Source organism: Ochlerotatus camptorhynchus, unplaced genomic scaffold, assembly GCF_037179485.1.
Source record: "Ochlerotatus camptorhynchus isolate MF236.1 unplaced genomic scaffold, CSIRO-AGI_Acam_v1.1 ptg000491l, whole genome shotgun sequence".
NCBI lineage: Eukaryota > Metazoa > Arthropoda > Insecta > Diptera > Culicidae > Ochlerotatus > Ochlerotatus camptorhynchus.
In genome coordinates, this window is record NW_027040976.1 from 1,370,887 (window position 1) to 1,659,244 (window position 288,358).

Below are 288,358 nucleotides of genomic sequence, written 5' to 3' on the forward strand. Positions count from 1 at the left end.
AAATATGATTATACCCAACGTTGGGTTCCCACACTTTACTACCCCTGTTGGGTGGTTTTGCTCCTTCTTTTTTGACAACATTAGAAGGTGAAAATGAGACAAACTAGTCAAAAGTAGGTAAAAGTGAACTGGCCGTTGGGTACTTTTTTCTTACCGTGTGAGTTTTAAGTCTCTGCCAACAGCTGTTTCTTGTAAAAAGATAAACATTGCAATGAAATACGAACACCACTAAACATTTGCACATTTCACTAACACCAATAAGCCTGTTGGCTTGGACCTTATATAAATGATATTGGCGCTTACTGGAGTAAGAAGCAACAATATTTTTGACGTTTAATCGTCTTTCTCTATCTAACACACATAGATGATCCCTCTTGCTCGCACTCGTTGGATTTAAACGGCGCCGATTAAACGTCAAAAAGCTCTACACGCTAAGATGCACATACTTCAAAGTCGGTAAAGAATACCTACACTCAAAAAATAAATCACATTTCCGATGGAAAATATCCATTAGAATTTCACATACACAGCAAAAAAAAATGTAATATCGATCAACGTAATTCAAGCTGATGTATGAAATAATGATGTAATAGCAAATAGCAGATACAATATTACATCAATGGATGTAATTTTGTTCGCAAAATCGATGTACATCGTACAATGTGATATTACACAACCGATGGATTGACCTGGTTGCAGCAGTTTCGATGTAATATTCAACAACTTTTTTTGCTGTGTAGCTTTCATGTGATCTCATAATTGGGAATCACACTACAAAATCCCATGAACCTTATGTGTGCAATGAAATTTATGTGATTTATCACATAGAATTCATGTGATCATATGAATGTTATGTGAATTTCAGATAAAAATCATTAGTTTTGTTATTGGAAAAATATCATGTGCGTTCCCAATGGTAACTATATGAAAACTTTTTTCGGTGTAGATATCAGTAAAAATGACCAATAATCGAAGAAAGTAAACATATCTAAAATATTGGTAATCATAGATTACCAATAATTAACGTAAAAATTGCCTAATCTCTAGTAAAAAATAGCCCATTATAAAAAGGCATTTTTTTGCTAGAAATTAAGCAATTTTTAACGTTAATTACTATAAGTAAAAATTAACGATTTTTATCGGTAAACCGATAGTTTTAGGTATTCGTAGCTTACACGGAGATGAAAAACTACCCAAAATTAAGTACTTTTCCATCAATTTCAGGGTTCAGCCCAATAACCCAAATTTGAGTAAATCGCGTATAGTTTCCATTTAACATCAGCAAAAAAAAATACCTACTCTTAAGTATATTCTATCCAAAATTAAGTTTAATTCACGTAAATTTGAGAATTTGCAATTTACTCAAAAGTAACTTATTGGGCTGAACTATACCGTTGGTTCGAATCTCTCGTTCCTTTTTTGAAAACAATAAGGAGTGCAAGTGAGAGGCTAAACTCAATATTAAGTAAAAAGAATTCAAATTTTGGGCACTATTATTTTTCCGTGAGAGTGTATGATTGACATCGAACGAAACCCGCACTCACACCCACACTTCTTCTCAACCGTCAGTCAATTTGGTTTTGCCATGTGTGTGTTGTGTGTACAGTATAAAGTATACTTTCGATCAGATGGGTATGTGTGCTAAGACATTTTATTGGGGTATATAGTGTTAGTAGAAAAGCTGCTTGCTGCAAGTGAGTGCGAGTGAGCTAGCTAGCAATATAAAGCAGTCAGCCGATTTCTTGAAAGGCAAATCGATGCCATGTCAAATAGAGGAGGTTTGGCAGTGTGGCTGTAGGACAGCTCTCTCTCTAATGACTACCAAGCAACGTACATTACTACCAAACATTGGTGAGAAAGAGACATTCGTCCAATAGCCATCCATTGGTCATCGAGTACTTATGAAGTCAAACTAGCTGTTTCTTATATAAAGTAAACGAATAAAAGAGAGATGACTAATTTTGCATTGCCAGGCCTTTTCATATTGATACGGGAATCAACGCAATCAGCCACCAATCGGGCAATCAGGTTGCCAAAACTACAGATTTATCAGAGTCTTGAAACCCAAGAATATTTTATGAAACTATTAGAGTCGGTGTATAATGAGTCACGCCAAGAGTGAAGCCAAGTCTACCTATTGAACTGTCAAACCGGCTACCTATCGTGTAAAGTAAATAAACATTACGATGCTATGAAAGGTCCACGAAAGGTATTGAAATAAAATATAATCAAAGAAATGAGCATAAACACGCAGTGAGCGTTAAATTGTCATGGGATACGCTCGGTATTGATTAGTAATGTGAATTTCTACAATTTTTTGTTAAGATAATTTGACAAAATCACTGATATAATGATTTACTACAGCCGCAATATTTTTTCTCTCGCTAGAAGTCATTTGAAGTTGTTGTAGAAGTCCTCTGTTGCCAAGTGAAAAGAATGAGAATCTTTCGAAAACCGTGATGCGAGTTCAACTGTTTTTCTCTTGGCGTGACTCATTATACACCGACTCTAGAAACTATGAGATTGTACCAATAATACTTTTTTTATGACAAAATGCAAGAAGAGGAGGTAAATTTCATAAAACCTGTCAATTTCGCTTCCAGAGTGTCACAATTAGCGATTAGCTATAACGAATAGTACTCACTCATCGTGATTGCTCATTACAGCTATAATACACTAGTGGAAATTAATATAAGGACACTTTAAAAACCATGGCTCCTCCAAAATCTAAGAATCAGACGAATTCTACATCATGTGTTTTTGGAAGCCACATTACCATGCTACAATATGAGCCTAAGAAAGCACCTATTGCATCATGTACGTAGGAGTAATAAATGGAAATGTGATTTTCTCCTCCGGAAATAAATACATGTAAGGACGCCATACAAAAATGTATGGGAGATTGGTCATTTTTGAAACATTATTTAGCATGTTATTAATTATTGTGGCACCAACATAATCAAAGAGTTAGTTCAAATAATCATTTGACTTCATTTCTGAAAAGTTTTAACCAAAGCTGATTTTTCTCGAACAAATTTGATCTCATCACATTAATTTTCATTGTTTTTTTTGCTAAAAATGGAAATTTATTTTTCTCCCGTACAACAATTTAACAATAAATTAATGTGAATAAATCAATGTTCTCGAAATTCAACAGTGAAAATCAATGTTAGTTCATTGTTTTATTATAATTATTTTTTTCGCACAGAAAAAATAAGATAGAAAGATTTTGTACATTAAAAAACACAAATTTCAATTTGGCAACCCTCACCCACCATCAGCCATCAGCCAGAAAAGAAGCCAGTGAAGAAGTAGGTGCAGAGCGAACCTGTAGGCAGTGGAAAACGGAGCAAAATTATTGTTGGGCTAATGTTGAATGGTGATGGTGTCGGAGTGAAGAAGTGGATTTTTCCAAACGTAGAAAAGTGCTGGTGAAAGTGGAAATCTATGACCAAAAGTGGTGAAAAACGATGCGCACCCGCTGGGGACGTATTTTGTGCTAGTTAGTGACTGGAAGGCAACGATTTGTGGTGGAAAATTGTGATAGGAAAAAGTGAGATTTTTTTTTTGCTCTACGTCTACAGTCTCGGAGAAGCTTGGCTGCTTCGGGGCTCGGCTCAATCGCAGCAGCAGCAACAACAACAACAACAGTAGGAACAGCGAAAATTTAATGGCAGCTTCGTTGGTGGTGCAGTGTTGCCAAGATAAGGTGTATCAGAAGATTCAAACTGATGTTTTAAATTTTATTTGTTATTTGGTAAAACGCAAAGTTTTAATTGCTGATCATTGAAGGGCAAGGAATGAATAAGGCTTGATAACAACCGGTGAGATTGAAAGAAAGCAATGCAAAGCTAGAACATCGAGGAAAATTTGTATAACATATTTTTACTATCGTTGACTTAATAAATTGCAATTAATATTCGTGACCATTACGGTAGTTGCTACACCTCTTAATTGTAATATTACCTAAGTACAAAATGTTGAATAAGCTTCGCATAAACATAAGCTTGTTGATGTTTTCAAACCATTCTTAGTCACTTTTTAATTGTAGTATTTTAATACATTATCTTATTTGTTTCGCATGTGTCATGAGTACGTGATTTTTAAGATAATATTATCATTTGTATTGATACAACTCGGGATCATATTTTAAAAACCGAGAAAGAAAATCGCATTACAAATGAATTCTGCGAACCTAAAATGTCGCCATTCAAATCCATTTGAAACAACTAAAACAATTATAATTTTGCATAGGATTTTACTCTGTAATTTGTGTAGTTTGATATCCAAAGTAATTTTTTTGATTTTGATTGGTTTGTAAGTTTATTAATCTAACACAAGAATACCGACACATTTGATCCTGGTATTCTTCGACTTTTTTCATGAAAAATAATAATTAACATCATCTCGTTCGGTACCAAATGGATTGAGGATAAAATGTTAAACATTTAAAGACTAAGATAGTTCTTTTTACTTTATTAAAGTTATTTTTGCCGATGGCTATGGTCTATAGTTCATCACATAAGCATCTCAGTTAAATCAATTAGTTGCTTCGCACTGCTTCTGACTAGAGAGGGCCTACCCTAATAAAAAATAACCATAAACGAACGATAACCCAAATCATTGAACTCTAGAGTAACATTTGAAATGGGCCTATGTCCAAAACGTAAACAAACCAGAAAATGAATTTTAAATTTTGACCGCCATTATTCAATTCATATTTAAGAAAATTGAAGTATTTTAGGCATTTATATTGTTCACAATAACAATAGTAACTGTATCTCAGTAAACAACAGCCAAAATATACGAAAAGCTTTCAAAAATATATGAAAATCGATAACAATATAATTTCATAAATTAATAAGCCTTTTTTGTGAATCTTTCAATGGATAGGCCCTTTTTGTTAAGCCGTTGTGCTTGTCATCAGAAATGGTAGGCCCTTTGCTAAGCCTTTTCGCAACGTCAAATAAATTCAAAACAAATCATCGGCCCTGCCTCAAGCAGTAGGGCCTAGCTTTGGTTTGAAATTTTTCAATCATCGGCCCTTCTACGTCACTAGGCTTATCAATGAAATGAAATAAATGAATGGTTGGCCGTTTCAGCGTGCGGGCCTATTAATGAATCGAAAAATTTCGTTGATCGGCCGTTTCGAAAATCGAGTTATTTTTAATGATTTTTCTCGATTATGCGGAACTTTCTTACACGATTAGTAGCTATCAAGCGGTGCTAAAGAATGGTATCAAAACCCGATTTGTTTACGTTTTGGACATAGGCCCATTTCAAATGTTACTCTAGAACTATTCCACAAATGGTTTGGATGATACCCAGAACACGTCGTTAAGCAAATTAACCATACAATCTTTATTAGGGTAGACTAGACACTCCCTAATTCTGACAGTACTCACCACCAGAGGGTGAGCTGTCTTATAAATTATGGATTTATAGAAAATTGATAAGAGTTTATAGCCAGGCTTGTAATTGCTCATTACAGCTTCTATTTTTCGTAATTATGAAACTATGAGATACTAGGGGAAATGCCTCTAATGTTGGCCTATGGATCTAAGATTGGGCCCATCGCTAAAAATCTGCTATTTATCAATTTTATCTAGATGAACGCGTCATTGGGACGGTACTAAAGGATATTTTTGGTCGCTATTGAAAATTATTATTATTATTATTATTTAACTTTATTAATGAGGCTTTCAGCCTTGGGCTGGTTCGCCTCCACTATTGAAAATTTAGTCGATTGCTGAATTTATGTATAGGCCCATATTAGGGACATTTAGGCCGACTTACATTCATTTCCCCTATAATGATAATTTTAATGTTTAAGAAGCAAGAAGAGGTGGAAAAGTTTGTGTATGACATATAAAATTATTTGTCAATTTTGCTATCAGAAGGTCACAACTAGCGATTTTATGATTGCTGATTGCTCGCTAATTGCGTTGCTCATCGTTACAGCTAATCACTATTATGACCCTCTGAAAGCTAAATTGACAGGTTTTATGTATCATGCACACACATTTTGTAAATAACAATTATCATTAAAATATCTCATAACTTCATAAATCCGAAAAATAGCATTTTAGCTGTAATGAGCATTTGCAAGCTTGTTTATAGCAACATTTATTTTTAATTAAAAATATCAATAATTATGCACTTAGGTAGTTCGATCTATTATTTCTACAATCGCTACTTCTGAATCGCCATATAGCAAAACTACACACTTAGATTTTTTCGCCGAGTCCGGCAAAAAAAAGTGCCGAGAATCCAACAGCCTGTTTTTCATTTTTTGTTTTTTGCTTGATTACGGTTGTGATTTTAAAGGGAAATAAAAGTAGTAGGATACAATTTTATAACATTGTTTTTTTTTATTCAAGTTAGTGGTTCCACGCAAAATGAAACACTTTAAATGGCTATCAATCTAGCCATAAATAGTCAAACTTACCGTATATCGTCGGCGAAGGTTTGACCAACGTGACCAATGAGAGTGGTGAATTCGGGTGATCCGGTGCTTCTGGCTTGGTGCTTGCGTAGTTTTTCCTCTTCGGTTCGGACTGAACTCGTTTCGAGTGAAGATAGAGCCTGTAATCGGAAAATCTTAGGATGGGAAATTTCAGCATCCTGAGAGTCGCGCCGGGCCAAGGGAAAGCCGTGGCTCGTTGGATCAGATCGGTTGCTTTGACTTTGCACAGATCAGACCGGACAAGGACGTTGAACAGGAAGTTCTTGCCGACGTTGGTGCATCCGACCAGATAGATGTCGCCACGTGTTCCCCAGAGTTGTGGATTTTAGTGATCAGCTGTTCGACTCCGTAACCGGTGGTGACCGAGATGAGCGACACGTGTGTGATGTTATTTCTGATGAAGCCAGCCTCCAGGAAAGTTGTTCCGAATGTTGTTCAGATAGTTCAGTCCCGAAGAAGAAGGTCGTCTTTGTTCGCGACAACGATTATCGATCGTTCGGGTCCAAGAATTTCCGACAAACCCGGCCAGATGTAGCACGGGAGATCGAGGAGATCCGCCTGAAAGGGATTACAAGAGAAATTAATAACATTTTTTTTTAAATAGAAGCCTAGCAAAATTGTACCAACCAGCAACAGGACGAATGACTTTATATCCTTGATGGTGGATATCATCTCGACGTAATCTGGCACCTCTCGCAGATGCTGGTCATTAGCTGCTGCTTGGATTTTTTCTTAAATCGTTCGATCGTCGTCTTCATCCTCTTCGTAGTACTCGTAATCGGACATCTAATCTCCGGTTGTCGGTGCTGCTTCTTCCGTCGAGGAAGATTCATCCCGGGGCACCGTTCAATCTTCCTCACTGATTTTTCTGAACTGCGACACTACTACTTTTAAATTTTCATGTGCACCTAACCTAATTTCATTCTGGCAGTTATTTATGTGTCCGTCTTTGTTGACAGATATTTTAAGTATTTTCGGCAAAGCAAAATGTGAATGCCGTATAGTTCGTTAAATTATTTTGCTGATTTCGGCAGTTTAAGATTTGGCCAATTAGATCAGTGATTACAATTGACGAAGCTTACCGAAATTTGGCTAAAACTAGATACGAATTTCAGTGAACTGTTATATGTTTAACGAAACTTCGGCAAATTTTCAGTTTACTGAACTGTTACGGCAATATATTTCACCGAGGACAGATTTTGATTATAAGTGTGTATTCACCATCGCACGGTTGGCCAGCAATAAAATCTAGCAGTAATAAATTAATAACGATTGCATCCAATTACGTTCCCGCATAATAATTTATCATTTACGTTAAAGTTTTACGATTATTCGATAATTAATTTTATGGTTGGGGCACACACTTAATAATTTTCGCCGAGATTCCAAAAGCCGAGTAGTTCTGCAATTTATTTAGCTGAGATTCAGTAAAACAATTGCCGAGACTCAGCTAACAAATATCATTTTGCTGAGATATCAGCTAACAAACAGATATTTTGCAGATATATCAGCCAAAGCAAATGCCGAGGTAATCGGCTGTTGGAGATTTTACCGAGCTAGATTAAGTGTGCAAGGGTTGACCGACATTATAAAACCGTTTATTGTTGACCTTAAAGATTACCACGCCCTAATAAACTTTGAAGGATTATTTTGCTTACCGACGTACTTGGGGTATCGTTCATTAGGATTAACGTTCGTTTATGGTATTTTATTAGGCTCTCCATGACCATTTACCTTCGCGAACCATAGATACAAATGTTTTATTCAAGTTATCGTTCTGAAACTGTATGATGAAATCCAGATTTTTTAAAGGTAATGACTCTCAACCCAATACTTTTTGAAATCCAGATTCAACAAACCATAATACATAAATTTAAAACTTTATCATGCAAATGTATTATAGTAAAGTTCATAATTATTACAGTTAAGGTTATGCATTTCGCAGCTAGCAGTTCAAAACCCTCCATGAAAGTAATTGCAAATTATATCGCTGGACGTGGACCCCACTCAGATGATCGCTACATATCGCTTAGCGGAGGAAAAATCTATGTTCATAAAGTTTAAATCAAAAGAAGCCATGCTTCATTGCTTGTAATTAACGTCGCCTGCTGAGGGCACCGTTCAATATTTGAGAGTGTACGACGTTCCACCAGAAGTCCCGGATAGCGATCTAGCATTAGTGCTCGGGAAATACAGTGATGTGCAGTGTGTAGTTAGGGAGAAATTTCCTGCCGCCTTATCCTTCGATATGTTTACAGATGTGCGGGGATAGATGTAAAATCGTTAGTTTCCACCGGTTGGTGATACCCCCAACCTTAGCAATACAATTTATAGTTAAACAAGAGTGCCAAATTTCATTTCTTGGAATAAAGACCATTTGGCTTAAACGCGAAAAAGAACAGCACATTCTTTTTATCATGAGCTGTTCTTTCATCTGTTGAGGTACAAGCAGGAAGCAAAATAAATATTTATGGGTATAACTAGTGATTTTCTACATTTATGCCAAATGCAGGTGGTCCCAAAGTACACACTCAATTTTGTTTACCGATAATGCAACAGCCGAGTCGTTCTGCGATTTATTTGGCTGGGATTCAGTAAAATAATTACCGAGGCCCAGCTAACAAATTGGTTTTTTCCTGAGATCTCAGGTAACCAACAGATATTTTGCAGAGATATCAGCAAAAGCTAATGCCGAGGTAATCGGCTGTTGCAGATTTTACCTAGCTAGATTGAGTGTGTAGTGATTACGGAAACGATATTAGTAGTTGTCTGTATGATAGTAATGTGACTGTGTAATGTATAATTTGACTTTGACAAATAATTTATAAATATTTAAAGGCAAATTGGTACAAAATTACAAATACGCAACGATAGATACTGTAATTCTTAGATCGTCAGTCAAAAAACGAGATTTTCTTTAAGTCACCAAAACTAATAATGTGTGTAAATGTTTAAACCTTATTTGTAGAACCCTTCAAAGAGATGACATAGGTAAAAGCTAAAATAAAATTTTAAGTATGTATTCGATTTCATTGCCCGCTAATCGGTAATCAATAATAGTAGTGCAGTAGAAACCTCTCGATTATCATACACCTGTTGGCAGCACTGCACCCTCGACGATTGGTGACTCCCAAGGAGTATCTCATATATACATCTACGAAGTGAGGCAGCATTTACATGTGTATATCGGCCTGAGGCACCACCAGGCAAAACTCTTGAAATCGAATTTCTCGCACAGTGTACGCTGTGCTGTGTGTATGAACTGACGGGAGCAGTAGAACACTCACTCTCAACATATCCAGCCAGCTAGCCTGTCGAGTCAGTAGTCGTCAGTAATCAGTATACGACCAGAGGCTAGTGTGTTTTGTGTCGCGTCAGATTGAAGAGGCATACCTACATTTTGGTGAATGAAAGCTGAAGCATACAGAGATTTTTGGAATTATCTTCAGCTTTTTCTGTTCAAAACTTAGGAATAACTCTTTGAAAGGGCGGCTGGTGCTAGATTAGTTGAATTGTGCGTGATTGATTGGATTTTTCCCGGAAGTGATCTGCCATTGGCCTAGGTGGTGCCCGGAAGATGTGTACGTGTGTGATTGAAAGAAATGAAAGATAAAATAGTAAAATCCAATTCGGTTTAATGTTACGTTGGGTTGCCTCACCAACCTTTCAATATTACTAATGAATTGTGAAAATAGTTCCAATTTTACGCAGTTTTAGTGGCTAATGAGCGAATAATACGGAGCGAAAAGTAATCGGAACCCCTAAAGTTGTGAGCGAAACGAGAAAGAGCGTAAAGATGTAATTTTTGGAACGGCCAGTGAGCCACTAGAGAAGAAGAAAAGTGATTGTCCAATTCCAACAAACGGAGGAGAGCATGAAGTGTCTGTGTGTCAAAACGGAGTAACAGGAAAAGAAGTGCACGAAAAAAACAAGTGAAGAGGAAGCAGAAGAAACAGAGTCCAGAGTTGATTGGAGTTTCTCGAAGTTGGACACGAAAACTGTGTGTATAGCTGAACTGGTGCGACGTAAACATTGCGTGGAATTTTTTTTCTTCAGATCTAAAGTGTATTGTGTGAATTGTACTGTATTACTCGCACGGGAAACAGTTCCCAATTTAACAAACTATCAGCTCGGAGCCTGTATCCATCAATCGAACGTGCGTTAATATCGATAATTGCCCTAGGAGTAAATTTTTGCACAGTTTTCGAACAGAAGGTGAGTACCCTTGAATGCGATCATCGTAACGTACATCCGCACGTACGTAGGTACACACGTACATAGCGGAGTGGCCAAACATGAACAACATCTACTATGCACTCCTCCATGTTGGATTCCTTCGGGTTTTGACGTTTCCTCTTTTTATTTTATTGGTTGTTGCTTTCTACCTCCTCACCACCGACTCAGAGAGGTAGAGCAATGCCTGCTACAACACAACATACACACACCGACCGCTTTGCGCTCACACACGGAACGATGAAACGAGAGCCCGGAGCGGTTGGAATGAGTTGTGTTGCCTGCCATCGTCGTCATGCAAAGGTCGAGCGGTGGCTATATTTTCCAGCATTTTAGGGGGTCTGGGTTATTGTTGTTGGTTTTGATTCTAGTGGGTGTGATGGAGTATGTTGACTTGGTATTTATGACTTAATTGGACTAGAATCTCCAGTTACGCAATCTGCCGCTAATTGTAAAGTGGATTAGAGAAATCTGATTGGGAAAAGGTGCAGTGCTTGTTAGGCAATGAACTACGGACACCAAATTCCTTTTTCCAGACTTTAATGGAATGGCCACTAAAACTTGTTTGCCATATTTGGGATGAACATAGCTTTCCCTAAGTCTCAAGTAATTGTAATATTTGTTGGAGGCAAAACTTAATTGCATTAAGTACAGAGTGGCCAGCGAACCGGGAATACCGGGAAACATCGGGGAATTTGAAAAGTAACCGGAAAAACCCGGGAATTCGATAAAAGAATCGGGAAAAAATTAACCATACCATAGGAACAAATTTTCACACCAGAATTTCAGATTAAACCATTGAAACAGAGTGATTCTTTAAAAAATGAATGTTTTGCTCTATAATTTTCTTCAGTTTCCCGTCTTATAGTTTTTAGAATTAAATCACTCTGCAATATTTCAAATTGATTTTTGTCGTTTCAATTTCAGATGTAAAGTGCAAGTGCAAGAAAATATTGAAGATGCTGGACTTTGCACACAAATATTTGTTAAAATCGAAACTGAACTGTTATTTTCCGGGGTTGTAATTTAACGTTATTCAAAATTCTCATGATATGAATTCCAGAATTAACTTGGAATTCTGCTCAGAATTATCATGGAATTCTTCTGAAATTAAGCAGAAAACACTCCGCGTAATATTTACCGTTGAATTCTTTTTGGGATTTCCTTGAAACCCCGAAACCCCTTCTAAAAATTTGATTGGAATCCTTCTTAGAACTCCCTTGAACCCATTCGGAGACTTTGATTCATTTGAAATTCTTTGTAAAATTTTCTTTTAACTCTATTCAAAACAGCATAAATCTTTCGAAATTTAGTTTAGAAACCCCTTGGAGTATTTTAAAGAATTTCTTTCTAATTATTAACATTTTTTTGCAATAAATTTTGTTGGAGCTATGTGATGAATCTTTTGCACTAGGGTTGAAATTATCGCCATAACACTCTTAGAACTCTGTGTCTTGTTGAATTCTCATTATTATTCTCTTAAAATTCAGGTGTCATTTTTCTCGCGATCCTCATACCAATCTCCTCAGAATCACGTAGGAATTTTCCTTAAAGTTTTTTTTTTCACAACTCCAAATCTTCAAAAATTACCTAAGAATTCAATTTAGAACTTGCATTATTCTGCACAGAAACCCCTCCAAATTCGTCTAACGATTTCTAAGGACATAATGTCAGAATAGTTCTGGGATTCTTATCAGAACTTCTCCTTTGAAAATTATGTGGAAATCCTCAATATTTCTTTGAAATCAACACTTTGAATACCTTTAAATTTTTCTAAAAAATTCCAGGGTTTGATTCTATCGATTGTTCTGTAATTTTTTATAACCCTTAAAATGCTTCCAAGTGTCAGAGCCTTGACAATTATGACTCCACGACTCATAAGCATGATTTTTTTCTTCAAATCTGCGATCTTGAATTTTTTTCAAATTTTATTTAATTATTATTATTTTAATTATGTTTTCTCCAAGATTGTTATTAATCACACATTTTGAAGAAAAGTTCTAGTTTCAGACTCTACAGAATTTCAAAGTTCCAGAATCTTGGAAATCTTCTTGAATCACATTTTTTATCCATTCAGTAAATTTCTTCCAGTAAATAAAATAACCTTTCAGTAATATTGGTCTTTTGTGGGTACGTGGGTATTAAATTGCATGAACTATGTTTAGTTTCACGTTGAGCGAGTTCCAACGTCAGCAAGTTTTATATATTTTTTATGTTTAACTTTGTACATCAGCGCGAGTACTGAAAGGTTAATATTTTTGTTAGTATAGACAACGGAGTGAAGACACATTTTCATTATCTGATATCCGTAACAATGTCCTCTAATTATCATTTGCATCAAATTCATTTTTTCTGAAACATTTTTTTACTTAAATCTCTTTTTTTCACAATTCTGTCTTATAACCTATTCATCCAGATAGCGTTTTCTGTTGAATATCAACAACCGTGAATTTTTCAAGATTTGTATTGGGAAGACCGGGAAAAAACCGGGAATTTCAAAATTAAAATTCACTGGCTACCCTGGAAGTAAAACATTGTGGAGTTCAGGGCATTTCCTAAAACTGATCAACCCTATGTATTACCATGGATCCAACCATCATAAAAGTAGGGGAAATGTCTCTAATGTTTGCCTATGGATCTAAGATTGGGCCCATCGTTAAAAATCTGCTATTTATCAATTTTATCTAGATGAACGTGTTATTCGGACGTTACTAATCGATATTTTTGGTTGCTATTGAAAATTTAGTCGATTGTTGAATTTATGTATGGGCCCAGATTACGGACACTTAGGCCGACATTACCTGCATTTCCCCTATTACAAATTTCGTGACAAGAGTTTCAAGTTTGAATTTCAGACATCTCTTGTCGGAAAACAGAAGGAGTAACCATAAAAGTAGTCAGAGTAAATAAAACTCAAAACGAATCCACATAAGTCAAGCTTTAGACTGCAAAGAGCTGTCCTACCATCCTTGAACCTTGATCGTAAAGGGTCACCCACAATGGATTAGTGGCGTGTGCGTTTGCATGCATTTGACTGTTAACCCATGGGTTTGAATATGGCAATAGAAGTCTGAAGACAGGTCCATGAGACAATAATGCCTAGTTAGGATAGCTTTAATGGGATATCTCGACAACAATGGTTAGTCTAGATGTCTTAAAATACAGAGATCGTCAGGTGTATGCTGGGGACAACTCCGATACGTCCATAACTATGTCAGGATAAGTCTAAGGACAGTGACCTGAAGACAAGCATAGTAAACTTCACAAGGAGACCTGTGGATGTATCTATAAATAATCCGCTTATATAGGGAAGTTCAAACGAATAAAATGACGATGCCTAGAAGACCTAGAGCTGCAAAGTCATAAGGTCCCATCAATAAGCAGTCCTCAGAAGTTTTCTGGACCTGTCTTCCCATAGAGTTGTACTGGAAAGTTCATTAAACATACTCTTCAGAACAGCTACGATACTGCTGTAAACTTGCTTTCGACAAATGGTCCTGTGGATTCCTCAGCTAAGGGAGTGATTAGACCTAATTTTGGAAGAAATAAATTGAAGTTGGAAATACTTTTAAAAATCTTTAGGCTTTAAAAACTTAAAATCCATGGAATTTTTTAATCAGGGTGACCAATCCTGATGAATGTGGGCGTCTTAGTGGAATACCTGTATAAAGAGAGAAGGATTAGTAATTTCCATTTAATTCCACTACCTTACCTTATTTGCTTATCCTGACAGAAACGCGTATTGCGTCTACAATGTGCAAACTTCTTCAGTGTCTTGTACTAATGCTCGACTGAAGAAAACAGGTACTGCTAACTCGTTGATGTGTCCGTCGAGGGTCTCTTCTTCTTCTTCTTCTTCTTCTTCTTCTTCTTCTTCTTCTTCTTCTTCTTCTTCTTCTTCTGCGCATTTCAAGCTTAATGCAAATTGCATTTTAGCTTATTGCGTGCTCTCAACTTAGTGTTCTAGATGCACTTCCACAGTTATTAATTGAGAGCTTTCGATTCCTGTAACATTTTTGCATTAGTATAATTGTGTGGCAAGTACAATCAAACTCTATGCCCAGGGAAGTCGAGAAATTTTCCAACCCGAAAAAAATTCCTAGACCGGATCGGGAATCGAACCCAGCTACCTCCAGCATGGTCTTGCTTTATAGCTGCGCCTTTACCGACTGAGCTAAGGGAAGCTATCTGCAACATTCAATTTCCATGGTGTAGAGACGGTTCGTAAAATCGTTATGTCTTCCGTCGATAGTTGATGGTCCTCTGTGAAGATGTGTTCTGCAAGCTTCGATTTAAAATCATAATTTAGGCCTTTTTCCTCTTACTTTTTGGCCTCCGCTATATGTTCTTTAAATCTAGTTGTTAAAGTTCTCTTGGTTTGTCCTACATATACTTTGTTACATTGATTACAGCTTATGTTATCTACACCTGCTTTACCTAAAACATTAACTGGGTCTTTAGTGGATCCTAACAATGATTTTTAACTGGTTATGTCTACTGGTGAAAACTAAATCTAATCCGATTTTTTTTAACTGTGGTCTTGGCATATAATATCATAATATATCAAATGGAACGGACACTCTTTACAAGGGTTCAGGTGCTGTGGTGAGGGTTGTAAATAATCTCCTTTGTAGAATTCTCGCTTTTTTATATCGATGATTGCCTGGATTGTGGTCTCCTTGTATCCGTTGAGTCTCGCTGTTTCGAAGATGTACTGTAATTCCTTAACCTTTGCTGTTTCGCTGAGTGGAAGAGTCTGCATCCGATGAATCATGTGGTGGAAGGCGGCCATTTTCTGCTGGAACGAATGGTTGGAAGTATAGGATATATTTTTTTTTTTTTTTTTTTTTTTTTTTTTTTTTTTTTTTTTTTTTTTTTATTAAAGTCACTTTAACACTCTAGGGTCATTCGTGACTTGTCCGGGGGTGAGAGTTGAACTCGTGACTTTGGCGTGAGAGGTATTGATGTTAACCACTACGCCGGGGTCGCCCCAGTATAGGATATACGCGTATCTGTCAGGATAAGCAAATAAGGTAGTGGCATTAAATGGAAATTACTAATCCTTCTCTCTCAGGGTGAACAGTGAACCGAGAAATCGGGAAAACCGGAAAAAAGTTGGGAATTCGAAGTCACTGGAAATAAACCAGGAAAAACCCAAGATGACAAATCGGGAAAATGAAAAATAAAATTTTGGACTTTCCAAAAAAATTAAGACCCTTCGACTGGACTAGATTTTCAGGATGCAGTCGTTTCAAAGAACTATTGAGGTAATTTAAGATTTTGAGATTAATATTTGAGCAGATTAAGATTTGAGCAGATTTCTATGGGAACTGGTTTTTACGGGTACAATTCTAAAGGAAATTATGCGAAGAGTTTTAAGGAAATTCCGAGAATAATTTCAAGATCAACTCGAAAAGAAAATTTAGAGAATTTCAGAATATCAAGTGAATTTAGGCAAGAATTTAGTGAATAACTCCACGATAATTCTGAGCAAAATTTGGAAACAATTCTGAGGAGAATTGCATGGGAATTGCAAGGAGAATTCAAGCGAATTAATAAAAAGTGAAAGGGGCCATAAATGACGTAGCGTACTTTGATCAATTTTGAACCCCTCCCTTCGTAGCGTATTTTGCTATATCTTATACATGGCCGGTCACAACTTCTGATGCTCCCCCCTCAAATTGCATTTTCGGAAGTTCTCAAAAAAGCTTCAGTGAATTCTTAGAAAAAAATTAAAACTAGTTTTGGATCTAAGGACGAATCTCATGAATGTTTCGGAGTGTTCTGCAGGAATTACTGGACAGGTATAAAAACATTTTCAATGTACACCCAGAAAGAATTTTAAATTTATTTTAGAAGAATTCCGAAAAGAACTCTGTGAAGGGAAATTATTTCAATGGAAATGCTTAAGAACAACCAAATAAAATATCGACCACGTGCTTTGGTCATGCACCCTCCATTGTGTTGCTAGATCCGCGTTATCCGCATCCCTCAGGGCCCGAGGAAAACAACATATGCGGCCCGTTAGAGACATCTTGGCGTTGCAATTTAATTTATGTGTTTTTAAAACGGATAGATCTGAGGATTTAGTAGTTAGTGTCATCTTGTGGTCCCCCAAGTTGTTAGCTGCCCATCGGTGTACCCCCATGTTTGTCTTTTTCATCAGTTGGTCGCTTAGTTCGAGATCAAGAGCGCATTGCTCTCCAAACCTTGTGTTCTCAATCCCTACCCTGCCATCCATTTGTTACAATTTTTACCCCTAACCTCGGGATAGCCGCGAGTAATCGACCCCCGCTTTACCAACGTTAGTTTTAATAAATTTTGTAATCTAAACAATGAATATCAGCTCCGCAAAGCTACGGCAAATGAGCCTGGAAAAATAAACGCATTATATATAAAAAAAAAAAAACAAAATAAAAGTTTTTAGCGTTTTATCATAGTCAAATTTTGAAAAGAACGCAGAACCAAATTAAAGAACTAGAAAAATACCGCTGTCTTAGTCAGTGGCATTTCCTAATCTCAATCTACCAGTGCACCAACTCTCAAAACATAAACAATTATCAAAATATTGCTTTGCAATGGATAGATTTCGAGCAAACTAGAAGATTAAATAAATTTTTCAACCGATTCGAGTATGAATATTGCATTAAATCTGGTTTTGAAAGTTGGTGCACAGGTAAAAAGTGAGATTACGGGACGCCACTTCTGCAATCTGAACACTGCATTAGAACCAAATCAATCGACCAAAAAAGTTCTATTTATATTATGTGTAGATACCTACTTTCCTCTTAAAAGAAATCGTAACTTGCAGCCAGCCCTGAAACTGTCACGTGGTACGAGATAATACATTTATCTTATCTTCTTAAATTCCCTTGCCTAGACAGTGAAATCACCCAAATAATTGACAATTATCTCTGCCACGTAACCCTTCCCCCTTTACCCATTGCCGTAAATGTCAAATACCATCTGAGAACCAATTTCCGGCTTAATCCTCTGCCCGTCCTACCTATGTATATATGTTGTGTACCATGTACGGGTAAGGGTGAAGCTACCTCACTAACCCTAGAAGGGGGTTGCTGTTATCAGCGTATTTTTATTATGGCGCTAGAGTTCTCGCTCGTAGTGTTTACTTTTCATCCCAATCCAACTCACCCGCTCGATTCGCTGGAGATGTATGTATATAGATCCAGGGATAGAATCAATCGTGATTGCAGTCTGAAAATCACGAGGCATTAATTCGAACGAGAAGTGTAGGGTGAAGCTTTTGCTACACTCTGTCTCTAGCGTTGTATTTTTCCCTCAGAAAATGTTGCCGTTGAGGCCTTATCGAAGCACTGTATCAGTATCAAATTGCAAACTTCCATTTCGCGAAATAAAAGATACGGCAAGTTATCAGCAACAGCGAAAAGACACGTGTTACTACATTGACAATACCAGAAATTGCTGTCAACGAACTGGGTGTGATTGCCGATCCAATCAATAACTTCCAGAAATAGCAGATGACACTTGGCCAAAACACAAAAACCACACGCTTAATTGACGTGAGGTGGTTTCTGCAAGTGGACGCCAACATTTTTTCACCTGTATCACCATTAAAGCCCTACAGTAAAAGTATGGACGACTGTCAAAAGTTGTTCCAATCGAACCGTCAAAATGCACCGCTTTGCTCGATTGGGACAGCTTTTTTTCAGCTTTGTAGTGACAGTCGTCCATACTTTAACTAGAGGGCTTTAATCACCACCCGTGCACTGACTGATCAATGTGAAAACACGCACTCACTTTCGTCCGGTTCGACTTTCCTAAAACGTAAAAAAAATATCGACCAACCTGCTACGAAACGGTGTCGGAACAGTCAGTTTATGCGATATTGCTGTTAAAATAATACAATGTTACGCCAGGGTAAAACAAAAAGTATGATTTTAACACGCCAGTGCATATTGGCGCTAAAACAGACGTCAGGCGCCGGTGTACTGAGAGGTGGAATTTTAAATAGCATATTGCAATAGCATAAATGCGATATTCCCCCTCCCTCCCCCCTTCCGCTAAATTCAGTTTGGCTGGTCAGACAGAAATAAGAAATATTTGAGGAGCTGTACTATGACTTGTAAAACATAACATAACGATAAAATGATGTTAAACTTTAACGTAATTTCAATTACAAGTGAAAATGAAATTATTGCCCTTTGCTTAGCAGGTTTTTGCAACTGAACCAGTGCGTATTCCTGCGTACCTCGACGAAGCGACAAATACTGTTTATGCAGTAAGTTCCGTCGGGGAAGGGCGATTTGCAATGAAATCAGTACCACATGTGAAATCTTATGAATGCTGGTAATATTTAATCAAACTGTCACTTGCGTGGCAGGATCGATATTTTCTTCATTATTCGCGATCAAAAGTTAAACCCTCTGGCGAACATAAGAGTTATCGAAATGATGATTTCAAAATTCCTTCAATTGGAGATAATTTGTTTATTTCGAACTAAGTATTTTAATTATGTCACATGTCTCCAACGCAAACCATCATCATCACCGGTAAGGGGAAGCTTTCTCCTTCCCGATGATGTTGTTGGTTTGCCTGGGTGACCCTCAGTTGGCGAGAAAAGGCCCTACATAGGGTTGTTTACAAAAAGCTTGTATGCCCTTTTCACATGTGGCTCTTGAATTGGTAAAATCGTCGCGTCAGTCGTAGTTTACTTTGTAAAATAAAGGGGCACGGTAGCCCAAAAATGTTACCATTTTATGGATTCTGTTCCCGTTTTACGTAAGGACCAAATCGAAACAATGAACGTCGCGTAAAAGCAGAATTTATTGAAGGCATAAGCGCTTTTTCGTAGCTTTTTTGTCTCCATGTCAGGGCTGGTAGCGAGTCACTTTTTAGTTACTTGGTCACTTTTTTCAAGCAAGTCACTAAAAAGTCTCTTTTTTTTAAGGCCAAGTCACTAAAGTCACTTTTTCTTGTAATAAGTCACTATTTTCAACTTTTTTGGCGTGAATTTATTACAATATTGATCATTCTTTGTGACGTTTAATCGTCTTTCTCTTTCACTGTACTAAGATAGAGAAAGACGATTTTTCTAAATGATTTCCTGAGTTTTCCAGGATAAACAAATTATTATAAAGAAAGCTATTTCTAAAATGCGTTCAAAACATGCTTTTTGGTAGATCAAAAACAACAATAATCAACTCAAACGTTTTTAAGTGCCTGAATTGAGGAAAACAAATAAATGATAAACAAACTGCGGGAACATAAGGGAAGTTAACACTCTGAAAATATAGGGAACTTACTGAAAACTTTAAGAACTTCAAAGTGGTTCTTTTAGCATCAGAAAATTTTCAGGAACTTTTATGAAGTTCCTAGAATTTCAGAGAACTTCACAGGTGTCAAGCGAACTTGAGAAATATTGAAAACTTGAGGGGTATTGTGCAATTGTTTAAGAAGTTCTAATCACCTCAGAAAAGCTAGATCTAGAGATCTTTGGGGAATTTAAGATCTTAAGAGCAGTTCCCGTTACTTTAGTCCAGACTTTTGGGGCAGTTTAAAGATCTATAATCGTAAATTTAGAAACATTCAGGATTGTTCCATGATGTGCTGAAAAAAAATCGAGAACCCTTAAGATGTTCCGAGAATTTAAGGAAGTACAGAGTCCTTCAGAGAATTTATGAAAACTTCAAAAATATTTCAGGAACTTCACAGAAGTCCAGAGAATTTCTGAGAAATTTTAATGTGCCTATGGGAATTCCATTTTTTATTATAGTCATTTTAATACTCTTGGGTCATTCGTGTCTTGTCCGGGGTGAGATTTGAACTAGTGACTATGGCGTGAGAGGTATGGATGTTAAACCTTTAAAGGTGATCCATGACCATTAAAAAAAATTAGGAAACTTTAGGAAGTCCTAAAAAGTTCAGGGAAGTTTAAGAATTTGATGAGAAGTATTGTGAGGCTCAGGCTAGTATCTCAAACTACAAAAGAACTTCAAGGCAGTTTCATTAACTTCAGGAAAAATTTGGGAACTTTCAAGTAGTTCTGAAAATTTCAGAATAGACCATTCCATATTCAACGGAGATTTCAATTGAAATATTCCTCAAAATTTTTGTAAAGCTATCCTCTGTATTCAATTTTCTTTTATTTTTCCTTGGAATTACCTTGAAATTCTCCATAATAAGAAACCCTTTCGAAAAATTCTCCTCAATCTCATTCCTTCCCTTGGAATTCTACTCACATTGAAAGTCTCCTAAGAATTCATTGGCATTTCTTCTCTTAAATTCCTTAGATTTCTTCTCATAATTTGTTTGGCGAACTCTCCTGAATTCATTTTCCGAATTCCTTTGAAGATGTCCTGGAGTTATTCTCAGATTTAATTGTAATCCTCCTTTTAGTTTTAAAAAAAAAATCCAAGGATTTATGCTCCGGATTCCTTTTCTTACAGGAGTTATGCTTCTTAGAAATTCCTAAGAGTTTTCATTAAAATTTACTTTTAGGTCACTTTTTAGTCACTATTTTTACAACTAAAAGTCACTATTTGGCCACTTTTTTCTTCAACATGGTCATTATAATCACTTTTTTTTTAACAGCAGTGATTGCTACCAGCCCTGCTATGTTGAAAAGATCATCGGTTGTAGAGGCTTATTCTTGTGTAAAGTTCACCGCTGTCGAGTTTAAGTTTGTATAAATCCCAGGTCCTATCACATTAAGGAGACTTACAGTAACATCGCTTGATTATCGTGTGCTTTGTGAAACTTAACATTGTCATCGTCACCGTCACCGTCGGGGCCGGTTATGCATGGTTGCAATAACAACGCAATCGTAGCTTGTATGATGTGATATGAAGGGCTTGGTGGTCTTAGAGCGGCCATTTTTGCACAGACAAACATACGTAACTCTTCATTTTGGATCATCGTTCACGCATTTAGCGACTGATTTGAATATTATAATTTCCGCGAACTACTCACCACAGCGCTGGCATCGGATCACTTTGACGTTTCTATATATTCTGTTTATCTTGCTTGCAACATTGTTTGCGACTTAGTGAGCAAGCTTGTTTTCCGCGAGAAGCTCAAGAGTTGTCGTTACTGAGGTTCGATTTTTTTAGGTACAATGTTTTCAAGAAAAACTTATTCAAAGAATTACGTCTGTTTGTCTGTGATTTTTGCTTACTGAAAGAACATCATGAGCTCAATCTCAAGTCCCTCCACATTCAATATTCGTTAATCGCTTTATTTTTTAATGTGAATACATTGGAATAACATCTGCCCAAAGGTGGAAAACGATCGTTGGTGTGTTGTAATAAAAGGAGCTCGTTTGCCTAGTGGCAATCGTTTTTGCTTACTGAGCAGAAGACCGTGGGTTCAATCATAACCCGAGCAGAGAAAGGAAACCAAATTGGATATTTTGAAATAAACGTTCGTGATAACATATTTTGCCCACCGTGTGAGTTAACAGTAATCATAACAAAAATGAGATCTAAATGGTATATGCAGAATATTAAAAGATAACAAATTATGTTTTCTTAATAACAAATCCATGTATGCGTTTTGATATTAGTAATTTCGTTAATAATAAACAAAATAAGAAATCAATATGTTATTATAACTGTGGTAGGAAAAAATGTTATTATTTTGATATTATGATATCATTCAGATTTTGAAATCTATTGGTTGATATCAAGATTCAAAATAAAACAATGTTCAGAGTGTTTTTTATGTTACTTCATACTCGAAGTTTGCGATTTTCAGAGTTGGTTGTAAATGCTATCTAACATGAAGTTTTAGTGTGATAATTTATTAGCTAGAGAATGGTCTTAGAAGAGGGTAGGTAGATAGTTCCGTTAGAGGACGGCAATATGAAAATTGAATAGAAGTTGAAAATGAGCGAAGGGCCATTAATTCGACAGTGCACGTCAAACGCACACTCTTTGCCTAACCCGTACGATGTACGCGGAGATTTGAAGTATGTCTTCAAATCTACAATACGTTTTCTTCTATTCAAAATAAAAACAAACTGTTGGATCCGCACCATCGGCCCCGGGCTCTACGGCGTTTGAATGTATAAAACGTTATCAGCAAAAGCCCCCCGGCGTGATGGTAGCGATGCAATTCACAGTGTTTGTTTCATAGTGTTTTGTATGCTTTGTTATTGCTAACATTTTGTATGGTTGTTTTTGTTTTGATAGTTAAGATACAGTATATGAATAATTACCCCCTACTCATCCCCTAGGTAAAAATGTCATGATCTCAGGTATAAAAATGGAACTACAATATGTAGAATCGGAACCTACCTAACTAAAAAACCAAACATTTAAGTAAACTAAAGGAGAAAAATCGATACAAATCTCTAATAAGGAAAATTCCCAAAGGCTTGGTAGCTATCATAATGAAGTAATGAAATTGGATTGTTAGCGGAATGCTTTAAATAAAACAGCAAAAAATATTATCTTCCGTTTAATTCCACTTTATTGTTTTGGTATCCATGGCAGATACGTATTTCGGCTACAATGTGCAGTCTTCATCAGTGTCACTAACGTTGTTTATAAAATCTTTTAAATTCACAAAAAGCCTAATATTTGGGCTTGTAATATTGCAAAATTTTATGCCAAAATGCGCTGCAAAAAACCCCTTGAAATCAATTATAAAAAATAATTTATTTTATAAAAAACACTATTTGTAAAACCGTGAAATTTTTTAATTATTGACCAGGAAAACGAAAAACCTTGGAATTTTAAAATGGAAATTCTCTTGCCACCCTGCTTGCAAAAGTTTTAGTTTTGGCGTAGGATTACGTCTTTTGACAACATATGGGGTGTGCAATTAAAAATAAACCAAAATCGATCGCGTTATGAAAAGTGGTCAGGTTTTGTCAATAGCGGATGGATTTTAATTCTAAACAAGCCAATCGGTTAGGTTTTTTATCCTACGAATCGGCTAAAATAAACACTTTATCAATTTTCAATAGGTCACTATTGAAAATTACACAAATGTCCAGTTGTTGCAATGGTGATCAAAATTATCACCGATTGCCTGGAAATAGCGCTTTTCCTAACACAGATTTCAAAATCGAATTCCATCCGGTTTCGCCAAACGGTGTTCATCAATCACCATGTATGGTGGTGCTTTCGGCGCGTGGCGTTGAACATTGTTCTACAGTACACAACGAAAGGCTGCTCGCAAGCAGTGAGTTGCAGTCCACATGAGCGTCCATTCACCCAAGAAGGAGGAAGAAGCCACACCGTTACTGATCGGATTATCGGATTCAGAAGCTCTTCGTGAGTCGCTATGGGCCATCTATGCCAAGCGCGTCCCCCTCATTCCAAACAACATACAGCTCACCAGCCTCATCTGTGTTGAACACCCTAAAAGCTCCACATTACTCAACCATCACGACAAAACGGTTCTTTTCAGGACCACCATAAATTACTGTTGTTTAAGAGTTAATCTTCATTGAACGTTCGCTCGCCTTGCTGCCAGCCACATCACCCCTAAGTTCTTTGATAATGTACCCAGCAACCAAACGTTTGTGGTCAAATGCGTAGCAGTATTGAAGTGGTACATATAAATTATAGCAATGACCGAGTACCACATAACCTTGTCAATTAACCATAAACACTTTGAATTGAGGTATAGTTTTCTCCAGGACGCTTGAAAAAAGCAAACAAATCTCGAATTTATATGATTGATCGCGAATATCTCGCGATTGGATTCGTCTCAGTTACTGAGCTACTTTCAAAGGCCGTGTAGTGTTTTAGTGACGATGTTTTACAGTTAAAAATTATTATTATTATTTAGCTTTATTAAGGAGGCTTTCAGCCTTGGGCTGGTTCGCCTCCACTACAGTTAAAAATATATAATATGCGTTATGTCTGGTTGTCTGTGCTCTCTCGATTTAAGAATAATCAATAAATTCTTTAAAATACGATTCCGATATCGTTGGTTTGAAGGATTTATCGCGATTTTGATACAAGTTTTTCGTGGATTTGGAGCGAATCTAATTTCAAATTTTGCGTAGCACCCTGTGAGTTTTTTATAATGCTTCTTCTAGGCTTTTCACGCTTCTGTAGCTAGCGTTGGTGACCTACCAGCTTTACTAGGAATTCTATTGACTACATACGAATCCATCACATTCGTATCGATGTACCGCATTCCCCCTTATTTGTGCACTTATTGGCTATCCAATATCATTAACTCATTTTAAACATTCCTAAGTATTGAATACCAACATGTATACAAAATTGTTTTCCTCCCTTGAACAATGCTCTAAAGAAAATCTACCTACACCTTAGCATACTTCTTTCAGCCTAATGAATCCAATCTCCCATGTCCCATAACACTATTGAATAGCATTGTTCAACTGTTATTGTCAAACCGAACCGAACCTTGTTCGATGTACCTTTCTCCAGCTATGCAAAAATATCCATCAATATCGACTTTCGAAAGTACTCGAACTTATTACCATAGAAATAATGCTAGAAAAGCAAGCACTTGTGCAGCAGCCTCATAGTCATTATTTATACAGACCGATGCGCTATCATCAACACTTCGTCTACATCGTCGTCGTCGTCGTCGTCGATAGTAAAAGCAGTAGTTCAGTGCAGCAATCCAACGGTGCAGTTATCTACTTTGCTGATGTCATCGTTGACTGCACACATCATGCATCAACCATAGGCGCAGTCAGTCAGTCAGCCAGCCAACAGTCTTTTCTCCTACAATGAGCATCACTACTACCATTTACCATTATTACTATTACTATTTCTATCAGCAACTACTGTTACTGCTTCCCTTGAAGCACTTTTTTCATCTTCACTTCCCTCGCGTCAACTTCATTCCGGCGTTCGCGTCCGGTTTTTTTTTTATTTCTCTACTCATCTCATGTCTGTATTGTTTTCTTATTCCATCTCACACCCCACTGGCTGCTGTGCTGATGATGTTGATAGCGCGGGGTGACGGACACGGCTTAGAGAGTCTCAGCTAGGTGCCACCGTCAGCCGCCACCACACACATTAGCCGCATCTTAGCGGTACGGCGAACTGGCTGGCTCTAGAAGTGGAATGAAAAGAAAAAGTGCTACTCCCGTGAGCGTCGTCGGTAACCTAGATCCGGTCTGGATGCTGGTTTCTCTGTGTGACAATTTCTCCGCCCCTCTTCTCGAACGGTGATAACCCATTAAATGCCAGACTGTAGCTGTCCTGAAAAGGTGATCGTTTTAGACTCAACATCAGAGTTTAGTTGGTTAAGCTTGGCGGGGTTCCATCCAATACCATCCATGCCGGAAGACGCGCACATAAGTAGTTTGTTTTGTGGACAGCCGACGCTGTTATCACGCCTCGATTCCTCCGTAGAACAATCTTCTGTTGGAAACATTTTTCGAAGGCTCTCTGCCTCATACGGTTTTTGTGAATCTTCTCTTGTGATCGTTTGCATCATCAAACGAAACAACGTGCAGCGGTGCTTTACGTTTTGTTGGCACGTTGGTTGAAAATTTACCTCAAAGATGGTGTGGATGAATCATTTGTCACAGAAAAGAGAGAGCTCTTTCGATGAAATGTAGGCTTCTCGTATGCGAAACACATGAAGTGCGCTTTGATCTTATCTCGGAGGGTAGAAGTACTTAGCCTCGGTATAAACAACAATGCACAGGTGCTTGCATGTGATAAGATAAAATTGTTTGGCGATGATTGCATTTTCACAACGCACATGTGTTTGAATAGGCGCGAGTTTTCTTTGAGCGACGGAAGCTTTGTTTCAAATGGGAGGACCTAATTTGGAGCGAAATTAAATCGAGGTAACTCGCTGTGGGACTCACTTCCTATGATAAATAAAACAGTGATTCAAATTTTCTGTATTAGTCATATTGCAAACTTACCTCAAATGCGTATACAGCAAGGGTATTATTTTTGGAATACACAAATTTTTACTTTTTAGTTTTACACCAATTTTAATAATGCTTCACAACTATCTGGAACGTCTAAACAAATATTAAATAGAGTTTGAGGTTTTACAGGGCAGATCACAGTAAAATTTAACACATTTGAGACATGTCAGTGCTAACATTTGAAAACGGCGCAAAAGCCATTTGTAAACAAATGGTTTGTGGGCCCTTTACTCGCTACCCGAAGAACGCCTACGCAAACCAACAGCATCGTCAGGAAGGGGAAAATTTCCCCTACCCGATGTTGCTGTTGTGTCGTGTGGGTGTACTTCAAGTAGTGAGTAAAGGGCCCACAAACCATTTGTTTACAAATGGCTTTTGTGCCGTTTTCAAATGTTAGCACTGATGTTGCAGTCGATGGTGTCGCGTATTTCCACTGTTGCCTGTATTCCAACTTTGAAAAGCTGATGTAAATCGGTTTCAAAATACATAGATTCCTCTAAAGGGTGTCCACGATAAAATTGCCACACACAAAATTGATTCGCAAAATTCGAGTTTTCATCCGATTGCCATCAAATTTTCAGGGATTGAGAAATAACTATTAAACTTCATTTTATTATTTTACTCGTATTTTATTTACAGTCCATACGCAAATGCCCGCACCTTGGCCTTAACCCCGGCCATAAGATTCTTTTTTTTTTTTTTTTTTAATATTTAAGAGGGCCATAAGATTCTGCACAACCTGTGAATCAACCGTTTTTTTGCATGTAAACCCATACTTTCTTCAGTTCCTCGACTGTCTTCACTACCTTAGGTCGTTTAAGAAGGTGCTGCTTCATAATCGCCCAGTACTTCTCGATGGGGCGGAGCTCCGGAGTGTTGGGAGGGTTGAACATTTTTGGCACGAAATTGACCTTATTGTCCGCATACCACTTCAGCACGTCCTTGGAGTAGTGGCATGAGGCCAAATCCGGCCAGAAGATTGTTGGGACGTTGTGGGCCTTCAGGAGAGGAAGCAGCCGCTTCTGGAGGCACTCTTTTATGTACACCTGTCCGTTAATCGTGTCCTGGGTCACGAAAGGTGCACTCCGCTCCCGCACGTGCAGATGACTTGCCAAACCAGGAATTTCTTCGCAAATTTGGACATCTTCTGAGTGCGGACATGCTCCGGAACGCTGAACTTATCCTTGGCCTTGAAAAACAGGTTGCCGGGGATCTGTTTGAAGTCTGCCTTCACATATGTTTCGTCGTCCATGATGCAGCATTCAACTTTCGTCAGCATGTTGAGGTACAACTTCCTGGCACGGGTTTTGGCGGACTTGTTCTGCTTCTCGTCGCGATTAGGGGCCTTTTGTACCTTGAACGTTCGAAGCCCAGCCTTAGTTTTGGCCTTCTGGACAAAACTTCGGCTTAGGTGCAGCTTCTTAGCCACATCCCTAACGGAGGCGTTCGGATTTCGGTTGAAGGCCCCAACTACGCGGTTGTGATTTTTGGTGTTGTACGGAATACTTTTTCCTTCACTTCTGGGCTTTCGATCGGTGGTCAACCGTTCCTCGAACCGCTTAATCACTCGCGACGTTTTAGCAATGGAACGATGCGAGAGATCCTTGTTCTCGTGATGAATGCGCAAGATTTTATCATGCACGAGCTGTTCTTTCGACTCCATTTCCGCGAGTTTTGATCACAGGACTTTAAAACTTGCAGGATGTAAATAATGCACTATGAACTAAATCCACCCAAATTTTCATTAAATTCTACCCAACGGTTAAAAAGTTAGAGCAATTTCATAGTGTGGCAATTTCATCGTGGACACCCTTTAGTTTTACTCATATCTATCCATTTCAAGAAACATTTTCAAATTTGTTTTTGATTTGAGAATTGGTGCACATGTTGTTTGAGGAATCGCAACTGGCTGTTACAACAATTTAACCCACTAACACTAATCCAGGCCTCCGCTGTTTGGTGATTTTGTTTAACTAAGGAACTATTCGGTAAAAGTTAAAATATCAATGGAAAATTTAAAAAAAAATTAAAAATTTATTCCGATCTTGTACAGACTTTGTTAATCCCATTAATAATGAAAACAAAAAAAAAAGTCGATTTAATTGATTTCTTATGTGTAACGGTCATTTTAAATTTCACCGAGCTGTTCATTGATCTGAATTCAGTGTATATGATTTAACCCAAACTTATAATATTTTATTCTACCTATCGACCCATCAAACTCATATGATACGGTAGACGGTTTGCAATTAAAAATTTAGTTACACGAACACTTATCTACACACTACGAGAACAACATGTAAATTTCGGTGGCCTGAGACCGACACATGCAAGCGGCCCTTATGACCATGCTTGTTAATGGCGTTAAGGTCATTCATTTTCAAAAATTCAGAAGCAGTTTTTTTATGCTCAAAACCAAAATAACGTTCATGAAAATGTGTGAATTACATTCACCCTGTCTAACGGAAAACAGTTTGACAGAATTGATGTTTTAATCGAAAAAACTTCCTTTCCTTCCAAAAAATTATGACGTCCCTTTCCCCTTAACGTCCGTTAATGCCTTAAATGCAAATTCGCATTGAATACGTTAGTACTTATGTTAACGATTAACAACCCATAAGCAATGACATAAAATCAGTTTAAGAGACGAGAAAATCAATTCAATAATCACTACTCGTTAGACTCGCTTTTTTCCGGATCGGGCTCGCAGGCAGCAATTTGTGCGCTTGTGGTAGTGGCTATCGCGATATTGTCCACGTGCTTTGGTCATGCACCCTCCATTGTGTTGCTAGATCCAAGTTATCCGTATCTCTCAGGGCCCGAGGAAAACAACCTTTGCGGCCCGTTAGAGACATCTTGGTGAGTCGAGATCTCGACTATTTAAATCTAATTTATGTGTTTTTAAAACGGATCGATTTAGTAGGATTTAGTAGTTAGTGTCATCTTGTGTTCTCCCAAGTTGTTAGCTGCCCATCGGTGTGCCCCCATGTTTGCCTTTTTCATCAGTATGTCGCTTAGTTCGAGATCAAGGGTACATTGCTCGAAAAAAACTTGTGTTCTCAATCCCTACCCTGCCATCCGTTTGTTACAATTTGTTACCCCTAACCTCGAGATAGCCGCGAGTAATCGGCCCTCGCTTTACTGACGTTAGTTTTAAGTAATTTTGTAACCCCTAACGATGAATATCGGCTCCGCAAAGCTACGGCAAATGAGACTGTAAAAATAAACGCAGTATAAAAAAATCAAATCGATCAAACGCACTTTTCTTCGAGGGAAGGAACACTTAATTTTACATGCAGTGTTTGTTTACGTTACATGATTTACGTTAAAGATAACTTATATTACGTGTAAAAATAGTTATTTCTAAGTGTGTATTTTAATGCCAATCATTTTAAACATAATTGATAAAATCTAATCTATACAATTTTACTTCATTTTAAAGAAGGGTTTCAAACGGAAGAAGACATTCTTTTACAGCTCAGTTCATATTCAATTATTAAATTGTTCCATTTGTTTTATCTTTTTCAGGTACGTGTTCACCAATTTTTTCAAGACGAAAAGCACAGGAATATTTAATCAGGCAAACTATCAAATCTTAACCCTTTCCTTACCAGAAGGTTTTTCGTTGTTTTTAGATGTGTTTTTGATGAAAGTGCTAGAACAAAAGATGTTCCATATAGTCTTAAATTACCGAATCCATTTGTTTAAAATCAATTGTATTTTAATTGTTATTCAATAGTTGCTCAGTTGAATTCTCAAGAATACATATGGATGAAAATAATGAGCACAAAGAATTGCTTAAATAAGTATTTACTATTTCATGGTAGATTGACAAACGCGAGACGGACCGAAAAGTTGTGGATCACCTGTGTTACCATAGGAACGAGAGGGTTAAGTTGTCCAATCGATGGCGGATTCCTTCTGAACGCTCTTGAGTAAAATAAACAAGGGGTTAGGGGACGGTATCGGTGTAGTTGTTGGATTCTAAAATGGCGTCGTGTCAATTTTAGACATCTACATTCGTCCCCGTTCTGAAAAATACCCATATTGTAGGGTATTTGAAACTGTTTTCTGAACCCAATGGCCACCATTTTGGATTTCAAAATGGTGTCGGATATCAATTGCTTGTCTCTACACCCCCCTCCCCCCGATTTCAAATAAAAATAACAGTTTTGATAGGCATTTCACAGTATTTCCCACTTTTCATCCATTTCCGGACTCTCCAGTGCTGTTAATTTTCATATCATTCGATTGAAGAGAAACCTATACAACCATTCAATCAATTCTGTGAAAACGAATTCTCACATGACCATAATTTGAAGAGTCTCTTTCTCATTCGAAGCTCATTGTCAATGTCAATTGAGTCACTCAATATCATTTGATATACGACAGTGGAGTATGGACGAAACCCAGCAAAATGGTGCCGAACCGACAAAGGCAAATTTAATGTCGATGTCGTCCAATGTCGTTTTGTTATCGGGTCAATTTTGGGTTTATGTCGGGTCAACATCTGGTTGGGGTTTGGTAGAAGTCAGGTTAGTGTCGGGTTGGCTTAGCTTTTTCGGCGGAATGTCGACCAGAGCTCCGTTTATGTGTAGGTTATACTCAATTGAATGATATTAAGCGCTTCTCAAATGAGAATGATCCATGCCTTCGTCAAATGACTAAGCAACTGATATCACCCATTCGAAGGAGGTAGCGAATAGCTGTTTTTCTCATTTTCATCAAAAATGTTAACCCCGATTCCAAAAATACTCATAATGATGGGTATTTGACAGTATTTCTCACTTTTCATGTAACTGGAAGCCGCCATCTTGGATTTCAAAATGGCGTTGGATATCAATTTCCGGCTTCTAGACATCATCCCGATTCCAAAAATATCCATATTGATGGGTACATATTTGATATCAAACATTCCTATTCTAAACAAAAACTGTTCGAGGTACTCCAGATACTATCTGGATAGAAAGATATTGGATAATATCCAAGTGAAAATTATCCGGAATAATTTTAACTCGGATATTGTCCGGAGAGAAAGAAATGTGAATAGGAATAGACTTAATTTATTTCTGTCCACTGGATAGGTCTCCGGATCCGGATAATTATATTATCCATGCCTATCCCGATAATTTTGTGTAAAACCTGTAAATCCTGTTGTGCCTGTAAAACATAAAGATTTTAATCCATACCTCTCACGTCAAAGTCATGAGTTCAAATCTCACCCGGATAAGGTATGAATGATCCAAGAGTGTTAAAGTGATCTAATAATAATGATCTGACCTCCTGGAATTTTGGAATAAACCAAAAAAAAAGATATTATAAGCCTTTACGAAGGTTTACGCATTCTATCATTAAGTCGAATTATCATATACCTTGTAGAGTATGCATAACTTCAAGATAAAATTTCCGGGATGATTTGGACAATTCAACAATGTTATTTTTAAACACAAATAATAATTTTAAATTATGTTATGAGTCTCCGTGAAGCACACAATGCTCAAAACTTCTGAGTGGACATCGATCAAGATTTCGTTAAACCTGTAAAATATCTCCTGGACAGTTTGGGGAATGATAAATATTTTGGTAACACATCTTTGTGTTCCACAAAATGTTGTTTAACTTATAGAACTTCAAGATCTAACCTTCAGGAAGATTTGAAGGACTGCGTTTCTCCTGCTCTGGTATCTTGTATTGACATATGCTGTTTCCGACATACCAAGACAACATTTAAGCTCATTTTACATGATTCCATGAGATTTTGGAGATCTAGTCATCAACATGTAAATCTGTAATGTAATTCACATCTCGTATTTTAGACGTGTTGTAGAACAATTCTGCTCAAAAAATTATAAGATTCTCTTTTACTACCGAGAAAAACCGGGATTTTGAAAAATTGAATTTGAATGAACACCTTTTTACATGTTTTTCATTTACTAACATAGTAATTATGCCAAAAGGTGCAATTTACTTTAGTGCGTTTTCCAAATATTTAGACTCAGTTTTTTCTTCGAAGCATCATGAGAGATTGTAAAAAATAAGTCGTCATATTAATCTTAAAAACTGCGTTTGAATTTAAAGAAATCGTGCCAAACTAAATGACACCTTAAAACACTTCAAAGGGCCTTAAACCGATATAACTGATAACAACCTTTACCGAAATGGTGTTTTTTTCTAGCGATAAAAATAATTTTAATAAACATAGTTACTTTAAAAGAAATTGAGAACAGCTCTAAACGATGTTAAATAAATTTGAAAAAACTTTTTTAAAGAAATTTTACACTTTTTACACCACTATTTCGAGTAAAAAACTACAGCTTAAAAAAGACGAACTTTCATATAAGTTTGACAACATTTATATTGGAATGTGTCGCAACTTAAAATCGAGTCGACAAGACACTGTGCAAAATGCGTTTTGAACAAACTTTTATTTATGTTTTTGGAAAGGTACACCAATTAGGGTTGGTGAACCAGTAGTGGAGGAACCTAGGGCAATTTACTGATCTTATCCAATACAAACGCAGCCAGTACGAGAAAGCATCCTGGAAAATGATTAGGTTAGATGAGGTCTAATCATTTTTCTTGTCTAATTGATGTTTACAGCATATCTGAAATATGATTTAAACATCAATACGGCCAGGCCTACTGCGTTGTATTTGCCGCAAAGATGATTCTTGGAAATTAATGGGAACATTTCTTGAATCTACATCTTGTATGCGTGGACATACCGTACCAAATGATCCGAGTTACTATGTGTACATAGTTGTGTGTAATGTGTAAATATTTGGTACAATACTGAAGAATCATAATTTAATGCAATGGAAGGATCTTACCGGATTTTCTCCTATGTTGGTAATGATTCTTTTGCGCTTAAAAGTTTCGTTGGATTCTTTTCACGTTTATTACAATATCACTAAAAAACTTCTTAAAACGTGATGATTTTTGGACTTGTTACAATTAAAAATATGCGGAAACACATAAAATCAGCGCCAGCGAAAACACAACCCCAATATCATCACCGCGTAAATAAGTTGAAATTAAAATTATCACTCGCGATGCCTGGGTTTTCTGGGTTTCTGTATTATTCACTATAAAGTGCTTTTGCTGGAATCAGTTCAGCAATCCTAAGGAACTAAGGAAATTTACTGATTCAAAAATAAACTAACGATCTGCGTACAATTTTATACGTCAATCTATATCCTACAGTTTTCAACCCCTATTTTGCTAAAGTATTACATTGTGATTAAATTGTATACATTTTTCAAAAACCGGTCCTCTATTATTAAGAACACTGTTCCAGTAGTAGTGGTAGTAATTAAAGAAAAACCAACTAGTTCTTTTATTTGGAAGGCTCAATCGTGTTCACTTTACGGAGTCGATGATTAATTGTTCATTGTTTGTAACAGAATCAACTTAATTCTACGTCTAGTAGGAGTTGGGCCGAATACTCGCGGCTTACCCGTGGTCAGAGGGGTATATTGTCGAAGGATAGGATCAGGGCCTCCCCTGAGGGTGGAGTTTCATCAAAGCGTTGTCATCTGTGTGAACGACCTCAGACTCATCGAGGCGTGTCCTCCCAAATAAAAACTAATAAAGAGAAACAACAGACAAAGGGGTTATAGTGGTACACTGGAGTCGCTTTTTACGCGGGTGATACGTCCCGCGTAAAAAAAACCGCGTAAAAAAAAACCGCGTAAATTCCGGAATCCGCGTAAAAAAAAACCGCGTAAATTCCGAAATCCGCGTAAAAAAAAACCGAGTAAAAAAAAAAACGTGTAAGAAAAAACCGCGTAAAAAGCGATATACCGCGTAAATTCTGAAATCCGCGTAAAAAAAAACCGCGTAAATTCCGGAATCCGCGTAAAAAAAAACCGCGTAAATTCCGAAATCCGCGTAAAAAAAAACCGCGTAAAAAAACCGTGTAAAAAAAAACCGCGTAAAAAGCGACTCCAGTGTAGTTGCCAACTTTGGTTCCTATAATAGTGGAACGCAATAGATTCTTATAAGAGATTCCACTATCATAGAAACACTACCGCAACTATAAGTGCAAAGGAGTCAAAATCTTATAGAAAATGAATTGTTTTGCTTCATTTTAAAGGGCTAATTTAAAGTTTCAAATATGCAAATCTACTTTATTTTAGAAGAATACCGATGGAAAATAAATGTATCTCGTTTACCGCCATTATTCTGGCATAATCCCCATATCGCAACTATAAGTACACCACTATTACTGGAACACCTGCCCTAAGTGGATAATTTGGAGAGGAAACTAAAATTAACAACATGCCAAAATAGGCTGACACATCAACTGGGGTGGCACTCTCTAAGTGGTTATTAAATTCGATTAAAACTGATGTTGCTTTTTACGCGGTGTTTTGTATGCTTTTTTTCGCTGCGTGAATTTCGGAGTTAACTTTTTAATTTTTCGTGTGTTGTCTTGATTGTCGAAATTTTCACATTTCTCCATTAATCCGGAGTTGATGCAAAACGCGTTTTGATTTGTTGTTTGTTAATTTGCCGCTTGATTTTCTTTTACGACTGCTCACTCGCAGCCAAATTGAAATATTTTGATAATTATAACTATCTTGAAACAATGATGATGATGATGATGATTATATGGAACTATAGCAAGACAACTGTCAGTAGACTGTCCTTACTGTTCGACTTGATCAAACTTAATAACCTCTAATTGTACTCAACCTGCCATTGTATGAAGGGCCAAAAACGAGTTGTGTGGATCCGTTGGAAACATCACCCACGTGGGTGCTCTGATGGTCCCTCCCGCATCCAGCATTTAGTGGTTCATATAAAAATGTAATGTTCAATTGAAATATAATATGTGAAAATATAAAAGATGACTTACCGTTGATTATACCGGTAATCGCCCTTTTCAAAATATTGTGATATGGTTACTGGTATATTTACCTTCACAGGTAAACAGGCGCGGATTTCGTGATTTTCGCGGATTTGTCGCGGATTTGAACTTTCAGTCGCGAAAATCGCGGAAACATTAAATGATGTCGCGAAAATCGCGAAGGGACTGATGCGTTGTCACAAAAATTGTGGAATTCAATGTAACCTTTCCGTCCCGGATTATTTTGCTGTCATCAATTTTGTTGTTCATTTGGCTCTCAAAAAAAAAAAAAACACCCTGCAAATAATCGAGAAATAATATCAATTCCATAAGTTACACCGGATTTACATGGAAATTCCATGAGGTCTGTCCAATGTGAGACATTTTCCTTTTTTTCCAATATGAACTTAGCATTTTTCGTTGTCACATCATAAACGAATCGTATATATGCGAGTAATTGTCATGTATACCGGATATTCTAGGTTCTCCAAATCGTCCTAGAGTTCAGCTGATTTGTTCTACTATATCAACCAAGACTCCATACAGATTCAAAGTGTCTATGTGGATTGTACTCGACCTATTGCTACGTATACAATATGTTATAGGTTCTGAAATCATTCTGGAGATCATATTATTTTTCTACTAGTTCACCCAACACTAATTCAATATCTGTAGTATCGAAATATGCCCAAACAAAATTGCAGTGTCTATGTGGATCATGCCAACCTATTTCTGTGTAAGCCAAATGTTCTAGGATTTCCAAATCGATATTTCGATACTACAGATATTATCCTAGTCTTTGTTGATCTAGTAAAACAAATCATCTGAACTGCAGGACGATTTGGAGAACCTAGAGCATCTGGTATACGTGGAAATAATTAAACATTATCCATATAGACACTATGAATCTGTTTGGACATATTTCGATACTACAGACTTTATCCTAGTCATGGTTGATCTAGTAGAATAAATCATCTGAACTCCAGAACGATTTGGAAACTTAAAACATCTGGTATACATGACAATAGTTCATGCATGATCCACATATACACTTTTTTTTCGATACTGCACACTAAGATTTTTTTACAGGAGTCAGTAATTTTTTACTGGGTTTTTGAATTGCTGAAAAAGTCGGTAAAAATTCAAATGACCGTTATCCGTAAGGAATCACTGAAAACGACCAACTTTATTTTCTATCATTAAATGGGGTTAACAGAACTAAGTATGTACAAATTCAGAACAAATTTTCTCATTAATAAATTTTCAACAGATTTTTAAACTTTTACCGAACAGTTGCGCAATTCAAAAACTCAGTAAAACCGTACTGACTCGATTAGTGTGTACAGACATTATTGCAGTCTTGGTTGATCTAGTAGAACAAATCAACTGATGTCCTGGACGATTTGAAAAACCTATAATTTCCGGTATACATAGAATCTCATAATGTAAGGGTGTTTTATTATGTTCACTAATTACTCAGAATTTATGCTATACACTGAAGTCTTTTTTTACACGGTTTTTTTTACCCGGTTTTTTTTACGCGGTTTTTTTTTTACACGGTTTTCCACGATTTACACGGTACGTTTTTAACGATTTCTCGACAACGATACAACCTATCGACTTGATTCCAATCACATTATCCGTTTCAAGCTATAGGTAATCGAATGGCATACTTAGAAAAAAATCACAATTTTTGGTGTAAATACAGAATTTTTTAAAATATGTCTGTATGGACCATATCATGCTTTAATTACAAATGGAATCAAAATCCGGTTTTTTAAAAACATTTAAGCATGCGAAAAATCAAAATCTCGTAGGTTTTTTTTTTACACGGTACGTATCCCCCGTGTAAAAAAAGACCTGAGTGTACATAAACAACTGAAGATGATACATTGTTATTTTTTATTTTTTTTTCAAAGGTTACACACGATACTCCTTAAGCACAGTCGGTAAAGGCGCAGCTACAAAGCAAGTTCATGCTGGAGGTGACTGAGTTCGATTCCCGTCCGGTCTGCACACTAGCGCCATCTGTTCAGCGTACTATCCGTCACATGATACTGAACAGATGGCGGTAGTGTTTTAGTGACTATGTTTTGTGGACAGAAATATGAAATGTGTTATTTCTGTTTGTCTGTGCATCTATATTTCTTTTTCGTTGTGTGTGTGTGTGTGGGGGGGGGGGGGGGGGAAGGAAACAAATCTAATACCTTTCTCTCTGTTCTTTTATTCGTTTTCTATATCCCTTCACCATCACCCCATATCCCATCATTTTGACGAGAGATGACTTACTTGCATGGTGCATGCCCAAGTCGTACTACAGGATAATATGCTGAGCGTGGTTCTATCACAAATCGATAAAACTGAGGAATAATGAGGTAAATTCTACACACTATTTTAAAGGAGCCAACTCTAAGCAGGTAATAATAGCAATTAATAATCAAACAACCATAAAAGGTAAGAATGAATTTATTTATTTTAAATACAGTCAGCCCCTCCGCGCTTCAGATTTTTTTTTCTTTCAATAATTTCACATAATCATAAATCTAAATTTTTCTCATTCGTCATTCGTTAAGAGGGATATTTAAAGTATACTTTGGTGCAATAGGTTCAAGAAGATTACTGAAAAAGGGCATGGGTTTTGTAGAACATTGGAAAACATTTTCAAAAAAGGGGGTTGACAAAATCGGGACATTACTGTATTCCATTTACATTTACATGATTTATCACATATTTCCGGAGAGCTTCGAGGTTGGAGCGTAGTTGCTTTTGTAGATGGGCACGTCATTTGTCGGTTTCTCGCGGATTGGGGCTCAGTCTGGAAAAACTAATAACACAAACAGGTAGAAGAATAGTTCCTCTATGATTTGTTATAGTTTGTTTGCAGGATTGATCTTTTGTTCGCGGGAGGCCGACGATTGACGTGTTTGTTTGCAGGGCGATTGCGCCCAGATCTAGGGGTTCCCCGGATTTATGGTCGTAATCTAATACACACAGTTGATCACAATACGAGCCTAAAAGCTGCAGTGACCTAATGAGCACCATAGCTCGAGTCGTCTGAAAGTATTGTCTATCGCATGGAGAGCCCAACCGAGATTCTAGCCTATTAAGACTGCAGTTGGTCAAATCTCGAAAAAAAAAAAAAAAAGAAAAAAAAACTCTTCCTCACGTACACATATTAGCACTCTTATAATTCAAGACCAACAATTCAAATGGCCTTAACTCCATTTTGTAAACATTTTTTTTGTAAGGCCATTCTCTCGCGAACCGAAACCTTCATTCGCAAACTTAAACCACAACCGGGTAGAGGAGAATTTCCCCTACCTGTTCATTATGTTGGTTTGCCTTTGCGGACTTCGGTTCGCTATAAAATGGCTTTAAAAGGTTTGTTTACAAAATGGAGTTAAGGCCATTTCAATTGTTGGTCTTGAATTATTTTGAAACAATACACCCAGTGTTAAAACTGCCAACATAGGCTACACCGTTCGAAAAATTCATGTAAATTTCTGCGAGTACCCTGAACAAAATAATGTTTTCTACGTAGTCCAAGAAGTTGCTATCTTCAACAAAGTTGTTCACTGCCCATAAAAGCATAATTGTCCCATGTCTGCTTGATTTCCTGTTAATATTAGATTATTAAATTATTAGCTTAAAATGATCTCACTCCGTGGTGCTAGTGTGTGCGTAAATTTCGTTTGAACGCTATATCATGAAGTCCAGGCCTACTTGAACGTTGCTGGCTATGACCAATTTACTGTTGTTAATAATAAGGCGTCGCCTTTACTCGCTGATATTATTTTCCTGAAGGAGTTGCTAGTTGCCTAAAGGTACTGCCCACACCAAGTATGTGCTATTCATCACTACGTAACAGCACATTCCCTTGTATATTCATGTCAATCGTGCTCATCACTCTCGGATACTTCCTACATATCGAGTTCACGGAAGAATGATAGTAAAAATGTAAGGAAATTTATGAAGATGTGTTGTTTTGTTGTTGCTGCTTTTCCAAAAGTAATGAACAGAAAATGTGCAGCTCTCCCAAAACATACAACTATGAAACTGAAACTAATCGTTTGCTGCCATGCAGCATACAGAGAGTTCCAATTTCATGAGCAATGTCGCAACAGACTCCGAGATTTGTGATCTAGAAAACTTGAAGTGATAGGGCATATTTCTGTATACATTTCTAGTAGGAATGCTTTGTGTCCGAAATAATGAATTCACTACCACTGAAACAGAGCCATAACACTTTGGATCGTGTCATATTGAATATTATTGTTGTTGATCGTAAAAATCCTGCAAACATTTCAAGACCAACAATAGAAAAGGCCTCAACTCCATTTTGTAAACCTTGTAAGGTCATTTTTTCGCGATGAAATCCACCAACGCAAACCAACAGAATGAACAGGTAGGGGAAATTCTCCTCTACCCGATTGTGTTTTAGGTTTGCAAATGTAGGTTTCGGTTCGCGAGAAAGTGGCCTTACAAGGTTTGTTTACAAAATGGAGTTGAGGCCTTTGCAATTGTTGGCCTTGATTTAATGTATTTTTCGTTTGGCGTATCTGTGAAAGCAAGATATTGCCAGATTTGCAATGCGAACTACAACACAATCGCCAATGTTTACTACACATATTGATGTTCAACACCATTTTCCACACCTTTCAATTAACTAGCCAGCGGCAATGACAGGCCCTAGTTCTGCGGTTGCTTGGCTACGGATCACTAGATTTTCACTTACAACCAAGCCAATCAATCCCAGTCCCGTTTTGGTTCGTTTCTTTCCTTTTTTTTCGAAAAACCAGCAGAACTCGTTTTATAAAACGCGCATAACATCATAAAACATGTTACAATTCTTGACTTTTAAGCTCTATGGTACACACTGGGTAGAGAAGTGCCTATTTGGCTCAGTGGCTTTCGACCGCTATGTGCGGCCTGAGACTTCGCTACTGTCTCAGTGTTGGTGCCTATCGCTAGTGGCCCGAAGGCTATTGCAACTTCTACAAAGTCGGAACGAAAGTAGTTTGCAAAACGCGTTTGTATAAATGCGCCAACTTGTATGGCAGTTCATTCTGGTCCGAACGTGGCCCGTAGTAGCCAAATATGACCGGTCGGTGTTCGGATTTTATTTGCTTCGCTCGGTGTGGTGAGAAAGCGATTGCTCAAGTGGTCGATTAAAAGTAAGTCATTGATCAGCCAGTACCACCACCGAAGCGCTGAAGATTGGCAATAAAGTAAACAAGACGCTATATAGATACTGTAACAGGCGATTACGGTAACGATATGATATTGCACAATCTCGTGGGGGAAACGAAAAGTGCAACAATTCAAATTTTCCAATAAAATTTAAAGTCTATCCGCTGTCCGTTTTCCAATCCATCTTCGAACGCGCCACTACTTGAGGCAGTTCAAAGCTCCATTTCGGGTGCATCTCGACGACGCTGACGACGAAACGCGATCGAGAAAAAGCGTAATCCATCACACGAACTCCGGATGTGGTGTGTGAGGCACTGTGAGATCCGTGTTGCGTCGGTTTCAGTGTTTGTCTACAACAAATAATAAAAAAAATAAAATGAGAAGCAATCAGCACCAATAATAAAGCAAAACTTTTCCCAAGTGCAAATAAACAAACTTGCACTTGTTTTGTTGCCGTTCGGTGGCGGTTAGCCGCCTGCGCCACCGTGAATGCAGTTTTCGCGAACTCGCTCAACGTTGAATGAGAGGTAATGATAATTTCGATTGTTGTCGATCGTGATGATGATGATAATGACGACGGTGAAGGCTTCAGTCTTGCTATGTGGAACGCGATATTTCTTGTGGTGTATTTTTTGTAATCTAGTATTGTAAAATATTATAACGCACGCTGTGTATCCTACTTATTTTTCTTATTATACGTATTATTCGTATTATACGGGTTGGCAAATGTCCACGGTACAAACATATTTTTTTTTTAAAAACCTCTCAAAAACTGCCCACGTGGAACGTGAACAGCCTCTTAGGGGCTGTTTATGAACCACGAAGACACTTTGGGAAGGGAGTTATGAGTGCCTACGATCCATATAAATTTCCCAAAAATGTATGGACGATTTTATACATGGAGGGAGGGGGGTCATGATTCATAAGATCCTCGAATAACGATTATAAAGCCACTGCAGTTGACCCCAGAATAAACAAAAACTTATGGCTTTTCATCCTGAGGATGGAAAAATATCTTTATTGAGTGATCAGATTGTTAATAAGTTTATTTTTTTTCAACCAAAGGGGAAGTTATACCACCTACGGCACTACCTAAGTACTGTACCAGATATGGCATGAACCAGTTACGGCCTATGGAATGTTAATAGAGCAAGGTCGTAACTGGAACAGCTACCCTATTTTTTTGTTTATTAATTTATTTCAACCAAATTAACTTTACAGAGCCGAGAATTCTTGTTCACTATACAATACATATTAAAACTATAGTCAAAAGATGCAACACAATAAACATTTTATCTTCCGCTATCCAATAAGCCTCCTCCACCAGAACGGGAGCCGCTTCCAGTGGTTTCATTGTATGGCAGATTCGCCAACGGGGGTTAGAGCGCTTCCATTGCAGCAATGGACGCAAAACGTGGTCAGCACTCACACATTCATCACGAAACGGTTGCTTTTCAAAGTCGACGACGCATCGACTGAAAGAGCTGCTGATGAAGAACAATGAGGAGGACCACACAACCCTAATATTATTAGGGTAATAAACAAGTACCATAAACGAAGTATCCCGGATGGGTAAACTATCCCACAAATGGTTTGGATGATACCCAGAACACGTCGTTAGGCTCTCTTTTATGGTTATTTTTATTAGGGAATGGTTGCTGCCGAGTAAACGAACGATCGCGTGACACACATTAAGAGTGGTCTGCTTCTGTCGACAGCCGAGTGAACACTGAACACCTACCTCAATTGTGTGTGTGTGTGTGTTTTTTTTTTTAATTTCTATAGATTGGGACTAATCTAAAAGTGCGACCGATCAAATGCATGAAACTCAGGGTGAATCTTTTGAGAAATTCGAAAAGTTTCTCAGTTTTTCAGAGAAGATGAATAAAAATCGGGGGAATGTTGGTAGAAACTTATAAGAATCTTTCGATTGAATTGGGAAGAATCTTCCGGTTTTCAAAATATTGAAAATCTCATTAATCAGTCATTGATTTGAGCCTATAAATTTCAATATTTCTGGACAAATGTGTAAAAATTGTTTGATGAGCTACACAGATAAAAATTCTTAATTTTAATTGTGATGTAAACATTCATTCACGTAGACTTCTATTTCATTTCACGCAACCGAGAAACTTGTAAACAATGTTGTTTACAAAGATAGGCTTTTGTATACAATATTTGCTACATTGCATGAAATGTGTCAGAACTTTACATGATATATAATGTAAACGTATATGATATGTGACGCTCCATTTATGTGCATTATATTGAACAGAAATTTACAATACTTTTTCGAACTGTGTAAATATTTGGTAAAGATTTGATAGATTCCGGGTCGCTTTTCGGGTATTACGAGTTTCGATTCCATCGATCGTGTTTTAACATGTTTGTTTGAGCTTAGAGTCGGTCAATGTTGACAAGCGTGAACATAATTGGAAAGCGAGTTTCTCATAAGTTTTACCCGGGGTGTCATGCAAGAAGTCGATCAGATCGGCCGCACTTTATATTAGTCCCAGACCCCGCGCACATTTGAGTGAATTATTTATGTTGCATTCGTATTGTCTCGAGTTGTTGGTGCAGCGGTACTTGATAACACAATAAATGTGTGCCATCGATTTTTTCTTGCTACCCTGTATTACTTCGTTTGCCCGTGATCTATCGTTCGGTTGGTATGATGAGCCAGGCTGTTGCTCGCGCGAGTGTGGCTTTTGTTCGGACGGGAGTGCTGTGATGACGATTGAAAGAAAATTAAAAAAATGTGTGGAAAGTGCTCGATGAGCTAAATATTTGGTATGGAGGGGATAGATCCCGGATTATTTTTCGGGTGCTACGAGTTTCGATTCTTCCATTGAATATGTTTGAAAGAGCTTAGAGCCGGTCAATTTCGAGAAGCGTTGAAAGAGTTAGAATTGATGGTTTTTATTTTATAGGTGGTGCACTTTTGAATTAATTAACCACTTAATTCGAGCAGTTAAAATGACGTTTACTACCACTCGAACTTTGAAATAAAACATTATTTTGAGATTTTTTCTTCTAGAACAACGAGAAAAGAAGCCAACACTTATGCGTTTCATAAAAAAATAGAAATTAGTTGGTCCAGTTTTGTGAAATCGCTGGTAAAAAGTCACGCCAAAACTGCTTGACAAAGTGGTCAATTGTGCATTATTCCGCATCCGCGATTTATGTATGAACAGCGTTGGTCAGTTGGTTTCAATTAAACATATTCTAATACATTTATTAACATTCTTCTTGATTCCCATTTGTTTCTCGGCGGGATAACCTCGATCGTGCATGATCTGTTGTTCGATTGCTGCGGTAGGTGTCATGAGTTAAACGTTCATCCATGTTGAAATGTTATTATTTTTAGTGAGAAAAATTAGGTGTCGCGATCGCAATCGAGTAAGTAGACTTGGCTCTTGACTTATTCTATTTCGTTCTGTTAGGAAAAGTTTATTGCAATAATTTGGTTATATGAATGTTTCTTTTTTCTTCCTGTAGTTTGGATCAATGATTGATGATTAATACATGATCATAAGCATTGAGTTTTCAGTCGTTTATCACTGGTCTTTAACCGTTTCACAATGAAACAATTGATTAAGATCAGTGATTACGATTGATATCTAACTTAACAAGTTCATAAATATAAATTTTGGTTGATCGTTAATCGTAGTTCCGGATTGTAACCAAAATTTGTGCAGCTTGTTTCAGGATATCGTCAGGATGCAAATAGAAAAATTGAGGCTCAGTGATTTCTGTTCCCATATTTTGTTTCTGTTCGGGACCTAACACCACTGCGACCAGTAATTTGATCTATTGTAGTATATCCCGTGTCCTTAGTTTAGTGCATGTCATATTACTCCATTACTATTGAGAAATAATGAAGTTTTCGATTTTTTTTACGCTGTCATTCTTGCATTTATCGCAATGATCCGACTCTAATTGAAAGGTCCCGCTATTTATACCCTTCGGAGTGTCGGAACACCCTCCAAAGGCGCGCCCTTTGTCAGTCAAAATTGGATTCCTTAGCAACAAAAATAAGCAATGACACCGATAATGACCATGCATCAGAACCCTAGTCTTAACCACTTCAAACTAGGGAACAATGAATAGAAGATTAGGAATCACATAGATGAAGACTAACTAACTCATTTTTTCCTTGTTTCAAGATCATCCTCGGTGGACAAAGCCGAGTCTTGTCACTATCAACAAGGCATAAAAAGTAACAAGGACTAAGATGTGTTCCTTGGATTTCTGAAAAATCCTGTTCCCATCTTACGTAGGGACCAAATCGAATGTAGTGAAGGTCTATATGCCTTTTCTTAGCTTCATGTCTCCGGGTTTGAAAGATCGTCGGTCGCAGGGAATTATTCTGGTATAAGGTACATTGTCGTTGGGTTTGAATGTTTATAGAAGTGTTGAGGGACTAGACAGCCGTTTTTGCTTACTGAGTCGAAAATCGTGGGATCAATCCCAGGCTCCTTAACATTAAGGAGATCCAGTCACATTGCTTGCTTGCTCATTTTGTGTTTTTTAAAACTTGTCGTTGTTGTCGTCGTCGTCGTCGTCGGTGCTGGCTTTGAATGGTTACAACAACAAGTCGATAATTAATTTTGTGATGTTATATGAAGGGCTCGGTGGCCTTTGAGCGACAGTTTTTGCTTACTGAGGAGGGGGTTTAATCTCAGGTCCCTTTACATTCTAGCTTCGTTTGTCACACTAACACGAACACATAACTTTAATTCAGCGTACAGTTTTCCAAAACGAATCCTGATGTAAATCCAACTCTTTTATCCAACCTCGTAGTGATTTCTCGTGGAAGTGCAGAGGATTTCTAGGCTTTCGACAAAGCCAATATCACGACAACATATTCCTACCCATTCCTTAATTAACTTGAATGCGTCCGATGGCGCTGTTATTGCCTATTATATAGTTTGAGATCACCAGTTTTTACACATTAAGGATGATAGCTAGACGCACGCATCTGGCGATCTGGTAATAACGGAGCAGCAACCCCGGACGGTCAATCATGCTCATTTCTCAAAATTTTAACCTTATTTCGCAGGATTTTTTTTTCCAACTAACAACAAGTTTATTTCAACTTCCCTCGGAGGTTTTTTCCAACATCCGTCGGAAGATTCCTCTAGGATATTTCGTCCAACTCTTCTTGGAAGTTTCTCCCACCTTTCTCAGGAAGTGTTTTCTGGCTTTACCTGTAAATTTGTTCTTTTTTTTCGGAAGTTTATTCCAAATTCCTCTTAGAACTTCTTCATGCTTCTCCAAGAATTGTCTTCCGACTTCCCCCGACAATTTCATCTGTCTTCGTCCGGGAGTTTTTTTGGACTAACTCCGGAATGTTTTGCCGATTTCTTCTGGAAATTCCTTCTGCCTTGCTTTCCCTCATAAGCTTCTCTTGATGTTTTCCGGGAGATTTTGCCAGCCAAGCCTGGAAGTTGCTTCCAACTTCTTCGGAAAGGTTAGTTAGTTAGTTATCTTTATTAAGGAGACTTTCGCTGGTTCGTCTCCGTTCGGAAAGGTTTTTTTGATAAACATAGCTTTTTTATTATTCGCCCGAGTATTCCCTTCCAATGCAGATATTCAATGATCTACATATTCAATGTATTTAATACATTGTCCGTTCTTTTTAAGAAGAAGCTTACTGCCGAGTGGCATGCGGAAATTCTGTGGATTTTGTGCCGAAAGACATGAACTCACCAAACTGTCTTGAACTCCGTCCGATCGAAACCTATTGGGCCATGATGAAGCGCGAACTTCGGAAGCCCAAAGGAGAGGCGAAGGATAAAAGGAAATAATAAGGAAGTGGGAAACAACTGAGAAAAACGTACCGGAAACGAGAAAAACGTACCGGAAACGGCGTCAATCGCAAGTTTTGAGCATTTTACTCAATTACATATACTGAACTACTGTAACCATTTGGTTTCAGTTCGATAGCAATAGTCGATTTATCAATCATTCTAAAGTGTCACAATAATTATCGGCTAACCCTTTATTCTTGAAATTAATTATTTTGCATTGCTGATAGTCGGGTCGAAAGTCAATTCATCTGCGAGCTACAGATTTCAATTCACAATAATGTTAGTTTAACCCCATATAGTATTTGAAATTTAATTTAAGTTAAAATCAAAAGTGCTTTCTTATTGAATTTTTTTTAATGATGGTTGTAAAACGGACAAGCGTTAGGGTGAAATGGGCATTCAATCGTAAAGTTAGTGAAAGCATTTTCGGTGATTTTGAAGAGCAGAAGCTTAAAGTGATGTCTTAGGATTTGAATAGCATGTTTGAAACACAAGCATTACATTCGAAAAAAAAGCCTCAGCTATAGAAGAATAAAAGATCCAGAATTATTCAGCACGATTTTCATGGAATTGATTGGTTTCAGCTTGTTAGCTTTGTGTGAATGGTCCACATAATAACAGTTTTTACACTTTTTCCTCGTCAAATCTTTAAGTTCGACATTGTTAAATTTACATCAAAACGCGTTATTAGGATGGTTTGAAATTGTTTGTCTATTTTAACAAAATCTGATAGCTTTGGAAAATCACGGATTGTTGTGAAATAAGATAGCAATAAATGGTCCACGATAAAAACAGTGATATTAGACGTTCTCCTCACGAAACAAGAACCTGCCCCTACGCGTTGCGTAACGTGAAGTGACTAAATTAAATGTTGACCATAACAACCTCTCACATTCGTTTCAATTGTACGAAAAATTCCACTCAACAATTTTGACAATATTTTGACCATCCATGGACCACTGTGCATGGGATCCGCAAAGCAGTTATTGCTGCACGGTCGATCGCAATCGATTTACGCGGATGTAGAAAGCAATCATCATTAATAGCTCCTCCGTCGAGTTGTATGGATGAAGGGTGGTGGTGGTGGTGGTGGTCAGACGAGCTGCTGTTGTTACTGCTGTTGCTGCTGCTGAAATAGGCGAAGTTCAGTGCGCCTTGTTCGGACGCGGCCGACCAGCCGACGTTTTGGCACGAGCAAATGAAAAGTAAAAACTGAATGAATCAATATGAATGATCGCAGATGGGGAGAGATTGGGCTGCTTTGGTCTAAATATGTATGCGTTTAACCGGGTGTTTGTTTGTGTGAAGGTATTGCTCTTTTCTTTTCTTAATTGATAAAGCACAATACCTTTCGTATGGTTGCTGCAATGAGTTGCGTTGAACGTCGTCGTCGTTCGTTGGTTGGCTGGGTAGAAAGGGTGTATTTACCACCCAATAGAGAGCATCAGTAGCAGCCGCAGCAGCACGCGATTCATTGAGCAAAAGCAGCTTTGTGTGTGCAGAAAGTGCTGTTTTGCCGACGAAGGCACACCTGTAAGTTATACACCTGTAGTCAATTTGTCGTCGTCGCCGTCGTCTTCTTCGGAGGCGTACGTGAGGGGTGCGTAAGATCATAGGAATTCAATTCATGAGTCACATTCAATTTCTGTCTGGAAGAAACTTTCAGCTCTGTTTGTTGGGAGAAATGGAAAAACTTGCAGACATTAAGGTTTGTTTGTTGTTTGTGTTGTGGCCAGTCTTGTAAGCGGTCACCGTAGTCGACGCATTTTCTGTGATAATCGACTGTCTTTGCTTCCGACATTTGCTAAACAAGCTATCATAGTACAATACCAAACTAAAATGTCATATGACAGGCTCTGTCATACGACACTGTCGCCGAAGACCGTCACGAATGTATGTATTTTAGTTTTTCTCATAATAAGAGCTGCTGATGTTGTGTTTGTGTGAATTTTAAGAATAGCAAGCAATGTGGTCCTAGTAATATCATTTCTGACCAGAAATGGTTTAATTTACATCAAATTGACGAATTAGAACGTCATAGAATAGTTATTTTATAGTTTTATTTTTGCTCGAATGTTGTTCTATCGTTTGTATTGTGCAAGAGAGACGACAGTAGAGCATGAGAGTACGAATACAAACAGACTGTCGCGCTCGACACCGATGCAAGTTTAGTTAAAAACGTCAACTGTTTCAACCCCTGGTTGTGACATTTATGTTTATTTTTTAGAACTGTTAGAACTGCAGAAAACCCTGAGAAAGGTAAGATTTTCTTACAGTTTTATATGAAAAAATATAAGAAATTTGTTAATGAACTAGACTGATGCAAATTTTGAAATTTAATCCTCCCAAAATAATGTGAATCAGACTCTAAACAAATGTCAAAGTCTCCGAATCTTGTAAACTTTCTATTTTTTTGCAGTACAGATCATGGTGTATTAAAACATTTTCATGCTCCGAGATTTTCATATGAAGTTCAAGATTTATAAAACTATGTCTTAATTTAATCTCTCACTCCAAAATTCCCATTCAGCCCAATTGCGTTCAACTAGTGATCTTAACATATTCCATGATTCTGTTACTTTGTTAATTCTGGTGATTTTAAATCATAAGAGAATTGGAGCTTAATATTAAAATTTATGGGATCATTTCTACATTTACTTTCGTTTTTTGCTGAATATCATTCCAATACCAAATTCAGCAAATGCAATACCAAAACGATACCACGCATGTATTATTTTGGTATCCAAATATCAATTTTTGTTGTTTAGAAAGTATGTTGCATGCAATTTATTGGTATTATTCTTTGGTAAAATTCTTATGTCAGGCTGATCATCACCAAATTTTGGTATAAGGAACAAAATTAGGTATTGATAAGTTATTTTCTCCTGCTCGTGTGGTGAGCAACTGTACTGTAAAAATTTCCTACATGTACAGCTATCAAGGTTGAAATCAGACCACTATATATTATCATAGTACATAAGAGGTTTGTGCAAAATCAATTATCAACCAAATGAGTTCCAATTTTGAAAGGATTTTAAGGACCAGCCCTATTTGGAGCTGTTTGAGCACCGTGGAGCAAAAATTTCAGATGTAGTCTCTGTAATGTTGTAATTTTGGCTTTATGAATAATTCTGTAATACTCACAGGGTGTCCATCCAACCGGGAAAACCGGGAAATCCGGGAAAAAACCGGGAATTCAGATTTGCCGGGAAAAAACCGGGAAAAATGCGGGAAAACCCAAATCGCACCGGGAAAGATAATGTATACTCATCCTAAGTAACAATTCCAGAACAACATGTGAAAAGGGCATACAAGCTTTTTGTAAACAAACCTTTGTAGGCCTTTTTCTCACCAACCGAGGGTCGCCCACGCAAACCAGCAATATCATCGGGAAGGGGAAAGTGTCCCCTACCCGGTGATGTTAAAGTTTGCGTTGGTGTCATATGGGTGGCGAGAAAAGGGCATAAGAAGGTTTGTTTACAAAAAGCTTGTATGCCCTTTTCACATGTTGTTCTGGAATTTTGGTTTTATCTTAGTCTTGTAGGCCATAATTTGGTCTTCAAGAATCATTTAAACCCTTATAAAACTTGCATTTTTACATGGAATCAATCATTTTTTTTAATATGCATAATTAAATTCATTTGTTACACTTCTGTTTACAATTTTCATATTATGCTTTCACTGTGGTAAAGTATCAAAATTCCTCCAAATTACAAATCTATTCTTTTCTTTACAAATCTATTCTTTTCTTTCATTTGTTGGAGCATGTGGAGCTACCAAGAAAGCTTACAGGGTTTTTTTTTTCTTTTGGTTGTCATTGGATGAACATTTTTTGAATTATTTTGCTACAGTTCTCCGAGTAAAGTAGTGTTAATATAGAGCCTAACCGAGACATATCTTGTCACGAAGCTACTTGAAGATAGAGAAGCAAATTCATGCCAATTAAAAAAAAAAGTCCGATCTCAAACTCCTTGCATACCCGATCATGCTTGGCCTGCAAATGTTCGACACCGTACACAATCAACGAACCTAAAAAAAATCATGAGATGATTGGTCCAGAGATAAATTAAGAATAATTTCTGCACTTTGTGCTAATCAGGTACACAATATTAGTCAGGATATCGAAGAATACCTTGGTTAGCCTGTAAAATATAAAGATCTGAATCCATACATCTCACGCTGAAGTCAATGTACTTGATTATCTTAGAGATAAATCATCCAGCTCAAACCTAGAGGGTAATCATCATTATCATGAACCTAAATCTAACCGGGATAAGTCACGAATGATCCATGAGTATTAAAGTTACTATTAGGCAGCTCAAATGTTATATTCATACCGTACTGGACATATTTAAGCATGTGAGATGTACAACAAAAATGAGCTGTGTTTGTTCACATCGACTGATACTGAGTGGTTGCGGTACAAGCACATATCGTCGATAATAGACGATTGTTGTGTATCAGAGAACGCTTGCGCAAAAAGACTAGGGTGGGAAACGGATTCGAAACTCATAGGTCCACCGTTGTATAATTGGCAATGCACCCGTATACTGAATGGGAATTGTGGGTTCGAATCCCACCGGTGCCCTTAGATTTTTTCGCAAATTTTCTCACACACACGTGATATATGCTTACCTCTCAGTATGTTCAAACTTTCTCATAAACAATTAAATTGACTGCAAAGTAGCTAACCCGTAAATCAAAGTTACTATTATATATAGTATAATATATAATAATATAATATATAAATTAAAAAAAAAAATAAAGATCTGAACTCCAGGAATTCTGGAAAACCTAATATTCCAAACCACACAAGCAACATTTTCGATTTCAATGTGGTCTTTAGGTCCATTCTAAGCCTATAAGGCCTCTTCAAAACCATGATAAAACCAAAATTGTTACTTGAGCAATTTTATTATGGGGCTTCCCGAAGGTTTACCCATTCTATCATTAAGTCGAATCATCGTATTGATAATCTTAAATTATATTTCGAACGGAGACTCAAAATGCTCAAAAGTGGAAATCGAACAAGATATGTATTAACCTGTAAAATATCTCCAATACAATTTAAATATTTTGGTAACACATCTTTGTATTTCACCAAATGTTTTAGGCATATAGAACTTCAACTCCTGGAAGATTTTAAGAATTTTGAATACTGCGTATTGATTTATGCTTTTTTCAACATACCAAAACAACATTTAGGCTAAATTTTTGCAGGAGACCCTTTGATTTTATACGAATTCATGCTTCCATGAGATTTTGGAGATCTAGATCAACAACATATTATAGCAAATCTTAACTCATATTTTTCTGCAAAATTGACGTACTGTAGAGCAATTCTGCTGAAAAAAATATGATTATCTATAAATAGTTATTTTTGAAAGCCTTTTTTTTGTTTTTTTTTTAATAACCGGGAAAAAACCGGGAATTGGAAAATTGGATTTGAATGGACACCCTGGTTACTCATATGTTTAATGAGAATAAGAGTTCATTAGGTAAACTGTTGATAGCAGATACCAATTATCGAACGTAAATTTTGTTTACTTCATTTATATTCTTTCGTCCTAACTAAAGTTGAACCGATTTGGATAGGTTTGTTTGCATTAGATTAAGAAAGATTTCGATCAAATTGGCAATCTACGAGCATGTCTATTTTCGACATTTCATGTTTCTAGCTGCGTGAAAGACATGGGAGCTCTAATGGTAGTATCACATAGTTGCCCATTGCCTAAAACAAGTTTCGAAGAAGGCTTGGACGAGTTTTTGCACCTACTTCTACACACCCAACGTGAAGAGCACTGACTGGAGGTAGAGGTTCGGCCAAACTACCTGTGTGTATTCCGACAGCAGCACACTCCTTCCATTCATATAAACACCGATAGGCAAGTTCTCCACCGGTTACGCATTATTGGCACATTGGAATTTAATTTCACAGAAATTAATTTCACTCCGCTGTCCGCCGTCTGGACTGTTGTTATACGGTGGCGGCGGCGCGCGGCTCGGACAACGATTATTGAAATAGATATTGTAGAGACAGCACAGAGATAGCTTTGGAGCGAGTGAAGAAAAACTCCCGGTCAGAATTTAGTCAGAAGAACTTGCGTGCAATTTTCGAAAGAATGCACCAACAAGGCGCAGTTGACTTGCAGTTCAGTCGGGTGGGTCGGGTCGGTCTCGGTATTTGCGCACAAAAGAAGGTCATTTGCCAAGTTTCTGCATACACAATTAGATGGTTTGAGGAAGAGGAAGTGTGTGCTGCCGTTGGCAGAAGAGCAGGAAGATAAATTAATTTGTTCATGCTGTCACAAGTCATTGTGCAGTTTGTTGAGATGCAAGTTTTGAAATCGGTTCGGAAGAATTGGAATTTGAAGAAGTCCACGATGGAAGGAAGATTTAGCTTCGTAATGGATTCAATTTTCGTACACAGAAATCCCATCAGTGTATGATTGTTTCGACTGTAATTAATCATATTTACACAGACTAATTTTTGGTTACTGATTGTACAAAGCATAACATTAAGGGGGTCATGCCTACCTACAAATTATATATTTTATTCCATGAATCGAAAATGTATATATTTAAGATTATTTTCCCTGAGTGGCGCCGATGGTGTAGTGGTAAGCGTGATTATCTCTCACCCCAGTAGGCCTGGGTTCAATCCCAGTCGGTGCCGCCGGGATATTCTGAGGCAGAACATCTTTGATCACGCTTTCCTTCGGAAGGGAAGTGAAGCCGTTGGTCCCCGCTTTATGAGTTGATGGGTTGATAGGTAGGGTCCAGGTATAGAAGTGGCCTCCCTGGCGTCGGTAGCATTGGTGCTCAGCACGGAAAACAAGATCGACAGAAAAAAAATCAAGGAATAAAAAAGATTATTTTCCCAACATTCCAAGTTGATCCGATAACAATTGACAAAGCTATGCGACTTTGAAGAGTTCAATGTTGAGACCCATTTCGGGCACGAAGCGCGCGTCAGCTGTGCGCGGGACAAAGGGAATGGGGTGTATGTCCCTAACCTCGGTCTAATATGAAGCATTAAATTACATTTAATGCCGTATCTTAGGTAATAATTGAGCAGCAGTCTTGCCTATGATCGAAGACTACAAATCAAGAAGACTGGCAACTGTTCCCTTCTTCCATAAACATGCCAAACGTCACTGATAACAGCGCCTCTGACAATCAAAAGTGGAACTTATAAGCACAAGTGTTAGTGAGACTGCTCATTAACAGTGACTGTGTGTGTGACCTAATGTCACCGAAACGAATAATCATAACACGTACTCGTTGTTGTTTTTGTTTTGCTCTATAAAATTTCACGGCAATTTTTATCGTAATCACAGTAAGCCGGTGGTTTTCCAACTTCAAACCGAAAAACTTGACATGGTGTAACGGGTAGAGAATTGAAACTCGGATCGATACCTCCGTTGAGTGCACTACCGTCAAAAAAAGATTTATTTCAAGTTCCTAATTAACTTTATGAAATATTAGAGATCTTTAATGTAGTCCCATTAACTTTACAAAAATTGTAGGAACTTGGGAAAAGTTCTGAGGGATGAATGGAAAAGCTGAGAGTTTCATTGAAGCTCTATAAACAAACTGTTAAGGGAAGTTAACACGCTGAAAATATGGGCAACTTACTGGAAGCTGTAAGAACCTCAAAGCGGTTCTTTTGGCATCCGAGACTTTTCAAGAACTTTTATGAAGTTTCTAGAATTTAAGAGAGCTTCACGAGTGTCAAGCGAACTTGAGAAATTTAGAAAACTTGAGGGGTATTGTGCAATTTTTTAAGAAGTTCTAAGCACCTCAGAAAAGCTAGATAGACTATAATTGTAAATTTAGATCAATTGAAGATAGTTCTATGATGTGCTGAAAAACAAATCGAGAACCCTTAAGATATTCCGCGAATTTCAGGTATGTACAGAGACCTTCTGAGAATTTATGAAAACTTCAGAAATATTTCAGAAACTTCACAGAAGTCCAGAGAATTTCAAGGAAATTTAAAGGTGTTTACGGGAATTCTATTTATTTCCGTGCAGAATCGAGATCTTCAATAGAACTAAGAGCTTTATGGAAGCTTCGAGAACATCAAGACAGGTTAGACAATCAAAGGGCAGTTCAAATAATTTCAAGTAAATATTCGAAACTTTAAAGAAGTTTCGAGAAACTCAGTGAATTTCCGAAAACTTCAGCAAAGCTCCGAGAGAATTCCTGGAAATTTTATGAACATCCGGGCAACGTGAGAGTATTTTACAAGAACTTAAAAAAATGCGAAAATTTAGCTAAGTTGATTAGAGAGTTCATCTGGTGACAGCGGAAACTAAACCGCTATTTTCAAGTGTTGGAACGCCAAAATTTTGACTGGCTAAAATCAGTAAGTGTTAAAAAACCAAAAAGTGACTTTGATTAAATTACAAAAAAAGGAAAAAGTGAACTAGTGATTAATAAAGAGTACAGCACATTGGTGCACATCTGGTCAACTATAAAGATATGGGAGCTTCATCTGGGAACTTCATCGCAGACTCAACAAGGAATAACCCTGATCCTGCTCCTGATAGGGTGAGTACACAGTTAAAAAAAAAATTAAAAAAAATGTGTAAAGTTCTGATATATTACCGTATTATAAATATTTTACGCGTACAATATTATAAATAGTATACATTTCATCTTTGTAAGCAACATTTCTTGCAAGATGCTTAATGCTTAATCAACCACTTTAAGGGAATGTTAAATTAATTTTAACAAATTTAAAAGGCCAACAGGCAAATTTGATTAACAAAGCACAAAACATGAATTTTTTGTTGTCTTTAATTTACGCGGAAAGCGTTTTTGATCCAATTAAATTCGCGAAAAGGGAAGATAATAGCAATATCCATAATTTAATAAGGGACTGAGAAACAGTCGCATTTTTTCTCGTTTGCTTCGAAAAAAAAAAACAAAAAAATGGCAGAGTTCCCAACTGAAAGAGCTATTCAATGCATTCCAGAGTTCAGAGGCGCGGCCTCAGAATTACGATCGTTTTTATACCAGTGCGATTTCTTCGCTAAGAAATTGCCAGTAGAAGAATCGCATGAACCTTTAATTCAGGTAATTTTTATGAAATTGAAAGATCCGGCATCAGGGTATTTCAAACGCATTTATGCGGAAACATGGCCCGAAGTGAGAACCAATCTCGAAAGAGAATTTGGGACAAATATTAAACTGGAAGAAATTTTTCAGAAAATCGAAACTTTGGAGCAAGGACCAAACGAATCCTTTCAAGATTACAAAGATAGGGCATTAACATTAAAAGAACACGTGGATGAATATGAAGAAAATAATGCCAAAGGCAGAGAGTCATATGCACTACGGAATTTGAGGATACATTTTTTGGGAGGTTTGAAAAATAGGAACTTGAAAAATATGGCAAAATCACAGAAAAATAACACCTTCAATGAACTAGTCAAATGTTTACAGGAAGAGTGTATCTACGAAAAACAAATTGAGGATATCGAAAAAAGACTTCAATGTATTCACATCGCTGAAAAATCAAAATCACAAAGGAACCGAAATAATCATGTTAATCAACCCAAATATTTTAACCGGTATCAACGAAAACATCAACAAAACAATTCGTTTGATAGAAAATTCAGACCTCATAGAGATTTTCCGAATAATTTCGTTAGGTCTAATCAAAGGGCGTTCAATGGAAATCAAAATGGTTACAGGGGCACGAGTTACGAATACCAAGAAAATAATAATTTTAGTAGAAATATGAATAACAATAATTCACCGAATAGGTCAGACAATTACAACAGGAATGATAACGGAAACTACAACATAAATTACCAAGGTGAATACAGCAATAGATACAATGACGAAAACCGCAGAGAGAATTTCAGTATCAGAGATAATTTCAACACAAGACATAAAAAACTAAAATTCCGGAATCATGGAAAGACACACGTTAAAGATTCCCAATGTTTTCACGCTGGGATAAAATTTGACCCAATCATTACAACAAAGCATAAATATCCAATGTTCGGTGGAAATAACGGAGATTTCTACTGGTATATGTCAACAGCAGAAAACCCGGAGTTCTTTTGCAGATACTATTTTAACACAAGTAAAACCGAAAATTTTATGCACAAAAGTATAGCATTGAAAGTGGGAGCAAAACTGATAAACCCACTTAGTGTGGCATATACAGAGATAGACGGAGAAGAAGAAGAATCATTTGGAGACATTTGGGTCAATTTAAAAATAGGCAGAAGTAACATACCAATAAAATTTAACTTAGTTCATAATTTAGCTGTACCAGCCACGATAGGCACAGCATTCGCAAGAGATCATATCGAAAGTATAGGTGGGAGCTTCAGATTTGCAATCTTCAAAAGCTTCTCTCATCCTATAAATAAAAAATATATTGATTATATACATAGAGAAAGTAGTGTGAAAGACATTAAACGATATGTGGAAATTGAACCATACGTTTTTAAAAAGGACATGGTAGGAATCACAGCGGATGAAAATATAATTGAGAGAAATAAGGAGCTCTCAAGTAAAAATAGTCATGAAATAGAATTTAATTTTCATGCAATAATGGGGAAACAAAATAAAAATAAGCAATATAATAACAGCGAATCACCCCTTTATAATATAATATCAAATAAAATAGCACTTAAAAAAATCTATTCTAGAGATAACTTATTTTTTGTCGAGATACCTACATCTAATAACCCCGCATATAGGCTGAGATGTTTACTCGATACAGGTTCATCAGTAAATCTGCTCAGATATGAAGCAGTCAAATCGCTAAGAATAGACCAAGTAAATACAAATGATACTATAACAATAGCGGGAATTGGTGGAAATACAAAAACAATGGGATCAGTTAATATAGGTTTAATCATAGGAAATATTGTATTCTCAGCAAAATTTCATTTAATGACACATTTATTAGTACCATGTATACTCGGAGGAGAGTTCCTCCAAAAACATGTAGCACAAATTGGAAGAAATTTTGAATATGCCATTTTTGAGCTTGACACTTGCAAGAAAAACTATAAAGAAGACGAGTGTAAAGATTTTACACAAGTCCATACATTCAATGGAATGGAAATAGATGACCCGTCGGAAAATGATTTTTATCATGAAGGAAGTGAATATGACGACAGAGAAATGTTGGACTTAAATGCTGACATAGACTACGATATTGTCAAATACAAAAATATTAAAATGCTTCAAGGACACGAACGACATAATAAAATCTTCGAACAGATCGAACTTGATCATTTATCACGAAGCGCTTTAGAATCAATTGAATCAATTTTAAGTAATTTTAGTGATGTGTTTTTTCTTGAGGGTGATAAACTGACCCACACAGATGTGGCAGTGCACGAAATAGAAACCTCAACGAACGTACCCATTAATAAACGGCAATACAGATTCCCAGAAGCAACAAAAAAGCAAATTAATGAAGAAATCGAAGAAATGTATAGGCAAGGGATCATCAGACCAAGTAAAAGCCCGTGGAATGCACCAGTCTTGTGTATACCAAAGAAGGACTTGGATTCAGCTGGAAATAAGAAATATCGAATTGTAGTGGACTTTAGGGCTTTAAATTTGATAACTAAGCCTTTTGTATATCCAATTCCACTCATCAATGAAATCATGGATAATCTTGGAGATAGTGTATATTTTTCAACATTGGATTTAAAATCAGGGTTTTATCAAATCCCAATCGATCCAAAAGATGCCGCTAAAACAGCCTTCTCAACCCCAAAAGGACACTTTGAATTTACAAGAATGCCTATGGGATTAAGGAATAGCCCATCAACTTTTCAAAAATTAATGAATACGGTACTATACGAAATCGGTGATGTTCGAGCCGTTGTTTATCTGGATGATGTCATCATTTCAGGAAGAACAATCGAAGAACATAATGAAAACTTATATAAAGTGTTGCAAGGACTACGCAAACATAATTTAAAATTGGAACCGGTGAAATGCAAAATTTTGAAAACAGAAATCAAATATCTTGGTCATATAATAAATCAATATGGTATAAAACCAACCAAAGAAAATGTAGAAAGTATACAAAAGATGAAAAGTCCATCTACAGTGAAAGATGTTCGATCATTTTTAGGTACAATAAATTTTTATGGAAAATTCATTCCCAACATTGCAAAGTACAGGAAACCTTTGAACGATTTATTGAAGAAGAATGTAAAATTTGTATGGACACGTGAATGTGAGGAAGCTTTCGAAATGCTTAAAACATGCCTCATATCTGAACCTTTGTTAGTAAGGCCTAATTATGAGGATACATTTGTCATCACCACAGATGCTAGCAATTACGCGATAGGAGCGGTGTTATCTAATGAGAAAACTGTCAATAGACCGATCGCCTTTGCGAGCAGGGCATTAATAGGTGCAGAAAGTAGATACCACACAATCGAGAAAGAATTATTAGCGATCGTTTGGGCGGTTGACTATTTTAGACATTTTATATTTGATCAGAAATTCATTGTTTACACAGATCACAGGCCTCTAATTTCAATTTGGCGGTTAAAGGAAACGTCACCCACATTAACAAGACTGCGACTTAAGTTGCAAGGTCTTAAATGTGATATACGCTACAAACAAGGGAAAGAGAACATTGTTGCAGACTTTTTGTCAAGGCTACCATGTACGAAGGAAAACAAAAACGTCAACCAGATTCAACCAACAAGTTATTGTCAGGGGCAATCAAGGTTACAACGTTGTAAGGTTAAAAAAGGTAGCGTAGACATTAAAAATCAACAACATACGTCGGTAGAACAAGAGCAGGTAGTTGCAGTCGTTACGCGTCAGCAGCAAAGAATGCAGAGGCAGACAACCCAAACAAAAATAAACAACAAGCGATCAAGCGATTCCACTGACCAATATTTGAGAACTGACCAACCTCAAAGGGACTCAGTTTTTAATGAATTAGTTAACATGGATATAAGTGACAATGAAAACACCACAAAGAAAGATGATAACCACAATTTATACAATGATTTCAAAGCAAGCGTAGAACAATCATTAGTAAACACAGATGAACTTTTGATTTCAGGGCAATTAACTAATGACTCAGCAGATGCTACATTAGTTATATTAAATAGTAGATCAGCCTACAAGGAAATTTCAACTCTGTGTAATTTACCACATGGATTGAAGGATTATGATAAAAATGGAATAATAAATATACCAAACGAAAAGATTGCAGGATTGATTATCGAGGGGAAAAATAACTCTTTGCTCAATGGTAAAAGTTTCCTAAAGAAACTCAATAGGAGCTTTATGGAAGGTCCTGACTATCTAAAGCAAGCAAAACATGTCCATATATTATCATTTCGCAAAATAAAACAGTTTGAAGTATTACAAATGATACAATTCATATCATTGAAATTTGATAAGAAAATTTCTTTGTACAATGCAGACTCTGAACGTATTCAAATAGAGGGTGAAGAAATCGAAACAATTTTACGAGAATTTCATGACGCACCCCTAGGTGGACATGTAGGAGCAAAACGTATGCGAAAGAGAGTTGGATCTCTTTTTACATGGAAAAATATGAGACGAGACATTGAAGATTATGTAAGAAAATGCGATTCGTGTCAGAAAAACAAAATTTGCAAGTCCAACAAAATTCCAATGAAAATTACTACAACAGCTACAGAGCCCTTTGAAAAATTATTTATGGATATCGTTGTTTTACCCGAATCGGAATGGGGTAATAAATACGGATTAGTCGTTCAAGATGACTTAACCAGATATTTAATTGTCGCATGTATGGAAAATCAGGAAGCACAAACAGTAGCAAGAACTTTTGTCGAAAATGTGATCTGTAAATTCGGGTGTCCAAAAGAAATAGTGACCGATCAAGGTGCGAACTTCATGAGTAACCTCATGAAAAACATTTGTAAAATTTTGAAAATTAAAAAAATCAACACAAGTGCATACCATCCACAGGCGAATTTAGTGGAACGTTCAAACAGAGAGTTAAAAACCTATTTAAGACAATTTGTTGGAGGGAATCAAAGAACATGGGACCAATTGATACCATACTTCAACTTTGAATACAATACAACGATTAACTCTTCAACAAATTACACCTCATTTGAATTATTGTATGGACGAAAGGCGAAAATTCCTACATCCATATATAAAAAAGGTAATTCCACAATGGACTATCATGATTACATTGGTGAAATGAAGAGCATTTTGAGCAACATTCATTATAACGCAAGAGAAAATTTGAAAATATCAAAAGAAAAGCGGAAGGTTCAATATGACAAAAATTCAAATCAATGGCAACCAATGTGGGGAGATTTAGTTTTAGTGCAATCAAACCCTATGGGGGTAGGACAAAAACTACAGAGTATGTGGCGTGGCCCATACACAGTAATGGAAATTCCTAGTGAACAAACCGTGGTAATACAGAATGGGAAGAAATTAGAAAAAATTCACGTCAATCGTATAAAGCGATACAATGATTAATTAATGAACAATGAAAAGTACGCGGAACAAATTCGTCAGTACCGATAAATAATTATTTATTTATCGATTATTATGTACATAATATTTATATTATAATTAAGAATAGAGAGACACACATATTAAAATAACAATTAAAATTTGGATGTTCCTCCAGGAGATGACTATGAAAATGGAAAGAATACTGCGACCAAATAATAAAACTATTAGTGAAGTGAAAAAAAAAAGTGATAAACTGTAGCTAATGTATAAGAGGGATACATGGAATGTTTGTGAGAGAGTGCGTTAGACAAGGGAAGACGTTCCCGGAACGAATGATGTATATGGTGATGATTAAATTGAATAGTAATATAAATAAATAATAAGAATAAAAATCGAATGGATATTATTGACTAAATGATAATGACCCCGGGGTATGTAGATATAAAATTAAGTATTGTTATATGAAAATGAATTTATGGAATAACCAGAATGATAAGAGACAATTGAAAATTGTAAAGAAAAAGTATATATAAAATTGCAATTGGGATTAACAAGGAATTGAACAAAATGTTCAAAACATGCATATATGGAGATGGAAACATAAAAGCGAAGCTTCAAAAATGAAAACAAAGGTAAAATCATATATAGTTAATAATAGTAGATAGTATTTTCTAATATAATTAGTGATGAAAACATTTCAAAGAGATACAAAAAATTTCAACCTATATGTAATGCATGCAGTAATTGAATGATTCAGCTAATAAAACAAATGTATTCATCATAAAAAGAGCAAAATATTTTGCAGTACGATTTTGAATGGATCAAAGAGCTAAGGATTGACATTACAGCACACCATATGGGTTAAATTACTGAAAAACAGTTACAGATTTATACAATAATTTCATTAAAAAAAAAATTTCACGTTGAAAAATAATACTTATGACAATGATGAAAAAAAAACGGTGACAAACAAGATCAAAGTGGACAAGAAGATTGTACCTACAAAGCGCTTTGGACTAACTGTGTACTAGAATCTCACAGCGAGATTGAATACAAAACAATTTTGAACGGAAAATACCGTCAAAACACAGCATTAATATACTGTAAATGATCCCAGAGTCGTAAATGATGTTATGGTTGACAATTTATTAAAGGCCATTTTATTTTTTACAGACCGTTACAGATGTGGAGATAAACAATTGGACAATGGCATTCGGAATCCAGAATGCACGAGAATTTATGAATGAGTCTAACTGAAATTTAAGTTTACTTACAGATACCCACCGTTTCCACTCAATTAGGGAAGACGAGCACTTGCAGCAATTTGGCCACGTACAAGACATTAATTGAATTGACTAAATAAAAAGTTAAACGTATGGCCAGAGGAACCTGGAACCGAGCAAAGATGAATCGAATTACAGATACGTGCCGTTTTAAACCTCATTAGGAGAAAGAGAGTACTTGCTGCAATTTCATGACGTGGCCATTCAGATGCTTTGATTAATTGGTGAGTTACAACTACAGACAAAAAGAGTTAAACGAAGTAACAGAAAAAGTAGGGTAATAAAATAAAAATACTAGCAAAACATGATGAAAGATATCAGAATAAGAAGTATGACACAAAGGAACAAAGTTAAGAGTAAAACAAGAAGTGTAATATCGACAATCAGATAAAAATGTTCAGTTAAAGTAATTAATTCTGAATTTGTTTGCAGAAAATAGATAGCATATTGATTATTTATTGTGTGGATGAAAATATGAAATTGAAAAAAATAAGAGCAGCAAGCAACTAACGAAGAATATTATTAATCATATCATGTCAATGATATCCAAGTATGTAAACCAAGTTAAAAAAATATTATAGTTGATTCAAAAGATGAGTAGAAAATAATTTGAATATACCAAAGTTATAGTTTAATGAATGTTTTAGAGTGAAAAAAAATATCGAAAAGATAATTATTGGTGATACAGTGAGAAAGGGAAAATCGATTTTGGATATCCTTGGATGTACCAGGTGGCGAATCTAAGAGACCGTCAACAGCGAAGGAAGAGTCACATTCACAATGGCTAGATGACAATCGAAAGACAAATCATGCGGAAGATTGAAGATTGACGGTGTTGGGTAGGATGATCGGAAAAGTACAAGGAACAGGAAGATGGAATCGAGTGGTTTATCGAGGATAACAGAATTGATCAACACATTATACTGTATAGATGAGATCTTTGGCATAAGCTCATCACACAGCATCTAAAATGACAAACTACTTCAGCAACGGTTTCGCAAACATCATCATAAAACTACAGAACATACAACGTAACGTTGATATGACATAATTAAACATCAAACTCAAAAATGGCAATGAAGCACAATCAAGTACACAACTAACGCATGGTATGGCACAAACAATAAATTGACTAGCTGCATATATAAACACAGATAGAAAACAGTCATGGATAAAATCCAAAACAAGTTTACATCTTATAACGAAAATCATCGAAGATGTGGAATCATACTACACCATAGAGAAAGTTGAAGTTCTAATAAGCACTAAAAAAGTTTCCAACAGAAACATACATAATGACGAGATGCGATCAGTACAAGACATAGATATGAAAGACGATGAAGAGTAACCTGAATGCGGCAAACAACGAATCATAGATGGCGGGGAATGGCAGATACACCCACACCTGATATTTGATATCAACCAAATGATGAACGAGCAGAAACGAAGGAGCTTTAACGAAAGGTACAATTTAGGATCACCCTAAGGTTAGGAGAAAAATGGCAACAAGAAAGCACGAAATTTTTAAAATCGAAGATTACCAACTCAAGCTTATTGATAATATTTTTTGCAAAATGATTCTCAACCTCAGTAAGTAAGGGGGGATGCAACAACCCCAAATTCTAATATCACTTCTTATAGTGAATTATTCGTAATGGTTCTATAGAATGTTAACATTAAATATCAATTGCAACAAGAATGGTATAACTCAACTAAACGCATAATTAACGTAAGTCAGTTAGGCAAATTTTCATATCAGCAAAACGCGTGATAAAACTTGTCAACACAGATGATTTAGCCAAATGACAAAATTTAGTTAAAGTATGAACGACTGAATATGTTTATCAATAGTACAAAGTAGGGTCTTAAGAAAGGCACAGTAGGAGTAAGAACCATAATAAGAAGATCCAGTACAAAATTTAGCAAATATAGAATAGTTACCAGCGCATATCCTTGAGAAGAATCTCTTCGATATTATTCTCAAGCTGGTTAAGTAAGAGGGGATGCAAAGGCCTCAAAATCCAATATCAATCTGAGTAAGAAATTAACCAGTAATAGACCCCCATACGGTACGAGAAAATACACAACTTAACAGCAGCAGTGACAATGTCACACATTTCCAAGGTCAGTTGTTTATAAACAGTTGCTACCGCGTCGTCAGCGATGCGCGCTGGCTTAACTAGGTGCTTCGCGAAAGGTCAAAGTAAACATTGATGAGTAAGCATCCTACATAGCCGTTCCTACAGCGAGGAGCATTAATTCTTGTTAAAAAAACAGACACCGACTTTCCAAGAGAAAAGCTATCTGTCTCGCTTTATATGTACATACTGGAGAAAAACTATTGTGTAGAGTTTAAGTAACAAATTCATGTATAAAAGGTTTCGAATAATAAAGAATCGGGGCAGTTGTTCTGATGAGTTTATTATCCGAGGTTTGCTAGGTGCGGACGAGCACAGTTCCAACCTCAGGATAACTGATTCATCAAAGAGCTTTTTCCATACAGTAGAAATGGAATTGCACTGTCTTTCATTTTACGGAGAAAGAAAGACCACGCGAGTTGTTGCTCTACGTTGGGCACTTCAACACGGGAGTGAAACATGGATGCGCAACGGAGTATGGGCGCTTCATCTGTCACCATTAATAAAAAAAGCGAGAACTTTTAGCAAGCAGCGATATGTTCAAGAAATTCTAAATTTAGATATTTTTATATAGTTTAATGATACTTAGCGAAGTTCCGAGTACTTCGAGGACGATCAGATAGCTTCAGAATAATCCTATTAACTTAAGCAAATTTGCAGTGACTTACAAGTAGTTCCGTGGAATTATATAGTATTCCAAGAATTCTATGATTGATCCTTAAACGTCAGAAGCGTCAGGGAATTATGAATATATATATCAGAAAATTTGCTGGATTATAAAACAAATTTAGAGAACTACAGGTAAGCATAGATAAGTTTAGGGACAAGCGAGTGTTAATAATGGATACAATACTTAAGGAACATTTGAAGTTTCGAGGCAAATTAATTATTTTCAGTAAAGTTGCTGGTTCTTAAAAAAATACTGATGAATTCAGGGCAGTCTAGAGAACTTCAAAGAAATTCAGTAATCGTTTAGGCACCAGGAAAGTCTAGACTATTGAAGAAGTTTTAAATTAGTGTCGGTAATTTAAGGGAAGTTTTATGAACTTCAGAAAAATCTTGAGAACTTTAGGGAAAATCATAGAATTATATTAATTATTTCGTTCTAATTCCATGAATATTGAGGGAGCATAAAAGTTCCATAATTTTTGAAAAACTTCGGAAACATCACAGAAGGACTGTGGTCATCGGAAATAAAAAAAAATGTTTTAAATTTATTTCTTACTGAAGATTAATCCATTGTGAATCTTTAAAGTTCAAAGTGTGATTGATAATAACGAGATTATTTAAATGGTTGTATTTTAAAATTCATTATTTTCTTTAAAACATCCTTATTTAGAAATTTTTTAAATTCTTTCAGACTTCTAGGATTTTTAAGGAAACAAAAAATTTTCCTGAGGATTCCCGATTTTCCAGATTTTTACCCTTCTTACAAAGAAGGGTATAGATATCACTTGAAAAACCGACTATCGATCCGAGGCCCGGAGGGCCGAGTGTCATATACCATTCGACTCAGCTCGACGAGATCGGAACATGTCTGTGTGTGTGTGTGTGTATGTGTGTATGTGTGTGTATGTAACGAAATGAATGCGCTCACGTTTCTCAGCAACCGCTCAACCGATTTGGACAAACTCGGCGCCAAATGATAGGTCTTGGAATAAGATCCGGTGAATGTGGGCCTTCACGCTGGATTTAACGGAAAACGTATCAAAACCATCATATACCATTCGACTCAGCTCGACGAGATCGGAACATGTCTGTGTGTGTGTGTGTGTGTACGTGTGTATGTGTGTATGTGTGTGTGTATGTAACGAAATGAATGCGCTCACGTTTCTCAGCAACCGCTCAACCGATTTGGACAAACTCGGCGCCAAATGATAGGTCTTGGGAACGCTATTGAACGGTTTTGGAATCGGTGAACCGGTTCCGGAGATATGGCCGGAATAAGATCCGGTGAATATGGGCCTTCACGCTGGATTTAACGGAAAACGGATCAAAACCATCATGCGACACATCAAATTACTACAGAATTCAAAAATAAAATCAATGCAAGTCGTGTTAAGTGTTCCAGGCCACATTGGACACACTTGGGCATGTTCCGGGTACCCCGGGGAAGTTGCTTGAATATGAATTGAATTAAAACCCATTAAATCACATTAAAATACGATGATAAGGTGATTGGTAGCCTCACCAAATAGACTACACCCGGATATATTCCGGGTACCCCCAGGCAGTGGCGTACCGTCACTGGATGACACGGGGGTGGGGGGCTTGGTCACTGATAATGACAATAAAATAAATAAACTTGAATAAGTAAGAAGGGTCTGATCACACCATAGGTGGATAAATTCGGGTTTTAAGTTAGTAGACTTGGTTTGGTTATAAACTTTCTAGTGAATTTTTCGTTTTATAGGTTCATATCTTACATAAGTGTTTATGAGATAATAATTGAATAAGTGTAAAACATCAAACATTTATTTGATGCGCCTTAGGTCTCTTTTTAGTGACTATTTTTACAACTATAAGTCACTATTTGGTCACTTATTTGCTCAACATAGTCACTAAAATCAAGGAACATATTCTTTTGCGCTCGGGAACAATTATCAATGTTTTAAGTACCTAGATAATTTCAAGGTTTCCCTGTAATTCTTTATAGAATATCTATGGAACTTTAGATATTAGTTTCCTTAGAATCACCCCAAGATGTCTTCAGAGTTGCTTTCAGGATTCTCCTTAATTTATAATTTCCGTCCATAACAACCTTTGAAATTATCGATATACCTCTTTATGAATCCTCTTTGAGAATTTCTTAGAATTTACTCTACAATTATCTTAGTATTATTAGTATTAACTGGCTCCGTAGAGTTTTATAAACATTTGACACTAAACAATTAAACGAATTTGGAAAACAAAAATCACTCCTTGCATGTGCTTTAGATGTTTCTCCAAAAATGCTCTGGACGTCTCACTTAATTCTCTTGGATGCCGCTTTTATGTACTCTGGGGTCTCCCGTAAGACCTTTGAATGTTTCCTTGAAGTTTATCTTACAAAATCTGAACGCTCCCGTAAGCGCTCAGGTCCTCTCCAAAAGTCCTCTCTGGACGTTTTTTTTTAGTTCGCTGGATATCCCACTGATATTATAAAGCCATAGTAGTTTAGTCCTTTGGACGTCCTTTTTAAATAATGCTCGGAATACGTATTCTAGAAATCCTTTGGATATTGAATTCAAGCCCTCTGAACGTCACTTTAAGCTTTCTGGATTGCATCGAATTTTCTCTCATTACAATCAGCATATTTTTAATATATTCAACCGAAACCCGCCAGCTTCGTTGAACAACAGATATGTTTCGACGACAACTCATGACTTCATATACATATATGTCTATCGAGAAGTGGTGATGAGTTGTCGTCGAAACACAAACATTCGATTTTCTTGGTGGTTCTATTGACCAATATTGCTTCCACTCGCAGGAAAATCCTAATTTACTACGAACCGTAGAAGCCGAACCATCCCGCAAGCTTTTAAAAATCTTTTAACTAATTAGCTTCCCATTTCCCTTTACTATCCGGAGCCCGTTGCTTTGGCAATACATCACCTCATTCGTAGATGGCTGAGTGTGTGTGTGTGTGTGTGTCAGTTAATTAAATTTTTCACGTTTCGGTCCGATGAAGCTATACCTACCAATAACAACTCATTCTCATCTGTGTGACTGCTGCATGGATTTCCTGTGCTGCTGTTGCAGCAGCACTAGAAAAGGCTCCTGGGTAGGTAACGACCATATTTACTGGTGTTTACTGAATGCTATATACATAGTAGTGACGACGTGGTTGGGCACTGCAGCTGAGACATGTTGTAGTACCGCAAGTCAGACAGCGCACAATCAGAACGCTTTCGCAGTAGTTCCACTTCGTCATTCTGCCACTCCACACCAGACCGGAATATGTAATAAGAAATAGAGCTTACTCCATGGAGCCCAGAGGAAAATAGTTCACAGCAAACAAGAAAACCGGAGAACGGTTAGGAATAACTCGGAATGTGCTGGAGAGAGCTTCATAACATGAAAATAATTACAAATTCATATCAGCGTGAACATGTGTTCTAGCGATGTTTCACTTGGAATAGTTACCCCACTGCCATATCTACAGTTTTATGACTCCATCCATAAGAGAGTATCATCATCCGAATTAGCTGGCGACGCAAAACGGACGCTCTTGCTTGACAACGATATAGTTTGCATGCAAATCGCTAATTGAAGCAAATTCAAATAGAACTCACGGCAAAGCTACGCAACGGAATGATGGTTTATATTTAGAGTCCTGCCGCCCGCCGCCGACGACGCGCTCTATCTTGATAGCAAAGATATCGACGACGAAATGGTTGGGATATAAAACGTACCCCCATAAATCATTGAAGATTTAAAAGTATACGGAATGATGAATGGTACGTTGGGATAGCTCTCTTGGTATTTGGAGCTTATTTTTGTCTGTTTGCCTTTTGTCTGTAAACTAATGTGTTTGTCTCGCTCGGCTCTTCGCTCCCATACTCCAATGGGTGTTGTGTTGTTGAAATTTGATCAATCGGCAAGTTGAATGGAATCCGAGGTTTGCATTATGCATAGCGTGGCTTGCGCTAATTGGGATGGAAATACATATCTTGACCTCTAGGTTCCACAGACAGTGTCGGGGCCAGAGTTGTTGCGGCAGTCTTAAGCGAGATACAATTATCAGTGGAAATTTGACCGACCGCGAATAATCATTTGCGGCTACGTTACTGGCATTCAAAATTCGAGTTCAAGTGAGTAATCCTCGCTGAAACGGTTTCACTAGTTGTACTTGGTTTTATGGTTGTATGGGGTTGAAGGGGTAACAACGGAAACCATAAGGTTGATACAATTTGGACTAAATTTTGGATTTTTTGGAAATAAATCTGAAAAGCTACTTGTTTTTAGTTGGTTTTAGTAACTTTTTTAATTTGATTGATTTATATTATTTAGTTCATCAATACAAAATACCAGCATCAGTTAGTAGTGAACATCAAACATACGTTTTGAAACTCTATACTAAGGGGTTATTCATAAAGTACGTATACAATGCTGGAAAAATCGATGAAGAGAACAGGGTGTCTACTACCTGGAAAAACCTGGAAAACCGGGAATTTACAGGGAATTTTATTTTTTCTGGGAAAACCTGGAATATTCAGGGAATTTTGGTTCCACTCAGGGAATTTTCCAATTATCACTTCATTCGTAATTCAAAAGAAGTTTTTCGTTCAGTTTCTCGAAACGTTTCTTAAGGACACTGAACTTGACAAGCATCTGACAGCTAAGACAACGTGTGTGAACGAGACAAGTTCATTCAGAGAGCCTTGTCACGCTCGCTCTTCGCTGATTTGTATGTGGATGATCAAAATCGTCGTAAAAAGTAAACAGCCGAAAAAGAGAGACTGGCAACCATCAAAAGGAAGCATACGAAGCATGTATTGTATAAGAATAAGCATGCCAGACAGCAGGCCTACATAGAATTTTTTTTGAGCTTCAGAGAGGGTCGGAGATCTACTGAGAAATTTGTTGAGCTTCAGGGTAGTTCGTAGATCTTGAGAACAGAACTACAAACAAATTAAAAGTAATTAACAGAAATTCATAAAAACAAAATCACAAGAGAGGTCGTAGATCTTCAGATAAATGTTCAAAGAAATTTTCAAAACTTCGAGCATGTAAAAATAATTACTATAAGCGAAATTTTGCAAATCTTCAGGGAAATTCGCATAACTTCAGACAAGTCCAAGAATCTACAGTGAAATATAAAGTATTTCACAGAAGTTTGGAGATCCTCGAAACATTATTCAACATCAGAAAAGTTCGTAGATCTTCAGAACAAAGCTACAGAACTTTGAAAAAAATACAGGACTTCTGAAAAAATCACAAGAATCTCAGTAATGTTAATGAATCTTCAGTAAAAATTGCAGAACTTCAGGGAAGCTCGGCGAATTAAAAAAAATATTTACACGATTTCAGGAAAATTTGTAGATCTTGAGAGAGACATTTAAAACTGCTAAGAAGCTAAAATATTTTCAGATAAATTTTGACAACTTAAGGTAATCTTCAATTTTCAAATCTTCAGGGTAACCCGAGAGGAATTTACAAAACATCAGAGAAGTTTGCAGATCTACTGAGAAATTTATTGAGCCTCAAGTTTTTTTTGTAGATCTTGGGATTAGAGCTACGGAGCTTAAGACAACTTTACAGAACTTTAAAGATATTTGCAGGAATTTGACAGATAGTTTCACAGTTTCACACAAATGTGAGATCTTAAGAAAAATTCGTTGAATGTCAGAAAAGCACCTCAATTCCAAAAACAAATCGCAGCGAAGTACATAAGTACAATATTTTGCAGAACTCCATGGAAGTCGGAAATAGATAGATCTAAAGAACTTCAGAAAAGTCTGTAGACCTTAAGAGAAGTCCGTAGACCTTAAGAGAAGTCTGTAGAACGTCAGAAAGTTCGTACGTTTTTAGAAAAATTTGCAAAACTTCAGCAAAACTCACAGATTTTCGGGAAAGTTCGCCGATCTTTAGATAAATAATCCACAAAGAAATTTAAAGAACTTCATAAAAGTTCGGAGATTTACTGTGAAATTTATTGAACTTCAAAGCAGTTCGTAGATCTTTAAAGCAGAAATACAGTACTTCAGAAAACTACAGAATTTGAAATAAATTTTAGGAACTTCAGAAAAGTTCAGAGGGTAGACCGTAAATCTACCCAAAAATTAGCAGATGTTTAAATAAATTTTCAGAATTTTACTGCGGTTCTTGGATTTTGAAAGACATTTACAGAACTTCAGTTAAGTTCACTGATCTTTAGAGATATTTGCGCAGTTTTAGAAAAATTAGAAAAACTTCAGAATACTTCCTAAAACTTCCGGAAAGCTCAAAAATTTCTAGATAATCTTTTAATTCTTTAGAAAATTGTATAGATGTTCAGAGATATTTGCAGATATTCATTGAATCATAAAAATCTGCAGAGAAAATTACAGAACTTTCGAGAAGTTTTTAGATTATTAGAAATTTTGTGAACATCAGAGATAATTGTTGATCTTTAAGGATCTTAAATCTTCAGGGATTCAGGAACTTTGTAGATTTTTAGGAAAATTTGCAGAACTTCTGAAAAACACACAGAACTTCAAAGAAATCTGTAGAACTACCTAGACATTTGCAGATTGTCAGGAAAGATTGTTGATCTTTAAAAAAAATTTACCGGAGAACAGAAACAAAACTTCAGGGACGTCAGAAGGTTTGAAGACCTTGCAGAATTGAGTTGTTAACAGAAATTTTCACAACTCAAGGAATCATGTATTTCTAGTGAGAACTTTTCCCACTAGCTAGTTGGTATCGACATCCTGGCGAAGTTTTGAAATCCATTTTCATCTTCATATCGCAGCTCTTGATGGACAAGATGAGCCAGATCCCTGCCGGTGTTCCTCCTGAGCAACCATTTCCTACTCCACAAAGTTCACCTTCTTTTTCTCATTTTATTTAAAATAATAAAAGCAAATACGTCTGCCGAAACTAGAGCAATTTTCCGGTAATTCATGATGGAAGTATTTACTTTTGATTCCTGATACAGTTTTGTTTTGAAATCTAAATTGACAGTTCTTTCGACATGTGCAAGCAGTGTGAACACCAGCAAACAGGGGGGTTCGACAAAGTGCGTCGAAAGTAAATTCGAGCAGATTTTTCATTATGGCGGTGGTCAAAATCAGACCAAGAAATCAGATAGTCTCAACGGACCTTAAGAGATTTTAGACATGTGAAAACATGATTTATTCTGTCTTGGTCTTCCAAACAGAGTTGGACTCAAACATATCATCAAAATAATATTTTGTTTTTGAAAACATATTGTTATCAAATTTTGATCTATCGTTTTATCGAAATAGTATAGACTGGTTTCTTGAATAACTAATGTGATTGCAAAAACCAAATACAGTATTACACCCATGCATATAATTTCTTTTCCAAATTATGTGTAGGATAAATGCACCAATAGTGGAGGTACTTTAGTGTAATATGTTACTATGGTGGCTTATAGAGTCTCCCTAAGCCGCTATAGAAGTACATTGTACTAACGTACCTCCACTATTGGTTGTACAAATTAATATTAAACAACCTATGTGCATCTGTTCTGCTGTAATATTCAATAACTTTTTTGCTGTGCCGACTTATAAGTACCAACGCCCAAGTTTGTACAATTGAAAATAACATAAATCAATTAGTACATAAAAGGGATTCCAGATGGATAAATAGATAAAATAATAATGTGTATAATTTTGATGCACCTGGAATTTTTTTCATTCGACCTGGAAAAACCTGGAAAACTCAGGGAATTTGATTCCTTGGATTGAGTAGACACCCTGGAGAATCGATCATCGTAGTTAGGCCCTTGTGATTATAGAATACTAGATTTCTTTTGTTAAGCTCATATACATAGCTGTAATTCAGCGACTTTCATACTTAGGGTAGTCATTGCATATTTGAATTCCATAACAGGAACGTATAGCCATAACTTGATCATCTACCCTACACCTATTTCCTTTCTACCTTTTCTTGCTGGCTCTTAGAAAATCATGCCTACCATTGTATCAACCAATTTAACAGTCGATTTTTTGATCTCGTAAAGCACTTGCCACCGTAAAATGTAGTGTAGTCAAATACAGTAATGATCTGATTTAGTCAGCCATCAGTATTTTATATTGCACATATAACCGTTATTGAAAATCTTTCTCATTCATTTTCAAGATGGATGTTTAGATATTAGAGTGGTTCAAAATATTGATTTTGCTCCACCGGGCTCAAATTGACACATAATCTGGCCCTGATCATTCTCCCAAAATTTGAGTTTATTTGGATGCAAACTCATACCGAACTGTATTTTTGAAGTTAATATGGGAATTATTATTGGAAAAGTGAACTTTATGTTCTGAACTTCCTAGCACTTCTCCATAATAATTTACGGAAAATATTGCTATCTACTATTTACCAGCTACATCTTAACCAAAGACTACTTTTTGAATAGACTTCAAGGTAATTAGTTATTGATTGATTTCGTAACCGATAACTTTCTGATATGATCAATCGACTGCTTTCAGGGCAACACTGCATCTTGCACTGTGACATAGTGACCTGGATTGTGTTGCCAAGCCTGCTGAGCAGTTTATTATTATTATTATTATTATTATTATTTATTAACGACACTTTACCATCATCGTGGCATTCGTGTCGGTGAGCAGTTTATGGAGCATGTCAGAAGAATACCATCTTCATAATTAATTAATAACTAGTTATAATGACGTTCAATCCAAATGCGGACTTCAGCAACGTTGCAGCTGAGACAATTTCACATTAGTACAGATAGCAAACTTTTCCGCAGATCGTTACAGCGAGGGACTAGAACGATGAGAACAAAAAGTTCACTTCCCATAGTAATTCCCATATAAACTTCGGTCAGTGCAGTATGAGTTCGCATCCAAATGAGCTTAAATTTTGGGAGATTTACCAGGACCTGATTTGAAATCGATTGAGCTTTGTGGATCAAAATCGGTGTTTTGAACCACTCTATTAGGTATACTTTGATGCGATAAGACCAACTGGACAATCACATGGGTTTCGTAGAACATTAGAAAGATTTTCAAAAAGGGGGATTTCGAAATTAGGTCATTACTGTATAGCTAATCTGCACCTAATCCGTAGCCGTTAGTTGGTGCGCGATCGTGCGTTGAGGAATACGGAATAGCTTAAATCGTTGATCTTGAAAGGGTTATTTATATTGGTTACTTACATCCACTTTGCATTTGTGAAATGTATCAACAAACATTGCCAGTCATTTTAGGTTTGCTTAAATTCCAACCTGGTTGGGTATTTGCTATCAGTAGCAATCTAATAGCGAATTCGTTTATTATTCAGTTCCAACCTGGATCGGGTATCAGGATTGAGTCTGCTTGGTTTCTGACAAACGTCAGTTTGCTCGTTTGTTTTTAAAACCTAGCTCAGGTTGAGGTTCGCACTGACAAAAAGTTCGGTTTCGCACTGGGTTGGAACTGGTTCCAACCCCGATAATAAACGAATTCGCTATAAAAAACTCGCAATTTTTGCAGCTTGTTGAGTGTCACTTGCGTCATCATAATGCTCGCTTATTGGTTGGTGATGTGCACACAATATGTATTGTACATCTCGTCTCGTATCGTTTGGCATGTGCGACAATTTCGTTCACTGCTAATAGATTTGTTCGCATTCACGGGCATACATGTGGACATGCACACACACAAACACACACGCAAAGCATCAGACGTGTCGTGCCATATGACAATGAACAAAAATTGAACAACGGGCGGGGGGCAGCAGCGGCTGCAAAACTAATGAATCAACGCGGAGCACTGACTGCTGCAGCAGAGTCCAAATCATTTGCCATGTGCCGTCGTTGCGTTGTCTGGTTGCGGAGGAACGCGACACGACGCTACTGGAATGTAAATGGTCATTATCTGCCGAAAATCGATCGGGGAATCCGAGCTCTACTGCGAATAACTGTGTGGAATGCGAGCAACCGTTTCGGTGCTTGGCATTTTAATATTGTTTCTGGTTTGGGTTTTGGGATTTAACTATTGATTAAAACAAAATGGCTTTAAATTTTAGTTTTAATACGCTTGCTGTTTAAAACGATGTTTTCTAATATTTTACTCCATCTTCTCTTTTCAGGTAATAACTTAGCGATTATAAGTAGCAAATAACTAACATTGAAATGTGGTAAGTTTATTTTTTAAGTGTTACGCTCCTTTAAAAAGAGTTAAGATGGATGTACTTGATTGATGAGATTATTCCTATGACAATGCATTGAACATTTCAGGTAATCATTGTAAAATATTGTAAATTTAATTTTATTGAAAAGTGCCAACTGAAAACTTTGAGGTCCACAGTCTTTAGTCCAGGGCTCTAGTGCGAATAAGACATTAGGGATCCTCGAGTTAATGATAGTTAACTGTATTTAAACAATAATCCACAAACAAAGACCTTGGCAGCTCTTATTTGAAATTACAATACAGGGACTTCTTTCGGCACTCTCGAAGTTTACTGGATTAGTGGTTCTCGTGAATTGTATGGAATAGCGTTTGGACTTACAATTAAACTTTACCGAAATTGTCCCAAACTTTCTTCTAATGAACTTTGAATTACAGGTCCTCCTGAGTAATCATTGCCATTGGGCATGTCCTAAACCTGTGCTTCTGATCATAATATCATTAAATTGAATGCGAATCAACAGATCCATTCAATCAATTCCATTGCTCGTTTTTTTCAACTCTATGGATCGAAACAGTTGTTAAACATTTGAGTCACATTCAGTTTCAATTGATATTGATAGGAGAAATGGCAAGATTTAAAATTATGGAATTTTAGTCCAAATGGAAATGCTTGCCCAAAACAAACATTTATGGAAAGTTTAACGTAAATTGGAGAAGGTTGAGACTGATCAATTCGTCATTTGGTGTGGGACTCCTCCATATTAACTTACGCTCTAATCAGCATCCTACTAGATACTAGATGTAGCGTGAGTAAGTATGATAATGAAAGAGAATGAATGACAAAAAAAGGGACAATGAAACGAAAGGGGGGAAGAAAGATAAATCTTATTATATTTTTATTATTATCATTATTATTATTAACTTTAGAACCTTGAATACTTTTAGAACTTTTCTTTATGTCTGGGATATTCAATTTACGTCTGGCGTAAAGAGGATTTTTTCAATATCTCACTGTTACATTGTTCTGATTTTTTTTCCCTAATTGAACAATTTTCATAGACAAAACAAATTTGGATCCGGAATATTTAATTTCTGTGTATAGGGTCTTGAAAAATTTGCCAAAAAATTGTCCAAATTAACAAAATTATTACTATACGCCCAACCGGTGGATGTAAGATTCGCTTACATCAGAGGATGTAAGTGGAGACCGCATGAACCGAGGATGCGATATACCTAGCTGCGGTCCAATGCAAGAAAATTGGAGACCGAAAAATGTAGAGTGTATTAGTGAGGTAAATTAATTATGTCGAAAAAAAAAAAAATAGGAAAAAGGTGGCCGACTGGACTCGAACAACGAACGTTGCGATTATCAGACCTGTGCTTTCTCCACTGCTCTCTCCATGCCTCTGAATAAGGATAGCCTAAAAGAAAACAAGAAGCGCTCATTTCCTCTCACACTCGACTTCGTATGCTTTTTCTGCTGGAGAGATTCGAGGCAAGGGTGTGCGTCGTTCGACCATGTTATACATAAAAATCAAGGCAAATGCTTGCTTGTGTAGGTGAAAGCACTGACAGAACACGAAATAAAAAAGGCAAAAAAACCATTACATCGCCTGCAAGGTCAACTTCTAACATTCGCTGTGATGTTCATGAACAGAGGATGATAGGAAATGGAACTAACATTCATTGTAATAGATTTTTGGTTTGCGTGTGTATTTCTCATGGTTTTTATTATGATCTTTCTAAAATATCTGCAGAGTTATATTCAAGATATCAGATACAGTCCTGTTTCCACCAGAAAAGTCATGTAAATTCCCTCCAAAACATTCTAGAAATTTACTTGGTTTTTGCTTTGTATTCTTCACAATTCGTTCGAAAAGTAGCGTTAACCCTCCGTTACTCGCGCCAACTTTTGTAACACGAGTACTCGCGCGCAAGGTTGCAAAGACTCATTTCAGCTAAAATAATGTTTTTCGGAATAATAAAACCAAAAGATGGTATGATGGCATGTTTTACTTGTAACTTACAAGAAGAGGTTACAAAGTATGCGTTGGAAACATAAAACCTGTAAATTTTGCTTTCTATGAGTCACAATCAGCGATTTGCTGATCGCTGAGTGAGTGAGTGAGTGAGTGAGTGAGTTTATGAAAAATCGCTGATTGTGACTCTCATGAAGTGAAATAAACAGGTTTAATATGTCAAACAAATTCTTTGCAACCTCTTCTTGTATCCTACCAATTCAAAATTTGATCATGGCATCTAATTATTTCATAATTTAGAAAAACATTGTTTTAGCTGAAATGAGTCTTCGCAACCTTGCTCGCGCGTTGTACTTTGTACAACAGTGTGAGCTATGCATTGCCATTTTGCAGCCGAGCTACCAATCGATATAAAACCAACGGGTATTCCTTAAAAAACTTGTTTTTAACCAAACAAGCTAAACTTTTATCACAGTTAACCCCCAAAAAATGCGGATAATAGAGAAAATGTGAATGGAAACCGCGTAAACGGTGTCCGTACTACGTGGGATTTGACTTAATTGGTTACAACATGGAAAATCTCGAGATCCTGACCAGATAGAAAGTTACTGTTTTGGGCAAAATTGTTCTAGAGACTATAACCTTTTCGCTGGTGGAGAGTAGTTCAGAATTTTCTCACTACGTAGCGCTAGAATACATGTGAAATTCTCGTATGTGATATATCTCGAGATCCTGACCAGATAGAAAGTTACTGTCTTTCACAAAGTTTTTCAGGAGGTCAAAGCCTATTGCTTGGTGCTCAATAGTTCAGAATTTGCTCACTACGCGACGCTAGTATACATGTGAAATACTCATAAAATATCTCGAGTTCCCAACCAGATAGAAAGGTACTGTCTTCGGCATAGTTGTTCAGGAGGTCAAGGCTTTTTCGCAGGTGGACAGTAGTTCAGAGTTTTCTCACTTTGCGGTGCTACTATACATGTGAAACTCGTGCATATAAAATATCTCTAGATCCTGACCAGATAGAAAGTAAATGTATGCGACAAAGTTTTTCAAGAAGTCAAGATCTTTTTTTTGGGTGACAATAGTTTAGAATTTTCTCACTATGCGGCGCTAGTATACATGTGAAATTCTCATTTAAAATATCTCGAGATCCTTACCAGATAGAAAGTTACTGACTTAAGCAAAGCTGTTCAGGAGATCATAGCCTTTTTGTTGGTGAATAGTAAATAGTTCAGAATATTTTCGGTATGCGGTGCTAGTGTGCATGTAAAATATTTGTATATGCTATAGCTTAAAGTCAGGAAGTAACTGTCATCGTCAAAGTTGTACATGCGGCAAAGTTCTTCCGGATGGTGAACATGCAAATTTTAATTTTAAAAATCTGAGAAAATCAATCATGATTATTCAGAGTAAATTTTGAAAAATAGTTTAACTTTGGGTGTTTTTAGGGGGTGTCCATAAACTTATGATCGGAGAGTACGGTTTTATAAATTTCTCGGGATATAACAAGCAGAAATTGTTATACGATCCAGAACCTCGGGCTCTGGTTCAACTTCGCTTTTTCCAGGAGGCCATTCTCTGCTACCGGAAAACATACAATCACAAAACTGTGATGACAATTTAGTGCCTCAAATCACAATAGTGCCCGAGATTAACTCCCTAGAAAACTCGAAGTGGCAGTGAAAGTGCCTATGATTTTTGGACGCTGAACCATACCTCCTTAAGAACTCAGTCACAGTAATTAATTGAAAGCTTTCTATGCCAAGCTAAGCTAAGACTTAAATCTTTAATTTGGTATGTTGAAATCAGAAAACCACATTAAGATTAAAAAAATATAGCTAACCAAAGTTGGCAATACAAAAAAACATAAAATGTTGAATAACTCACTTAGCAGTCATTTCCGACCCTATGTTTCATGGGGATTTTTTCATAACTTTAGGAGGCCTATCTACCCTAAAAATATGTAAAACCCGGAACCAAACACCCTGTATACTATGCTTTTTTGAATCGGCGCATAAATTCAAGCTAATATTGAATCGCGAGCAAGGCCGGGTACACTCAGCTGGTATTATATAATTATAGAGCCTTCTTATAGACGTTGCTGCTGTTTCTGGACTTCGTTTTCACTCATTTGTTCTCCGTTACTCTCTTCGGCCATCGGGGTAGTTGCATCTATTTCGACTACATTGTTTTCACCTCTTCCTCCGTTTCCTGGTCGTTGTTGTCCAATTCAAAGACGCATATTCAGCCACTACACCAGCGAACGTACTGCCTGTGCTTTGCTTTCCGTTGTGCTTCTGCTTTTCTTCATCCTTGTGTTGCTTTTCTTTTTCCTTTCGGGTCTTCTGCTTGGGGCAGGAATTCATCCGGTGCCCTTCCGTCTTACAAAAGAAGCATTTAATCTTAGTCTCGTCATAAAATATATTCCCCTTCCGATTGAGGAAATGCAGCGAGGAGTGAATCTCTTTTGACGTAGAACTACGTCTTTGTCGACTATACTGGGGTGCAAGTCAAAAAATATGTGTGGTAAAGGAGTGTTAGGTTTTGAACGCTTGTAACTTTGTCATTTATAGATGAAATTAAAATCCAAATACGCCAATCGATAGGATATTACATTACGAACCTGTTGAAATAAATATTTTTCCAATTTTTCTGTAATTAAACTATTGAAAATGTACAAATGATAATTTTATCACTGATTTCATGAAATAAGCCTTTTTCCCAAACCCAGTCATCATAAACGAATACCACTTGGTTGCACATCATTCTGCTTGAACCTGAAAAGATATAAATGAGCGCTGCTCTTATGCCACTGCTCATTACCGCTTTGGACGGCGTGACGCTAGGTCCTGCATCAAGCACGGCGTGTCCACCACAATGAATGATACTTGTAAAAACGTGCATGCAAAACTCCCTCCCGCTTAACAACCCCCTCCCCTCCCCCTTAACAACCCCCTCCCCACCCCCTTTACAATAACCCAAAAAAGACATGGACGATCATTTTTTTTTCGAGAAATAAATTTTAAGCAAAACCCCAATAATGTATGAACAATTAATTTTTTACATGCAGAGCCAACATTTTCAAAAAAAAAAATATTGCTTAATAGGAGACATACACTCGATGAATTACCAACAACTGACTGTAAAACATATCTGGTACCTCTATATATGCAATTATATTAACATACAAAGTCCATCCTTTATTACATATTCTGCACAAAAGAAACTTTTTGCTCCGCCCCATTCATAAAAAACTGCGGGAAATCCTATCAGGTTCTGAACCTGAAAAGATATAAAACAGCGCTGCTGTCATTGTCGCTTCGGACGGCGTGGCACTTGGTCCTAGCAGCAGTAAGCAGGACTAAATCAGCGGCTTAAGGTGGATCACGACGTGACCACAATGAGGAAAAGCAATACATGTATCCCCTCCCCCCTTCATAACAATCCCTCGCCCCCCCCTCAACAACCTCTCGCCCCCCCCCTCAACAACCTCTCGCCCCCCCCCCCCTCAACAACCTCTCGCCCCCCCCCCTCATCAACCTCTCGCCCCCCCCCCCTCAACAACCTCTCGCCCCCCCCCCCTCAAACAACCTCTCGCCACCCCCACCCCCCCCCCCCTTTTTTTTCCGGGACATAAATTTTAAACAAACCTCTATCATTAGTAAAAACCAAGTTTTTCCCTTAATTTCTTCCCTCACCGAAACTTTCAAATTTGGACAAAAAAAATTGCTTGAATGACATGTTTGATGCATTCAGTTGGTGAATTACACACAACTGACGGTAAAACATATCTGGTGCCTCTATATATCCAATTATATTAACATCCAAAGTCCATCCTATTTTACATATTCTGCACAAAAGAAACTTTCTGCTCCGCCCCATTCATAAAAAACTGCGGGAAATCCTATTAGGTTCTGAACCTGAAAAGATATAAAACAGCGCTGCTGTCATGCTCATTGTCGCTTCGGACGGCGTGGCACTTGGTCCTAGCAGCAGTAAGCAGGACTAAATCAGCGGCTTAAGGTGGATCACGGTGTGACCACAATGAGGAAATGCAATATATGTAAACCCCCTCCCCCTTTCACATTAACCCCTCCCCTCCCCCCTTCACAACAATCTTCCCCCCTCAACAACCTCTCCTACCCCCCCTCCGCACATTCATCAACAACCTTTCCTACCCCCCCCCCCATTAATCAACAACCTTTCCTACCCCTCTTCCCCATAAACAACCTTTCCTACCCTCCCCCCCCATCAACAACCTCTCCTAACCCCCCTCAACAATAATCTGAAAAAGACATAGACTTTGACGATCTCTATTATGTATCAATATAATAATAAATTTTAAATCACAATTATTAGTAAAAACGGAAGTTTTTCCCTTAATTTTTTCCCACACCAAAACACAAATAAAATTAAAAGAGTTGATTTTAAAACTTAATTGCATATAATGGAAATTCAAACAGTTACCAGTGTCTACGCCAAAATATGTAACGGCTTGTTTAGGACCATACATTTGAACTTTCATTATTTATTACATTCCAGGAAAAATACTTGAACCAACATTGAACACTAACAAAATTTCAAATATTGTTTTTATGTGTCCCACACATGAGTTGTTGCAACGTGATCAACAAATCAATATCTATGTGTCGGCCACATACTTAATATATGTACATATAAAAACCATGCGTGACCACACATACTATTCATTTGCGTGTAAATTTCATGTGTACTTCTGAGTGGATTCTGTTTATGTGTGGTCAAATGAAAATCATGTGGAATTTCACATGGATATTTGTCAAGAAAAATTTGTAAATTGTTTTGAGTCAACCATAACCGAAACATTGAAATACTTGAAAATTTTAAGATAAAGTATAATAGTCAAAAATGCATGAAAAATATCAATTTTGTGTGGTTCTACGTCATACTGCGGTCGTGTCTAGGACACAACCCTTTAATTTTTTTTTTCACATGTATACACCTCACACACCTTTTTACATGTCGAGGCCCAACTCTGCAGGGAATTTCTCCCGGATGACACGCTTCACTTTCGCGTACTTGCCCAGCATCAACGCGCTATCATTAGTATTATTATCTGGCACCTCCGATGGTAAATCGTACACTAGGACGTATTGAACGATGCTCCCCGCAAGTAACATCCGTACCTCTACTGCCTTTCCATTAGTATAATGACAAAATAATTGCTCAGGGTTTGCATCAGAGCATAATGCATACTTGTTTCAGATTCAAACTTGATGAAGATCGCCTTCTCCTCCGCATCGGGTACGTGGCGGCCAAGTCAATGGGATTTTGGCGAAATTGGCAGTCTCGCACTTTCATTTGGATAGACAAAACAAAGGGTACATTTATTTCGGCCATTATTGTTGAAATTTTTGCCTCCAATAGCAACGACAAAGCCACTGACACCGAGCTGCAGGTAATGAATAAAGCACACCAAAACAGTAAACAACTGCCGATAGCGTGATCGACAGCTGCGAGCAAACTTTTTCCACCGAGCTATAGAGAATATCGTGTTACACCTAGTATGCAACCTAAACGAAAACACAAGTGAAATGTTCGTGAAATTAGATGAAGTACCGTAAAACGGGGTAACATTGCTAGTTTTTCAAAGTATATTCTAAATGTGTTTTATAACAATGCATGTTTTTCAAATATATTTTTAAACTAGTACTGAGGATCCTAGAGTTAATTCGTTAGTAATATTTTCAATGGAAATTATTGCATTCATATTCATACATAAATGGATAAGGAGACTTGAAGTATTTCTTCAAGTCTACAGACAAAAAAAATGCGCGGTTGACTTGCTCTAGATAGCATTTCCAACCAACTCTGAAAATCGTTAAAATCACATATGAAATAACATAAAAACACTTTGAATGTAACAACTCAATGCGGGAGTAACCGTCAACACTGCTGATGATGGTACAGCACGCAACAACCACCCTACTGCTTTCTCTCTGAGATGACTACATTGGTCATGACGAGAGGAACAGCACAATAGTTGGGTAAAGAAGAATTGCATTATAACACACCATCTACTGGAAATGCTTTCGGATGCGTGGGGCTTTAGGTAGTGATGAAACGTTGCTAGAATCCACAGCCTCAGACAGTATATGAGTAAGTCAAACGGGCTCTTTTTTGCCTGTAGATTTGAAGAAATACTTCAAGCCTTCTCATCCATTCATGTATGAGTTAGGTAAAGTAGTGTGCGTTTGTATGAGTTAGGTAAAGAAGTGTTCGAAGTCGCATTAATGGCCCTTCACTCATTTTCAAGTTCTACTCAATTTCCATACTGCCGTACTCTAGCGGAACTATCAACCTACCATCTTCAGACCTTTCTCTAGCTAATAAATTATCACACTAAAGCTGCATGTTAGATAGCATTTCCAACCAACTCTGCCCATTATGTTCTACTATCAAAGTTATCCGCATTATCAAAGATACCCCGTTTTACGGTATTCCAAATGATATGTATGTTACATACGAATGAAAGATGATGTTAATGGTAGTGAAGTAATAGTTGTTCATGAGCTGCAAATGAAATTTTTGAATGACATTAAATGAAAATTTTATAAGATATTTCAGAAGCATTTCTGATTACACCCTGAAGCTCAGTGCAAAAGTCCAGGTTAAATATAAGTGAAAATCCAAGCAAGAGAATTAATAAAAACTATTGAAGCCATTCTAAGAACGTTCAGGTAGAATGATAAATTATTTGTATAACGGGAATAATTACAGGAAACTTTCATAAGATTTTTTTAGAGACATCCTGAAAAGCTTCAGGACACGTTCATAAGTCGTACCATTGTATTATACACATGATTAAGTGTTGTATTTCTATTTCTATGTCTATGTTGAGACATAAAGCGATATACCTTTATGTATGAAAACATTTTAAAATGTATTCATCCATTCTCTTGCAACTGAGGTCTTTAGCTTGTCTCCGAGATCTTCTGGGCATGTGTTGAATTTTCCCCTTTATCGAATTCAAAAGAAAGATAAAATCACAATGTCCGTCTGAAAAGAAAACGAAAATGGAAAACTACTACACTGTGAATGAGTCCAGGTTATATAATTAAATGTTCTGGAGCATAATGCATCAATTTCCAGTTAAAATCCGTGTTGCAATTAAATCTATCAAGCTAATTTTAAATCGAATCAAATCCAAACTACAGCTATATAACAACAGGTGAATCCATCGTACGATTGCTCGTTGCTATTATTTGCTACATCATCAAAATCACCACACCTGGAACCTTTCGATATCAAACAGCCAACGAAAATATAGCACAGGTAATTCCGGTTGTTTGTATTGGTGTGTATCACGAACCAACGAACGGGTGGTGAGAGCATCTGCAGTGTGGCACATGATGACCTTGGTGTTCGATTCACGCGCTCGTTATCACTTCCCGATGGCCCGTTCTCGCTGCCTACAACAACGGTGGACATCAGTGAGACGCACGTGTTTTCACCTTGTCGTTCTCCTGTCTCTCTACTACACCTACCGTTACCGTACGAATATGGGCTTGAACCTGTTCGGGCGTCGTCCACGTACCTGCATGTGGTGGGTGATTGAATTTACGTAACACATCGACGCCACACATGGGGACGGGTATTAATTCCGGATCTGTTTTCTCCTATGCTTGTTGCTTCGGTGTTGTGGAAGTCGATATCAGTTTTTACCTTTTTGGCTATTCTGGAACCACCCCGGCAGATTTTCCATTTATGTGAGACACCTTCGCACGCGTATCTCCACTGTTTTTTTTCGGTTTGGAAACCGTGTGAGTGAAGCACTGTTCTTACAACAATGATGACAGTGAAGCCGGTCAAGTGGGACGACGACGCGATGGTTCATTGTAATAAAATTAGGCAGTTTCGCATCCGTGCTTTCGTGACCATATAACAGTTGACCTTTCTGAAAGATTGACAGTTGTGTTAAAGACGTGAAAGGAAATATTCCTCTGGTCATTTTAACACCCTCACTACTCGAACGTTGGCCCAGGCATAATAAATTAATTGTAACGGAGGCGTCTTTGTCGGTTTCTTCCAAATTCGTATCAAACAGTTCTTTTTTTTTAACAACATTAGAGTAAGGTGGGGCAAAAGTTCAACCTTAGTTGGAAAACCTAAAATATCTCAATACAATACATACACCGGATCCCTAATTTAAGGTTTACAACTTTTCAGTTCATTCGTAGCTAGAACGATTTTTACGGAAGAGTTCAAAACGAACTTTTGCCCCAAAGTTGGATCTAAAAGACCTTCCCAACAAGTGCCAAAACATTTAGTTGTATTTTGTATGGGCTTCGAAAACCTCAAAAACGACAGTTAGCATGCGTAAAGGGCAAAACGCGATGATCAATTCTCTTCGTCGATGTTCTCTTTTGTTAAAACTCGCTAGAATTATCGTTTCTCGATGCATTTGCTGTTACTTTTGATAGCCAATACAACCTGTTACAACGCTGCATTGAACAAATTCTAGAAAATTGTTTCGCTTAGCAACGCAAAGAGAAAATCGATGAAGAGAATCGATCATGCATGCTCACGGTCGAAATGAACTTTTGCCCCACTCGAACTTTTGCCCCACCATACTCTACGGTGGTACAAAGACTAAACAAACATCACCTAGATACTTGTTCGCATTGGTAGTATAAAAATAACATTCGCACGACGTTCCTTTGCATTGCAACATAATACTGGCTTCGGATCCACCATACAGACCTCAAACGTTAGTACACTTAGTACAGGCTAAACATCAACGGTAAAGCGTCTTGCAATCGTTCCCCGCTTCGTCAGTAAGCGGTCATCTCTCTCGGCCAGTACGCGCAGGTGTAAATCTTTATTCATAAAATAAACATAAGTGTGCAATAATACAGCACGTACAACTTCAACCGGCAAAGCTTCAAGATGTGGTCAGGTAAATCTCGGAGATGTTCTCATTCAGCGGACTCATCACCTCCACACTTAGTCATATGTGCATACCTACTTCGAAGCGGCTCGAGTACAACTACGACAAAACAACTCATAACATTTGCAACTAATGTAAACAGAGAGTCGTCGTCGTCGTCGCATCATCATCACTTCGCCTTGTGCCATCATTAGTGTATTAAGAGTTTTCCTTCTTCTTCTTCTTGTTGCTAGATACTTACCCCGTGCACAAGGGATTGTCACCTTTCTGTCTCTCGCTGGGTTTAGCAATAGGTACATGGTGATGGTGGTGACCAAGCCGCTCACTTAAAATCAGCTATGCGATGATGGAAGGAGATGATTTCATGGCTACGTTTTCTGATGACGAAATGCAATTCCCTTGATGAGGTAGAGGGCATGGACATACCACAGATGTTTGTTATTTTTTCCACTTTGGTTGTGATTGTGTTTGAATTACGGTCAAGTATGGCCATCGGATCGTGTTGTTTATTGATCACAATTTTATTGGCGATGAAGGGAATGGTTAACTGAATTGAAGAATTAGTTGAAGCTGAAGATTTTTTTCATAAATCTGTCTACGTAGTTTTGAACAGCCCCTTATGAAAATGAACGCTTATGTGCATGACAGGGTGACCAGTGAACAGGGAAGTCGGATAAACCGGGAAAAGACGGAAATTCGAAGTCACCGGAAAAAGCCGGGAATTTCGATGATCAATCTGGAAATAATATACATCGTCCTCTCTTTGAAGTCATGAGATTTTGGAAAAAAAATTCAAGACCATTGGACTGAACTAGATTTTCAGGATACAGTCACTTGTAGGAATTATTAGGAGATTTTTTTTTACAAAGCAATTTGAGCAGTTGTTAGAATGAATTCTAGAAATAACACCAAGGTATTTCAGAGAAAATGTCCTACGGTGTTTTGCGTTGAGCTCTAAGACCCCTGGCAGACTGAAAGCTGGTGACCGGGCAGACAAAAGATTTTATTAATAATTGTTATTTCTTTTGATGTTCACGTCGGTCACAACCTTTCACTCTGCCAGGAGCCTAAGAGAGTTTTGACTAGAATTCCTAGTCAATTGTGTGAGTTTGGCTCTGTGGAAAATTTCATGGTGTAGAGGATTACAGGATACGTGAAAAATACCAATGGAATCGTATTGTAAAATAACTACGCGAAGAGTTTTAAGGAAATTCCGAATATATTTTCAATGGTGTCTCGAACAGGATTTCTTTTTAAGGTGGTGTAGCGGTGAGCGTGATTGCCTCTTACCCCAATAGGCCTGGGTTCAATGCCAGTGGGCGGCGCCGGATTTTCGGTGGCATAAAGAGGGAAGTAAAGCCGTTCGTCCCCGGTTCACGAGTTGATGGGATGATAGCTAGGGTCCAGGTGTGGGAGCTGCCTCCCTGGCTTTGGTGCTCAGCACGAAAAAAGGGAAATTCCTAGCGAATTTTCTGAAGAATTTGAAGGAGAACTTCAAGATAATTCTGAGCCAAATTTTAAGACCATTCTCAGGTGAATAGCATGGGAATTTTAAGGAGAATTCTAGAGAATAAAAAAAAAGATGGCAGCCTCATTATTTTAAATATTTTGTAAGGGTGATTTTTGCCACTTCTGGACTAGTTCATCTTCCTTGGTAATGAACTAGTCCAAAAGTGGCAAAAATCACCTCAGTGAATTCTAAGAAAAAGTTTAAAATTCGATGAGAATCTATGTACGAATTTCATGATTTTTTTTTAGTGATCTGCAGAGAATGTCTGTTATAAGAAATTATCAAGGGACTTCCAGTTAGAATCTCAAATTTACTTTAGGAGTGTGATGGGACATTTTTTTAAGGAAATGCTTGAGAACAATCAAATAAATTCCTGTTAATTTTTGAGCAAATTTTCATCCAGATTCATAATAAATGCTGCTGTCTTAATAATGACCCATTTAACCTAGAGATCAGTTCAATCGCATTCGCTTTTATGCTTAGTTTAAATGTACATTGCTAAACTGGGAAATTCCGTGAAAAACCCGGAAAATTGCCAGGGTAGGTGTTCCAGTAATAAGATAAGATTATGTTTCATCGGACGCTGTCCTAAAATAAAGCATATTTGCATATTTCAAACTTAAAATTAGCTTAAAAATTACGGAAAATCATTAATTTTCTTTAAGATTTTCACTCCTTTGCACCTATAGTTGCGGTAGTGTTCCTATAATAATGGAACACATAAGAAACCAACGCATTTCACTATTATAGGAACCAAAGTTAGCAACTACCACAACTACTGGAACAGTGTTCCTTAATGGAGGACGATCTTTCTAAAATTTTATGCAATTTTATTACAATGTTATATTTTTCTATCAAAATAGAGGTTGAAAGCTATAGATTGACGTATAACAATTCTGGAGTGATTTGAGATTTGGGCGTAATTGCTTTTGTAAACAAACACGTAAATCGCCGAATTCTCGTGAATAAAAGATAAATCTTACAAACAAACAAAACCAAATGGTAGAGGAATCATTCCTCTACCTGATAGTGTTATTAATTTTCGAGATCGAGTTTTGATTCGCGAGAAATCAGCGATTTACGTGTTTGTTTACAAATGCAATTACGCCCAAATCTCAAATCACGCCGGAATTGTGTCATTGTGTGTACATCGTATATTTATTGTTTAATTAATAAAATGGTTTAGTACCTCCACTACTGGCTCACCCACCCTATTAGGGATTTAGATGGAGGCGAACCAGCCCAAGGCTGAAAGCCTCCTTAATAAAGCTAAATAATAATAATAATATTAGGGATTTGCTGGTCATCATGGCGCGAGGATTTTTTTTTGCTTTAATCTACACTGAAAAAAGATTTCACTTAGTTTCTTTTAGGAACGCACATAATATTTTTCCAATAACAAAAGTAATGATTGTTATCTGAATATCACATAGCAAAAGAAATTCTATATGAGAAATCATATAGATTTCATTGGACACATAATTTTCATGTGATTTAGTGGTGCGATTTTCAATTATGGGATTTATTTTATGAGTGTACACCATGTCATTCAAATGGGTATTCGGGTACCCCGTACGGAAATAACGGGTAACCTAAAAATATTTACTTTTAATAATGGACCGTCCATAAATGACGAAGTACATTTCTGACTAATTTTAGACCCCCCTCTCCTCTCGTATTTTTCTATGCCTAAGTAATACATGACCGGTCACCATTGCTGAAATCCTCCCCCTCTCCTTAAAATGCTTCGTCATTTACGTATGTTTCCTCGCGCAAACCTTAGACCATGGTGTGGCGTCGTAGTGAAATCAGATAACAAGTCAAAACATGATGTCGATGTCCGCCTCACGCCACATGACATTGATCAAAACCACACCGAGTGGACGCTTGGTCTGAGTTAAATAGAGTTTGAAATCCGGGTCGTCCAACTAGAATGATTGCAATGTCGAAATGCAAGTCTTCCGAAAATAGATAAAGTCAAGAAAATTAAAACCTCTAGATGCTTACCTTAGAACGTTATGTGGTTTTGAACGTTCATTACAGGTCATATAGACCTCAACAACCTTCTTTTTATTCTTGTTCTTCTCCTCTTCATCCTCATCCTTCTTCTTCTTCTTCGCATTTCAAGTTTATTGCTTATCGTATATTAGCTTATTGCATGCTCTCAACTTAGTGTTCTAGATGCACTTCCACTGTTATTAATTGAGAGTTTGTGACAATCATATGAGTATATACTCTATGTCCAGGGAAGTCGAGCAATTTTTCAACTCGGAAAATTCCTAGTCTTTACCGACTGAGCTAAGAGAGGCCCAACAAGCTGCAAAGGTGGAGTGCGATTCTTGAATTTATTTAGAGAGAAAAACGTCTAAATCCTAAATTATTTTTTAAATATTTTTTCCAAATCTTTGATTTTTAAACTTGCTCAAGATCTCAAATATTAACTCCAGCAATATGAAAATTTCTTCAAGTCTGAGATCTATTTTTTTAAGTTCTTCTTCTTCTTCTTCTTCTTCTTCTTCTTCTTCGCATTTCAAGCTTATTGCATATCGCATATTAGCTTATTGCGTGCTCTCAACTTAGTGTTCTAGATGCACTTCCACAGTTATTAATTGAGAGCTTTCGATGCCTTGTACCATTTATGCATTGGTATAATTGTGTGGCAAGTCCAATCATACTTCTATGCCCAGGGAAGTCGAGAAATTTTCCAACCCGAAAAATTCCTAGACCGGACCGGGAGTTGAACCCAGCCACCTCCAGCATGGTCTTGCTTTGTAGCTGCGCCTTTACCGACTGAGCTAAGGGAGGCCTCTCCGCCGTCACCAAGCTCGAATGCAGGGTGGCCAGCGAACCGGGAAAAACTCAGGAATTCGAATTAAAAACCGAGAAATTCAATACTTCAGGGTGGCCAGCAAACCGGGAATATCGGGAAATATCCGGGAATTGGAAAAGTAACCGGGAAAACCGAGAAAAACCCTGGAATTTGGCAAGAGAACCGGGATAAATAAATTAACCATATCATAGGAACAAATTTTTACATTAGAATATCAGAATAAACCATTAAAACTGAGTGATCCTTTAGCAAATGAATGTCTTGCTATATTTGCTGCATAATTTTCTACAGTTTACCGTCTTATTGTTTTTAGAATTTAATCACTCAGCACTATTGCACAGTGATGCAAAATATCATGACACTCACGTGACACTCGTCTTCGCATCAACCGACTATCGCTGACAGATCGTTTTGTCACGCAGTGAGAGTTAGAGCCATGGCAAACAACAATCACCAGTAATTGTCGCTGCTCACAAGCAAAACGTTACACTCGCTGTTGATGATGAAAAGCAGAACGAAAAAAGTGAAGACTTCTGCAGTACGATCATGAGAAAAAGCGAAACGACAGAAGAAAATGAAAACAATGCCTACGCATTCCAAGTTGGTCTCGGCAGGCACGACTGTGAGTTACAAACAAAGCAGGCAACATGAAACGGAAGCTGTTGGGCTCACTCACCAACACACTCACATAAGCAAGCAAAGCAGGAACTGCTTCAAAACGAGCACAGATGAGTGTCGTGATTGTTGGGAATGTCCAGATCGGTGATGGATCACAACAGAAGACGACATTCACCAGTTGCTTTTTACTTCTTTCGTCAACTTGATGGATGGTCATGGAGAGAGCTTCGACGAGCACATTGATATGAATGTACAAAGCGTTACTACCATCAGCTGTTTGGCGATCGTGATTGTGATAGGTCGCAACTCTGCTATTGCATATTGATTTTTGTCATCTCAATTTCAGATGTAAAGTACATGGTCCTTAAAAGAAAATATTGAAGATGCTGGACCTTTTAAACAAATATTTGTAAAACCCGAAACTGAATTATTCTTTTCCGGGGTTTTAATTTTTCGTTTTATAAGTATGATACTAATTTTAAAAAATTCTCATGATATGAATTCCAGAATTATCTTGGAATTCTGTTCTGAATTATCTTGAAATTGTTCTGAATTATCTTGATATTGTTATGAAATAAACCAAAAAATACTCCGCGTAATAATTATTGCTGAATTCTTTTAGGAATAACTTTCCAACCCCTTCTAAGAATTCAATTGGAATCCTTCTTAGAATTCCCTTGAGCCTATCCGGAGACTTTGATTCCTTTGAATTTCTTTTAACTCTATTCAAAACCGCAGAAATCTATCGAAATTTTATTTAGAAACCCCTCTAAGTATTTTAAAGAATTTCTTTTGAATTATCAGCAAATTTTTTGCAATCAATTTTGTTGGAGTTCTGTGATGAATCTTTCGCACTAGGGTTGAAATTATTGCCAGAACATTCTAAGAACTCTTTTTCTTGTTGAATTCTGATCATAAGTCTCTTGGAATTCTTCTTAAAATTCATCTGTCATTTTCCTCACGATCCCCATACAAATCTCTTCAGAATCACGTAGAAATTTTCCGCAATGTTTTGTTTTTAACAACTTCTTTTTAAATCCACTAAAATTGCCTAACAGTTTAATTTAGAACTTGCATTCTTCTTTAAAGAAATCCTTCCAAATTCATCTAACAATTTCTAAGGATTTCGTGTCAGAATAATTCTCGAAATCTGCTCAGAACTTCTCCTTCGAAAACTGTGTGGGAATCCTTCTCAATATTTGTTGGAAATCAACACTTTGAATTCTTTTAAATTTTACTCAAAATTCCAGGGTTTGTTTATAACCCTTAAAGTGCTTCTAAGCAGAGTTGCGACCTCTCACAATCACCATCATCAAACAGCTGATGGTAGTAACGCTTTGTACATTCCTTTCAATGTGCTTGTCGAAGCTCTCTCCATGACCATCCATCAAGTTGACGAAAGAAGTAAAAAGCATCTGGTGAATCTCGTCTTCTGTTGTGATCCATCACCGTTCTGGTCATTCCTGACAATCACGACACTCATCTGTGCTCGTTTTGAAGCAGTTGCTGCTTTGCTTGTTTATGTGAGTGTGTTGGTGAGTTCCGTTTAATGTTGCCTGCTTTGTTTGTAACTCACACACTCGCGCCTGCCGAGACGAACTTGGAATGCGTAGGCATTGTTTTCATTTTCTTCTGTCGTTTCGCTTTTTCTCATGATCGTACTGCAGAAGTCTTCACTGTTTTCGTTGTGCTTTTCATTATCAGCAGCGAGTGTAACGTTTTGCTTGTGAGCAGCGATTGTTGTTTGCCATGGCTCTAACTCTCACTGCGTGACAAAACGATCTGTCAGCGATAGTCAGTTGATGCGAAGACGAGTGTCACGTGAGTGTCATGATATTTTGCATCACTGCTTCCAAGTCTCAGAGCGTGAAAATTATGACTCCACGACTCATAAGTTTGATTTTTTTTCAAATCTGTGATCTTAGAAAATTTTCAAAATCTCACATTATAATTATTTTTACTCCAAATCTTGCATCACGAAGAGTGATATTAATCACAAATTTTGAAAAATAAAAGTTCTAGTTTCAAACTCTACACAAATTTTAAAGACCCAGAATATTGGGAATCTTCTTAAATCACTTGTTTTATCCTTTCAGTAAATTCCTTTCAGCAGGTTCTTAAAAATGCGTTCAATTTCGTTTTTTTTTGTTGCATATTAACAACTGGGAATTTTCAATATTTGAACCGGAAAAACCGGGATTTTCAAAATGAAAATTCACTGGCCACCCTCATACTTAAAAATACTACATATCACTTAAATTGTAAGTTATATTTTTATTTCTAATGGATGAATAAATAATGTTTTTTTTTTTTCTTGCATTAGCTTTTATAGAGTTTATGGAGATTAAATTTATAAATTATGAGCCACTTTATCTTACTCTTCCAATTGGTTCAAAATTAACCAATTTTTAAATTAATGCTAAAAAATTTTGAATATAAAGTTTTTCGGTTTTTCTAATGCCATTTTCAAACTTGGGAGTTCTGTTTAGGCAATTGTAATATATTGATCTTGTATTACGATATCCACTTATAAAACCTTACAGCTTCATAGACTTAACTAGTTTTCATAATCAATTTAAATGTTTATGTTTCTATTCTTCAACAGTACGAAGAGTAGATATTCTTTTCATGACATGTCAAAACAATGTCAAAATTTCAAATTCTTCAAAATTATTCTCATTATTACCAGAAAATTCCATTGAAAATCTCTTTGTAACAACCGTGGAATTCCCAGGATACACTTCTAAGTATTTTCTTGCCTTCCTTTTAAAAAATCCACTACAACTTTGATGTTAAAAGAATTCTACTTAACATTTTCAATGAACTCAAAACTCTCCTCAGAAATCCATTGGAAATTTTTTTTATGTATTTTATTTTCTCTTTTCCTTTAAATTCTACAAATAATTCTTTTTAAACCCTCATCCAAAATTCTCTTTGAATCCTCCTTAAAATTCAACTGCTATTCTCCTCACGGTTGCCATTAATTCTCCTCATAATCACCTAGAAATTCAATTCAGAACGTCCTGTCTTCTCCACAGAAATTTCTTGGAATTTAATCCCAAAATTATCATGAAATTCTGATCTGAACTCCTAGATGTTTTAAGAAATCCTCCACAGCATTTTTTATTTCTTAAATATTATCGGCAGAACTCAATAAAATAAAGTCTTTATATTTTTAGAAACTTGAAAATTCTTCCAATTCCCAGACCCTTGACATTTTTTATGGGCAAACAAATCTGTGGTCTTCAGAGTTGGTTGGAAATGCTATCTAATCTGTGGATTATTATTTTTAATCTCACATTTTGTGTATGTAAAAAATGTCAAATTCTGTTTGGCCTTGCTCGGGATTCAATGTTAGCTTGAGCTTATGCGCCGATATAAAAAAAATGCTATTGTGCGTAGCCCCCTTCCCCCTCTTATCTAAGGGGATACCCCCTATGACCTCCACATGCCAAATTTGGTTCCATTTGCTTGATTAGTTCTCGAGTAATGCAGAAATTTCTGTTTCATTTGTATGGGAGCCTCCCATTACGGGGGGGAGGGGTCTCTACCATCATAAGAACCTTTCTTGGCCCCAAAAACCCCTGCATAAAAATTTTCACGCCGATCGGTTCAGTAGTTTCCGAGTCTATAAGGGTCAGACAGACAAACAGACAGACATTCATTTTTATATATATATAGATATACTAGCTGAGTGTGACCGGTCTTGCTCGGGATTCAATATTAGCTTGAGTTTATGCGCCGATTTAAAAAAAGCATGCTATATTGTACGTAGCCCCCCCCCCCCTATTATCTAAGGAGCAACCCCCTATGATTATCTCCTTATACCCCCACACTCGCCCCCACATGCCTAATTTGGTTCCATTTGCTTGATTAGTTCTCGAGTTATGTAGACATTTCTGTTTCATTTGTATGGGAGCCCCCCCCTTACAGAAGAGGGAGGGGTCTCGAACCATCATAAGAACCTTCCACGGCCCCAAAAACCCCTGTATACAAATTTTCACGCCAATCGGTTCAGTAGTTTCCGAGTCTATAAGGGCCAGACAGACAGACAGAAATTCATTTTTATATATATAGATAGATAGATAGATAGAAGATAGATAAGTCATTCTGATCTTCATAAGTCTTAAATTTCGATAAAATGTCACAGTCTAACACTCTAAACAAATGTCAAAGCTCAGAATCTTCGTCCTAAATCCTAATTTTTATAAGATTTCTTCTAGCGGCGCCGATGGTGTAGTGGTAAGCGTGATTACCTCTCACCCCAGCAGGCTTGGGTTCAATCCCAGTCGGCGCCGCCGGGATGTTCTGAGGCATAACATCTCTGATCACGCCTTCCTTCGGAAGGGAAGAAGGGTTGGTCCCCGGTTCATGAGTTGATGGGTCGATAGGTAGGGTCCAGGTGTGAGAGCTGCCTACCTGATGCGGTAGCATTGGTGTTCAGCACGGAAAACTAATCATGGAAAAAATAATCTCTTGAACATTCCAAGAATCCCCGATTTGCCCTCACACAAATAACCACCAAGCACCATAACTGCTCAAATCGGTATAATACGGTAAAATTTCAACCCACTTCAACATCATCATCATCATCATCAGCACAAATTCCTGCCAACACGCCGTCTAATGGCTGCTGCGAGATACCTACACTAGGGAAAAGAACGTCCTTCGCAAGATCGTGTTAAAATTCGATTACGAACGAATCTCCGCAGCATCTACCTATCTGTCGCAAAGATGCTAACGAATAATCCTATCAGCCCATAAAAACGATTCGATGAAATATTTGCTCTAACCTTCCTCCCCCTCACGGGCGCGCGTTCATGTCCCAGCTCTCCACACCTTGCTGATTCGAATTTGAAGCTTCAAAGCCAACTTTATCCAAATGTGTCGATCCAACCGAGGCAGGGCAGGACTAGAGAAGAATCAGCCACTGATGATGTTGAGGATGATGATTATGATGATGATGATGACGTGAACCGTTGTTTACCTTACAAATTAGAGGAAGGGTGTCACATAACTGCAGTAGCCAAAGGAGGTGGATTAGATTTCTACCGACGTGACAGAGCGAGAAAGAGAAGAATAGCTATGACAAATTTTGAATTTCATTTTTCATTCACAAAAAAGGCGGTGCGCCAACCTGACATGTCGTACTATTGTACCAGAAGAGTGAACGAGACCGAATGTTTGAACAGAAAACAGAATGACAGGGTTGTAATTTGCCAAGTATTTTCGGTGATGATCTGTCAATATGCTTCATCGTAATCGGACGTGGCATGAAGCATCAGTACAGCCAAAGATGAATACGTTATTATTAGAATCTGTGACATTGCTTGTCGTGTCGAGTTCATCACTGATGCCAGACCCGACATCAACGTAGACACACTTGATCCCGTGACTCTTATTTGCTTCAAATTTATTGAAATGGGCACCAACAACTTGCTTCCACCGCAAGAAAACCGGCTCTTAGAAACACCGCTGCAGGGTTTATCGACATCAGATCCGCCATCGAGACTGAACGTAGATTTCATACATTTAAGGGGTACATTCGATGGGAGAAAAATTGCGAGCACCGCTCAAAATGATTACGATTGAAACAAACGAAATGAAAAACGTCGATGCCGCCGTGCCGGTATAAAGACCCCTGAAATTGGCCTCATGACGACGAGCTCCGCAAAACGGGCGGCCGAATGATTTTGCGTACGCCGTGCAATCATCGAGTTAGGCAAAAATTCAGACGCCAAAACAAATGGTCGCTTTCTCATTTACCGAGGGTTGGTTTCGTTGTATTTGATTGCTCTGAATCGGTGGAACACAGTTAATTAAAATTTGTTAAGTTTTGAAGCTTAAATTTTTTAACTGTTTTTTTTTTGTATAAGGAATTTCTAAATATTTCATTAAGTTTAAGGTCAACGTTCTTATAATTGCGTGAATGTTTGATTAAACATTGCATTTTCTAATAATAGGGCAGAGCGCTACTTCGTCGTAATCGCCCATTTTCGTTCTATCGATCAGTAAAGATCAATAATATCAATGATTTCATCGTGCACAAATCAATAATAGGTTTGTTCCGATGCGTTACTTCATTAGTTACAACATAAATCCTATTAGAGCGCATTTTATGCATATTTACGCTCATTGTTCTCAAAACAAAAGAAGCGCTCCTAGCGAATCCTCTTTTTCTACGTTTATCCGTAGGACGAAGAAAATTTAATGGCGTTTCAATATGTTTGGATGGAATTAAAACTCGTAGGCCGAATCTAGAATCAAGAAGCAGTATAAGATTACAACTATTTGTGACTTTTTATCAAATAATGAATAAATTTAGAAGTCATCTTTGGCAGAAATATACAACTTTTTGCTCAAACCCGTTACAAAAAGAAAGGTAAACCATGGGTTGTGGTTAGTAGGACGGAAATAAGATCAAAAAACCTATCCTCATTAAATTTAAGTTTAAAAATTACCTAAAACTTCTAGAAATTTGTTACATATTAGTGAATTGTTAATAAAATTGATCTCCATTGTAATTTCATATCAAAATCAGTGCTAAATAGACAATTACGCTTTGGCAGCCTATTACTATGCAGCATATCAACGACTTCGGTTTGGGATATGCAGAGCAGTGCTGCAAAATTTCGACACTACACGGTGATACTCAAAATTCTGCTTTGGTCACTCGTTTGAGCTAACAGTCATCGTCAAGGCAAACCATGTCAATTGTCAGTAGCATTTTTGTCAGTGACGAAGATGTGCTGATTTGTTTATTAGCTAAATTTGAAATGAAATTAAATGGCAAGAGCAAAACAATTATATGGAGCCATTAAAGTGAATAAGCATCTACGTCCTGAACTGCTTGGATAACAATAATGTGACTCAGAATGCAAGAAATTACACTTTCTGTTACCAGGTGAATCTTTGTCACTGACGAAAAAATGAATGAGATTTTGACAAAGATTTTTTTGAGGATCAAGTCTATCATTGACTATGTGAAACACAATTTTGTCAATATCGCGCAAAAGTCTGTCAATGACAATGACAAATCTCAGCACTGATGCAGAGTAAGCTCGATGCGCTGACCGAACACTCCTCTGCGGCAGGTCTCACCATCAAAGTTAACAAGACCAAATCGTTCGATGTCAGTTCGGACAACCTATCCAACCAGGGAATATCATGGAATTCAAATTTGGACCTGGAAAATAAGGAATCTCAGGAAATTTTATTTTATTTCAGATAATTATTTCTTAAACATAGAAACTTAGGTCAAGATGCTAATTTCAAATAACAGACTGTAGTGGTAATTTTTATACGATAGATGGAGTAGATGAAAGCATAGAGTTGATAGTTCCGTTAGAGTACGGCAGTGTGAAGATTGCAATCATAAGCTGAGCTGAGATCCTGCGAGATGATAAAAATCTATTTCCGCAGACACCGTTAGTTTTGCAAAATATAACTTCCAAATGGGTATGTGTGTCTCTTAATAAACGGTATACCTAACGGACTGTCCATAAACTACGTAGACCGGTTTTTTAGAGGTTAAGACTTAGAGGTTTAGATTTTAGAGGTTTTTAGTTTAGATTTAGAGGTTTTAGACTCCCCCCTCCCCCGCGTAGACAATCGTCCAGACATTTTTTTGGAAATTTGTATGGACCGTAGACATTTGTCAACCCTTTCAGTGAATTTTTAGTATTGTGGTGTTGCTGCTATTGCAGGGCTGGTAGCAAAAGACTAAGAGCAAGTCACTAAAAAGTCTCCTTTTTAAGGCCTAGTCACTAAAGTCACTTTTTCTTGTAAAGGGTTATACGGTCAAAATTTGGTCAATATCAACTTGACGTATTTCTTTCAATTTTGCATTTAAAAAACCTGAACACCCCTCATTTTGAAGGTGTGTGTGTGTAGAATGTTGCTTCTATTTTGATTTTGGAATTCACTCTTCAGTTGTCAAAATGCCGTCCAAGCAAGAAGAGCAGCGTATCAAAATTTTGCTCGCGCATCGCGAAAATCCGAGCTACTCGCACGCAAAGTTGGCAAAATCGCTAAAAGTTGCCAAATCAACCGTTACAAATGTAATTAAAGTGTTTGGGGAACGTTTGTCGACAGCCAGGAAGTCTGGATCGGGGGGAAATCGAAAACCGGAAGCCGCTGAGACGACAAAGAGAGTTGCCGGTAGTTTCAAGCGAAACCCTAACCTCTCTCTCCGAGATGCCGCAAATAAGCTGGGTGTATCGTCTACAACCGTGCATCGAACCAAAAAACGAGCCGGACTATCGACTTACAAGAAAGTAGTGACTCCAAATCGCGATGATAAACAAAATACGACGGCCAAAGCGCGATCCCGGAGGCTGTACACGACGATGCTGACGAAGTTTGACTGCGTGGTAATGGACGACGAAACCTACGTCAAAGCCGACTACAAGCAGCTTCCGGGACAGGAGTTTTATACGGCAAAAGGAAGGGGAAAGGTAGCAGATGTTTTCAAGCACATGAAACTGTCAAAGTTCGCAAAGAAATATCTGGTTTGGCAAGCCATCTGTACCTGTGGCTTGAAAAGCAACATTTTCATAGCTTCCGGGACTGTCAACAAAGAAATTTACGTGAAAGAGTGTTTGAATAAACGTCTGCTGCCTTTCCTGAAGAAACACGGTTGTTCCGTACTGTTTTGGCCGGATTTGGCATCTTGCCATTACGGTAAAAAGGCCATGGAGTGGTACGCCGCCAACAACGTGCAGGTGGTTCCCAAGGACAAGAACCCTCCCAACACGCCAGAGCTCCGCCCAATTGAGAAATACTGGGCTATTGTCAAGCGGAACCTAAAGAAGACCAAAAAAACTGCTAAGGGCGAGCAGCAGTTCAAGGCAAACTGGCTTTCTGCGGCGAAGAAGGTGGACAAGGTGGCTGTACAAAATCTGATGGCAGGGGTCAAGCGTAAGGCCCGGCAATTCGGATTTGGAAAAGCGGAAGCCTAACTGAATATTTTTCCTGAATTTTATACTAATTGAACTTGAAAAAGAAATTTAATTTGATTTTTTAAATAAACGATTTCACCGATTTACACGGGTTTTCCCTTGACCAAATTTTGACCGTATCACCCTTTAATCAGTCAGTATTTAAACTTTTTTTAATGTGAATTTATTTCAAGATTGATCATTCTTCTTGCAGTGTATAGGAAAGGCCTACATTTTGTCGAAGACATCATATCAAGAAGACTGGCAACTTTACCAGAATCCAAGCGAGATGCAGTAGCGCTGCAGCGAAGGTGGAAGCAACGCATGGAAAATTGAGCAAATACACAAACCTTTCTTCTGAGGATGTAGTCCTTGTTATCAAATTCGTTCGAAGCATTTACCTTTGAGCGACAGATGACGCAATTGTACCTGTCTTATAGCGGTCATACGAGAAAATGGAAGAGCTGTCAGTCTTACACAATGTATAAGCGTGGGCAGGCATGGAAAATCATTTGCATTCATTTACATTGATTTGCTCCTAACATTTTTCATCAACAGAATTTCGCAAAATGATGTAGGGAGCTTTTGTAGGTTTTGTTATTAACTACAAGTTTTGCTTACATTTCAAATCCGTATCTCTTATGCATGATGAACCAGAGCGAACAGAAGCCAATACTGTTTTTCAGTGAATGTATTTTACATTCACTGAAAAACAGTAACAAGTTCTGCCCGCTCTAATACGTGATGCATACTAGATACAGATTTGAAATTTGAACAAAAGTTTTAGCTAATAACAAAACCTACAAAAGCTCTATACATCATTTTGCGGAATGCTGTTGATGAAAAAAGTTAGAGGCAAATGATTGTAAATGAATGCATGAAATAAATGTAAATGATTTTCCATGCCTGAGCGTGAGTTTAGACAAATTCAGGATAATTCCAAGATGTGCTGAAATAAAATCGAGAACCCTTAAGATGTTCCGAGAGATTCAGTACAGAGACCTTCAGAATATTTATGAAAAATTCATAAATATTTCAGAAACTTCACAGAAATCCAGAGATGTCCAGGGAAGTTTAATGGTGTTCACGAGAATTCCATTCAAAACCGAGATCGTCATTAGAATTGAGAGCTTTAGGGAAGCTCCGAGAACATCAAGACAGATCATAGAATTAATGGGCAGTTAAAAAAATTGCAGAAACCTTAAAGAGGTTTTATGAAAATTTCCAGGACTTTCCGGAAACTTCGGTTTACTCAGAGAAAATTTCTGGAACGCAATCAAAATTATATGTACATCCAAAAAATGTGAGAGTATTTCAAGGGTGTTATATCATGGAAAATTTAAGATCGAAGTTCCATTAATTAAAAAAAATGCGAGAACTTTTAGCAAGCACCGATATTTTCAAGAAATTCCAGAGAACTAAAGTAAATTTAGATATTTTTAGATTGTTTCGTTATATTCAGCGAATTTCCGAGTAACTCTAGGACGATCAGATAACATCACAAAAACCCATGAACTTCAGGAAATTTGCTTCGACTTACAGGGAGTTCTTTGGAATTATGGGATATTCCGAGAATTCTATGATTGATCTAAAATCTTTAAAAGATTCAGGGAATTATAAATATGTATCAGAAAATTTACCCGACATTTGATCAATTTAGGGAAATTAAGGTGAGCATAGAAAACTTCAGGGCTGGACTTTCCAGGCAAAATTCCGTGAGCGTTTATTAACTTTATAAAACATAAGGAAAATTGTAGAACTTACAGGTAATTCAATCAATTCCAGTAAAATTTTGGGCTCTTTTACAAAAATACTAAGATGTTTAGAGCAGTCCAGAGAATTTTAAGAAAATTGAGAAATATTTTGAGCTGTTTTAAGAACATCAGGAAACTCTAGACTGTTGAAGAAGCCATGAATTAGTTTCGAAAATCGACAAATCTTGTGAACTTCAGTAAGAATCATAGAACTATATTAATTAAATAAATAAATAAATAAATAAATAAATAAACAGGGTGTCGACTACCTGAAAAAAACCTGGAGAGTCAGGGAATATCAGGGAATTCCTTTTTGGACCTGAAAAATCAGGGATTGTCAGGGAATTTTATTCAAAGTCAGGGAAGTATTTCTTTATAACAGAAACATTAATAAATATGGCTGACTACGCTAGTTTCAAACAACTTAATTACTCGTTGTAGTTTGAGGTTGGTTTTAAATTTCAAATTTTAAATAGAGTTGCGAAGTTGTGGTTGTTTAATGCTTGCTGTTGCATTTTTGCAAGTGGAGCAAAAGTAACGCAAATAAGAGGGTATTCCGATGATTTTGAGCCTATTATAAATTCAGCTCCCACTGGGTGTTGTCACATTCCTGAGTTGAATCGAGATAAAAATTCAGTTCCGTATAGACGCTAGACGTTGTTAGATGTTGCAAAATTAAGCTGCTTATGGAAATGTGCGTTCCTTAAGGTGATACTCTAAAGAAGCCTTACCGTGAAACTTCAAAGGCACAAATGTCAGCTTCCACAAAACAAATTTGAAATCTCTCTTGTAGTCTCTGCTTGTAGTAGCACAGCAAACAAGGAGTAGCAATTTCAAATTTGTATGTTTTGTGGAAGCTGACATTTGTGCCTTTAAAGTTTTTCGCTAAGGCTTCCTTAGAGTATCACCTTAATAGATGTTATACCCAATTTCGTCTGACAAAATTTAACTTTCAAGTAGATTCTGCGTCTGCTCTATCCAGCTGTGTCCAACAAAAATCAATCCCTTGAGTGCATTGGAGCACTTTTGAGTAAATGCAAGAATGATTAAGAGTTAAGCTGGGCAAGTCATTGATTTTTTTTTTTTTTTTTTATATCTTTATTAAGGAGACTTTCAGCCCTTGGCTGGCTCGTCTCCGACTGTCATTGATTAACTCAGTTGCATTCAATTGGCTTGACAAGTTGAGCCTGGTTCAACTTTTTTCAATTCAAGTCAGTTAAATGGCATAGTTCACACGTTCAAGTCAGTTGAATTCAACTGAGTTGATCAATTGACTTGCCTTGTTGAAACTCAGTTTTAAGAGAAGATAATGATTTTTTTCTAAATACTTCTAGTTCTTCAGAGTTGGTTGGAAATGCTAACATGAAGCTTTAGTGTGATGATTTATTAGCTAGAGAATGATCTTTAGAAGAGGGAAGGTGGATAGTTCCGTTAGAGTACGGCAGTATGAAAATTGAATAGAAGTTGAAAATGAGCGAAGGGCCATTAAAGCGACAGTCTTTCAAGATAGACGCATTCTAGTTCTTGTTCCTTATTGTGTTCCTAACAGCTTGATTAGCCCAGAGAAATAAATAAATGAGAATTTAGGATAATGGCGAAGACAACAAATCAAGAAGACTGGCAACTTTGCCAGAATCCAAGCGAAAGATACAGTAGCGCTGCACTTGAGTGAAGGTGGAAGCAACGCATAGAAAAATAAGCAAATACACAAACCTTTCTTCTGAGGATGTAATATTTGCTATCAAATTCGTTCGAAGCAGTTACCTTTGAGCGGCAGATGACGCGATTGTACCTGTCTCATAGCGTTTGTATGAGAAAATGGAAGAGTTGCCAGTCTTCTTGATTTGTTGTCTTCGATAATGGTCTTACTTGGGAGGTTTTTTTTTTATTGTTTGGAGTAGCACTTTTATGATTAAATAATGATTCAAAGATACGTAGACAAGAATTGCTTTGACAGCATAGAGTGGCTGTGTTAAGTATTCTAGGTCTTCATTGAAAACCTGGTTAGCTCGTAAAATTAGCTTCACAGTAAAGTTTTAGTATGGTAATGTTGCTGCTATTGCAATTTAGATGGAATTAACTCAAAGAATTTTGGAGATGAAAGCGTCATTTTTACTTTTTCCCACCGGAGGAGACCGCCCGTACACTAGCTTTTGGTTAAACATATTATCCGGTATAATTTTCTTATGAAGCTGAGTCTCAAAATGTGCTCAAGGCAAAACAAATATAATGGGATTAAAAAAAAGTGTTTCAGATGTGAAATGCAGAAATGCAAATCTGGACAAATATACCTTGTTCTTTCTTCGAAAACAATAAGATTTCAAGACCCTTGGACTGGTCTAGATTTTCAGGATAGCTACAGTCACTTTAAGGAGATAACACCAAGATATTTCTGAGAATATTTTCTAGGGAGCTTTAGGAAAACTTCTACCAGGGTTTTTACTAGATCTCCCAAGAGTAAAGAGTATTCCAGGATTCTTGAAAAATACCAAGGAACGCGAATTTCGATGGTATAATTCCAAGATAATTATGCGAAGATCTATAAGGATAGTACAAGTATAATTCCAAGCACATTTCGAAAAGGATTTTTTAGAGAATGTTAATGAGAATTCCATGCAATTTTCAGAATAATGTAGAGGAGAACTCAAAGATAATTCTGAGCAAAATTTGGAGACAACTCTCGGCGTGAGAATTTCGCCTGCCAGATGGTGTTGGTGGGGAAGGGGGATTACAAGTTTTGCTCAAAAACGCTAATAGGCTCTTTTGAATTGATGGTCTGAGGTGAATTCTACGGAGAATTTCATTCAAATATAACAAAATTTAAGTTCCAGCGAATTCTTAGAAAGAGTCTAAAATTCGAAGAAAGGATGAAATTTAAATTTTTTTTTGAGTGTTCTACAGAGAATTTCTGTACTATTATAAAAAAAATCAAGGGCTTTCCAGAGAGAATTTCAAATTTATTTTAGAAGAATTCTGGAATGATCTAGGGTAAATTATGGCTTCGGCACCCATTGACTGTTTTCGGCAACCGAAATTGAAACGTTAATTTCACTGTATTTTCCCATCAAAACTCTTCGCTGAATGTATTAAGCCGATTCCTTACCTTTTCAGCTTCAATCTGATTACATTTTTACGACTGTGCAATCCTGTTATGCCATATTTTTCTTTAAATTAAATATACACACTACAAAATACGGCTGATTTCGAGTTGCCGATAATAGAACAGCTGGTTAACATGCAGTTCAAATGGAAAATGTGCCGAAGAAAAAGAGACTGCCGACAATAGTCACACTCACCTGAGAAGTTTGGAGCGTTGTAAAAACATGTTCAACCCGTTTTGATCAATTCTGTCGATTGGAATTGGTAGAACAGCAAGCAGCAGATAAATGTCAACAAACAAACCTGTCATGTATGTGTGTGACGCTGAGAAATCGCTAATAGAAGTTCGGACGCTGCTTAGACTGACGAGAATACGTAAATTTCCCTATGTGAAAGGAAATTAATCTAAAGGAAAGGCTTGAGAACAATGAAATAAAAGCCTGTCAAGTTTTGAGCGAAATTTTCATACACAAATTGTGAAGATTTCAAACCTGTCGCAGATCCAAATTCAAGATCCAGCAAAGGTGTTGCTGTCTTAGAAATTACCCATTTAACCTTAGGTTTAATCGCATTCAGATTTGTGCTTAATTAAAATACCTAAACAGCGATAATTTCCAAAATTCCGGGAGAAAAACGGGAAAATTGCTAATTGAGATTTGCTGGTCACCATGAAGATGAAGGAGATTTGGATGAATGTATGTCTCTAGGGTAGAATGTGGATCCTTTCCGTTCTTGGTAACACGAGATTTCTGTCTTTTTTGCATTCTATAAAATGTATGGAACGCTTTATTTAATTTGAAATTGTGCTGGACCACTCTTCATGGGTTAGAGGTCCTTGTGGTATTTCATTAAAAAAAAATGTCCATAAAGCACTAATATATTCTGAGGAAAGTTATAGCTGAGGCGTTTTGTAATTTTTTCGAAAATAACTGGAAAATCAGAGAATATCAGGGAATTTGTTTTCTTAGTTGAGTCGACACCCTGTTAAAGAAGCTCCTTAAATTTCAGAATAACTTCGAAAACATCACAGAAGTACAGAGATCTTCAGAAATATTTCGAGAACTTCATAAAAGTCTACGGAACTTAAGGGGAGATCCGAGAACTTCAGGAACTTATATGGACATTTCGGGAGCATTGTTTAGTAAAATTCCAAAAACAAGGGGAATTTCAGAGGAGTTCAGTTTCATTAGTTTCACTAAATTAGCGGAAAATTTCAAGAAGTTCCCAAATTTTCAGAGAACTTTAGAGATGTTAAGAAAATTATTGATGTTTTCATATAAGTCCAGAAGAACACGGAAGCTTAAACATTTTTAGAACAGTCCAATTCATGGTAGTACAACAAGCTTCATGAGAACTGCAAACACTTTAGAGAAGTTTCGAGAACTTCAAAACTTCAGATGTTGATCTCGCTAAAAAGCTAAAAAAAAACTTCAAGAAAGAACATTTATCCTCAGAGCAGAGATATTCCAGAGCAGCGAAATAACATAAATTTTAAAAAATATGTCGAGAAATTCAGTGAATTGTTAACATTTTAGAGAACATTCATGATCGTTAGGAAAATTGTGGAAACTTTAGGAGGTCCGAAAAAGTTTAGAGAAGTTAAAAACAATGATGAGAAGTATTGTGAGCATCTGGCTAGTTTCTCAAACTACAAAAGAACTTCAAGGCAGTTTCATTAACGTCAGGAATGAGATCTTCTGGAGTTATTCTCAGATTTAATTGTAATTCTCCTTTTAGCATCCCCTTCACCCCCTAAGTATTCACCAAACAATTACGAGGACTTATGCGATTTCAAATGTGGGAATGAAAATAATTAGGAATATTTAATGTTTTTATTTAAAAATGCATTCTTTTCTTTGGAATATCCTTAGTAAGGGAATTATTAAATTTCCTGAGTAATGATAAGATTCCCTGAGACTTCCAGGTATTTACACGAGAAATAAAATTCCCTGAGCATTCCCGGGTTTTCATGTTCTTCCAGGTAGTAGACACTTAGGTCATAAGTTTTCTATTAAATCTACATATGTGAATGAACTAATACATATGGATTATGTTTCGGCATAATTACTTTATTCAATTTCCTTTCCATCGCTGAAAGCCCGCACCTTTCTCTTAAGACCCCTCACTACATTTTGTGCAATGGTGCAGCTATCCTTTTTGGTCACTTTCATCCATTCTTTCTTCAACAGCTGCATTCGACCGAGTGAACCATGCTATTCTGCTTCGAAAACTCGAGAAATTTGGTGTATCCGTCGCCTTTGTTCGTTGGTTCGAATCATACCTGTCAGGACGGTCTATGAAAGTTAAATTAGGCTCCTCACATTCAACCGCCTTCCCGATTGTATCCGGAGTTCCACAAGGGAGCAACCTAGGCCCCCTATTGTTTTCGCTTTTCATTAATGATGCATCGTTTGTTTTACCATCTGGAAATCGTGTTTTCTACGCCGATGATATTAAGATTTACATGGTAATCACATGCATCGAGGACTGTGCCTACCTGCAGAGTTTGTTGGAGTCATTTGAGGATTGGAGCAAACGGAACTTACTGGAACTGTGTGTAACGAAATGCAACACTATTTCGTTTTCCAGAAAACGTCATCCGATCATCTTCCACTATCGTCTTGCTGGTCATGATCTAGAACGGCTGAATCAGGTTAGAGACCTTGGTGTGATATTGGACTCTGAACTTAACCTCCGGACACATTATGCTGATGTGATTTCAAAAGCGAATAGGCAGCTTGGATTTATCTTTAAACTTGCCGATGGATTCCGTGACCCTCTGTGTCTGAAATCACTGTACTGCGCCTTGGTTCGCTCGATCCTTGAATCTGCTGTAATAGTTTGGTGTCCGTACAGCAGTATATGGGTTGACCGTATAGAATCGGTTCAAAGAAAATTTGTGCGCCTAGCTCTTCGTTATCTACCTTGGCGTGAACATCTAAATCTACCTCCCTACGAACATCGATGCATGCTGTTAGGAATTGAAACACTGGAGAAACGAAGGTCTGACATGCAAGCGGTTTTTGTCGCCAAAGTATTAACTAGTGAGGTGGATGCACCTGCCATTCTTGCCGATATCAACGTTTATGTACCTGAACGCCCCCTTCGTCGGCGTAACTTCCTGCATTTGGCATCCCGCAACAGTCGATACGGGCAACACGACCCAATACGGTTCATGGCCTCTCGCTTCAATGATGTATCTGAGCTTTTCGACTTTGAAGCTTCTGCAGCTACTTTTCAACGCCGCCTAAGTAATCGATTGTAAAGCTGTTATGTGCATGGATTGATTATGAGCAGGTGAGTGACTGTCCATCCCCTGATGACTGTATGAATTGTGCTACCTGTTTTCATTTTTGTTTCCGGTTGCTTTCGACCCTTCCACGAGGACTTGACAATCAATGACGATGCTGCACTGTTGCTGACACACTTTTATGACACTGACCGCATTTTAACGTTTTTAATTTACACTGTAGTAATTATTGTATTTTGCATTGTTTTTGCTGTGAACTGTGTAATTGTTAATGTTAAGTTTCTGTTTCTATGTACTTAATTTAAGAAAAGAAACAGGGTTTTTATGCCAATTTGAGTTCACCATGACTCAATTTGGCTTTTCCCTGTCCAACTTCATTAAGACAACCTTGTCAGATGGAGGAATACAAATAAACAAATAAACTCCAGCTTCTAAAACACCTTGGACGATTTTCGAACTTTGGCCTTCATTATGGCCCTCAATCTTTCCACCGGACGAATCTCTGGTGAATTTTGGGGGTTGGCGGTTTTTGGTACAAAAACAACGTTATTGTCTCTGTACCAATCCAACGTCGATCGCGCGTTATGGCATGATGCCAGGTCCGGCCAAAACAATGTCTCGCCTCCGTGGGACCGCAGGAAGGGCAACAGACGCTTCTGTAGGCACTCGGTGCGGTAAATTTCGCTGTTGATGTACGGTTTACTCAATTTACCGCATTGGCATATGGCCTGCCAGAGCAAGTATTTTTTTGGCGAATTTGTCCACTTTCGTCTTCCTTATGTCTTCCGGAACATCAAACCGTGATTTGGCAATGTAGAACTCCAGCCCCGGTATCTGTTTTGCGTCTGCCTTGATGTAGGTTTCGTCATCCATAACCACACACATCGGTTTCGTTAACCACTCTCGATACAGCTTCCTTGCGCGGGATTTGGCCGCCGTGTTTTGTTGATCACGCCGGTTCGGTGCCTTCCGGACCTTGAATACACGAAGCCCAGCTCGTTTCATGGTTTGCTGAACGAACCAGGTGGAACACTTTGCCTTCAGAGCCGCGTCGCGAATCGAAAGGTTCGGATTACGCTTGAAATAATCCAACACCTTCCGGGCCTTCACAGGGTCAGCTGTCTTCGATTTTCTTCCACTTCCAGCCCGCCGCTCGGTCGTCTGGAACTCCTTAAACGATTTTACCACCCGAGACACAGTTGTATGGGTGATTCCCAGTTGTCTTCCGATCCATCTCATGGTCGCAGTCGGATTTTCCATGACGGCGCGCAAAATTCTCCGGCGATTTTCTTCTTGTTTCGATGACATCTCAATAACCACTGAACCGATTGTTATGAAATTTTGCACATCCAAACTAGTTATACCCAGATTTTCATCAATTTTTACCCACGGATAAAAAAGTTACAAACGGATAAAAACGGTGCATTTTTTTCGAGTACAAGCCATATTTAAGTGCTTAAGAGGTTCTCATTGAATAAGTCTAAAACATCAACCGTTTATTTGGTGTACCATCAGAACGAATAATTATCTTCCCTTAGGTCAAGTTTTAGTCACATTTTTACAACTATAAGTTACTATTTGGTCACTTATTTCTTCAACATGGTCACTAAAATCACTATTTTTGACAGCATTGATCGCTGCCAGCCCTGCTATTGCAATAGAGATGGAATTATTCTACAGAATTTTTTAGGCGAAAGCGCTATTCTAACGATTTCCCGACCGTGAATCAGCTTTTGGTTAAGCGTATTATCCGGAATAATTATCTTGCAAAGCTGGGTCTCAAAATGGGCTCAAAGGAGAAACAATATAATGGGATTAAAGATAAGTGTTTGATATGTAAGATGTAGGAAAACAGTCAGGGTGAGAAAATTTCCATGCCAAGGACCTTTTCTCTTATCATGGAGTAAATCAAAGTAAGAAACGGATCACGAATTTTCTGAAAACTTCAAACGATTAAGCATGCTTTTTTGTAGAATTTTCAAAGTTTCCTCCACACATTACTATCAATCATGGCGCTTACCATGTTTAAAATTTGCGCCTTCCCGATTTCTGTTTGTCTGTACAATTTGAGATTGTAATGGACCACTTTTCATGGGTTTAGGCCCATGTGGTATTTCATGAAAAAATATCCAGAAAGTACTAGTACATATCTGAGGAAAGTAATAGCTGCTGAGGTCGTGTTGCCAAAACTTTGCAGTTCAGTTTTGCAGTGTCAGTTACTCTATTTTGTAGTCTGTAAGAGGGAAATAATAAATCTAGTGTCTTCAAAATACATGGCATATTTTGAGCGAAATATGCATCAAAAGCGTATTATTTCCACTTCCCTAAATTTCTATATGATAATTTTTATTACTTACTAGCAATGGAACAGCGCCATCTGTGTGAAAAATAGCCCTGACTTAATTAATTAACAACTCTGGAAGTGTTCAAACAACGCTAAGTTGAAAGCCGTCGTAAAGTCCCACCAGATACGTATTAAAGCTTAAAAAAAAGAAAAGATCCTTCGACTGGCATTCGTCACGCATTGTCGTGATCGGCGTTCGTCACTCGGCATCCAGTAGCACAGAAGCCTATATTTAGTAGAGTACCTAAAACAGTAAATCCAGAACACGTAAGCGACAACGCTGACGACGTCTAACAGCGATTCTTCGTGATTGCAGGCGGAAAGAAAACTACCAACTTGGTGAAACGCAAGCAACTCTGCGATAACTAAAATTAGCTCCATGAAAATGAAAAAAAAAGTTATCCAACTAAAAAGTAGCAAAGCATAAAACTAACTGTTGAAAATACTGTCACTTTGCCTGGTACGTTCTACACACACATATCATACCTATAGCGGCATTGCGTGGTGGCACTTTTCTCTTTCCTTCTCAATACAAACACTTTTACAAAAGTGTTCAAATGTTGTTTTGGAAATAATTAATTTCTCAACAGCGAACGGCGGCGGTAAGGCAACAACTGATTCTTTTTATGTCTCTCCTTTCTCTTGAGGAGTTTTTTTTCGCGTGCCTATTTTCCTAACAGAGTGCACTAATGTGATGTTTATTGTGTTTATTTTTGTTTCTTTTCTCCTGTGCCGACAGAAATGCCATGGTGGCAATAGTAGGTACACCGGGTAAGTATTAGAAGAGTTGGTGCCACCTCGGTTTTCCTCACTTGGCCTCCGATAAACGAAAGAGGCGTTATTTTTCTACGGTGGTCCCTAATTAGCGCGCTCGAGTCACGACGGGCGCTGAACTGAGGAAACAGGGATCAATCGTGTATTTTTGGGATTTGCTAGCCTGGTAGATGGGTGTTAATGAGATTTGTTTCTCCGATGAAATACTGCTACAACTTGGCACTCTAGGTGGGCCATATGGAACGGATCAATGGTTGCTAAATCCTAGGGAAAAAAGAGACCGCCATAACTGTCAGATTTACGTAACTGCAACAGTCGACACTTCTAGCGCAGTTGCAGATAGGCGACGCGCGTACGATGTCAGAATAATTAGCACTCGCATGATAAGTTGTTTTCCACCGCTTAACGACGTGCCTGATTCTTTTATTCAACGAATTGATCGAAATGCCCCAGTTGATTGCTGTATTACACACCACTAGCTACTGGTACTAACCACCAATCGACCGACTGGCTGACTGCTGCTGTGCCCGTGCTGTGTGCTGTTAAGTAAATACACCGTTTTGTATTTAGCAGGCCGCCGCGATTGTCTAGATTTTGTAATTTTAAGCAGGTATCTGGACATACGTGATCATTTTATCTAATTGTAAGGTGTTCTTGAGTATATTTAGCCAAGTATTTACAATCACTTGTTCGTTCAGGGCATTTGCAAAATGAGTTGATGCATTGCATTCCAATCGGCTACCGGTTGGTATAAGGTTAATCATTTGGTGATGACATAATCTTTCAACGAATGACAGCTGGAATGAGTACTAAGAGACTCAACATAGGTTAGGTTTTACATTAACTTGAACAATGATAGCAGATGGAACCAATATAGGCTGGACGCCATCAACTATCTGCAGGGTGTTGCTCGCAGTTTATGCCTCTCCGTAGCTGCACAGATATACTAAACTAATCAGATAATAGTCCTAGAACCTAGAGTTTTCAACATTTGCCTATGTTTTCCCCAAATCCTACACCATAAAATGTCATCATGAACCAAATAAAGTTCCAAATCTTTAGCTGTTTTTCAAGTTTCAAAATCTTTATTCTTGAATTACGGGAAGCTAAAGTAAACAATGTACTGTAAGGCCGTCATTCACCGCTCACAGCATATGTAATTACTTTTATAATTTTTCTCTTACCTTGCACATTATAGCAAATGATGTTCAATGGTACTACTGGTATTAATTGTAATTATTATTGGTATTTGTTGTAATTTTATGTAAATAATAATAATAATAATTCTGCAGTGAGCGGTGAAGATATCATAAGCGGTGAATGGCGACCTTATGTTACACACCAAAAATCTATCTCAAAACAATCACAACGTGAAACGAGTGGATGGAAATTTGTTTTCGTAAGCGTTGACATTTGGTTTTAATCATTCAAGGATAGTAAAAAACGATACTTAGAACATGTTTTATGGTAAGTTTAAGGATTTGACTGACTTTTCATGTGATTTGAGTAACAATAAGCAAGGAGGCCAGCGATCCGGGAAAACTTGGAAAACCGGGAATTTTAAAAGTAACCGGCTATTTTTTTTATATCAAAACTAACTGAGCTCAAAAATATCGATAAATATTCAGATAAGTTTGGAAAACCTCAGATAAATTCCAAGATGAAAGTCTTGTACATTGGGAAGATCTTTATCCTTGATTTTGTTTCCGTCGATCTTGTTTTCCGTACTGAGTACCAATGCTGCGTGCCCACACCTGAACTCATCAACTCATGGACCGGGACCAACGGCTTTACTTCCCGGCGTGATCAGAGATATTATGCCTCAGAAAATCTCGGCTGTGCCGACTGGGATTGAACCCAGGCCTTTTGGGGTGAGAGGCAATTACGCTCCATCGGCGCCTCTGGGAGGATCTTTAAGGGTAAATTCTAGGAAATTCAAGACAGTTCCATGAATTTCAAAATAAAATTGTATCAACTTCAAGAACTTAACAAGAACTTCAAGAAGTCCTCTGGTAAATTTATATAAAAAAAGTTAGTGAGCTTCAGAAAAGTTTTGAGAAATTCAATAAAGATTGGAAACATTTGGGAAATTCCAAAAACCTCAGAAACTAATTAAAAAATTCAGGGCCATTCGGTTAATTAAAAATACTGCAGGAGCTTTACAGATGCTACAAGAACTATGTCCAGAAAATTTCAAAGCATTTGGGAGCGTCATGAACATCAGGAATATTACGGAACCTTTAATGAAGCTCCGAAAATTTCAGGAAGATTCTGAAAAAAATCTATGTTAGTTCCATTAAGGGGAAGCAAAGGGGTCGCCCTGAAAACGAATATGTTTTGATATTTCCAAAATTATTTAAAAAAGTTATCAAATATCAAAAACCACAGTTTTTTTTTTATTTTCATGTAAAAACAGTCCAAGTTTTTTCAGGATGAGTTAAAAAAAAGTTGTACATGTAAATTTTCTAAGGAATCTAAGGAAAACCCGATTTTCTTGGATTTTATAGATTAGATACCTAAATAAAAATGACATGCAAACATATTTCTTGCTATCTCATCATCAAGGAATCAAAAATATCTCCAAATGACAAAATGAAAAGCGATCAACGAACCGAATAAGAAGTGCAAAGCAATAATGATATAATCTTCTTCCTTCTTTTTCATGACAAGTAGCCCGTGCGACACAACTCACTCGGGGCGGTAGAAGGAAACGAGAAAATTGTTGGCAAGCTGCTTCACGAAGTAAAGCCGAACATGATACACGTGTGTTAATGGGAATTTTTTGTTATGCCTTTTCTCGATTCATATCAAGCTATGTCCTCATCCGTGTAGGCAGGCAAGCAATATATCATTATCCTTCTACCACTCTGATCGAGCTATGTTACAGAGCGAGTTTGTCATGGTAGTCGTAGCAACCGTTTGTCTGTATCGTTGGTTGCTTTATGTGTTTGGATTCGCTGCTCATCATGAAAAATGTGTTGGCTCTATTAAAAATCTACAGGTTGATTTTTGCGGTTTTTGAGTGCAACTATGGTATGATGACGTAGAAAAGGTATTTTTAAACTGAAGTAATGAAATTGGGTTGTTAGCGGAATGCTTAAATAAAACAGCAAAAAAGGTTATCTTCCATTTAATTCCACTTAATTAATTTTGGTATCCATGACAGATACGTATTTCGACTACAATGTGCAGTCTTCATCAGTGTCATTCCCACTAAAGATCTAAAAGCTAACCCCCGTAAGTACTCATCCCCTAGGTAAAAATGTCAAGATCACAGGTATAAAAATGAAACTACAACGTGTAGAATCGGAACCTACCTAACAAAAAACAAACAAAGATTTATGTAAAGTGAAGGAGAAAAATCTATTCAAATATCTTATTTAGTTATTTTTAAACTTTTTTTTAGATTTTCTACATCAATTTCCAATATTTTTAGAAAAATAAAAACAGTTTTTTATCTTTAAGTTTCTTCTGAACAATAGAAGAATTGCGGGAATCATAGTTTTGAGAATATCATGATAATTCCGAGAATTTCATGGAACTTCTGATAACTTCAGTATAGCTCTTTACAGATTTACAGTCAAGTTTTCAGATCCTTTTAATATTAGGTTAAAATGGTCTCAGTGCTTTCCATAAATTTCAGGAAAATTTCAAAAACTATTCCATTAAATTCAGGGAAATTACAGGAACTTATTAGAAGTTTAAAGATTTTACATGACTTCAGTTGAGTTTGAAGCTTTTAAGGGAAGCTGTGTGTACCTTGTGGTTGTTCTGAGAACTTCAAAATAGTTCCATGAATAACAGTAAAACTGCGGAAACTTCAGCAACGTTTTGAGAGCTTCAAATGTTGTTCGAGAATTTTGAAGCAGTTAAAATTAGAAAAATAGTGAGAAATTTAAAGAAGTTAAAGACTTGCAGAGAACATCAGGGAGATCAAAAGAGCTTAATACATCTTTCTGAAACTTCACAGAAGCTCCAATAAATTCAAGGAACATGCAAAAACGTCGCGATGTTAAGAGATTTCCAGTACAGTTTCATTGATTTCATGGCAGTTCCAGAAACATCCTCAGAAGAGAAACGAGAACTTCAGGATAGATTAGAGAAGTTCAAAGTGGTCCATATGTTTTTTGAGATCTTTGAAGAAGATCCGAGGAATGAAAGGAAATGCTTTGGATTTCGGGAAAATTTCATGGACAGACTGTGGGATAATAAGGTAAAATCTGAGAACTTCTGTAAAATTTTGGGCACTTCAGGTAAGTTTTTTAGAACTTCAAGGTGGTTCCATCAGCTTCATGGACACTACTAGGAACTTTTAACTTTTAAGAAGTTCTTAGATCGTCAGGGAAATCAAGAATATTTCAGAGAAGTCCATAAAACTTGTGGGTACTTTATATAAATTCCAAGAACCTCAGTCAAGCTATTTATTGAGATCTTCATACATGCTCAGAGATCTTAAGAGTAATCCCAATCACTTCGGAAAAGTCCACACTTTTGGAGAAGTTTAATGACCGGTAAAGGATAAATTCTATAACTTTAGGATAACTCGGTAAACTTAATTTCAGAGAACTTTTGAGAATATTTCATACATATTTTAGAATCATAACAAAAGTCTAGACATTTTCAGGGAATATCTTCAGGTGTAGAACTTTATGAGAACTGCACGAACGTCCAGGTAGCTTCAAGGACATCAGAGAAGATCTGAGAACCTTAGTGCAGTTCAATTAACGTAACTAGAAACTCAGGGAATTTCCAAAAACTTCAGCAAAGCTCTCAGATCTTCAGAGAAGTCCTGAGAACTTTTTAGATTTTAATGCACTTTTATTATTTTTTGCTATCATATATCTTCAAAGCAGTTTATTAAATTAATTGTTGGAACTTTCAAGAATAGTTCCTAAAAGCTCAGGAATGTTTCAAAAATTTCAGGATTTTTGCGGTGTTTGAGGGAATTAATTAATTTAGCTTTATTTAGGAGGCTTTCAGCCTTAGGCTGGTTCGCCTCCAATAATGTTTGAGGGAAATTGTTGGCTCGTTAAGGAACTTCTGAGAACTTTTAGATAATTTAGGAAACATTGTCATGCAGGAACAAAAACTTCAGGTTAGTCCAGAGAAGTTCAGACAAGTTTAGAAATTTTAAGGGGTGTTCGATGACCTTCAGTCTCGAACACATTAGAAACTTTAGGATAGATCACTGAACTTCAGGAAAAATGCTGGAATTTTCAAAATGTTCTGAGAAATTCAGGGAAGTCTTTAGAAATTTGTTGGAGCTTAGAAATCTTTAGAGCAGTACCAGAATATCTTGAAGAATTATTAATAATGTTTAGATTTCGATCCAGGGGTTGGGATCTTTATCAGGGCTAGTTTTAGTGGATCGTAAAATATTTTGCGCTGAAGGAAAGATGGTACAACTTTATATTCCATGAAGAAGGTAAATCTGAAGGCCTCCCTTAGCTCAGTTGGTAAAGGCGCAGCTACAAAGCAAGATCATGCTGGAGGTGTCTGGGTTCAATTCCCGGTACGGTCCAGGAATTTTTCGGGTTGGAAAATTTCTCAACTTTCCTATACTAAAGGGTGATACGGTCAAAATTTGGTCAATATCAACTTGACGTATTTCTTTCAATTTTGCATTTAAAAAACCTGAACACCCCTCATTTTGAAGGTGTGTGTGTGTAGAATGTTGCTCCTATTTTAATTTTGGAATTCACTCTTCAGTTGTCAAAATGCCGTCCAAGCAAGAAGAGCAGCGTATCAAAATTTTGCTCGCGCATCGCGAAAATTTGCCAAAAGTTTGCTAAAAGTTGCCAAATCAACCGTTACAAATGTAATTAAAGTGTTTGGGGAACGTTTGTCGACAGCCAGGAAGTCTGGATCGGGGGGAAATCGAAAACCGGAAGCCGCTGAGACGACAAAGAGTTGCCGGTAGTTTCAAGCGAAACCCTAACCTCTCTCTCCGAGATGCCGCAAATAAGCTGGGTGTATCGTCTACAACCGTGCATCGAGCCAAAAAACGAGCCGGACTATCGACTTACAAGAAGGTAGTGACTCCAAATCGCGATGATAAACAAAATACGACGGCCAAAGCGCGATCCCGGAGGCTGTACACGACGATGCTGACGAAGTTTGACTGCGTGGTAATGGACGACGAAACCTACGTCAAAGCCGACTACAAGCAGCTTCCGGGACAGGAGTTTTATACGGCAAAAGGAAGGGGAAAGGTAGCAGATGTTTTCAAGCACATGAAACTGTCAAAGTTCGCAAAGAAATATCTGGTTTGGCAAGCCATCTGTACCTGTGGCTTGAAAAGCAGCATTTTCATAGCTTCCGGGACTGTCAACCAAGAAATTTACGTGAAAGAGTGTTTGAATAAACGTCTGCTGCCTTTCCTGAAGAAACACGGTTGTTCCGTACTGTTTTGGCCGGATTTGGCATCTTGCCATTACGGTAAAAAGGCCATGGAGTGGTACGCCGCCAACAACGTGCAGGTGGTTCCCAAGGACAACAACCCTCCCAACACGCCAGAGCTCCGCCCAATTGAGAAATACTGGGCTATTGTCAAGCGGAACCTAAAGAAGACCAAAAAAACTGCTAAGGGCGAGCAGCAGTTCAAGGCAAACTGGCTTTCTGCGGCGAAGAAGGTGGACAAGGTGGCTGTACAAAATCTGATGGCGGGGTCAAGCGTAAGGCCCGGCAATTCGGATTTGGAAAAGCGGAAGCCTAACTGAATATTTTTCCTGAATTTTATCCTAATTGAACTTGAAAAAGAAATTTAATTTGATTTTTTAAATAAACGATTTCACCGATTTACACGCGTTTTCCCTTGACCAAATTTTGACCGTATCACCCTTTAATGCAAAAATGGTACAGGCATCGAAAGCTCTCAATTAATAACTGTGGAAGTGCATCTAGAACACTAAGTTGAGAGCACGCAATAAGCTAATATGCGAATGCAATAAGCTTGAAATGCGAAGAATAAGAGGAAGAAGGTAAATTTTGAACTTCATTTCAGAACTATCTTTCTTCTACACAGAAATTCCTTGGAGTTCATCTCAAAATAATTTCATGGAACTCTGGTTAGAACTCCCTTAGATTTTTCCATATATTTGTTTCAGTCCTAGGCAGTGCTGCGTGCTGTCAACAATGTCAACTGACGTAAGATATTGGTCTAGCACTGATTTTCAGTTCCGACACTGATATTCGTAGGTTTTGATATTACTATCCATATCACTAGGGAAAAGTTGAAAATCTTACTTTTATCTCAATGAATCATCTTTTTTAAATAACCATTGCATTGTTTTAATATAACTGATGGATTTTCTAAAGATCGGTACTTGATTAGCGTTTATAAAAAAAATGCTGCAGAAATTTGAAGACTAAATTGAGACATAAAATCCAATAACAACTTAACAACGCATATAAGAAGAAAAAACTCTTGAAACATGGAAATGTGTAACATTTTTTATTTATTTTACCGAACACCTACCATATACACACAGTATGCATAATTCGTTCTCGGTAGTGATACATCAAGTAATAACACCGTACATTTTGTCTTCTCTATTTCCAGATCAACTACCTGAAGCTCAATTTGTGCATCATAATTGCTTTCTTCACGCGGTGACCATGGGCTAACAAAAAGAAAAAAAGAAACAGAGAGAATCCAACTAATTTATTCGGATATTTTTCATCGAAAACAAACAAACTTTCTCCCGCGAGCGGTAGCAGACAGTAGACGGATTGGTGGCGAAGAACAAAGAAGCGGCAAAGCTCTCGGCTTCCGGAATTCGATGACCGTCACCGGATTCTCCAAGGCCTTCGCCGCTGTTTCGTCCGTCTGCCGGCAGCGTATCCGCTGTCAGCATATGAAAAAATGGCACTCTCCAACCCAGTCGGCACAGGTGCTGCGGAACGTCGTTCTTTATCACACCCAACGGTAATCAGTGCAGCTAGCCAAGTGGATGAAAATCATCAGAAGCAAGCATTTCTTTGCCTAGTGGTGGTAGCCCCCCTGGCGGTGGCAGTGAAGTGAAGTGTCGAAGGGAATCGCACAATCGTTTTTCCTCATCTCAACCTTTGTTCCACCTGTGTACGTGCATATGTTGTGCTCTTGATATTCTGCTATTGGTTCCTTTTGAGTGATTTCTTCATTTATCAATGCTGTGCCTGTTGTGCGCCAACGATTAGTGTTTGTGTCAATTCGAGAAGTGCAGATCGAAAAGCAGTGCCCACCCCACCTATCAGTGCATGTGAAAGAATATTATTGGGTAAAGCAGATGAAAAGCATACAATGCATGGTGAAATATGTATGAAGCAAAAATTGAATAACCAGATTTCGTGAATGTGTATAGAAGCAAAGTGTGAGGAAGAATGCAAGTCGAAACCATGGAGTGAAATAAATTAAAAAAAAAGCAACTAAAATCAGTATGAGCAACAGCAGTGTAGTTGCAGGAAAATAAGTAAGATATTACTGTGTATAGTGGCCGAGAAGCGAAGGTGAAAAGCAAAGAGCCGAAGAGCAAAATTGTTAAATAATTACCCGTGAAGCGGAAAGCGCGAAAAGGCGTCCCGCGAAGAAAGAAGAACAGGGAAGTGTCCAAAGTGAGCACGGAAAAGTGAGTGTGAGCCAGTGAGCGGTTCGAAGGTGAGAACAAAACAGAAATCGCGTCAAAATGTCTTTTCTAAACAACCTGAAGAAGGTCTTCCACCTTGGCGGTGGAGAGGCCAAGAAGAAACGCATCTTCAACAACATTCGGATGGATACGGATCCGAATGATTTCTGGGATATGATTGGCGAACTGGGAGACGGTGCGTTCGGCAAAGTGTACAAAGCTCAGAACAAGGAAACCAGGCAACTAGCAGCGGCCAAAATGTGTACCTTGGAGGACGAGGAGAATCTGAGTGATCATATGGTGGAGATAGATATTTTGTCGGAGATTAAGCACTCGAACATCGTGGAACTGTACGAAGCGTTCTCGATCGACGATAAGCTGTGGGTGAGTACATTTGTTGTTTTAAGGGGTTTTTATTAACTGATGAGGATTATGTCACCTACCTGTAATCTGGTAATCCGGGAAATATATCGGTATGATCCATAGACACTCATTAACTATCTTTCCCTCCTTTGAATCGTCTACATGGCTTATAAACTATACAGACCTACCTGATTAAAAAAAAAAAAACATAGCACACGGGTTTTTCAGTGCTTATTGTTAATTATTGTATTTTTATGATATTATTTTCACTGCGTTGTCTTAACCTCAATCTACCTGAGCACCAACTCTCAAAATATTGCTTGAAATGGAAAGATATCGAGTAAATTAAAGGTTATGTGTATTTTTCAACCGGTTCGAGTATAAATGTGACATTAAATCTGGTTTTGAATGTTGATGCACAGGTACAAAGTGATGCTAACGGATGCCACTGATTATTTATTAAATAATATTTAAAACAATTTTCTACAATTCAATCTTTGGCTAAATGGTAGTAAGGACTGTTATAAAACAGACACACACACTTTCTGTTTGAGTTTGAGTTTTTGCGGTGTAGCTAGCTAAACCGGCGCTACACCACCGTACACCGAAAAAAAAATCGAGTGTAGCTATCGGTTGCACCTTTGTTTACTAATAAATGATGAGCTGTCAATGACTTGCGCTTATTGCTGCTTACACTACACCGGAAAACGGCATTAGCTGGATGCTTTCTTCGGCAAGTGGATATTTTTGGTCGCTATTGAAAATTTTGTCGATTGCTGAGTTAATATATGGGTACAAATTAGGGGCATTTAGGCCGACATTACATCCCTATCCCCTACATGGAAAAACTATTGGTGAAAAAGAAGACTACAACGTAGTTTAGATTATTTGACCGTATAATTATTCCAATGAGTACCACAGGTACATACATATGTTGCTACGAGGTACACTACACAAATAACCATTTAGGGGAAATGGATGTAATGTCGGCCTAAATGCCCTAATTTGGGCCCATACATAAATTCAGCAAACGACTAAACTTTCAATAGCGACCAAAAATATCCATTAGTACCGTCCCAAAGACGCGTTCATCTAGATAAAATTGATAAACGGCAGATTTTTAGCGATGGGCCCAAACTTAACCGGAGTGATTTGAGATTTGGGCGTAATTGCTTTTGTAAACAAACGCGTTAATCACAGATTTCTCACGAATAAAAGCTCAATCTCGTAAACATACTATACAAAATGACAGAGCAATCAATCCTCTACCTGATGGTGTTATTTGTTTTCGATATTGAGATTTTATTCGCAAGAAATCGTCGATTGACGTGTTTGTTTACAAATGTAATTACGCCCAAATCCATAGGCTAACATTAGAGCCATTCCCCCTATAAATACGTTTATCTTGCATTTGATAGAAACTTGTAGATAAATATGGGGTGTGCAGCACATTATACGGAAACGGAAAGGTGAGGTGTTGTAGTAGTGTCCGTTTTTATCATTTACCATCATACGCAAGAAGTATCGCTTCAACCCAGTGTAGATAAATTGCGTTTGTTTGGAAAATACGAGTGAAATGAACACACATGAGTTCATTATACATCAACGAATAAGCGTTTGTTGATATTCACCAGTGCTTGATTATCCAACCCGAAATTGTCAAAATCAGAAGCGATTCTCAAAAGCAAAATAATCAATTTCAGTTAGGACAAAATGATTATTTTGAATATTGTCGACCCTGAGAGCCTAAAACCTCGATGTTATCATCTATTCAGCATGAGGCAATACTTTTCCATCGATCTGTGTGTAAAAACCAACACAACGCGTTGTACAGGTCTGAAAATAATCGTTTGGCAGTTGATCCTCAAAATCAATCCCACCAATATGATGACGAATATCAATATTAGCAACAACACAGGTGATAATGAAGATCCAGCAACGAATGGAGAAACACAAATGTTGGCTTCGTTACTCAGAACTTGCTTTAATCAAAAGAATGTTGTTACGTCAAAATTCAAATTCATGCAGATAGTTGGTCTATCTATTAAGGTTGTCTTCATTTTCAATTAAGTTGAGTGTAGAAGAAATGATTTTCATCAGCAGTGGTTGTAAGGCTTAACGAACAGGGAAGATCGCATAAAAAATCGGCAATATCATAATTTGATTTCAATGCTCTTAGATCACCAAAGCAACGATTGACACCCAAATGATTACGAAAAACGACCGTGAGTCACGATGGTCATTTCAACTGGCTTTCAAATATTGATTGTTTTTTTTTGTCGGTCAGTTCGAGAACGATTCGCCTGAGAATTTTTGAGCAATATCTTATTGGATGAAGCTCCAGGGAAGTACCGCTGCTTAACAAAAAGCTTCTCCGAAACCGGATACAGTTCACTAGACAGTTCGTTAGAAAACATTTGGATTGGTTCGGCCCAGAAAATGGCAAAAGGTGGCTAATAATTCTCGGGTTGGACAAATCCAACATCAATCTGAGCGGATCAGATGGATGAAAATGGGTCTTAGTCCCAGTACACTACTAAGCCTTTCAAACATGGTGGTGTTGATATTATGGGGGCTTCCATGGTTCGGCGTTGGTTCTATCTTTTGGATTAAGAAATTGATGGATTAATATTTCGCTCTCCTTGGCTAGTTTTTGCACCTTGCTGTTGGTGGGCGGGCTTAATTTCATGTTTTATCAGTGGCGTCCCGTAACCTCAGTGAGGCGTCGCACTGCCTAAAAAGGCACGTAGATATTTTCCATCACACTTTTCAGAGATTAAATTTGAGTGATTCACATAGAAAACAATTGATTTTCACGTAAATCAGGGTGGCAAGTGATCCAGGAAAACCGGGAAAAAGTCGGGAATTTATTTTCACCGGGATAAACCGGGAAAAAAACCAGGAATTTCATAAGTCCACCAGGAAAATAATCTTGTTTGTATAATTTAAATAGGTTTTAAATTTTATGTATGTCAAAGTTTCTTTTTATAATCACGTCAAAACTAACCATTTTGTTCAAGCTAAATCTTTCACACAACTAAACATTGATGAACAAAATTCACCCTGAAAATTTAGTAAATCAGCGGCGCCGGTGGTGTAATGGTAATCGTGATTACCTTTCACCCCAGCAGGCCTGGGTTCAATCCCAGTCGGCGCCGCCGGGATGTTCTGAGGCATAACATCTCTGATCACGCCTTCCTTCGGAAGGAAAGTAAAGCCGTTGTTTCCCGGTTCATGAGTTGATAGGTTTTTCGATAGGTAGGGTCCAGGTGTGGGAGCTGCCTCCCTGGCGTCGGTAGCATTGGTGCCCTGCACGGAAAACAAGATCGACGAAAAACAAAATAAAGAAAACAAAAAATTTAGTAAATATATGTATTTTGAATTTATTTTTAATTTAATTTTTTTCTCGAATCAATTGCATGTATGATTTGTGCCTAATTGATAGCAGACTTAAGCAGTGCCGACGCGTAACTTCTTTGAAGTACCTGTTCAACATGTTCAATAAAAAAGTTCTATTTCTAAAAACTTCAGATAGGGCATTCGAACTTCATGCAAGTTCGACAAAATTCGGGAAAGCCTTACAAGTTTCAGGAAAATCCTGTAAACTACTGTGATGACCTATAAATTTCAGAGAAGTCTTACGAACTTCAGGAAAGTCCTTTAATCTTTGGGGAATAAGTACGAATTTTACAGAATTTTCTACAGATTTAATGTAACTTCTACGAGATTTAGGCATTGCTTAAAACTTAAGGATAATTCTATGACACTTGTGGATTTTTTTTCCGAGCTTCAATACTCTTGGGAAGTCCTCTGAACTTAACATAGTTCTCCAAGCTCAAAAAAGTTCCTAGAACTTCCGAGAAGTCGATTGAGCTACAGGTAGTCCTACGAAATTCATGGGAGCTCTGCAAACTTCAGGGAATTTCCAAGGAATTAAGGAACGACCCTCAAACTTTTGAAAAACCCTTCGATATTTAAACCCTTATGAAGTTCAGGAAAGCTCTTCTAAATTTAGGGTCCTCATATATTCAGTTAAGTCCTTCAAACTTCAGGGAAGTCCTCAGATCTTCGAGAAAGTTCTTCGAACTTGAAGGAAGTCTTACGAACTTCTGAGAATTTCTACGAACTTCGTGGTACTTCTACCATATTTAAGAAATTCCTATGAATTTCAAAAAACTCCGAACTTCAGGGAAGTCCTAAGATCTTAAAAAAAGTCCTTCGAACTTCGGGGAAGTCCCATGAAATTCAGGCAATACAAACTTCAATGAACCCTTCAGGAAAGACCTTAACGCTTCAGGGAAGTTTTACGAACTTTAGGGAGTTTCTATGAACTTCAGCAGTCAGTCTTTTCAATAATAAGAGTTATTAAACCAGCGTTGTTTATGAAATCTTATAATCATATGATTTTGAAATCATGTTGTAATCGAAATTCCTCTAAATAAGATCCTTAGTCGTTGACAATTTGCGGGAAATTTAAACAAACTGGAAATCCGTAAAATTGTTAGAAGCAACGGTTTGTTTAAAGAGTCCTCATTCATATCACACTTCGCAATTTCACCTTGAGATAAACTAGCCCGTTGGCTAAAAATCTCAATATTAAAGTTAAAAAATCCGAGGGGGGCGACACATCTAAATCTCAATTCTAGATGCTCAAAAAATCTCACACTAGCGAATCAATCTTCGAAAAATCATCTTTCATTTCTCGTATCTACTTGCATCGTGCTTCATTTTTTTGCAGGAAATCTTCAAAATCGACATAGATCTTCCTTCTATCTACTCAGCGTGCGTGCAGCTAGCCACAGCAAAACACAGTCTTTTCTGCATCGTAGATAGAGTCGCCCCCTCGAAAAAATCGCAGTTTCAAAAACAGAAATCTCAAGATTTAGGAACTTATAGATCTCTAGATCGCTGGTCCGTCGTATCTCAGATTTTTTTCGTCATACACCCCTAAAATCGCTCATTTTACGGGTTATCGCAAATGTTTCAGTGTCAATCGTAATTAATCTTGCAAAGATGTTTTTGCAAAAACATGAGTGAAACCGCTTTGCTATTATAGTTTTAGCACATAGAACGGAAATAGGCGCCATGATACGATGAAGTAGCGCGGCTCCCTACTATCAATATCCCTAAAATGATCATTGCTTTGCGTGTTTTGTTGTCAGATGTAACATTTTCGGTGATAGACATCGAGAGAAATGTACATGCTTTAATTACACCGAGAACCAATAAACGATGCTTGGGACTAGAAATCATCCTCAATGTGTAAAAACTGGTGATCTTAAACTAGACAATACCAGCGCCAGCCGCACAGGTCAAGAAAGGAATGGGTAGTAATGTGTTGACGTGACACTCGCTTTGATGGAGAAAAACTCTGCACTTCCACGAGGAATCACTGGGATGTTGGGTAAGAGGGTTGGGTTTGCAGCAGGGTTCGTTTTGGTAAACGATAAGCTGAATTGATGTCCTAACAATAGGGAGGGGTTTCTGTATAAATAAATAAAAAGGAATGATCTCACCCAAATAATCAAGTGGAGCTGCACCAACAGCAACCGGCCTCCTCGTAGACTTTTTTCAACCCATCGCAGGATCCATCTCGTCCAGTAGAGAACGTTCTTCTTCTTTCCAGATTCGAATCAATCCTTGCATTGTAGTCGTTCGTCAGATACCTAACCTAAAACAAACAGAAAAATAAGCAACTTATATTTACACTCACCTGCAATCGGAATCCAACTTTCCTTCGGACCCGTGTCGGGTTTCTTCAATCCGGTCGGTCGGAACATTCTTCTTCTTCCTCCAAGGGCACACCTCCGATTGCCAGCACAAACGGCTCATGGAATTCATTTTCCGCTTCCGTCCGACCAGCAAAACGACTGATCAGCATAAACTTTTTCAGTCTCTAAAAAATTGCTACGAAATTTCATGAATGGAGAACTCCTTCAGTTGCTTCTCCTTGATGTGCACTTGCATCTAACGATAGGAAGTTGGAAGTTCAGTAGAGATTTTGATCATAACTGCCACTTGACTCTTAACCAGAGCTGGTAAGCATCACGGCCGTCATGTGACATGGCCGTCACTATCACGAGACGAAACTACCTATCATTGACTTTCTTGTCATTTACCAATGATCAAGCACTCATGAGAATAATTCTTATATTGATATTGACATCAACATTTCTAACTGATTTAGATGAATTTAAGCAAGCAACTGTATGTAATCGTTAGAATGAATATATTATTAAGATTTCCTCGGAACTAGGAACACTAATAGCAATAAATGAGCTAGTATTCTATGAGATTTTGATCGTTTTCTCATCCGATGATAGTGACAGAAGTATCTCTGTAAATATCGCGTGAGATCTTTCATTGAAAATTACATTTGCTCTTAACTCGAAGTAATTTTCAGCAGCTGCAGCACCACTTTATTCCATATTTGCTATCTTTTCTCACCAACCCTTTTTTTTCCCCCATTTGTTTTCCGTCGATCTTGTTTTCCGTGCTGAAATTGATGCATTCTTTTCAGTAATTTTCACCATTGATTGTGCCCGTTGTGAAATACGACGAACTCTTCAATCCACAGGAGCAAATAGCTTGCCACACCAAAAACTTTTTTTCAAATTTTTCGGTTCGGATGTATCGCACATCATCAGGCACTTTTGCCCTTTGCTCAGCGTTGAAAAATTGCGGCCCGGAAAGTGTACTGGTATCCAATTTGACGTACGTCTCGTCGTTCATCAAAATGCACCGGTTCGGCTTTTGAAGGAGACCGTCATACAAGTTCTGTGACCGTATTTCTAGACTAACATTTGAAAGGGGCGGAAGAGCCAAAATGTAAACAAACCATATTTTGCCACATATAGAGAGAATAGTTCACAAACTACTCGATAATCACGAAAAAGCAGAAGAAAATATCACTTCAAATCATCAAAAACGTTTCTTCTTACATGGCGTATTTCCAACTTTCAACTCTATGATGTATCTGGTTGTTACGCCTTGCACCAGAACTACGAATTATATCGTTTTAATATGCCAAACGTATTGATTCTGTAGTACCTAGTCACGCCCGATTCATTTGAAATGCATCCGATTGATAGTTCACGTGTAAACAACTAACAAAAAGAAGACCAAAAAAATCTCCGGGCGTAATTCTACTCTCACAAAACTTGCGAACGAAGAACCAAGGCGGAACAACAAACAAAAAATCCCGAGGGTGTACTTCGACGGCGTATCACCAGTGTTGGCAGTTCAAAGGGTGGAAGATCCGGGGGGTAACAACATGTATGAAATTATCAGGGCGTATGATGTTTTCTTCTCAATTTCACGACAAAGAAAACTTTTTTTGAGTTTTTAGTGATGCATGATGATAGATTACACTATTAACTATATGTCAAGCTTATAAAATCATCCAGAAAATGGAAAGTCGTGAAATGGAATTAATTTTTAGGCCATCAAAATTCATAAGAGATTTTCTCGATATGGTCATTTTGGAATTACGCCCTTTTCAAATGTTAGTCTAGATTTTCGAAGAAACTTTCTGTGAATCCGCTCTTTTGGGTGCTTTTTGCTTCTTGTAAGTTCTGATATTGTAACGTTTTTTTTTTTCATATTCTGCACAGTTCCGACGCCAATGTCCAATTTTTTGGTAATTTCACGAACGGAACACGGTTTATGCGATTTCAAAAGGCGTACTGCTGTCAGGTCCTTTTCTGGTCTGATACCCCCTTTTTGCGCCCAGATTTCGGTAAATATTCAAGAGAACACGTTTCTCCAACTTCTTAACAATCTTGAACACTGTAGATTTACTGCATTTCACGCTTTTTTGTCAATTCTCGAAACGACAACTTTTCGGAAAACCATCTGTGCAGAATTAATCTGCGAGTTGAAAAGCTGATCCGACCCATCGTTCGAAATTTCTCACTTTTGATTCAGGTGTGTTGCCAAACTAAACAATGTTTTTACACACTGAGCGGAAATTCACAATTTTTCGTTACGTTTTAAACCTTAACCTATTGATACACAGGTGTTCACTTTCTTTAATGAACAGTCCTTAGTTACTTGAAAATTTTCAAACACTAAAATAAAAAACTAAGAGCTTTAACTACCCAAACAATAATGTGTGCTTATTAAATGCTGAATAGGCCATTTTTAGCTGAAGAAGCATATATTTGTCTGAATAAGCTCTTATTCTGCTTCCAATGCTTTTTGGGAGAACTCCACGTAATTTGTGTGAGTTCAAAGTTTTTGTTTTAAGTGATTTTGTGAAAAATTCCATGGCGATTGTGAAGAGGATTCCAGTATCCGGGAAAATACCAAGGAAATCGAATTTTAAGGGTACAATTCCAAAGAAATTGTGCGAAGGGTTTTAAAAAAATTGCAAGGATAATTTATTTATTTATTTATTTATTCATTCGTCAATCAATCAAATCGTAGACTACATATTAACATTAGGACTTATGTTCTATGTCTTCGCAGGGTTCTGAAATATATTTTTAATTCTGTTGAGGGCATATTTAGGCCAATCATTTCACAATGATGATTATAAACAGTCATCATCTGATTTACCGGTCCAAATTTAGCGTAATTGGTCCGATGGCGATCTACTGCGTAATTGTCGGGAAGGTGCATACAAATTTAACCTTGACAATAGATCAGCTGAGTCAATGCGTCAATGCGGGATCTAGATAATAATATCTAGATAATTATAAAGGGAGTTCCAAGTGTATTTTCAGAAGAATTTAGAGGAGAACTCCAAGATAATCCACTTCTGAGGTGAATTGCATTGGACTACTAAGGAAAATTCAAACGACTAAAACAAATGGAAGGAAGCTTCAGTGAATTCATAGAAAAAAAATGAAATTAGTTTAGAATCCAAGTACAAAGTTCATAAATTGTTTGGAATGCTGTGCCGAGAATTTCTCGACTGTTATAAAGACAATTTCTAGCTACCCCCAGAGAGAATCTGAAATTTATCTTAGAATAATTCTGAAAAGAACTCTGTGAAGGGACATTATTTCAGAATCATAAGGACCTATCTGCAATGATCCATTCTCTTAAAAGATTTCATCTTTTGTTAATAACTCGGCTGGATGAACATTTATCGATGCATTTGATGTTGCTTTTGCTAACTAATACAACCTGTTACTATATTGTACTTAGAAACTTTGGGCAAATCTGTTCATTAACTGTAGTAATGCAAAGAGAAAATCGATGTAGATAATCGATCGCGGTAGTTAGGCCCATATAATTGTGAACGATAGATATAGATGTTATAAGACAATCAGATGAATATGATTAATTTTGTTATTAGATGAAAATCATGTGCGACATGGAGGCAAACCAGCCTAAGGCTGAAAGCCTCCTAAATAAAGCTAAATAATAATAATAATAATAAATCATGTGCGTTTCTAATGGAAGCTACATGGAAACTATTTTTGGTGTAGTAGCCTGGATTTTAATGTGTCCTATTTTTCACCCCAGTCACAATGGATCACATCATTCTGAAAATTTTAAATGACGTTACCAATGCCACTCAACCTTTGTCGTGAAACAATATTTTCATATTTTTGTTATACACGAAACGAAAATCAATTATTTTATTCATGTGTTTCACTTTACGTTTTTGATAAAACATCAGCCTTATACATTCCATAAGACAAACCACATAGGTCCTATAAGAATGCATAAAAGGTATGTGTGACCGCATATACATTTCATTTGACACATGATCTTCATTAACTTTTTGCAAGGTGTCTGCTTATTAAAGGGTGATACGGTCAAAATTTGGTCAAGGGAAAACGCGTGTAAATCGGTGAAATCGTTTATTTAAAAAATCAAATTAAATTTCTTTTTCAAGTTCAATTAGTATAAAATTCAGGAAAAATATTCAGTTAGGCTTCCGCTTTTCCAAATCCGAATTGCCGGGCCTTACGCTTGACCCCTGCCATCAGATTTTGTACAGCCACCTTGTCCACCTTCTTCGCCGCAGAAAGCCAGTTTGCCTTGAACTGCTGCTCGCCCTTAGCAGTTTTTTGGTCTTCTTTAGGTTCCGCTTGACAATAGCCCAGTATTTCTCAATTGGGCGGAGCTCTGGCGTGTTGGGAGGGTTCTTGTCCTTGGGAACCACCTGCACGTTGTTGGCGGTGTACCACTCCATGGCCTTTTTACCGTAATGGCAAGATGCCAAATCCGGCCAAAACAGTACGGAACAACCGTGTTTCTTCAGGAAAGGCAGCAGACGTTTATTCAAACACTCTTTCACGTAAATTTCTTGGTTGACAGTCCCGGAAGCTATGAAAATGCTGCTTTTCAAGCCACAGGTACAGATGGCTTGCCAAACCAGATATTTCTTTGCGAACTTTGACAGTTTCATGTGCTTGAAAACATCTGCTACCTTTCCCCTTCCTTTTGCCGTATAAAACTCCTGTCCCGGAAGCTGCTTGTAGTCGGCTTTGACGTAGGTTTCGTCGTCCATTACCACACAGTCAAACTTCGTCAGCATCGTCGTGTACAGCCTCCGGGATCGCGCTTTGGCCGTCGTATTTTGTTTATCATCGCGATTTGGAGTCACTACCTTCTTGTAAGTCGATAGTCCGGCTCGTTTTTTGGCTCGATGCACGGTTGTAGACGATACACCCAGATTATTTGCGGCATCTCGGAGAGAGAGGTTAGGGTTTCGCTTGAAACTACCGGCAACTCTCTTTGTCGTCTCAGCGGCTTCCGGTTTTCGATTTCCCCCCGATCCAGACTTCCTGGCTGTCAACAAACGTTCCCCAAACACTTTAATTACATTTGTAACGGTTGATTTGGCAACGTTTAGCGATTTTGCCAACTTTGCGTGCGAGTAGCTCGGATTTTCGCGATGCGCGAGCAAAATTTTGATACGCTGCTCTTCTTGCTTGGACGGCATTTTGACAACTGAAGAGTGAATTCCAAAATCAAAATAGGAGCAACATTCTACACACACACACCTTCAAAATGAGGGGTGTTCAGGTTTTTTAAATGCAAAATTGAAAGAAATACGTCAAGTTGATATTGACCAAATTTTGACCGTATCACCCTTTAGTTGACTTATACATTTTATGAATAATCAGCAATAGAAATATGGAAAAAGGTATAAGGATATTTCTATTCGTGTAGAACCTCGCGAAAATTGGGTCTTATTCATGTTTATGCCATGTTCAGACTACAGAGTTATAACATGTTATATTAATTTATATTACAAAAAAACACATTGAAGTAGCATTATGCTATAACTCTCTAGTCTGAACCATGGATAAGCTTGAAAAATCTGGAATTTATTGCTTCATTTTCATTAAATTGCTAATAGAAGGTCGTCCGAGAACTGCTCGAAAATAAGATTAATTTGGTACCTAGGGTTAATATCCCTCATGTAGGCCTAAGTGTCTCTAATATTTAACCCATACACAAATTTCAAAGGAAAGCAATTTTTGATGATTTTTCTATAACAATTAAAAATATCTATTTGTTTGTGAGGTTGACGCATCGTTCTTAGAAAAAAATAGAAGAACTGAAGATTTGTATTGGTGGGCTCAATCTTTAGATCCATAGGCCAACATTAGAGCCATTTCCCCTACATAAGCGTTTGTTAATGTTAATGAGTTAATGAGAACGCGTGGTATAAAGGTTTGCACCTATTATTCCCAAAAACAAAAGAAGCGCTCCGACCGAATCAATTTTTATCATCATCCGATAGGCCGAAGTGAATTCAGTGGCGTTTCAATGCGTTAGGCCGAGTTTAAAATCCGTAGGCCGAGTTTGGCGTCAAGAAGCAGTGTTAGAATTTTGACAATATCACAACGATTCTGAATTCTGAATTTCTCCACATCCAATGTCTCTATCTACTGAGTTGTCTTTGTAAATTTTAATATTTTTCCAGTGGCGTTTCCTTAACCTCAATGTATCTGTGCCCCAACTCTCAAAACATAAACAATTCTAGATAGAGCTGGAATTAGGGCCTAACAGCTTTTGTAAACAATGACTTCTCTTGATGATTTCTTGAAATTCAAGGCTCGCCCAAGCAAACCAACATACTCATCGGGTAGGGAAAGACTTTCCCTATCCGATGGTGATGTTGGTCTGCGTGGACGTGCCTTGAATTTCTAGAAATCATCGATAGAAGTCATTGTTTACAAAAGCTGTTACGCCCTAATTCCAGCTCTATCTAGAATTATCAAAATATTGCTGGCAATGGATAGATATCGAGTGAACTAGAAGATTAAGTGTATCTTTCAACCGATTCGAGTATGAATAGGGTAGAGAACTACTTCGGCCTAATCGCCCATTTTGGGCCAATCTAGCAGAAAACTTCAAATAGATCCATGATTTCAGAGTTAACAAGTCAATTATGCGTTTGGTACGATATTTTAGTTAATAAGCTACGAAACAAAGTTAATGAGAACGCGTGATATAATGGTTTGCACCCATTGTTCCTAAAAACAAAAGAAGCGCTCCGACTGAATCAATTTTTATCTTCATCCGATAGGCCGAAGTGAATTCATTGGCGCTTCAATGGTGTTTCAATGTGTTAGGCCGAGTTTAGAATCCATAGGCCGAGTTTGGCGTCAAGAAGCAGTGTTAGACTTTTCACAATATCTCAATGATTGGTTTCTCTTTATCAAATCTTACGGTACATACGGAAAGGTAAATACATTTGGAAGCCATCAGTAATAATAACATTCCGTTTGGTACTAAACTGCGCTAAATTAGGAAAGACAAAGTGCGGGTTGTGCTTAATAGGCCGAAAATGGGGTAGTTAACCCTATGGCATTAAATTAGACAGGTAAAAAGGTGAGGTTACGGGACGCCACTGATTTTTTTTTTTTTCTAAGGGTGGTTTCACTTGAAAATTATGCATCTAAGCAATTTATTACTTTGCTCCCGACGAGCTAGAAAACAACAGGTAATTTGTTCATTGAAAAATTCTCAACACAGCAAAATGAGAGAAAATATATTCGCTCATACTACTCATAAGACACGGTCAATAAATTTCCGTGTCTTTCTCACCAATATCCAAAACGATCATACAGCCATTCTTGTTCAGTTCGCGATGATAGTAATGTAATTCTCTTTCCTCCATCTTTCCAGATGCTGATAGAATATTGTGATGGCGGTGCCTTAGATAGTATTATGGTTGAACTAGAGAAACCTCTGACCGAGCCACAGGTCGCATACGTCTGTAAACACATGGTTGAAGGACTGTACCACTTGCACAAGAACAAGGTGATACATCGCGATCTGAAAGCCGGCAACGTACTGCTAACGATGGACGGTGGTGTCAAGTTGGGTAAGTGTGTTACAACAGGAAAAGCAGTGTCATTTACTAACGGCTATATCACATGTACCGTTCTTACAGCGGATTTCGGTGTTTCTGCGAAAAACAAGCACACACTGCAGAAACATGATACCTTCATCGGAACGCCGTACTGGATGGCACCGGAGCTGGTGCTGTGTGAAACGTTTCGAGACAATCCGTACGACTTCAAGGTGGACATTTGGTCGCTGGGCATCACGTTGATCGAGTTTGCACAGATGGAACCACCGAACAGCGAAATGTCTCCGATGCGGGTGCTACTGAAGATTCAAAAGAGCGATCCACCCAAGCTGGATCAACCCTCCAAGTGGTCGAAAAGCTTTAATGAGTTTCTGGCAAAAGCTCTGGTCAAAGTAAGTTGGATTGTGATTGTTTTTGGGAATGAGGGGCACTAAAAAATGATCGTTTGTGTTTCAGGATCCTCAACAACGGCCTTCCACCGATGTACTTATGGGGCTGCCATTTATCAGTGGCAATTTGGACTCGAAGCCAATCAAGGATCTGCTGTTGGAATACAAAGCTGATGTCGTTGAGGAGGAACTGGTGGATGAAGAAGCGGAGGTAATAATTTGTTTTATCGATAGTGAGCCAACATTCTCGATAAATATGTTAAATCTGTTCTACTGTCTCTCTTTACTCTGGCACGCTGCTCGTAATCAAACAATCTTTATTGATTCACTCACCCAAAACACAATCATTAGAAAGCTAAAAGACAAGCGAAGCGCAGATCGCTCTATCAGAGGGTTGGTAAGTTTGTCAGACTAGAGCGTTTGAAACCAAGAAGAGACATTTATAGTTGTCGATCGCGGAGGTGGCTCAAGCCTGTGCGGTTGAGGTTTAACTTTTTTCCAAATTGTTAGTTGTTGGCTGTTCGTGTGTTTTAGAACCTCCTCTCATGCTGCGCGGATTGGCATTATATGGCAAAACAAAACGCAGGAGGAACACACTGTTTTTTTGTTGGTCCGGAGTTGTTTTCGCCACACCTCTCCGGTGTGTGCTGTTTACTGTAAATACGTTCCGTTCCATCGTCTCGCTCATGTTCACTTCGCCTTAGGCGGTCTTTCTCTCTTTTTATCTCTGTTTCTCTATACCTACATAAGTAGAACGAATGTGCATCTAGCGTATAAACTTCTAGTCTGGCAATTGTTCACTAGTTTGTAGGATTAAATTATTTGTAACCGTTCATTTTGAATTAGCTGAATTTTGATTTTCAGTTCAGTTTGTTTCTATATGATTTGATAATTGATTTATAACTTGGTTTGAAAACAATTGGATTCCGTTGGTGGTTTGCAGTATGTCAATGCAAAATCAGTGAAAGGCTTCAAGCTTTTAGTTGAACCTTTGACCGCTCTGGGAAACCTACCAAAAGGTCGCTGACAACCCTTTTTGAGAACCCGATTTAAAATCTCCAAACACCTGGAATCCAATTTGAGCTAATTGATTTAGTATACACGTTTAGTTTTACAGCTTGGGTTCTCCATTGTTTGTTTTCAATTTTCCATTCAATTGAGTAACGAGGAGAGGTTTTATTAATTACACTTTTTTTCTTTTTCTTTGTTATCGCCGTTGCTTTATTGGATGCTTCAACCCGCCATCAGGAACCCCGCAATTCTGCGCTCCCACTCGACTTGGACGATGACTCATCGTCATTACAAAGTCAAGAAACCTATAAACGTAAGTTCAATTCGGTTTGCATTATCCGCAGGAATGCTGATTCACGGATGCACTTTAATGAGGTTCTTTCTGTCAAGTTCCAGATACTCCCACATCCTTATCGAAATCATCCAGAGATTCGAAAGAATCTACACCCGTTCCTGTTGAAGATGATAGCAAAGCGAAATTGGGAGCGGTTGCCACTGGCGCCACTGCCGCCGCTGCGCCAGCACAATCGCCATCTGCTGTCCCTAATTCTTCGGCGCCCAGTTCTCAACCAGCAACAACAGCAGCAGCAGCAACAGCAGCGACTGTGGTTAGTGATAGTAATAGTAATGTACAAAGTGATTCCAAGAAATCACCTACAACGGTTCCTGCTCCAGTATTACCACCAGCCGCACAACGGTCCGCCAAAGAAAGCGAAGGTGAACCGAACGAAAGTTTAGTCAACACAAGTGGTAACAGTAGCAACAGCAGCAGCGCTGAGGTTGAAAAGAAAGGCGTTATCAAAAAGGAGAAAGGACCGGCTCCTCCGCCTCCTCAAACTCCATCGTCGCCAAGCAGTCGAAATGCACCCAGTTCACTCGGAGTTGGTACGACTGCTGTGCCTACGGTTCCTCCTACACCTCCAGAAACCCCTCAAACCCCAGAAATCAGAGGCGTTGATCGCCCTGATACCACATCGATTTCAAAACCACCAGCATCTCTATTGGTCATGGATCGTCAAGCGAGCAGCGATGAACTGATCAGATCACCGAAGAAGGAACACGCTCCATCGCCACCGAAGACTACGCCGAAAGACAGTAGCCCTTCTTCGTCGCCACAGCCATCCGAAGACGCTGTGGTAGTGACAGGATCCGCCAGCAGAGGGCTCACTCCAGACGAACTATCCAGAGACGATACAGCTGAACTACGAACCGACTCACCCAAACCCAAAGAACAAGAACTCGTAAATACCACTGTTGCCATTCCAAAACCACCCCTTCCGTTCGATGACGAACCACAGGATCTCTATCATCCCGTACCACCGCGACTATTGCCCGACGACGAAATTCGGATAACATCGACACCAAACAGCAAACAGACGACCATCAACAACACCAACAACACCTCGACCATTACGATCAACAACGACACCGTACTCGCGGATCCGTCCAACAGTCTTGCCACTAACGTCAGCCAGATAACCGTAGTGACGAGCCACCCGCCGGTGATAATCGACAACTCGGTTGTACCGTCCGGTTCATCCTCTTCGGCATCGTCCACAAAGTCCTTCGGATCCTCGCAACGAAGGTCACGTGTCATCACGCCAAAGGCCAGCGGCGATGAGGTAGTAATCGTGTCGAACGAGCTGAACAAAACGCACGTGAATGAATCGTCCACGGATGACGACTTCCAATCGTTGGACAGCTTGGAAAACCTCTCACCCAAGTATAGGAAACAAATGCAACAGCAGCAGTTGCAGCGTTCCGGAAGCGGCCAAATTGCACGTAAACTAGACGAAAGTGAGGTCCTGATCGTGAGTCCGGTCTTCATCGGCGAGGATCAAGATCAGCCGCAAGAGCAGGACGATTTCATCAATGATGAATTGTATTTAGGTATGTCAGATGTCGAATTGTTCACCCTATTTCGGAATATCGATGCTTATAAAATGTTGTATTTTTTCAGGTAATAATAATAATAATAATCATAGTAACAGTAAACTATTGGACACTAGTCATGTTTCGGTGGTCACCGTAGGCGAAGAGGAGATCAAGGTAAAGGACTCTTCGCATTTGATCAACAGTAGTACCAGTCATCTTCAACTGCAGCAACAGCAGCAACACCTACAGAATCATCACCACGATTCCATCAGCGATCTGTCAAATGTGAGTTGCGGTCCCAGCGAATCGAGTGATGATGTCAAGGTGGTGGATATGATGCTGTCCCATCCGGTGGGCGGTACCACTAGCACTAGCAGCGTGAGCACCGGCAGTACGGTAACGGCTGCGGGTGGATTTGCTCAACGGTCTCCTTCGGGTTCGTCGATTTCATCGCCGCTGAGAAGCGGTTCTAGTACTAAGTTGAACGGCGACTTCAATCGAAGTCGGGAAGATGTCAGTATCATAGTAAATAAGCGAAAAGTTGTGGAAAAGCAAAGGATTTCGCCCGACAGCAGCGTCGGATCGATGGACGGTGGAGGCTCGGTTCGATCGGCCAGTACACCGCTACATCATCATCTTCAACAGCAGCAACAACCGCAGCACCAACAGAACCAACAGCATGTGGCCGGTGGTAAACAGCTGGATCGTAGCGATGCAGAGAGCATAGCGACAACAACTAGTCACGATAGCCGCGAACAGTCGGTAGACGAAGAGGTCCAACTTCGCCGTAAACCGCCATCGGCTGAAGTCGAAGAGGACAAGGTGCCACCAATAGTTAACAATGTCAGAACAAAACCCAGCCAGCGCAACTTCAGTAAGGAAGAGATTCACCTGCAAAATTTGAAAAAGAAAACACGAAAACGAACGCGAAAGTTCGAAATCGATGGCGTCCAAGTCACGACCACTACCAGCAAGGTGATTTACAGCGACGAGGATAACAACAAACTGTACGACGATCATCTGTTCCGCAAGCAAGAATTGCGGGAACTTAAAATGCTTCAGAAGGCAGAGAAGAAGCAGTTCTACGATCTACAGCAGAAGGAAGCGGTCGCCAAAGAGCAGCAGGAGAAGAAGTTCGAACAGGAACGTCTTCAACTGGAGCGTACCTTCGAGGCCGATATGGACGTTCTAGCTCGGCAACACCGGCAAACGGTGGAGAAGTACGAACAGCAACAAGAGACTGAACTTAGGAATACATCAAAGAAAATTCGTGCCGAGCAAGAACGAGATTTGAAATTGGTAAGTATCTGGCCCAATGTTTAGTTTATAATTTCTTAATAAACCCACCATGTTGACTTAATCCCCGGCAGTTCCGCGACAGCCTCAAGCAGGAAATTAGACTGCTCAAGCAAGAAGTCGACCTGCTGCCAAAGGAGAAACGAAAAGATGAGTTCCGCAAGCGGAAAACGGCGATGGAAATCGAGCACGAAGAGCGGGAAAAAAGCTTCCTGTCCACGCTCTCGGAAAACCACGAGCTCGCTTTGAGGCGAATCAGCGAAATCTATCGTGAAAAGTTATCCGCTGCCGACAAAGGCTACCTGCAGCAGAAGCAAACGGTAAGGATGTCCTTTCTTTGAAACATTTTTAAAATTAAATTTTCCATTCCATTCAGGCAATGCGAACTCGAGAGGCTATGCTTTGGGAGTTGGAAGAAAAACATATTCACGACAAACATCAATTGTCGAAGCGACACGTGAAAGATATCTGCTTCATGCAGCGGCACCAGATGATCATTCGTCACGAAAAAGAGCTGGATCAGATAAAGAGGTCAGTTAATTGGTCAGTCAATATTTATCTAGCGATGAAAATAATTACCGTGAATTATTTCTAGGATGATTTCCCGCAAGGAGGACGAACTGCTGAAGCGGCAAACCATTGAGAGGAGAGCCCTGCCGAAACGAATCCGCGCCGAACGAAAGGCTCGTGACATGATGTTCCGTGAGTCGTTGCGAATCTCGATGACCACGGATCCGGAGCAGGAACGGGAGAAGTTGAAGAAGGTAAGTTGTCCTCGAATACCATGTGCCATGTCACTTACATTGCATATAATCGCATTCACAGTTCCAAGAGCAAGAGAAGAAGCGCTACAACCAGGAGCAAACCCGTTTCGAAACCAAGCACATGAAACAGCTGGAAGAGCTGCGAGCTACCTCAGATGGTTCCATCAGGTATGAAATTGCAAAAGACAAACTGTAAATTGTTAATAAACTACGAGAATTACCAGTCATAAAGCGCGATCATAAAACGCTTATTCAACACGTATAAACCGTCAAAATCTAACATTTATGACATTTTTCCATCCGCACACACACACAGGGAACTGGAACAGTTGCAAAACGAGAAACGCAAACAGCTGCTGGAGCATGAAAGCGCCAAACTGCGCGAGTGCGACGAAGCACTGCAGAAGGAACTGCGCGAGTGGAAATCGCAGCTTCTGCCGAGAAAACAGGTGAGCTATATACTGTCCTCTTTGAAGGCTTTTGATGCCAACGATGAATTATGTATGAACTAGAAACTAAAGTGTAGCCTCCCCCCCTCTTTGTAAAATATTAGCTAATTTTTGGATTTGATTTTTTATAAGGAATCTTATCGTTCCTTTTTGTTGCTTTGAGAGCTCAGTAGCATTTGGCGAAGAAAACAAAAAGATTGGTCGTTAGCTTATTTGCTTCTTGAGTTCTTTGATTTATTTTCTAACCCATTCATTCGTAGGTTTGTGACTTGCAGCGAGGCTAGATGTCGAATTGTTTACCGCGTTGGTTTATATAAAATAAGAATGTATGAACGTAAGCGAAAATATGGGTGATTTCTATTTTTTTAAGATTATGGATTATACCAAGAAAACCGGGAATAAAGCCGGGATTTTAATTTCAACCCAGGAAAATCGAAAAATAATAGTTTTTAAATTTAATTTATTATACAGAAGATAATTGTTTCTTTTTCTTTTTACATTAAAACTGTTTAATTTTGACCCTTCATAAATCTTCTGGTTATTTTCGAGGTTGCTCATGCCACCCAGATAGGATGCTCATTTTACCTCAACGGTTGTATACTTCGGTTACAAAATTATGTTAATCTTTTATCATATGAGTTTTGACTTAGTTTAGTGTTTAAATTCAATTTGTATTCATGGTGTATACGAGCCTTAGAGCTATTCAGTTGGTTGAAAATCATTCGAATTTTTTAGTGTTTTTTTTTAAGGTGGACACACAGTTACTCCTGTCGGCGAAAAACGGAAGAAAACTTTCGACGACGCGTATCACGGGTGAGATGAAAGTCGAAGAATGATGCAACTATGTTGAACACTCTGAAGCCCGCAAATCGCACCGATCAATAATTTGTTCGACGTAGAGGCAGCCTTAGCTTGCGGTTGTTACGAAGCGGTCGGGGTTGAACATCGGGGAGAGGTTCTAGGTCCATAAGTTGACAACGGCTTTCGTAACTGGCTAATTGAAACGAATCATTCCAAGGCAATCTACGCAACGCAAAACGAAGAAAGCGACGTTGAACAGATTCGATTCTCTCGGCACCGTTGTTGTAGTTTGGGTTCCAAACCGCTGAACAATACTCAAGCGTTGATCGAACAGTAGAGAGGTTTAGACAGTAGATGCCGATGAAGTTGTTAGCTATCCTGAAAATGGACCCTAACGTTCTAGACGCCTTATCGACAACATATGCAATGTGTTGTTTGAATGATAGCTGCGAAGCCAAGATCACACCAAGTCTTTCAGTTGATTCACGCGTTCGATTGTCGAGTCAAGCAGCTTAATATCATCGGTGTTTGTTTTCGTGAGAACGTGATAGCTGAGCATTTGCTGGGTTCATTCTGTTTAAACTGCACCAACTAGCGAATACATTCAGCTGATGCTCAAGAAAGTGACAGTCAGCGATCGTGCGGATTCGTAGGAAGATTTTGAGGTCATGCACGTCTTTCAAATACATTAGAAAAATCAACAATCCAAGTGACTTCCCTGAGGTATACCTGATGTGGCGAAGAAGCCAGCTGATCTACAATCTCCTATGGCAACCATTAGTTGGCGACCAGTAAGATACGATCGAAACCAACTCAGAAGATTACCGCATACACCGAGCATGCCGAGTTTAGCAATAGCAATAGCATGGTTCAACTTGTCGAATGCTGCGGATAGGTCGGAATAAATAACGTCCGTTTGAACACGATCCGACAGCTTTATTTTTTTTTTTAATTTTTCGTCGATCTTGTTTTCCGAGCTGAGCACCAATGCTACTGACGCCAGGGAGGCAGCTCCCACACCTGGACCCTACCTATCGACTCATGAACCGGGGACCAACGGCTTTAATTCCCTTCCCGAAGGAAGGCGTGATCAGAGATGTTATGTCTCAGAACATCTCGGCAGCGTTCCGACAGCTTTCGATAACATACAATGTGAGGGACAGTAGATTGATGGTTGTAGAGCGGCCGGCAGTAAACCCATGTTGATTAGCACTCAAATACTGCTTGCAATGGGACAGAAACGGTTCTATAATCACCGGCTCGAAAAGCTTCTAAACGGCACTTAACGATGTAATTCCTCGATAGTTATTCACAGCTCGTTTGCTTCCCTTTATGTGGACGGAAAACATGTGCGTAGATCTCCAGCAGGATGGAAATATGCCACTGGAGATAGACATGCGGAACAGACGATTAAGCGGAATTAATAAGCTATTGAATACCTCCCGCATAGAGATGCTAGCCGCTCACTACTTACTACGAACATAACCCTGCGCATTTCTCAGCAGATGTAACCTCAGACTACGAGAGCACGCAGCGATCGTCTCTCGTCCTCTTCCTCATCGTACCGCCATTGCGAGTGGACGCCTGCAATCGGATTCCTCAATCAATGGCAGACTTCACATTGGCTATCCTGCCAGGTCATTCCTGGGTCTGTTATAAACGGATTCACATTTTTCATACAGTTTCGTCCGAACAAAATGTGAAATTTGGCTTGTAGAAAGCCACAAGGTGTGTCTGGAAGACCACCGGAGCATTGATCATAAGCATTGCGTATTATGGCATAAAACAATGTGCAGATTGTTTTGGTTTGTGGTTCGAAAACGCTACTAGGTGTGTCTGGAAGACCACCGGAGCTTTGATTGAAAGAATTGCGTATTCTGACATAAAGCATTGCGCAGATTTTTGGCTTGTGGTTCGAAAATGCCACTAGGTGTGTCTGGAAGACCACCGGAGCTTTGACTGAAACCTCGCATTTGGAATAAAGCATTGCGCATTTTTTTTAGGGCTAGGAATGCTGCAAGGTGTGTCTGGAAGGCCACCGGAGCTTTTGATTGAAAGCATTTCATAAATTTCTGGCTTATGGTTGAGAACGATCGTAGACTGGCATAACACATTGTGTGTCCAGAAGACCACTGAAGAATATGCAGTCTGTGCAGTTTGACTTAAAGATGGATGTGTCTCGAAATCCGTCGGAAATCGACATGCAATGGCGTGTCTAGAAGACCGCCGAAATATTGGCACAAACGAAGTGACAGACGACTAACTGCCCTAATAAAAATAACCATAAAAGATAGGGATGATGTGGGATAGTTTACCCATCCGGGATAAAGTTCCTTTACGGTATTTGTTTATTAGGGTGGCGAAGAAATCTATTAAAATAATGTGGTTCACTGCAATAGAATTTTATTAGAAGCTTGTGCCATCAGCCATCAGATGGGCTAGTATTTTTGTTTTGATTTGAACAAAGTTGATTTTTTGTGCAATGAACTTTGACAATGTGCAAAAAGTGTATCATTTTGTCATTTTTTTTTATGCATTTCAGTTTTGAGTAGAGTGAAAGAGATAGACCCAAAACATTCTAGTACATTTGGTGAAAATGTTAGTACAATCCAGTAGTAGTGTTACCATGTGGTACACTGAAAAATAGCAATAGCAGGTTCGTCACCAAAGTTTTCAAGCCGGTTCATAAATTGTTTGCGACAATTGCTGGTCAAAGGTGAGTCTAAAAGACCACCGAAACAATGATCGAAAGTAATTAGTAGTGCGTCTGAAAAACTACCGGAATAATGATCGAAAGTGAATTATGGTGTGAAAAATTGATCGAACATGGTTAATGGTGCATTAGGAGGACCACCGGAGCGACGCATTGGAGGTTTGGAAATCAAAACAAAAGTCTGCGAAGCAAATCTCGCGTCACTTTTCAAATAGACCAACCTACATTGATCGATTCTCCTAATCGACTCTCTCTTTCGTTAATAACTTGGCTGCATTCATATTTCGGGATAGTTTTTCTACATAGTCTGTTAAAAGAAAGTATTATTAAGCGTATTGGACAATAAGAACAGCTGACCATGTTTTTGGAGCCGAGTTATTAACGAAAGAGAGAGAGTCGATGAAGAGAATCGATCAATGTAGATTGGTCTATTTGAAGGTTGGCGCGAGAAATGCTCTCGGGATGGTTGTAACTTGCAAGCATCAATGGACGTTACTGTTTGACCAGGCTCCAATGTAGTTGTGAGATACTCCGTAAACAAATAAGGTGGCGAACACCTAAAAAAATCATTGTTTTGACAGATGTTTTCTTTGTACACGCTTAAAACAGGAAACCTAATTATGAGTAATGTTTAAATTTCAACCCCAGAATATGGTTAAAATGTATTACCTAAAGCTGGATGAATCGCTGAACAGCAAGATGTATAATTTAAAGAAGCTTATTTACATAAAGTTCAGTCAAATTCAGTGGCAAAATAATGACCAGGTGGGATGGATCGAGCCTTTTAAAAAAATTATATAAGCAAATTGAAGATACGGGTTGAATGGACAAGGAGGTAAGATGGATGCAAACAAAACTGATTGTCGAACGCACCAGTGAAGGAAAACTAGCATGGTCAGTCTCGCTCCCGATAATGTGGAACAGTCACTCTGATATCTTTCTTTCTCGTCGTTGAATGGCCATCCGGGCAGCATCGGAAGCGGAACCTATATCTATCAAAGCTAGAACCTCAAGTAGAACCTTCCGCTTAAGGAGCTCTGCAAGATGGCTTGTTTGTGCATTAAAGAGAAATCTATCAAAGCGATACATTTAAGCTACATAGATAATTTGAAGATGGTTGCATTTACTCCAACTAAGACACCCCAGTTGAGTATGTTTGATATCATTGGAAAGGATAAAGCAGTTTGTAAAGGGAAAGGAGAAACTGGTAGAGATTAAGAGACTCGAGCATGAGAACAACAGTGTAGATCCAGAAACGACAGCAACTGTAGGCGCAAGTTTTTGGCAATTATTCCCAAATAAGAAATTATCAGTGATGCCAGTTTTCTTTTTAAGGTAAATATAGTAAATGTTACCTCTTGAAAATGATAAGAGAGACAAGGCATCTCACTGGAGACACACACCACCTCCTAATCTGATGAATACAGAAAAAACTGTTTCATGTTGGTCAATGCGGTTGTTGCGTAATATCACGCTGTGCGATGTACACAGAATTTGAGATAACATAATGTTGATAAGTGTAATATTGTATCCACTTCTACCAGTTGTTGCAGATGTTCATCATCATCATCATGAATAACATTGATTGATACATCTTACACCTGATTGTCTGTAAGTGAAGGTAACAAAAACGTGTTCCTTTCCTCTTTCCGTGAAGCCATTCTTCTCAAGGTACAACGAGTGCTGTTTTTTTAATGGAGGAGGGAGATGTGCGGTATTGAATATCCCTCTACGAGAGCATGCAGCGATCGTCTCTCGTCCTCTTCCTCATCGTACCGTCATTGCGAGTGGACGCCTGCAATCGGATTCCTTAATCAATGGCGGAACTTCACTGCTAGCAATATGCGTCTTCTTGACTTGAGCAGAGACTTTTGCGTCGGGATCAACTCGAGTTCCCGGTAAAGTAGGAAATGCCACTATCTATGGACATAATTTTACACTTTACTTAACGTATATTACTGGAAATTGATAGTACTAAGTGTATATGGTGTAAAGACACCATAAACGCCCTTAGCGAAACTCTACTGTCCTAAAGGAGGATTCGGAACGACAGATAAAGTGGCCACATTATAAAAAATGTCCTAGAACCTTGTGATTGTTTCAATGCCGTCCAGAATCAAGAGATCAAAGCGTATTTAATATGGAAACTATATTTTGCGGTATAGTGGCCATATTCTGGTTCTCCGGATAATCTGGATTGACCGATAAAGTGGTCCACTAAAATAATTGATCACATATCTAATGGATGAAAACCATGTGAATTTCACATAGCTTTCATGTGATCACATAGCTAAAAATCCTCCACAAAATCACATGTATATTATGAGGCCGATGAAGTTCATACGAAAAATCGTATAAAATTAACGTGATCGCATGAATGTTATGTGAAATTCAGATGAATTCCATTAATTTTGTTTATACCTAGATGAAAATCATTTGCGTTTACAATGGAAGCTACATGAAAACTATTTTCGGTGTCACTGTCATGTTTAGGAACGAATAAAAGCAAATGGGAAAAAGTAAGGTAGGATCGGTAGGTTCGTATGCTTTAGCAATGGTATACAATGTAACATTTAATTCAAGGTGACCAATTCGACATCTAGCCGGCGCGACGATAAGAATAAAAGGTATAGCATGTGGCGTTCGTATGCGAGTAAAAACGATTACTAATTGGCTTTTATGATAGTGTGACCGTATTCTAAGTATATATATTGAATTACATACTAATCCCTTTTTTACGATAACCCTTTTCCTTCATTTTATTTTTCTTACTGCTCACTTTAAATCAATCTAAATACACATTGGATCATGCAACCCACTCCCGCTGTTATTCGGCGTGCAGACTGTACAGAAAGAGCTCGACCGGATGGTGAACGAGTACGAGCAAAAGTGGGGTCCAGTTGACCGACGTGAATTCGATGGTGATTTTGTAGTTCCCCCGGAGATTCGGAATCGCACCAATTCCCTTAACTCCCGTTCCTATCGGCTACACGGTGGCCTGCTCAGCATTTCCCGGTCCCGTACCTTCCTTGCGCTACCGGTGGCCAATGGACGCAACAGTATACACAGTTCGGTGCCAGATTTGAGTCGTTCCGTTCCAAATACACCCAATTCGGCCCACAAGCTTTCCCTAGCATCGTCCTACGATTCGGTGTTGGAGGAAAATGAGAATGAGAACTTGGCACCGGTTCAGTCGGGTCAGGGCGACAACCAGTCGGCTATAAAGTATATCTTCACTGATGATGGGGTACACTTGCGTAGGAAATCCGAGGATATGCTTTCAGGGAGGAGAACTAAAATACCAATCAAAAATAATCCCAATAGACAATACCAGGAGAACGGTACTCGGCATACTCCGAGCTTACCTCCGCTCCAAAGTCATTCCAGACAAAATTCCGAACCAACAAATCGCGTTGTTCCCATACGGGTTAAAAAGCCAAGCAATATTTTCGAAGCGATGACGAATCGATCATCGTATGGAGTTACCTCGTACAGCACAATGCCTAGAGACGGTAGCTATGGTTGGGGAACAAGTCGTCATGGCGCCAATAATGTTTCATCCGATGCCAATATTAGTAAATTAACCACGTTCAGTTCAGCTAGAGGAGGTCTTCCAATGCAAGCAAATTCTGAACACCAAAACGGTGATGGTGGAATCCGACGCAGTGTGGTGCCCCCTTCGGCGGGCATGAAACTTTCTCCTTCGACACCAATTCTCTTGTCCCCGGGAAAAGATGGCGACTCAGCCGCTTAGAACAGATTGTCTTTAGAAGCTAGTCAGGAAATCAATATCATCTAGTTGACTTTTTTGAATTTTGAAAATTATAGCTCATTCTATTTAAGCTTAACCTAAGGCATTGGAACTGTGTATACGTGCGTTCTCCCTCTCCCAAAAATGTCCCCTTTCGTGAAAGTTTCTTCGAATTTTTTAACTTTAAGCAATTTAATAAAAAAGAAAACAGAAAACTAGCATCGCACATTATTGCACTATCATTACTATTTTGCAACTGCTACTACAAAAAGCGGAAATTCAACTGGCGTGGAAGTACTGAGTCAGCGGCACATTAGTCAATAAAATGAACTGAAGGAATAATTTCAAGCTACTGCGTGCACTAATTAAATACACTCCTAACAACCCTAAACCGCAGATTACGGTTGCTTACTAACAATCGACTAACACCATCGCTTAAGCGGAAGCTATGAGTCACTAACCCGACGGAAGAATTAGGATCCAAACAATGCTCGAGTCACGTTAAACCCACAAACATTGTGCACCATGGATTGTTTCATCATTCTTCCTCGAAAGAATAGATAATATCATTCCAACGGTAAACCGGATCCACAACAAAGTATAGAACCTATATGAAAAAACGACCGTTCGAGCGGAGATAGATAAGGTTTGTTGAATTTATTCTCTCCACAAATTCTTTCACAAATTTAAATGCAATTTATGTGTTTTAGTTTCAATGTTGGTTCATCGTGATCGAAATTTGTTTTCCATTGTTATCATGTTGTGCTATGTCGGCGTATCTGTTATCTTGTTGCAATCGGTGCTATAGAACTGGGGGATGGTGTAAGGTACAGGGTTTCAATATAAAATAAGTCGGGTCTAAAAAGTTTTGAATGTCAGTTACTCCATTATCTACACACTTCCGCTCTGACGTTACAAAACTTCCCGATTGAGGCCTCCTATTATCGTCTACCATTACCTAGAACAATCTACCGGCTGTTGTGAGCTCTGGATAAGTGATTTTCAAATGCAATCACGTACAAACAAACGTTGAAAAACCAAACCATGATAATAATAAACACACCCTGTTAATCCTCCGCTCATTTCTCACTGTCGCAATTAAGGACGCGTGTCTTAAAGCAAATATATTTTACACGTTTATTGTTCATCAGCTATCTATTTGCAGCCTAGCATACATACAGCAGGTACTCAGCGACGTAGGGAATATGTATTACGTTTTCAAGGTGAAGACCACGTAGTGTTGGTCAATCCTAGCCGCGACATAGACAGCGGTATTTTCCTCCGGTACAACCGTGTTTACATTTGCTGCACCGTTTACCCTTTCGATAGACGGGTCGTTTTTCGATGTTACCTTCGGAGTAGTTGCAGACCAGATAGTAATGAATGAACTGTAGGTTGTTGTGATGTTTGAAAAATCGGACCAGGGCGCAACCTATTTCGGTGGTGTCCGCGTGGATCAGCTGGGTGAAATGGCCGATCTTGAAACTGTTGATAAACGACCAATACTGATTACGAAGGCAAATGGCTATAGAATTCTTCTAATTCTCACCTGTGAGGGGTAACCAGGAAACGATCCAGATCGCGTTGTTTTGTTTCCTTGTGCTCAAGGTACCATTTCCGGACCAGATCCCGCACGACTCGGGCTGCCGTGTAGTTCATACCGTGGAACCACTTCATGCCGATGCTTTGGCCAGTATAGCGGAAGTGGGCAGTGTTGTGGCATTCATCATGGGCAAAGTGGCAGCTTTTGGCATTGTATTCCGCTAGGTGTGCCAGTTCGTCGTTCCAGTGCTAGTCGGTGGGAAGTAGCGAACGGATATCACATTATTCATTATTATTTATTAAGTCAAGTTCAATCCTATTTAAGCTGGATGTAATTTAATAATATTCTTAATATGTACCTACGACAAGATTGGTTTTGTTGTCGGCAAGTACAGATAACCGTAAGCGAGAAAATCGCGAGAACTCCGAGGGCTATAAGATGCTATTTTATGAGAATTTTTAAGTTCGGCACTACATTTGGAAATAGTTCATTATTTGAAGATTCACACTTAGCGCTGTCCGATTTGTTGTCCAAGTTCCTGATGTTTCAGAGATCTCGAATAATTCGTTATGTCAAAACATTTTGCTAACGCAGAATATTGAGGTAAACGAATACGAACTATCTACAGGGTGTCACTCATTTGACTAAATAAAATTGGGTTTTCCAAGGTTTGGGGCTGTTCATAAGGTAATAAGGTATAGGCTACGTGGAAGACAGTTTAGCCCCCCTAAAAGTTCGTCGTTCCAGTGCTAGTCGGTGGGAAGTAACGAACGGATATCACATTATTCATTATTATTTTTATTATTAAGTCAGGTTCAATTATCCATGGTCCATACAAATTAAAAAAAAAATGTATGGACAATTGTCTACGCAGGGGGGGGGGGGGGGGTAGTGTCAAGAATCCCAAAAAATGTCTACGTAGTTAATGAACAGCCCCTTTTTCAGAACTTTACCCGATAATTTTCAGAATTATAAAAATGTTTTAAATGCATTAAAGATATCCTTTTTTGTAAAACAACAACAGCAAATAACCCAACGTTTTTAATATATGACAATCAGTTTTAAAGAACCGATGAGTCTCATCGTCGCCCACTGGTCACCATAGCCGGTCGAACTCCAGACGAAGCTAGAACAGCACTACTATTCATACTGGCGACAACGCTCTGATGAGACAACGAAACCCTACCCCAAGCTCCTCCCCTGATCCTATCCTTCAACAATGTACCCCTCTAACCTCGAGTAAGCCGCGAGTAATCGGCCCAACTCCTACTAGACATAGAATTAAGTGAATTTTGTTACAAACAGTGAACAATGAATTATCGGCTCCGTAAAGCTAACGCGATTGAGCCTTCCAAATAAACGAAATGGATAAAAAAAAAATCAGTTTTAAAGAAATAGCTTTATGTTGAAGTTTAACACATCTCAAAATATAATGTGTCTTGTCGATGTTTGTCCAAGATACTTTCAAAGTGCCAGAATTAAGGAAAAAGATTTATTTCAAGTTTGTAATTAACCCGAGACAAACTTTTTATTTTCAAAGATTTGTATCTCAGAAATACCTGGGCCGAATAAATTTAATTTTTTTTTAACATCATTCCGGTGATTGGTTCTTACATCTGTTGGGTGGTACTCCCCCTCAGGCCCCTCCCTCTTTGTTATATATTCTAGGATGTGTTGGCACGGGGGTGTTTTTTCAATCTTTATCATATACCTATCTTACTTATCATTGCGTTAGCATATTGATATTTTTCTTGGAATTCGAGAAAATAATAGAGAACAATCATAAGAACCCATGTCTACCTTGGAATTGATTCCGGATGTTCCGGATTATGGTTCCATATGGTCAAATTTATTATCTCTCATAACCATATCGTGCGACATATCAAATCACATCTACTCGATGAAATATGGCCAATGGCACTAAAAATGAAAACCATAGAGCCATATGGCCACCTTAAAACCGGTTCCGAATATTCCGGATTATGATGCTTTATGGTCACCATAAAACCGGTTCTGGATATTCCAGAGTATGGTTTCATATGGTCAAATTTGATATCTCTCTCTTGATATATACTCTGGAATATCCAGAACCGGTTTTATGGTGGCCATATGGTTCTATGGTAGTCGTTTTGAGTGCCATTGGTCATATTTCATCGAGTAGATGTGATTTGATATGTCGCTTGACATGGTTATGAGAAATATCAAATATGACCATAAGGTATCATAATCCGGAATATTCGGAACCGGTTCTACGGTGCCATATGGCTCTATGGTTATCATTTTGAGATCCATTGGTCATATTTCATCGAGTAGAAGTGATGTGATATGTCGCATGATATGTTTATGAGAGATATGATGATGATGGTCCCACCTCTTACCCCTACAAAGGTTTGAGCTGGACGATTTATCTTTAAGATAATTGAATATGACATATTCAATATTAAATTTGACCATATGGAACCATAATCTGGAACATCCGGAATCGATTCCAAGGTAGACATGGGTTCTTACGATTGTTCTCTATTATTAACTCGAGTAATAAAAAAATCAATATGTTGTCGCTATGATAAGTAAGATATATGATAAAGATTGAAAAAACACCCCCGTGTCAACACATCCTTGAATATATAACAAAGAGGGAGGAGCCTGAGGTGGAGACCACCGTACAGATGTAAGATCCACTCACCGGAATGATGCTAAAGAAAATTAAATTTATTCGGCCATGGCATCTCTGAGAGACAAATTTTTGAAAATAAAATGTTTGTCCCGGGTTTCTACGGTTTTTCATGAAAGATTAGAGCTGTTTAGTGAAGTCCCATTGACTTCACAACAAATGTAGAAACTTTGCAGAAGTTCTCATGAATGAAAAGAAATGCTTTGAATTTCAGTAAACCTTCATAAACAAACTGCGGGAACATAAGGGAAGTTAACATCCTGATAATATGGGGAACTTACTGGAAGATTTAAGAACCTCAAACCGGTTCTATTTGCTTCCGAAAAACTGCTGGAACTTTTAAGAAATTCATAGAATTTCAGAGAACGATAGAAGAACTTCAGATATATTGAGAATTTGAGGAAGATTGTGAAAAGTTTTAAGAAGTTCGAAGTACCTCAGAAATGCTAGATCTAGAGATCTTTGAAGAATTTTAGAATTCTTAAGGGCAGTTCCCGTAACTTTAGTTCAGACTTTTGGAGCAGTTTAAAAATCGTGAGTTAGAAGCATGATGTGCTGAGCAGTGTTGGAAAAGTTCGCGATATTTCACGAAGTTCACCAAGGGAAAAGTTCGCTAGTCATAGTGAGTTTTCGCGAACTTTTCCATCATTGGTGCTGAAAAAAAGAGGACCTTCACACCTTCAGAGAATTTATGAAAATTTAAAAAATAACAAAAGTCCAACGAGGGTGTTTACGAGAGTTCTATTCTAGAGCAGAACCGAGATTTATTTCAAGGAAACTGCAGAAACTTCAGCAAAGCTCCGAGAGAATTTCTACTTCGGAAGGGAAGTAAAGTCGTTGGTCTCCGGTCCATGAGTTAATGGGCCGATAGGTAGGGTCCAGGTGTGGGAGCTGCCTCCCTGGTGTCGGTAGCATTCTTACTCAGTACGGAAACAAGAAAAAAAAATACTTTCTTGAACGCAATTAAAATTATATGAACTGCCGAAAAATGTGAGAGTATTTTAAGAAAGTTAAATCATGAAAATTTCAAGAACTTAACAAAATTGCGAAAGTTTGGCTAAGATGATTAGAACACATGAACGAAGTTCTATTATTTAAAAATGGCAATGAAATTACAGAGAAATTCTAAAAATTTAAATATTTTTAGATAGTTTCACGATATTTAGCGAAGTTCCGAGTACTCCGAGGATGGTCAGATAACTTCAGAACAATCCCATTAACCTAAGGAAATTTGCCAGGAGTTCCGTAGAGTTATAGGATATTCCCAGAATTCTATTATTGATCCGAAAACTTTAGAATTGGCAGGGAATTATGAATATACTTTAACTATATTTATGTTCGCATTACTTCTGCGTGAAGTTAACGATTTTACATAGTTGAATATGCTAAGTTTCAAATAACAGAGTTAAAGTGGTCATTTTTTACGATAGACGAGGTGATGAAAGTATAGAGTTGATAGCTTCGTTAGAGTACGGCAGTGTGAAAATTGTATATAGAGAGTAGAAAGCGAGCAAGGACAACTTTGAGGAAGGTACGAGAGGGATAATCATCTCTCTTTACCAAACTCCCCCGTTGGAGAGGGATGGTCCCCCGCCACCACTGGCAAAAAGAGACGATGCATCCCTTCAGATAATAACTTGAGTGCGGTACAATCGATAGAACTGTTTCAAACACATCGTCGGTACATGAGCAGATCGGTGATCATCTCTTTTTGCCAGTGGTGTCGGGGGGGGGGGGGGGGGTACCTCTCACCATCCCTCTCCAACGGGGGAGTTTGGTTAAGAGAGATAATTATCCCGATTCGTACCTTCCTTAAAGTTGTCCTTGCTCGCTTTCTACTCTTTAGGGCCCATGCATTAATTATGTCACGCTAAATCGTGGAAAAATTTACCCCCCTCCTCCCTATCGCGACATTTTTCATATTCATAAAACATTGCTTGTCCCAAAATCTTAGACTCCCTTCCCCCCTAATAGCGTAACATAATATATGCATCAACCCCTATATACAATTTTCACACTGCCGTACTCTAACGGAACTATCAACTCTACACTATCATCTCCTCATCTATCGTAAAAAATTACCACTTTAAGCCTGTTATTTGAAACTTGGTAATTATGAATATATAATAGAAAAAGTCCCGGAATATTAAATTTAGAGAACTTCGGGTAAGCATAGAAAACATCAGGGATGTCCAGATAACTTCAGGGAAAATAAGTGATTTAAGACAAAGTTTCGTGAGCGTTTATAATGTTTATACAACTTAAGGAAAATTGTGAAAACTTCAAGGCAATTCAATTAATGTCAGTAAAATTGTGGCCTCTTATAAAAAAAAAAAAAAAAAAAAACTACTGAGAAATTTAGGGCAGTCTAGACAACTTTAAGGTAATTTAGAAATATTTTGGGCAACGTCAGGAACGACTAGACCGTTGAAAAAGTTGGGAATTAGTGTTGATAATTTATAACATCTTGCGATCTTCAGTGAAAATAATAGAACTGCACACTTAGATTTTTTTTTTGTAAATTTAGGTGCTCTGAGAGTGACATATACGAGCGTCAATTTTGACATAAATTTGAGTCATAACAGACGCGAAATATAGCTCAATCAAACGTACTTTTCGTTGAGCAACGAACTTGACTCTTATGGACAGGACAATGTAGTTTTGGTATTTTTCGCGACATTTTCTGAACAAAGTAGGAAACTTTCCATGTTCATTGTGAAGTTAAGGAACTTGACAATCGATTCCTATGTATAATTATTTTTTTTGCCGAAAATGCTAATGGGGCTGTTATGCCGCACAAGGCAGTGCAGAGATTTTCAGAAACATTTCGAGAACTTAATAGAAGCCTTTCGAACTTAAGGAAAGATCCGAGAATTTCACGAACTTTCATAAACATAAGCAAAATGCGGGAGCCTTTCAAGGAAGTTTGATAAGCTCGTAAAACAGCGGGAATTTCAGGGGAAGTTCAGTTCCATTAATTTCAGAAATTTAGTGGAAATTTTAAGATGCTCCCAGATTTTCAGAGAACTTCAGAGATGTAAAGAAAATTATTTAGGTCTTCACATAAGCTCAGAAGTTCACGGAAGCTTAAACATTTTTAGGACAGTTCAATTTAATTCAGGGCAGTACAACAACCTTCGTGAGAACTGCAAAAACATCAGAGAAGTTTCGAGAACTTAAGGATAGAACAGAGAGCTTCAGAGCAGTTCCGTTAACATTAGAGAAATGGCATATTTTTTTAAAGAAGTTTCGAGCAAGGTTGCAAATACTCATTTCAGCTAAAACAATTTTTTTTAAATTATGAAATGATGTTAAGATCATATTTTGAATTGGTAAGATACAAGAAGAGGTTGCAAAGAATGTGTTTGACATATTAAACCTGTTTATTTCACTTCATGAGAGTCACAATCAGCGATTTTTCACACACTCACTCACTCACTCACTTACTCAGCAATCAGCAAATCGCTGATTGTGACTCATAGAAAGCAACATTTACAGGTTTTATGTTTCAAACACATACTTTGTAACCTCTTCTTGTAAGCTACCATCTTTTGGTTTTATTATTCCGAAAAACACTATTTTAGCTGAAATGAGTAGGGTAGAGCGCTACTTCGTCGTAATCGCCCATTTCCGTTCTATCGGTCAGAAAAGATCAATAATATCAATGATTTCACCGTGCACAAATCAATAATAGGTTTGTTACGATGCGTTAGTTCATTAGCTACAACATAAATCCTGTTAGAGCGCATTATATGAATATTTACGCTCATTGTTCTCAAAACAAAAGAAGCGCTCCTAGCGAATCCCCTTTTTCTACGTTTATCCGTTGGACGAAGAAAATCTAATGGCGTTTCAATGCGTTAGGACGGAATTGAAACTCGTAGAACGAATTTAGAATCAAGAAGCAGTGTTAGATTTTAGACAATATCTCAACAATTTGTGACTCTTTATCAAATCCAACGGTACTTATGGAAAGGTGAATAAATTTGCAAATCATCTTTGATAGTAATATTCCATTTTTTGTTTAAACTCGTTCAGAAAAGAGAGGTAAAGTGCGGGTTGTGCTTAGTAGGACGGAAATTAGATCAAAAACCCTATTTGCAATCTTGGTTTCGAGAGCTGGAATTGAGGAAACTTTAAGAAATCCGAAAAAGTTTAGGGAAGTTCAAACATTTGATGAGAAGTATTGTGAGCTTCAGGCTAGCTTCTCAAACTACAAAAGAACTTGAAGGCAGTTTCATTAACTTCAGGAAAATTTTGGGAACTTTCAAGTAGTTCTGAAGGTCTCAGAATAGTCCATTCCACATTCAACGGAAATTTCTCATGAAAATTCACTCGAAGTTCTCCTCAGCATTCGCTTTGTATTCTCCCGAAACTAGCATGGAATTATTCTAGAAATTCACTTGGTAAGCTTCTCTAAAAAATATCTCCAGAATAAACTTCCTCAAATTTTCGTTGGAACTATCTTCCAAATTCAATTTTCTTTGAATTTTCCTCGGAATTATTACATTGACATTCTCCTGAGTAAGAAACCCTTTGGAAAGATTCTCATACTTTTCATTGAATTCATTTCAGATTTCCTTTTGAATCTCACTCCTTCCCTTGGAATTCTACTAACATTGACAGTTTCCGAAGAATTTATTTGCCCATCTTCTCACAAATTCCTTACATTTCTCCTCATATTTTGTTTGGCAAACCCTCCTGGAATTCTTTTTCGGATTTCTTTTGAAAATCTCTTAGAGTTATGCTCAGATTTAATTGTAATCCCCTTTTTAGCACCCCCATAGCCCTAAGCATTCTCCATCTCCATCTCCAATTGCTCCGGATTAGTTTTCTCCCACAAATGTCATGAAATTATCGTCTCAATGACCTTGGATTTTTTTTTCCTGAAGTTCACAGGAGTTCTGCTCATAAGAAACTTCCTTGAGTTTTCATCCTTGAGTTTTCATTAACATTTATTTTGAATTCAATTCTGTGTTTTCTTGATATTCTACTCAAAACTATCCCAGGCTTCACATGAAATCTAAAACTCCTCAGAAGTACCTTGAAAGCCGAGTTTAAAGCAGATTGCACTTGATGTCCTATGAAATTATAATAAAATTCCATGAACCTTTAAAAACTGTGCAACAAATTTGACTTCAGATTCTTGAAAATTTCTTGATGTATTATAACTTTTGACTCCAGAATTTCAAAAACTTGTTCAAGTTTAAAATTTGTAGGAAATATGCATATTTCAGAACCAAAAAAAAAAAAACATTTCAATCCTCTAAATTTTAAAAATTTATTTGTTACTGAAGATTAATCTACTCTGGATATATAAAGTTCAATGTGTGAATGAAAGAAAATAACGAGCAAAATTGAATGTTTGTAGTTTGAAATGCATTCTTTTCTTTAAAATATTCTTAGTAATAAAATTATTAAATTGTCTGAGACCAGGTATTTAAAAAAAAAACTCTGAGGATTCACGGTTTTCCAGGTTTTTCCAGCTAGTAGACATCCTAGATAATACCGTGGGTTTGGTCATAAACTTTCTATTGAAAGAAGCGGAAGATTTAAAGTTTGAATTCAATAAGTTAAAAATCTATTACTTTTCCTCTCTGAGGTCACTTTATGACAACTAATAGTCACTATTTGGTCACTTATTTCTTCAACATGGTCACTAAAATCACTATTTTTGACAGCATAGATAGCTACCAGCCCTGTTATAGACATGTATAAACATGAGGGGCTGTTCATAAACTACTTTTGAGAGGTCTCTGCGTAGAAATTTGTCCATACTATTTTTTGGAAATATGTTGGACCATAGACATTGATCTACACTAAAACAAAAAAACACATTTTTGCATCTGAAAATAAGGTAAACCTTTGGCAAGAAAAGGGCTAATACCAACCGGTGGAAACTAACGATTTTAAATTGACTCAATACTTGACTAGCCTATTGGTCCCAAGGCAAATCGATTAACGTACCCCATTCTAGTCAAAATTCTAGTACTAACAATGTTTGTTTTGATTCGCTATGAAAATTTGACAGATAAAATGAGGGGTTCGTGGATTTTCCTATGTTTCTAGGGGTGCATCGATTAGCTTGGGACCGAAGATAGTACCAGAGCTGAGCCAAAAAGTTGAGCACGTTTCTCCGGGACCTACTAGTCTTAAAGTTACCTCTATGCTAATACTTAACAGTGATGGCATAATTCTCACTCAAATGATTTTTTTCCGCTCTCATGGGCTCCCAATATCACGCGTGAATTTGAAATGAAATATCAAGCATGATATTGATTTTACAAGCTCCTTTGATGTTGCGAGACTATTCACAACATGTAGAATTGTAGCTACGAGTTGGCTCTACAGAAAAATGATTCAGTTGCACATCGATTTCTTAGAAAGAGAAAGCATATTTTGCTATCTTCTTTGCTCTTCACATATGGCAGACACAAAGTTACTGCTGTCAGCAGTGATGGAAGTTTCAGTTCTTGTTCGGGTGTACAACAAAAATATTGAAGCTCAAACCACAGAGAACAGACATCTTAGTCAAATTCCTAAAGTGTGTATGCAATTTAACTGCTATTTTGAATAGACATTTGAAACTAGCAATATCGTGGTGGCGCTAGTGTCGCTGCCCGTCGACGTCGTTGACCGGCAGACTTTTTTTTTTCTTTATTAGAGAGATTTTTAGCCATCGGCTAGTTCATCTCTTATTGACCGGCAGACGTCATTTTAACATAAATGTCAAAATTGTTGTGAGCAAAACATTGTTTGTTTAAAACCGATCAAAACATGGGCCGCTAGTGCGAGTTTCATTGGTGCGCAAATAAACAAGGTTACCAAGCGAAAATCTTTTCAATTTTTTTCTAAGGATGATAAGTTGCCCGAACTACAGGAGATTTTCTTCTCACGTGGAATCCAAGCGCTTGCAACGAAACATTTATGGCTTTTTGAAATCCTGGATGAACGGATGCAGGGTAAGCAGTGTTCAAATCTTACCTGAATTTAAATGAGGGCTAATAAGAGTTCACACCCTCACTGAATCATTTGAAGATACGCCGCCAGTGAAATCAAAAAAAGTCAGTTTTGCTCCTGACTATTATGCCCAGTTAAAATTGGAACGTAAAACGGTTGTAGATCTGCAAGAAACTGTAAAAGAGCTTAGTTTTTTTATTCGAAAACAATGGTTCCACAGAAACTCGATTGATTTCCGTTGTTTTGTCTTGTTTGTTTTGAACTGATTTGACAGTTCATTTGGATACACGGTCAATAAGATCAACCCAGATTTTAGTTCAGTTAACTCATTAATCGCAACAAGTGGTAACTCGAGTCGCAACATTCCGTATGGCGGCGCTAGTGCTTCTAACGTATTTTAATTTGAATTCTTACACATAATTTTTCGAAAAAAATGTTTAAGCTTGGATGTCTGTTCTCTGTGCTTAAACTCACCACAGTTGGGTGAGAATTATAGTTGTTGAGTTTTGTAAGCGTGATATCAGAGCTACCATATCGCAGTTTGTAATATCATCCACTGTTGTTTGCTTGTTGATGTTTGTTTACGATAATCAAATGAGATTATGCGCATTGATGAGATTTGATATTTTGATATTTTTCCGACACTGATAGCCAATAATAACCTAGATACAATTGATATTTTAATCACTCTTCACCTATAATGAGAGAGAGAAGGATTACTATTTTCCATTTAATTTCACTACTTTAAAGTAGTGGAATTAAATGGAAAATACTAATCCTTCTCTCTCATTATAAAGGTATTCCACTAAGACGCCCACATTCATCAGGATTCACTCTTCACTTATTAAACGCAACAATTTGTTGAGTTTTATCGAACACATCATATCAAGGCGACTGGCAACTTTGTCAGAATCCAAGCGAACGATACAATAGCGCTGCGCTTGAGTGAAGGTGGAAGCAACGCATAGAAAAATGAGCAAATTCACAAACCTTCTTCTGAGGATGCAATCTTAGCTATCAAATTCGTTCGAAGCATTTACCTTTCAGCGGCAGATGACGCGATTTTATTTGTCTCTTAGCAGCGTTCGTATGAGAAAATGGAAGAGTTGCCAGTCTTCTTGATTTTTTGTCATCGGTTTTATTTATCATGGATACCAGCAACGTTGCAGCTGGGCTGGTAAAATTTCATATTAGTACAGATAGCTAATTTTTCCGTGTTATTACGATGAACAAAATTTTCACTTTTCCCATAGTAATTCCTATATAAACTGCAAAGGGCTAGTAACTTCGCATCCGATTGAGCTCAAATTTTTAGAGAATTATCAAGACCTGATTTAAAATCGATTTAGTTTAGTGGAGCAGAAACGAATTTTTGAACCACCCTAATGGATATGTTTGGTGCTAAAACGCTGTACAGACTGGAGAGTTATAACGGTTGTCAAATAATTGCAACACAGAAAGCACCATCAAGATAGCGCTATAACATGTTATAACCCTGTAGTCTGAACGTACTATAAGACTGACTACCGCGAAGGTACCATTTTTGACGCGGTCCCAACTCGACGCACTCAATAACTTTCAACTATTGTCCATTATTATTTTTGAAATGTTATTTACCAGTACACATAGAGGGAGGAGAGGCATAGTGAGCAGGTGGGGAATAGTGAGCAGGTGTGGGCATAGTGAGCATCCCGAAGCTTGGTTCTGGATCCCCAGCTGCATGAAACAAATCAACTGGTAGTAGGTTCAATATCATTATGATATTGATCCTGCCACAAACCAATTCGTTCAGAACGGCCGGAAGCCCAAGCTGGTGCACGGGATGCTCACTATGCCCCACCTGTTCACTATGCCCCTCTTACCCCTATTAGTTCGCATACTCTAAAGGACGACAGTGTAACAAAGTTTTTTAAAAAATATCTCGTCAAAATCGAAATATTATTAAAAATAGACGAGTGTGTCATCATAAGGAACCCCGTGATCAACCCGTACATAGGGGAAATGGCTCTAATGTTGGCCTATGGATCTAAGATTGGGTCCATCACTAAAAATCTGCTACAATTTTATCTAGATGAACGCATCATTGAGACGGTACTCATGGATATTTTTATTCGCTATTGAAAATTTAGTCGATTGCTGAATTTATGTATGGGTCCAAATTAGGGGCACTTAGGCCGACATAACATCCATTTTCCTTAATTATGATCTTTTTGTGAACTGATCTAGTTATCTCAGTTGAACCACATTGTACAACCGTTTTCGGTTTGATGTACGATCACTATTGGTAGTGGGGTGCCTACTCCTAGTACCTAAATGACCGATCATCTTTCACTCACCAGCTTCTGCATCGAGCTAGCCGAAGCAAACCGTCGCATCGCCCCACAAGCCAGTTGGTTCCTTTTTCCATTGTGATAGTTCAGTATCAAATTCACATACTTGGGTGTCATCTTGACCAGCATGGGTCGGCTGCAGTTGCCTCCGAATCTATATCCATTGCACGCTATGTGGCGAGTGCCCACGGGACACAGGTCTGCACGACAGTAGTCCAAGGTTTTCTTGGCTTCCGATAAACCACCGACGAAAGCCAGCAGAATTGTAATCACTAGTGTGGTAGTCTCCACCGTCCACGGTAGCGTGAAACTATCGTTGCCATATCGACAACGGCGGCAAAGACGACAGTGATCCGTTTGCGTACACATTGCGACACTAATTGACAGCACGAGTGCACTTCAGAACGCGTTGAGGTGTTCGAGTTGGAACGACGCCACCCCCCGTGACAATGGATCGTTTGTATGGGTTAAGCTCTGGGGAACAATTTAGAATACAGCGTTTGCTGAATATCTCATTGTGCTTGGCTAGGGTGCTTTGTTTTTCGTAAGTGTTATTTGATCAATCTCTTATCAATTTGAAAGTGAAAACACTCGAACAACCACCCGGACTCCACACTACAATTTCAGTGCGACGGCTCGGTGGACCTTTTCTCCAGCACTTGACAAAAGCACGGTGCTTAGAGAAGGCGTTTATCGCCGCACTCATTAGACAGGACAAGTTTTGTCAATAAAGCTGACACCTCCCGTCCCACACCATGCGGCTTGCGCTTGCGTGTAGGATATTAAAATTCAAGTTCATTGATCATTTTTCGAGTGCCATAGACAGGTGATTCTGTGCGTGCATTTTATGATTGTGCATCGCAAAGGGTAACGTGAACCGGTATTGTCTGATGTTGGTTTATTTATGCGTACCTTGTAATCTAATGGGATTAATTGAAGCGTAATTGCTTCATCATTAGTTTGGCGGTTCCCTGTTGTTGTTTCGCTGTGGATTATGATTGATTGAATACTTTGCTTGGATTAAATGGTACCGTCAGTGTGTCACATTTTGCGCGGTCTCCATATCTATGGTAGGTAGCTTTCCCACTAAAAAAATCAGTCTACTGACAATGTGTAATGTTGTTGATGTACATGTGGGAGTTGCGCGTTCCGGGATGGTGTGGGCATGACTGTATTATGATTCCAACGACGTTAAAATGTTTGAAGACATCGCAATTTTTTGATTTTTAAATGTCTTACTGAGTAAAAGTTTGAACGAATAATTTGGATGTTTTAAAATATAATAAGGTAAATGTGTTCAATTCTTCGTTGTTTTCTAATACTACCACAAGTAAGGAAAAGCTTTCTATAACAATTAACAAATTCTTGGTGGTGGCGGTAGTGTTTCGAGTTTGGTATATGTACTCACCAAGTCAAGATCTGTCGTTCGAAATGTTCTCCAAATGTATAGTCTAGGATTAAGTAGAATTGACCTTCCATTTCAAATTTCTTTCCCTCTTTCCTTCCCACCCAGCGCCTGGAGGAAACATTTGCCCAGCAGCACGAGGAAATGGAACAACTGTACGGCAACAGTGTGGTACCGATGCCACCGCAGTCTCCGCAGGCACACGATCTGCTGCAGATTGGCTCAACCCGCAGCAGTATTTCCTCCTACTCGGACGGTCTGGGAGCATGACAGAGGGGGAACGGCGGCTGTAGCACCAGTGTCAACAGTCGCCTCAAGCGGTGAGGCGAGGTAATCGGTCAGTGTTCAGGAAGATAGTTCATTATTTCCCACAGAGGAAAACTGTATAGATAGGCGAAGTGTGGAGGAAATCAGTGAGATAAGCAATCTATCATACGAATGAAGCACCTTGTGCAATTAAAGCCGACATCTTGTGATCGGTTGGATGCTGGAGCAGAACGGTAGAAATTAATGTGTCAAAACGGATCAAGTGCAGCTATACAAAAGTTCGTTAATCGATTGCACATATGTGGTTTTGTTTTTCCCCCTAGTGTTAAGTTCAAAGTTGCGATACGTTAGGATCTACTTAACCAAAACCTAATTTATACGTTACTCAAATCAAGCAGTAACTAGATTTTAGCTAAAACATTCTGCTAAAATTTCCCGGTGGAATCAATATAAGCAAATTTGCTACATTTTGCCAATTAATTGTGTTTTAAATATTTATTACACATAACAAATAACCGCAATATCTTCCAATCAAACCAAGAAATGCCAAGTCTTCAAACGCCTCTTCAAAATAGCATTCTTTAAACGCGCAGCATTTAGGATATAGCCGCCCATTTTTAGCCTACCGAATAATGCTATTTCCGTTGCATTTGTACATATGTATTTTCCTTTACTATGTTTTAGATTTTCGTTTTATATAATAAACATTATTTTAACAGTGATCATAGTTTGGATTTTAACTCGTCTTTTGTGTTGTCTACACACAATTTGTACACGTTGCTTCTTTCAATTCTTTATGATTGAACTAAAATAAAAATGCCATTATTGAACGACTTCTTGGTCTAGCTAAATCGTCCTTTCCAGAATACGTATTACAAAACGATACTTCCGTGCAAGTAGTTTTTCGCGTGGCTCAAGAGGCGAATTTCCTTTAATTGCAATCTTCCAACAAAACCGGTTTCGGCTCAATCGGTTATGCGTTGAAAATGATTTAGTTATAGTTACGATTTGATTACCTTTAAACTAAAACCCACACAAACACAACACCCTCGTGAACTGTATATATTTTGATTAGCAACAATAGAAACCCGTTTCTAGATTCATTGCTACCACAGATTAGAGCAAATAAAAAAAAATTTGAATCATTTTCGCAATCATTAAAAAAATAAACACGAAATGGAAATTCAAACTAATCAACAGCTGATCAAATCGAACCATTTTGTTTGGTAACATTTACGAGAGACAGACTTAATGATAGATTGAGAGACATTATATTAGATGATCAAATTGATGCAACTGATGATGGAAGTATATAGGAATGGAAAGTTGATAAGAATATATAACAGTATACATATACATAGATAATGAAATAAAAAAAATATTTTTATTCAGTATTTTGCTCGTTCATTGTTCGTATTCTGTCCGAAATTTCTACAATGGTACCTCTACATAACAAATTACAACTGTTTAAGTCGTCCCTGACATTTGCTTGCGTGGGTCCTGTCTAATTTAAAATGGCTCGAACTTGAGTAGTGTTTTTCCTTCCTGTTCTAGGGTCTACACAGTAGCTTGACAGTACATATTAAAGAGTAAAGGGGGTGGTGGGTTCTTCAATATTATACATAAATTGATAAAAATTACTACACAGTATGTATGATGTATGATCCAAATAAGCGATTTTCGAAATATGGGAATTCTCTTCTTTTAAAAACAACCTCAAAACTGAATTTTAATTTTAGTTTATGATGTTGGTTCACTCGCAACTATTTTTGAAAAAATTAAGTGTTTTCGAACGAAAGTGTACCATAAGTGCTTCTGAACGTGTTTCGCAGTTGGGTGTGGTGAAATTCGTGCATTCCCGTTTCTTTGCACGGGTGACGGATATTGTGAGTAAGCTGAAGGATGTCTCGCTGGATACGCCCAAGACTGGACGGGCGGTAGCTGGTGGCCGTGAACGATTCCTGGGGAAAGCACTAGATGCGAACCTCCTCCCAGATCACCATGGCAATACAGGAAGTATTACAACAAAGGTAATTGCTATTCGATATTTTGCAAACAGTGACAGATAGCGGACATGAAGAACCAGTGGAGGTGCCGTGCAAAGTTGTTTATCCTAGACAAATGGTAAGTTACAAATTCTCTGTTGTCGTTGTCGTAGGCTCCGTCGTAGTCGCTGTTGTAATCGCCGTCCTAGTCGTAGGCAGTACCGTTAGTGTATTTAAAATTAAACATCAACCGCTGAAAATATGAATTATCGCGTATTTCTGTTGTTCATTACATTCCAAGTGAAATTCGAGAACGTAATTTCATTTGAATAGCTTGTTTAACCAGGCATGGAAAATCATTTACATTCATTTCATGCATTCATTTACATTCATTTGCCTTTAACTTTTTTCATCAACAGCATTCCGCGAAATGATGTAAAGAGCTTTTGTAGGTTTTGTTATAAGCTACAAGTTTTGGTCATAACTCAAATCTGTATCTCTTATGCACCACGAACTAGAACGGGCAGAATTTGTTACTGTTTTTCAGTGAATGTAAAATACATTCACTGAAAAACAGTAGTGGCTTCTGTTCGCTCTGGTTCGTTATACATAAGAGATACGGATTTGAGTTGTTAACAAAAGTTGTAGCTAATAACAAAACCTACAAAAACTCAAAACTTCATTTTGTGGAATTTTGTTGATGAAAAAAGGAAGGGACAAGTGAATGTAAATGAATGCACGAAATGAATGCACGAAATGAATGCAAATGATTTTCCATGTCTGTGTTTAACCAGGTCTTAAACAATCGTCACGTCGGTCATAGCTTGTTATGATTGTCTGAACCATGCGTAAAGAGAAAATCGAAACATTGAACGTCGCGTGAAAGTGGATCTTGAAGGCCTAAGTACTCTTTCGTAGCTTTTAGTTTTAGGATTTCAAAGATCGTCGGTTGCAGTGGCTTGCTTACTCAGGAGAAAAACGCGGTCCCAGATCCTTTCATATTAAAAATGCATGGTAAGATCGCTTGTTTATCGTGTATTTTGTAAAACTTTTCGTTGTCGTCGGTGCCGGGTTTGAATAGTTATAAAAACTTGAGTACCGCTATAATGTGATATGAGAGGCTCGGTGGCCTTAGAGCTACCGTTTTTGCTTACTGAGCAGAACATCATGAGTCTAATCTCAAGCCCATCCACATTCAAGATTCGTCAATGATTAAAAAGGAGCTCGTCTGCCTAGTGGCAAACGTTTTTGCTTACTGAGCAGAAGACCGTGGGTTCAATCCCAAGCTCCTTCGCGTTATACGATCGTTAGGACATCAATTCAGCTTATCGTTCACCAAAACGAACCCTGCTGCTAACCCAACCCTCTTACCCAACATCCCTGTGATTCCTCGTGGAAGTGCAGAGGACTCCTCGGCTTCCATCAAAGCGAGTGTCACGTCAACACATTCCTACCCATTCCTTTCTTGACCTGCGTTCAGGCGCTGCTGGCGCTGGTATTGCTTAATTCGAGATCACCAGTTTTTACACATTGAGGATGATTGCTAGTCCCAAGCATCGTCTATTGGTTCTCTGTGTAATTACAGCTGATCTGGCAATAACAGAGTAGCAATCGTGGGCGGTCAATCATGCTCATGCTCATGCTCAAAACAACCTCAAAACTTTAATTGTTTTCCGCTGTACGTGTAATTACGATATTTTTTTTTTAAATATTTCACCACTACTAAATAAGCTTTAACTGATCCGTGCTACTATTTTATGATATTTAATTTCTGGAAAATAATATTTACTTCTTCTAATTATGTTGAACCTCTTAACGGAATCCCTTTATGAGATCGGGAGGCAAGGCAAGCGACTGATGATCGGAAGGTACATGGTTCGAATCCCATGCAACGACATGCATGTAATACATTTTCTAATATACTACACATAATCGTATATCAGTCCCATCTTTGTTTGATTTCCTATCCATATGGGACTGATATGCGATTATGGTGCATTGCTAGTCTGAAAAATGAAAACAATCACCAAAGAAATAACCACAAACCCTATCTTACCGTTCTTATTTTCGGAATAATTTTCCCGCAATTGAATAATCGTGTAATAAATGTATGGTAGTTTCTACTTAAACGTTACTTCAACTGACTGACAGTCCGAGCGTATACCCGCATCGCTTTTTAGGGAAGCAGTGATGTCTAATAAACGCTGAACAATCAAAAATTTGATCGAATAAGCTAAGCTCTGTTACAACTCATGTAAGACGAATAAAAGCTTCTCAAAATACCTTATACAACATCAAGTAGTTAGTTAGATGTTGTGGTTGAATTTCCAGATTTGTGTGTGAATATTATTAAGCTAAGGAATTACCCTAATGTTTAGTTCTTAAAATTGTGTTACAGTCGATTACTAAATGAAATATCAATCGATTTTAATAAAACCAGTTTCATTTCAAAGCTAAGATTGTCCTTCATAATCGTAGGTATCAAATCGAAATTAAAATTCTTATGGTTCAGCAGTACCATTTTCAGTAAAAACAATAAAAATATGTGAAAATAATACTTTTTTGGTTGGGTTTTTATATGCAAACTGAATAAATCATATCATTTCTAAACGGAAAAAATCTCGAGGAATCGAATAAAAGAGGTTTAATTCTGGTAAAAATACGGGAAGTTGGGATTTAAGTGGGTTTTGTCCTCGAAGACCCCTATTTTATCATTAAATGGTTAATATTTATGATTTAATTATAATATTATTTTCAATTTGATAAAAAACGATTATGAAGGACAGTCAAAAAAGCTAACTTTTGAAGTTTAAATATCCCATCATATCCAGCGGCGTTTTGAGATATTGAATTACATGCCTTTTTATTTTAATTTCTCATTGTGCATTGTGCAGTTAGTCTAAAACCGAAGACAACATATCAAGAAAACTGGCAACTTTTCCTGAATACGAGCGACAGACACAGTAGCGCCAACAATCAATACGAAACTAACGATTTTAAATTGGCTCACCACTTTAGTAGCCTATTGGTCCCAAGCAAACGATTAACGTACCCTATTCTAGTCGAAATTCTAGTACTACGCAATGTTTGTTTTGATTCGCTATGAAAGTTTGACAGATAAAATGAGGGGTTATTGGTTTTTCCCTGAGTGGTGCGGAGAAACACGAAATGGTTGTCAAAAAGAATCCAACTGGTGCTGTCAAAAAGAATCCAACGATCTAGAGCTGCTAAAAGTGATACTTTTCTCATACAATCCCCGTCGGCAGAGAATGTATTGTCAACAATCAATACGAAACTAACGATTTTAAATTGGCTCACCACTTTAGTAGCCTATTGGTCCCAAGCAAACGATTAACGTACCCTATTCTAGTTGAAATTCTATTACTACACTATGTTTGTTTTGATTCGCTATGAAAGTTTGACAGATAACATCAGGGGTGTGTGGATTAATGCAGAACATGCAGGGGTGAGTGAAATAGCTTGGGACTGCTTGGGACCGTTGTTCTGGTACTGAGTGAGCCAAAAATAATAATGATTTTCTTCGGGACCCAGTGGTCTTAGAGTTACCTCTATGGTATTGTGGTCAATGTTGAAAATATTGTCATTTCGGCATTTTTTTACTAATATTCTTCAACAAAGAACTTGCTCAAATACTCGGATGTAAACAATTTAACGAACGAACGAACCTGCACGAACTGCTGAAGAAAGAATGCAAAACAAACTTTATAAGAGTCATGTGGGTAGGTGCACTCCCAACACCATGTACACGTTATTTATGGAGCAAAGGGTGAACTTTCGACAGCATGTATAGGCAAATTGTGAGCAGTGCATTAGCAAAACAATTTGTGATATAGGAAAATTTTCAAGTTGTTTCCTGCTGACTTGCAAAACAAAAACGGCTGTGTTCGCAGTACCCAGGTTTTTCCTATGTTTCGAGGGGTGAATCGATTAGTTTGGGACCGAAGAGAGTACCAGAGGTAACTCTAAGACTAGAAGGTCCCGAAATAACGTGCTCAACTTTTTGGCTCAGCTCTGGTACTCTCTTCGGTCCCAAGCTAATCGATTCACCCCTCGAAACATAGGAAAAACCAATAACCCCTCATTTTATCTGTCAAACTTTCATAACGAATCAAAACAAACATTGCGTAGTACTAGAATTTCAACTAGAATAGGGTACGTTAATCGTTTACTTGGGACCAATAGGCTACTAAAGTGGTGAGCCAATTTAAAATCGTTACTTTCGTATTGATTGTTGTTATAACTCTGTAGTCTGAACCTACTACAGAGTTATAACAACAATCAATACGAAACTAACGATTTTAAATTGGCTCACCACTTTAGTAGCCTATTGGTCCCAAGCAAACGATTAACGTACCCTATTCTAGTTGAAATTCTATTACTACACTATGTTTGTTTTGATTCGCTATGAAAGTTCGACAGATAACATCAGGGGTGTGTGGATTAATGCAGAACATGCAGGGGTGAGTGAAATAGCTTGGGACTGCTTGGGACCGTTGTTCTGGTACTGAGTGAGCCAAAAATAATAATGATTTTCTTCGGGACCCAGTGGTCTTAGAGTTACCTCTATGGTTATAACATGTTATATCACTACCCTAATAAAATGTGTATGGTTATTTTGCTTAACGACGTGTTCAGGGTATCATCCAACCATTTGTTGAATGGTTCAACCATTGGGGTTTGTCGTGAACTCAGATCGAGGTTGCAAGTCTCGATCTTTTGTCACTGGAACGACGCCAGCCACCAAACCATCCCGCGTTGTTCAGTTACGTCCATCCGCTTTAAAATTGGCGTTGACGAGAGCTCTGTAACTCTTTACTCCTATGGAGAAATCTCATATGTAACTGTCAGTCTAACGCAAAACCCCATAAGGAACTGTCAAAATGTGTGTGAAGAAACGTCACTTCAGGACTGGTGTCAAGGCGAATTAGACACAAGAATTCGAGACGAGCCAGCCTGAACCAGTCATCCATCCTTTTGCACTCTTCTATCCCAGAGCATCATAACAATCATTTCGACAGTGAGCATGCATAAGGGCGTATACGCGAAGATCGATTCTCTTCATCGTTTTTCTCTTTGCATTGCTACAGCTAAGCGAAACAATTTTGTAGAATTTGTTCAATGTAGAGTTGTAATAGGTTGTATTGGCTTTCAAAAGCAACAACAAACGCACCGACAAACGTTAAATCTAGCGAGTTATTAAGAAAAGAGAAAATCGATGAAGAGAATCGATCATCGCGTATACGCCCTTATGAATGCTCACTGTCGATTTATTCTATCTCCCTCGTCTGATGTCTGATGTCGTCTCGAAGCCGATCCTCGTTTTCCATGACACGAGTCACATTTGTGTATTCGGAGCTTTCCGAAGCTCATACTCAACTGCTCTCGGCGCGTATGAATCGTCTAGTTATGTTACACTCAAAAAATTTATCACATATCTAATGGATGAAATCCATGTGAATTTCACATAGCTTTTCTGTGATCACATAACAGCAAATCCCACCACAAAATCACATGAATATTATGAGGTCGATGAAATTCATATGAAAAATCACATACAATTAATGTGATTGCATAAATGTTTTGTGTAATTCAGATGAATTCCATTAATTTTGATTATGGATGAAAATCATCCCAACAAACAATTTTAGCTGCAGATTAGCTTATGCAGCCAAAACTTGCCTTATGCAGCTAATTTTTGCGTGTATAAGCTAAGCTGCAGCTACAATTGTTTGTTGGGATGTGCGTTTCCAATGGAAGCTACATGAAAACTTTTTTCGGTGTATGTGTGTTGAATCCCAGTGTTGCCAAATGCACTTTGTCAACTTCACACGAAATTAAACAAAATTAATTTTTATTTTATATCAACCATATCACATACACTACAGGGTTGATACATGTTGATATGAACAATCCAGCTTTCCATGCTCGGTAATGGCGGCCTGTTTGTATGAATAAATGTATCCTTCACTGTGCTTTTTGACACTATCTGGATGTTCGAATTTCAACCCCTTCCCTTTCCCTCTCCCAGGAACAGAAGAAAATGGAACAACATACGCCCTCCAGTTAGTGTCAAAAAGCACAGTGAAGGATACATTTATTCATACAAACAAGCCGCCATTACCGAGCATGGAAAGCTGGATACAGCGAAAGTATAGTCGCTATATTCATAGTCTGGCGGATAGAATCTCGTGAATCAATTGAGTAGAGTCGGTGTATAATGAGTCACGCCAAGAGTGAAGCCAAGTCTACCTATTGAACTGTCAAACCGGCTACCTATCGTGCAAAGTGAACAAACATTACGATGCTATGAAAGGTCCACGAAAGGTATTGCAATAAAATATAAAATAAAATTGAAGAAATGATCATAAACACACAGTGAGCATTAAATTGTCATGGGATACGTTTGCTAATGATCAGTAATGAGAATTTCTACTATTGTTTGATAAGATAATTTGACAAAATCACTGATATAATGATTCACTACAGCCGCAATTTTTTGTTCTAGCTAGAAGTCATTTGAAGTTGATGTAGAAGTCCTCTGTTGCCAAGTGAAAAGAAAGGGAATCCTTCGAAAACCGTGATGCGAGTTCAACTGTTTTTCTCTTGGCGTGACTCATTATACACCGACTCTACAATTGAGCTGTAAAAAAGCGGAACCAATCGAGCAAATCACGACCAACAATAGAAAAGAGCACATCTGCTATTGCGATCAAAACTTCGGAAACCCTTTTCTGACGACTCAAGGCTCGCCTACGCAAAGTAACACCATCTTTAGGTTGAGGAAAGTTTCCCCTATCCGATGATGCTGGTAGTTTGCGTTCGATTGGAATTTGGAAAGAATAATCAACGTTTTGTTTTTAAATTTGATATGTAGTACCTTTTCAATTGTTGGTCTACAATATATTGAATTGGTTCCGCTTTTTGATACATCGAAATTCTAACCGCCAGACTATTAAGCTATTAATATAGCGACTATAATAGTACGTTCAGACTACAGAGTTGTAACATGTTATAGCGCTATCTTGATGGTGGTTTATGTGTTGCAATTATTTGACAACCGTTATAACATGTTATAACTCTCCAGTCTGGACAGCGTTTAAAGCGCAGTCCAGACTGAGCAGTTATAACATGTTATAACGGTTGCCAAATAATTGCAACCCAGAAACCACCATCAAGATAGCGCTATAACATGTTATAACTCTGCACACTAATCGAGTCAGTACGGTTTTACTGAGTTTTTGAATTGCGGAACTGTTCGGTAAAAGTTTAAAAATTTGTGGGAAATTTATTAATGAGAAAATTTGTTCTGAACTTGTGCATACTTAGTTCTGTTAACCCCATTTAATTATAGAAAATAAAATTGGTCGATTTCATTAATTCCTTACCGATAACGGTCATTTGAATTTTTACCGACTTTTTCAGCAATTCAAAAACCCAGTAAAAGAATACTGACTCCTGTAAAAAAAATCTTAGTGTGTGTAGTCTCAACGTACTATAACGAAAGGCGTTTCAAAGGGTGTTGTTGTAGACCTACACTGAAAAATGTTTTCATATAGTTTCCATTGGGAACGCACATGATATTTTTCCAATAACAAATTTAATGATTTTTATCTGAAATTCACATAACATTCACCTGATCACATGAATTGTATGTGATAAATCACATAAACTTGATTGGACACATAAGGCTCATGTGATTTCGTGGTGCGATTCCCAATTATGAGATCACATGAAAGTTATGTGAAATTCTATTGGATATTTTCCATCGGAAATGTGATTTATTTTTTGAGTGTACTTGTACCCTATTTTCGTTGATCAATCCACTACATAGAATCCCATTTCTCATTTGCTACAATTGCTACTCAATTTGGAAGGCCGTCTACCTGGTTACAGTAAAACATGTAAAGCGAACCCCACACGTTTCAATATATTGACACTAGAGTCGGTGTATAATGAGTCACGCCAAGAGTGAAGCCAAGTCTACCTATTGAACTGTCAAACCGGCTACCTATCGTGCAAAGTAAACAAACATTACGATGCTATGAAAGGTCCACGAAAGGTATTGCAATAAAATATAAAATATGATCGAAGAAATGATCATATACACGCAGTGAACATTGAATCGTCATATGATACGTTTGGTAACGATCAGTAATGAGAATTTCTACTATTTTTTTGTTAAGATGATTGGACAAAATCACTGATATAATGATTTACAACAGGCGCTACTTTTTTTTGCTCGCTAGAAGTCATTTGAAGTTGATGTAGCAGTCCTCTGTTGCCAAGTGAAAAGAAAGGGAATCTTTCGAAAACCGTGATGCGAGTTCAACTGTTTTTCTCTTGGCGTGACTCATTATACACCGACTCTAATTGACACCAAGGCGAATTATTGACAATAATATTGATGATGTGGCCGGCCCCGGTGGTGTAGTGGTAAGCGTGACTTCTTTCTCACCCCAATGGGTCTGGGTTCAATCCCAGCCGAGGTCGGTGGGATTTTTCTGAGGCATAAAAAGTGACACAACAGCGGGGCCCTGTTTACTTAAAATGAACACATGAATAATGCTCGCATAACATTTGAAAACGGATTATCAATTTTTCTAAACAACTTGCAAGGTCCTTTTCACGAGAACCGAAGTATGCTTACGTAAACCAAGAGAACTATCAGGAAGGGGAGAATTTCTCCTACCCGATGGTGTTGTTGGTTTGCGTGGGCGTATTCGGGTCGGGCGAAAAGGGCTTAACAAGTTTTGTGTACAAAAGTTGATAGGCCCGTTTCAAATGTTGCGCGAGTATTATTCATGTGTTCATTTTTAGTAAACAGGGCCCCACATATGTGTTCATTTTTAGTAAACAGGGCCCCGCTGTTGTGTCACTTTTTGTCGAGTTAGTGAACTCAAATCCATCCGTGGACTCGTCAATAAGGACATTCCAAACTAGCATGAACATTTCCTATAAGATTTAGTTGCACATTTTTTAGGGTGCTTCCTCCACGGTAACTCGCAACAACTCAAAATTGAGTCGAACTTGCTCATTTCAGCGGGAAGTACACACTAAGATTATTTTACAGATTTCTTTAAAATTTTACTGAAATCTCAACTGCTGAACGTTTGGTAAACAATTTTACAGTTTTCCTGTAATTATATACAGATATCTGTGAAAAATTCACAGGTATTTGTGAAAAATTACCGGAAATCTGCGAAACTGTTTAGCGAACGGTCAGCTGTTGAGATTTCGGTAAAATTTTACAGATTTCTGTGTAAACTCAAAGGCACACTTTTACTCACTTTTGAGTAAACGACGTTCTCGCGCAGAGTGAGTCAACTCTGTGATATTTTCAGCCGGGAAGTTTTTTAAAATTTGTTTTGATAAAAAATGATTCATTTAACTGGAGCTGAAGACAACTAAAAACCGTCTCCGCATGCTATTACCAACAATCAATACGAAACTAACGATTTTAAATTGGCTCACCACTTTAGTAGCCTATTGGTCCCAAGCAAACGATTAACGTACCCTATTCTAGTTGAAATTCTATTACTACACTATGTTTGTTTTGATTCGCTATGAAAGTTTGACAGATAACATCAGGGGTGTGTGGATTAATGCAGAACATGCAGGGGTGAGTGAAATAGCTTGGGACTGCTTGGGACCGTTGTTCTGGTACTGAGTGAGCCAAAAATAATAATGATTTTCTTCGGGACCCAGTGGTCTTAGAGTTACCTCTATGCTATTACCGAGCCAATTTCTACTTACCTTACATTTCGTCTGGTGTTATACAATAATTTCGGCGTTTCTTAGAGCGTTTGCTCCGACACGGCTGTCATTTTTTCCTGGAGTCCCGGATTTGGCTGACTGAGTGGCTTTTACTCATATTGACATTTCTCGTTTACTCAGATTTTGACAACCTACCCAAGTAACCATAGGCACGTTATTTCGCCTTTTTGGCTATATACGGGCCTCATCAGAACTTACAAACACTGGTATAGCCGTTGTTCAGCTGTATATAGCCAAAAAGGCGAAATAACGTGCCTACACTGAGCGAATTTACCATGTCGTCATTGCATGATTAATCATTCAGAGCTATCCGATTTCTTTAACATCGAAAATAATATGAGATACCCGATTGACTGATAATTGACATTAAATGGGATGATTCATCATACATATCATAAAAGGAAATAACATCAACCACTTAATGAAGTACCGTTCAAATTTTGAAAGGTATTCACAATAAATGAATTCAAGAACAGAAATGAACTAAAATCATTCAAGTGAACCCCATAACGAAAATCATACAACAACTGTTATACGATTAATTTTCTTATCGTTTCAGTCTCCCATTGCGTTTTGGCCTTACCATTTTTTCGCAGTTTGTTGCGTCTCTCTTGAATAGCAGTACACAGTTTTTTCGCATACCACGGGGAGTGTCACCAAAAAGCGAACGAGAAAAAAGTTTTCGGATTCATGTGGCAAAAAAATATCTACTCGTTCCGTTCCCGTTTGATTCGAATGCTTCAGTGCCCGTGGATTGTTCGCGATCCAGCCCCCCCCCCCCTCGAGGAGGTGGTCAGCGACTTTGAGGAAAGCAAGTACCAAAACGCCGAACTGCCTCTTTCGTACTACGGCAAGTCGTCGAACGAGTGGAGTTTTACAAACTGGCCAAGTGGCCATAGACAGAAACGTGTAATCAAAACAACATCCGCTGGTTGATTCAAATTCCTAGACTTCAGTAAGTTACTGGGAGGGAAGTCCTTTGTTTCAAGCAATACGATTCTAACAAAACAAATTTATCTTCCAGTGATATCTTCAAGACCAACCAGCTGATGAGCTCGTTTAGCAGATTTTGGGACAACATTTTCAAACAGCTTTTTGAGGCCACAAACAACCCGAGCCAACATCGTAAATTGCACAAGTTCCTACAGAACGTGATTGGGTTCGATTCCGTGGATGACGAGTCCGAACCGGTGAATCCACTGTTCGATGGGGACGCCAGGGGCGAGGCCGGCCCAGTGCAGCATTTAGTGTGGTTGTTTTATCATAAATGTATAAAACAATTGTTCAGCTTATAAAACAGAAGTGTTTCATTTACAACATTAATTAACAGTTCCAACAATTTAGAAGAGATATATTTCGTTATGATCACAATTTTTAAACAGTAAAATAAGCTTTCTGCTTCCATATATTTTTCATTCAGATTGCACTTATATTTCATTTAAACGTTGCATGACAATTTATTTTGAAACTGTATGACGAGTCCGTATCTTTCTCAATGTTAACCATACGGTTTGTTCATTTCAAGTCTTCCTAAGAATGGATGATAATCATGCTAATGGTTTACAGCGTGCAGAACGAAAATCATCCTGTTTTAGAATTAATGCTATTCAGTTCTTCTGTGCTTTGAGAGCTGAATCAGAGAATGATAATCTTTCACAAATAGAAAAATAATCCGTATGGGGCTCAAGTGAAGCAATAATCATACATTGATGTATGGACAATTTGGTTCAGTGTATGGTTACTTGGGTAATGCTACGTTCAGACTACAGAGTTATAACATGTTATAGCGCTATCTTGATGGTGTTTTCTGTGTTGCAATTATTTGACAACCGTTATAACATGTTATAACTCTCCAGTCTGGACAGCGTTTAATGCATCAGATGAAATTGAGTACAATCGACTCACCCGGTGAGGAAGCTGAAGTAATCGTGTGTTCTTCCATCTACACTCAAAAAATATTGAAATCTAAATAGTATAAAAGTTACGCTAAATCGCAACTCTCCGTACCGACGCAAAGGTCGGTATAAATGGAGAGAATGCAAACTTAGTATAAAAATGGTTTATGCGTGCCATAGTATAAAATCGAAATATACTAACAATGTATAGATACGGTTTAATCGAGAGAATGTCTTTTTCGCTTCTTTATTTTATTTATGGTAATTATTATTGTTTTCAAATAGAAAAATAAAAAATTACTCAGGAAGGTTTTTTAATTATTTTATTTTTTATGAATATTATTTAAAAAATACTTACCATTTCGATGTGCATTAAGATGAACTCGTGCTCACGAGCTCACGCAGTCTAGCTGCCCAGCAGATCACAGGCGCAGTTGAAATCCGCCGGAACAAAGCTCTTCACAAGCGCGAAGCTGCGAAGAGAATCCAAATGTTATTTTTCCTGTCATTTTAGTAAACACTGATCGAATTCCACTCCGTTATTCGGACTTAGTATAATTTTGACGAAAATTTTAATCGAACCAATGTATAAATTTTGAAAAACCATAAAATGCATAAAATTTAATCTATATTCGTTTTGTAATATTTTTGAGTGTATATTTCCAATAAGAAGTACACGGCCAATGAGAACAACCCAAATTTGAGTTCACTGTACCCATAAAAACTTCAGGAACTCAGCGATGAGTTAATGGGCCTTATTACGGGTGTCACTACACGGTGATAAGGAAGTGATACTCAGAATAAGCGCCGTGATTGCCTTACAAATCAAATGGGAATCACTTCACCGTGACGACAAGTGACAAGTTTTCACCGTGAAGTGACATCCGTAATAAGCCCCAATTTGTCTCATATTTTTCCAGGTTTTTTTCAGGAAAAAATCCCAAATAAGATAAAAGTAAAGATTGGATTCTCTCAGTCTTTTGGTACCACTCCTAGACTGAGTAAAGTTTTCGTTAAATTTCCTCATTTTCTGGCAGATTTTTGTGTTTTTACCCAGGAAAACATAAGGCAAATTTAGTCATCGCTGAGTTCCTTCACTTTTTGCGATTATGAGTAAGCTGAATTGAATTTTGGGTTGATCTCATTGGCCGTGCATTCGGTTAGCTGAAATATTTTACACACCTTGTAACATTTCCTATACGAAATATTTCGCTGAGAAATGTCATTTTTGACATTTCCTTTCCGTTTTGATTTCGGTCCTTGTGTGTTTTGACCTGATTGGTGGTCGGTCAGAATCGTAATTATTGATGATTAAATTCGATAGCGTTTCTCTATAGGAAAATTATCTTATCAACTTTGCCACATGCTGGCATTTTGATGCTTCGTCGAGTGCTAGGATAGCTATGAATATCGCAGCCGTGATAGGTGCTACTGGTGATGGTTCAAAACAATGTTCGTTTCTGTGAAGATTTCAGCCAAGATAGTAGCTTCGATAGCCGTAGTTTTGCTGCTCTGTACGATTGCGGTGGTAAATAGTGGAGGTTGGTATGATTTTATTTTTACACTATCGGGTATTTTTTTAGTTTGTTAGTAAATAATCTGTTCAATAATTTGCTTCGGTAGCGAGTAATCTTCACATGTACGATGGAGTACGAACGCAGGACATCATAGCTGGTGACGTGTTCTTTGAGATCGTCGATCCGCCGGAGTTGGAATATACCTACCGGATACGGCCGGCCAAGGACTTTGGAACGTCGTTTGAGGCAGCTTCGTCCAAAGTGACGGAAGGCAAACTGGTTCCGGCTATTCCATCCGATGCCTGTGAACCACATTTCATCAATGAAAAGGACCTGAGGGGGAATATCGCCTTGGTTGAACGAGGGTAAGTAGACAGTTTGGGAGTCGAAGTACCGTTAGATGAAGGCAAAATGGATTGATTTCTTTATGTACTGAGGGAGTTCTTTGAAATATTTAATAGAAAATACTGATCTGGGACGAAATTGGTCAATTCCTCAAATAAAATAAAAAAAAAAGTTTAGTTAGTAATCATCAGACTACAGCGTGATATAGAATATCTTGATATCCAACGTCATACATAGGGGAAATGTATGTAATGTCGGCCTAAGTATCCCTATTTTGGGCCCATACATAAATTCAGCAATCGACTAAATTTTCAATAGCAACCAAAAATATCCATAAGTACCGTCCCAATGACACGTTCATCTAAAGACAATTGATAAATAGCAGATTTTTAGCGATGGGCCCAATCTTAGATCCATAGGCCAAATTAGAGCAATTTCCCCTATTATTTCCAGTGAAAACTAGATGTATGGATGCTGATATCAAGCAGGCTATATCACGTAATATAGGATGTAGTGCCAGCGTTTCTCAATTTATGGGTCGCAACCCACTGGTAGGTCGTGGGTTGCCCTCAGGTGGGTCGCAGAAATTCAGACTTGTTGATCATTTATTTTTAAATTTCATGCTAATTGTATTTCAAATTATGCTGAGATAATAGCAATTGTGAGACTATTTTTGATGTTGTGATGTTTTAAAGGTTATTCGACGTGTTAATGACTTTGGCGTCGATTTGATGTATCTTGAGTGTTCCACGGTCCAGACTTACAGTCGAACAAAGTACGTCTTCAACCGCAAATTTATCGGAGGTTCAAAAGGGGTTTATCATTTTAACAGGATGGGCCGAAACATTCAGGATAAATCCTGATAAATTCAATTTGACTGGCAACTGGCCTGGAATCCCCATAGGAATCGTTCGGAATCACATGAAGCCTCTGTTGAAATTTTCCTGGATGCTCACGGTTTGGGTCATCAATTAATTTATACACAGAAAAAATACATAAAATAACTTATTTGCATTGATTAAGTGTACTCTGCAAAAGCTGAAAAGATTGCAAGTCGCTCCACCTCTCGCCTACTCGTGAATGGGCACCTGCAATGACTTGCTGCAATCCCCATAAGAAAAGTAGTTTGTAACACGTTCTCTAAAGCATTATGCTTATGAGCAGTACAACGTTACTACTCGGTATGTCTGTCTAAGGCATAAAGTGCACAATTAAATCTACTTCCCTTAAATTTACTTGCGTAGGTAATTAGTAGCCGAAAAAAATGTGCTAAGGTTAATTTTTTTTCAAAATCTTTCTCCCCATCCAGAGAATGCTCGTTCCTGACGAAAGCAATAAACATCGAGAAGGTGGGTGGCCGGTCGGTGATCATTACGGAGATTGATTCCAGCTCCGACGACTATGACTACTACATTGAGATGATTCACGACAAGACCGACCGCGAAACTCACATTCCGGCTGCCTTTCTGCTAGGCAAGAACGGGCTTATCATTCGCAAGACGCTCGCCAAGCTCCATCTGCGGTATGCGCTTATCAACTTGCCGGTGAACTTGACTTTTGTTGCGCCGCATCAAATCAATCAGCCACCGTGGCTACAGTGGTGAAAGGGAGAATACGCTTGTGTTAGAATGATGGCGCATAGATACAATGCATTACTGACTCCAGAGTGCTTGAGTGAGATCATCTATCCCAGTGTGATATTTGCTAGAAAAAAAAATGGTATTAATGACTAATGTTCTAAGAGAGACTAATTTTCTAGTCAACTTGTGAGAAGGAAAGAAACGCTAAGCAACAACGGAAGACAATTAAATACTTGCAATAAACTCACTGAAAGCTGTTCATCAAAATGTTTGTTTTACTGGTGTTGGTTGTTGTAGTTGTGAACATTGTGGATCCATCGATGGTGGTTCATGAAATCGATGTCGATTTCGAATTAGTGCTGCAAAAGGGAAAACCGTTACCTAGGTTTTGGACCAGCACTGGGCTGTGTCCTCCAGCGCCGCGGGAGAAAAGTGCTGAATTTTTGCTGTCGGACGATAGCTTACTGAATCTGGAAATAATAGGATCATTGCCAAACGAAGGATTGAAATATGTGAGGATTCATTGGTTGCTGGAAATGATGAGCTTTTCGTAAGTATATTGGACAATTAAAGATGACAGTTTGACACAAGATATATTTTGTTTTGTTTTGATGAGCAGCCGCCACGCATAAATCAAGCAGACCGATACATTGATCATTCTCTTCATCGTATTTCTCTTTTGTTAATAACTGGGTTATACAAACGATTCCAATTTTATTTATAGTTTGTGGTAGGTAGATATTAGATCAAAAAACTTCTTTCTTCGAACGTTATCGTGCTGTTCCAAAGAGAAAATTAATCAATGCTCGATGAACATTTCAAAAAGGTCTGCATTGATCGATTCACTTCATATGTTTTTACATGTCACGGCACTTCAGTAGTTATATATTATTATAATGTGGAGATAAATCTAATCTAACACCAACACAGCGAGTTCTTGAAAGCATGCTGGAAAATTATGAATATATAGTTAGAGGTATATAGGAAAGTTTGAACATACTGAGAGGTAAGCACATATCATCGGTAAGAGACGTGTGTGTGAGAAAATTTGCGAAAAAATCCCACCGGTGCCCTTAGATTGTTTCGCAAATTTTCTCACACACACGTCTCTTACCGATGATATGTGCTTACCTCTCAGTATGTTCAAACTTTCCTATAAACAATTAAATTGACTGCAAAGTCGCTAAACCGAAAATCAAAAAGTTAGAGGTATATTCATAATTTTCCAGGATGCTTTCAAGAACTTGTCTACCTATTTGATATATGATACACATCACAGATGCGCAACCTCGTTTGCCAAACCCGCTGTGTATGTATGTATGCATGTTTGTAAAGGATACCACTAATTGTTGCAGGGCACTGGACTGTCCACCTAGTATGACTTGATCAAGTATTATACCTGGTTATATTCAATTTACCATTGTATGAAGGGCCAAAAACGGAGGGTGGACCCGTAAGCAGAGACACTTACGAGTGTTCCACGGGAACAAGAAGAATCTTCTTCCAATGATAAAAATGTTCCAACTCGATACAGATCAAGCCATCATACGAGGGGATATCTCAATGAGTAGGGAGAACAGGAAGCTGGCAATTCCACGCTCCCACACTCCCCATTTCTATGTTTATCTATAATTAAGTAGAATATAATAGCGAATTCGTTTATTATACAGTTCCAACCTGGACCGGGTATCAAGAGTGGGCCTGCTTGTTTTCTGACAAACGTCAGTTCGATCGTTTGTTTTTAAAACCCAGCTCAGGTTGAGGTTCGCGCTGACAAAAAGTTCGGTTTCGCACTGGTTCCAACCCCGATAATAAACGAATTCGCTATAAGAATATAATCGAAGACAACATACCAAGAAGACTGGCAACTCTTCCATTTTCTCATACAACCAGTATGAGATAGGCACAATCGCGTCATCTGCCGCACAAAGGTAAATGCTTCGAACGAATTTGGTGGCACAGATTACAACCACAGAGGAAAGGTTTGGGTATTTGCTCTTTTTTCTATACGTTGCTTCCATCTGTCGCTTGTCGTTGGCAGTCTTCTTGATATGATGTCTTCGATATAATACTACCCATGATTTTCTGCTCAGTTAGCAAAAACGATCCGAGCATCTCAAAAGCACAACACTCCACGTCAAAATATGATTAAGTTTCCACTAGGTATGTAATGAACAACATAGATACGCGATAATTCATATAGGTTCTGTGGTTGATGGTTAATTTTTAATACCTACTAATGTCGGTCCACCGAGCACTCGAAAAGAGCGGTCCGTATGTACATCATTGAATCAATGTAGAGATTAATATGAGATGGTGTTATATGCAAAGTGCGACAAAAGAATGAAATAAATACGAAAGGGATTAGTTGCAATAAAGGGTGTCCACGGTGAAATTGCCACACTATGAAATTGCTCTAACTTTTTAACCGTTGGGTAGAATTTAATGAAAATTTGGGTGGATTTAGTTCATAGTGCATTATTTACATCCTGCAAGTTTTAAAGTCCTGTGATCAAAACTCGCGGAAATGGAGTCGAAAGAACAGCTCGTGCGTGATAAAATCTTGCGCATTCATCACGAGAACAAGGATCTCTCGCATCGTTCCATCGCTAAAATGTTGGGAATCGCGAATTCCACGGTGTCGCGAGTGATTAAGCGGTTCGAGGAACGGTTGACCACCGATCGGAAGCCCAGAAGTGAAGGAAAAAGTATTCCGTACAACACCAAAAATCACAACCGCGTAGTTGGGGCCTTCAACCGAAATCCGAACGCCTCCGTTAGGGATGTGGCTAAGAAGCTGCACCTAAGCCGAAGTTTTGTCCAGAAGGCCAAAACTAAGGCTGGGCTTTGAACGTTCAAGGTATAAAAGGCCCCTAATCGCGACGAGAAGCAGAACAAGTCCGCCAAAACCCGTGCCAGGAAGTTGTACCTCAACATGCTGACGAAAGTTGAATGCTGCATCATGGACGACGAAACATATGTGAAGGCCGACTTCAAACAGATCCCCGGCAACCTGTTTTTCACGGCCAAGGATAAGTTAAGCGTTCCGGAGCATGTCCGCACTCAGAAGATGTCCAAATTTGCGAAGAAATTCCTGGTTTGGCAAGCCATCTGCACGTGCGGGAAGCGGAGTGCACCTTTCGTGACCCAGGACACGATGAACGGACAGGTGTACATAAAAGAGTGCCTCCAGAAGCGGCTGCTTCCTCTCCTGAAGGCCCACAACGTCCCAACAATCTTCTGGCCGGATTTGGTCTCATGCCACTACTCCAAGGACGTGCTGAAGTGATATGCGGACAATAAGGTCAATTTCGTGCCGAAAATGTTCAACCCTCCCAACACTCCGGAGCTCCGCCCCATCGAGAAGTACTGGGCGATTATGAAGCAGCACCTTCTTAAACGACCTAAGGTAGTGAAGACAGTCGAGGAACTGAAGAAAGTATGGGTTTACATGCAAAAAACGGTTGATTCGCAGGTTGTGCAGAATCTTATGGCCGGGGTTAAGGCCAAGGTGCGGGCATTTGCGTATGGACTGTTAATAAAATACGAGTAAAATGGTAAAATGAAGTTTAATAGTTATTTCTCAATCCCTGAAAATTTGATGGCAATCGGATGAAAACTCGAATTTTGCGAATCAATTTTGTGTGTGGCAATTTCATCGTGGACACCCTTTAAGTGACAGTTTCATCGGATTCCCCAATTAACCATACCCAAGCAAAGTAAGTATACACAAGCTATATTGCGACTTTATGGTTACTTGGGTACTCATATGGCCGTCAGAATGGTTCATCGTTCGCGAAGTGAAGTATTTCTGAAAGTGATGCGTTATATTTATCCATGTTTTGATTTTATCCTAACGTTACCTAAATCTTATGACACAGACAAACAGACACAACACATTGAACATTTCTCAATGAAAACACTACCGCCATCTGTCGTACACACTCAACAGATGGTTTTAGTGTGTAAATGACAAACGTAAGGGTATTGATTATGCGGTACTACCAATAGTTTTGAAGAAGTGTTCCTGCTACCTAAAGCTACAACAAATTTAAACAGCACTTTTCAGTGCTCAATATACCTTTAAATTGTCTACATTGTTTGACTCTTATTACTCTTCGATCCTTGTTTGGACCCTACCCGATGTAATCCTGCTTGAATATCGATTTGGAAAATTCCTCTTCTATCCTTCAGATTCTTATAATAATCTGTTTGGAAGTCGAGTACGATACAAGTTTTACTGCTGCCATGGCAAAAGAAAAGGGCAATCTCTTGATCACCCTTCTGATGAAATTAATTCAACCAACCAATTTGATTTGCTCTCGGATGATGAGAATGATCCATCATCCAGGAAAAATTCTAGTAAACTTTCCCGGCTTAATGCCAAGAAAGAAAAGATTCCCCCTATTGTGATAACCACTTCCGATTTCCATGCTCTTCGCTCGGAACTTTTGAAATTCGTGAAATTCAAGTTTTCACTGCAAATTGGCCGTCAGGGTGAATGCCGTGTATTGGCTGAAACCTTGGACGGATGCAAACGTCGTCTCAAGTATCTTACTGAGAAGCAGCACCAATTTTTTACTTACGACACCAAAACTGAATGTGTTTTCAATGTTGTCATGAAATGTATGCCCAGTGGTGAATCTCTGGATTAGATCAAAGATGAACTGGCAAAATTACTTGGAGTTGTGCCAGTCCAAGTAATCAAAATGAAAGTGAAATCCCGTCCTGGCGATTCACACAACGGGATTTCTAATGATTTTTATTTAGTTCACTTCAAGCCTAGTGAACTAAAAAACCTTAAGGCCTTAGAAAAAGCTAGCCTTATGCTCCATGTCCGAGTGAAGTGGGAACATTTCAGGAAGACTGGAGGAAATTTATTTCCAAAATTTCGCCCAGTGCCGTAAGTACCAGGGATGGGCTCACGGAACAAAAAATTGCTACATCGCCCATCCAATTTTTGGGAATGTAAGATGCGCAAAGCGATCCTATAGTCTCGTTCTAAAAGTGCGGTAGAAAATTGACCTAGCTTCGGCTGGACATATACCAGAATTGGAACGATACAGAGAAGATTAGCATGGCCCCTGATAAATCGTGCATTTTTACCTGATTTCGCTGCTTCGGACCGGGCACACCAAACTATACTATAACTATGGTAGCCTGCCGTTCCGCAGAAGCTGCATCATCTGCAGGGTACCCTACACCGTCGAACACATCCTGTGCAACTTCCCGGAGTTCCAACATCTTCGGGAGTCTCTCTGCCTAACCCCCAGCATCAGGGATCTGCTCGGGAATGATACTCCGGCCTCGGCAGCACTATTTAACCTTCTTAAAAGAAGCCAAAATCTACCACTTGGTATAGCAGGAATCTCTTTCGGCCGTCGGGACATCTGAGCTGGATGGATTTCCCCTATTGGACCCATGCCAGCTGAGCTCTGTTTTGTTTGGATTATTCGTTTGTAGCTTGTCTTAAATCATTTTGTTTTCTGTTGTGCCTCTGTTAAAATATTTTATATATTTTTATTTTTTTCCACATAATTTAAAGAGCAACCAGCAACCAAAGTTATTTACAAAATGTTAATATACCATGTATTTAGAGGCTACTCACTCTGAGGCCTCTCCTTTCTCCGGAGATGAACTAGCTGTCGTAACCGGACCGAGGTTTTCTGCACTTTTTTTTAATCATTATTATTCCACACCAACTCTATCTACCACACTAGCCATAGGCTAAAGATGTCCAAGAATTAAAAAAAAGTCAGGTAGAAACGCTTCACGTTCCCGACCAGGTATAAATTCCTCTGCGGTCAGCAAGGAACAAATTCTAAATTCGTACCCGTAGGTTCAAATATCACCCCTGCTTCAAATTGTGCATCTATACCTACTCCCCTCGCTGCTAACAATGTTTTGCAAGTAAATTGAGCTACCTATGCTGCTATCGCAAAGGGATAGAAATCAAAATACTAGCCAACATAATTCTAACGGAAATTTTAATAAATTTGACTAAGGAAACATTACTGCTCCCAAAAAGGAATTTTTAGAGAAATCATTAATTGACATAATTACTGATATGCTTAACACTAACTCGTGTCTGATGCTATTCAAACTGGAGTAAAATTTACGAACAATGTCGTCATGACTTTGAAATTCAGTAATGGATTTTAAATCATTAAATATTTTTTATTGGAATGCTCGATCTCTCAAAGATAATGAAGACGAGCTATTTAACTTTTTGAGAGCTCATAACGTGCATATTGCCGTTGTAACTGAAACGTTCCTTAAACCTGACCTGACCATAAGGTTAACAAGGACGCAAATTATTTAATTTATAGAAATGATCGTCTTGATGGAGCCTGTGGTGGCGTTGCCATCATTGTTCATAGACGAATCAAACATAAAATTGAAACTTTGGGAGTTTCTGTTGAAACAAAATTTTGACAAATTACAGCAGCCTATTTGCCATTCCAATGCGTAGGCCAGCAAAAGAATTTTCTCAAGGATGACCTCCAGAAACTTACCCGTCATAGGTCTAAATTCTTCATTATTGGTGATTTTAATGCAAAACACCGATCATGGAATAATGCTCAAAGCAATTCCAAAGGTAATATTCTGTTTGATGATTGTTCTGTTATTACACTATTCAATATCCAAACAGCTCAACATGCTTTTCTTCTGCAAGAAATACCTCAACTATTGATTTGGTCTTAACTGATTCATGTCAGCTTTGTAGCCAATTGGTTACTCATGCTGACTTCGGTTCTGATCAGCTTCCAGTAACTTTTGAAATATCCCAAGAAATAATTTGTAATCCCAACAGCTCTACTTTCAATTACCATAGAGCTGATTGGGAGCAATATCGAACATTTATGGAATATAACTTCGATCCAAACATTCCTTTGCAAACCAAAGATGAAATTAATTATGCTCTTGAATCTCTGACTACTTCTATAGTTGAAGCAAGAGCTGCCTCAGTACCAAAATGCGAGGTTAAATTCGATTCAATTATAATAGACAATGATCTTCAGCTCTTGATCCGTCTTAAAAATGTCCGTAGGAGACAATATCAAAGAACACGCGATCCTGCAATGAAAGTTATCTGGCGGTATTTGTAAAAAAAAAACAAATTAAAAAGCGATTTTCTGCCCTGAAGAACAAAACTTTTGAAAAAAAATGTTTCTAAATTAGACCCGAGTTCACAAATTTTTTGAAAAAAACCTCAAAAACCTATTCCAGGGGTTAAAGAAGGTGGTAAAATTTTGATCACAAATTCGGAAAAAGCTTAGAAACTTTGCTAAGTAATTTGAGATTTCCCATAATATCAGTTTGGGTCTTACTAGTCCTATTGAGTCCATATTTTTTCTCGGGAAAATATGTTTGAAGATTCCTGGGGGACTGATTTCGAAAAAGTAAGATGTGTAACTAAAAAGCTTCATACTATGAAAGCTCCAGGTGATGATGGAATTTTCTATATCCTCATCAAAAACTCCCAGAGAGTAGGGGAAATGGATCTAATGTCGGCCTAAATGTCCCTAATTTGGCCCCATACATCAATTCAGCAATCGACTAAATTTTCAATAGCGATCAAAAAGATCAATTACTACCGTCCCAATGACGCATTCATCTTGATAACATTTATAAATAGCAGATTTTTAGCGATGAGCCCAATCTTAGATCCATAGGCTAACATTAAAGCAATTTCCCCTACATTTGTATTTTTCGAAATCACGCAACTAAGTTGATATCTCCTTTATTTGAAAATATATGGCTACCCTAATAAACAAATACCATAAACGAATTGTATCCCGGATGGGTAAACTATCCCACAAATGGTTTGGATGATACCCCGAACACGTCGTTAAGATCTCTTTTATGGTTATTTTTATTAGGGTAGTTTTTGCTAAAAAAATGATTTTTTTTTTTAAATTAAATACAATAAACAAAAAACGCTCTCACAGTTTTTTCACCAAATGTAAATGAAAAAAAAAAGAAACAAGATGATGGAATCAAAAGTTTGAAAATTGGTTTGCTCCATTTAGAGAGATTGACAGTTCAATGGAACAATTTTATCGAATACTAGCTGAGTGTGCCCGGTCTTGCTCGGGATTCAATATTAGCTTGAGTTTATGCGCCGATTTAAAAAAAAGCATGCTATATTGTACGTATCCCCCCCCCTATTATCTAAGGGGCTACCCCCTATGATTATCTCCTTATACCCCCACACTCGCCCCCACATGCCTAATTTGGTTTCATTTGCTTGATTAGTTCTCGAGTTATGCAGAAATTTCTGTTTCATTTGTATGGGAGCCCCCCCTTACAGAAGGGGGAGGAGTCTAGAACCATCATAAGAACCTTCCACGGCCCCAAAAACCCCTGTATACAAATTTTCACGCCTATCGGTTCAGTAGTTTCCGAGTCTATAAGGGTCAGACAGACAGACAGACAGACAGACAGACATACAGACAGACAGACAGACAGACAGAAATTCATTTTTATATATATAGATAATCTCCATTAATTTTCTTATAAAAAAGACAGCAACCTGGTTGCTTTATTTTTTTATTATAGTCACTTTAACACTCTTGGGTCATTCGTGACTTGTCCGGGGTGAGATTTGAACTCGTGACTTTGGCGTGAGAGATATGGATGTTAACCACTACGCCGGGGTCGCCCCCCTGGTTGCTTTAGCAAAAATATGCGTCATCATAAGTTCTGTACTGAAAGTGTCCAAAATAACGTTTTTACGAGGAATGAACTTGTGAAAAGATATTCAAAGAAATCTGTTTTAGGGGCCACCCTAATCTGCTTATTTAAAAACTCATGAGTCATAAGAGATAGAAATTTGGTGTCTCGAGCAAAGTTGCTTCGAATTAATTGTTCTACAACTTTTTAGAACATTGCATTAGTCTATCTCAAATATTTTTTTTTGTATTTTCAAATCCAATTTTGTGGAGGCTGGTCCTGACATAAAAAGATATTAAGAAACTTTCTTAAAGACACTATATACCTAAAACTGACGGCTTGGGCGCAAACATTTTTGTCTTCCTAAATACCGCTTTGGGACCATCGTGGATGGTCCTCCGAAAGATCCGAAACATCTGGAAAAGAGGTGAATTGATGAAACTGTCGAAATTTCGTAATTAAAGTACGTTAATTACATTTTCAATTACATTAAGTAGGGATAGTAAAATGTAATTACCGTCAGTACTACTTCAAAACGCATTAATTACTTTAAGTACTTTTGGTTGCATTTTAACTTCAACGCACCGGTTCTTTGTATTGCGTGCCTTTCGCATTCATGGCCTCCAGGGTCTATTTTTCGATCATAACTCCGAATTCATTCTGATAAGATGTCTATGAGTGGTTTCTAAAAAACCACGGAGCTCTAGGATCCGTTTCATGAATAGACCACTTTAACGGATGTTCCGCCCAACAAACAATTCAGAGTCACAAATAAGCATATATAGTGAATAAATGCTGTATAACAGTATACAATGCTGAATAAAACGAGTTGTCGAATTAAGTGCTGAAAAAGCTCATTGAAATCAATAGATGCACATTTATTCCACTGTTTGCTCTGATCTGATTAATTGACTTATTAAAAGCTGTAAAAGCGTTAAATGGCTTCCCAGTTCAACGCCAGAAGTTTGATCTAATAACAAACTGAATAAGTGTAATATGTACATACATTGACACTTTAATTCGACTGTTTTCAATTGATTTAATAACATGCTTTATTTGACGTCTGATAAATGTTCTCTAGCTCCATTATTAGATTTTATTGCATTGCTTTACAATATTGCTGAATAAAGGTGAGTACAGTCAGCATAATAGCTCTTATACCACTATGCGTCCATGTTGCAATCACATGATTTGTAAATGCTTTATAAACGAGGTATTATATTCATTATTCGACAACACTGGTTCAGTCTAACAAGAAGACGAAATCAATAGAGTAGTGGTTACCGTTTCCGCTTTCCAAGTAGAAGGTCGTGAGTTCAATCCCAAGCTCAACCTTTTTTTTATTTGTGTTCTACGTCTTATTAATTTAAATAGTAATCATCGATCACATGGTCGACGCGACTGGTCAGTTGCTCACCGACCCCACTGATCAGCTGAAACGCTGGTTTGAACACTTCGAACAGCTTCTACAAGTTTCGTCGGTCAACCAGCCATCAACATCTCGGCATGAACCGCCAAGAGTGCGACGCATCACTCGCGTCAATTCTGAGGCGCCATCCCTACCGGAGATCGAAGCTGCTATCCGAACCATGAAATCCAACAAGGCTCCCGGGGTCGATCGCATATCAGCAGAGATGCTCAAAGCTGACCCCATGCTATCTGCACAAATGTTGCATCAACTATTCTGCAATATCTGGGACACCGCGACTTTTCCGGCTGACTGGATGCAGGGCGTCTTAGTGAAGGTCCCAAAGAAGGGGGACCCAACTGTATGCGATAACTGGCGTGGCATTATGTTACTGTGTTGTGTTCTCAAAGTTCTATGCAAAGTTATCCTCAACCGGATACAGGAGAAGATCGACGCGACTCTCCGACGGCAGCAGGCGGGATTCCGTGCTGGAAGATCCTGTGTGGACCATATTGTCTCGCTCCGCATAATCTTGGAGCAGGTCAACGAATTCCAAGAGTCCCTTTACTTGGTTTTCATTGACTACGAAAAAGCTTTCGACCGACTCAACCACGAAAACCTGTGGGGCGCCCTAAGGCGCAAGGGAGTTCCGGATAAAATCGTCAACCTCATCGAAGCTCAGTATGAGGCTTTCACGTGCAGGGTGCTGCACAACGGAGCCCTATCTGACCCTATTCGGGTAGTCGCTGGAGTGAGGCAAGGATGTATTCTATCACCGCTACTGTTCCTCATCGTAATCGACGAGATAATGGTTGGTGCGATCGACCGTGTGCCGAACCGTGGGTTGCTCTGGCAGCCTATTACAATGGAGCATCTAAACGACCTAGATTTGGCGGATGACGTTGCTTTAGTATCACAACGGCGTTCTGACATGCAGAGTAAGCTCGACGATCTCGCCGAACGCTCCTCAGCGGCAGGTCTCAACATCAACGTCAGCAAGACTAAATCGTTGGATATCAACACGGGAAATCCATCCAATTTTACGGTAGCTGGTCAGGAAGTGGAGAAGGTTGAAAGTTTCCAATATCTTGGCAGCCAGATAGCGTCGGACGGCGGAACCAAGAGTGACATAGGTGCACGGATCAAGAAGGCAAGGGCTGCTTTTGCGAGTTTACGAAACATCTGGAAGTCAAATCAGATTAGTCTCCGCACGAAGATCCGAATTTTCAACTCTAACGTGAAATCTGTACTGCTGTACGCTAGCGAAACATGGTGCGTATCAGCGGAGATCACACAGAAGCTGCAGGTGTTCATCAACCGATGCCTGCGGTATATAATTCGTGCTTGGTGGCCTCACAACTGGATTTCGAATGCCGAGCTCCATCGACGGTGTCACCAGAAGCCGATATCGACAGAAATTCGGGAACGTAAGTGGAGGTGGGTTGGCCACACTCTACGGAAGAGCGGAAATGAAATCTGCAAACAAGCGCTGGATTGGAATCCAGCCGGACATCGCAGCAGAGGCAGACCCAGGGGCTCATGGCGGCGAAGCCTAAACAAGGAGATTAAGCAAGTCGACCGGAATTTGACCTGGGCCCAGGTCAAGGCGAAAGCAAACAATCGCCCAGGATGGAGATCTTTCACGTTGGTCCTTTGCGCCAGGGATGGCGCTCAGGACACTTAAGTAAGTAAGTAAGATCACATGACTCACAACAATGAATGCATTGATCTAGTTTAAAATATAACCGAGCATCCTTTCTTTCGACTTGGTGAAGAGGTAACATTGGTCTCATTTAAAACAACGATGAATGAATTAATCAGTCCCACAGGGCCTTGAAGGAGCTAGAGTTGCGATCGGGAGTGCTGATAGGTATTTACTTTCAAGCAAGCTTTTGTTGATTATTGAGTTGCCCATATGATGAATTCTAGGATAGCTCAGATGACAAGGCAAGCGGCTGGTGATCAAAAGAGGTACATGGTTCGAATCCCATGCAACGACATGTATAAGTATTTAATAAACTTTCTAATATCTGTGTGGTGTGAGCCACGTCAGAAATAATGAAGAACAATCACTCAAGAAACACACCCTATCCCCGTCCCTTTTATTTTCGGGTAAATTTTCCCACAGTTGAATAATCGTTTAATAAATGTATAATAATGTCTAATTAAACGTTACTTCACATGAAAATCAACCCGTATACAGAGCAACATCACTGTTTTGAGGAAGCGCTGAATAATCAACAAAAATTATCGTATAACTTCTGTAATATAAGTCTGTCTCATATTAGTCGAATAAAAGCTTCTCGACATACCTTATACAACACCAAGTAGTTCAATGTTGTGGTTGAATAAATTCTCAAGATTTGTGTGAACAAAGCCTGAACAGGAGTTATCATTAAAAATAGTACAAGTACTATTAAGCATGCAGTTGAATAAAATGACCAAGAAGTCGTTTCTTCAAAAGACGATTGTTTGTTGGGTGGATCTTTTAGTAGCCCATCCCGTGGTCCTCAGAATAAATTTTCTGGTCACAAATCCGAATTTATAGTGACAAGACGTCTATGAGTGGCTTTGAAAAAGCCGGGGAGCTCTAGGATCAGTTTCATGAATAGACCACTTTTACCGATGTTTCGGATCTTTCGGTCGATGGGTAAGTGGTCCCCAGGGTCCAAAATCCTATCACAACTCCGAATTCTTTCTGATACAAACTTTATGAGTGGTTTTTAAAAAACCACGGAGCTCTAGGATCAGTTTCATGAATTGACCACTGGTACGGATGTTCCGGATCTTTTAGTTGACCATCCCGTGGTCCCCAGCGTCCATTTGCTGGTCATTCCTCCGAGCTTACTGTGATAAGACGTCTATCAGTGGTTTCGAAAAAAACCGCGGAGCTCTAGGATAAGTTTCATGAATTGACCACGTTTACGGATGTGTCCTCTCGATAAACTGACTCTTCCCAAAAGGTGGACAACTATCTGTTTAACAACTTCTCCAAAGACATCAGGAAGTTATCTCTTCAAATTGCCGTACAATCAGTGTTTGGTCCCAATTATCCTAATTATGTAATTTATTTTGAATTTGGAACAAATAATGAGTTAAAAAACGAGGGGATGCATCCCAATGAGTGGGGAGAAGAGCCCACCTTTAATTCACGAAATGTTAACAACAGGGAGTTGGCAATTCCACTCTCCCCATCCAATTTATATGTTGATATGAAAATATGTAGAATATAAGAATATAATACTACCGACAAACCGAAATGGCACTTAATTCTGACTTATATCCGAAAATCGTAAACGGCTGATTTAAATGTGCAGTGATCCGAACTGTCAAAACCATACTTTTTTTTAAGGCTTTATTAAAGAGATTCTAGTTCATCTCTATCAAAACCATACACCCAACCGGTGGATGTAAGATTCGCTTACAGTTATGTTGGATTCATCATCAGAGGATGTAAGTGGAGACCGCATGAACCGAGGATGCGATATACCTAGCTGCGGTCCAATGCAAGATCATTGGAGACCGAAAAATGTAGAGTGTATTAGTGAGGTAAATTAATTATGTCGAAAAAAATTGGAAAAAGGTTGCCGACTGGACTCGAACAACGAACTGTGCTTTCTCCACTACTCTCTCCATGCTCTGAATAAGGATAGCCTAAAAGCAACCAAGAAGCGCTCATTTCCTCTCACACTCGACTTCGTATGCTTTTTCTGCTGGAGAGATTCGAGGCAAGGGTGTGCGTCGTTCTACCACGTTATACACAAAAATCAAGGCAAATGCTTGCTTGTGTAGGTGAAAGCACAGACAAAACACGAAATAAAAAAGGCAAAAAACCATAACATCGCCTGCAAGGTCAACTTCTAACATTCGCTGCGATGTTCATGAACAGAGGATGATAGGAAATGGAACTAACATTCATTGTAATAGATTTTTGGTTTGCGCGTAGGATTTTTTTTTATCTAGATAGAAATAATTTGTCCAGAATTGATCAGAAACGAACCGATTCATAACTTTTGCATGCGGGTTCATGGCTTAGCTAAATATTTCCCGCGAACACGGAGCCAGATGTCAGTAATGTGCTTTGGTCAGAAAATTTATTGCTTTTGCCATGGTCATTCATGTCGGTTTGTCGGTGATAATACTACCCACGATTTTCTGCTCAGTAAGCAAAAACGATCCCTTCAAGGTAATCTAGCATCTCAAAACCACAGCACTCCACGACTAAATATGATTAAGTTTCCGCTTGATATGTAATGAACAACGGAGATGCAAGATAATTCATATAGTTTTTGCGGTTGATGACCATATCATATCATAGGGCCCATGTATTAATTATGTCACGCTAAATCGAGCAAAAAATTACCCCCTCCCCCCCTATCTAGACGTTTTTTCTATACCTAATGCATTGCTTGTCACAACATCTTAGACCCCTCCCTCCCCCCTTAGAGCGTGACATAATATATGCATCAACCCATATCTTCATTATCGCAACTTCGGGTAATCTGCGAAAGTACTTGCATTTTTCTCAGACACTTTTGATCTAACTGCAATCCCTTTACACCCTATACGCTCTCTGACCAAAGGGCAGGGCAGAAATTCTGTACACATTCAAAACAAATTTCAAACTTGAAAAACAGCAGCGGTGCTGGTGGTGTATCGGTAAGCGGCTTGGCGGTGTATCGGTAAGCGGCACTCCAATGGGCTTGGGTTCAATCCCAGACGGCGCCGTCGGGATTTTCTGATGCATACAATCTTTGATGACGCCGAAGTAAAGCCGTTGATCCCCGGTCCATGAATCATGAATTGAAGATGGGTCGATATGTAGGGTCCAGATGTGGGAGCTGCCTTCCTGGCGGTGGTAGCGTTGGTGCTCAGTACGGAGACCAAGATCGATGAAAAACGAATCAAGAAAAAAAAAACAAATACCTAGCAGTAGACTATTGGAATTGTATCTAAGCTTCCATCAACAGGGTGTGGACTGGTATTAATTCCTTGACATATTTTCCTTAAGATCTACGCGAAGTTTCACAGTTTTTTGTTGTTAAATTGAACGTTATTATTTTCTTCCATTGACTAGTCACTATGATGAAAGGAAAACGCTCTTCTATGAATTTTCTCGTCTGGATGCACTCCTGGACAAACTGCAGGAGTTTGGTCTCCATCCGGGATTTGAATTTATGGGAATTCCGGCTGGAATTTATGAGAAAGAACGAAGGCACCGTTTCGTATACTTCTGGACGGATTTGGCGATGCAAGTTGCCTCACACTATTTGCGTGAGTATTCGATGTATTTTTATCAGAACAGGATTGAAATGCATTGATATCTCAGGTAGATATGGAATAAAGTATGTTTCTAACTGGAGATTTGAAACGTGGAATGAACCGGATCTAAGAGGCTACAATGTACTAAATTTCACCGTCAATGGTAACTTTCTAAAATTGAAAGAAATTTTAATCCATTCAAGCAAGGCAACTCGAAATTTCAGAATATATCAACTATGTTCAATCGATTCGATTTGGTCTGGATGCTGCTGGTCGACTTCTGAATAACATTCACCTGCCTCTGCATGGTAACATTCACCTGCCTCTGCATGGTCCGGCCGGGTTGTTTAAATCGACGGAGCATCATCCGTTTTGTTGGAGCGCATTGAAGCTGTGCAACGATTCACCGAAAAAGTGTCCCTTTGAGGTTATTACGTTTCATCGCAAAGGAAGCGGATTGAGAGCCGACGAAATTGTCCAAGGTGGCGTCCGGTTAGTTGAGCAGTTGCAGGAAACGTTCCCCAACATAAGTGAATTCCGATTTTCGAATAAGTATGATGGAATAAGTTTGGAATGGGATTTGAATGTATCTTTCTATATTTACAGCGAAGCCGATCCCATTGCAGGCTGGTCAACTCCACGAGAATTTCAGTCTAATCTGAAGTATGGTTCCATGCTGGTGTCTACTGTACTTCAACATTGGTCTGTACTGTTCACCGGTCGATTGCGCAACTTGGAATCCATCTCCCACGATAATGGTTTTCTCAGTTACTATCCCTTCGAGTTCGATCAGCGAACCCTGCTGGCACGCTTTCAAATGAATCTAACTCAACCGAGACACGTTCAGTTTGTTGTTAAGCCGGTATTTTCTGCCCTCGGAATGCTCGCAAATCTAGGGCCAATGGCAACTGACCGTTTACATGCTACTGGGAACATAAGCTATATTGTGTCTTACCAACAAAATCCTTTCTACTTGTGCATTCTACTAGTATCATCCAACGACACCTTCGAACCTGTTGAGAAACGGCAGAAGTTATCAGTGAATATCGTAACGACAAAAGAATTTGTGGGACAACCTGTTGCATACATTGTAGAGGGACTTCAGAGTGGCTTGAACGATCCGAACTCCGTATGGCAGTACTATGGAAAACCACCCTACCCAACAGGGGCACAATTTGAAGAAATGAGGTCCGTTCAGTTTCCTTCCGTTCTGGAAGGTCCCACAGTTCTTCCGATCGGCAGGAAAAGGTTAAAGCTAAACTTCAACCTACGAGCACCATGGCTGGCAACCGTGCGAATGTGCAGCCTTCAGTCTTCGAAACCATCTGTAGTTCAAAATGTCCGAGTTCGAAGGATTCACGCGAACGAAGTTTTAATTTTTTGGCACGAAAATTCAGCTGGTGTCAGGTATGGTATAGAATGCAGTCAAATTAACACCGTTTAACCGGGTCAAATTACAGATGCACCGTCGGCTATGAGGTATGGTTTAACGGCTCTAATCGGTCGGTCGATTGGACGCAAATTAATTCCGAATGGCATACACCGTTTATGTTCTATCAATTTGCGCCTAACGTTCACGTTGTTGGTGGTGTGACAGGTAAGCACCTAATCTGCTATCAATTAATTGAATTATAGTTTTGGAGCGGATGGAATGATGTTTCGGGATTTGCGTTCAATAGCACAGAGACAAGTGGATTATGGTTGGAAAAATGTTTCGATTTTGGAAATCTATTCTTGATAGATTGGTTTGTAACATCCTTGGATTTTTTTATAATATCAGTCAGGCTTGCAATTGCTGATTACAGCTCAAATGCTATTTCAAGAACAACATGTGAAAAGGGCATACAAGCTTTTTGTAAACAAACCTTCTTATGCCCTTCACTTGCTACCCATATGACACCAACGCAAACCATCATCATCACCGGGTAGGGAAAACTTTACCCTTGCCGATGATGTTGTTGGTTTGCGTGGGTGATAAAAGGGCCTACAAAGGTTTGTTTACAAAAAGCTTGTATGCCCTTTTCACATGTGGCTCTTGATTTTTTTCATAATTATGAAACAATGAGATACTATAATGATAATTTTTATTTGTAAGATGCAAGAAGAGGTGGTAAAGTTTGTGTATGACATATAAAATTTATCAATTTTGCTTTCAGAAGGTCACAACTAGCGGTTTTCTGATCGCTGATTGCTCGCTCATCGCGTTTCTCATCGTTACTTTAAACGTCGGCTTCTCGCGGATGAAGATCATCCAGGCAAACCAACAGCGACATCTAGTAGGAAGTGATTCAAATGTGACGTCCAAAGGATTTTCAATTTTTAACCTCTCTTTCTTTCTCTCTCTCTCTCTCTCTCTCTCTCTCCCTCTCCCTCCCCCCCCCCCCTCTCTCTCTCTCTCTCTCTCTCTCTCTCTCTCTCTCTCTCTCTCTCTCTCTCTCTCTCTCTCTCTCTCTCTCTCTCTCTCTCTCTCTCTCTCTCTCTCTCTCTCTCTCTCTCTCTCTCTCTCTCTCTCTCTCTCTCTCTCTCTCTCTCTCTCTCTCTCTCTCTCTCTCTCTCTCTCTCTCTCTCTCTCTCTCTCTCTCTCTCCTCTCTCTCTCTCTCTCTCTCTCTCTCTCTCTCTCTCTCTCTCTCTCTCCCTCTCTCTCTCTCTCTCTCTCTCTCTCTCTCTCTCTCTCTCTCTCTCTCTCTCTCTCTCTCTCTCTCTCTCTCTCTCCCTCTCCCTCTCCCTCTCCCTCTCCCTCTCTCTCTCTCTCTCCCTCTCCCTCTCCCTCTCCCTCTCCCTCTCCCTCTCCCTCTTCCTCTCCCTCTCCCTCTCCCTCTCCCTCTCCCTCTCCCTCTCCCTCTCCCTCTCCCTCTCCCTCTCCATTTCTCAACTTGTCATCCTACCCAAATTTGGGTACGTCGTATATCACGTGATATACGCTGTAATGTGAACGGGGTATAACACAGCTTCAAGCTGTCAAGTGTCGGTGCGATGCTTTGTTAACGCCTAACTGGCAGCACTGCTGGCAGTATTAAAAGATACTCAGAATATACAGAATGGTCAAACAAACCAATCCCACTAAGGTGGTCAAGAGATGAACTAGCCTCAGGCTAAAAATCTCTAAAATAAAGAAAAAAAAAAAAAAAAAACTAAGGTGGTCATTCTAGAAATATGTCTATTATGACAAAGCACTGTTAGAACTAATTTTAGATTTGCTTTAGACTAAAGTTGAAAAGAAAATTCTACGTCAATTGAACTTGGTACAAATATCACCCCTGCTTCAAATTCTTCATCTATACCTACTCCCTTCGCTGCTAACAATGTTCAGCGAGTAAATGGAGCTACCAATGTTGCTATTGCAACGGGTAGAAATCAAAATACTAGCCAACGTAATTCTAACGGAAATTTTGAAAATTTTGGCATTACTGCTCCTAAAATGGAATTTTTACAGAAATCATTAATTGAAATGATTACTGATATGCTTAAATCTAACTCCATGTTTGATGCTATCCAAACTGGAGTAAAATTTGCGAACAATATAGCTATGACTGAAATTCAGTAAAAAATATTTTAAATTGGAATGATTGACCCCTTAAAGATAATGAAGACGAGCTATTTAATTTTTTGAGAGTTCATAACGTGCATATTGCCGTTATAACTGAAACGTTCCTTAAACCTGACCATAAGGTTAAGAGGGACGCAAATTATTTCATTTATAGAAATGATCGTCTTGCCATCATTGTTCATAGACGAATCAAACATAAAATTCTTTATCCATTTGAAACCAAAGTTTTTGAAACTTTGGGAGTCTCTGTTGAAACAAAATTTGGACAACTTACGTTTATAGCTGCCAATGCGTAGGCCAGCAAAAGAATTTTCTCAAGGGTGACCTTCAGAAACTAACCCGTCATAGGTCTAAATTCTTTATTATTGGTGATTTTAATACAAACCACCGCTCATGGAATAATGCTCAAAGCAATTCCAATGGTAATATTCTGTTTGATTGTTCTGCAGCACATGCACAACATGCACAGAAAACAATTATGAATTTTAACTATCGCGTAAAATCTCCCTTCGTTTAATTTTGAGCTCTGCTTGGCATATACAGCGAAATCGTTTACAAGCTTGGATACAATATTGCTAATTTATGCGATATTGCGCCTAAATTTACACGAAATATCGCGTAAATTTATACCAAATCTAGCGTTAATTTTATGTGCGCTATATCTCGCAGAAATTCTTCTTCAGCAAGAAATCCCTCCACTATTCATTTGGTCTTAACTGATTCATGTTAACTTTGTAGCCAATTGGTTACCCATGCTGACTTCGGGGGGGGAGGTAGCTCATCGATTCTTCCGGTTCGCCTCCTAGCATCGTGCTATAAGGTACCAGGCGATAACCAGGGTAGTTGATCGATAGCTCGATGACGTCATTTCGTTGGCGTCTGCTATGGGAAACTCTCATAGCAGGCGTTGACGATGGGACGTTGTCGAGTTGTTGAATAGCAACTATCGTGGTAACTCACCGATTACCTGTCGATCTGCCAAATTTGGAAAGACGTCTGCATTGAATTGTCTCATATAATAATATTCCGCCCACTATATCACAAGAAATTGCGAGTAGCTGAGTGGAATGGAGATAAGTTAAGCATTGGGTACAGGACCAAGTCTCCCCTGGGTGGTGCCAGAAGATGAGCGCAATAGAATCATCAAGTTGCCATAAGGCACGGAATGAGACTATTGCATGGCTGGGTAGTCAAAGTCTTCCATTCGTTAGTCATTTCAGGTGGATTAGAACAGGTTTAGGTTTAGGGTGGGCGTTGGCCAGATTTGGATTTTTCAGATATAATCCTAAATAGGACCTAGATTATTTAATACACTAGTAACCTCAACTTCTGTCACAATGTTTCATTGTGACTAATCAACACTCAATGGGTAAAATATCAAATTTGCGGTAAATTTGAAAAAAGGGAACTTGGAGTGTAGAGTGCACTGCCCACTGGACGATTCTGAAGCCTGACCAAGTGAGTGGGTTACGGGTTTATTTGATTGTACGTCATTTCCAAGTTACATAGATACATTCATACCATTGGCATTTTGTATTTGATACAGATACATGGATTTGATGTACAGATACATTCATACCATTGGCATTTTGTATTTGAGATAAGACAGAGACAGGATGCGGAGGGCCTGCTTAGGGGGAGCGTAACCCATGTTATGGCTTCCATTTATTAAATAGTTCAGATAGGCTGGAAATGATAGGTTCATGGTGAGAAAATGTACCATATGGTGCCCGTTCACTGATCAAAATTAGATTCAAATCGTCAGGCCCTGCCCTGGAATAAGGGAATTGACGATGATTTGTCAAGTTTCATTTTGCATTTGCATATAATTGTAAGTTTAGGTTTGCTTTTGTAATTGTAAGATAGATATAGCGAATTCGTTTATTATCGGGGTTGGAACTAGTTCCATCCCGTGCGAACCCGAACTTTTTGTCAGTGCGAACCTCGACCCGTGCCAGGTTTTAAAAACAAACGATCAAACTGACGTTTGCTAGAAAACAAGCAGACCCAATCTTGATACCCGATCCAGGTTGGAACTGAATAATAAACGAATTCGCTAATAGTTTGCCTCAATTGAAACATTGAGTTAAACATGACGAATCATACCTCTAAAATAGTAGTAGTTACAGTGCCGCATTATCTAACTTTTGTTTTGTTTGTTTACATATAACTAATACTAATACCTCCTTGTTTTCTCTCTAATTTGTCTACTATGTCCCACCATCACGATGAGAGATGAGCTACCGTACATGGTACACGCTCATATACACTCCCAAAATAGTATGCCGCAAGTAAGTATATCACAGAGGCAACTAAAGATCCAGAAACAAAAACCGAAAACGCTGAACGGCAGATTGGTTTACAGTGGTCGACCAGGGTGTGTGCTGATAAATTACAAAATTACAATTACATCATTATTTCATACATCAGCTTGAATTGCGTTGATCGATATTACATTTTTTTTGCTGTGCACTACACCACCGGAGCCAGCAAAGTTCAACAATCCATCGTTGCTTATGCCTTTGTTGTCGTTTGGAACCAGTTTTGCGAGGTAGGTGACGATTGTGCGTATTTCTCGCGTAAATTTTGAAAAGGGCCTAGCCTGAACAATACGTGAAGAGCAAATTGAAACATTGTACGTCGCGTGAAAGTGGAACTTCATGAAGGCCTAAGTACTTTTTCGTAGTTTTTAGTTTTCGGATTTGAAAGATCGTCGGTTACAGTGGCCTGCTTACTGAGCAGAAAAACGCGGTCCCAGGTCCTTACATATCAAAGAGATTTATGGTAAAATCGCATGTGTATCGTGTATTTTGCGAAACTCGTTGTTGTCGTTGGTTCCGGGTTTGAATGGATACACAAATTTGAGCAACGGTATTATGTGATATGAGGGGCTCGGTGGCCTTAGAGCAACCGTTTTTGCTTACTGAGCAGAACATCATGAGTCTATTCTCAGGCCCATCCACAATCAAGATTCGTCAATCGTTTTATTTGTTAATATGACTACATGGTAATAACAGCAACTCGGTGATTAAAAAGGTGCTCGTCTGCCTAGTGGCAAACGTTTTTGCTTACTGAGCAGAAGACCGTGGGTTTAGTCCCAAGCTCCTTCGCGTTATATGATCGTTAGGACATCAATTCAGCTTATCGTTTACCAAAACGAACCCTGCTGCAAACCCAACCCTCTTATCCAACATCCCAGTGATTCCTCGTGGAAGTGCAGAGGTGTTCTCGGCTTCCATCAAAGCGAGTGTCATGTCAACACAATCCTTCCCATTCCTTTCTTGACCTGTGTTCGGGCGCGGCCGGCGCTGGTATTGCCTAATTTAAGATCACCAGTTTTTACACATTGAGGATGATTGCTAGTCCCAAGCATCGTCTATTGGTTCTCTGTGTAATTACAGCTGATCTGGCAATAACAGAGTAGCAACCGTGGGCGGTCAATCAAGCTCAAGCTCAAGCTCAATTGGTTACCCATGCTGACTTCGGTTCTGATCACCTCCTGTAACTTTTGAAATATCCCAAGAATAATTTCTAATCCTCTAATCTTCTAATAACAGCTCTACTTTCAATTACCATAAAGCTGATTGGGAGCAATATCGAACATTTATGGAATATAGCTTTGATCCAAACATTCCTTTGCAAACCAAAGATGATATTAATAATAGTCTTGAATCTCTGACAACTTCTATATTTGAAACGAGAGCTGCCTCAGTACCAGATTCATTTATAATAGACGTCGATATTCAGCTCTTGATCCATCTGAAAAATGTCTGTAGGTGGCAATACCAAAGAACACGTGATCCTGCCATGAAAGTTTGCTGACGGGATTTGCAAAAACAAAGTCTCTGCCCTGAGCAGTGTTGGCAAAATCAGAAATCAATTGTTATTTTTTCACTCTCATGCGCTCGCAATATCACGCGTGATATTAGAACAAAATATCATGCTTGATATTAATTTTACACGCTCCTTTGATATTACGAGACTATTCACAACTTGCAAAAATCAAGCTGAGAGTTGACTCGACACAAAAATGATTCCATTGCATCGAGAAAACTTGTTAAGCCTTTTTCGCGCGAACCGAATACGCTCACGCAAACTAACAACACCATCGGGCAGAGGAAATTCTCCCCTTCACGATAGTGCTCTTGGTTTGCGTGGGCGTACTTCGGTTCTCGTGAAAAGGACCTAGCAAATTATTCACAAAAGTTGATAGGCCCTTTTCAAATGTTACGCGAGCATTATTCATGTGTTCATTTTTACTAAACAGGGCCCCGCTGCTGTGTCAAAAAAAAAAAAAATTCAGTAGATGAACTAAAGTTCACCCGTACACAGGTCTATTGTTAGAATTTTTTAAAATTCACAAAAATCATTTTTTTTTATCAGCAACGATCACATGGTAAGCGTGATTACCTCTCACCCCAGCAGGCCAGTCGGCGCCGCCGGGATGTTCTACGGCATAACATCTCTGATCACGCCTTCCTTCGGATGGGAAGTAAAGCCGTTGGTCCCCGGTTCATGAGTTGATGGGTCGATAGGTAGGGTCCAGGTGTGGGAGCTGCCTTCCTGGCACGTCGGTAGCATTGGTGCTCAGCACGGAAAACAAGATCGACGGAAAAAACAAACCAAAGGAAAAAAAAGCAATGATCACATAGGAAATACATACATTTAGGCGTTTTCCGAGCTACTGTATCAATGTCGATTAAATTCGAATGTTCTATAAGTTATATCAGTTGGATCTTCATTTGACATAGCAAAAGTCATGTTCAATGATAATTTGAACTAAGTTATTGGTTATTTTGGTGCCACAGCAAGCTTAGATATGTTTAAACATGACTCCAAATTGACTGATCCCTACATGGGTTATTTTCTAATCACAATAAAGCTTGTCTATACTTATTATGCCACCAACATAACCAATAACCAAAAACATAATAATTGAACTTGATTTTTACATTGTTTTGCTTCAATCCAACCGGCAGAAGTTATTTAATAATTGATTGTAACTGAAATAGATACACAGAAGCTAACTCGGAAAACGCCTAAATGTATGTATCACCTAATTGATCATCTGTGATCAACCAATTTTTTTGCTACCGACGTGCCAGGAAGGCAGCTCCCACACCTGGACCCTACCTATCGATCCATCACAACTCATGAACCGGGGACCAACGGCTTTACTTCCCATCCGAAGGAAGGCGTGATCAGAGATGTTATGCCTCAGAACATCCCGGCGGCGCCGACTGGGATTGAACCGAGGATTGAACCCAGGCCTGTTGGGGTGTGAGGTAATCACGCTTACCACTACACTTGTGATTAACCAATGATTTTTTTGATTTTCAAGAACTTCTAGCGATCGTTTCCGCTTAAAACTTTTCAGAAATGAAGTTTAATAATTATTTGAACTAACTCTTTGATTATTTTGGTGCCAATTTCCCATTCATTTTTGTATGGCGTCCTTATATTTATTTCCGAAGGAGCAAATCATATTTCTATTTATTTCTCCTACGTACATGCAAGGTTGCAAATACTCATTTCAGCTAAAATAATGTTTTTCGGAATAATAAAACCAAAAGATGGTATGATGGTATGTTTTACTTGTAACTTACAAGAAGAGGCTACAAAGTATGCGTTTGAAATATAAAACCTGTAAATTTTGCTTTCTATGAGTCACAATCAGCGATTTTCTGATCGCTGAGTGAGTGAGTGAGTGAGTTAGTGAGTTTGTGAAAAATCGCTGATTGTGACTCTCATGAAGTGAAATAAGCAGGTTTAATATGTCAAACACATTATTCGCAACCTCCTCTTGTATCCTACCAATTCAAAATATGATCATGACATCTAATTATTTCATAATTTAAAAAAACATTGTTTTATCTGAAATGAGTATTTGCAACCTTGCGTACATGATGCAATTGGTTCTTTCTTAGGCTCATATTGTGGCTTCCAAACACACATGATTTAGAATTCCTCTGATTCTTAGATTTGGAAGGAACCATGCTTTAGAAAGTGTCTTTATAATAATTTCCATTTTGTATAACTAAATTTTTTTATAATATGAAAGCTCGAAGTTATGATGAAATTTTCTATATCAGTCATCAAAAACTCCTTGTCTTTCTTGGTAAAATTATTTAAAAGATGCTTCAATTTAGCATATTGTCCTGATAAATGGAAATATGCAAAAGTTGTTCCAATTTTGAAGCCGGATAAAAATCCAGCTGAAGCTTCTAGCTCCCGTCCAATAAGTTTGCTTTCTTCAATAAGTAAACTTTTTGAAAAAAATATTTTTGAATGCAATGATGCTTCACATTAAAACGAACTCGATTTTTGAAGATGAGCAGTTTTCCCCTGTTTAAATTACTGCTTTGCCAAGGCAGGAACAATGTGAACGCAATTAGATGTGTATCATAACAATTAAGGCTGGTAAGTTACTGTAGTAGCTAGGGCACCTAGATTAAAATGAGATGTAATTAAATTTGAGTTTGAAACAAGCAAAGAGCTAAAAGAAACTAAGCTGGTATTCTGCTGACAAGGTAAAGAAAGAACAACCTGAACGATACTATAAGGCCATGATAAAATGTACGCCCTATTTTGAATGGTAGGCTTTGATAATCAACTTTAAAAAGTGTCCGAATGTCGATGCTTTGCCCGAGGACCCGTGTAGCATAATTTGCAAACATGGCCGAATCATTCGAATCATTGCGGTATAACGAATCAAATAATCACCCTCAAAAAAGACTTATCATTGTCACAACTTTTGAATGACAGGGTGCTCTGCGGTAGTCGTTCATTTCAATAATTCCCAATAGAGTTCCACATCGACAGACCGGAAAAAGTTTTCACACCGAGATATTTCAACGGCGATTTTCCAAAAGGACTTATCTGCTTTTGTAAACAATTAGTCAAACGTCAATTGGTCGAAACTCATAGCTCGCCCACGCAAATTAAAATCACCATCAGATAGGGTAAAGTTTTCCCAATAAGATGGTGGTTGTTGTTTTCGTGGGCCAGCTAAGATGCAAATTAACGTTTGAATCTTTGCTTTCAAAAGCGGATACGTCCTTTTTGAAAATTCTTCATTGCATTGAACACAATTCGTCGTCTGTCCCCTATCATCCCCTATGCTACTCACTCGGATCGGATGCCTACGGATATATTTGACTCTATGGATGCAGCGCCGTAATCCCGAAAGCATTTTCCGCTGTTTCCCATTCATAGTATCGAAACTTTGAAATTCCGAATGTTTTTCGTTGCAGGTCTGTACCGGGTGCGTTCCGTTGATTTGTTTGGTCGCGTTGGCGCTTTTTCCAAAGCTCATTATTATGATGGCTGATTTTTAATTATTTCGAACATTTAATTATCCGCGTTTGGTGGTTCTGCAGTAGGTGGATACGAAAAAAACGCACCAGTGAATGAGAATGCTAATTTAATTAGGTGAGACAGGAGGAAGTGCGAAAGCGAAAGCAGTGGAGAGAGGACCGGTGAATGGATGTCACCGGAATGTTGGTAACGTATTCAGTTTGTCCAACCTGGGTAGGTATATATTAAAGCAAAAATTGTGTTGTGTTGTGTGGGGATATTATCGGATTTTGTGGCGACTGCAGAATCGAACGCAAATTATACAGACTCTATCGTGATACCAAACCAGATAACTGTTTTGTTCGTTAACAGAGTTTCAATCGCTCAAATTGGAAGTAGGTGTGGTTTAGATTGATTGTGATAATTTTACCACTATTATTCGTTTTGTGAACGTACATATGTTGATTTGAACTCAATAAAAGTCTGTCAGTAATTTCATCGCCAATTGCGACTTGTTTGATTATTCGAAAGCATTATGCAAACATTCTGTGTCATATCACCTACTATCTTATTCACATGAATATCACTTATAAGCATTGGCGTTGCTAGAAAATTTATCTGGAGGGGGCCTAGGGGGGCCTGTTGATTTTTTTTTTATTTGCTAAACTACGGTTAAATAAAAACTCGCGAAGATGCTTGTTTTTGGGTACATTTTTTCTGTGACCTATATGACATTGAAACTTACTTTTATTTTAATGGTGAAACAATAAATTTGATTATATTTATTTCATAGCAATGATTGGGAACCCGGAGGGGGGGGGGGGCTGGGGGCTTTAAAAACTTACTGAACAAGCAATGATCCTTTGTACATGCTTTGTGTAATGAAATCACACAGCGACCATATGTCAAACATTTAACCATCTTAAACTTAAGAAAATGCGCAGAGTTAGATAATTCCATGAATTTTATAACTAGTTTTGTTTTTTAGATTCTGAATATTTCATCATCAGTGAAATCTCAGACAGAAACCAAAATTAAATTCTAGAAGTTTGAATTTGAAACATGATAAAGTGGAAAGAGAATAAATTTCATACATTTAGGACTTAAATATGTTCAAGGTTAAGATTTAAAAATTTCGAAAAATACTAAAAATTATTAAAATATAATTTGTCATGATTCTGATATTTGAAGAGAAAAGAAAGTAATAAAGCACTTATGCAGAACAATTTTTTATTCGATGCATCGGACTAACTAACATTTGGAGTCAATCAAGATTAAACTTAAATTCTAATCGAAAGGAATGAACTCGTAACTTGAATGATTGTGTCTCTGTTTGTGACTAGATAATAATTGAATTTATTTTTACAAAAGCATTGGGATTTTTTGTTTTAAATTTTAAATGAAGTTAGTTTTGGTTATACCCATTTGGAATCAAATAATTATTTACACGAGCTTTTTTAATCATAAAATACACACAAAAAGCACGGATTTTTGTATGTGCTAAGGCATTCAAACTATCCTGCAGCTGAATTCCGGGAATAAATTTCATCGAAAATAAAGAAATTTTTACACATTAAATATGTGTAGAAATTTCCACTTTTCGTTAAAATGTCTGCCGGAATTCAGCTGCTGGAGTGCTAATTCTTACCAATATAGCTAAATCATCAAGGCACGGGTCTTCCCTATAGATAATGTACAAACATGTCTATAAAATCTAGATTCATATTTCAAGATTCCACCAGATTCAATTAGCTGGAAAACTTTTGAATACCGTAATCTGGGGATAAATTGATCACTATTTATCGTAAATAAATAAATTCCTGCAATAAACTAAATTGAAAAACTAATGGTATTTAAATCAGTAGCTATGAAGGCTCCATTGTCCTGCATGATTTATTGTAATATTGGATGTTTTGTTAATTTTTAGGAAATTTTAGGTACACTTTGTGAAAACCGAAAATGGAACATGTAACAAATTAACAAAGATTTTGAACGTTAATTACTCAGCTGCCCCTGGTCCAATTTCAATAATTTTATCACCAATCGATCAGAAATATGGCTACGCATCGATGACAATCTTTCCGAATGTTGATTATCAACAAGAAACTATCGAAAAACTTGTAAAGGTCCAGCATTGTTCAAGAAAGCATTGTAAAAACCGTCGAATTAACTAACAAGTCCACCAATTACCTAAATGCATATGCTGCTTCCCCAGCACAGTCGTCAGAGAGTAGTAGGTAGACGAAACAAGTCGAAGTGGCATTCGCCTCCGATCCTCGGGCGCGTGCGAATAGGGAGGATGGAATTGCGTAATATTGTGCAACTCATCGCCATACTCACACGCACGCTCTCAACGACCACACCACTGTGTGGTGGTGTTCAGTTGTCGAAATTAGTAGCAGCAGTAGCAGTGCTTTCTACGTGTGTCGTTGAAAATTGTTCTCCAGTAACAACGAAAGGCTGCCTGCAAGCAGCGAGTTGCAGAGCCTACATAAGCAACCATCAAAGGAGGAAGAAGCTGCACCGTTATGCTATGGATCGGAATCAGTAGCTCTACGTGAGTCGCTGCGGGTCGGTCATCTATGCCATGCGTGTCACCCTCGCTCCAAACGACATACAGCTCGACAACCTCATCCGTGTTGAACACCCAGCTCAGAATTACTCAACCATCACTACAAAACGGTCCTTTTCAGGGCCACCAAAAATTTGTTAAATAGTATTATTTGGACATTGGTCAAGGTCATCAGTTCCCGCAAACAGCTAGCTATCAAGGCTCAACCTGGTCCCTATAGAAGGTGTGGAATTGCATACACTTTAATACCAAAATGCACAAAACTTAAGAATTCATATATAACAAAAAAATCAAAATACACCTTTCAAAGTCAGGTAGATGAATCGAAAATACTCAAGTTGACAGTCCCTTGGATTCTCTTCATCAACTTTCTCTTTGAAATAAATACTACAAATTTGATACGCTTACAAATAAAAAAACGGAAAGAGTTAAGAATGAGTTAAGTTGATGATTGATCAATTAAATGAACTAAATGTTCACATTTGTTCCGTCCACTAGCGGTCCTACGTCAAGCTTCCGTTCGTGCCCCTAGGCACAGACCCTTCTACTTTTTAAATCTTAAATTTTAAATTATCGATATGGGGAGACATTTATCAACCCCTCAAATGGCTTCCCAGTTCTCTAGTAATTGTTCTTATTAAATGTGGGTTCCCTGAATCCTATTCAGATGCTAAGACCCTTGTGTGAAAAGTGTTTTGAGCAGAAACGCCGAAAAAAGAACAGTTGCGCCTAAATGTAGGCAATTTCATTGTAAATTACTGGTAGTTTTGCGAAAAACCCTGGATTTCTTGATATTTGAAACATTGTACTGCAATTTTTAAAGTAATTCGGATTAATTGACACTTAGTTTAGTAAAACATGATACTTGAATGGTATTGACATCAATAGTTGCAGTCCTATGATCGTTTGTTTGGATGTTGATATTGTATGCTACTTAACGTCAGATCTATAAAATTGAAATTTATGCAATATTTTTTTCTTTTTGTTAGGAAAAGAGATCAAGGCAATCATTTTAGTCTCATGATATCTATCACCGACCATGTTATACGTGACAATTAAAAGTACAACGCATTATGATCAATTTCACCCCGGTGATCAATTTTCCCCCGGATTACGGTACATCCTGAACAACCTACAGTCTTGAAAGAACATTGAATTTTTAAACAGTTGGAGATCCTCAGAACTTGATCAACCTGAAGTCTTGGAAAAATATTCAGAGAACTTTACTAATATCTTTGTCTATATGGAGATCTTTTGAATATTTCCTGCTTTCTAGAAAGGATGTCTGAAAGAATATCCTGTAACTTATGCAACGTTTCCTGAACGTTTAAAAAACTCCCTTAACTTGTACTAAATTTCCTAACTTCACCGAAGGTCCCTGAATTTATTCCAAATTCCATATTTTATCAATCTCTCTTAATTCTACGAAGATCTCTGAACATCTTTGCACTTCTGGAAAGGCACCTATCATCTACAAATATTCTTAAACATCTGGAAAGTTCCTTGAAATTTAACGAAGTTCTCAAAACCCCCAAGAAGTTCATGGAGCTTTTTCGAATTAAGATCTCCTAAAAGTTTATTGAACTATCTTTTGGATCATCTACAAAATTCCCAGAACTTTTTAAATATTCCTTACACTTATACGAAGATTTACGCAGCTCCTCAAAATGCTACGAAATTCGCAAAACTTCTACAAACTTTGTTGTACTTCTATGTTTCTCGATGATTTTCCGCGAAGTTCCACGAACGACATTTCTAGCATTTGTACGTTATTTCCACAACTATTCCAAGACCATGATGCTCCAAAAAAGTGCCCTGAAATTATGTAGAGGTTTCCGATCAATAATGAGCTTCCCTGAAATAAAATAACGTTCCCTTAACTTCTATGAAGCTTCTCAAACTCAAATAAATTTTCCACTTCTACGCAGTTTTCAGAACTTTTCCAAGTTTCTTGTTTCTACGATTTTTTTTTCTGTAGATCTATGATGTTCCCAAAATTTCTAATAAGTTTTCTCAATTTTTACGATGTTCGCTGAACTTCTTAGAAGTCCTTGAAGTTTGATAAAGCTCCCAGAAGTTAAAGAAAAATCCCTGGGCTCATTAACAATTTTTAGATCCTGTTGACGTCTTATTATGCCATCGATTAAATATCGATATAATATAATTTATCAAAATTGCTTCTTCTAGTCCAGAACGAGTGATTTAGAACTACAAAAGGATGATTTTTCATGAAAATCAAGGTATTTTATAAATTGGTTCCAAAATGATAGCGGGGTAAAATGCCTGATTCGTGGTACAATATGCACCACAATATTGAGGCAAGACGCACGACAACAATGGCCAAAACGCACCACAAAATTGTGGTAAAATACACCGCTTGATAGACAAACCATAACCCCTGCAAGTAGATAATGCAAAGGGATGTGGTATTTCAAATGATTATTCATTTATGTTGCATCAGAAATATGGTCTCAAAATCTCAATAGAATGTTAAACTGTGCAGTGTTCACTCGGCTGTCGATAGAAGCAGACCACTCTCAATGTGTGTCACGCGATCGTCTGTTTACTCGGCAGCAACCATTGTGTGGTCATTCTCATTGTTCTTCATCAGCAGTTCTTTCGGTCGATGCGTTGTCGACTTTGGAAAGCAACCGTTTCGTGAGTGCTGACCAGTGGTGGCACGAGTACTGGAGGTTAACGATTTTTCCTTAACATTTGATACTTTGTGCGATGACCATAGAGGAGACACACAAACACAAACTGGCAACCGGAAAAATGTCATGACATTTCTAAACTGTTTTCTGCAGGCGACAGAACATTTCCGCACAATCAAGCAGACAAGACCAGCGGCACGTGTGACAAAAATTTATGTCATGTAGAATTTTGCTGATTTAAGGGAGTTAATAAGGGAGTTAATAATTTACTGTCACACGTAAGCTTGCAGCTAAAATGTAATTTCAATAAACTGTTTGAAAAATAATGGGTTACGACATTTTTCCTATTCTCTATCTCCGCCGTTTACTTGTAATGTAGAAACACACGACCGGCCGTGTGCTGGTTGTTTTGTTTTGCTCTGGACGATGGTTTTACAAAAAATGTACTGTTGCCACCTCTGGTGCTGACCATGTTTTGCTTCCATTGCTGCAATGGAAGCGTTCTGCCCCCGTTGGCGAATCTGCCATACAATGAAATCACTGGAAGCGGCTCTCGTTCTGGTGGTGGAGGCTTATTGGATAGCGGAAGATAAAATGTTTATTGTGTTGTACCTTTTGACTATAGTTTTAAGATGTATTGTATAGGGAACAAGAATCCTCGGCTCTGTAAAGTTAATTCGGTTGAGGCTTATCAAATAAATTATTAAACCTGTTAAACTGTGATTCATCAAGTAATATCGATATATGATTTTATGATCAAGAATTATTTGTGAAACCTCCAGTTGAAAACAAACACATCTGAGGAAAAGTTATCGATGTTGTTCTATAAGTGGGCATTTTACCCCAGGGGTGCATTATGGGCTGTTTTCCCTTAGCTGCTCCGACTAGAGGGATCTCAGTAGACAGAAAAATGACTGCAACCACTTTTCATCACCAATCACTCGTGACACAACGACTTCAGTTCACCTGTACACAGTCTGGAAGGCGCAGTATAAGCTACACACCGCGGTGCACCGGCCGAATCAACTCGCCACTAGCGCCGAAATCAGAACCGACAACTCCAGCGACCGAAAACAAACGCGTCTAATAGCGGCCACGACACACTTCGATTGATGACGGCTATGTGACTGGACAAGCAATGATTCTGTCAGGATTGAGTTGACGTAAACTGCTTTAATAGCAGATTCTGTTGGATAGATTCGAATATTTGTCATAAGACCGCATTTTGCATTCACACGGTTGTTTCCGCCTTGATCCGTCCATTCTTTTAAAAAAAAAACTTTTTCTTTAAAATTTCGGTTCCTCTTTCGCTTCTTTGATTATTTTTTTTTCTTGAGGCTCCTCTTCCAACAGAGGAAGCACCGGATTCATGGTCGGGCAGAACATTATTTTTAAATTTCTCAAAATATTCATGAACCGATAAGACTTTCAACTGACTAGCGTTGCCATCTTTTATCCATTCTGGATCACAGTCGTCATCCGTGTAGTAATTGTCAGATTCTGGTTCAGCTTAATTTTCAATCAGATTAGGTTGACCAAGTTGATCAAGATCAACGTCAATAGCAATCTTCCTCACTTTACAATATCGATTATGATCATGTGGTACCGTATGTCGCATGGTAGAGTTCAACGGTAGGTACAATCGATTTGGAAGTGATTGGTGATTTTGCTTTTCTTTTCGGTTAACGGTTCTGGGGATGCATTTTGTGGTTCTATTTTTTTGCTCGTATATCAAGCACCATTGATGACCGATCGTGACCTGCAAAGCTAGCCACTTGGCTGAACGTGTCCGTTTTGAAAACCACTAAATTTATGAAGTAATGAAATTGGGTTGTTAGCGGAATGCTTAAATAAAACAGCAAAAAAAGGTTATCTACCATTTAATTCCACTTAATTAATTTTGGTATCCATGACAGATACGTATTTCGACTACAATGTGCAGTCTTCATCAGTGTCATTCCCACTAAAGAACTTTTCAAAATCTAATCCCCTTAAGTAATCATCCCCTAGGTATTAAAGTCAAGATCACAGGTATAAAAATGAAACTACAATGTGTTGAATCGGAACCTACCTAACTAATTAAAACCAAAGATTTAAGTAAACTAAAGGAGAAAAATCTATTCAACTCTATAATAAGGGAAAGATGAAGATTGCACATTGTAGTCGAAATACGTATGTGTCATGGACAGGCATGGAAAATCATTTGCATTCATTTCATACATTCATTTACATTTATTTGCCTCTAAACTTTTTTCATCAACAGCATTCCGCCAAATGATGTATAGAGCTTTTGTAGGTTTTGTTATAAGATACAAGTTTTGTTCATAACTCAAATATGTATCTCTTATGCATCATGAACTAGAACGGCCAGAACTTGTTACTGTTTTTCAGTGAATGTAAAATACAATCACTGAAAAACAGTAGTGGATTCTGTTCGCTCTGCTTCGTCATGCATGAGAGATACGGATTTGACTTGTTAACAAAAGTTGTAGCTAATAACAAAACCTACAAAAGCTCTATACATCACTTTGCGCAATGCTTTTGAAGAAAAAAGTTAGAGGCAAATGAATGCACGAAATGAATGCAAATGATTTTCCATGCCTGGTCATGGATACCACAATTAATTGAGTGGAATTAAATGGAAGACAACCTTTTTTTGCTGTTTTACACTAAATTTAATTGTGAATCAGGAATTCGCCTTGAAAAATTTCCATCCCATGAAAAATTTACAGTAAACGAAACATGATCCAAAGGAGTGGATGATTCAATACGTTGGAACGATGAGGCTTTGTCCCATTTGTAACTTTCATCGAAAACTGAAAAGAAAACAAAAAAAAGTATGATGAGTATCGGTTACACAGTACCACCACTCAGAAACGATAAGATAGTTTTGACAACTAACCATTATTGTTGCTCGAAAAAGGACAACGCCTACTGCGGTCGCTGATTGTGGGGCTATTAGAAATGAGTGAGATTCACCCAGCGACCCAAGCCACGATTTTTGTCGGTGGCTTCCTCTTGCGCTGATTGTACGAAAAATCTGCGTGACTGGCATTAGCCCGGGCTCCCAGGACACAACTATGCAAACTCCGGCTCGAAGGTAAGTAGTTCTGATTTTCGTCCACGGCCTTCTCTCACTTTGATTATGACGACAGAGAATAATCTGCGTGACTGGCATTAGCCCGAGATCCAAGGACACGATCGTGCAAGCCCCAGGCTGAAGTCGAATCATTCTGATTTTCGCCAGCGGCTTTCTTTCGTCTTGATTGTGACGGCAGAGTGCCTTCCCGTTTATGGCTCTCAAAGCTACAAATGATAGAAACATATGCATTATTAGAATCGGTTAGATAGCTGCATACCAGCATTCACAAGCACCAGTACTAATGTGGTGTTTACACTTAGACTAGTTCATTAGCGCTAGCTCCCTGCTAGCAAAAACGCTCACCAGCATAATGTAAACAGGACCTCAGCGTCTACAATAATGAAATTTCAGGAGCAAATTAAATTCGTGCTTGTTGGCGAGTACTCTAGCGCGAGTAAATCCGCACAGATGTAAACACCCCATAAAGGAATAGTTTTGAATAACTTACCATTACTGTGCCTTCTAGAAGGTTCACGTCTACTATGATCACCGATCAAAAATTTATTTGATATGTCTTTCAAACCGACGTGACTGTGACCTTTTCGAGGATGTGGATTAACGAAATTAGCCCTGATTTTCAGAGCACCACCGTGCAAACTACAGCTAGATGTCAAATGACTCTGATTTTCGTCGGCTACTTGCTGTCGCTCTGAATCGGACGATAGATTAGGCTCTCGGTGATTAAAATTAGCCCAGGGCTCCATGGCAAGGCCGTGCAAACAGTGTGGAGTCGTCAAGTAGCTCCGAATTTCGTGGGCACTATTTCTTGCTTTCGTTCCAAACCATCTGCTGCGGCTAAAAGATAATCCATTTTGGATGAGACTTTTTTCTACAAATCAACACAAATACTTACCAAGCAACACATTGTTAACTAGTGGCTGATAAATTTAACAAAAAACGAAGAAAAATATCCAAAATAAAGCACACTACCAAATTGATCAAATTACAGATTTGTATTGTTTTGAAAATTTTGGCTCTTCAAACGTCAGTCGGGTCAAACGTCTGAAGTAGCAATCTAGCACCCATAATTCTCGCATCACCTTTCAAATAGACCAATCTACATTGATCGATTCTCTTAATCGTTTGTTAATAACTCGGCTCCAGAAACATGTTCAGCTGTTCGTATCGTCCAATACGCTTAGTAATATTTTCTTTTAACAAACTATGTAGAAAAAGCCCGAAATATGAATGCAGCAAAGTTATTAACGAAAGAGAGAGAGAGAGAGAGTCGGCGAAGAGAACCGATCAATGTAGATTAGTCTATTTCAAAAGTGACGCGAGAATTCAAATCTGTACGTTCTGGAATCAGCATCGTTTTCGGACCATGTGTGTACCAGAGACGATGTTAAATAAGAGACGCGCGAAGACTGAAGCCAAAAGTTCCAATTGAACCTTCAAACGCGGTTCCAATCGAGCAATGTAAATAAACACGAGCGCTGCACGAAGAAAAGCGTGGAAAGTATTGAGATTGGGGTTGAATTTAATTGTTGAGGTTGGTTGTCTTTATTAAGGAGATTTTCAGCCAGACGCTGGTTAACTGTTGAGATTTAAATAATTATAATTAAGTTTGCGTATGGAAAGTGAAATTCGACACGGAATATTATCATAGTGGTAACTCTAAGACCAGAAGGTCCCGAAGAAACATGCTCAACTTTTTGGCTCAGCTCTATACTCTCTTCGGTCCCAAGCTAATCGATACACCCCTCGAAACATAGGAAAATCCACGAACCCCTCATTTTATCTGTCAAACTTTCATAGCGAAAGAAAACAAACATCGTGTAGTACTAGAGTTTTGATTAGAATGGGGTACGTCAATCGATTTGCTTGGGACCAATAGGCTAGTCAAGTACACGGATAGAAATCTCTTTATACCTTTTGGCAAATTTCTATTGCTGATTATTCATAAAATGTATAAGTCAACTAATAAGCAGACGCCTTGCAAAAAGTTAATGAAGCTCATGTGTCAAATGAAATGTATAAGCGGTCACACATACCTTTTATGCATTCTTATAGGACCTATGTGGTTTGTCGTATAAAATGTATAAGGTTGATGTTTTGACAAAAATGTATAAGTGAAACACATGAATAAAATAATTGATTTTCGTTTCGTGTATGCATGCAGTCGTGGTAAGCAAAGTCTGCAAAGAATTCAAAAAAGACATTTGCTTTTGTTGTAATATTTTCGCTCCCTGCACAGCACGGAGTGTACCGCTTTTTTTTAACTCTTTATTTGTTCCAAATTCAAAATAAATTACATTTCATTTTAACCTAAAGTTACTACAGTAACTTACCAGCCTTAATTGTTATATATCTAAGTATTTTTACATTGTTCTTGTCTTGGCAATTCAGTATTTTAAACAGGTTTTTAAACCTGCATGTCAGTATAACAATTGATATCTTAAAACTAAAAACTACAACTAAATCTTATCTAAGTAGGTATAAAGGGAATTAATCGTTGCAATTGAGGATTGCAACGATTTTTGCCTGAAATTATTAATTATTTTGTTGGACATTTGTTCTAAAGGCCATTCGAAATTCTATGTACTTCGGTAGTACTGTACAAGAGAGGCAACTTCAAAATCATTTTCAGAACTTTGTTCTGAATCCTTCGAAGTGCTTTTTTCCTGGTAGTACAACAACAAGACCATATTAGCACAGCGTAAAGCATGGCCGGTCTAAAAACTTGTTTAAATATTAAAAGTTTATTCGTCAGGAAAAGTTTGGATTTCCTGTTTAAAAGAGGATACAAACATTTTATATATTTGTTGCATTTGGCTGTCAATGTGATTTTTAAAAGTTAATTTTTGGTCAAGTATTAATCCAAGATATTTCACTTGGTTTGACCAGGAAATTGGAACTCCGTTCATAGTGACTATGTGACTACTACTAGGTTTCAAAAAGGAAGCTCTAGGCTTATGTGGGAATATTATAAGTTGAGTTTTGGAAGCGTTGGGAGAAATCTTCCATTTTTGTAAATAAGAAGAGAAAATATCTAAACTTTTCTGCAGTCTGCTGCAAATAACACGAAGACTTCTTCCTTTAGCGGAAATGCCTGTGTCATCAGCGAACAAAGATTTGTGGCAACCCTGAGGCACATCAGGGAGGTCCGAAGTGAAAATGTTATACAAGGAGGAACTCCTGCTTTATCAGGTAGTCGATTAGATTAGGAATTTTGATAATTTACCTGCAGAGTTAAATAGTAAATATATATAAATATAAAGTATATAGTAAATATAAATAATAAATAATTTTGAACTAATTTCATAATGTAAAGTGGAAAATTAAACTTTTTCAATTTAGCAATCAAACCTTCATGCCAAACACTGTCGAATGCTTTTTCTATGTCTAGAAGAGCAACGCCAGTTGAGTGGCCTTCCGATTTGTTTGAACGAATTAAATTGGTAACTCTCAAGAGTTGATGAGTAGTTGAATGCCCATGGCGAAATCCAAACTGCTCATCTGCAAAAATTGAGTTCGTATTGATGTGAAGCATCATTCTATTCAAAATTATCTTTTCTAAAAGTTTACTTATTGAAGAAAGCAAACTTATTGGGCGGTACCTAGAAGCTTCAGCTGGATTTTTATCCGGGTTCAAAATTGGAATAACTTTTGCATTTTTCCATTTATCAGGAAAGTATGCCAAATGGAAACATCTGTTAAATAATTTTACCAAGAAAGACAAGGTACTCTCTGGGAGTTTTTTGTTGAGGATATAGAAAATTCCATGATCACCTGGAACTTTCATATTATGAAACTTTTTAGTTATAGACCTTACTTCGTCCAAATCAGTCCCCCAGGAATCATCAAAAATATTTTCCCGAGAGAAAATATTCAGATAATCCCGAGCAACCTGATTCTCAATAGGAATAGTAAGACCTAACTGAAATTATAGGAACTCTCGAATTGCTTAGAAAGTTTCTGAGCTTTTTCCAAATTTGTAATCAAAATGTTACCACCTTGTCTAAGCGCTGGAATAGGCTTTTGAGGTTTTTTCAAAATTTTGGCAGAGAATCGTTTTTTAATTTGTTTTTGCAAATCCCGCCAGATAACTTTCATGGCAGGATCGCGTGTTCTTTGATAATGTCTCCTACGGACATTTTTAAGACGGATCAAGAGCTGAAGATCGTCGTCTATTACAATTGAATCGAATTTAACCTCGCATTTTGGTACTGAGGCAGCTCTTGCTGCAACTATAGAAGTAGTCAGAGATTCAAGAGCATAATTAATTTCATCTTTGGTTTGCAAAGGAATGTTTGGATCGAAGTTATATTCCATAAATGTTCGATACTGCTCCCAATCAGCTCTATGGTAATTGAAAGTAGAGCTGTTGGGATTACAAATTATTTCTTGGGATATTTCAAAGGTTACTGGAAGGTGATCAGAACCGAAGTCAGCATGGGTAACCAGTTGGCTACAAAGTTAACATGAATCAGTTAAGACCAAATCAATAGTGGAGGGATTTCTTGCAGAAAAAAAGCATGTTGGGCTGTTTGGATATTGAATAGTGTAATAACCTGCAGAACAATCATCAAACAAAATATTACCATTGGAATTGCTTTGAGCATTATTAAAATCATTAAAATCACCCATAATAAAGAATTTAGACCTATGACGGGTAAGTTTCTGAAGGTCACCCTTGAGAAAATTCTTTTGCTGGCCTACGCATTGGAATGGCAAATAGGCAGCTATAAACGTAAGTTGTCCAAATTTTGTTTCAACAGAAACTCCCAAAGTTTCAAAAACTTTGGTTGCAAATGAAGAAAGAATTTTATGTTTGATTCGTCTATGAACAATGATGGCAACGCCACCACAGGGTCCATCAAGACGATCATTTCTATAAATCAAATAATTTGCGTCCTTCTTAAGCTTATGGTCAGGTTTAAGGAACGTTTCAGTTATAACGGCAATATGCACGTTATGAACTCTCAAAAAGTTAAATAGCTCGTCTTCATTATCTTTAAGAGATCGAGCATTCCAATTTAAAATATTTAATGCTTTAAAATCCATTACTGAATTTTAAAGTCATGAAAATATTGTTTGCAAATTAAACTCCAGTTTGAATAGCATCAAACATGGAGTTAGATTTAAGCATATCAGAAATCATGTCAATTAATGATTTTTGTAAAAATTCCATTTTAGGGGCAGTAATGCTTCCTAAGTAAAAATTGTCAAAATTTCCGTTAGAATTACGTTGGTTAGTATTTTGATTTCTACCCGTTGCAATAGCAGCATAGGTAGCTCTATTAACTCGCTGAACATTGTTAGCAGCTAGGGGAGTAGGTATAGATGAAAAATTTGAAGCAGGGATGATATTTGTACTTACAGGTACGAATGTAGAATTTGTTCCTCGCTGACCGTTGTTAACAGCAGAGGAATTTGTACCTGGTCGGGAACGTGGGGAGTTTCCTACATGTCGCTTAGAACGAGATTGTAGGATTGCTTTGCGAGTCTTACATTCCCAAAAAATGAATTTGTGGTTTTCACCAAAATTTGAACATTTAAATTTCTCAGGATCTTCATTCACAGGACAGTCGTCCTTTGCGTGAGAGGAATCACCACAATTCATGCATTTAGCTGGCATGTAGCAATGTTTAGTTCCGTGACCCCATCCCTGGCACTTACGGCACTGAGTGAGGTTTTGGAAATTTCCTCCAGTCTTCCTGAAGTGTTCCCACTTCACTCGGACATGGAGCATAAGGCTAGCTTTTTCTAAGGCCTTAAGGTTGTTTAGTTCACTAGACTTGAAGTGAACTAAATAAAAATCTTTAGAAATCCGGTTGCAAGAATCGCCAGGACGGGATTTCATTTTCATTTTGATTACTTGGAGTGTCACAACTCCAAGTAATTTTGCCAGTTCATCTTTGATCTGATCCAGGGATTCACCACTGGGCAGTCCTTTCATGACAACCTTGAACACACTTTCAGTTTTGGTGTCGTAAATAAAAAAATTGTGCTGCTTCTCAGTAAGATACTTTAGAAGACATTTAAATCCGTCCAAGGTTTCAGCCAATACACGGCATTCACCCCGACGTCCAATTTGTAGTGAAAACTTAACTTTCACGAAATTTAAAAGTTCCATGCGAAGAGCATGGAAATCGGAAGTCGTTATCACAATAGAGGAATCTTTTCCTTCTTGGCATTAAGACGGGAAAGTTTACTAGAACTTTTCTTGGATGATGGATCATTCTCATCATCCGTGAGCAAATCAAATTGATTACTCAAATTAATTTCATCAGAAGGAGGGTCAAGAGTTTGCCCCTTTCTTTTGCGTTGAGGCGCCATGGCGGCAGTAAATTTTTATCCAAATCGACTTCCAAGCAGATTACTATAAGATTCTGAAGGATCGAAGAGGAATTTTCCAAATCGATATCCAAGAAGGATTGCCTCGGGTAGGGTCCAAACAAGGATCGAAGAGGAATAAGAGTTGAACAAGGTAGAAATTTTTTACAGGTTGAGCACTGAAAAGTGCTGTTTAAATTTGTTGTAGCTTTAGGTAGTAGTAACACTTCCTTAAGCAAAATGCAAATAGATCCGCACGGCAAGAGAGCACGATGCGGACTCGCGGAGTGTACCGCTCATTGTGTGGATCGCTTTATCACAGATTAGTGCGAAGTAAATCGGAAAACCACACACTCTCTGTCGAGTGTTGTGAGATGCATACACAAAGTTGCTTTGCTAACGCTCTGAGGTGCTTTCCAGCCCTGGAAGTGAAAAATTGAAATTTTCACGTCCGGTTGTATTGGTGTACATAGGCACGGTGCGTTATTTAAAAAAAATAGGGCTCACTCGTACACAACGTACGGTCACCTGTGACTTGTGCACAATTTATGAATATTGCGATAAGGAAAACCTGAGTGTCATACGGCTGCCTACATTCAGCTCATATGCTTTCAATCCCAGGAAGTCGGTGGGATTTTTCTGAGGTATACAAATCTCTGGTCACGTCTTTCTTCGGAAGGGAAGTAAAACCGTTGGTCTCCGGTCCATGTGTGTCTGATGGGTGCGATATCCTACGCAGGTGTGGAAGCTGTCTCTCTGCGTCAATGGATGGCAATCGATGCCGGTGATTGGCACAAGATTGCGGAACAGAGACGGAAGTTAAATAAATGAATTAAGAAGAAGACTAAGCTCATGAGCTGAAATTTATTGCTTATAATTTTGTTTTATAAAAGTTATTTGGGCATATTTTTATTGTTTATGAATCGAAGTATACAAGATGGGTGAAACTTTTTTCGTCATACCCAAAACCGATGCTCCAGTTCCTATGTCATGTCATCTCCCATCTTATTTTAAAATTCCTCGATCCGAACGTTTGATAGCATTTCTATCTAGCAGTGGAAATGATGAAAATGTAAATATGGCTGTAAATTTACATCCAGCTAATTAGAATAAGTAGCAGATGAGATTTTTGCTCCACTTAGCTGGAAAAATGTTCGTTCCACACGTCGCTATGCTGCTTTCCCGAAGCTTCATCATGACTTTATGCCCTTCGTTTTCCCGTTCTCATACCTCTACGCGACTGAAGTAATTCACAAAAATCGATCTTTAGCGGCATGCCGTTATCATATCGGCAGATGTAAGTGAGGGGGGACAAAGTGTGGGCGAAGGAATTTGAATAATCTGAATCTGAGCGAAGCGAATAAATTAATATTCCATTCCACGAAAGAGATGAACCTCTACTCCTGGAGGGGAAAACGGAACTTTTTTGTTTTGCTTCATCATTCTGTTTACGCCATGGAGAATGAAGGCTCATGACAACGTGGTTTCTGTTTTGTGTTGGCAATGAAAACAGCTGGAGTTATTTCATGACGTTGAATGCATAATTAGTGAAATTCGCTTATATTTCGGTACACCACTGTTGAATAATCTTTGACAACCTGAGCCATAACCTTGAAATTACATCACAATATAACTATGACATACCATGTCATACTAGGACGATAACATATTACACATACATACATGATGAGAATATAGTAAATGACTATTTTCATTTCATTTGACATATGGAAGTTTTTCTCGGGATACTTGATTAGGTGAATGATTTAACAGGCAAAAATATTCGTTTTATTGGTATTAAATGAACGATTTAAAAACGAAAGATTGACATTTGATACAAAACCATTACATGTGAAAGAGCAGGTAAGTACGGAATGTACTGTATTCAGATATCCCAAAACTCATCCGAGAGGGATCCCAAGAAAGCTAAATGAGCCATGCGTTTTGCATTGAGCCGAAATCGATTTTGTGTGGTTTCACCAGTTATTTAGAAAATGGCCTCTCTGACGGAACGCTTTTATTTTTATTTATTTATTTCGTCAAGCAAAAGTATGCATTATTTCTATTATGTTTTAGTCGGGTTTTAATTTCTTCTTTTGATATAGTGATGCTAATGACTTCACAGTGTAGATTATACTGCCGCATCATTCGATTGAAGGGGCCATTTTTTGCGTAATTTGTTCTGTGAGATTTTTCTGAGAATAATTTTCGTGTTCTTAGATGTCGACAGGGTGTGTAGAAGTTTAATTGTGAAAGTATTTCTGATGATTCTATGCGATGTGAAATAATGTCATTGATAAAGATACCATTCTTGATAAATAGTCTCGAGCAATGGGGTATACATGGGGATATTCATACGTATTTTCTCCCATGCTTGATAAGGATCGACGTGGGAAAACAGGCTGATGCAAGAAATTTTGTAATTGTAAAATCAATATTAAATTGCAAATGCAAATGCACTGACAATTTTGTTTTGGGTCGAAACAAAAATCGAATGAAAAGGATTTTTGTCGTGTTTGAGATCGATTAAAAAAATCGATTAATCGAACAAAAAGAATCGATCTTTTGTGTTTCGATCCAAGATCGCCCATTGGTAGTTGCTATACATCAATGAAGACGAATGGTGGTCAAGTCGCATAGAAGTATTGAGTGAAAACCCAAATATTTATAACTTAAAAAAAATAATGCTCAAAAACGAAAAAAAAAAACATCGTTGATTTTTTAATATGTTGTGAAAAAAGCCAAATTTCTAAGGAAAAATATAAAACAAAAACATATTGTGCCATACCAAACCATGAAAACTATAAAAACAAATACAATCAATATTGAAAATCCCAATTTTTATATCATTACATTTTCTTAACAGTATTTTTAATTACCTTTAATTTGATATTTTGATCTTTGAAATCGGCCCAGTGGTTCAAAAGTTATAAATTATTGAAAAAAGTAATTTTTGGAAAAATAGATTTTTTGGACCACCCTAGTGACAAAAAAAGTAAGGGTCTAAAATTTTGCGATACGGAACAAAACTACGAATTTCTAAAAAAATCTGAGAACTACTTGATTACAAACCAACAGACATAACACTCGCAAGTTGTTCTTCGAACATGTGGCGCACATAGTCAATTTCCTTGCGTTTGACGTTTACACACCAGCACCATCTGTTCAGCATACTACCCACCACAGTGTGCTCAGCAGATGGCGGTTACGTTTTAGCGACGATGTTTTACAGTGATAATTATTCAAGGTGTTATGTCTGTTTGTCTGTGACTGTAGCGTTTTGCTATCGAATGGCTGTATACATATGGCGGATTCAACCCTGAATTCACCTATTTCTCAACCTCCCTGGTACATCCTCAAGACAAACATTCATGCACCCGTTCCAAACTCATTGACATCGATAATGACGGGATACTTGCAGTGTAGCATAAAAACACTTCATACCTAGTAGAAGCTGAAACCTGAGACAAAATGATTCCCTGTTGGACGTCGGTTCCTCGACGGAAACTGCAGGACTCTCTTCCAATGCTCAGCCGGAGGGATACGGTCCACCATACTGTGCTTGTGGATGCTCTAGCACAGTGAGTGTGGGTGAATTTGAAGAGCTTTGGAAGCAACTAAAGAAAATGAGCGTATCAACACGTACCCGAGGATGAGATGAAATGACTGTGACGAGTTACCGTCAATGGGGGTGACATTTACTAGACCCTTTCATTAGCGATTACTGAGCGATAACAAAGCCATCATGGTTGGAAAAATGTGGAGAAAAAAATGCTTCTTCGAAATAACAAGCTTCAATAGGAGTTTACTCTGAAGAAGGGTTCATTTATTTCTACAGATAGCAGGGCATTCTCCAGGACCAGGAGGAGCAAATCCGGTAAGTATTCAAATCCATGCACAATGAAATGATAGTGTAATCTCCAGTGTAATTCTACGGCACATTTCCAACGGATGTGATGAGGGGTTGATGCGGAATGTTGCAACAGCCATTGCGCGGCTTGGCGCTTCCCGGCATGGATCTTCCCCTAACCCAAACCTCCCCCCCCTTGTCTGTGTGATATTGAGAGTGGAAAAAGCGCACATTGAGATGCCTCGTGGATAATGGCGACGGAGACAATTGCCATCGTGAGGCATGGAGGTGGATCGGATATTTGAATACACGCTGCAACTCTCATGTTCTAGTTGTTCTGAGCATTGCAAGAAGTCAAGCACATTAAATCGAATGATTATGGTCGAGTCGAGAGGGTTATTGACGAAATTCGATGGAACGTGCATATACACGGGATTTTGTATTTTAAATCGTAGAAGCTGTTTAACGAAAATCAGAACGTATTCCTCCTCAAATGATAAGTACCTTCATTCGTCGAGGTATTCTTTTCCGATTTGTATTCAAAAAACGGTATTCATGGCTATATCAAATCAGCAGCAATCTCTTCGAGGGAAGAAAAATGTGGGCTGTAAAACGTTTCTACCATCGTTAGCGTCAAGAAACTTGTGCATTTCTCTACATTTGATGCCAATTCAGAAATAAAGCGATACGTAGGTGTATCCGGGCGTAGTTCCTGATGAAGGATGGCTGAAAAATTCTAGGTTCGAAAAGCTAACCAAGCCCGAAAATGTAGCGAACGGTTTTATTTTGAAATATGATTTATGATTTCGTTGATTTTGGACAACAATTTTAAAATTTCGACAGGCTTTTTTTTAGCTTAAGTCGCCCTGAACTATTCTTATCAAAATTGAACCAGGAAGCTGATTAAAATCAGCCTTCACAAAGAAAGATTTGAATTTAACGAATGCACGTGCAGAATTTTAAAATGCTAGTTCTCTTGTTTGGTAGCCATCTTGAAAATTGAATGAAAATTCCAAAAACCAAAAACGACAAGAGAATTATTAGATTCCAACCTTCGAAAATCAACGTTTGTTATTTATTAAAGTGCATGCTAACCAAAAATGCACTAAATTTGAGTTGACTATTTACTTTTTGAACGTTCCACCTCTATCAATAACTCTATGTACAAAGCTTTTCTCGACTAGTTGAGGCTAGGAATGGTGCTGTAAAACTGCACACTTCAGTAAATAAATCTAGTTGAATGTAAAATTGCTACCAAGGAAGCGCTAATACTATGTATTTATTTGCTGAGTACAGGTTGTTATATTCATCTCTTTTTGCACGTAGTGGACATTGTTTACTTTGTACCAAGCTACAGTGTCTTTCGAGTAGTGCATTGACACCAAATCTGGCCAAAATAGTACTGGGTCATCATGTTGAGCGATCATGGGCCGCAGACGCCGATTCAAACACTTCCGAACGTAAATTTCAGTGTTACAGTCAGCAATCCTTATTGCCGGACAGTCTTCCGAAAAACACGCGCACATTTGCACCCGATGTAAAAACATAACGTTTTTGTTGAACACGTACACGCTCTTCCTTGTGTTGTAATGTTCATTTCAAGCATGCTGTCCAATACACACACATGAACGTTGTGTTGAAACTACGTGTTTTTTCATTTTCGTGAACCAAAGTACGCCCACGCAAACCAATACCACCTTCGGAAAGGTGATAGTTGCCCCCTATCCGATGATGTTGTTGGTTTGCGTGGGCGTACTTTGGTTCGCGTGTAAAGGGCCTTAGAAAGTTTGTTTACAAATGCTTTTGTGCCGTTATCAAATGTTATGCCTGATTTGTAAACTCAAAACATTAATTACGCGCAATGCATGCATGTTCACCAAGAACTCAAAATTAAAGCACTTGAGATTAATCGTAATTTAATCAAAACACCCCTTGCCACACGCTGAACTGTTGTTGTTTGAGACGTTCAAAACACAATGTTCAAACATCATGCACAAACATTGGACGCGCCCACGTGTAATACCTACATGTTCGAACACAAGGTTCAAAAGATTGTGTGTGAGTGCTAACATGAAAAGCAGCAACACAGCGAAAACACGTTCATCTCGAACACTACATTGTATGTTCAATGCCGGATTCCTTATTGCCGGTATCCTTTATTGCTGGATCCTTATTGCCGGGCTATCCGCGAATAAGGATACCCACAGCTTATGGGATTTTCACCAATGGGGGCTGTGGTGGATTATCTCATTTACTTCAATATTTAAAGCTATACTGTCTTGGACAAAAATGTTGTACTGGGGTAGACCAACAATCCTGTGTCATTGGATTCAGGTTTAATGGGGAACTACGCCGCTAGAGGCACTTCAATTTTAGATTACTAATGAAGGGCGTTATAATATATGGAACGTTGGACCCAAGTTAGAATATATCGTGATCCTGGCCACACAGAAAGTTGCTGTCTTTTCGGATGGTGGACATATTAGTTCAGAACTCTCTCACTACGCAGCGCTAGTGTGCTGGTGCAATTCATATATAAACTGTATCTCGAGAGCCAGGCCATATAGAAAGTTTCTGTCTTCAGCAAAGTTGTGCAGCTGACCAAGTCCTTTCGGATGATGGTCATATTAGTTTAGAATACAGTCACTACGCGGCACTAGCGTGCAAGTGAGCTTCCTGTATAATCTGTATCTCGAGAACCTGGCCATATAGAAGGTTACTGTCTTCAACAAAGTTGTTCAGATGACTAAATCATTTCGGATGATGGTCATATTATTTCACAACTCACTCACTACGCGGCGCTAGTGGGCACATAAACTGCTGTTGGTTTTCGGACCAACGGTACTGCAAGGGTTATTTCCAAAATAATAATCACCGCAATGAAACACAGAATGTGGGTGTTGTTAAACGGTTGATTATTATTTTGGAAATAGCCCTTGCAGTACCGTTGGTCCGAAAACCAACATCTTATAATTTTCGTTTAGTCCTTTACGTTCAGTCCCTGTCTAGTCCGATCGTGTATTTTCGCTGGAGTTGCTGTCGTGATTGTGCAGTTTAGCAGATAAGTTTAGGTTAGGCTCGAAATAGGTGGTAACGACACAATGCAATGCTAGTTTTACGTCAGCAAACACTAATCGTAAATCCTTTAGGTTAACACACTAATTTAAGTTAAATTTTAGTAGTAACTTAGAATAAGATTTCTCTGCACACTCTTTTCTTTCTTCTTTCTTCTTTCCTTTATTTAACGTCGGTCGCTGTTCCGCAATCTAGTGCGAATGTGCAGGAAGGCAGCTTCCACACCTGCGTAGGATATCGAACCCATTCAACACACATGGGCCGGGACCAACGGCTTTACTTCCCTTCCGAAGGAAGACGTGACCAGAGATTTTTATGCCTCAGAAAAATCCCACCGACCTCGGCTGGGATTGAACTCAGACCCATTGGGGTGTTAGAAAGCAGTCACGCTTACCACTACACTACCGGCGCCGGCTTCTGCACACTCTGGTTTGATGATATTGTGTTTTATGTTTTGTTGTTTTTCCTTATCCTACTCACTCTTTGACAGTCGTTGACGTTACCTGTCATACCGCTTTCCGACCGTCTGTTGTATGTGTATGCGTGGTGCAAGGTTTATGCAACATCAGGTGCGCTGGCAGCGAGGGGCTCGCCAACAACTGCCTTAGTATGTTTTGTCTCGTAAGCATGTCCATATAAGATGATGCTGTGCAATTTGAGAACAGGAACTTAAAAGTGGATGACGTGTAGAGGCCGGAAATCGATGACAGACGCCATTTGGAATCCAAGATGGCAGCCATCGGGTTAAGAAAAACCATCAAATACCCTACAATGCGGGTATTTCCGGCAAGGGAACGACGTGTAGCAGCCCGAAATCGATGCCAGTTGCCAATTTCAAATCCAAGATGGCGGCCGTCGGTTCAATAAAAACTGTCAAATGCCCTACCCAACAAACAATTGAGAGCTCTTATAAAACACCTGAGTTGATCAAACGTTGAATAATAGCTTCCAGAGTTGAACAAGAATGTAGTTGTATCGCCATTTGATTAAAAGTTTTAAAAGCTGTTGGAGCACTCTTAAATGATTGTTTACGTTCGGTTTAACTATATGCTTTATAAGACCTACGATAACTTTTACAGCACCTTAGTTAAACTGATTCACAAGAGCTATACAGAACGTGGAATAAACGCATCAAAACAAACAATTGGGAGCTCTTATAAAACACCTGAGTTGATCAAACGTTGAATAATAGCTTCCAGAGTTGTACAAGAATGTAGTTGTATTGCCTTTTTGGTTAGAAGCTTCAAAAACTGCTTGGAGCACTCTTAAATGATTGTTTACGTTCGGTTAAACTGTTTGACAGGAGCCATATAGGATGTGGAATAAACGCATCAAAACAAACCATTGGGAGCTCTTATAAAACACCTGAGTTGATCAAACGTTGAATAATAGCTTCCAGAGTTGAACAAGAATGTAGTTGTATTGCCAATTGGTTAAAAGCTTCAAAAGCTGCTTGGAGCACTCTTAAATGATTGTTTACGTTCGACCAACCACAATTTTGTTGCTAAAAATAGCACAAGTGATAGGCATGTTTATATAACCATAAGGCAATGATTATTCGACTGCAAGAGAAGTCACTCAAGATGAGCTTGATATACTTCTCTCATATGATCAAAATATGTATTCAAGAATAGAGCAGATGGAAACAGAAGCGGCTGGCAATCCGTGATCATGAGTTCGAATCTTGCTTCGAGAAACCCTCGGTGGAGGTGGAGTAGAGGTAAATTATATATAGGTGTTATTAATAAATGCAAACATTAATTTAATACATATATCATATAATCAACGATAACATTTCTAGATAAATTCTCTCAATTAATGATTAGAGAGATTAATTGAAAGAATATCAATCAAAGATTAAACAGATGCTTGTTACTACTTCCTCCATGATCACAGAATGTGAATTACGGCATAATTACATATTTTTTCAATGAGCACAAATAAATTAAATTAATAAAAACTGTACAAGCAATTATTTTGGCGTACTACGACAATTGTTAAACTAATTTTAATCTGTGAATATTGTGAGTACTTACACAACGGTTATTAAGGAGTCATTAAAAAGTGCTATAAACGCTTTTCACCGCTTGCTATATAGTGATTATTTAGGAGTCATAAAAGAGTGTAACAAACGCCTCTCAGGTTCAATCTCTAAAACATTTCGAAGCAGCTGTTAGGAGGTGTTGTAAACGTTGTATTAGAGCTTTCACCAAAACAATGAAGCTTGAGTTTAAATATGTATCTATAAACGTTGTATAAAAGTTGCTTCTATCCGGTTGTTAAGGAGTCATTGAAAAGTGTTATAAACGCTTTTCACCGCTTGCTGTTCAATTAATATTTAGGAGTCATAAAAGAGTGTAACAAACGCCTCTCAGGTTTCCTCTCTACTAAATTTCAAAGCAGCTGTCAGGAAGTGTCTACAAACGTTGTATAAGAGCTTTCACCAAAACAATAAAGCTTGAATTTAAATATGTATCTATAAACGTTGTATAAAAGTTGCTTCTACTCCTATACCGCGTATACATATAATGCTGTAGTTGAACAGGTTCTCCAAACCAGTGTTAACAAGAGTTTTACAGAAGTTGTAATAAACAAATTGTACAGTTATTATTCAGCATGCAGTTGAATAAAATCACAATGGAAGCGTTTCTTCAACAAGAAATTGATTTTGGATAAACGTTTTACTGAATACGTTAGACAACACCTTTGTGTTGCAGTTGTATAGGTTCTCCAAACCAGTGTAAACAAGGGTTTTATAAAAGTTGTGGTGAACACATTGTGCAATTATTATTCAACATGCAGCTGAACAAAATCAAAACGAAAGCGTTTCTTCAACTGGAAATTGTTACTTGGGTACAATATGGGTATTTTCGGAAAAGGAACGATGTATAGAGGATGGATATCATTGCCAGATGCCATTTTGAAATCCAAGATAAACACAGACAGAAAAACTGTCAAATACCCTACAATATGGGTATTTCCAGACTGGTAATGACGTGTAGAGGCCGGAAATTGATGCCATACACCATCTTAAAATCCAAGATGGTGGCCATCCGTTCAAGAAAAACTGTAAAATACCCTACAATATGGGTATTTTCGGCAAGGGAACGACGTGTAGAGTCTGTATATCGATGCCAGACGTCATTTTGGAATCCAATATAGCGACTATCGGTTCAAGAAAAACTGTCAAATATTCTACAATATGGGTATTTTCGGATAAGGGACGACGTGTAGAGGTTGGGAATCTATACATCGTTCCTTTTCCGAAAATACCCATATTGTCGGGTATTTGACAGCTATATTCATAGTCTGGCGGATAGAATCTCGGGAACCAATTGAGCTGTCAAATAGCAGAACCAATCGAGCAAATCACGACCAACAACAGAAAAGAGCACATCAGCTATTGCGAACACAATTTCAAAAACCGTTTTATCGTGACTCAAGGCTCGCCTACACAAACTAACACAATATTTAGGTTGTGGAAAGTTTCGCCTCTCCGATGATGCTGGTAATTTACCTTCGATTGGCGAGGAAAGAATAATCAAATATTTGCTTATAAAAGTTAATAGTACCTTTTCAATTGTTGGTCTACATATTTTGATAGATCGAAATTCTATCCGCCAGACTATGAATATAGCGACTTTAGGTTTGACGGCTTGTTTCTGACTCAATTTCGACTTCTTGATCGTTTTCAGCCCGTTTTTTTGCCTTGGCATGTTAAACGTTACTCTTCGATGTTCTCAGTTTTTTGGCCAAATTTCGAACAGAGGTACTTTTCTTTTTGACAAAAACTTCGGTGATCTTTTGGTCCAGTTTTCGGTTCACCGGTCCTGGTTTACGGCCAGACTTCAGTGTAACTTTTTTTTACCGTAATTTCGGACGGCGCTTCGGACTGGTCCGATACTAAATTTTTACATTTTCGTCAACTTCTTTAGGTTAGGAATAAGGCACCATTTGTGCACGATCTGTTTGATATGGCATTTTGATTATTTTGTTTAAAAAAAATACACTTTACGCCCACAAACTTGTTGAGGAATCACATCGATGAACAACTGATAAACTACATCGGAGGAGAAATGGCGGCGAGTTGAAAGTGTGCTTTCTGGGACACCCTATAAGTATCGCAAAACGGGGTGTCTTTGTTAATTCAGGTAGCTTTAATAGTAGAATAGGGTAGGTGTGCCAGTAATAGTGGTGTACCTACAGCGAGGGAAAACTGGATAAGTTTATTTTTCATTGATAGTTCTCTTAAAATAAAGCAGATTTGCATTTTTCAAACTTAAAATTAGCCCAAACATTACGGAAAACAATTGATTTTCCTTAAGATGTTGACTCATTTGCACCTATAGTTTCGGTAGTGTTCCTATAATAGTGGAACCAATAAGAAAGCAATGCGTTCTACTATTATAGGACCGAAAGTTAGCAACTACCACTACCATGCTTGGAATGCACAGTTGTACACACCAACTACTCACTTGTTAATAACTTTTCACTAAGTTGCACTCAGTTCACTCATATTAAAAGAGTAGGTAAATCTTAACATTTGAATCAACACCAATGAATTTTTACGCTTAAAGTCCGAGATGTGCAGCGAGCATTTCTCACTTCATTTTTTTTTCTTTTTTTACGTATCTATAATAGGCAACCCTAAGTATGCACCATTAGAATTGATAAACGATCCATAAAATTTTGAAAAACGTTCCATTTAAATCATCCAAATGATCCATAAATCCCTAAAAAAGTGTGGATGATCCATAAAAAATATCAATATTATCAATATTTTATGTGAAATTTAGCAACACAATTGTAAAAATGTACCGCTAAATTTCTAAATAATGAGCATTGGAATTGTACGAATAACCCATAAATATATTTTAATTTATCCATAAAACATTCAGCACTGAACCTTAAACTAAAGAAAGTGATCCATAAAAAATCAAGTTTGCGCACTTAAAAATATAGGCATGATCCATAAATTAGACGTATATTTTTCATGTTTAGGACACTATTTCTTAAATTTTGATAAATACTTATCTACTTAGATTTACTGTCCTGCCCGTGTATTTTAGGTAGAGGTGCGAAGTGACAGGCAAGCATCTAGAATTAGCTTCCAGAAGAAGATTCTATAATAATATTTTTAAGAAGCATCTTATAGAAGCTTCATTCAGAAACTTTTTTAAGAAGCTTATTCTAGACGCTCGCCCATCGTTCCGCTCTTCTGACAAAAAAAAAACACGGGTAGAAAAGTAAACCTGAGTAGCTACTCAGTAATGTAGCAATTTCCCAAGGTTTATTGATCAGATTTATAAAAAGGGTCCAAAACATTAAAAACATATGGGATATACATATGTTTTTCATGTTTTATAATAGACTATAATTGGAACACACTATAATAAGAACGTTTACCAATAACTGGAACACCTACACCTACCCATATTTTCTTATGAAGTTAATAATCTTCAAGAAGCTTTTTTTGGAAGCTAATTCTAGACGTTTGACCATCGCTCCGCTCCTCTACCTAAAAACAACACGGCAGGACAGTAAATCTAAATAGTTACGCAGTAATGGAGCAATGTTTCATGGTTTATGGGTCAAAATTAATAATATAGTGTCCAAAACGTGAATTCTCTTATCTCTTATTTATGGATCATGGCTGTTCAGAATATCCCTGTACCGCCAAGCCCAGCGACAACCCTGTGGGAGATTCGGAGAGCTACGGTAACGGTCGCTGTCAGAAATGACAGACATCAGGTTTGGTTTAACGGAACTGTGAACTCACAGTTCCGTTGAACCAAACTTTAGATAGGTCGGAGTAAGATCGAAAAAAAAAGAGGAAAAGAAGGTACAATTCCAAACCATCTAGAACACGTTATACAGCTAAATTAAGTTAATTGCCTAAATTTGTTACTATATCTATCGTTTAATTAGATTGTAGTTGTAGTGAAGATTTGTAGTGAACTAGCTACTGAAGAAGGTTAGTTGGAGGTGGAATTCGTGAAAATATTGAATTTAATAACCCTATATTTGCTTAATCTAGATACTACAATTTGATCCTGGTGTCCGAAAACGAACCAGCCCAGGGCTGAAAGTCTCCTTAATAAAGATATAAAAAAAAAATTGATCCTAAAATCCGGTAACCTACAATTTGTTACTTAACGCTATATACTTGATTTACCCTAAGTTATTAGTTAGTAGCTCATTCTACATCGTTTGCGTGCTTAACTAAAATAAGAATTAAATCCCTAAATCGTAAATCTAGCCAAATCTTTGTTGAAAGAGTGATGGAAAATAACTCTCGGTTTGAAAAATTTCCCGCTCAGCCTCCTATCGCTTTTCATGGAGGAATTTCTCTTCCTCCAGCGCTTTCGCCTTTGCGCTTTTCTCCTGCTGCAACTGGTCTAGGGATTCCTCCAGGCTGACCTCATTGGTACTTCCTTTTCCAGGTTCGGATCCGGCATCCCTCCTCGCACTATTATTTCTGCTAGGTGGTTTCATTGGGACAGACCTCTTGTTTCCTTTCGGCACCTTCAGCATATTTGTGCATTTCGAGCACGTCTACGGAACCTCCTTTACAGCTGTTGTCTTACCAGCACAACTATGATGGGTCCAGAAATCGCAGACATCACACTGGACCATATCATCTACGTGGTCATGGCCTTCACAAATCGTACAGTTTCGATCGCTGTTCTGTTCTTCGCTCAACGGTGGTGTTGATCCCTCTGACATTTTGAGGTTATATCTGATGTTGTTTTTCAAGAATGTTTGGATTAATGAAAGCAACTTCAGCCTCAAGCTTTCCAAAACGAGACTGCTCTGAGGAAGTTGCTTTCATTAATTCGAACATGGCTATATTTTTAAGTGCGCAAACTTGATTTTTTTATGGATCATTTTCTTTAGTTTAAGGTTCAGTGCTGAATGTTTTATGGATAAATTAAAATATATTTATGGGTTATTCGTACAATTCCAATGCCCAATGTTTAGAAATTTAGCGGTACATTTTTACAATTGTGTTGCCAAGTTTTACATAAAATATGGATCATATTGATATTTTTCATGGATCATTCACACTTTTTTAAGGATTTTCTCCGATGTTTTCTGGATCATTTTGATGTTTTTTTTTATGGAACGTTTTCCAATATTTTATGGATCATTTATTGGTTTTTATATTCAAAAGAATGTTTGCCTCTATAATAAGCTTAAACTCTCTTCTATCTACTACTTCAAAAAGAACTATGTTTCGTCAACTGTGTTCAAAGTTATTAGCAAATGAACAGTTCGTGACCAAAACTGTGTATGCCAAGCATGACCACTGCTAATGGAACAGTGTTCCTATTAATAAAGGACAAGTTTTCGAAAAATGTATACAATTTAATTACAATGTAATATTTTTCTAGAAATATAGAGATTGAAAGCTATAGTTTGACGTATAAAATTGTATGTAGGAGAAATTGCTCTAATGTTGGCCTATGGATCTAAGATTGGGCCCATCGCTAAAAATCTGCTATTTATCAATTTTATCTAGATGAACGCGTCATTGGGACGGAACTAATGGATATTTTTTGGTCGCTATTGAAAATTTAGTCTATTACTGAATTTATGTATGGGCCCAAATTAGGGACATTTAGGCCGACATTACATCCATTTCCCCTATATCGTTTATTTAATTTTTAAATAAATAAATTGCCTTAGTTCCTCCACTACTGGCTATAATGATTAAATTTACTCTCTGTACTATTTGCGAATTGGAAACATTGGTTCTTTTTGGTAGCTTATGGTATTACCATTGATATCGTAAAAGGCTTTCAATTGATATCCAAAAAGTGTTTGTTGGAATCCTAAATCCACCTATGGACGTTCCCAACAAGATTTCGATAGATTCATAGGAGAACCACGAACACTATTTCTTAAGCGTTGCATTCGTTATAGTGATTTCAAAGGCACAAGAGGAAAAAAAAAAAACTCCTCTGAAGATAAACCTACAGGAATGAAATCTAGTCCATTCACCTTCCTATAGAGTCGCCTTTGCCGTTGCCCTAGTCGTCTCAGCCTGACGAATGAATGGTTAAGGCCCTAACGAGCACGTCTGTTGCCGATTACGCCAAGTTCCGCCGGTCCGGTGCAGTGAGGGGTAAGCAGAATTCCTCCCTCGAGGTGCTGCACTACTTTTACATTCACTACTACTGCTTGCAAGATACACACATCGATAAGGATCCGCCGACGGACTAGTAGAAGGAGCTATCTAACAAGAAGGTGGGAATCAATTTGGTAAGGGAAATTTATTGCTGGTGCGATTGCATCGAGTGAGTTTTCCGCCGTCGTCGTCCAAGCGACAAGCGACTGCTCGAAAGCTTTGTAGTATAAATTAAGATTAATCAGAGCGTACAACGAGCGCTGTCTACCTTAAATGTGAAAAATGTCTACATTTGAAATGAAACGCTAAGATACAAGGTTTTTGTTCGGCAAACGATTTGTTGTTGGAGTCTTGCACATGTTTGTAACTATTAGGCATTGGAATTAACATTGGAATTTCAAAACAAATGCACAAATACGTGGAAACGGAGACGCGCGGTATTTTTAATCGTTGGGCGGACTTATCATCACTTACATTTATCTTCTATAACGAGCGATAGGTAGATGGTAATTTTGTTAAGGCATTTCAGAATTGTTGGGAAACTCTGTCAAATGCATTTCTATGGTTATCCTTGATTATGTACCGACTGGATCTTCAGATCTGTCCTCAACTTTACAGTTTAAACAATTTACTAATCATCGATCATGAATGCTCATATCCAGGAGCCTTTTTAATAATCTATATTAAGATTCTATGATAAGACAATGAAAGTTCTCAAGTCCTCAATTTATGTCTCTATTTATTGGAATAATACGCCTTTGAATGTTAAGTGGTGTATAATTAATGTATGTCCAATAGACTGATGCAAATTTTGACTTTTTCGCTCCACAGTGCTTAAATGGTTTCAAATCGGGTCCTGATTAGCCTCCCAAAGTTACAACTCATTTGGTTAGAAACAGACTTCGCACAAGCCATTTGAAGTTTGCATGTAAATTAATATGGGAAATCTCAACTTTTTGTTCATTGCCTTCTAGTCTTTTTCCATATTGAGATGCGAAACAGTTTGAGAGCCATTCTTATAGAAAATTTTCTCAGCTACAACTTTGCTCAAGGTCGTTTCTATGTAAAACGAGACAGGAAAAAGTTATTAATTATTTAAGAGATTGGTAAACTTATGACATGATCAAGCAGCTGCTCTGTAGGCAACACTGTATTTTGCAGTGTGACATAGTAGCCATGATTTTTGTGTCCTATTCAACGCCCCAGAAACACCAATGTTGCCTGCTGAGCAGTTGAATGAGCATGATCATAAGACATCAGCGCATTGAACCATTGATAACTTTCGATCCTTGCATTTAATCAAAAAGCGGTCTTGAGCAAAGTTGTAGCTGGGAAAATTTCCTACAAGTACAGTTGAAAGTTTTTGAAGCAGAACGATATCGTGAATTATTAGATAGACATGAACAAAAATCTTGGTTTTACTATAGTAATTCCCATACAAACTTCAAATGGTTTGTGCCATCTCAGTTTTTCACCAAATGGGTTCAAATTTTGAGAGGTTAGTCAGGATCCGATTTGGAATCGTTTAAGTATTGTGGAGTGAAAATTTCAAATTTTGCATCACTCTAATGTCCAATCAATAGAACATTACGATATTGGTTATTAAATGTAACATTTAAACACTATAATAGACACTGTCGCATTGAAAGCAGCAAAGTATCAGGTACAAATTTTCGCAGGGTAATAAATAGTGCTATGAAAAAATAAACACCACAATAATATCGTGCTGTACATTAATACAATTATAACGGAAAACAGACAGTGCATGAAAGCATGTATACTAAGCGGTGATGATGGAATATATTTTCAATTACATGTTTGCTGACAGATACCACCCAGCAGTTTTCCACAACCTGATGAACAAGACAAAACTCATCATTTCAGTAGTGCCGTTTCAAATGATGCAATCTAATTTCCCTAATTATAGGCAAAGGTCATCACTGCATCATCAGCATTGCAAACAGCAGTAACCCATATTTAATAATACGACCTGTTTAATACAAGGACCATTACCACACCGCACATCCAGCTCGGGCCACCTCCTGCTCCGCAGTTCGGAATGAGTTTTCGATGTTCCGTACATCTCCCTCACCCGTGATGACCATCATACAGCTCCAACGGAACCAATCCAGCAGATACCTATGTTTGCCAGCAAAGTCAATGCCGGTTTTCCATTACTGAAATTACAGATAAAACATACTCGTGTGCACGTTACGTTAGGTTCCCTTTGCTCTCTGCGACACGCTGGCTGCTGGCAGAGTTAGGTTTGTACGATGGGTGCAAGTGCTGGTTTCACTGTTTTGTGTCACATGCAACCGAAATCATCGCAAAGAGGCTAATTAGGAATGTTCGGTTTGCATTGAAATTAGAATGAGATATGATTTTTGTCGTAGGTTTCTCATTAAAATTTGTCTTCATCATAATGTTATAGAAGAAAGAACTTTTTTTTAATTCATTCGATCCTTGTATTTGAACATCCCCCGCGTCGATGGCATGAGATATGGTTGCTGTTTGATTCGTGCCAGAGGACCACTATCAGTCTAGATCAAACCAAACAACATCCATAACCATCATGGCGTGGCATAATGAAGAGCAGCAAACAGCAGATGACCATTTTTACTATTTTATCGCAAAGTCTCTTCGTGTGATGATGAGTCCTGTGGTCCCACCACCGCAGACCGATGATGGACTTGCACCAAGCTCCTGTTGTCACGTGTCGACTACTGGTGGTAAGCTGGGTGTTCCATGTTTTTAATTATTATTTATCACAAAAATGGAATATAACACTCTGCGTCCAATGCTTAGCAGCACGACATTGATACCCGGTGATGAGATATTACATTTTGTTGTTACATGATGGGTACCGAATGAAGCTATTTTGCACAGCGGTATCTGTGACAGCAGTCGTGCTTTTATAATAAACATAAAATTACATTGTTGCTTGGCCATTTGCTTTCAATTAATCTGTTATTGTTTATTGTATCATAGCGAGACATTTCTCGGAATGAACTAGACAATAAAACTACGTTAAACAGAACCACACTATTACTTTCGCTTGTTCAGACCATTTCTGGTAACTTTGCGACAGCTAACTGGGACCTTAGCCTTAGTGGATGAAATTTTTGTTTGGCAAGGGTCATTTTTAGTATTTTCTTTCTCTTTGCTATCGATCTTTCCACGATTGTTGTCATAAAGTTATTGGAGTAGATCTTTGCGTAGAAATTTGCAATTGGACGTAGTTGAGGAAGGGAGGGTTGAAACCTGGGGTTTTACAGGTATTGTTAAGCGCTCGATTTCATTTGCCGCCCTTCTCGCGTAATGGAACAGTGGAAAAAAAAATTTCACATAGTTTCTATTAGGAACGCACATAATATTTTTCCAATAACAAAATTAATGATTTTGATCTAAATATATCATAACATAATACATTATATGTGGGTAATCATATAGACTTCAAAAGCACCGACGAACCGACGTTACTCTTGGTACAAAAATCATCATGATCACTGAGGTAAATTTTCAAAATCAATCAAATCTATTTGATGAAAATGGGGAAAGCTATCCAAGAGACTTCCTTCGAATGGTTGATATCAGTTTGCTTAATCATTTGATATAGGCATGGAGCATTCTCATTTGAGAAACGCTTGATATCATTCAATTGAGTGTAACCTAAACTCAAATGGAGATCTGGTCTACATTCCGGCGAAAAAGCTTAGCCAACCCGACACCAACCTGACTTCTATCAGACTCCAACCAGTTTGACCCAAAATTGGCCCAACATAAGCTCACAATTGACCCGAAATCAACCCGACATTGGGTGACATCGATTTAAATCGGCCTGCCATTGATCCGACATCGGGTCGACGTGTCTTTTTTTTTACGATTTTCCTGGGTTTCTTCTATAATCCACTGCCGTATATCAATTGATAGTGACTCAATTGACAGGCTACAAAATAGTGAGTTGAAAATCTGGAACGAGTGGAATACCTAGCTCTGGTCCTCACAAGTCCCTACTTCACGCCTCCCTGAGTCATATGATAACAAAAGACTACCAGCTGGACACAGCTGGGTGGCGTAGCCTGGGCAATGTTGCCAGTCCGGCAATAGCAAAGTGAAGAGGTGCGACGCGAACACTGGCGCGGTAACCATAGTATGGTGATAGAGGAAATGCTTCATCAAACCTGAGTGTCTGTGCACCATGGAGGTGCGGCTCAAAACGGCGTATGTTCTCCATGTTAGGAGCGGCTAATCACCGTCCTAGTGCCAACGTAAGGACTACGATTGGAAACTCGGAACACGGAACTGCAAATCGCCCGACTTCCTGGGCTGCAATAGGGCCCGACGACGAGAAAGAAGCGTTCTATGCGCAGCTGGAGCAGGTGTACGACGGCTGTTCGCAACGGGACGTCAAAATCGTCATCGGCGACATGAACGCTCAGGTAGGACGGGAGGCAATGTATAGACCGGCAATCGGGCCAAACAGCCTGCATGTCGTATCGAACGACAACGGCCAACGATGCGTGAACTTTGCAGCCTCTTGAGGAATGGTAGTTCGAAGTACCTTTTTCCCCCGCATGGATATCCACAAAGTCACCTGAAGATCACCTGACCAACACACAGAAAACCAAATCGATCACGTTCTAATCGACGGGAAATTCTTATCCGACATTATCATTGGCGTAACTAATGGGGGTGTCAGAGGGATTAGAATTATCAAGGCCCCCTCCAAAATTTTTGGTATTTGTTTTTTAATTCGCCGGTATTTTTTCAAGCTTGTTAACATGAATGCTATTATTTAACAATGATTAATAAAATTGAACCACCAACAAAGATTTATTAAAGTCCATTATGTTGATTACTTTTGTTATGTTCTGGACTAGAAGAAACAATTTTGAGAAATTATACAGGCTCTACAAATTGGCCATGAGTCCAGGAATTTTTCTTCAACTTGTGGAAGCTTCGTAAAACTTAAGATAGAAGTTCAGCGAAGATCGTAGAAATTAAGTAAACTTGGTAGATATTCTGGGAAATTCATAGACCTTCAGAAAAATTCGTAGAAAAAAGGAACTTCGAAAAGTTCTGAAAACTGCGTAGAAGTAGAGAATTCATTTAAATTTGAGGAGCTTCGTAGAAGTTAAAGGAACATTATTTTATTTTAGGGAAGCTCATTATTGATCGGGAACCTCTAAATAATTTCAGTTTTTTTAGCCTCATGGACTTGGAATAGTTGTGGAAATTCAACAGCAAACTTTGTAGAAGATTTTCGAATTTCGTTGCATTTTGAGTGAAACTTCATATAAGTGTAAGGAATTTTGAAAAAGTTCAGGGATTTTTTTTACAAAAATCTAAAAATAGTTTAATAAACTTCTAAGAACTTCAGGGATCTGCACCTCAGTTTAGGGAACTTCGTTGCAGTTTTTCAGAGATCTTACTCCAAAAAAGCTTCATAAACTTTTTGGAGGTTTTGGGAACTTCTCTGAATTCAAGGAACTTTCTAGGTGTTCAACAATATTTGTAGTTGTCTTAGGTGTTTTTCCAGAACTGCAAAGATGTTCAGAGATCTTTGTAGAATTTAAAGAAATGGAAAAAAATATGGAATGTGGAATAAATTCAGGGAACTTCGTAAAAGTTGAGGAAATTATGTAAAACCTAAGTTTTGTAGATGATCAGGAAACGTTGCATAAGTTACAGGATATTCTTCCAAACATCCTTCCTAGACATCAGGAAATATTCGAAATATCTCCATATAGTCCAAGATATTAGTAAAGTTCACTGGACATTTGGTAGGTTGTAGGTTGATCAGGAAGTATTCAAAAGTTTCCAGCTAATGGAATCAGATGGAATCTTGAATGATGAATCTTGATTTTATGGCCATATTTGTACATTCTCTTTAGGGAAAACCCGTGCCTTGGTGTTTTAGCTATATTGTCACAAATTTGCACTCCAGCAGCTGAATTCCGGGCAGAAATTTCAATTTCTGCATATACCTAATATGAATAAATTTCTTTCTTTTCGAATATCCTTTTTTATTACTTACAAAATCTTGAAAACATTTGGGTTTGGGATCACAAAATTATTTTTATATTAACATTAACAATGTTAAGGATTGTGCATCTACAGCATAGACATGTACGTAATTAGTGGATTTGTTAGTTATTTCGACGCTTTTTAACAATTCTTGACGTTATCCATTTTTTAAATAATTTCTTGTTGTTTGTGATATAAATCTCTAATAAAGCAAAAAAAAATCGATTTCTGATCGATTGGTGATTAAATTATTGAAATTGGCCCAGGAACAGCTGAGTTATTAACGTTCAAAATCTTTCATAATTTCGTTACATGTTTCATTTTCAGTTTTCACAAAGTGTACCCCCATATAGAAATCACCGACGTAGTCCTATTTGAAAAATTGTGCATCTTGAACATTTTCCTACGTCCTAAATGTGTTAAATTTTATTTTGTGTGCACTTTACCTTGAAACAGCCAGCATTTTATAAAATTACAAAATTCAAACTCCTAGAATTTAATTTTGGTTCCTATGTCTGAGATTTGACTGCTCAATAAAAAAATCTAGTTACAAAATTCATGCAATTACCTAACCCTGAGAATTTTCTTAAGTTTGAGATGCTTACATTTTCGAGATCCGGACTGTGAATTTATTACAAAAAACATGAGCAAACGATCATTACTTGTTCAAAGGTCACAATCGTTGTTATGGAAAAATATAATCAAATTTATTGTTTCACCATTAAAATAATAGTAAGCCTCAATGTCATATTATTGGTCACAGAAAAAAAAAATGTATCCAAAAATAAGTTGCCTTGAACGCAATTTGAGTGAGTTTTTAATAACCCGTAGTTTTGCAAAAATAAAAAAAAAAGTGCAGCAGGCCCCCCTTCGGCCCCATCCATATAAATTTTCTAGCTACGCCAATGGACATTATCAACGTCCGCACGTACCGCAGTGCGAACATAGATTCGGACCACCTAGTTGCAGTATGCATGCGCTCAAAACTCTCGACGGTTCATAACACCCGTCGAAGTCGAACGCCGTGACCCAACATTGAGCAATTACGGGACGCCAGAGTTGCTCAGGACTACGCGCAGACCGAAATGACTGGTTTGACGGCGAATGCAAACTGTAAGAAGAGGAGAAGAATGCAGCACGGGCGAGAATGCTGCAACACCGCATGAGATTGAATGTGGAGCGATACAGACAAGCGCGGAACAGACAAAACTCGGTTTTCCGAAGGAAGAAGCGTCAGCAGGAAGACCGAGATCACGAGGCGATGGCAAATCTGTACCGCGTAAACGACACACGGAAGTTCTATGAGAAGCTAAATAGTTCCCGGAAAGGCTACGTGCCGCAAGCCGATATGTGCAAGGACTTGGACGGTAACCTTCTACGAACGAGTGTGAGGCGATTGAGAGGTGGAAACAGTACTATGACGAGCACCTCAACGGTGAAGCAGCAGAAAACGAAGGTGGCACGGCAACAGACCTTGGAGCACGCGCAGAAGAAAACAGACTACCGGCCCCTGATCTTCAAGAAGTTGAGTAGGTAGGAGATTGGTCGGCTGAAAAACAACAAAGCAACTGATGCAGATCAACTACCAAGTAGGCTATTAAAATACGGTTGTGAAACACTGGCTAGAGCGCTGCACTGGGTAATTGTCAAGATTTTGGAGGAGGTGATATTACCGGAGAAGTCGATGGAAGGTGTCGTATGCCCAATCTACAATAAGGGCGACAAGTTGGATTGCTGGAACTACCGAGCGATCTGCTGAGCGCCGCCTACAAGGTACTCTCCCAAATTCTATGCCACCGCCTGTCACCATTTGCAAGAGAGTTCGTGGGACAATACCAGGCGGGATTCATGGGTGCTCACGCTACCACGGACCAAATTTTCGCGATTCGGCAGGTTCTGCAGAAATGCCGCGAATACAACGTGGACACACATCATTTCTTCATCGATTTCAAATCCGCATACGACACAATCGATCGAGATCAGCTATGGCAAATTATCGCGAGTACGGATTTCCGGATAAACTGATGCGATTGGTCAAGTGATGTGCGTTGTTCGAGTATCGGGGACACTCTCGAGTCCCTTTGAACCTCGAAGGGGGTTACGGCAAGGTGATGGACTTTCGTGTCTGCTATTAAACATCGCGTTAGAAGGTTCTGTTCAGAAGAGCAGGGATGGATACGAGTGGCACGATCTTCACGAAGTCCATCCAGCTTCTTGGCTTCGCCGATGACATCGACATCATGGCACGGAACTTTGAGACGATGGCGGAAACGTACATCAGACTGAAGATTTTTGAATCTGTGTTGGGGAAAGCGCTTTTTGTAGGCAATCGGTGATAATTTTGATCACCATTGCAACAGTTGGATATTTGTGTAATTATCAATAGTAACATTTTTAAATTTGATAAAGTGTTCAGTTAAGCAGATTTGTAGAAAAAGAGACAGGCCACTTTTCGTAATTCGTTCAATTTTGGTTTTTTTTAATTGCCGCTTCAATATGTTGCCAAAAGACGTAATCCAACGTCAAAAAAAAAAATCATTAAATGAAGGCGAAATTCTAGCAATATGTGATTTTTCTGAAAATTATTCATTAATTATCTAAGCTGTTGTGTAGGTCTTCAATGAATTATTTTTTATTTTATTTTTCAATTCGAAAATTTGATAAAAGTCATCCTTATAACACTTTTTTGTAGGAGTTGTCATTTGTCTATTATATTTTCTTTGAAAAAAAATCAACGAAAAAGTTTGGCCCTTCTCAAATAATAGTCTAGATACATTTAGGTAAAACATAGTACGCAAAGTGGCTTATTTAGATTCAAAGTCCACGCATCCAGAAAATGTCATTGTAATCTGAGAGGGTGCTACCAGTTCCGAATACTATTTGGCGCGAAATGCATCTATTTGTTTTCATAGAAAATCTTCTTAGTCCACTCTTATCAGCTCAGGATAAAGCACCGGTTTGCTGGAGCTTAGAAAATAAAACAAATTTTGTTTTCAAATTAAACATTCAACTGTAAGGCAAGCTGTTATGCTATAAATATACAAACTGTAGCGAATCATAACAGGATTGTTCTTTGTATAAAGAAGCAAATAAAAAAAATAACACTCAGCAAGCTCCTATTTGCTCCCATCGGAAGTCATTGGCAGTCTGTGCATGGCACCCCGGTCCATTTCCCCAGTGTCACCGAGATACGATCTAGCTCTGTTCTCATCGTTTGCATCAAAACACGAGCATAGTTTTCTCTTCCCATCTAGCATTGTCATCGCATCAGTTCACAATTGGTATTCAGCGAAATTCTGTTTCGCATGAAACCACTACCATCCGCACCAAAGTCCACGTACTGTAGGGAGTCAGTGGTAGTGTTGTGCGCTGAATGCACATTAGTTTTAGTTTAGAGTGCTTTTTTTAAACTCCATTCGATCCGGAGCCAAGAGTTTGCAGTAGCTCGTTCGCTTTTCCATTTCAATTGAACCTAAATGGATTATTTCCTGCACACATCGGGCCATCATCGTGTGTGTATCCTTTTTCCATATAACGGGTACAGTAGTTCCTCCGTATATGCGGTGGGTGGTACCGTCCACCCATCGATATTTCTCGGCTGTCCTTCAACCAATTGAGCTTATTTTCTGTGCATAACGAGATTATGGTTGACACTAATCACATACAAAAAATCAGCGTAATTGGTTGAAGGACAGGCGAGAAACAGCGGTGGGTGGACGGTACGGGGGTTTACTGTACTTATGTATCTATAAGTATATATACGTTTACGTTCAATTTCGTGGTTTGACTGCATCTGTTGCAGCAGTTTCGCGTGGCAATAGTTTTCCGCAGCTTTTTATTTTCCAGTCATTCTAGTCCCGTATGAATAGCAAGTCAACGCCGTTGAGGACGGTGGGTTTGATTGCATATCAGATGTACCTGATTCCATCGGTAATTGGCTCAAAAATTTTCGATGTTGTGGACATATTACGCAATGGAAAATGTACGATTTACTCTAGTGTGGTTTTATTTTATATTATGAATGATAAAGAATAATAAAATATATTGTTTTTAGTATAGTCGCTTTCACATAACTAGCTTATGGCTAAATATCTTGTTAATAAAGGTTAAAAATAGGTTCATCACATTTTAGGGCACTTGTGACTTGCCGGAAATCAGATTTGTACACATGATCTTCAATAAACGGGTTTGGAAGTCTCATAATAATAAATTATAATTATAAAATAATAGTTTTCTATGCATAATTTCTTAAAAATATTGTATAAACAAAAAGTTTTAAAATGTTATCAAAAGTTGTTGATCTCGTCATTTTTTGAAACCAGTGAAACTGTCCTGAATCTAACTTTTAGACGTTTTCTGCGTGAATTTATTGGAGCTTTTAGAAGTTTCAGACATTTTTCTTCGAATTTTAAAATTTTCCAGATGCTCTCTGCTTTTCCGCTATTTTCCTGAATTGAATGGAACTGTTTTAAAGTTCTCGAAGTATACCTGAAGCTCTCAGAACTTTCCTGAAATTCCCGCAATTTGCCTGATATTCTAGACCTGCTCTGAGCTTCTCAGAAATGCCTAAAAATCACGTAACATCAATTAAATTTTTAAAACTCAATTGTTGTTTTGTAAACTTCTTTATAGGGGAAATGGCTCTTATGTTGGCTTATGGATCTAAGATTGGGCTTATCGCTAAAAAAATGCTATTTATCAATTTTATCTAGATGAACGCGTCATTGGGACGGTACTAATGGATATTTTTGGACGCTATTGAAAATTTAGTCGATTGCTGAATTTATGTATGGGCCCAAATTAGGGGCATTTTGGCCAACATTACATCCAGTTTCCCTAGTTCCTTTTTTTCTGAATTTGATGGGACTGCCCAAAACTCTTTCGTCTTCACTAAAATTCTTGAACTTTTCGTGAAAATTATTAGAACCTAACATTAAAGATTTTAAAACTTCCCCGTAGTTCTTAACGTCCTTGAACTCGGAATTACCCTGACGGTTTCGGATTTTCCATGAAATTAATGGAATTTGCGCAAAAATCGCAGAGCTTCATGAACATTCCGGCATTTTTTCTGATGTTAATTTATTATTATTATTATTATTATTACATATTATAGTCCATCTGACTCGCTAGTCTCAATGAAACACTTAAATCTAAATGTAGTCACTCATTAAAAATTAAAAATTGGTCGACAGCAAACGATGACAAACTTTGGATGCATTGATGTCAGCTACTTCGTTGAATTGATGAATCATGGCGACAAAGGAACTGTTTGCAGCATAGTTGGTTACATGTACTTCTTCATGTAGCAAGACTCTCGGACGGAGTGTTCGAGCAGGATCATACAGATTAATTTTGACATCATATTCTGCGAGCAAGACTTTAGAAACGAAGACGACCTGCGAGACGTTTCGTCGCTCAGCAAGAGTATCCAAACACAGCAAACGACAGCGTTCAGCATACGGTGGTAAATTCAGCAGGTCACTCCAAGGAAGATAGCGCAGTGCGTATCTGACGAATTTGCGTTGAACAGCTTCGAATCGTGCACTCTATACTGGTTGGTAGGAAGTCCAGACAACACATGCAAATTCTAGTAGTGACCGTACCAATAAACATTAAAGGGCCTTAAAACACAGAGGATCACGGAGTTCCTTAGAGATTTAACATGAATCCAAGATGGTGGTTGAGAAGTGAGTTTTTCATCCAACATGACACCGAGGTCTTTACCGTGATCGACACGTTGAACTGCAGTCCCAGCAATGTTATAATCAAACAAAACGGCAGTCCTTGTTCGACGGAAAATAATTACGCAGCAAAGGACCCTAAAATTACGTTCAAACCAATCATTAAAGATTTCAAGAAGGTTTTGTAGTTCTAAACAGTCAGCATAGCCTCGAACGACTAGGGAAATCTTCAAGTAATCACTAAAAAACAGTTTACCTCCACATAGTAGAATAAACGTTACATCGTTCACAAATAAAGAGAAGAGCAGTGCTACCCTGTGGAACTCCTGATCTGTTCGAGAAACAGGGCGATGAGTAGTTTCCAATGCATACAGTTCCCCTTATTCTGCGAGTCACGTGACTCTCTGTCATCGGTGAGGTGACAATTGTCATCTCACCGGTGAGAGGGAGAGGGTCACGTGACTCGCAGATTAGGGGGAGTAACTTCACGTTGCACAATGGAACACACAAAGTATTCAAAATTTTACTGAAGTTTTCGGAGGTTCATTAAAGTTCCCACAATTTACTTGGCAAATCACAGCTAATTTGAAGTTTTCTATACTTTGGCATTGAAACATTTGTAAAGTTCTTACATTTTTTATAAGTAACGGCCTTGAACTTTTCAAAACTTTCTTGAAATTTCCCCTAAATTTTCTGACTTTCCAGGTTCTCTCTAACCTTTTCTAACCAAACCAGAAGTTTTCTCGGAGTTTAAAGTTATTGAAGTTCATAGAACTGACATAAAGTCCTCTGACCTTCAACTATGTTCACGATCGTTTTTACCTTAACTGGAACTCATATAAATGCACAGTGGGCGTCTAAAAATCCCCTTATGCATTTTGGTGTACAGCTTTTATAAGAGAAGCGTATGTAGATCGATATTTATACGCCCAGTTAGTTTTGAGAAAAATACCTTAAATCTGTTTTCAAAGCTGGTTACTTATAGAGTAACCATAAGTTACCACCATGATAACCTTGTTAGCATTTTTAATATTTTTTTTAATAAAAAAATAAATAAAAAAAAAAACATTTTTTTGTTATTTATGTTTTGGACACTTTTTTGGATAATTAAACCCAAAATTACCGTGGCAGCTTTTCCGAAGAAGGAATTATTTTTTCCTGCTACTTTGTCTTGACGTTATTATTATTGGACGTGACGTTTTTGAGTTATGATTTGTTGAAAAATATCGAAAACATATTTTGATTTTTTAAGCAATAGGGGAAATGGCTCTAATGTCGGCCTATGGACCTAATATTGGGCCCATTGCTAAAAATCTGCTATTTATCAATTTTATCTCGATGAATGCTTCATTGGAACGGTACTAATGGATAGTTTTGGTCGCTATTGACAATTTAATCTGAATTTATGTATGGGCCCAAATTAGAAGCAGTTAGGCCGACGTTACATCCATTTTCCCCTATTTAAAATGCAAATCGGGTCGATTTTTAAATTACATTTTTGTTTTGCTATTTGACTTGAAAATGCTCAGAAGGAAGTGTGTATGTGTGTTTACAATCTAACTCCCACTATCTGGCAGTGATATTATGGATAAAATCAGCCTACAACCATTTCTTACGAATGCAAGAAGCTTGAACCCGGGATTCAGAAGGCATCAGCTCTACCGTAGATTCAATAGCCAATTTCCAGAATGCAAGTATTAAGAAGCTATTTCCGGAGTGATTTGAGATTTGGTCGTAACTGCTTTGGTAAACAAAGACGTCAATTGCTGATTTCTCTTGAATTAAAGCTCAATCTCATAAACAAAATTTACCAAATTATAGAGGAATCATTCCTCTACCGCATTCGCGAGAAATCGGTGATTGACGTGTTTGTTTACAAATGCAATTACGCCCAAATCTCAAATCACTCCGGATTTTCACTCACGATAAGCCCCGCTCCAATACATTATCGATGCTTATATACACCATTGATGATGTACTGAAACTTTCAATCAAGCAGTAGTGCAATACTTGATTGACGCAAGTTTTATAATGATTTTACTTTTTTAGATGGATAAAACCTACAGAGGAACGAAAAAGCACACGAGTTTTGTTGTGCGTTGTAACGCGTTTGAACGCGTTTTGGATGATCTCCACGAATGACACTGCGATACGAGCGGTTCAAGTTTCGTCAACTCTACTTTCATCCGAATGTGAAACTCGACCAGTTTGCAATTCGATTGCGATCTCAGGCGATGCTATGTGGATTCGGTGAACAAATCGAGCAGATGACAATAGACCAAATTGTGTACGCTAAGAATGGAGACGACAAGCTGAGAGCTAAATGCCTCGAAGCTGATACGTCACTGGAGTCAAGTACGCCTGCAAGAAAGCGTCTATGGCAGGGCGGGCATTATCCCGTATGATGTCAAACAGCTCGGCAGTGAATGCCAGTAAGCGCAGGCTCCTCGCTGGGGTCGTAGTATCTATCCTCAGATACGGCGGCCCTGCGTGGGCTGCGGTACTGGATATTGACTGCCACAGGCGGAAATTAGAGAGCACACACAGGCTAATGTGCTTGAGGGTGGCCAGTGCATACCGCACTATCTCGAGAGAGGCCGTCTGTGTCATAGCAGGGATGATGCCAATCAGCCTTATCATTAAGGAGGATGTGGTGTGCTATGACGCGAGGACCGTTCGAGGGGTGCGCAACAACGCGCGAGTTGTGTCGACCGCGAGATGGCAATCGGAGTGGGAAAACTCCACAAAGGGGAGGTGGACTTACCGCTTGATACCTTCCGTATCACGCTGGGTCAACAGGCGCCATGGGGAAGTAAACTTCGACCTGACACAGTTCCTGTCAGGCCATGGCTGCTTTAGGAGCTACCTGCACAGGTTCGGACATGCAAGTACTCCCATCTGCCCCACGTGTGCTGGCGTCGAGGAGACCGCCGAACACGTTGTGTTCGCCTGTCCACGCTTCGAGCCAGTATCGAGCGCTATGCTAGCGATATGCGGAGCGGACACCAGTCCGGATAACATCGTTCCTAGGATGTGTGGTACCACCGTGAACTGGAGCGCGGTGGTGACTGCGGTCACCCACATAGTTTCGGAATTACAACGACAGTGGCGTGCCGAGCAGCAGTTGCCTGCTGCCCGACTAGATCGATAGAGTATTGCTAGAGAGGCGCCATAGCTCTACAGCAGCGGCCCCTCCCACGAAGTAATGCCTTCGGGCGGTTCTGGAGAGGTCAAGGGCCAAGCGCACAGGGTAAGGTTTAGTGGGTCGGGAGTGAAATTCTCCCATCCCCACACCCTGAGTTCCTTCTCTGGTGTCTGTGAGCAGATTCCCCCTGTATAAAAAACAACACGTCACTGGAGGAGTTACTTAAAATTGGGAGAACTTACGAGTCTATGAAGTCACAAATTCACGAGCTTCGGGAAGTACACGTGTCGAACAAGATACGCAGCCTGAAACCTCAGGCGAAGTTCAATCATCAAGTGCCGTCGAAGATGATACTGAGGGTCTTCCAGCCATCCCCCAGTGGTACAGATGTTTTGAGCAACCTTTCTAACGTCTGGACCACCGGAGCGCTGTATACATCTCGTCATGACCATCAACCGCTTTTAAAGCCAGATTTCATCTTTCCCAACGAGACGACGTAGGACCATCACCCGTTTCAACAAACGGCGTTATGTTGAGGTTTAGCTGAAATTTAATTTCAAATAATCACATCAAGTTGCCTTCTTCTTTTTTCCTTTGGATTTGTCTTCTCAACAAGCTAAGACCATAAGTTGGTACATCCGGCGGCTTGTTGTCTTGAAAACGTGCTACCATGGTAATTGGTGAAAATTTCCAAACACGTTTGATTTTTCCTATTTTTCCGGTGCCAAATGGAGTGATATTAGCAGCTCCGGTGGTGTAGTGGTAAGCGTGACTACCTCTCACCCCAGTAGGCGCCGCCGGGATGTTCTGAATCATAACATCTCTGATCACGCCTTCATGAGTTGATGGGTAGGGTCCAGGTGTGGGAGCTGCTTCCCTGGCGTCGGTAGAATTGGTGTTTAGCACGGAAAACAAGATCAATGGAAAACAAACCAAGGAAAAAAAAATGGACTGAGAATTTTTCTCCTACATTTGGTCTTCTGACGGACTAGGGCCACTTCTGCACACCCTACGGCATTGAAAATGGACTGGGATTTCATCCCCTATCATTTTCACTTGCGGAATAGGATTTTTCTTGGATCTCGTTCGCTTCATGTTGAGAACAGACTGGAATGACACTACATTACCTGTGTTTCTCATATGCGGGCTAGAACTGCTAGTTCTCTTCGCTTATTGACCAGGTGCACGAACTGGAATAAAGATTCCCTGCGTCATCCTGGGTTTCGCTGTAAAGCACAACGGACTAGAACATTTTTTTTATAGTCGTTTTAACACTCTTGGGTCATTTGTGACTTGCCCGGGGGTGAGATTTGAACTCGTGACTTTGGCGTGAGAGATATGGATGTTAACCACTACGCCGGGGTCGCCCCCTCGGACTAGAACATTGTTTCCTTCGTTTGCATTTGATTTAATACCCAAAGGGTCTGGAAATTTTCCCTTCGTTTAGGCCAAACCGTTTCCAATATTGGCTGGGCTAATTATATAACTAATTTAATATTTACCATCGACATTCACGACATCATCGTTCCGTTCCGTTTCGTCTCCGTTGTTTTTCCACGCGCTCCGTTTTTCCTCGTCGCCAATGTAACAGTGCTAATGGAAACACAACTGTCTTGCTCAAGAGGTACGATCCAAGTGGAAGATTTATTGTCGAACACCTACTTAGTTTTTACCCGGGACGGGACATGACAATCGAGCTTCTCACTCTTCTTAATGTTTTTGAAGAATGCCCTTCGGAAAGTTGCGCGTGGTGTTTGAAGGAGTAGACCAATGATGCCAGGAATGTAAAATATTTTTCTATTTTAAATTTTTCATTTTATCCGGAGTTTCTTCCGCAGTCTAGTAGCTTGAGCATCATTTTTACTCAACACAATAAAAATAACCATAAACAAACAACAATACCCATCGCTTAAAACACGCAGTGCACTCAATTTTTCAACTCTCCTTTCGCAAATATAAACAAATAACAACGCCATTGACGTCAACATTGATTCTGGCATCACTGCCAGCCAGATTGATGCGATCCCTCTATCCTTTTTATTCCACGATTGCTACTGTCAAATCGACCAATCAGAAACTGGCTCGGATTTGACAGAAAATTGGCTCGAAATCGCTACCCGATTGTCAAGTCCCGTCCCAGGTTTTTACAATCATCTTTGCCTACTACAGTTAACACATTCACAAGAAGCTTTAGGAGTCAGGTTCGAGCCGGTACGGGACTTGACAATCAAGCTTCTTACTCTTTTCAATGTTTTTGTAGAATGCCTTTCGGAAACACTGTGAAGTCATTAGCATCACTAAATATGTCAAAAGAAGAAATTAAAACCCAACTAATGCCGTTTTCGTTTTTGCGGTGTAGCTACATCGGTGATACACCACCGAACACCGAAAAAATTCAGGGTGTAGCTATCGGTCGCACCTTTGTTTACAAACAAATCAGACATAACATTTGATAACGGCACAAAAGCATTTGTAAACAAACTCTCTAAGGCTCTTTACACGCGAACCAAAGTACACCCACGCAAACCAATACCACTTTCGGAACGATGATAGTTTCTCCTATCCGATGATGTCGTTGGTTTGCGTGGGCGTACTCTGGTTCGCGTGTAAAGGGCCTTAGAAAGTTTGTTTACAAATGCTTTTGTGTCGTTATCAAATGTTATGCCTGAAATGATGATGAGCTGTCAAAGACTTGCACTTATTGCTGCTTACACTACACTGGAGTAGTGTAGCAAAAACAAAAAGGGCAGAAAACATAATAGAAATAATGCATAGTATATATATTAGTAAAACATTGTAACCAGTAGCAATCGTGGAATAAAAAGGACAGAGGGATTGCAATAATCTGGCTGGCAGTGATGCCGGATACCAAAATTATTTAAGTGGAATTAAATGGAAGATTATCCCTTTTTTGCTGTTTTATTTAAGCATTCCGCTAACAACCCAATTTCATTACTTCATATTTTCGATTATTTATTTATTTCGTCAAGCAAAGAAGACTAGGGTAAATGCTCCTATAGATGCGGTACGTTAGAAGCGTTAGGTTCCTATAGTTGTGCATGGAGACTCAATACACAACTTTAGGAACCTAACGCTTCTAACGCTTCTAACGCACCACTGCTATAGGAGCATTTACCCTAGTCTTCTTTGCTTGACGAAATAAATAAATAATCGAAAATATGAAGTAATGAAATTGGGTTGTTAGCGGAATGCTTAAGGGGAAGCTCACCGCTCCGAAAAAAATAATTACGTTTTGATTTTTCTAAAAATATTGGAAAAAAATATCAAAATTCTAAGAAAATCACATATTTTTTAATTTTTCAAAGAAAATTCACGTGCAAAAACATTTTTTATAAGTCATTATGGCATAAAGTTGGTCTCAAAAAACCACAAAACATCAACTTTTCGGTTTTTCTGAGAGTCCAATTTTTTTTCATGATGGGATAGAAATTTTTTTTGCATGTAATTTTTGACAAAAATCTAAGGAAAAAACTGATTTTCTTGGATTTTTGATAATTTTTCCCAATATTTTTAGAAAAATAAAAACGTACCGAAAATATTTTTTTATTTTTGGGCCGGTGAGCTTCCCCTTAAATAAAACAGCAAAAAAGGGATAATCTTCCATTTAATTCCACTTAAATAATTTTGGTATCCGGCATCACTGCCAGCAAGATTAATGCAATCCCTCTGTCCTTTTTATTCCACGATTGCTACTGGCAAATTGATCAATCAGAAACTGGCTCGGATTTGACAACAAATTGGCTCGAAATCGCTACCCGATTGTCAAGTCCCGTCCCAGGGTTTGAGTAGTAACACGAATTACCACTAGGGTAGGTTTTCCAGTTATGGCTATACATTCCTATTATGGTGTGTTCCAATTATGGCCTATGGGAATTCCATAGGCCATAATTGGAACACCATAATATGAACCTATAGCCATAACTGGACCACCTACCCTAGTAGGTACTGTTCTTTTCATTCGAGGGACGAATAGAAATTCGTAATAGGAGAACACGAGAAAAGGGCCTATCATTGTTGATCGATTCTCTCCATCGATTTTCTCTTTCATTGTTTCAGGCGCAAGCTAACATCATCTTCTGTTGAACTGTGCTGCGAGCTTAGCGAGAAATTCGTTTATGTTGTCTTGGTAAACCAATTAGAAAGTCGATGAAGAGAATCGATCAACGAGGATAGGCCCTTTTCTCGTGTTCTCCTATTACGAATTTCTATTCGTCCCTCGAATGAAAAGAACAGTACCTACTAGGGTAGGTGGTCCAGTTATGGCTATACGTTCATATTATGGTGTGTTCCAATTATGGCCTATGGAATTCCCATAGGCCATAATTGGAACACACCATAATAGGAATGTATATCCATAACTGGAAAACCTGCCCTAGTTGTAATTCGTGTAACTACTCAAACCCTGGTACGGGACTTGACAATCGGGTAGCGATTTCGAGCCAATTTGTTGTCAAATCCGAGCCAGTTTCTGATTGATCAATTTGCCAGTAGCAATCGTGGAATAAAAAGGACAGAGGGATTGCATTAATCTGGCTGGCAGTGATGCCGGATACCAAAATTATTTAAGTGGAATTAAATGGAAGATTATCCCTTTTTTGCTGTTTTATTTAAGCATTCCGCACATTTGACATTTGATGAATGTCTGATGCCTCGTCTATTTTGAAACCTGCTTGAAAATCAGCTTAATTTCTGTTCAATTTCACCTTAGTTATTTTGAAGAATAATGAAATAAATAGTCATTTCGAACCCACTGCGGTCATTTAAATATACTCACAGCGTTCAACCGCCATTGTGCTCAACCATGGTGACACATGGCTTCTGTAGATACCCAACTAGGTACTATGAGTCTTGCTACCCGTAGTTGCTCTGTCACTGCAGGCAGCTGCACAGAGGGACGAACCTTCAGTGGCTCCATTTCAGCGAGATTAAATTGCACTTTTATTGATATTTTACTATGCTTATCATCGGTTCTTATAATTAACTACCGTCACGCTTGTGCCAATTGTGTGCACACCAGTTCATGATGGTGACTGACTGGTAAAGGCAACCAAAAACGGCCCGGCATCATGATGGTGCTTTGCTAGTGAATGGTGGTATCTATTGGATTGGATTAGACATTCAACGTGCTTTGTTGGTAACGCTAAAACGTCACCACCACGCAGAATAGTTCAATTTGCACACATAAAGCAGGGTTGGGCGCTTCGCAGGATGCACCCACCAAGTAGACAGGAGAGGTTAATTGAGTTTCCGGCCGTGCATTTACGCCTTGCTGCGCCTAGGCAAATATCAATTAACGCTAATAGTGTGTGCAGATTGACAGGTGCTCGCAAGCTGGTGCACCATCATCGTCATCATCTCTGGATCTACAATAGTCTCTGTTTAAATATTCGATCACACCTAACAAGTGCTGAGCTGTGAGGCAGGTGCCGGTTTATCATAATTGATGGTGTTATGAGATGGTGCCGTTTCCATCGGGCGAGATAAGAGGAATCAATTTAGAAGGAACTCGCGTCACTCTTTGGGTGTACGGTGTACAACCTATACGAAGGTAAGACCACCACCCTTAAGCAATAAATTTAGTAGCTCAAAATGAGCAAGAAATTTCAAATTTTGCTATGCTTTATGAATTAGGGGTCATTTACATAGCTATGACAACAATTATAAAATTTTGTGAATTAGGGGCTGTTCATTAACACAACACAATAAATACTTTATCTTTCCCTATCCAATAAGCCTCCTTCATCAGAACGGGATCAGCTTCCAGTGGTTTCATTGGATGGCAGATTCGCCAATGGGGGGCAGAGTGCTTCCATTGCAGCAATGGACGCAAAACGTGGTCAGCACTCACACAGTCATCACGAAACGGTTGTTTTCCAAAGTCGACGACGCATCGATCGAAAGAACTGCTGATGGAGAACAATGAGGAGGACCACACAATGGTTGCTGCCGAGTAAACAGACGATCGCGTGACACACATCGAGAGTGGCCTGCTTCTGTCGACAGCCGAGTGAACACTCTGTATGGTGGAGATCTTTATAATATTACCTGATACACCTGAAGCCTTGAAAACAGCAATATCAGAAGAATTTTATGGAGAACTTACATCTTCCAACGTGGCATTATGAGACAGTCAAAAATGGCAGATGGACAGTCAAAAATCTGCAGACACAGTCCTGACCAATCTGAAGTCTTGAACAAATATCTAGACTTTCCAGAAGTCATCAGGTTTTTTTTTATTCGAGACTTCAGAATGATCATCTATCATTTTAAAGATCTTCATCTGCAAAATAATTCAAATCACATATCTCAGAAATTCTCTCAAATAGCTGGTTGCTCATAAATTATTTCATAGACCTCCAAGTGGTCAGAGATCTCCAGAAGTCCTCAAAATATTTGTTCAAGACTTTAGCTGGATCAGATATCATTCTAAAGATCTTAAACTGCGCATCAATTCAAATCATATCCCCCAGATATCCTCTCAAGAATTGCTCAGAATTATTCAAAATATCTCCAAAAAATCTTCAAGAAATCTATTAAAGACTACAGCGTGATCAGGTATCATTATGAAAATCTGCAATTGTTAAACAATTCAAACCACATGGCCCAGATATTCTCTCATCATACAGTTAAGCTTGATCAGGTATCATTCGGAAGGTCTTCAATTGCCCAACAATTCATATCGCATCTCCAGGATATTCTAGGTTTATAAGTGACAATAAGTGATAAGAGATCACCTTGAAAACCTTAGGATGTTTTTCAACATTTCAGATTGATCATATGTATCATTCTAAAGATATCCAACTATTCCACAATCCATATATCATCTCTCAGAATTTCTTTCATATGAAACACGGCAGCTTAGAAATTATTTCAAGGTCTATCATATGTTTTAAGATCTCCATAAAGTCGTCTGGACATTTGTTTCAAAACTTTAGGTTGATCAGGTAGAGGAAATGTTGACTTCGGCAATACCTTAACCTATTATCGTCAGGGGGGTAAACAACGTCCTTAAGAGCGCAATTTTGGCATGTGGATACATTGTGTTTCAGAGCATCTATTGGCCAAATTTGAGTGCTCTAGGACTTTGTTTACCCCCTGACGATAATAGGTTAAGGTATTGCCGAAGCCAACATTTCCCCTACTATTGTACTGAAGATTTTAAACTGTTCATCAATTCTTCAAGCCTCTCGGATTTTCACACAGATCTTTGTTTTCTAGGCTTCTGATTGATCAAGTTTTGTTCTGAAAATCTTCAACTATGCAGCAATTCAAAACAAATGTTCAACTATGCAACGAGCCTCTTGGAATGGTCGCAACAGCTCAGGTTCCCTCAGGAGGCCTTCGTCATCTTACCTTTCCATATCAATTTGTTTATCTCCATCAAGCACCAATTGGCTCAAAATGGATGAAATGCATCAATTAGGGTACACCCTAATGCGTCTGTATAATGACGCAGCTCACACTACTTCGAACTTGCCCGTACTAACTCGGGTTTTTCCATCAAAAATAACTGTCAAACCTACCTCGACCGAATACGACCTTTTTCGACTTGCCATTTAATGAGATTTAAATTTTCTCAATTTTTGTGGTGTAACGGTGTAATTAAAAACACCAAATAGGTTTAGATTTGTGCTTTTTAGTTATTATCTAAAATCCACGAGGTATTGTTTCAAAATCTTTACCGAGTTCAACCTGGTAGAACTAACTCGCACTGAATAGTGCGAACTGTTTCAACCTCAACGCATTCGGTTGAATTTTGGTTGAATAAACACAACCACAAGCAACACGAATTATGTTGAATCGTCTGAATGAACGCCGAAAAGGAGATCCCAAGTTGTTGCGAGTTGTTTCAACCTCTCAATACACATCACTATACCTTTTGCTTTTCAGCGTAATACGTAACCACTGGGACTTTACGTCGCTTCTCAACTTAATGATTGTGGCATCTGAAAAGATCATCTATGCATCATCTTCAAAGCGTTGGTCATGCGAATTACGGCCATAATGAGTGAAAGTAAAGACTTTTGAAATTGGAAAAACGCATTTCTAAAACATAGTTATGCCGTTTGACACGTCAAACTTTTATGGTCCTATGAGTCAGACAATGTTAAAATCGCAATATATGTGAGTCATGCATACTTTACTTACTCGTACGTTTACTTTAGTCATGCTTCAAATTATTGTAAGGACCTTTTTATTGAGAGATAACCCTACACCAATCAGTTGGACGGTTAAGCATTGAAAGCTATATCAAATCAATTTTTTCGCTATCTTCCTCTTCTTGCACAAGCCTCTACATACAAGCACCTTTCAGTTTAGTAACACAGGTAGATTGAAATTTTTGTTTCATCCTCCCCGGGGTCCAATATTTTACAGCATCACTCGCCATTAAGCATCCAAAAAATTCTTCCCTTTCATCACACTTTGCGAGAGATAGGCTAACGACCATACGGCACAATTTCCATCAATGGCCGAGTGCTGCAACAGAGCCGAACGTTTGGCCTTTGGATGGATCTGGAAGTATCTACCCAGGTCGTCGGTAGCTTTTATGACTTCCATAATTAATGCACCGAAAGGTACTCCAATGTCGTATCTCGTGTGGTGTGACGTGTTTGTGAGTTAGAAAGGTAACCACTATTTAGCACATTTTACAAGTCCATGCCACCGCCCGGCTCCGGAACTTTGTATCACGATGCGACGAAGAAAAATCTTTCAAAGTATCACCGGGCGATGCACTCAACAGGCACCCACCAAAGTGTAACCGTTACGGCCCGTCTGCCAGTGTACCATGCAAAATGCGAGCTTTACCATGAGAATGTCACACTCCAAAACCCAACTCACACACTCATAATCATAAAACTTGCTAACGAACCCCACTGAATGTTGGCCACTAGACCACTGGCTGCGATGGTCACCAACGTGGCACAGGACCGAAATTGAGTACCAATCCAGGAATGGCACTAAGCTTGGCTATCGAAAACCCAACAACGGTCAGCCTTTACCTGACTTATGCCGACCACGAATAACGCAAAGGATGAACGTTAAAAATGAAGAGCAAATTTATTCGCATATTTTAGTAAATCCTGACACGGCATCCAGCTCCAACATACAACTGACCGTTGTTGAAACGGGCCCAGTCTGGCCATACGGTTGAGTGCGCGGACTAGTACTTAATCCTAAACTCGTGGTTGGCGAGTTCCGTGGCCAGGGCTAGAACAGAAGCAGCCTCGAAGCTTTACTAATACATACCGCTAGCAGCACAGCTCAACCCTCATTCATTTGAACTCTATCTGCCAGCCAAACAGGCCACTGGCCCGATTACATATTGGCGGGGCAATTTTCCACCAACGCAAATGACCGAGCTGCACTCATTGAGCATTCTCTGCCAAACTGAATGGCACAATTTTGACTTGAACATTCCCGAGCACAATGGGATTATCGATGGATTTTGATGTACATAGATCAACTATTGGCATCTGAGAGGGTAGGATTTTACAAAACATTGACTCTGGTTCTTTAGATCGGAAGCAAGAAAAGAAAAAAAATATCATTCATGCAGTGTATATGGAAGTTTAATTCCAGTCGAATTCGAATAATTCCACTGTTCCACTCATCAGCGGATTTCTCTTCACTTCGACCCAGCAAATTGATTACATAAATTTGAATTCCTCCGCAAACACACCCCTCCGAGCAAAAGAACAACATCCACTTGAATACACGATCGGTTTCCGAGTGCGACGATGGTAGCTGGCTGGAAATGTGGCTTCGTTCTAATAAATTTCAAACTCACCACGTTGATACGTACATTTCGGCTTTTCAGCCGTTCAGTACCTGCGGATTCGAATTTTCAGATCTCTGTGGTTTGATTGTTTTCGCTGTGCAGTCATTCTGTACGGATTCCAAGTGAAAACCACTGAGCTATGGCTGGAACGGAACAGTAGTGGCGGGCATCATCGGTGAAAGTGAGCTACTCAAGCGAATCAACGGAATGATCCTTTCGAATCGTCTATGTGAACGCTCAAATGGTTGCGAATTTCACGAATCGTTGCCCAAAATTTTCACACGAAAGCGCTGGGCTGCTGAGCTAGGGAATTAAATGTTCGATCTAGCAGAGTCACAGCAATCGAAGAAAATTGGGAAATTATTGAAAAGTCTAAATAGCAAATATATTACATTAACAATATGATCCACTCTTTCGCTTAGCTGGCGAACCAACTTTTTAGCGATGAAAGCACCTCTGTGGCCAAAAAGGCTACCAATGTATTTGTTTATCGTCACGAGGGGTAAACCAAACGAAAATTTGTTTAATATTTCAAATGAATGTATTTCAGCATATTATTTTATTTGATGACAACAGTGGCATGTCAGACAAATGTTAAAGTAATATACAAAATGTAATTAATGAAAATAATGTGACTCTTACTTTTGTTATAAGTGCTATATTCGCACCCCTCGACTGTAATTGAATGATTGTTGCTGACCTTTTTCAACGCTAGATGGTGCGTGAAGCGATATTTTGCGGGTCGCCATTGCAATATTTGGAAAAGGCAGGAATGGATCATATTGTTAATATATGATATTTGCTAAATAGTCTTCATACGCGCTTATCGCATATTAGATTATTGCGTGCTTTCAACTTAGTGTTCCAGATGCACTTCCACAGTTATTAATTGAGAGATTTCGATGCCTGTACAACTTTAGCATTAGTAGGGGAACTAGGGGCATTATGGCGACGCTTGGTAGCTCAGTGGTTACCGTTTCTACTTTTTTTTTGTTGGGATTTGAACCACTGCGACCATTAAGCTGATCTAGCTGATGAAGCCGTTTCTGCTTACTGAGCAGAAGCTCGGGAGCTCAATCCTAGGCCCGTCCTCTTCCTTGCAAGGCCACTTCATTCGAGCAGTTAAAATGACGTTTAGTACCACTCGAACTTTGAAATAAAACATTATTTTTAGATTTTTTCTTCTAGAACCACGAGAAAAGTGGCCAACATTTGTGCGTTTCATAAAAAATTACAAATTAGTTGGTCCAGTTTTGTGAAATCGCTGGTAGAAACTTGACAAAGTGGTCAATTTGTCACTTTGCCTTATTATATCCCCACTGGATTTAAATGAAAACGAATTTTGCTTTAACCAACCCGATCGCATTACTACTTACCACAATGAATCCTGATCTAAAAATAACCCACCTAACTTACACAACTATATCCTTCCCGTGAAAGTTGTGGAGATGCAGAGGTGTATTCGGTCTCTAGTAACAACGGACTTCAAACTAAAGGTCTATTTAGACTAGAAACACTGGCATAAGAGACCAGCGGAGACACTGTTATGAATCCAATCGAACTGTCAAAAGCGGTTCCAATCTGCAATGTTTACAAATGGTTTGCTTCAATTAGGGAGGAGTATTAAAATCGTTTAACAATCACTCATGAACTCGCTCATCGGTGCATTTGCGAAGTCACTCGCAAGCAGTTACAAATGCAAGTGATGCCAAATTCATGTTTTTTTTTCTCCGCTGGTCTTTTATTCCAGTGTTTCTGATTTAGACTATTTCTTGGTCTGATTCGAGCGGACTGCTCGATAATTTTGTCGGATGCAATGTTCGGATGCGGTCACACTTTTTCGACATGATGATTAGATTTGACGTTTGATTTGTCGAACGAAAAAGGTTTGGGTTTAATTTTCATTCGACTCATTCAGCAAAATAACCGCAAGTGAGGTGAAAATATCGTTTTTATTTTTTTTTATTTAACGGATTTGAACTGCTAAGAATGCATGATTTGTGTTTTGATGGCATCCAGCATCAAGGTAAACTGATTTCACTATTCAATATTGTCCTGTGTGATTTGACTGATTTATTATTTTCCAGTGTAATCGACCGAAAGATGCCGTAATGGCTTGTATGATGGAAGGTCAACAAACCAGCATGTTTTATATAAGAATTAACATGCCAGACAGTAGGTCTGAGAGCCTACTAAGATTTGTTTAGAGCTTCAGAGACGTTCGGAGATGCACTGAGAAATTTTTCGAGCTTCAGGGTAGTTCGTAGATCTTGAGATCAGAACTACAAAACTTCAGAAATTTTAAAATGTAAATAATTTACAGAACTTTGGAGATCTACTGAAAAATTATTGAGCATCAGAAAAGTTCGTAGATATTCAAATCAAAGCTACAGAACTTTGAAATAAAAGTAGAAGGGTCTGTGCCTACAGACACGAACGGAAACTTGACGTAGGACCGCTATTGGACGGAACAAATGTCTTATCTTAACTCTTTCCGTTTTTTATTTGTAAGCGTATCAAATTTGTATTTATCATTTCAAAGAGAAAGTTGGTGAAGAGAATCCTCGAGAGAATCAATCAAAATCACTTGCACCCCTGCTTCTAAGTTGGATTACAAGATTACAACTCTGGAGAGCATTTTGTGTGGTCGTTGTGAGTCTGTGGTTCTGAATATGGACAAACAGACACAGATAAATTATATTCCAACTCTTTACTGTTATAAGCTTGTTGGCCCTGAAAAAGGCCGTTTTATTGTAGACGACATCCATGGCCGCTTACGCTTGGCGTGTTCAGAGTAGGTGATATCATCACGGATCACATTTTCCAGGAACACCTTCAGCACACCTTGTGTTTTCTCGTAGATCAGACCGGAGATACGTTTGACACTACCACGTTTGACACCTTCTTACTGCTGCTATTGCCTACTACCACGCCGTTCGATGCGATAATGTTATGTTTTTAGATAAGTTTTGAGAATTTTAGATAATTTCAAAGATTTTCAGAGAAATTTTTAGATCTTCAAGGTAGCTCGAGAACCTACAGAGGAATTTACAAATCTTCAGAGAAGTTTTCAGATCTGCTGATAAATTTATTGAGCCTCAAGGTAATTCGTAGATATAACTACGGAGCTTCAGACAACTTTACACAACTTTAAAGGTATTTGCAGAACTTCAGAAGAGTGAAATTTGCAGGCCTGCAAGGAATTTCGCAGATCTTCAGAGACATTCACTGATTCAGAAAGCTTCACAGTTTCAGAAAAATGTGAGATATTAAAAAAAAATCATAAAATTTCAGAAAAATACTTCAATTCCAAAAACAAACCTAAGCCATGTACGAAAGTTCACGATTTTGCAGAACTCCATGGAAATTGGAAATAGGTAGATCTGGAGAACTTCAGAGAAGTCCGTAGACCTTAAGAGTAGTCTGTAGAGCTTCAGGAAGTTTGTACTTTTTTAGAAAAATTTGCATAACTTCAGCAAAACTCACAGAACTTCGGGAAAGTTCGCCGATCTTTAGAAGTATTTGCACAACTTTAGAGAAATTCGTAAATCTTCAGAGAAATTTTTAAAACTTCAACGAAGTTCAAATATTTTCAGATAATTTGTAGAGCTTTGGGAAATTTAAAATAAATCTGCAGAGCTACCTTAGCTCAGTCGGTAAAGGCGCAGCTACAAAGCAAGACCATGCTGGAGGTGGCTGGGTTCAATTCCCGGTCCGGTCTAGGAATTTTTCGGGTTGGAAAATTTCTCGACTTCCCTGGGCATAGAAGTATGATTGGACTTGCCACACAATTATACTAATGCAAAAATGGTACAGGCATCGAAAGCTCTCAATTAATAACTGTGGAAGTGCATCTAGAACATTAAGTTGAGAGTACGCAATAAGCTAATATGCGATAAGCAATAAACTTGAAATGCGAATAAGAAGAAGAAGAGCATTATAGAAGTCCAAGAATCCACAAATAAATTTTCAGAACTTTAGAGAAGTTTGAAGATCTACTGAGAAATTGATTGACCTTCAGGGCAGTTCGTAGATCTTCAGAGCAGAAATACAGTACTTCAGAAAACTTAACAGAATTTTAATGAAATTTTAGAAACTTCAGAAAAGTTCACATAAATCGTAAATCTACTGAAAAATCTGAAGATTTTTAAATAAATTTTCAGAATTTGATTGAGGGTTTCAGATTTTAAGAGAAATTTGCTGATCTTTAACGATATTTGCACAAGCTAAGCTAAAGCTAAAAAAATAACGATAATTTTTTATACTTTAGGGAATCGTGTAGCTGTTCAGAGATATTTGCAGATATCCAATGAATTATGAAAATGAACACAGAAAGTTATAGAATTTATTCGTAGATTATTAGAAATTTAGTGAACTTCAGAGATAGTTTTTCATATTTAAGGATCTTAAATCTATTCAGGAACTTTGTAGATTTTTAGAGAAATTTGCAGAACTTTTGAAGAACACACAGAACTTCAAAAAAACCTGCAGAGAAACCGAGAAATTTACAGATATTTTCCCAGAGAACAAAACCAAGACTTCAGGGACCTCCGAAGGTCTTCAAAGAAATATGCAGAATTGAGTTCTTAATAGGAATGTTCAGAACTCAAGGAACCATGTAGATCGATCTAGAAATTTTCCCTCTAGCTTGTCGAATGTTGGTATCGACATCCTGGTGAAGTTTTGAAATCGTTTTTCGTCTTCATATCGCAGTTCTTGAAAGTCAAGATGAGCCAGATTCCTGCCGGTGTTCCTCCAGAGCAACCATTTCCTACTCCACAAAGTTCACCTTCTCCTCTTATTTTATTTAAAATAATAAAAGCAAATACGCCTACCGAAGCTAGAGCAATTTTCCGATAATTCATTATGGAAGTATTTACTTTTGATTCCTGATACAGTTTTGTTTTGAAATCTAAATTGACAGTTCTTTCGACATGTGCAAGCAGTGTGAACACCAGCAAACAAGGGAGTTTGACAAAGTGTGTCGAAAGTAAAATCGAGCTGATTTTTCATTATGGCGGCGGTCAGACCAAGAAATCATATAGTCTAAACGGACCTTATGATTGATCAATAAATAGATTTAATTAGTGTGCTTGTACATTGAAAATTGAAAGCTAATCCCATGCACCATCTACGTGGTGCTGTGTGCAAGTGCATTAGTTCTGATCAACGAATTCAAACACATAAAGCAACCAACGAAACAGACAAAACGGTTGCTGCGTCTACCACACTCAAAAAATTTATCTTAAATTAAATCTAATGGATGAAAACCATGTGAATTTCACATAGCTTTCATGTGATCACATAGCTAAAAATCTCTCCACAAAATCACATGAATATTATGAGGCCGATGAAATTCATATGAAAAATCATATGAAATTAACGTGACCGCATAAATGTTATGTGAAATTCAGATGAATTCCATTAATTTTGTGTATGGATGAAAATCATTTGCGATTCCAATGGAAGCTACATGACAACTATTTTCGGTGCATGACAAACTCGCTCTGTAACATAGTTCGATCGGAGTGGTAGAAGGATAATGATATATTGCTTGCCTGCTTTTTTGCAATATACACGGATGAGGACATAGCTTGATCTTAATCGAGAAAATACATAACAAAAAAAAAATACCCATTAAAACAACACACGTGTATCATCTTCGGCTTTACTTCGTGAAGTAGCTTGCCAACAATTTGTTCGTTTCCTTCTACCACCCTGAGTGAGCTGAGTCGCACGGGCTGCTTATCATGAAGAAAATGGGAAAAAAGATTATATAATTATTGTTTTCCACCTCTGTACCAAATGTTAACAATTACTTTAAACGTTGATTTCTAGTAAATATAGACTCATTCTGGCAAACCGACACCAGCATCTGAGAGATAATTTTGTAACGTCGTGCGTTTATTTCGTTTCAATTTTTAGTATAGTTTAGAATAACTATGGTTAGTATTTGAATCTTGTAATTAATAAAGAATTTCAATGCAAAAAAAAGTGACTCGTTTCCAATGCAATGTAGCAAAAGCTTCGTGATACGTACATTTGTCGGGATTTTTATGGCAAGATAAAAGTGAGCTTGTAGATATGAAGCTTTTATAGCAAGCTAGCAGATGTAGCTTTTGTTTATAGATTGGGAAATACGTGAAAGAGATAGGATTCAAATGAACACCTGAGTAAAATGGCTAAACGGGCTGGAATTTTCAGCGAGTTCGGCTTCCATCGTCGCCGGACCGTCTGGTTTGTCGTGGTGTCAACTTGGCCGCCATTTCCGTCCGTTGTCACCAAAAGCCAATGGTAGAGTTACCATTACGTTACAACCCCGGGGACCATGACATTCGAGAGCTCGGACCACAGAAGTATGAAGCCAATTGCGTAACTCGGTTCGGATTTTAACCAAAGAGAAGATAACATTTCATCTCGGGCGGTCATAGCGGAAACATAGTACGCGAAGCCGTGCGATGGTACGTTGGTCTCTCTCTTTCGCTGAGCGAATCTCCCGGGAAATGCTCGACTCCGTCGATGCTCAGCTCTCCAGAAAGCTAATCGGAAGCCTTCCGTCCAGCCGCCTCTACTTCGGCACCTCTAATTTCAGCCATACCGCACACGGGTCACTTTTCGTCGCTGCACGCCATTTCCGCAGCTTGATCGGCGCCATTCCGAGACCACCGCGATCATCACAGGTCGTCGGAAGGTCGACAGTCGCCATCGCCAGGACCTTGGTAAGGTCACCGGCCGCCATTACCGCTCCATCCGTCGCCATCACCGATTCATCCGTCGCCATCATCGCATCGCATCGCATCGCATTGCATCGCATCGCATCGCATCGCATCGCATCGAAAAAACCTGCGCAGGTATGTCCGTACTTTCGTTTCATGGCCATGAATAGTTTGTTTTTTAAAACGGAGTTTAGTCCAACCCGAATGAATGTGAATATAGATTGAAATTTGAAGTTTTTTCGTTGAGTTACTTATTTTTCTGTCACGGTTTTTTAGCTGACTCGCTCGCCATTGAGTTCTTGGGCTCGTCTTGGATTCGCATCAGACACATTCGGTTTAGCTTGGTTCGTTAGGTCTAATGAAAATTGGGACTATAATTTTTGGACTTCTTTGAGATCGTACCGTTCGGGTGGTCCTCTGAGGATCAGTCTCTAAGTCGGGCAAAGAAAACACGACCGGTGGTCTCTCGTAAAGGGAGTGGCGCTTAAGCCGCCGAGTTTCACTTGAGCCTCGAGCATTCTTCGCGAACGGTTACAATTTGCTCTATTAGATGATATAGTTAGTGTGAGTGGGTGTGTAGTAGGTTATGAACAACCGACGTTTAAATGGATTATTAACGTTTGGCTTGAATGCCTTTTCACTTATGTTGCTAGAGAAAATTCTGGTGAACTCAAATCTGCACAGTAAGAAAAAAGTACCCAAAATTGAAAACTATTTCGATACATTCTTCGTTAGTACTTTTATGTAACACAATTTCCAAAAATGTAACTTTAAAACATATACGGAAAATAATATATCAATCTATAATGAAAAATATTACGTTTTTAGGTTAACAATGATTAACAGAAAATTAACTTCTAGGTCATCTATTAATACTCAATAGATGAGAAAATTTGAACTACACAGCAAAAAAAAATGTAGTATCGATCAATGTAATTCAAGTTGATGTTTGAAATAATCAATGGATGTAATTTTGTTCGAAAAATCGATGTACATCGTACAACGTTATATTACACAACCGATGGATTGACCTGGTCGCAACAGTTTGGATGTAATATTCAATTTTTTTGTTACCGTGTATGTAAACCAATTACCCAAACTTGGGTTAACTATTATTAGCATGTTAAAAGTTTGCTTCCTGTCAGTTGCCAAAGTGGTATGTATGTATCTGCCTTTTGTTTTATTTGTTTTGATAACCTTTCAGCTAATAGTAATTCAGACTATAGCTGATATCATGTAATAGGCTTTCTTGATATCATATTATGTTACGTCATTACGTTATTGATATCAACTATTGTCTGAACTGTAGCGGCTTTTCAGAAACATATACTTTTTACCCCTTTTATGATGTTCCCCATTTTCTGATAACTGACAGCGTAAATGGTTGATGGACAGCCGAGAAACAGCGGTTGGTGGAAGGTACCACCCACCGCATATATGGCGAGTTTACTGTAACTAAAAACTCTGGTTCAGACTCACAAATGGTCTTCTTTCCTTTATTTAACGTCGGTCTCTGTTCCGCAATCTAGTGCCAATCACCGACGGACATCGATTGCCATCAATTGACGGCAATCGAATGTACAGTACAGGAAGGCAGCTTCCACACCTGCGTAGGATATCGCACCCATTTAAACACACATGGGCCGGGACCAACGGCTATACTTTCCTTCCGAAGGAAGACGTAACCAGAGATTTTTATGCCACAGAAAAATCCCACCGACCTCGGCTGGGATTGAACCCAGACCCATTGGGGTGAGAAAGCAGTCGCGCTTACCACTACACCACCGGGGCCGGCTCACAAATGGTCATCGCCGCTTTTAGTTATATAGACATTAAAGTTTAGTAACATCCAAAACTGGAGTTAAACGAACCGTGAAGTTTTCGTTTTGCTCACTTCTCAACTTTATATAGCTTTGATTGCATTTGTTTTCTCATTCGACGAGAATGCATGCATACCTATATATCAGCAATCTCCTGTTCGAGACGTTTTACGATCTTTCCGGTTGTTCGTTATCAACAATTATTAGACTTCGATAAAGCTGGCTATAGTAGTAGGTTATAGGGCAAACCAAAATCTTCCGTAATTTTGCTACCGTAAGGGGTGTTTGATTTGTCGCCTAACATAAAACTTAGCCTTACATTTTCTGGGCTTAAAGAACATTAGATTTTAGATAAGAATTGGTTTTTAACTTATTCAGCAATTATGCCATCCCTACAAGCAGATAATGCACCAACTAATGGAAAGAATGGCAAAGGCAACTGCATTCGAAGAAGCTGGCCCCAAGGTTCGAAGAGAGAAGTAGTGTTGAATGCAAATCGTTATCGTCTTTTCGCATGGGTTTGCCTCGGAAGCTCCCAGGACCGCAAAAGTGTCTGACGCTACTCGGTGAACATGGAAATCATTCGATATGAGACAACGACGATGACGACGATGACGACACGTGTGTGGTGACTTCCCTATGTTCAAAGGCGCCTCAAGAGCTCTTTCCTCGGGAAATGAGCCAAGAATGAGACCGGTAAAGGCAAGAATGTTTGTGGGTTTGCGGGAATGCACTTCTACCTCGATTGAAGGGTATCCGGTTTTCTCCGGGAAATTTCTTCCTTCAGGTTCCAATGTGCACCGTACGTGTGTGTGTTTGGATATGTGTGTATGTGTGCGTGGTTTTAAGGAAAGTAATAAAATCAAACTGCATGCTTGTCTGGAACTGAAATCGAGAGATTCCGACTCCGAGGATGGTTAAGCAATTTCTCGGTGCAATGGTGGTTCATTGTCAGCCGCATCGGAACGGCCATTGATAGATCCATTGAGCGAGTGTCTCAATAAGAGTGGGCGTGCAATGAACACAATAAGGAAGATTCCGCAGGATACGTTTGGGCGGAAGCCATTACGAATGGCAGTAGCAGAGCCGAACGATAACAGAGGAAAATACCTTAATTAAATTGCAATCTTATTTACGATAATACCATAACTTTATAAATACGTTTTCAGAGGAACGGTTTCTCGTCTCCAAGAAACGCTGGGGAGAATGCGGTATGGTTGGTTAATACATTTCCCGGCCGACGAATGACGTCAATGGTGTTTCACTATTAGACATGGAGGGGTTTGGTGGATTAAAAGCATTATCTAATTGTGTTATACGGTCAGGAAATCTAATTGTCGAATTTTATGCTGGTATTTTCGTTTTGTTTTATTATTTCGAGTTACTGATAATAAAGATACTCACCGTTTATGGTATCCTTATTACCGATGCCCCGGCATAAAGGAATCCAAAAAGAACTAAATCAAACAATACATTGATTGTGAGATGGCTACACGTTCGATCCATAATTTAACATTTTTGAGCAGAAATATATGGTATTGAGTTCGCAAACACAATAAAAAGAAAATGATTGTAATACCGGTCTTCGGAAGCTTTTGAGATTCAAGGCCTAGCATCATAAAAAAACTTTTTATCCTCGATATCAAGCCAATATTTTAAAGTTAATCACATTCAATTGAAAGCAAACTGCAATTTTCTAATTTGAGTGTAAGGAAACGCGTGGGGCTCGATTATTATTCAATCCAGCCATTTCATGTTATTCGTTGATGCAGTGGACATTGTTGGAAAACGTTTGGGGTGGTGGTAAAGAAGTACATCAAGAAGAAACGTGAAGCATACCTGGTTGGATTAAAAATGTATAAGTTGAACACAAAGTGTAGGTTGGCTGAACCGAACGCGATACCAAGGCAGAATTACGATTTATCAATAGAGATGGGTTTTAGAACAGGTTTTTGGTCGAACGGCAGTCATTCAGCCATCATCATTCATAAGTAGATAGGACAAGTAATCGATGAGGCTCTGAAATCCAGTTTCCCACTGGAAAAAAAGATCTTTTCTGTAAACAATATGTGTTCTTTGAACTGGATTCAAAGTTCATCGGATTACCTGTATTCCGACCTTGCCCACTCATCGATGAACCTAGTTCAAAATCAACTTCTGGATGATTATAGTACCGCGGGACTCATCCAGCTCAACTCTGTCTGTAACGAATGCCGTTTTAGTTTGATGAACCAGGTTCGAATCTGGGTTAGTTTCTTCAAAATATAACTCTCGCGGTGAACTGGGTGAACTGAAATGTTGTGTACATGTGTATGTGTGACTTGAAATAGAAAAGTCAAAAAGGCAATGACAGCTAGCTGCCAAGCGATTGCTCAACAGCAGTTTTCAGCTCAAATATGCACTGGGAATGTCCTTGTTCACTGCTGATTATGACCTCTGCCATTTTATATTTTACAAAATTTATTTGAACGCACGCAAATCACGAACTTATTTATGACAAATTAGTTCGTAATTTGCGTGCGTTCAAATAAATTTTGGAAAATATAAAATGGCAGTGGTCATAATCAGCAGTGAACAAGGGAATTCCCAGTGCATATTTTAGCTGAAAACTGCTGTTGAGCAATCGCTTGGCAGCTATCTGTCATTGTCATTGTCATGGTCATCATGACGGAGACGTAATCCAACAGCATAATTACATATGATTGAGGAATATGGACAGTAAGTAGCAGAATCACTATTGAAATTGCATATTACATCTTTGCTCAAAATTGTATGCAGTTCAACAAAACCGCGTTTGTCTCGTACCACATTTAAAAATTGGTAAGACTTGCGGTGATTCGGGATATTCATTGAACCATTTTCTGGCCACCCAGTAACATAATCGGTCTGACGATTGTATGTTATAGCTATGCTCAAGATTCTATGCAATTAATAAAAAAAAATCGTGTATTTCTAGGACGACTTTCAGCAATGGACAGTTTTCCCGGTGATTCTGGATATCTGGGGATCCTTTTTCCGACCACCCAGTAACAGAATCGGTATTAGGATTGCATATTTCATCTATGCTCAATATTCTATTCAAATTACAAAAAAAAAACATTAATCTCTAGGCTGTCTTTCAAGAATTGACCATACACGGGGTTTTCCGGGAATTTTCAGACCATAAGCCTCTAATTATTTTTTTCGGTCCAACTGGCCAACTACAAGTCCAATCGATTCCCTATCTGTTTCGCTGAAATATTTTTCAATATTTTCAGACTGGCTGATTCTTTGTTGTTAACCTTTTTGACATTTCACCATTGAATGTATGCGTGAAACTGATGAACCTCGAAAAAATTCGGGTTCGAACCTAGTCGTTCATCAGGTTGCTTGGTGGCGAACCTAGGTTGGTAACTGGCGTTCAAACTATCAGTTTGACAGCTCTTAGGTTGCAACCCGGGTGAGGGTTCGCTTTAAACTAAAACGGCATAAAATGAAACTGTTTTTATCCTCTATCGACTGGAAGAACATGTTGAAGGATTTGAGCGTCGAAACAAAAGTTGAAGTTTTTACTTTCGTCGTAGCTTACGCCATAGATCAGTTCATCTCCAAAATAGTGTGTAAAAATCCTACGTACCCACCCTGGTACAACAACCTTCTTAAGCGCCTGAAGTCGGTTAAAAGATCGGCTCCAAGAATCGTAACTCCTACATACGGTCGTAAAGGGCGAACACGAAATTATTGCAACACTTACAACTGGCTGTATCTTTATTCCTACTAGGTGGAAATGAACCAAACTTTGCATAGTCTGTCTTTGAAGTGTATTGTTTACATCCTGTAAATTGCGTTATTGTCTGTTTCGATGCGGCTAAGATAAAAGTGAGTCAAGTGAAGACGCGTGATAACATTTTGTACGCTCACATGGAAAATCCGGGGCTGTCCCATCGTGCTTTAGGAAAAATACTGCATATCAATAATTCAACCACATTAAGAGTTATAAACAGGTTCAAGGTCCTTGACATTGGAAAACGCATGGAGCAGAAAGGAAACCGGGAACAGCAAGTAGGAAGACGGAGGGAAAGGTGAAGGGTAATTTCACTCGAAATCCCTACATTTCAACACGTGATGTCGACAAAAAGGTCGGTGATTCGCAAAGTTACGTGCAGAAGGTCAAGGCAAGATATGGTTCACATGCAAGAGATGGCGTGAAGCAAAAGTGTCGGACATTTACCAAACAACTTCCAAAAATTGATCCAACATATGTATACTGAGCTAAATATATGTACAGAACCTACCTAGAAATTCGGTTTTTAGTTGATAAATACGTGAAATTTGAGAGAAAATTCAATGTGTTACAAAAAATTCGTTTTCGTGTCAAGAAGAGGCAGATGTTCTTCAGAAAGAACATAACTTTTTTCCAAATGGTGCGCTACTAATCGCATGAGTTTAAATGTCAACTCTCAGTAATTTAATGTGATTAAACCTTTGCCGGAACATCTCTAAAGAGAGAATCTAATGTTAATGATTTGGGTGTTCTCTTAGATTTGAAATTTACTTTCAAAGATTTTATATGATATATATAACCTCCAAAGTTCCTAAATGCTTGGGTTTATTTTTCGTGCTGCAAAAGAAATTCTCGGATATTCACTGTTTAAAGACCCTGTATTGTTCCTTTGTTCGTTTTGCATTGAAGTATGCAGTTGTGGTCTGGGCTCCTTACTATCAGTAAGGCATACAGCAAGTAGAAGCTATAAGTTTATTCGCTTTGATCTTCGGCGTTTGCCTTGGAATGATACATATAATCTCCCTAGATATGAAGATCGTTGTAAACTAATTGACCTTGACCTTCTGGAGGTTCGTAGGAATGTCACTAAGGCATCTATCATATCGGATGTTGTTCAATCTCACATAGATTGTCCTGCAATGTTACGTGAGTTGTATTTTGATATTCGTCATCGTACCCTATAATATCGTTATTTCTAAGATCCACCATCCTGACCTAAATGATCTATGTTAATCGAATACAATTGTTCTTAAAGTTAGGCAGACTAGAATGCTGGTACTGCCTACGAATGGTGCTACGGATCCTAATGAGATCTTTGGTAGGGCTGTCAAGGTTCAGAGTGTTACCCACCTGTCCGGATATATTGCCTCCTTGATAGATTGCAGACATCGGTCAACGTATTCAGGCGTCTCCGGTTGGACATCTTAGTCGATGGTTGAGTCGACTCAGTGTTGATATTGATCTCAGTTGTCACGATGGTAGTTGCACCGGGAAGCTTCGAATTGGTTCACCGAGAAACCAACTTTGGAAACCACCGGTGGTCTGTGCTGAGTTCCTGGTGGTGGAGTTTGAGCGATGTTGTTGCATATGTTGCTGATGAAGATATCGATGTTAGCGTGAACACCGAACCGACTCAACTGGGTGAGTGCTTCAGCAGCAGCCGACAGTTGATGTCCCTCCTTAGAACGACAGCCACTCCTCCTCCCCGGAGCTGGTTCGATCCAGCTTCACAAACCGGAAATCGGGAAGGAAGACGTTAATCTCGGGCAGTGCGCAAAACAGTCAGGTTCATTGAGTCATTTTTATATGAATATGAACTGCCATCTGCCTCATCATTCACTGCCTCGTGAGAGTCTGAATGATTGAGAGGTAAACGAGTCACTGACAGCCGAGCACTCAGTCAGTAGCTCAGTCAACACGTTTGTTCTGCCGTGATGGTTACCCAATATTTGTTTTGAATGACTGAGCGTACATTTTCTATGGAAAAATGACTCAATTACATGCTGTGTGAGCGAAGGGAAGCGGTGTGCGTCGCCTGATTGTGAGTGACTGAATGTTTTTGTTGGCTCTTTCATTGCCTCGCCCTTTACGGTTTGGTACAAACGGTCTGCACAGAGCAATGGATTGAATAGTGCAGTGCTTTCACACTCAGCCTAGGCAGTCAATAATTTTACGCTCTGATCTCGGGCTTCAGATGCGCTTCGGTGATGATGGTGATCAGGGCTCTACATTTTCGAAGCTCTAAAATGAACTCGAGTTTTATTTCTCTCATACACACGTGTTCAACGCTTCATTTATATAACGCCTAGCTAGACTATCAGCAAGAAATGAGAATGAAAAAGAAGCACGCTTAGAAGGAAACGCTGGATGTGGATCTTCTCGTCGTTGCTTTGCTCATCGTTTTCAATGTAAGTAATGTCGATTTTCTAGTTAAACGAAACCTCATTATGGCTTTCAATCCCCTTTCACGAACACTCCATCACCGCTCTTTCAATTTGTTTAAAATGCGTTATGTCCCGTTTTCGTTAATTTTTTTTTTAGATAAATATGTGCATGGAAGATAAATTAAACATATTACGTGTAATATTCAAGTGTTTTCACGTGAGAAATGCTTTAAATGTGTAATTTCATTTTCCGTCATATACGTCATGAAACCTCTGTTGATGTGTTTCATGAAAGAGAAAACTATCAAAGTCGAGCGCTCTTTCACTCATCCATTTCACCGAAGCTTGAAAGGAAGACCAATTGAGCGACGGGAGAAAGAGAGACAAGCGATTGAACATTTGTTTGTGCACGCCGACTGAGTTTCTAAAATGCTGCGAAGCTGTTTGACTTTAAGGTTCAATTTACTTTGATGCATTTTTTAAAAATTCAAAAGCAGTTTTTTTCGACGCATTATTTTAGATTGCAAAAATCTCGCGTCATTTTGTGTAAAATATCAAAAGGAATCGAATAGTGCGAGCTTTTTGCAATCTGAAATAATGCGTCGAAAAAAACTGCTTTTGAAATTTTCCAAAAAGCTTCAAAGTAAATTGAACCTTAAGGTGATTCCTTGTAGAGTCCACAAATGGCTGCCACGTAGGCTATACATGCACTTCCACTTCGAATTTTCAATTACACAAATCTCGGAAATCAGTGCCCCATTTCATTTGAAATTGCTACTTTATGTATTCTGCAGTGCAGCAAACGTGGAGTAACCTTTTGAATGTTGCAGGTGTCGTAGATGCTGATATCTTTGCACTTAAAGTTTCGAAGTGGTTACGAGAATAAGCATGTTACAGCGAATCACCTTAACAGAAAAAGAAAGCCAGCAGCACAGACAAACAGACGTAACACTTTGAAAAAGTTTTTCTTGAAAACATAGTATCTCAAAACATACGACTTCAGTAACGACATCTCTCGGGCTTCTCGCGGAAAACATGCTTGCTCGTTAACTCGCAAACAATATTGCATAAAAGTTCTATATAATGTACACTCAAAGATAAATTAAATCAAAAAAGCTTAAAAAGTATGCAGATTCCCGCTTCACCTTATTGAGTCCGAGCCATGATTACTTCGGCAGTAGTCACGCATGATTAAAATCGAAATAATCTTTCCAGTATTAAATTTTAGTCTTTTTCAATACTGATATATAATCAAAAATGATTAAAATTCAATAAAAAATGATTAAAATTGAATCAAAAATGATTAAAATTTATTAAAAAAAAAGATAATCTACAATCTAATCAATCATGATTAAACTGGGAATAATATCAAATGCTTATATTTTAGAAAGAGAGGATTAATTTTTAATCATTCGATATAATTAAACTGAGTTTAATGTCAAATTGATTAAATTTCAAGCAAAATGGGAACAGTTCAATTTATCAGTGTATAGAAACGTCAAAGTGATCCGATGCCAGCACTGCGGCGAGTAGTTCGCGGAACTTATAATATTCAAATCAACCGTTAAATGCGTGAACGAAGATACACAATGAAGTGTTACGTCTGTTTGTCTGTGCCAGCAGTCTCTTCGTCGCATCGATTTGGTCGATTGAAACTGATATTGTGATGCCCTGATGGTGATATCAATGTTTCGTTTGTTGAGGAATTCAACAAAGTTGATGGTCTTGCTCCTGAGCGAGCAAGCGTTCCAATTGGCAATTTTGATGGCTTCTTAGTCCATACTTATTGATGAAGGATATGGCAGCATGAAGCTGTTCTGTCCAGGTCCTGCAGGTGCGCTGGATCATGATGACTTCTGTCACGAATGTAACAAGTTCCGCCGTTCTTCTTCTTCTTTCCATTATTTAACGTCGGTCTCTGTTCCGCAATCTAGTGCCAATCACCGACGGACATCGATTGCCATCCATTGACGGTATTCGAATGTGCAGGAAGGCAGCTTCCACACCTACGTAGGATATCGCACCCATTTAAACATACATGGGCCGGGACCAACGGCTTTACTTCTCTTTCGAAGGAAGACGTGACCAGAGATTTTTATGCCTTAGAAAAATCCCACCGACCTCGGCTGGGATTGAACCCAGACCCATTGGGGTGAGAAAGCAGTCGGGCTTACCACCACAGGCGCCGGCTAAGTTCCACCGTTGAACGCAGAGTGTCTGCAATCTCGATCGCTGGTGAAGGGGGGGCACCTAAACGCTGCCACGATAGTACCGGAGGTTGAGCGGTGCTTCGGGATGCAGCGGTTGCCACATATGACTGACGACTTGAATTTACCGGATTGTTATGCACCCAAGCTGTTGGCGGGCCGAATCAGCAGCAGCAGCCAAGTGGTTGTTGAGTGGAACCGGCGGAAGAACCTAAGTCGGACGCCGTTGGGTAATGGCGGGAAAATTCTGCTCGTTGCGTGTCGGAACCTTCTTCCAAATTAGCTGGTTTTGCGTGGATGCCCTTTTGCGGATGTCCATGAATTCCGCACGTTTCAGACAAAACTTGTGGTAGCCCGATGAGTTGCACCACTTGATTTTTGAGGTTTTGTCCGGCTTCCGGACACTGTGCGCTGTTAAGACCTGTAGTTCTATACGGGTGCGAGACGAGATGACATACAAATACAAATCAGCCATTCAGTGACGACAGTCAAAACGTGACTTTAAACTCAAAATACATCCCCTAGGAAGTAATCTTCACAGCTATCGAAACTTTTTCACGAAACAATGAACCAACTAACCTTCTTTTAACTTCGTCTGAGAATCATTCAGGAAACTTCATAACCTCTGCTGGTGTTACTTTATCACAACACTAGAGTAAAATTGTCTTCTTAAAAAAGAAGAAAACGCTTAACACTTCCCATCTTAACGGCTCAAGTGTGAACCATAAACATATCCCGGAATGAGAATCTATCGCTTTGTGCGGTGGCAAATAGGTATGTGTCGTGAGGAGGAAAAACCAAATCAACTCAGCTGGTACGTGACAGACAAGCCAGTTTCAATATCCAGCACGCATTTAGGCTTCGTTGCTGGTCGTATGGACCGTATAGGGGAAGTGTGCTAGCTATGGCACTAGTGCTTCCCTAATTGGCCATACGGCCTAAATCATTCTTAAAATAAGTTTTTCCATATTTTCCAACGTAGGCATTTAGAACAGCATTGTGGTTAACCGCATGGCCGATTAGAGGACCGTTAGTGCCATAGCTGGTACACTTCCCCTATGTAGGATGCGGAGATTTTAGGATAATCCCACTAGTGGGTCATAGTCTGGTGCTTAACACTGCACACGACTCTTTTTTGCCTTTGTATGTTTACCGAAAGCGGTATGAACATTTTTTGTTACCTCCAGCATCATAAACATTGTTATCATTGTCTTACGGTTTGGAGAGTAAAACACAGTTCGTTGATACAGGAAACATGTCGGTAAATTTGAGCTAGGATTTAGATTGTGATGTGACTCGGGTGAAGAAGGATAATACACCTCCTCATCTGTGGGAATGTTTTGCGTGTTTCTACGTCTGGTTTTTTATTCATTGAGTTATGTTGGGGAGGAAAAGGGTAAGAGTATGTATATAATAAAACAAATGTTTGCTCATTGGGGCTACAAGAAATATATAGCTGAGAACATTCCTTTCTACATCCCATTGATGGCTGCACATGAACAGGCCTGGCAATAGGAATGATCGAATTATGTAATTATTTCTTTTGTTGATATGTGTTTGCTTAGAATGGTTTCAATTAAATCTACCTCTCATTTCATTTTTTATTTCGACTTCGACTAGAAGTAAACATCCCTAATTCAAAAGCAGAGAAAATCAAACGATAAAAAACCTGGATAGTGGCGACGTTCGTTCAGCAACGTCAAAGATCTATGAATAACGACGTCGTCTGCATTTGTACGAGGAGGAAGCTTTTCATCAACGAACGTCCTGATTATCCGTGTATGCGATGAATACATTATACCACATTCCTATTCTAGAATATTTCTTTCATTTTCTTGAGAAGAATAAACCTATTGATTGCAAGTGGAATAACCGGAGACATACTGATTTGCGATTCGTACTCGTTATGGAGCGATCAAATCCAAATGAAGAATTTCCCAGGGAAGTTATATTCGGAATCGGTGAACCGCATCATGCTTATCGCTATAAGCAATTACTATTCCGAGGTGAAAATTGGCTTTTCAAGTCAACACAGTGGTCATTGGTACCACCACATGGCACCGTAAAGCTGCAAACTGAAGTTGACTTTGTGTAAAGTAAATGATGCAATGCCTTCGGTGATGGAATGACAAGAGTGGGTTTTCCCGAGAAAACACACCATCAACAATCATACGTACCGATCGGTTTGATGTGGCCGCAGACAAGGCTGTTACAAGCGGTACGAAGCTTAGAAAGAGCATGGATTTCAATCATTGTTCACCACAAACAAACCATCAAACAGTTCACCGTTCAATATATTGGACACTATTTGCCATTTGGTTTGGGATCGCATCATGCATCTCATGGGTTAACAGATAGGAATAATAGAGCAATTGTACAATCGTTTGCTATTAAAGAGGAACCGTTTTATCTTTGATGAATTTAAGTCTCAATCCGAAACAATATAGGGGAGAACAGCCTGTAATGCACCGCTGGGGAAAAAAGCCCATTTTTATAGAAACAAGAGTAGAAGGGTCTGTGCCTAGGGGCACAAACGGAAGCTTGACGTAGGACCGCTAGTGGACGGAACAAATACCCAAATAAAACACAAAACTTCTTTTTAAATTTTAAATCCCGAGCTTTCAAAGAGCTCTGTGAACTTTTTTTGGCTACTGCTCAGATTTTTTTTCCATCCTCCAAGATGATCGTATTTGGCTTTGATCTTTAAAAGTTATATAAATGTGCAACTTACTTTTATAATACCACAACAAAACATGAAAAGATGCTAGATTGGTTTTCATAAAGGAGTTGAAATGATAATTCAGATGCCGCTGCCAATACTTTTCTAACACAAGCTTAAAAGAGTACAACGGTGTACTTTGTAGGTCTGTCGAAGGCCTTAAATGCATTTAAGCTAAATATGTGATATATTGTTCAATTTGACTAAATTGCGACAGTTCCTCAAAACTCAATTTTAGCTGATATTTTGCAAAATTCTGATTAACAACCACTTCACTTATATGATCACTAAATTTTCCAGAGTTCTTCATGATATTTGAATTGTCACTATTCCCATAATTGTGAAACTAAATAATAGAACATACAATCTTATGGACTCATCTGTTTCATGAGGCTGTAAGTTTGGTGATGAATAACATTAATAATACGGACGTGTGTAACAAAAGCCAATCACTAAAATTTATTCATTTTAGAAGCTCATTATGAACATTTTTTCCTGAGACCCCTATATGATTTAGATAATATAATTTGATTTATTTCTTCAATTTTAACTGGATTTACAAAATGTTCGTCTTCAGCCAGCTATTCACCGCAGAATAAAATCAATTTTGAATATAATTTTTTTTGCCAATGGAATTCTTATTGCATCCTAAGTTTTTGGCATATTCCTCAAGCCGGAATTTTAAATAAAAATCGATACAAAATTTTGTCAATATATTGAGATGATTGTTTACTGCATTCTGCTCCAACATATGTCCTGATAGTTGCAAAAAAAAAAAACATGATGATGCTCATAGGATGATATTTTCAAGCCGTTCGGAAAATTTCCCAACGTTGAAATTTTTGTGACGATTAATGAGTATTTTCAGTTCAGTTTCAGAAATCTTGCATACAACAAACAATAACACAAGAACATAGAAACACGGGTAAGTAAGCCCTTTATTTAAATGGCTGAAGGCAAGCCTTCATCGCACAACTATAATCCAAAAAATTAATATGCAGCCTGATTATATTCAAGAACAAAATAAAATAGAAGCCAGCAAAGTAATCATATAGCATTCTTGCCTGTTGTTTGTCATCCACGCATGGTGAAACAAAGAGTTGGTTTCCCATAGAGAAATAGAGATTAGTGACTTTTAACGCACGAACACTAGCGGGAGCAACGCCGATTATTATTTTCCTGTGGCTAACCTAAAAAATGTATGAAAGTAGATCTGTCAAAATGAGTTTGACATCGATTTGTTATGTATTTTTCTCGGATATTCACTAACACGCTCTCACATATCGCACCAATACAACCGAACGTAAAAATCTCTATACCAGTGTTGATAATAGAAGAGTTACGCAGAGTCAAGCTTGCAACACTGATGTCGATCAATGGGATTTTTTTTGGCAACCTTTTTTTTGGTTTTCACCTGGAATGACTTCACCTGGGTTGTGAAAGTTTCCTCTAGTTTCGATAACAATACTTCGCACACAACAGAGTCAGTTTGTCTACTATGCTCGATAGGTAGACGGTTTGACAGTTCGATAGGTAGATTTTGGATTCAGTCTGCGTAACTCTTCTATTATCAACTCTGAGAAATACCATAGCAGTAGTGAAGGACAATCCCTTTGTTTACATTGTGTGGTGACATGATGTCACTGATATCTACTATTTGAAAGTGGGTACGTGAAACTAAGATTATCTGTCAGCTTGCAGGGGACTTTGAAAATACATAACAAATCGCTGTCAACCTCATTTTGACAAATCGAATTACATAAATTTTGAGGTTAGCTCGAAGAAAATAATAAACAACTTTACACGGCGATAGACCTCCGTTAATGTGCGTGCGTTAAACCTCACTAATCTCTATTATCAAATCCAAATCAAAACAAATGCAACAGACGAGTCTTGCTATATTGAAATACAGTATTTACAGTAAAACCTTCAAATTCCGATTTTTCAATGTTTTTTTAAACTCAGTTTGAAATATAAGTTTAACATGATTCTAGTTTTGTTTTTTTATATAAAATAATGATGATGGTCCCACCTCTTACCCCTACAAAGGTTTGAGCTGGACGATTTATCTTTAAGATAATTATATATGACATTTTAACCAGGTTAGCAAACAAAATCGAACTGGTTTCAGTTACAGATATGAATTCCCTCTAGAGTTTACAGTTGCCTCACAGCGATATAAATGTGGAAAAGCTCAGGCGTTCACCTATTATTTCGCCTTTTTGTCCACCTAAAATATTCATAAGTATTACAAGCAATCAAGAGTTAATGAACAATCAACAAAGCATCCTATTACACTAGCAACTCCGCAATCTGATGCTATCATAATTTTCAACAATGTCAGGAATGCTCACGAACCCCTAAAATTTGCCAGAAAACTTACTACTAACTCAAGGTATCTTCCAATTAAGCTTCAAATTGCATTTTTTTTTTCAAATGTTAAATTCAGTCCTCTATATCCGTAATACGCGCGAGGCTCAAACCTTTATCGACTACTTTTTTTAATTTAATCTACTACTTTTAAATCAAATATTAAAAATCCATCATCACCATCGTGGCGAACAGAAATAGTTTTTGCAGTGCTACAATAATTATTAAATAGTCGTTATGATAGCTATCCATATAAAATAATCCGTTAGGGATAACTTCGTCAAGATACATAATTTGTCAATTTATTAAAAAAAATCACTGGATAATTGTTCAAAAGACAGTTTTAACGTGTGAAATGAAGTGTCTTTTAAATTCTGTAAGTGTTGCTGAACGTTTGATATGTCTAGGCATTGAATTGAAAACATTTATCCCTTTAAAATATAATGAATTTTGTGAAGCACAAGTCAAGAAATGTGGTGTTCTTATTTAAACCGCGTTTCTAGTATTATATCTATGAAAGTCACTTCCTCTTTCAATTCGATTACATAAATATCGAGGCAACTGCTTTAAAAATGAACACCATAGTCAAATATACAATTCTTTGTTTCACCGACAACCATTGTAAGGCGTCTAGCATCAAACTTGAGGAAGTGAATCTATTACATCTCAAAATAAAACGCATTATTTTATTCTGCAAGCGCTGTAATCTCGATATTTGTGTATCATTGGACAGAAATAAAATGGATGGGCAAAAGTCTGGATGAGGAGAAATTATTGATTTGTAAAGCTGTATTTTACTGGCAATAGTTAAATCGTTTTTCAGTCGACATAGAATTCCATACTTCTTGGCAATTTTCTTGATGACATTGTCAATGTGAGAGTTGAACGCAAGATATTTAATCTCTCGAACGTGATCAATTGCTTCATCATTAATTACAACAGAAACGATCTCATTTACTCTATTCCGCGAAATTACCATAAATTTAGTTTTACTTGTATTCAATTTCAACTGCTTATACTTCAACCATCTACTTAGAGAACGCAAATCTTCAAGTGTAAAACGGCATCATCTAAATCCTTAGGTGCAATGAATAACACAGTATCATCTGCAAAAAGATTAATGTCGCAAAATCGTAGAACACGTCGCAAGTCATTAATGTACATAATATATTTGCAGTGGAATTCATCGTATTTGTCTAACAATTCCATCTTTGGAAACATTGTTAATCATTGAATAATTGAATAATTCCAAAGTAATTCCTGAAATTATTAAAGTAATCGTAGTAATTTCGGTAATCGATAGTAATAAAAGTTATTTCAAAGAAACACTCAGAAAAACCTATCGTCGAAACACAAATATTTGTGGTAAATTTAAACGTAAACTCAGTTTGTTCTGGCCTCAGAAGTAAATTAGGTTGATTTCAAACGTATTCCGTGTTTGAAGTCATGTGAAATCAGTGTTTAAGATAAAAATAATATTACGTTTATTTTAAAAATATTCGTGTTGGAAATAAAAGTATTTGTTTTTGTTTGGTTTGACAGCTAGGCGAACAAAAATAAATATGTTTATTCTTAACATGCTTCTCATGTTTAAAATAAAAATACATATTTTTAAATTGTTTAAGTAGTTGAGTGCAGGGTAAAGCAAAATAATACTTATTGCAATGAAATGAAAAACAAACAGATCTTCGGGCAAGGCATCTACATTCCTGCTCTTTTTCGGGTGCGATTAGGGGGACCTGATGGTATTGGGGTCCTGGTCCGGGATGCTGGTACCCGTCGGGGTGGGTGTCCGGGGGTTTCAGTTCAGTGGAGCCGGTGAAAAATTGTGATATTAGCGTCGTTTTCTCGTTTCTGCCACTTGTCCTCATATCGGTTTCTTTCTACGTTCGCTGTCGGAGGAGGATCCGGAATGGATTCAGAATCCATTGCGGATTTTCGTTGTTCTTTCGAAGTTACATGTGGAGGAGGATGATATAGAGATCGGCATCAGAAACGATGGCGTGAAGTTGATACTGTGGGGTTCCACCGGTTTTGTCGAGCTGGTTTCCGGATCCATCTTCGGTTTTGCCACTTTCAGGTCGTTTTCTGTTGAGTTGAGCAAAGCTGGGGCAACTTTTTCCGAATGTAACAAGAAGGAAATAAAGAGGCATGACACGCTGAAAACCGTTTACCCTAATCCTATATTGTTGAAATAATCATGCTTGTGAATTTAATGCAAACATATTTTTTTTAGTTTTAAACATGCTTTCAATTTACTTTGAATAATTCATATGTTTAGGGTATAAACCTTTATATTTTTGTTTTAAATGAACACAATTCGTATTCGTGAATAAAGTAATTTTAATTAAATAAACATAATTAAATTTAGGTAATTAGCGCAGGTAGAAACCCCTCAGAAAACGTAGAACATTTGGCTACAGAGTGCTGTAAAGAGGTGTTCGTTGCGTTGTACACTAAAAACGGGAAAAAGCTCAGACAGTGAGTTGCTTATCAATGAATTGTTCATTTTTATTTTGTTATAAATTGAAAATGAGTTTATATTATTGAATGGAGCAACAAAACTAATCTCGTAGTTCAACGTCAACAATGCGGCCGTGCTTTGGACACAACACTTAACTTTTTTTTTCTTAGTTTTTGTAAAATGAGATATCAATTTCAATCAACCACTTCCATGACAGTCGCATATTGAACCATAAATCAGGCATTTTACAGCGTTATTATTCTGGAATCATTTAAAAAAAAATGCCTTGAAAATCATGAAAAATCACCGTTTCGGACATCGAAATCACTCGATCTTCGTAGAAAACATTACAATGAAGGATACTCAATTACTTTAGCGAACGCCGGTGGTGTAGTGGTATGTGTGACTGATTTCTCACCCCAATGGGTCTGGGTTCAATCCCAGCCGAGCTCGGAGGGATTTTTCAGAGACATAAAAATCTCTAGTCACGTCTTTCTTCGGAAGGGAATAAAAGCCGTTGGTCCCGGCCCATGTGTGTTGTGAATTGGTGCGATATCCTGCGCAGGTGTGGAAGCTGCCTTCCTGCACATTCGATTGTTTTTAGCTTCCAAACGCAAGCAATTGACGATTTTGCTTGAACGGTGCGTTTTGCACCTCCTACCCTACGCAAATGATTCGACGATTGTCGGAGCCACAAAACAATCAAATTTTATGCATCTTTGGCGTTCAACGCATGTTGAGAAGCCAGTGGAACCCAAAAGAAAGCAACACAAACACGCCACAGAAAAGCTGCAAAACGTGAAATTTTCCGCACCACAAAACAATCCCTTAAGCCGATGCTGCTTCTTCCGAGTCTAATCTCCATTTTTACGCAAAAATATGCTTTTGTGGTGCCAGTGTGTCACACGTGTTGTTCTGCGGAAAGAGCAACTTGAGACACGACACAAAACTGTTGATTTGGGTTTATTTCCGTTGATCCCCTGAAATCCATTGGCCCAAATCAGAATATGTGTGAAGTGTGAAGGAAAAATATCACCTACCCGCACGTTGACAACGCTGGAAATTGGCTGAAACGTGCATATCGTAATGTATAGGGACAGAAATGTACTGTGTAACGCGGTTTGTTTCCTTATTATCATAAGGAATAATAATAATAATAATAATAATAATAATAAAAATAATAACACTAATAATAATAATCATAATAATGGCCTCGGTAGCATTGGTGCTCAGCACGGAAAACAAATCAAGGAAAAAAAAAGGATAGATGATATATGGACAGCCCCTTCATGGAATCGAAAAATAATACCCTGACTTAATTCTAACTTTTTTCTACCATAGAATAATCACGGCAAACACTATTCCTTCTGGCTAGAGTTGTAAGGTATTTGACTCATAAAACCCTGTAGTGAATTTCAATCTTGCCCTGGCTATTTTGAACTTGAAACTTTTTTTTTTATCTAGGACTGAGAAAGTTGACCATATTTGACTTTCTTGTGAACCCTGTCCTGAATATACCTATATCCTAACACGTCCTTATTTTTTGGTATCGCCCTCTTTATGAATTTTGGTATGTTGTCCCGATGTCGGTTGTATAGTGCCTTACTAAAGCATGTTACTACATTGGTGTCCAGGATTTTTTTTTGTAGAAAATGCCTTGAGGAACATTTTTCTAGAACATTTGAAAACGATATCCCATTGTCTAACCCCTCGTTTGGGTGATTTTTTTTAAATTGGGTACCCTCCTAAAAATCTAGAATTCATGTAAATTAACTGTAAAAACCCGTAGTATGTGCTGGTATGTTGAGATTTCATTAATAATTTTCAGATGTTTTGATTCAAACTAAATTTGCCTCAAATGGGGAATCATGTTGACTAGTTCTCAAACGAAACATTTGTATAGTAAAACAACATTTAAATCCAAAGCCAAAGATGAAGTGTTCTTAGGCTAAATCAACAATTGTCATGCCTCCCTGGCACGTCCGATCTTCGCAGTGGGTGTGGATGTCATCTTTCAAATTTACAAAATGCTAAGTCTACATGTTTTAAATTCGTTGTCGCTTCCACGAAGCACCTTCAGAGACAGTGTATATTCCTTTGGGTTTGTTTACATTAAACCGTCTCCGTATTTCCCAAACTCCCTACTTGTCTAGAACGCGGCAGCCGCTCGAGGGAAAAAAGAAGACACATATCATGAGGACCTGTCCGGAAGCTTATAATGCTTCCGCTGTGCGTTTTGTGTCAAACCTGAAAAGAAATACAAAAAGAAACGGGAAGTGTAGCCTACAAGGAATGGCTAATTAGGAACCCCTAATTGATAAATAACGCACCTAGCCCCTCCTGCTCCGCTGGCCCACTAGGCCATGTAAGTAAATCTTCATCAACATTTCAATAGGGCGAAACTACTTTTGTAAAAGTTGCGAATAAAAGCTCACACAACTAACAACACGAGCAAGTAGAGGAATATTTCCTCTACCAACTGGTAGCATGAGTGAGTGGTTGAGAAATCGGTCAAATCAGTTTCGCTCTAATGAAATGTTGTCATCGAAATCTGGTCTGCTAGTCTGTAGACAACTTTTTCTGTGTGCAAAAGCACGTTTCGCTTGCCGTATCACGCTGTGCCATGTCAAGAGGAGTTTTACATTGCTTTTTTCGCCCTCTCGGGGTTTCGTCTTATCTTGCATGGGTTCTTTTCTGAGTTAAAACCCAAGTAGCGATCCAAGTCGCAGATCCTTTAAAATATTCATAAAAAGGTAAATAAAACAACACGTTAAGCCACCTGCAAGGGGCCTGCTCTCTTCCTACGCTTGCTGAACGGTGCGTTTTGGCGTTGCCTTTTATCTACTTTTTATTTTTTGCAACAGAAACAAAAAAGGGCGAACAAAATGCGGCCAAGTGACAGCTCGCTCTGTACACTTTGCTACTACCAAGTATTCAAGCGCTCTGCCGGTACGCATATAGCATAAACGGATGGCTCTGGCAAAGTTCTTGGAAAATTATTTTTATGTAAAGAATGCCTTACCTACCTTCATCCAGATGCTATCGAATGCAGGTCGTAAACAGTCATAATTTGTGGAATAATCACAAACTAACAGTAAGATCCTGCAATGTAAGTGAAATTGTTCTTTTGTTTGGCATCACGATGCAACATCACATTGAACCATTCCATTTGGCTACGCCTACGGTTTTATCTGACCGTGTGCCATCCTGGAGGAAAAATCTCACACTGATGACCCATTATCCTGGCAATAAGGGCATTACCGCATCCTTTCTCAAACGGACTATGTATTACCAACATTGCAAGAGCTCGAAACAGAGGAATGAAAGAAAGTTGGATCGTCCTGTGAACGGCGTGAGCCGATCAAAACAAGGGTATAAATTAAGCATTTATGTGTTTTTCATTTTCTGTATATTTAATTTATTACCACACTGTGCAATGCACTATAACAATGCACATTTCGGTTCAAATTTCCTTTCGAGAGGAAAAAAGAGAAGGGTGCGAGTTCTGGCGTCCATGTATTATCCTTCTTGAACTGAAATCCCTTCTTCATGCCACACAGGTTTCTGCTCAGTATGCAAAAATCTTTCTTTCTGTCCTCGAACTGGAGCAGCAGCACACTTCAGGATGGTGATGGTGTGACCGACTTTTGCCGACATCTAAAAGTGTAATAGTTCCAACTTTGATGTCTTAAATGGGGAAAAGTTTCAAGAATTATGAGCCGGAAGTGCACGCGCAAGAGGTGATGAAATAACAATTTAGGGCAACCGTTGCCGAATTAAATCGAGCGGCTAAATCGTTTCAGGAGTGAGTAGTTTGGCACAGTCCGGACTGATTGTTTTAAATCGGAATGGAAGTGATGCATGCGCTTATCTGGACTGACATTTGAAGGGATGATATTTGGTTTGATTCAGAAGCTTTTAAATCCGTTTCAGTTAAGTGCACCCCTCAAAGCGCCCATTACACATGTAAATGTATTGAAAAACATCGTATTGTCAATTTTTCTTACAATATTATCATATCATATCATATTTTAATATTTACATTATGAATGACAACACGTTCAAGCGCTCGTTACACGGGTCAATTGGCGTTGACGGCACCGCCGATAAATCAACAATCAATACGAAACTAACGATTTTAAATTGGCTCACCACTTTAGTAGCCTATTGGTCCCAAGTAAACGATTAACGTACCCTATTCTAGTTGAAATTCTATTACTACACTATGTTTGTTTTGATTCGCTATGAAAGTTTGACAGATAACATCAGGGGTGTGTGGATTCATGCAGAACATGCAGGGGTGAGTGAAATAGCTTGGGACTGCTTGGGACCGTTGTTCTGGTACTGAGTGAGCCAAAAATAATAATGATTTTCTTCGGGACCTACTAGTCTTAGAGTTACCTCTATGGATAAATCGTATCTTCTAGCAAAGATTGACAGTTTCTTTTATGGGAATTTTCAGTGGAGTGAAAGGATAGTGCCATACAGGTAACTCTAAGACTGGAAGGTCCCGAAGAAACGTGCTCATCTTTTTGGCTCAGCTCTGGTACTCTCTTCGGTCCCAAGCTAATCGATTCACCCCTCGAAACATAGGAAAATCCACTAACCCCTCATTTTATCTGTCAAACTTTCATA

At 38.3% G+C, this 288,358-nt stretch overlaps 4 protein-coding genes and 1 pseudogene across 12 annotated transcripts; 4 read left to right on the forward strand and 1 right to left on the reverse strand.

Moving 5' to 3' along the window:
• Nucleotides 1-9,630: 9,630 nt before the first annotated feature.
• Slik (Sterile20-like kinase) lies at nucleotides 9,631-163,009 on the forward strand. Of its 8 annotated transcripts, none has more exons than XR_010518648.1 (16): nucleotides 9,631-10,681; nucleotides 118,695-120,120; nucleotides 133,201-133,399; nucleotides 133,469-133,779; nucleotides 133,844-133,987; nucleotides 134,128-134,169; nucleotides 135,025-135,100; nucleotides 135,178-136,677; nucleotides 136,748-137,961; nucleotides 138,033-138,278; nucleotides 138,335-138,489; nucleotides 138,554-138,722; nucleotides 138,784-138,890; nucleotides 139,039-139,171; nucleotides 145,528-147,082; nucleotides 161,457-161,546. XR_010518648.1 is itself a non-coding variant. In XM_065235459.1 (15 exons), the coding sequence occupies exons 2-15, from the start codon at nucleotides 119,797-119,799 to the stop codon at nucleotides 161,616-161,618; spliced, it is 4,782 nt and encodes a 1,593-aa protein (XP_065091531.1). In that variant the 5' UTR covers nucleotides 9,638-10,681; nucleotides 118,695-119,796; the 3' UTR covers nucleotides 161,619-163,009. The 8 variants fall into 8 exon arrangements, 2 of the variants coding, with proteins under 2 accessions (XP_065091531.1, XP_065091532.1); XR_010518649.1 differs by having other exon boundaries at nucleotides 135,184-136,677; XR_010518650.1 differs by lacking the exon at nucleotides 134,128-134,169 and having other exon boundaries at nucleotides 9,632-10,681.
• Nucleotides 147,089-161,122, reverse strand: LOC135712527 (antigen 5 like allergen Cul n 1-like). The gene is made up of 3 exons (XM_065235484.1): nucleotides 159,950-161,122; nucleotides 147,986-148,227; nucleotides 147,089-147,921 (listed from the first exon to the last, which is right to left on the reverse strand). Exons 1-3 carry the CDS (start codon nucleotides 160,310-160,312, stop codon nucleotides 147,687-147,689), a joined length of 840 nt encoding a protein of 279 aa, XP_065091556.1. The 5' UTR covers nucleotides 160,313-161,122; the 3' UTR covers nucleotides 147,089-147,686.
• A 13,584-nt stretch (nucleotides 163,010-176,593) lies between the features above and the next one.
• On the forward strand, nucleotides 176,594-178,999 carry LOC135712528 (PRADC1-like protein). Its single transcript, XM_065235485.1, has 3 exons — nucleotides 176,594-176,831; nucleotides 176,914-177,172; nucleotides 178,462-178,999. Exons 1-3 carry the CDS (start codon nucleotides 176,741-176,743, stop codon nucleotides 178,754-178,756), a joined length of 645 nt encoding a protein of 214 aa, XP_065091557.1. The 5' UTR covers nucleotides 176,594-176,740; the 3' UTR covers nucleotides 178,757-178,999.
• On the forward strand, nucleotides 178,999-205,417 carry Idua (alpha-L-iduronidase). 2 transcript variants are annotated; one of them, XM_065235475.1, is made up of 7 exons: nucleotides 178,999-179,282; nucleotides 193,894-194,090; nucleotides 194,146-194,241; nucleotides 194,303-194,630; nucleotides 194,685-195,485; nucleotides 195,539-195,675; nucleotides 204,880-205,417. In XM_065235475.1, exons 1-7 carry the CDS (start codon nucleotides 178,999-179,001, stop codon nucleotides 204,954-204,956), a joined length of 1,920 nt encoding a protein of 639 aa, XP_065091547.1. In that variant the 3' UTR covers nucleotides 204,957-205,417. The 2 variants fall into 2 exon arrangements, with proteins under 2 accessions (XP_065091547.1, XP_065091548.1); XM_065235476.1 differs by having other exon boundaries at nucleotides 194,685-195,490; nucleotides 204,880-204,960.
• Nucleotides 183,757-183,846, forward strand: LOC135712551 (U6 spliceosomal RNA; annotated as a pseudogene).
• Nucleotides 205,418-288,358: the final 82,941 nt, after the last annotated feature.

Excerpts from the sequence above, each read along its gene's own strand:
- LOC135712527 (XM_065235484.1), bottom strand. The coding sequence starts at position 160,312 with ATGTGTACGCAAACGGATCACTGTCGTCTTTGCCGCCGTTGTCGATAT. Across the intron at positions 148,228-159,949 it reads CTAGCTCGATGCAGAAGCTG|CACTGGAACGACGAACTGGC; the intron begins GTGAGTGAAAGA and ends CCCACCGACTAG. Across the intron at positions 147,922-147,985 it reads TTCCTGGTTACCCCTCACAG|TTTCAAGATCGGCCATTTCA; the intron begins GTGAGAATTAGA and ends GTTTATCAACAG.
- Slik (XM_065235459.1), top strand. The coding sequence starts at position 119,797 with ATGTCTTTTCTAAACAACCTGAAGAAGGTCTTCCACCTTGGCGGTGGA. Across the intron at positions 137,962-138,032 it reads AAGAACGAGATTTGAAATTG|TTCCGCGACAGCCTCAAGCA; the intron begins GTAAGTATCTGG and ends AATCCCCGGCAG. Across the intron at positions 138,490-138,553 it reads GAGCTGGATCAGATAAAGAG|GATGATTTCCCGCAAGGAGG; the intron begins GTCAGTTAATTG and ends AATTATTTCTAG.
- LOC135712528 (XM_065235485.1), top strand. The coding sequence starts at position 176,741 with ATGTTCGTTTCTGTGAAGATTTCAGCCAAGATAGTAGCTTCGATAGCC. Across the intron at positions 176,832-176,913 it reads TGCGGTGGTAAATAGTGGAG|CGAGTAATCTTCACATGTAC; the intron begins GTTGGTATGATT and ends TTGCTTCGGTAG. Across the intron at positions 177,173-178,461 it reads ATCGCCTTGGTTGAACGAGG|AGAATGCTCGTTCCTGACGA; the intron begins GTAAGTAGACAG and ends CTCCCCATCCAG.
- Idua (XM_065235475.1), top strand. The coding sequence starts at position 178,999 with ATGTTTGTTTTACTGGTGTTGGTTGTTGTAGTTGTGAACATTGTGGAT. Across the intron at positions 194,091-194,145 it reads AGTTGCCTCACACTATTTGC|GTAGATATGGAATAAAGTAT; the intron begins GTGAGTATTCGA and ends TTGATATCTCAG. Across the intron at positions 194,242-194,302 it reads ACTAAATTTCACCGTCAATG|AATATATCAACTATGTTCAA; the intron begins GTAACTTTCTAA and ends TCGAAATTTCAG.